This window comes from Anabrus simplex, chromosome 1 (assembly GCF_040414725.1).
Source record: "Anabrus simplex isolate iqAnaSimp1 chromosome 1, ASM4041472v1, whole genome shotgun sequence".
Lineage (NCBI taxonomy): Eukaryota > Metazoa > Arthropoda > Insecta > Orthoptera > Tettigoniidae > Anabrus > Anabrus simplex.
In genome coordinates this window covers 1,450,959,722-1,451,248,079 of record NC_090265.1, presented here as the reverse complement: position 1 = coordinate 1,451,248,079, position 288,358 = coordinate 1,450,959,722, and the positions used below count along the sequence as shown (strand labels likewise).

General features: G+C 41.1%; 2 protein-coding genes across 2 annotated transcripts; one reads left to right on the top strand and one right to left on the bottom strand.

Annotated features, from left to right (window-relative positions):
* The first annotated feature begins 14,709 nt into the window (after positions 1-14,709).
* LOC136879412 (probable cytochrome P450 6a14) lies at positions 14,710-56,259 on the top strand. Its single transcript, XM_067153233.2, has 5 exons — positions 14,710-14,814; positions 27,264-28,231; positions 49,672-49,893; positions 50,387-50,638; positions 55,683-56,259. Exons 2-5 carry the CDS (start codon positions 27,277-27,279, stop codon positions 55,862-55,864), a joined length of 1,611 nt encoding a protein of 536 aa, XP_067009334.2. The 5' UTR covers positions 14,710-14,814; positions 27,264-27,276; the 3' UTR covers positions 55,865-56,259.
* Positions 56,260-150,997: 94,738 nt separating this feature from the next.
* On the bottom strand, positions 150,998-281,931 carry LOC136879403 (probable cytochrome P450 6a13). The gene is made up of 5 exons (XM_067153222.2): positions 281,746-281,931; positions 265,759-266,731; positions 227,106-227,327; positions 172,586-172,837; positions 150,998-152,003 (listed from the first exon to the last, which is right to left on the bottom strand). Exons 2-5 carry the CDS (start codon positions 266,699-266,701, stop codon positions 151,837-151,839), a joined length of 1,584 nt encoding a protein of 527 aa, XP_067009323.2. The 5' UTR covers positions 266,702-266,731; positions 281,746-281,931; the 3' UTR covers positions 150,998-151,836.
* Positions 281,932-288,358: the final 6,427 nt, after the last annotated feature.

The following is a 288,358-nucleotide window of genomic DNA, read 5'->3' as shown; positions in this document are numbered from 1 at the left end:
TGACCAATGAATTAACAATCGTGGGGCTCCGGATCAAAACCTACTTAATGCGTTTTAGGCCAATTTGGATTATTATCGGTGTCTGAAAGTCCGGAGCATAAGCTACTGAAGTACGCGAGTGTATGTATCAAACTCATTTATTTAGCCATGTTAAAATACTGTTTAATATGACACTCCGCTGCAAAACCTGCTTGATGCACTAGACAAGCAACGAAAATCCGTATCAAAACCTCCTCAATGTACTTACAAATTCGGAGCCAGCTGCCAGGATTTGTTGAAGCATTATTACGGACATTACAAACAGTACTGAGGAGTACATTAGTAGTTAAATTATGGGGGGGGGGGGGAAATCAAGACCACTGTCTACAAGTCCCAAGGACTCCAGGAGTAGAGTCCCACACCCCTCCCTTCGAAAAAGACTAAGAGTGTTAACGGATCACGGCTGTCTGCGGCCTGGTCATTCCAGCTCTGGAACTTTGGACTGTTAGATCGGCAGCATGAAAGTGAGAAAATGTGTGGTTTATCATTTGATCGAGTATTTAATGTGAAATCACTGATTTTACTCGCGCCACTCCTACTGACGTCATTGTAATGACCTATGTTCATTTCAGTTGGAAAAACCACTAACGGTAAGACAGTCTTTCTGAGGAAAAGGCAATTGAAGGGTGTGTGTCTGCCATTATAATGCAATTCCCCAACCTGATTGTGACTGATGGTAGGCAAGCGGGCGTACCGTTACAATGAAAGTTCACTAACGCAGTCTTCATATGAGAAAAGACGTTTGGTTATTTCTCCGTCACGTTTCCAGGGTAACGTTAAGAGCTATGCAATTTAATACAGTCTTGATCAAACGTGTACTCTACCTGACCTACAATTCGGTATACAATGCAGAATTCCGTAGCGAAGCATGGGAACATCAACTTGTATAATACACTTAAGAAAATGGAAATTGCAACACCATGAAGGCATTGGTCGTTTGTGTTGATTTTGAAGATATGGAACGATGCCATGTAGGTACGTAAACGATCAGCGTTTCAGACCCATTGGATTGTTGCTACAGGTCTCCCCACGTGATTGGTCGTGGAGGAATCAACTCCAGTATACGGACTCTGGTGTAACGTAGTTGACTTGCAGTCTGTGCACTGAAGTGTTGCCCGTCAAGCATTCCTCGACGACAGAGAATAGCACGCTATCAATAATTGTCGCCGTTTGAGAGGGCTCGGATAATTGGGCTGTGTGAGGCTGGATTATCGCTAAGGACTGTCGCTGCACGAGTTGGCCGACAGGCATCTACGGTACAACGTGAATGGCAGCAGTGGTCAAATGAAGGTACCCACACTCGTAGACCTGGCACAGACCCAGCGCGACAGACAACTGTGAGAGAGGATCGCCGCATCATTCGGATGGCCCGGATGGAACCCCATGCAACAACAGCGCAAATTCGAGCAGCTGTGGCACCCACGTTACACAACAAACAGTTGGTAATCGCCTGCGTGCGGCTGGCTTACGAGCCCGTGTCCCTGCAGAAGGTGTTCCATTGACCCCACAACAGCGACGTGTAAGGCTGGCCTGGTGTCGAGAAAGATCGACGTGGGTCGACGAATGGCATAGGGTCGTCTTTAGTGATGAATCGCGCTTCTGTCTTGCCCGCAGTGATCGCCGGAATCGTGTGCGCCGACGTACCGGGGAGAGGGGCCGCCCAGATCTTATTGTTGAGAGGCACACAGGGCCAACACTAAGCATTATGGTCTGGGGAGCTATTGGCTTTAATGTGAAATCACAATTAGTGCTTGTTGAGGGCACTATGACTGCTCGACAGTACGTTGATAGGGTACTCAATCCAGTGGTTGTCCCTATGATGGCCAACATTGCTAATGGGATGTTTCAGCAGGATAATGCCCGGGTTCACACTGCACGCATCTCCAGAGAAGCTCTCCACGACATCACAACCTTAGAATGACCCGCCAAATCCCCAGACCTCAGTCCTATTGAGCATGTGTGGGACATGATAGGTCGACAACTGGCCAACCCTATTCAGCCACCCACAACTCTGGAACAACTGACCCGTGCAGTGCAGCAAGCATGAGCCACAATTCCTCAGGAAGCGATCCAGGGCCTTATTGATTCCATGCCTCGACGAATTCATCAATGTATTGCAACTCGTGGTGGGCATATCTTGCGGTCAGAGGGACCTGAAAGTGTAATCATCGAATCACAACTGAACACTCGTCCTGTATGTTCAATTGCAGTAATGTAGCATCACTCCTTCTGGGTGTTGCAATTTCTATTCTTTTCTTCAGTGTGCAACATCAAGAAAAATAAGGCAAACCAACGGTGTCATGCAGGGTGATCCTATCAGCCGTTTTCTGTTTAATATACTAACGGCAGATGTCATGTCAATCATAAATGATAAGTCGAAGTCTACTTTGATCATGAATGCAGATGACATGATGATTGGATCATCAAACAAAGAAGAATTGCAAACAGCAATAGCTGAACTAGAGAAATGGTCTGGCGTGAATAATCTTAATATAAGTAAGGAGAAAACTGTCGAAATGGTGTTCAGGAAAAAAGGGAAACATGCAGCAAAAGAAAACATAATGTTAGATGGTGTACTACTTGAAGTTGTTAAGAAGTTAAGTACTTAGGAATCACCATGCAATCAACAGGAAGTTCCTTCAGGAAAATCCGCAGCGGCCATCTGAGCCACTTATAAAATAAGAAATATAACTCAGCTGTCAACTTATACGGCGATGAAACTGAAATTGAAAAGGTGAAGGCGTATTTTCTGAAGAGAGTAATTGGTGCGAGCAAGGCTAGTTTATGTTCTCATGAGGGAAACCTTCTTCGTAGAGGACATACGATTAAAATACTCTCTGCCAGCTACTAGATCAAGACAGATACTTCAACGAGAGAGATGAAGAGAGAAGAGATAGAAGATGATTTCTACAGAACAAGTGTTATATGTGAAAGGAACTGGACTAAAGAAGGTCAAGAACAAAAGCATGTTGTTACCAGGCTAGCCATAATGCATGGATTTCACCACTGTATCTGAAGGAATACCTCCTTCCATAAATCGAACAATGTTTGCAGAAGTGCAGTCTATATCATATAACGGTGTGTCCGAAAAGAGTACAATCAGTTAGTGAATGTAGAAGGGAATATTCGCAAGTTATGAACTGAAATATTAAAATTGCAAATTTGTAAAATTTTACTAGGTTAAGTAATGCTCCTTCAAGTGCACCTTAAAAAAAATTTAAAATGTTGATTATCCACAATAGTTTTGCCCCAGACGTATGCTGTTTTCGACTTCCTAAACATGCTTAAGAACTGTCTACTCGCCTGATAAGCTAGAATAACTTATACGGTATGTATATATAGTTTATAATAATGTAGAAGCAGCTTTCTAATGCTGAAAAAATTACTGAAATGGGCTGAATGATTCACGAGATTACCTATCATAAAAACAAAAAAACATTATTTATTATATTAATAATTATTTATGAGGCCAGTAAATTGGCTTACAAACATCCTCCAAAGTATTAATGGCCCTGACCTGAAATATGCTTTCTATTCTACAATCCCGTTTGAAAACTTAACCGAACTTCTTCTGACATCAACATGTTGCACAATATAAGCTAGAATTTATTCCTAAAGAACCTTTGAGTAGAATAACTATTTTTCATTATTTCAGAGAAGCATACTTTATTCTAAATATCGATAAGGGTATTTTCAATAAAATTGACAGAACGAGATGGCTACATGGTTCGTGTCACGTAGCTGAGAGGTTGTGGTGGTGGTGATTGTTGTGTTAAGAGGAAGTACATTTAAGCAACCATCCTAACGTACCTGAGAGCTATGAACTCACATTCCAGGACGATGTATTCTACAGCCCTGAAAACGTTTGTTCATGGTTTTTCATTTTCACAGATAGGAAATGCTGGATATATATCTATATCAAGGTCACGGCGCTACCTTCCTAATCCTAGTTCTTTCCCAATATCGAGTCACTGAAAACCTTCCATACGTTGCGATGGTACATCTATCACACCCCCATACTGTATTTATGACAACGTATTCCTATTATTATTTTACTGGTGTGTTAATGTAGGAATAGTTGAATCTAGGTCTCCATATTAGATACTAGTCGTTTATTTTGTACAGGCTGCTGCGAAACATACAGATATTTCCAAGGAAACTTTTAGTGAAACATACGGAACGAAAGTTTCTCTAAACCTAAGTATTAGTGTCAGTGCTTAAATGGGAACCGTGTCAAAGTGGTATGGCGTACCATGTGTTGATTGTGAGAGCTGGCAATTTGCGTTGTTACATAAAAACAGTCATGTTCATAAAAACCATAATACCTTGAAAGACTGTAGATAGGAAGTTTATATTCACAGGACCTGTGCATTAGTATGCTCTGAAGAAATGATTAGCATTGGAATCATGTCAGCCCTCAGGTTCAAGGTCCACATCGATATCTCGGCGCACCACCACAGACTGGTAAAATGTGCCTGCGATCTCGTTGTCGCTATAAACCGAAGATAATGGATCAGTGTGACTTAAGCAGACGTACAGGGTGCCTCGCTGAGGTATACGAGAACCGTACCGTCAAATTAGTGAGTTTGAAAGAGGGCGCATTATTGGCATGAGAGAACGTGATGCATCTACCCGGGAAACTGCTGTTTGTGTGGGACGAAGTGTGTCTGTAGTGCAAGGAGTGTGTACAGAATGGTTCACAGAAGGCCGTAGAATAGGACGAGATGGGTCTAGTCGCACTACCCACACCACCAACACCCCCCCCCCCCCCGAGGAAATCGACACCTCATCCGAATGGCATTGCAGGACAGATCTGCGTCCTCCTCGGCTCTGGCGCAACAGTAGAACAGTGTAACACATCGTACACTATCAGCAGTGACAGTCCGTCGCCGGTTATTACGGTCTGGGTTACCGGCGCGTTGTCCACTTCTCCGATTACCTTTGACTAATGTGCACAAACATGCTGGACTGCAGTGGTGTATGGAATGACGTCACTGGGACAGGAATGGAAGCAGATAGTGTTTTCGGACGAATCCAGGTTCTGTTTGTTTGAAAATGATGGCCGCATTTTGGTTCGCCGCAGACAAGGGGAGAGGCAACACACTGACTGCATTCGCACAAGACATACAACGCCAACTCAAAGCCTTATGGTGTGGGGTGCTAATGGGTACAGCCTCAAAGCACAGTTGGTGCGTGTCCAGGGCACTGTGACCAGTTTGAACAACGTAAATAACATTAATGACCAGTAGGCATACCCTTTCTGCACGACTCCCCAGACGCCATATGTCAGCAGGACAATGCGCGAACACATGTACCGCACGAACACGTGCCTTCTTGTTGTCACAGGATGTCAGAATGTTGCCCTGGCCCGCCCGATCACCGGACTTGTCGCCAATCGAAAATGTGTGTGATATGGTGAAACGACGGTTGCGGCGCTGTGACCTAATGCCAACCACCAAAGATGAACTGTGGAACCAGATAAATGCAACATGGATGGCTCTACCCCAGGACGCCATTCGCGCCTTATACACGTCGTTGCCATGGAACAAGTTACCAGTGCCCATTGAGGACTCAGTGCTTACTAGGCAACAGGACACATGCTGAACCTAGGTGACTGAAATAACAATCGTTTATTCAGAACATACTAATGCACATGTCCTGTGGATACGAACTTCCTATCTCTTGTCTTTCAAGGTGTTCTGTTTTTTATGAACAAGAGGTATATACAGGATATATCCGTGATGATGTTACAAATTTCAGGGTTAATGGAGGACTGCATATGGATTAATTCGAGATAAGGAACCACATTCCGTAAACGATCGAGTTAAAAGTTAAGCAAAATGCTACTAATTTAAGTCCGATCACCTACACAAGTTTCACAAGCTGCTCCATTTACAACAAATGATCGAAATGGCGTCTATCTGCGTCAATGCAGACATGGCATCGTAGCGCTAAGTTCTGTCGTACCCGTTCGAATGTCTCCGGAGTCGTGTGAACAGCGTCACAGGCAGTGAGAATTCTTGCCAAGAGATTCTCTTCACCGAGCTCGATAGCTGCAGTCGCTTAAGTGCGGCCAGTGTCCAGAATTCGGGAGATAGTAGGTTCGAACCCCACTGTCGGCAGCCCTGAAAATGGTTTTCCGTGGTTTCCCATTTTCACACCAGGCAAATGCTGGGGCTGTACCTTAATTAAGGCCACGGCCGCTTCCTTCCCACTCCTAGCCCTTTCCTGTCCCATCGTCGCCGTAAGACCTATCTGTGTCGGTGCGACGTAAAACATTTTTTTATTTGCTAGGGGCTTTACGTCGCACCGACACAGATAGCGACGTAAAACAACTAGCAAAAAAAAGAGTTTCTCTTCAGTCTCGACAGGCCACCTGCCATTCTTCAAGTGATGTGTTATGCGTGTAAGCTTAAGATTTCCCTTTTATGCCTTCCCAGAATGGTTATCCAAACACTCATCTCAGCTGCGAAAGAAAACACTTTTCGTCTCATACACAAGGCTTTTCACTTCACCCCGCAAGAATAAATCAAGTGGGGTGAGATCAGGTGAACGAGTAGGCCACGAAACAGGACCTCCTCTTCCTATCCACTTTGCAGGGAATGTCTGATCCTCAGTTCAAAGTGAGGTGGGGCTCCATAATGGAAAATATCTGTTGACGAAGGGCAAGTGCGATGTGTTCCAGGAACGTGGGTAGTACACATCTGAGCACCATTGTGTACACTGCTGCATTTAGGCGGGGAGGAAGAAGAAACGGGCCTGCTACGAAATCATTGACTATGTCTTCCCACACGTTGACTGAAAGTTTGTGCTGTTGGCTCTTCACGTCTGCAGCGTAGGAATTCTCAATGGCCCAAACATGACTATTGTGGCTATTTAACATTCCGTCTCTGGTGAAACAGCCTTCATCTGTGAAAAGTACATACGCAGGAAAGTGAGGATCTACTGCAAGGCGCTGCAAGACTCATTGGCTGAACACTACTCGAGGTGCGAAGTCGGCAGGTCTGAAAGCATGCACTTTCTGTAGATGGTAGGGGTGTAGCTGCATTTCAAGTAATATTCGCCACACAATCATATGCGAAACATTAATTTCAGGTGCAATTGCTCGAGTACTGACTGCATGCGCCTCATCCACCACGCAAGCACACATGCATCTTCTAAGTCGGGAGTCCGTGTAATTCCTTGTTCTCCTCGGTCATTGTACTGTGGTACCAATTGCCCTGTTTCACTCAATCCTTGGAACAGTCGTGGAAACATGGTGTAAACTGGATGTCTCCTACGTGGATAGAAAAGTACCCGTTATCATCCTCATTGTGTACTCCGTCGTAAAAAGGTAATCTCCGCTCATGTGTGTCCGGTTCGTTTATAAACATCTAATGGAATCTGAACTATAAATATAGGCGCACAAATAAACACAGCCGTTACCTACACAACCCTAGTCCGTTGCTAGACTAATGTCGCCGAATATCTATATGTGTTCGTAAATTCAAGTAAATTCGTACCCAAAGCGCGGATCATAACCACTACACTAAAAAGCCACCCACATAGCCTGGCTAGATAGCTCAGGCGGTAGGGCGCTGGCCATGTGAACTCAGGTTGGCGGTTTTTATCACAGCTCAGTCCGGTGGTATTTCAAGGTGCTAAAATACGACAGCCTTTTGTCGATAGATTTGTCGATGGATCGGTAGAATTGCTGGCACATTATTGAAATCCGTTGGACAAACTTCCGGCTCATCTGCGTCCCCGAAAAACTTAAAAAGTAGTTACTAGGATGTAAAACCAATAGTATTAAGACCATTTAAGCTCTATAGGGTAGGCTTTTCAATTCGTGAAATTACCAGCGTTTCGCCCCAGTGTAGCAGTGGGCTCATCAGTTGGATTGCTACACATTTTCAAGACCCTGGCGGCTAGTGCGCCGCTGAGACACAACTGCAAGCCTCTTATGTAGGACAATGCAGTGACGGTACACTAGGGGAAGCATGTGCCTTCACTTAGCAGGAGCCTTATTTTTTATATTAAGGCCAAAGGCAGGCATTTATACAAGTGGAGGCCCATGCTTCCCCTAGTGTACCGTCACTATATTGTCCTACATAAGAGGGTTGCAGTGGTGTTTCAACGGTGCACTAGCCGCCAGCGAATTTCGACAGAGAGGTAAAGATTGACAGTTTACCAACTTAAGTGCGGTTTTGGAACTTGCAGATATGGTGTTCGTGCATGGGCAAGAAAATGTAAGCAGCAGAGAAGCCGAATGATTGTACATGACCAAATATCCAAGGCTGTGTTCTTAGTTATGGCACAGACCTGGGATTTTTATGATGTAAAAATTAGAAACCATAGAAAAATATCTTCAGGGCTGTCGACGGTGGACTTCGGACTCATAGTCTACACAATGCAAGCTTGCAGCTACACAACTAGTACTGCGAACCCAAACTCACGTCGTGGGGAAGTGTTATGAAAAAGTGCAAAAATGAAAGACGACCTAGGGTTTTGCAAACCGATGGGGGATAATTTTCTCCAATCGACCACACGAGTCATAACAAACTATTTCAAGCCTTAGACGAAAATTAAAATACAGAGTGACTGAGAAATCGAATCGAGGTGTCCGATAGGGAGGTGGAGACCCTATCCCGTGACCACGAATCTAGCACTAGAAGTAAATTCACAATATCGTCGCAACTCGGAAACGAACGACTTAACATTGGTCAAACAATCCTGTCACGATAAGGAGATCACAGATTAAAATAAGATTCCAAGTTCAGCCCCTTCTGCTCGTGAGGATTGTCTTCCTTAAATTATTCTTAGTACATGCTGATACCTCCGACTGCACTGTATAATATGATGATTAGTACATATTATAGAGTGCAGGGCGATTTTTCCTTTAACTTTTGACTGCTGGCCGCAGTGGTGTTATAATCAAGTATTCAGTTACTATTTTTATACTTTCATACAGTTTTGAACCATAAATTAAAAATGCAATAACGGAAATAGGTGTTACAGGTTAATCATTTAGATAATAATATAAGTCCAGCATATTCAGTGATATCTTCTGAGCAATATTCTTGTGATAGTCGATATTTTAGAATATGACGATATTTTTAAGTAGGCAAAGTTTTACCATGGAAAAAAGGCTCTTCTAAGGTTGTTATTTGCAATAGTTATTTAGTTACAATTGATTTTTCAAAATCTTCTCGACTGGAGTTGTGTACTTATGGAGGTCATGGCTTCAATTTATGAAGAGACTTAGGGCAGTTACAATGAAAAATCACGTATTCTAAAGCTCAGATACACAGTAGTGGTGATTGGTAATTAAAAGTGCTGGGGAAAAAATATACAGACAACAAACAGTACCCGGGTTTATGAGATATAGCGGCCTGGGGGAGGACAGGTATACACATCAAAACTTCAAAAGATTAGCCACAAAATGGTAAGATTTTTATACTCCCTCAGCGAATTGCGTATTTCCGCTAATAATTTTGTTAATGATTAAAGAAAATAAAGGAAAGAAATCAGCTAATAAAACAACAGGCCTTGTACAAATGGCTTTTTATAATAATTCCTATAATTCCTAGTTTCAGCTAGCTAAAATGGAATTAAAATTTTCTCCAAAAAGTGGGGGGGGGGGACTGCCCCCGTTCGCCCCCTAATCGCCGCCACTGCAGATACATGCAATATTTCAGTATTTATAAAATGCATGCAATATTTCAGTATTTATAAAGTAAAAAGGTGAATTATATTATGTCTTAAATATGTTTAAAGTTACGTTATTAATGTAACATGTCGGGATATGCCGCAAAAAAACTTCCGATTTTGACTTTTGAAATAATAAATAATAATAATGTTATTGGCTTTACGTCCCACTAACTACTTTTACGGTTTACAGAGACGCCGAGATGCCGGAATTTAGTCCCGCAGGTGTTCTTTTACGTGCCAGTAAATCTACCGACACAAGGCTGACGTATTTGAGCACCTTCAAATACCACCGGACTGAGCCAGGATCGAACCTGCCAAGTTGGGGTCAGAAGGCCAGCGCCTCAACCGTCTGAGCCACTCAGCCCGGCGGACTTTTGAAAGTTGGCACGTCTGCTAATGTGCAGTTCCTTCTTAAAACTCTTGACGATTTTTGTACTGTATGTAGCGTAACACACGAGAGCCACTAGTTTCAGTATAGCAGGCAATGTCCAAACCCTCATGTTCAAGATGGAGTCATCTCGAAAGGATAACTTACATCATCTCATCGCTTAAAAGACTGAGTGCCTGAATGGTGACCTTTATAGTCTTCGGACTGCGAGGAACTAGGTTCAATTCCGGGCTGAGAAATTGACTTCTTACCACGTAACATTAATTCCTGTGACTCTAAGGCTGATGACACACGGAGCGGTTTTTGCCGAGTCGGCAGCCGCGTCGGCCGCCGCCTGTGATTGATACACAGAGCGGTTTTTGCCGACTGTGACGAAACCACTGCCTGCTCGAACTGCATCTAAAATGACTGCTTATAAGCAGTCATCGGGTGCGTATCGAGCAGGCAGTGGACAAAACACATTAGTGAGCGTGACGTTAGGTGAGGAAGCTAGCTAAAATTACCGAAAAATAAAGGATTGTTCTTATTCTTATTCCAAAAGACTACTTACTCTATATGTCCTTTTACGTGTATATTATTGAATTTCAAAGATACTTCATGATATCTAATACAAGAATACCTACCAATGATGCAATCGCCGCGTAAATTCAGCCACGCCCGACTAGAGCGAAGCATCAAGTCAGCCGTGATTCAGCTGAATGTAATAAATCTATGGCGCTAGAGCGCGCACAAAGTCTTCAAACCGCTCGCTGCACCGCCAGCTACACGACAGGCCGAGTCGGCAAATCTGCCGCCTGTCGGCGAGCACCGCTGTGTCTGTTTCATCCCATCTGATACAATAGAAACATGCGCCGACGCGGCGGCCGACTCAGCTGCCGACTCGGCGAAAACCGCTCCGTGTGTCATCAGCTTAAGGCTGGGTGTATGTTCTAGGCGGTAGAGGTATGAGAGCTAAGCGACATTGCCATTGACTTCTATAGGCCATTCTATGGATACATATTAACCTCTCTTGACGCACAAGTAATTTTATCCTTGTATATTCTTAAACCAATCTTCTTACGTCATATCAAAATCTCTTCTGTCTGCTGCCGTTTCCACATCTCGTGTTACCCTAACTTATTATGACAACGTAACACCTATATGTTTCCTTTTGCACTTCTGGTATAATATTTCGAAGTTCCCTAATACAACCTCAACGGAAAGAAAGGGCTACTTTTTCAAAGTGATTTTTTAGACAGTGAATTCACGGAGGTGTTTGTTTTATTACTCCAATTTATTTCAGAATGATCCAATAAATGCACACACACATAAATAAACACACAATTCTTTTCAGTCGTAAATGACCACACTCACTCATAGCTGCCTAATTACAAGTCCTTGTCTTCTTCACACAGCAGGGATTACGTTTCGCTGGTATTACTTGGGAGACGGCAATCCTGACTGGCAGGCCTTTCCACTCTCGCTTCTCCTCCAGGTTCAGTCACACCACACAGCAGCTGCGTGCAGACCGCTAGGTTTGAACACAGGGCTACTGGCCACACAACTCACGATGACTGTTCCTTGGTTCGACTACAGAGATCGTCCAGAAATTCACAAAATCAAATACAGAGAGCAACTTAATACCGACAATACTGTTCAAAAGTACTAATCTGCAGGACAATACTCCTCACAGCAACTATTAACACTGTTCTAATTATATTGACGATGCCTGCTCCAATCGCTGACTCTACGACGGTCCTCAGTCCACATAAGTACACACATACACAGTACTGTGTGGAGATGAGAAGAATGCACGAATGAGGAATGTGGTCTGCAAGCACGAACTTCCTGTTCTGCCCAGACAGATCGGCTCTTATCTGCTCTTATCTGCTACACGAAAACATTGACTCACACTTTGCAGTTTTCTGGATTACAACTGACAAGAGCGAAGAGCTACTAGTAGAAGTTAATATAAAGTCACCTGGGTAGTAGCGGAGTTACTATGGTAAACACTGCGTTACGGGCTCTGCTGGTGAAAACCCCTTCGCCCCGTGCCTCACCGGGCATGTGCATTCTTCTGATATCCCAACAATACCTACTCTAAGGCAGCACACACATTCTTCCGTTCCGTACGCTACGATGTTCTGACTCCGGTGGGACATTGACGGCAACCAACATTACTACAGCCGTCCTCAGTCCAGCTACTCACTTGACACTCCGAGGCAACAACAACAACAACAAATCTTCAGCCCAGCCACCGAAATCCAACACTCACCCAATACACTGACTCCATCTATGACGTCAATACTGACTGTCCGCGGCAAGCTCGGGTGATGAGTACCGAAATATTCGCGACGTGGCTAGAGAGGGAACAATCTCGCTGCACCTCCCAGAAACGCACGAGGAAACCAGACGAAGATAACGATACACGGAAAGGCTATGCCCACGAGGCCGGCAGGGAGCTCCCCAGTCGCGTGATTCACTAGTTTCCTCAAGGTATTACCGATAGGGACTACCACAGGGCTGTCATACAACAGTATATTAGCCCCGGGCATTGTGGTTTAGAAGCTATAGTAGGGCCCACGAGAGTTGAAGTCTGACAGGTGAGCGGTGAAAGCTGTAACTACGAAGTACGCTGCGTTGTCATAGTTACCTCAATTCGCGGTCTACCACCTTTCAGACAGGCTGAGTGTTTAATAAAACATGTAGGCCTAGGCCTAATGCAATTCATTTACCCTTGACCGGTTCCTAAGCTCGTGTTAATAATTCCAGCATTTAAGACAGAACACGACATTATCGATATATATATAAGAGATTTCATAATCACTAACAAAAACATCAGTTTCTGACAATAACCTCAACAAATGCACATGTTAATTACAGTATAGAACAACACTACCCACATTAATAGTTTTTATTATTTAACGCCGATTGTTAACGGTACCTGTACAATTCGGGAATAAACTACGGTATAATAAACACAAAAGGAAGACGTTACTTCATCGAGAAAAGAAATCAGTCAGATTATGAATGACAATGATGGAATTAAGGAGACATTCGGACTTTCCCCCGTAATTGCTCAGAAAATAGCAATAAAATGTACAGACATGCAATGTACACAAAGCACTGAACCGAGATATTTGTAAAATAATAAAAGGTCCGACAGCAATCAGTCATCTAGAAGGGGCTCTATCCCATCCATATCATCTCCTGTACTATCCTGCTCGTTGTCACTGTCACTGACACAATCATTTCTCTTCCCTGGCTTCGAACAGTCACACCTCGGCCAGTTGTATTTTTTGGCGTTTCTTTTGACTTGGAAGTCACTGTTAAACACTCAAAAGAACCGATCAAATAAAACTACACGGATTCTTAACGAATAATGGAGTACTTCACACTAACACTATAGTCACACTACAAGATCGCTAACATCTACAGACGAACAAAACTAGGAACAACTAGTCACCGATAAACTTAAAGAAATAAACTAACACCTAACATAATATTCTGAAAATATACACATTAAGCAGCAACGACTAGCACAGCTAACACAGTACCATTCGGAATACTATCACAAAAGCGACTGAGAGCAAGCCAACCCACGTGGTGATAGCGTCCTAAAATGTTGCAACTCTGTTATCGTTGCCATAGCAACAGGCCATTTTCGAACAGCGTTAGTCAACTTTTTCTCGCCGGTGGCGCTAAACGTCAGACTTCAACTCTCGTGGGCCCTACTGTAGAGCTGGTGTATTTGATATCGGTTCAGTCGGGTGGTATTTGAAGGTGCTCAAATACTGCAGCCTCATCCCTATAGATTTACCGGCACATAAAATAATTGTTGTGGGGCAAATTCCGGCACCTCAGTATTTCCGGAAACATTAAGAGTAGTTAGTGAGATGTGAAAGCGAATAACGTTATTATTATAGTAAGTATATTGGTAAAGATTATATTGGACAGTTGTATATTAAAGACGAAGAAACATCTGTTATGAAAGGCCAAAGCACAGGACGAGGTAGACCTATACAGAGTTTGATGTTGATTCTTCCCTGCAAGAGTCCGCCCAGTATTTTGTCAGAGAATGTACAGTGATATAGCTCAACTTCAGACACGGTGCAGTCACATGCTCGTCTTGGCTAAGGTCACACTTTGTTCTCAAGAATGTGTTTACCTTTAATGATTACAGTATTTATGAAAACCATATTATTTTCTTTTCAATTTCTCGTTTCGCTTCCAAATAATGAAATAGTATTAAAGCAACTTTGAAATTGATGTGCCACTGTAAACATTAAGAATTTTACTCAGGTTTATATGACGTTTATTTGCTCAAAATGTCCTCGAAAATGAGCTACGTAATTGCCCTTGACTCCTATTGAATCACTATTTACATGAACAACTTGGCATTCTTAGAAAAGCCGTGTATCATTCAGCCGTTTAACTGTTCTTTCTCTCCGTTTGGAGTTCCTCCAGACAGAGAGTAAAAATTCTAGTTTTTTGGGTTATGTGTACAGAAGCTCATCGCCCGTAACATTTCATCGTTCCCGGCTTCTCCAAGAACATGTTTTCTCTCTTAGAAGAATCACATGACGGCTGATAAGGAAATGCTGACTGACCGTGACTTGAAACTCCTTCCTTTGTTTTATCACTATACATACACCGGCTTGTAGGAGGTGCTAAAAAGTACTCCCGCGGTGCATCACTTCTCAGTTCTGAACAGATCGGTGAGTACGTTGCTTTTATTCACGACGTAATTGTTGCTTATATTAATAACAAGAGATATCGCGGTTTTCATTTTTATGTTCTTGTGAGTGTCAGACATGTTTCGTATTGTATGTGGTCTCAGCAAAAGCTATGTGACGGAAATTATTTGTGTATCGGACTCTTTAAAAAAGAAAAGACCAACGCCAGTGTTCACTTTGAATTTACGTGAATATGAAATAAACTTGTGGCTATTACAGCCATTGAAAGGTCTGGTCCCTTGGCTGAATGGTCAGCGTGGTGGTGTTCGCTTCACAGGGCACCGCATTCGATTTCAGGCAGGGACGGGGATTTAATATTAAGTGCTTAATTTCCTGGGGAGGTGGGTGTCCCCAACATTCCTGCAACTAACGCATTATGATTCCCAGTTCAGTATTAACACAGGCGGTATACAAAGCAAATGCCACCCTTCCTCGTCAGAGGGTACGCCTTACAAGGGCTGCACTTGGCTAACATTGACCAAACGAAATTATTATTAGCCCCCTAGAAGGTACCTTGGATCTGGCTGCCAATCAGATTTCAGAATGTTACGTGCACAGCGTATCGACTCTGGCTGATCTGTTTTGTTGGCAAAGCGTGGTCGCTGACATGATAACTTTTGTTTCAAGGGGAAGTGCGAGATGAAATCTGTAACGATTGTGAAAAACCGGATAACTGACAATGCAATTCCTAACCATTATTTTCCTGAAGACTGGTCACGCCTCTCAGCCACGTACGGATATGCAGTCCATCAGAACAATTGTCGTTGTGTTCATTTTCATATGCTTATGTGTACGGGAAAATAACCTTACATACCTTGTAGCACAGGCCTGCTGCAGAAATGTATGCATGATTCCCTCCTACAGTATAATGCATGTAAGGTTCATTTTCCTGTTCACATCGGCATAGGAATATGAACACAAGGACAATTGATCTGATGGGCAGCATATCCGTACGTGGCTGGAAGGCGTGACCAGTTTTAAAGAGCATAATGTTTAGGAAGTGCATTGTCAGTTACCCGGTTTTTCACAATCGTTACAGAAATATTCCCTCTTCGCTTTAACCACGGTATAGGAGACAGAGACCAGACACTAAGCTTGCCCTGTCTTCCGTTTCGACGTGATAACGCCATGTAATTAGGTCTACCGATGAAGGTGAGGGCTGGAATAGTTGGCGCAATGAAATTCGTTAGGATTATGATACCTCCATACAATAGGTAGGTAGAGATGGGTTGCGTTCATTTAACTATCAATATGTGGGACACATCCCCCCACTACGCAACTGGGTATGTCGGGAGGGAGAACTGTCGCGCACGGGAATCATACGTGCGCTGGTACATGTGTCTTTCAGTTTAAATGCAATAAACGGTAGTATTTATCTGATCCTACAATTATTAAGAGTGAGGTTCCTCAAGCCAGTATTACTGAACCATCATATATGAGAAAACAACGGGCTTTTTGTGTGTGATGTCATGCTGCAGGGCCTATAGAGTAATAAATAAGTTACAAGAATGTGAGCGAGTGCAAAAAGACATCGACAAAGTTTAAGGTGCGTACACACTTGCGAGCATCTTGCGAGCCGAGCGCCTCGCGAGCCGCTCACACTACGATGCTCGCAAGTGTGTACGGGGTAACGAGCGTAAAGCGAGCATGTTTTGAGCCGCTCGCTGCCGAGCCGACGGGAGTCGGTTTTCTAGGCGAGCACAAAGGGATGCTCGCGTTCAGTGTGGACGGCCAAGGAACGTGCTCGCAAGTGTGTACGGCTACAGTGAGCATCCCGCGAGCATGGCGGCCTGGTCGGATGAAGATGTGCTTACGCTAATAGACACTTATCGGACACATTCTGTTTTGTGGGACCCGAAAAATGGCGATCACTTTAAAAAGAATGTGAAAGAGGATGCATGGCGGGATATTGGCACAACAATTGGACGACCCGTGGATGAATGTAAAAAGAAAATTGTTTCTTTGTGGGCATCACTCCGGAGGGAAAGGAGCAAAGAGAAAAGCAGTCGCACTACTGGAAAAGGTAAGTTCTCGTGTTTAAATAAAATGAAGCTTGAACTTCCTTTTTGTACATGATTTATTATCTGTTTAAAATAATAACTGTAGTAAACAAGTAATGATATAATAATCAATAAATATCAAAAGTGAACACAGGTTGCAATTGAACAGGTAGTACCTATACAATACCGTATTCAATCACATGTTGTACTATTATCTTTTTCTTTTAAAGGAGCTACGGAAATTTACGGAAATTTGCATGTAATTCACAGACTGATCCTGCTTCCAAATGGCGAGCAATCGGCGAGCAAATGGCTCAAGCAGTGCTCGCGAGCCGCTCGGACATTTAATTTTTTCACGAGCGGCTCATGAGCGGCTCGCGAGGCGCTCGGCTCGCAAGATGCTCGCAAGTGTGTACGCACCTTTAGAGATTACAGCAGACGAATGAAGATATCAGTAAGATAAGGGGAAGGGCATTTTTATCTATCTACTTTTTTCCCGTTTTGTCGAGATAACGCCATATAATTAGGTATCGTGGTAGAAGTGAAGGTCTTGGGTTTGACCAAGAGGCAAAATCACCCCACTTTCAGTTACTTCATGGATGGGAGTGAAAGTACCTCATGGGGATCACTGTAAGTATGCAGGTGTTAATACTGGGACAGTCACATAAACGGCTTCCATTTCGCTGTCTGTTTAACATTGAGACATGGAGGAGGAGAGGTTACTCAGAAGGATAATGGTCTCGACCATGGAGCGTAAGAGAAGTAGAACACTAAGGTGATGGTTAGACTCAGCTTTTAATGACTGAATGATAAGGTGTTTCCACGCGAGATAACAGATTTTCCTATCTGCCTGCACTGCGTGGCCCAATCACTTCGCAGGTAAGTGGTATGTGATGCGTGAAGATGAACGATTGCTTATTTGTTTGTTTGTTTGTTTGTTTGTTTGTTTGTTTGTTTGTTTATAACATCACGAGAAAACGACTTAACAGAATTTCTGGAAACTCTGTAATTTCAAGGATAGTCAGGTTGTGCACTACGCTCTATATTATTTGATTAGTATACAGTGGCGTAGCAATATTAGGAATGTAAGGCAGGAAATGATACATTTCTCTGTTAATATTAGCTGTATCGAAAATCAATCAATAAATCAATCATTGATCTGCATTTAGGGCTGTCACCCAGGTGACAGATTTCCTATCAATTGTTTACTACCTATTACTAAATTGTTCCAAAGAAGTTGGAAATTACCTAATATTTCCCTTGATAAATATTATTCCAGTCCCTAATTCAGCTTCATATAAAGGAATATTTGCCCAAATTTGTCCTCCCGAATTCCAGCTTTTTTCTATTATGATCTTTGCCACATTTAAAAGCCCCACTCGATCTTATTCTTCTCTTAATGTCATTCCACGCCAAATCTCCACTGACAGCTCGAACATACTGTTTGTTTCCTGAGTTACAAGTCTTCCCAATCGAAGGTTTGCAGCATTTTCGTAACACTGCAATTTTGTCGGGAAAAAATTAAATGGCGTACGGCTTTTAGTGCCGGGATGTGTCCGAGGACTTCGGCTCGCCAGGTGCAGGTCTTTTGATATGACTACCGTAGGCGACCTGCGCGTCGTGATGAGGATGAAATGATTATGAAGACGACACGTAAACCCAGTCCCCGTGCCAGGGGAATTAACCAATTATGGTTAAAATTCCCGACTCTTGCTGGAATCGAACCCGGGACCCCTGTGACCAAAGCCCAGCACGCTAACCATTTAGGCATGGAGTCGGACACTTTTGTCGCAAATCACCCAGAACAAATCGTACTGCTTTCCGTTGGACCTCCTCCAGTTCTCGTATCAAGTAATCCAAGTAATCCTGGAGTTGGTGCCGTACACTGGACCTGTACTCCTATTGAGGTCTTACCGGAGACGTATACGCCATCACTTTTACATCCCTGATACAACCCCTAATCATATGAAGAGATCTGTAATCTTTATTTACAACCTTATTAAATTGATCATCCCAAGTGATGATCTCTCCTTATGTTAATACCAATGTAATTACACTGATCCTCGTGAGGTAATTTCACCCCATCAACACTAATTAAAACTGAGATGACCTTTCCTCTTGACGACACTTACAACCTGACCTCTTTAACCTGTAAGTAATAAACGTAATGCAAAGTATAACTTCAGGTCGCATGAGTTTTATGCCTTCTTACCGTACCATAATCCGGCTCCATGACTAAATGGGTAGCGTGCTGGCCTTGATCCACGAGGTCCCGGGTTCGATTTCTAGTCGGGTCGGGGATTTGAACCTTCATTAGCAATTCTGGTGGCTCTGGGGTTTGGTGTGTGTGCCGTCCTTATTAGAAGCCATCACACAGTAAGAAGGGCGTCATCTTCACAGAGGCGCAGATTGCCGTGATTGTTTTTATTAATAAAGGAAGGCGCACAATATGCATGTTTATTCAGTACTCATTGACACAAATCGATCAAGATATTTTTTAAGAACACACATCACAACACACCGTTTTTCACAACGTCTACACACATACACACTGGAACCGGCTCGTGGAATCCCACAGTTCCTTAATTAAGGCCACGGCCGCTTCCTTCGCAGTCCTAGCCCTTTTCTATCGTCGCCATAACACCGTTGTCAGTGCGACGTAAATAACTTGTAAGAAAATCGTGATACATCGCTGGAATTAAAATTAAGGAGCCATCTCATAATTTATCTGGCATAACTCAAGAGAATAAGAATGAAGTTCACCCTCGGCAAGTCTTCAAATAGTGTATCAGTGTTTTTCTGTTTTAGAATAATAAGTAGGTAATTTTTACGGGTTATATTTTGTACTTGCAGTAATAACGCAATCTAGCGGAGATGAGGGACAGCAAAAGAGGTTGAGATCACCTCATTTAAACAACTATAGTCACTCTGTGTTATGTTACTGTATTGTTGGTAAGTTTTAGGCGCTCATGTTTTTATGGTCATTACATATTTTCCTTCAGTTTCGACGATATTATTTCAATCCCAGTCCACCTTCTAGATTTTCCTTTTCCTTACTCTTGCATTGATCCTTTTTGCATTGTCTTTATATTTCTTTTCCTCACTTTGCTTCACGACGCACCGACGAAGACAGGCCTTATGGTGACGATGGGATAGGAAAGGGGTAGGAGTAGGAAGGAAACGGCCATGGCCTTAAGGTACAGCCCCAGCATTTGCCTGGTGTAAAAATGCGAAACAGCCGACAGTGGGATTTGAACCCACTATCTTCCGAATGCAAGCCCACAGCTCCGCGACGTTAACCGCATGGCCAACTCTTTCGTTCACGTTCTCTGTTTCATTTCTGTAGTTATATTCATTATATTCCTGGTAATGTTAATTTCGTGTGGCTATTGCTAGCTTAGTGGGGCCCTTTCAAGGCAAACCCTCCTATAAAGATTGGCGGCATCAGGCGTTTATGGGAAACTGCGTGTTATTGTGGAGGAAGATAGTGTTTTATGTGGTATGTGAGTTGCAGAGATGTTGAGTACAGCACAAACGTCCAGTCCCCGAGCCAGAGGAATTAATCATTTAAGCTTAACATCGCCGACCCATCAGAGAATCGAACCCGGAGCCATCAGTCCCAAACCGACGAAGTTAACCATTCAGACAGGGAGCCGGACATATCCCTGATGAATAAGGGCTAATAATCACACAGTTTTTCTGCTTATAAAACATTCATAGCAACCCCTCACATCGCCAGTTTATTCGTTGCCACGACGACTCAAAACATGTTCACGTCAGGGATGCAAGCCGTTGATGAACTTTGTAATAGAGATCTAATTTCGTGATTATTTCTATTATTACAGCTCGTTAGGTAAAAAGTTTCAGGTAACATGAAACACTGAAATTTCTGTTAAGCTTTCTTACCGTGGTTTAGTGAGAAAACAACAGACCCTAACAGACTAACAAACCGCATTTTGGACCTTCGCATGCATAATCCGAGGTAAATACGAGCATGAGGCAAAAGATTGAAGTGTACGGACAAAATTATAATTATTTTTAATAATATAGATTACTACATTTGCGACACTGATGTGCCAGAATTTTGTCCCGTAGGAGTTCTTTCCCGCCTCTATGGTGTAGTGGTTAGTGTGATTAGCCGCCACCCCCGGATGCCCGGATTCGATTCCCGGCTCTGCCACAAAATTTGAAAAGTGGAACGAGGGCTGGAACGGGGTCCACTCAGCCTCGGGAGGTCAGATGAGTAGAGGTGGGTTCGATTCCCACTTCAGCCATCCTGGAAGTGGTTTTCCGTGGTTTCCCTCTTCTACTCCAGGCAAATGCCGGGATGGTACCTAACTTAAGGCCACGGCCGCTTCCTTTTCTCTTCCTTATCTATCCGTTCCAATCTTCCCAAACCCCACAAGACCCCTGTTCAGCATTGCAGGTGCGGCCACCTGGGCGAGGTAATGGTCATTCTCCCCAGTTGTATCCCCGACCCAATATCTCACGCTCCAGGACACTGCCCTTGAGGCGGTAGAGGTGGGGTCCCTCGCTGAGTCCGAAGGAAAACCCGACTCTGCAGGATAAGCAGATTAAGTAAGTAAGCAGGAGTTCTTTCACGTGCCAGCAAATCTATCGGGACGAGGTTGTCGTATTTGAGCAAATTCAAATACCGCTAGCGTGAGCCAGGATTTTTCTTGTTTGTTTAAAATTTGCTTTACGTCGCACCGACACAGATAGGTCTTACGGCGATGATGGGATAGGAAAGGGCTAGGCGTGGGAAGGAAGCAGCTTTAATTAACGTACATCCTGGTGTGAAAGTGGGAAACCACAGAAAACCATCTTCAGGGATGCCGACTGTGCTCTTCGAACCCACTATCTCCCGGATGCAAGCTCACAGCTGCGCGCCCCTAACCACACGGCCAACTCACCCGGTGCCAGGATTGAACACGCCAACTTTGACTCAGACCAGCCCTCTATCGTATGAACCACTCAGTCTGTTGGTTTCTTTAGTTCGAGTAGAAGGCAAACAATTGAGTTGAATCTTAACTGAGATCAAGGGGTCTACTTTCCCAGTGCTAGAGATTTCCACCCAGCGGTGTCGAAAACCAACTTCTTTTATTGTAACATTAAATCAGTAGCAACAATCATTTCTTCCGCCATGAATGAGGCTGCAGTTTAAAAACCACAGTCACAATCAAAGGCGAGCATATTATTACTTTTATTATTATCATTATGAAAATTTATTTCTTTTTCTGGTGATGAGAAGGACATATTCCCATGTCTTGTACATGACTGTGCTACAACCAAAAATAAGATGAGTTGGTAAAACAGGATAATTTATTCAGGTTTCGACCAACGAAGCTACATGACCTGCTATATAGGACGATAGAAAACGTGACACACGAGTGTATCAGGGAAAAATAAACAAGCATTTTCAAGTCCTGTTATTCAGTAGAGGGAGCGCACTCGATAAAGGTCGCGCGTCTCACTATCATAAAAGTAGAATACACGGTTGCTCTGAGCCATAACTTTAACATTCACAGTACAGACAGAATTTATGAAGTATTATACGAACTTTCTTTCTTATAACAGCTATTTTTGGAGTCGCTGCAACCATGCAGACTATTTTGAGTTTCAACCTGAGATTTATATCCGGATGCACTTCCTGACTCCGGGTCATTTTCAGGCGGCTAGTCCAATATTCAGCACTCCAAATGTAAAACGACCCACTGCACTAATCACCCACTTTAATAATAATGATAATAAAATAATAATAATAATAATAATAATAATAATAATAATAATAATAAATGCCTTTATGCGTTCAATCTGAGAGCTTCTGCAAATTAACAAAATGCTTTCTCAATCCTCTGTTTACAACTAATGTAGTTCTGTCCTTTCGTTAGATTTCAAATGTCTTGTTAAATCATTAAAAACTGAGTATAGCCATCGTCGTCATGGTCCCGTTCCGCTTCTCTTCCACTTCTGCCGATCCTATTATTCTCCTAAGAAATCTTCTTCTTCTGTCTCTTTTCCCACACTGTGTCGCAAATGTATATTTCGTCCACATTTACGCCGGATGCCCTTCCTGACGCCAACCCCACGTGGACGGACGCAATCACAATGGCGAGTTTCTGTGGTTGTAGGTAGTGTTGTCTGAATATGAAAAGGAGAACAATATTAATCAGACGCGATTAAGATATTCGACCCGGTCGGGAATCAAACCAGGCATCCTCGGAACATAAGGCCTCAACACTGACCATTCAGCCAAAAAAAGTCGGACATTCTCCTAAGTAATCGATCCTCCTTTATTAGCACCATGGGACTCCACCACAGAAGCCAGTTTTTAACAAAAGCTTCACCAGTCCCGTTCACTCCTTAGTCCTCATGCCCTTAGGCTATTCTCCCATCATTGTTCCCAAATTATCTTACCAATAATAATTCTAATTCCAGCTCCATGGCTGAATGTTTAGCATGCTGGCCTTTGGTCCACGGAGTGCCGGGTTTGATTCCTGGCCGGGTCGGGGAATTTAACATCCTTAGGTTAATTCCTCTGGCTGCGGGTTGGGTGTTTGTGCCATCTTCAACATTACAACTCATCTTAGGTAAGGCCCCATCCTCGTCTTTTGGGCGTCAACTTGAAAGACCTGTACCAGGCTTCTACCTACCCCACCAGCCATTATTATGATTCTCCCTACGTTCATGTCTGCTTTAACTGTTTGTATAATACTAATAAATATATAAATGACTGAATAAATCAAATTATATAAATAAACAAAATACTTGAAATAAATTAATAAACATAATTAATCGAAATGTCCGTAGTTTGGGGGCCAGAGTTCACCAGAATGGATCCCTCGAATTTAGATAGAGCATCACAATTCTTTATCTCCCAGGGCATGTCCATAATGCTGCGTACTGGTACATCTGCTTCAGGCCTTACTTAACCTTGTGAAAACGACTAAATAGGAAGGTACTGCACCTAGGTTTATCAATAACTCCACTGATTCTAAAATATCTAACTAAATTCTTAATAAAATCCGTGCATGAGCACCTCATCAACACACCAAAATGCACTTATAATACACAAACAAAAGATTGCTGGAAGACTCCATATTTACAACAACAACAATGAAAACAGTAGGAAAACGAAAATGAGAACTAAACCACCATTTGTAGTTAGTTCGTTGAACAATGTACATATATGTAGATAAGTACCCTTCACTGTCTCTATATCAATACGACTTGCCGATTCTCATAATCGGCAGTTATAACATCACACAGATACGGTACCTCGTAATACTGTGTATGTCAGTCACTTTTTACAAACATAAAATACTACGTTCTACAAACAAGACTACGTTGCACAAACGTTTGGAGTCCAATCCAGTATATAGCAACAGCCTCACTCCTGTACCATGTATCAGCACTACTTCATTCCCGTACAGTCTGTCCGCACTACTTGTTGTAAAGATATATACATTTGAGCAACACACGCTTGTCGATCCTGAACATAAATTATGGAAAGTCTGAGATAGCTTTCACCAACATATAATGCCAGGCCGCCACAAGTGCTACAATACTAAGTTGTATGTCAGTCACTTTTCACACACATAAAATACCACGTTCCACAAACGTTTGAAGTCCAGTCCAGTATATAGCAACAGCCTCACTCCAGTACCGTCTATCAGCACTACTTCATTCCCGTACAGTCTGTCCGCACTACTTTCTTCTCGTACAGTGTGTCAGTTGTGGTTCGTTTCCGCTGTGATGTCCAAGTTTATATAAACATCCGCTTCTCCCTTCCTCTCAGATGATACGCTGAGATAGATCCTCGCCAGCCAGTCATAGTAGATCCTCTTGTCAAGACCATGCGCTGAACTTCTCCTTGGTCCGAAGTTATAAACAAACGCTCGGGTGTTTCACATGAGTCATAGAACTTTCCTAGTACAACATCAACAAGCTCATGTGATTCTGGGCTATTCACATGGTTCATCGAACTTACCCACAACAACAAGTACATCTCATAAGACACTGGAATGTCCGCATGAGTCATACAAATTACCAGAGTTATTAAAGCAATGTTTTCCCACTCATTGTTCAAAACAAATTACTCATACTAGATATATGGAGATCTCCCAGCTTACAAATATAAATGACAAAACATACATATAAAAATGATAATAATAATAATAATAATAATAATAATAATAATAATAATAATAATAATAATAATAATAATAATAGTAAAAATATAATAATGAATAGAATACTGACAATAATATCTCTCGCTTCTACAAATAGTGCCAGGTATTCCTGTTTGCATCTCATGCCTTCCATTATTATGCTTCCCAAAAATATGAAAATATTTATTTGCTCTATATCTTCCTGTCCTAACTTTACAGTTTTTCTTACTTTTCTTGCATTTATAGCCATACATTTTGTCTTCTTCTTATAGAATCTCATTCCGAATTCCTCACAGGTCTTATTTAATCTTCTGTCTTTCCAAGCATAGCTCTTTCAGCCTCTGCCAATAACACAATATCATCAGCAAATCAAATACATTCCATCCTCCTAGCACCAACCCGCACTCCTCTTTTTCCTTCCGTACATTTCTGAATGATATGCTCCAAATACATGTCAAACAGTATCCGGGATAGACAAGAGCCTTCTGATTGATATGTTGGAAACTGGGAGTGAGATTTGTAGATCTTAATGGGTGAATTGGAGATAGGGATCTACGCTCAGATTGCCTGCACTTGAACCGCTATGGTATGTATTAGTTGGAGGGTTTATTTAGAAGTGCTATAGGGAAGCGGGGCGGGCTAGTGAGGGGTGATGAGAGTAGAGGGAACCGGAAGTCGAACAAGGATGACATAATTTACTGTTAAACTATAGAAGTATTGTAAATAAAGGTATAGCATTAAGTAATTTAAAAGATACATGCCGAGGACACAATATATTTACCAGATATTGTAATAAGAGTTGAATCATGGTTGTGAAGTGATCTTATGAATTCAGAAATGTTGTTATAGAACAGGAGTGTTTATCGTAGGCACAGGATAGGAACGGTAGGAGGAGAATGATCATGCTGGTGAAAGAAGAATTTTAACCTACAAGAAAAGTATAAGACGAGAAACATGAAATTCAATGCGTAAGTTTTATCTCTAAAGAAACTAGGTTACTTTAGGTTTCTGGGGTGTACAGATCTCGAAGGGGTGATGCGGGCACTGATTAGTGATTATTTGACAAGATAATCAGCTGAGTGGGGAACGGCACAGAAAGGAACGCTACCGCCCCCTCAGTTTTAATTAATGTATTGATGGAGTAATTGTACCTTATAAGGATTGATGTACGAAATTGATTAATGAGGCTTTAAAGGAAGGTTACAAATCTCTTCGTATTTAGGGAAACGGGGAGGACTAGTGAGGGGTGATGAGAGTAGAGCGAACCAGAAGTCGAACAAGGATGACATAATGTTGTTAGTGTTAAACTATAGAAGTGTTGTAAAGAAAGGAATAGGACCCGAATTAGAGCATGGTTCTGGGGCATGGGACCCACGCCAGGATTATTTGATACGAGAAGTGGAAAAGATCCACAAAATTCATTCTGGGTGACATTAGTAAACGAGTAAGCTTGAGTAGAGCTTTCAAAAATAAGAAGACAAGGCTGGAATTAAAGAAGACCGACTGGGGCATATGTACATTTATAGGAAGAGGAATTAGCATTGGAACAATTTATCAAGGGAAATTCGATACATTTCGAAGTTCTTTGAAATAATTTAAGAAGAGTCTAGTTAAGAATTGATAGAGAATCTGTCACCGGGTCGATAGCCCTAAATGCAGAACAACAATGATTGATTGATTGATTGATTGATTGATTGATTGATTGATTGATTGATTGATTGATTGATTGATTGATTGATTGATTGATTGATTGATTGATTGATTGATTGATTGATTGATTGATTGATTGATTGATTGATTGATTGATTGATTGATTGATTGATTGATTGATTGATTGATTGATTGATTGATTGATTGATTGATTGATTGATTGATTGATTGATTGATTGATTGATTGATTTGCTATTCAGTCTCAGCTCGAACAGAGGAGAAGTCATAACCCTACAACTGAAACAATTATAACTCGTTCACAGATCCTTTACCGGTATTATTATTACTAGTATTAGTAGTAGTAATAAATACTAAATCATTATTATCAGTAAATATTAGTGTCGTATAATTTTTTAACAGCTTCGTTTCAGAAAGTTGAGCACTAACTTGGGTGTAGAGTCAAGGACCCCAAACCCAACTGGACGACAACCTTCAAGTCCAAGAAACTTATGTCGTCAATATGTTTTTCCTTAATTGTTTTTTTACTTTCGTCTCACAGCTCTTGTTCATTAATATACTAATGTAGCATTCTTTATCTCTCATTTCCTAGGTTGTTGACTACGATGGATTTTCTTAATCTCTTCCCTTACTCCAATGTGCTGGCAGCATGTGGGGCGATACTGGGACTCTGTTTTTGGTACTACTCACAAGCCTACAAGTACTGGAAGAACAGGGGAATTCCATATGTAGAACCTGAAATGTTCTTTGGTAATACAAAGGAGTTCTTTTTGATGCGCACTCCCTTCGCTCAGACGTTCGAGAAGCTCTACCAGAAGTTACAAGGACATAACTATGGCGGAGTATTTTCATTACTAAAACCAATCCTTCTACTACGTGATCCAGAATTAATCAAGAATTTCATGATTAAAGACTTTTCACATTTTCATGACCGAACGGGTGTAGTAGATAAAGTAAATAATCCACTGAGTCAACATCTATTTAATCTACAAGGAAATACATGGCGTAAATTACGTATTAAGCTTTCACCAACATTCACTTCAGGAAAAATTAAAATGATGTTCCTACTAATGAAAGAATGTGCTGAAGAAATGTCTGAACACTTAAAAGATTCAGCTAAGAATGGAGAATGCTTGGAATGGAAGGATGTGGCAGCAAACTACACGACGGATGTTATTGGAACGTGTGCATTTGGAATGCAGTTTAACGCTATTCAAGATCCTAACTCGGAACTTCGCGTGTTAGGTAGGAAGCTAGTAGGAACCCCAACTTGGCCGAAGTTACGAACGTTAAGAAGGATGGTGGTGAGCATGTTTCCAGTTCTTGCACCTCTACTTGATGCGCAGTTCCCATCAAAAGCTGTGTCTGATTCATTCCTGAAAACAGTGAAGGAGATAGTAGATTTACGCGAAAAGAATAATATAAAACGTAAAGACTTTATGCAACTCCTGATACAACTGAAGAATGAAGGTCGCGTCGAAGAAGACAATGAGATAATGTTGAACGGAGAAGAACAACGAAATGGCCATCAAAAAACAGAAGTATACGAGGACGACTTAAGTAAGTAATCATTTTCACTATTCATTAAGAACACCAGTTTGCATCTTTTAAAATAATCTAAAATGATTTCATACACGTATGAGTTCTTGAATCAATGTATGTAATCTAATTCTTGAACATATTTTCCTTTTTTATAATCTATGACGTCAGGCTTTTACACAAGATACGATAATATTACGTTTTAAAGAATAGGTACCTAATACTAATTGATTTAACTACAAATATTCAAACACTATTTCAAAGAACGGCTATGTTTGTAAATATATTTTTTAAATATTTTAAAGAACTTTCGTAATAATATCATGACTACTATTTCCTTTTCTTTTTGCTATTTGCTGTACGTTGCACCGACACAGGCAGATCTTATGGCGACGATGGGACAGGAAAGGCCTAGGAATGGAAAGGAAGCGGCCATGGCCTTAATTAAGGTACAGACCCAGCAATTGCCTGGTGTGAAAATGGGAAACCACGGAAAACCATCTTCAGGGCTGCCGACAGTGGGGTTCGAACCCCACTATCTCCTGGATGCGAGCTCACAGCTGCGCGCTCCTAACCACACGGCCCACTCGCCCGGTGATTACTATGTAACAAAGCAAAGAGTGTTCCATTAAATGTTAAGTTTAACCTCCTTTGACCTTTTTGAAGATCACTGTCCATGTTCAATATTCCACAGTAGTCGGCCGTCACTGTTTCATTCTACCTCCCCTGGTACTTTATTTCTGTTTCCCTAATATCCCAATGGAAGTGTTTACCTCGTTCGTTACTATAATGACCCAGATTGTCCGGCATATAGTCGATATCGGAGCGTAGAACGCGAAATTTTATATTAAGTGTACAACCCACATTCTTGAAGTTTTGCAACATTGTTTCAATAATTTTCTTGCAATTTGGATCTCTTTTATTCCATAGAATGTTTTCAGTAAAAAAATTTAAAGGTGGTTTTTTGGGTATTTCTTCTTCTTCTTCTTCTTCTTAATCTGTTTACCCTCCAGGGTCGGTTTTTCCCTCGGACTCAGCGAGGGGATCCCACCTCTACCACCTCAAGGGCAGTGTCCTGGAGTTTCAGACTTTGGTCGGGGGATACAACTGGGGAGAATTACCAGTACCTCGCCCAGGTGGCCTCACCTGCTATGCTGAACAGGGGCCTTGTGGGGGGGATGGGAAGATTGAATGGGACAGGCAAGGAGGAGGGTGTTGTAACCAAGGTTGAAGTTTACAAAACACAACTTTTATTGCTTCACTTTATGATATTTACACAAATAACTGAAATTTATTTTGAAGCAAAAAGGAATATTGAATCTTGAGAAAAGTCTGTCTTTATACAATATGTACAGGTTTGCAGTCTTTATATACACTTCTATCTTGAAAAGATAGTCTTTGTGAATTGACACGTTGATAGTCGAGAACTATCTGGCACACTAACATAAATGTTCATGAGAGTCCTTGTTTGTTGAAGTGCCTGAATTCCTAAAAAGCAAGTTCAATTGATTGAAGAAATTCCACCTAGCGAAACTAAGGGAGCTTGCATAAGTTAGGGAATGAAAATGGCTTGTAAAAGAATTACGGAACATAGGCAGCGGAAACAGGTAAGGGAGCGGTGACCAGAGGTGAAACCTCGTACTGCCAGAAATTCAGTCCACCTGGTCGAAGCACATTTTCAAGAGGAGTAGCCTCCGTGCTCGACGTAGGGTGTATTCTGGAGCTGGACACCGGGGCAAGTGGGCAAGTGAGCAGACAGGGAGCTCCTATTTATAGTACACTCGATGGTCAGGCACGCGCACTGAGGGCTGCGCGTCGAAGCTGGCAGAATGATACACAGGCGCGCGTGCAGCTGGCTGGCGGAGCGAGAAGGGAGCGCCGGACATACAACAGAGGGAAGGAAGCGGCCGTGGCCTTAAGTTAGGTACCATCCCGGCATTTGCCTGGAGGAGAAGTGGGAAACCACGGAAAACCACTTCCAGGATGGCTGAGGCGGGAATCGAACCCACCTCTACTCAGTTGACCTCCCGAGGCTAAGTGGACCTCATTCAGCCCTCGTACCACTTTTCAAATTTCGTGGCAGAGCCGGGAATCGAACCCGGACCTCCAGGGGTCGCAGCTAATCACGCTAACCACTATACCATGGAGGCGGACTTGTGGGTATTTCTCTCTCCCGTATACTGCTTCCTGAAAAATCTTTGTCCATCGTCATTTTGTGAATTTAAGGACCAACAAACTTTCAAATTTCTTTGTGTGATGAAGGGAAATTTCATTGAAAAGTGTTGACCTATCTTATACTAGAGCCCTCACAAATTTCTTCATCAAGGGCAATTTAATGTATAGTGGTGGAAAGAAGACTATTCAGGGAATTTTTCATGTACTTATCTCTTTTCGTAATAGCATTCCTGTAACTTCGAAGTCACTACAAAAAATTATTTTGTGTTCCTTACTCTGAGTAATAGTTAACGAACGGTGTCTTATTTTATCTATTCTTTCATTTCATTTAAATGGAATGGGCCACGGCAATGGATGGTCCCATTCACATTTCCACTGTTTAAAAGCACACCCTTGAAGCTCCTCTTGGATTAATCAATAAAAAGTCTCCACTGAGTTTAATTCCGTAGAAGTGCACTTATTCGTTTATGTTTTAGTAGTAAATGAAGGAATCGTTCTCTGACAATAAAGAAGCAAGTTATTTTTCCTCTACATCTGAACCATGAAATTGTTTTCCTGTTGCCGGAAGGTTATTACTTTCAAGCTCTGGCTCAAGTAGATCTGCATATTTTTTAGACAAATTCAAATGTCGTAAAAATTATGCACTCTTAAAGAACATGCACGGAATAAAGTCATCTTCAGGCATATATTTATCATTATTAACGTCTTTAGAGATTCCATTACTTTCAACATCTTTTCTCATGTTCAGTCATATTGAGGAAAATTAACAGTCCGGTCTTCTCCATATGGAACTGGCCTAATGTCTGAACGAGTTATACACAGTTTGCCTCTTACTGAATGCCTGAGCATTAACAAACCAGAAGAAACAGTCATTTTTTTCTTGCTATTTGCTTTACGTCGCACCGACACTGATAGGTCTTGTGGCGACGATGGGACAGGAAAGGCCTAGGAATGGGAAGGAAGTGGCCATGGCCCAGCATTTGCCTGGTGTAAAATGGGAAACCACGGAAAACCATTTTCAGGACTGCCGACAGTGGGGTTCGAACCCACTATCTCCCGAATACTGGATACCGGCCACACTTAAGCGACTGCAGCTATCAATCTCGGTAAACAGTAATTTACGTGGACAAAAAATATGAAATGTGAACATAATGTACGTTTTCTTCCCTTTTGTCCACAGTCTTGATCATTCAGTACATTAGTTGAAACATTATTTGACGCTCAAGACTTTTATTTTAAAATATGTATAGAAAACTTTCTTCACAAAGTCTGTTATGTCCGGATTTTACTTAAGTATTACAAAATTTCCACACAAGTGTAACAGAAAACATTAGCATTGTTCAAAACCCAGCGACTAGTTGAGTGGTTTGCATCACGTAGCTGTGAGCTTCCATTCGGAAGATAGTGGTTTCGAACCCCACAATCGGCAGCCATGAAGATGAGTTTCTGTGGTTTTCCATTTTCACACCCGGCAAATACTGGGGCTTACGTTAAACAAGGCCATGGTTGATTCCTTCCTAATTCTATCTCTTAACTGTCCGATCCCCGCCATAAGACCTATCTATGTCGGTGCGACGTGCAGCAAATTGTGAAATTGTTCATACACTTTCGTGTCGATATTGTAAGACCAAAACTAAAGCTACAACTATAATGATAGCTCTGGATATGCAATATTCTTTCACTACACTTCCAGTGACACTAGCAACAGCAGAAAGCTTACAGGGCTTCCAGGTCTATATCTTATAGTTTCATTTCAAGAATGCTCCTTACCTTTGAAATCAGTTTGATTCTATTCCGAAAGAACTGTACGTGAATGACTACTGATAACAGTTCTCAAATCAGAATAAACAAATAGAGCTAATTTGTTAAGACGCAAGCAATCTTTAAAATGTTCAGTCTGTCGAATTTTTGTCCGTAAAATTTCTGAAAAATCTATAACATAACTGCGTTATTTTACAGGGATGATATAGTGTTTTCATAAATGTAGTATTTCGTATTCGACAGAGTAAAAAGTCTTGAAGATTATATTTTTAATGTTATTTTATTTACGTCCCACTAACTACTTTTACGGTTTTCGGAAAGGTTGAGGTGCCGGAATTTAGTCCCGCAGGAGCCCTTTTCGTGCCGGTAAATCTACCGACACGAGGCTGACGTATCTGATCACCTTTAAGTGATCGAACCTGCCAAGTAGGGGTCAGAAGGCCAACGCCTCAACCATCTGAGCTACTCAACCCGGCTGAAGTTTATATTAAATGAGCAAATGACATATATTATATCATATGATGTCGTGTCAGTTGTTATACCTAAAAAGGGACAATTCAATAAATATTCGTAACAATACTTCTCATTGAGCAGACATACACATATCGTCACGTAACTTGGGCAGGTATTTTATTCATTACCAAATTCATTCATCCATTCATTCATTCATTCATTCATTCATTACCTCTTTTGTCTGTACGTTATGATTATTGTCATGTAGTTTCCCGGCTCCATGGCTAAATGGTTAGCGTGCTGGCCTTTGATAACAGGGGTCCTGGGTTCGATTCCCGGCAGGATAGAGAATTTTTAACCATAATTGGTTAATCTCGTTCACACGGGGGTGGGTGTATGTGTCGTCTTCATCATCATTTCACCCTCATCACGACGCGCAGGTCGCCTACGGGAGTCATATCAAAAGACCTGCATGTGGCGAGCCGAGCTTGTCCTCGGACACTCCCGGCACTAAAAGCCCTTCCGGGAATCGAACCCGGGACCCCTGTGACCTAAGGTCAGCACGCTAACCATTTATCCATGGAGCCGGACAAAAGACGTGGTGATTTTCACCTGTGTTTTGACGCCTGTTACCGAGCAAATTACTTTCATCCCCTTTCACAACTTGTGCTTCAAGTACCCTGATTTTACCACCACACGTTTTACAACACATAGATTCACACAAAATGTCAGTTAAAATACCAATGTATATCCAACCCTTTTCCCGTTTCTCTACAGGGTCCGGTAGGAAATGAGATGAATCTTCGTAGTAAGCGGATACCCTTCCTGACGTCAACCTCATCAGAACGATATGATATAAATGATAAAATGGAGAGGGTGAAACCCGGTGCCGGCAGAGCCTGCTCCTGTCGAATAGCACCAAGGTTTCTACTCAAGGCGTAACACCTCCATCCGATGAAAGTTTCACCATCTACACCAGGGCCGCTCAAACGCCCAAACTTTCACACGTGCAAACTGAGGCGCAGAGGTCCTGTGCACAGTGCATCAGTCCCACTCGGCTCGGCTCGGACCAGCGCGTCATCTCGGGGTCACTCGGCTAAGCTCGGCTCAACTCGGCTCGTATTTGTAGCGCTACGGAGCAAGTGAGGAATAGGGAGACAGGCGGAGCGAGCGAGACAGGCGTGGGGAAAGGGAGAGACAGCTTTAATGCTCCAAATCGAGGAGTGTGGGGTGTGCACTCTGGTCAACCATGCGAAGTCGTCTTTTGCACCGTGCACCGCGGAATGCACTGATGCATGCAGTCTGAGAGGCTCTGGTTTACAGCTTCATATGCCCTCGCTATACAAGAACACTGCGAAGAGGTTAGGAATTGAATCCAGGCTTTTGTCACGCAATCTAGTGATTAGAAATTCTGTAACAGTATCTCTCCTACCCTTCTGGCTAACATTCGAATGGTGAACATTTTTCGACCAACGGGTCTCAAACCGGTTAACCACTCTGTCGTACCGTATAGGCTTGATGTCTTAACGATCATTGCCACGAGTCGGGCTCAGTTGAAATATCAATATTTATCCAAATATATAACTTATTCACACTTCATTATTTATCAATAAATTCTACTTTAAAAGGTCCCCGTTTTCTTTTAGAAGCACTGTTGGGCATGGCAGTGCCACTGAAGAAATAATATGATATTCAATATACATTATTTGCAATATTTACAACATCAGCACGTGATCCACTATCATGAATGTGCTGAATTCCACGAAACTTCCGCTTTTAAAACATACCCACTGTGTACTGTCAGTCAAATTAAAGAAATAAAATATATCATTTATTCCAGTAAGAGATTACGCTCATACATCATCATCACCTCTGGCACGACAGCCCTTTGTGGGTCTTGGCCTTCTGAAAAAGTTTTCCTCATTCTTTCCTGTTAAGTGCAGAGCTCCTCTAATTCTTAATTCCAATTATCTTTACATCCTCTCTTATCTCTTCTTCCCACCTTAACTTTGGTCTTCCAACTTTCCTGATTCCTTCTGGCACCGCATTAAATATCTTTTTCATCATTCTGTCATTAGCACGCAGCACATGTCCTGCCCACTCCAGCCTTCTGATCTTTATGCAATTAACAAGGTTTTGTTTGTTATATAAATTATAAAATTCATGATTATATCTTCTTCTCCAGACACCATTTTCTTCCATTGGCCCAAAAATTTGTCTCAAAATCCTTCTTTCAAATATACCGAGCTATCTTTCATCAGATTTTGAGAGTATCCAGGCCTCAGCTCCATATGTTAATACAAGTTTTAATAAAACTTTATAATTTAGGACTTTAGTTTTCCTGAACAGCAGCTTAAACTTCAGATGGTTTATGAGGCCATGATAGCGCTTGCTGGCAGACAGTATAAGTTTTTGTATTTCATAACTAACACTGTTTTTGGAATAACTTCTGATCCGAGGTAGGTAAAGCTACGCACAACATTAAATTTATACGAGCCCATTTCTATGAATGTAGATCCGCTAGGGTAGTCTTTCTTGGTTACGGGCGTGTACTTAATTTCTTCATTAATCTGTAAATTCATCTTCCTTGCGCCTTTTCTGAGACTTGTGAAAGCTTCTCTCAATCCTATTGGCGTTCTTGGGATTAAATCAATGTCATCGGCATATGCCAAAATTTGAACTGATTTATATAAGGTGGTTCCCCTTGTGTTGATACTCGCATCTCTAACAACTTTCTCCAAAGCTATATTGAACAAAAGGCATAATAATTAATCTCCCTGCCTAACTCCGTTCTTAGCCGTTACAGCATTTGATAACATATTTTGGATCTTAATTTGATTCCGAGTATTTTCCATAGTGGCTTTCACAAGGGCGATCAATTTCTTAGGGATCTCAAACTCTTCCATTGCTACATAGTGATTACTTCTATCAATGCTGTCATAGGCTGATCTCAAGTCAATGAAGAGATGGTATGTATCAATTCTAAATTCTTTACATTTTCCAAGTATTGGCGGATTGTGAAGATCTGATCAATAGTAGATCCCCCTTAGCGAAATCCGCGTTGATAGTCACCAACCGCATTTTCCACCCAAGGCACCAACCTGCTAAAGAGAATGTTGGAAAATATTATATAAGCAGTGGATAATAGGCAGATACCTCTATAGTTAGAATAACATCATGATATCACCTTTCTTATGTATTGGGCAGATGATACCTACATTCCATTCATCAGGGATTGTTTCAGCTACGCATATCTTGGCCATCAGTTTGTGAAAGTGTTTAACAAATTCTTTTCCAGCATTTTTTCACAAGCTCTGATTGCATTAAATCCATTCCCGGAGCTTTGTTATTCGCTAACTTATTAATGGCAAGCTCAACTCCCTCAGTAGTAGGTATTGGTACTTCTGTTTCTGGTTTTCTTGTATTTACAGGAGGTAAGGTTCCTTGGTCATCAGTTCATCAAAATGTTGGGCCCATCTTTCTAGTATTGCTTCCTCACTGCCCAATATAAATCCATCTTTACCTCTACACAAATTTATTCTAGGCTGAAGATCCTTACTACTTTTATTTAACTTCTGATAGAAAGCTCTCACATCATTCATCCGTTTCAACCGTTCCATTTCTTCCAATTCTTTCCTCTCATATTGTCTCTTTTTCTTCTTGTGCAATCTCTTTCCTTCTCTTCTGAAAGTTCTATACTCTTCCACTGCTTTTCGGGTGTGGTTCCTCTGTTGCATTCTCTTTAAGGTTGTTGATCGTGCACACTCTTCATCAAACCAATTGTTGTGCCAAACTTGCTCTTCCCTTCCTTAAACTTCATTTGCAGTTTATAATAGTGCATCTTTAAAATTATTCCAGATTTCATCAATCCTCTCACTATTAGGCAAATCGGTCAGGGCCTCATTAAGCAAGTTACCATATCTCAAAGCAGTTTCGGGCTCCTTCAGCCGAGCACTGTTGAACTTTCTTGCATTGGATCCATGTACCTTTCTTGCATTAGGTATTCGACTTCTAATAGTTGCTACCACGAGGCAGTGGTCGGAGTCAGTATTGGCCCCCTATAACTTCCAACATCCATTAAGTTTGCCTTGCATCTGTTAGGAGGTGATCAATTTGGTTAAAAGTACCTCCATCTGGAGACTTCCATGTCATTTTATGTATGTCCTTGTGATTAAAAGTTGTACTTCCCACTACCATATTTCTCGATGATGCAAAATGTATAACCCTGATTCCATTATCATTAGAAATATCATGCAAAGTGTATTTTCCAATACAAGGTGTATATTCGTCTTCCTTTCCTATCGTCGCATTCAAATCCCCAAATATTATTTCACAGTCTGCTCTTGGGCACTCATTATTGTAAAATGAATATTTAACTTCGTCGCTCTTCTCTTCAGTTGGAGCATGTACACAGATGTCCGACTCGTTGGCTGAATGGTCAGCGTACTGGCCTTCGTTTCAGAGGGTCCCGGGTTCGATTCCCGGCCGGGTCGGGGATTTTAACCTTAACTGGTTAATTCCAATGGCACGGGGGCTGGGTGTATGTATTGTCCTCATCATCATGTCATCTTCATCACGACGCGCAGGTCGCCTACGGGAGTCAAATAGAAAGACCTGCACCTGGCGAGCCGAACCCGTCCTGGGATATCCCGGCACTAAAAGCCATACGACATTTCATGTGCACAGATAAGACTGTAATTGAAGAAATTCCCTCTAATTCTAAGTCTGCACAATCTATGCGAATTTTTCCGAAAATCCATGACAGAACACTGTCCTTCAAGGAACATCTGAAGATTACAAAAGTTAAACTCCAGTCACGGAACAAAATCATCCACAAACTGTGTGGCACCACCTGGGGTTCTTCTGCTTCGACCTTACGAACTTCAGCCCTTGCCCTTGTCTTCTCAGCTGCAGAATATTTCTCTCCAGTCTGGCTGAACAGCTGGTACACAAAACTGGTTGATACACAGCTAAATCATACTTTGCACATTATATCGGGAACCATAAAATCTACCCCCACTTCTTGGCTACCAGATCTGAGCCATATTCCTTCACCTCACCTACGGAGGAAGAATGCCTTGTTGCATGAGTACCAGAAGCTGTTGAGGAATTCCAATCTGCCAATTCATGGAGCCCTACGCCTTGAACAACAGACTTCGGTCCAGAAATCCACCAATAAGGACTGCCAAAATCCTGGTTGACAAATTCAACCTACAGCAGGATTGGTTTCAAGACTGGACTTCTATGGCTCCAGTTGAGTATCAGAACTTCCACTGTATAACAAGTATACCAAAAGGATTTGACCTACCTCGCAAAACCTGGACAACCCTCAATCGTATCAGGGTACGCTATGGAAAGTGCGCTGACTTCTTCTACAAATGGGGCAAACTTCCCTCCCCGGAATGTAGCTGCGGTGCCCCTACGCAAACAATTCATCATATAGTGGGACAGTGCCCCCTGAGTGCTTATCAGGGTAGCCCAAAAGACTTTCTTGACCCAAATCCTTCTTATATAGACTATTTGCAGAGCTTGATGGTGAAATTGTAACCTACATCGTGTAATGTATATTTAATTTTTGATTGTGTGCTTTTTATTTTTAATGTCATACGCCAAATAATAATCTGCTTATTGACATTAAAACCCGTACCAAGTAAGTGATCCTTCGTGTGGCAACTATAGAATACCATGTGACTCTTTCTCTGTATCATTCCTTCACCAATCCATCTCAATTCTTGAATAACAATAATATCTAGTCTATACACATCCAGATGATCGAGCAACTTTCTTAGGTTTCCAGCTTGATAAATAGTTAAAACATGCCCCGAACCAATTCTCAAGTCCTTTACACCTTTGCGAGGTCGTCGTAAAAAAGGTCAGGCCGGCTATTTCTTCTTCAGATTTCGTAACGAGAGTTTTTTTACGGATTGGGTTGTCAGCCCAAAGCCAACACCCAGCAATCGTGGAGGCACGATGTTTTCTTTCGGGGTTGTCTCCCTTAGCTGGTGGGTCCCCATGTTGAAGCGTCTGGAACTCACATTTTCGCCCTTACATTACTTAGCCACGTACACGTACACGGCATGGAATAAATGGCATTTCCTGTGTTTTATTAGTACACTTCTACCAGCAAGAAGTGAACCCACAGGACCACATACTACCCCCTTAGACCCTCGATTACGCTCACACGGTAAAAGCTAATTTAACTCAGTAATAAAATCGCAAAGAAAGTTTCCAAATGATACGAATTTGAGTATTGTTGTTATGGAAGAATTGTAAACGTCTGCGTACAATATACCTAAAAATATTAGAGAAAACCACAGCCTTCTAAACCGAGAGGTTCCGGATGAGGCTAAGTAATCTAGACCAAGGGAAATATTTTGCACATGCAATACCATTTTCAAAATAATAAAACGTACCCTTTTGGACAGTGTACAGTAATAAATAATGAGATATAGGAATGGACCCTAGTATATTATGACAAACTAGCTTAAGGGGAGAGCGGAAGGTAAAAATGTGCTAACATTGACATTTTTTGTTAACATTCAGGTTTTCCTGAACAATTTGATGAAATTAGGAAATTTCTTGGCATAGTGGCTGAAATCAATACAAGACCGCTCGTCGAACTTCATTGCTGCTTCCGAAATATTCCACCTTGATGTTCCTTCAAATAATTCAAGTAAATAAATGTCATACTTTACCGTAGTAACCTACAGTACATGATCACTTGGTTGAGTGTGGCCTCCTGTAAATGTTATTATACGATGCCCGTTCGCAGCTACTTAGGTCATACATACTATAGTCTAATTTTTTTTCAGGCAACGTGTACCCCAATGGCCTAGAAATTATATCGCACTTTATACTTCATTATTTTGCCATTTTTCACCCAGTTCCGACGTCTTAAAACTGACGAATGTATGATTGATATGAGGAGCTGTCACAAGACTGTGAGGGTAAGCTGTAGTGTACTTGCGCTGGAACAACAGAAAATTGTACGATATGTTGAAGAATACATCTGTGGGAGTCTTGGTATCTTACTTACATAACACTTATTGAATCTCGATAAATTTCGCACAGATAGTGTAATTGCTCATTTCATGAGGTGGACGAAGTTTTAAGCAAGTCATTAATTGTTCAGCTTTGTTGTCCATTTGATGAAATGAGCAAAACTTACGGTTTTTCTGCTCAAGCAACGGAAATAATTCCAATATATATCACTAAACCTTATGCAGCATCAGTTCATGTTCTGTTTTAGAAATTGCGAATTTATCACGAAACTTCAACGGGACAGTCCCTCACGTGTCCCCCATCTGTGATTTTTCTTGCATAAAATATGACAATAAATAACTTTTGCTTTAGAAACTATGGAGACAAATGACGCATCTTCATGAAGATACTTAGAAGTTCATGTGACAAAAAACACATCTTATTTTTGAAAATTAACTTTGTCCATTGGTCTTAGGAAACAATGTTACAACTGTACGCTTTAGTCTCTACCAACGTACCGATATAAAGTAGCTGACACACTTACCAAGGTTAAATGTCTCTGCCATAATAGTGTCAACAGTAGAGTATTTGAAGTTAGCAGAGATGCTTGCCTAGTATACGTAAATTAATCTGAAATTACTTACTTTTCTTAACTTGACAATGGAAAGTAATCCCTTTTATAATTTTAGTCCTGGTATTGAATGTTGTAGTTGAGTCATCAGTCCATAGACTGGTTTGATGCAGCTCTCCATGCCACCCTATCCTGTGCTAACCTTTTCATTTCTACGTAACTATTGCATCCTACATCTGCTCTAATCTGTTTGTCATATTAATACCTTGGTCTACCCCTACCGTTCTTGCCACCTACACTTCCTTCAAAAACCAACTGAACAAGTCCTGGGTGTCTTAAGATGTGTCCTATCATTCTATCCCTTCTTCTCGTCAAATGTAGCCAAATCGATCTCCTCTCACCAATTCGATTCAGTATCTCTTCATTCGTGATTCGATCTATCCATCTCACCTTCAGCATTCTTCTGTAACACCACATTTCAAAAGTTTCCATTCTCTTTCTTTCTGAGCTAGTTATCGTCCATGTTTCACTTCCATACAATGCCACGCTCCACACAAAAGTCTTCAAAAACATCTTTCTAATTCCGATATCAATGTTTGAAGTGAGCAAATTTCTTTTCTTAAGAAAGCTCTTCCTTGCTTGTGCTAGTCTGCATTTTATGTCCTCCTTACTTCTGCCATCGTTGGTTATTTTACTACCCAAGTAACAATATTAATCTACTTTCTTTAAGACTTCGTTTCCTAATCTAATATTTCCTACATCACCTGCCTTCGTTCGACTGCACTCCATTACTTTTGTTTTGGACTTATTTATTTTCATCTTGTACTCCTTACCTAAGACTTCATCCATACCATTAAGCAACTTCTCGAGATCTTCTGCAGACTCAGATAAAATAACAATATCATCGGCAAATCTCAAGGTTTTGATTTCCTCTCCTTGGACTGTGATTCCCTTTCCAAATTTCTCTTTGATTTCCTTTACTGCCTGTTCTATGTAAACATTGAAAAAGAGAGGGAACAAACTGCAGCCTTGCCTCACTCCTTTCTGGATTGCTGCTTCTTTTTCAAAGCCCTCGATTCTTATCACTGCAGACTGATTTTTATACAGGTTGTAAATAATTCTTCGTTCTCGGTATCTGATCCCTATCATCTTCAGAATCATAAATAGCCTGGTCCAATCAACATTATCGAATGCCTTTTCTAGATCTACGAATGCCATGTACGTGGGCTTGTCCTTTTTGATTCGATCCTCTAAGATCAGACGTAAAGTCAGGATTGCTTCACGTGTTCCTACATTTCTTCTGAAGCCAAATTGATCTTCCCCCAACTCAGCTTCAACTTGTTTTCCATTCTTCTGTAAATAATACGTGTTAAAATTTTGCAGGCATGAGATACTAAACTAATAGTGCGGTAGTTTTCACACCTGTCAGCACCGGCTTTCTTGGGAATAGGTATAACAACATTCTGCCGAAAATCGGATGGGACTTCTCCTGTCTCATACATCTTGCACACTAAATGAAATAACTTTGCCATGCTGGTTTCTCCTAAGACAGTCAGTAATTCAGAGGGAATATCATCAATTCCAGGTGTCTTGTTCCTATTTAGGTCACTCACAGCTCTGTCAAACTCTGACCTCAAAATTGGGTCTCCCATTTCATCAGCATCAACAGCCTCTTCATGTTCCAGAACGAAATTATCTACATCGTTACCTTGATACAACTGTTGGATATGCTCCTGCCATCTTTCTGCTTTGTCTTCTTTCCCTAGAAGTGGCTTTCCATCTGAGCTCTTAATATTCATGCACCTAGATTTCCTTTCTCCAAAGGTTTCCTTGATTTTCCTGTATGCAGCATCTACCTTTCCCAGGACCATACAGCCTTCGACATCCTTGCACTTCTCCTTCAGCCATTCTTCCTTAGCTACCTTGCACTTTCTATCTACTTCATTCTTTAATCGCCTGTATTCTTTTCTGCCCTCTTCATTTCTAGCATTCTTGTATTTTCGTCGTTCATCAATCAGGTCTAGTATCTCCTGAGTTATCCACTGATTCTTAATTGATCTTTTCTTCCTTCCTAACATTTCTTCAGCAGCCCTACTGACTTCATTTTTCATGACTCTCCACTCTTCCTCTACTGTGTTTCCTTCGGCCTTTTCATTTAGTCCTTGTGCAACATGTTCCTTGAAACAATCCATCACACTCTTTTCTTTCAACTTGTCTAGATCCCATCTTTTTGCATTCTTTCCTTTCTTCAATTTCTTCAACTTCAGATGGCATTTCATGACCAACAAGTTGTGGTCAGAGTCCACGTCTGCTCCTGGGAAAGTTTTGCAATCCAACACCTGGTTTCTGAATCTCTGCCTAATCATAATGAAGTCTATTTGATACCTTCCAGTGTCTCCAGGTCTCGTCCACGTATACAGCCGTCGTTTGTGGTATTTGAACCAAGTATTGGCGAGGACTAAATTATGGTCAGTGCAGAATTCAACCAGCCGACTTCCTCTTTCGTTCCTTTGTCCCAATCCAAATTCTCCTACTGTGCTACCTTCTCTTCCTTGGCCTACCACTGCGTTCCAGTCTCCCATCACAATTAGAATCTCGTCACCTTTGATATATTGTATTAAATCTTCTATCACTTCATATATTCTTTCAATTTCTTCATCATCCGCTGAACTAGTAGGCATATAGACCTGCACTATTGTGGTGGGCATTGGTTTGGTGTCTATCTTGGCGACAATAATTCTTTCACTATGCTGGTCGTAGTAGCTTATCCGCTGCCCTATTTTCTTATTCATTATTAAACCAACTGCTGCATTACCCCTGTTTGATTTCGTGTTGATAATTCGGTAGTCGCCTGACCAAAAATCCTGTTCTTCCTGCCAACGTACTTCACTTATACCAACTACATCTAACTTTAGCCTATCCATCTCCCTTTTCAGATTCTCTAACCTACCACAACGATTCAAACTTCTAACATTCCACGCTCCGACTCGCAGAATGTCAGTATCCATCTTCCTGATGATCGCCCCCTCTCGTGTAGTCCCCACCCGGAGATCCGAATGGGGGACTAGTTTACCTCCGGAATATTTTACCCGGGAGGAAGCCATCATCAGTACATCATTCATACAGAGAGAGCTGCATGTCCTCGGGAGGTGGTTACGGCTGTAGTTTCCCGTTGCTTTCAGCCGTGTAGCAGTATCAACACAGCTAAGCCATGTTGAGTATTATTACAAGGCCGTATCAGTCAATCATCTAGACTGCCGCCCTTGCAACTACCGAAAGGCTGCTACCTCCCTTTCGATGAACCATTCGTTAGTCTGGTCTCTCAACAGATACCCATCCGATATGGTTGCACCTGCGTCTCGGCTATCTGCAACATTGGGACACGCAAGCCTCCCCACCGCGGCAAGGTCACATGGTTCGCAGAGGAGGTGGTGTTGAATATACAACTGGAAATCAAGTAAAGTATGGGCACGTGAATACACGTGGTCAGTCATATTGAAATACGATTCACGGTTCACAATTATACGGCGCCAGTGTACCACCGTCATTAACCACCTAGTGCACATGCGTGTTGCTTAACAACGGTTTGCTTCACGGTTCATGAACTGGGCTGAAGATTATTGCTCATTTCGTGAATTGCGCGGATTTTGCTCATTTCACGATTTGTGTGATGGAGTAATATTAGTTTGTGAAATGTACAAAATATCCTGCAGTTCATGAAATGGGTAGTTAGACGATTCGCGCGTAATATAACTGGGCCTACATGTTACAAGTACAGTAGCAATCAATGCTAAGAGTTCGTCTGAAGGAACGGCTAAACCTGTGGCCCCAAATTTTCCAATATTGAAAGTCTGTCTTTAAAAGAATAATGTTGTATTACCGGTACTATAAATGTTATATTATTAAATACCAAACCAAACCAAACCCCATGGCGCAACAGCCCCGAAGGGCCTTGGCCTACAAAGCGACCGCTACTCAGCCCGAAGGATTGCAAATTACGAGGTGTCGCGTGGTCAGCACGACGGATCCTCTCGGCCGTTATTTTTGGCTTCCTAGACCGGGGCCACTATATCACCGTCAGATAGCTCCTCAATTGTAATCATGTAGGCTGAGTAGACCTCGAACCAGCCCTCAGATGCAGGTAAAAATCCTTGACGTGGCCGGGAATCGAACCCGGGGCCTCCGGGTAAGAAGCAGGCACGCTACCCCTACACCGCTTGGCCGACTACATTATGAAATAAGATATCAATAATTTCATCTCACTGCAACACCACGCAATCGGTGAGCCCACTAGAGAGTCACATTCTACCTTAGCTCACTCCGCGTTTTCACATAAATGTGACTTACTGGCTATAGTAACCGGCGTTGCCCGGATAGTTTTCGAATGTTTAATATTTGTATTGCCAGTTAGTTATGTGTGAAGTGAATTTTTATAGAATTCATCTTTTGAGATATTGTTTTTACGATCCATTATATAGTTTTAGAGTTATTCAGATGTATTTGACTTCAACTTTTAGATTATTTCATTTTCGAGTAAAACTTTGTACCTGTGAAATCTCGAATTGACTGGGAAGTATCTCATCCTTTTAAAAAAATAATAAGCGATAATTACAGTATATGTATTTACACGTCGTTCTATGGATATGATGTACACAATTTCAAACGTCATTGAGATTGTTATTGTTGTGTGGTCCTCCGCACCTAAAGCTCCGCTCCTACAAGCTCCGCAGCCAGAGCCTACGAGGTGACTGCACTGCGCCTGGCATGCTCGTCTGTGACGTCAGCCAGCGCTATATAAGGAGCAACGTTCCTCGCCTCTCCAGGACTACCCCAGTGTCCAACGACCAGACCACACCGCAAGTCAGACACGGAGGCATCCTCTGTAAAATGTGTTTGAACAGGTGGACTGATTTCTGGCCGTGAGGTCTCACCTCTGGATATTGCCTCACTTTCCCTGATCCCCGTAGCCACGTCGAGCCCAGAGTCAAGCATTCTGCTACTCCCTCAAGTCCTCACCAGTGCTCCGACGTCAATCTTAGCATTCTGCTAATTAAGAATATTAATGCAAGTTCCTTGCAAGTCTGAGCCTAATACTAGCTTCCTGTTAATACGAACTCTCGCTACGAGTTACGCTTGTTATTACTCAGCGGATAGTTTTCGACTATCCAAGGACATTCTCATTGGAACAGACTCATTAAGATAGGACTGAATGTGTATATAGGACTTTCACTTTGTATAAATGTATATACGCCACAGACCTTCAGTCTACCTTTCAATATCAGCGTTAACTGCGTACAATTAATCAAGCTTCAAGAAAAGTTTAGTTATATTTCTTGTAAATACTGTATAAAACTATTGAAGCAATAAACTTTATGTTGTGTTACTGTATACCAAGTTCCTTGTATACAACGGTTATCAATCAGTCTTAAGACCCCAATACTAATCTCGGTCATATTAGACTATTTACTTTTAAGCCCCTCTCAGATCCCCATCTCAGTGGAGGCTGAACGTGGAATTAAATCCCCAGGGGGGTTGGGATATTTTATCTCCATTGTATTTTTTCCAGATGGTAAGTCGGTATGTGTACCAAGTTTTGTTCAGAACTATTTTGGAACATACCCATACACATCCATAATCCCAGTTATTATCACATTTATTTTCACCCCTTACTGATTGCGGCTGAAGTATGACTTAACCACGCAAAATGTCACAGTTCAACTCAGTGACATCGTAAATAATGTATCCTATTGATTCGGCACTATCTTTGTTAGTTTCTAGTAATTTTTGTTTATTATTTATTTCTCCTCCTCCGCTAGTGGTTCTAGATGTGTCCTATCCTAAACAGTACTTCCTTTGAAGAATCCGAACTGCCTTCTATCCAACCAGTTTTTTTTCATTTCGGAAACATGTGTAACACATTCAGGAAAAAATCCCAAGTGCTTACATGCAACACATGTCCAGCTGACTGGCTTGTAGTTATCCGCTTAATGTTTATCACCGTTTCGTTTGTGTACTAGGGCCGCTATAGCAACACTCCATTCAACTGGTACAACTCCTTCGTGCAAACAGAAATCAAATAAGTACTTCAGATATGATACTGTATACATTGGGGCGTGAACTAACTTAGTGGCTTCACGTCCAGAAGGCTTATGTTCGAATCCCGCCGATCCTGGGTCGGGATTTTCATATCATAAGTTACGTGGTGTCAGGAAGGGTATCCCGCCTTAAACCCCCGGCCAAAATCTAAATGAGATGGGTGGTTCCAGAGACCTCGGAGGCTACTGAAGGTATTTTTATATGATACTACACACTACCTTCAGTACTGTATATGCACATACATCTTATCAATTCCGGCTGTTTTCTAATTTTCAGCTCTTGTATCTTTCTGTAAATATCTTCATTCTCGTACACTAGTATGAGTCACCTCAGCCCGGACTTATTCCTTTTGTCCAAAAATCTTAACATGTTGCTGACTATGTATTTCTGTCTTCTGCAAATCTTCACATGTACACTCTCCCGGATCATTTATGATTCTTCGAACCTGTTTCTTCTTTAAAGTACTGTACCAGTAACATAGCCCGACTTTTTGAATTAATTTTAAAGTTAGCACGAAGTAGTTCTCAGGGAAATACTGGGTGATTTCTAGCAAGGGCTTGGTACAGGAGGCAGGGTCATATCTGCAAGAATTTTTTAAAATAGATTGAATAAATTTTTTTATCCGGAAAATGCATTTTAAAGTGCACATCACCTTACTGTTGATAGTCGCTGTCTTCAACATCGCCTTTTGATGACCCATGCTCCCAGCTGACCAGGCTGAACGGGGCTGAAACACGTTCTGGAAGTTGCCAATATTACGTTGAGATAAGGCCGGAACACCCAGGTCGGTTTGATATGGGTTTGAGTCTCGAACTTTCGACGTTCTGGACGATCTCCGACGATACTGCGGGGTAATCACTCGTCACATAACTTACACGAGTGTCCAAATTTACATAGTCCCCGGACACTTTGGTTTAACAGTACTGTTTCATTTAATATGGTTGGGATATGCCGTCGAATTCACTCTTTATCTTGTAGATAGAATTTATAAGTTCACTAAAGATGAAGATGCAGATAGGATCGAAATTGGAAGAAAATAAAGCACAGTTCATGAATAGAAATAATGATATTGAAAATTGTTCACGCACTTGGCACAGTTCGTGGTGATTTCCCGCTAAATAAAGGAGCACTTGACATTGAAAGAAATGTATGACTGCTCTAGAGTTTATCAAATACACTGCTGTCAGTCATGCAGTAATACTAAACACTTTGACGAAGACATAAGGTTGAAATGAAAAGCACAGTTCGTTGTTAGGAGCACTTGACATTAAATAAAATAGGTAACTGTTCGAGAGTTTATCAAAGACACTGTTGTCAGTCACACACAAATAATTTACTCGCTGTTCAGAAGAAATAATACACAATTTTGTTTGAATTGGATAAAGAACACCGTTTGAGTTCGGAGTGAAACCTTGGCGTCGTAGCACACGATTATGGTAATTACTTGCATTAACATTCATGTGAAAGTTCGAACACTTTCAAAAACACCCTTGTTCATAAATGAAATTATGCTGACTGATATTTAACAAAATGTCACAATTAATAGTATAACGTAGTGGTGTCACATTTTAATTAATGACATGTTTGTTCAGAGGCTAAGTTTCACACAGGCAACGTGGTAATAAACTCAATTCGACAAGAACGAAAGTAAGTTATATCGAGAAGTTTCTACAAGCGTACGGAATATAAGTTCAACTCAACTGTTGTCACCTAGGTACAATACATGACTTGTCATAATCAGAGTTCCAAAACACGCAAAATTTATAAGATCAACTTGATGGATATAATCCAAGTCTACTATATATATATAATTTGATCTTCATCACACGCAAAAGTTACAAGTTCAACTTGACAGATAGACTCAATGTTCAATAAAGACTTTGTTACTTTTTGTACGCGCACAAATTATAAGTTCAACACGCCTGTCAGAGTTTAGGTCCCACATGAAGACTTGGAATATTCGAAGATAGCCTGTCAACACTTCGACGAACACTGCAGCGTGGAGAGTCAGGCTGGACACCCAGATATGACTGTCTGATCGTGATCAGAGTCAAGTGAGTTCAGCTTATATTCAGTTTGGGGCTCCTACGTTATCAGAAAACGTGATCTCTTCGAAATTGATTATCTCGCGAATCCCTCAACGGATTTACTTGAGATTCACCATTTGAGACGTTTATGTTATCCTCTTCAAAATGACCTATCGCTCAAGTCGTTGCGATATTTATTAGAGAAGTTTTAATTTTTTTTCAATCAAATGTTCGCGAAGGCGTGACGTTCATATCCAGAACATACCAGACCATGCAGGCTACACGTGGCGTCAGGCGGGTAGTCTATATTGTCCCTGAAGCTACGTCACACACACACACCTGTCGCTGGCTTGCCTGCTCGCTCCTCCGAACGTAAACAAACCAAGTTCGCTCTGAACGTCTTGCATGATAATGAAATACACTTAATAGTCAAAAAATACGTCATGTACAAGTCGTAACCGGTACAGTACCTATACTTACTCTTCCATTTTTGATTAATATGACTGGCAATACTACTTGTCATCATGTTATCCCTAGCTGACATTTTTGCTAAATATAATTTTCTAATACGGTCCTTCCATTTCTCCTTAATTCCACAATTATTCATGAACTAGAGAAATATCGTACCACGATCTAGGAAACAGGAAACAAATCACTACCCGAATGCAGATGCGCGCATCTGGTTAATTCTACGGTATCTCTTACTTGGCTAATTTCGCCATTTTGTACCAATGATGCTAACACATTGCGTAAGTAGCCGGTTACAGTTAATTCACAGAGGACGTGACTATAAATTCCATTTTCCAAAATAGTTGAAATATTTTTCATTCCAGAGAATAGCTCCTTGCCTGAAGATACAGCCGTGTTGTCCTCATTCCTATTTATTACGAATGTATAAATGTGATCAGAATCCATTTTTTATTTCAAAAGGCAGTAACCAGCGGGTTTTCTGTCTATGATGGGGAGTGAAAAGTTTAAGTGAGATGTGGATATTGAGAAGAGAGATGCATGTTAACGGGGACAAACAAGATTACTGTGTTTCTGAAACCATTTAAAGTACTTGAATGATTTCTAAAATCAACGCTAATATTTAGAAATTTCAAGTTGTTAGAATCACGCTCAAAGATAGAAGAAAGAAACTGCAACGTCCAAAACTCAGTTATTTTAATCTCCAGCAGGTAATCTGAATGTGGTTTCCGCAAGATTTTACCTCAATTATCTCTGAAGCATTTGTTAGAAAACCTACTCTACATTCCTAATGGCTTCACATACACTGTGATTATAAAACTTTATTACTCACAAATGGCGCAGGTTTTCCCAAACATACAAAGTAATCAGTTTATTCTGTACGTTAGCTTAAAACGTTCTATAAAACCCAAATCTATTCTCTTTTGCAGAAATGACGGACGATCTTCTGGCAGCCCAGGTTTTCGTATTCTTTGTTGGAGGATTCGAAACATCTTCAACAACAATAAGCTTCTGTCTACAGGAACTGGCCATGAACCCAGACGTCCAGCACCGTTTGCAGGAAGAAATTGACTCAGTACTTCGTGAAACTGGCGGGGAGGTGACCTACGAAGCAATTCACAAAATGAAATATTTGGACCAAGTTATGTCAGGTTAGTGAAGACATATACCGGTACAGTAAATAAATAATTTATGCTATGTAATGCGGTCCTCCTCTCCATTTCTAATTAGGAAACCTTTGTTATGGATTCATTAACTTTTGATATGAAAGGGTTGAAGATCTCCAACACAATTTCAATTTCATTTTTCACTGATCTACATGGCTGTCAACCTGGTGGCAGATTTCTCAAACAACAAAAGGAAAGAAAGGGAAAGACCACGAAGGATGGTATAACGAAAGACTCCTGAAGCAATCCAGCAAGCTTGTAATCTAAAGTGACAATCGATATTATGATCATAACAGTGAGACTGAAATTACTCCTGTGTTCAAACAATTACGTTATTTCCCCTTTTTTATGGTGCAGGACGTGGTCAGTTCTAATTGTATGTGTTTATTTTTGTTTAATTTTATTTTACTCACAAAAATAATTATTCTTCATTACAGGTATAATATTTTACAATTTTAACCTGTTTTTATAATTTCAGAAACCCTCCGCAAGTATCCACCTCTAGGAATTTTATTTCGCAAGTGTACTAAGACGTACACAATCCCAGGAACTGAGAAGACCATCGATGCAGGCACAGATGTGTTTATACCTATATTAGCTCTTCACTACGATCCTAAATATTTCCCACAACCAAATCGTTTCGACCCAGATCGGTTCAGAGAAGAGAACAAGAATCAAATACCACACTACGCATACTTACCATTCGGAGAAGGACCAAGAATATGCATTGGTAAGCACAAAATAAGTTGTATTTCATACCGATTATGGATTTATTCTCCCTCGAAAAAACATACTTCAATACTTTCTACCATTCCTCCTCCCTTTAGGAGCTCACAGTGTATGAGAGGTATACATCAGATTAGGAGTTTAAATGGCTTTACTTCCAATACCTCAAACAAGACCTTTCTTAAAATGTCTGCATTAATCCATTTCGCCAATAATACAGGGTGGCAACTTGAGTGATATCTACATGCGTTTAAAGGGAAACATTCATTTGAACTTGCTGAGTGTATGCAGTGACGCACATACTCGCCTGAAAGTTGATACCGTATATGCGGACCAGGATAGATGTTCATCTAGCTGATTCAATTATGTTTTACAGTTTTGCTATAAGGTATGCTGCATATCATACAAAGAAATATTTGCCTCAGGGGATTCCGAAGCTTAAGTTGAATGTTTTTTCTTCACTTTTATTGTCTATGATCCTGTATCTAAATAGTATTTATTTCTATAGTGAAGACAAAAATTAAAACGAAAATAACTCAAAAACTTACTTTGGTGATTACTTAGTTGGCCGTGAATGCCTACATCAGTGTGGAAACTCAAATTTTAATCTGGATTTGTAAAATGTCTCAGTTTTCCTTCGCAAAAAAAATTGATTCAGTTGCCAAGTCAACAGCTTAGTCTGATTGTGATGGTTCGGTCAGCTTCCGCTTCGAACGCTAGCGTTGTGCCACGTCCTGGGGGCCATCAGGTGGCGAATGAATGTACCATTTCCACTTATTATAACGTCCAAATTCAAAGTGCCATTGTTTAAGAAGCCTTTCTCGTGGACAGTCGAGATTTCTTCTGAGGACGCAGAGCCAGTTCTCTGCGAAACGTTTTCACCTAATTTTCTTGACACGGCATAAGCCCGAAAGCCTATACAGTATCATGTCTATAATCATTCAGTTAATTAATAATTGTGCAGCGTGTAACAAACTTTCAGGATACTTTCCTCACATGTAAAAGAAGAAAATAGTCGTCCTTGCACTTACAAAAACCGCTATTTAATAATATTTTTTGAAGAAATACTTACCGCAGCACATATATTATGAAAAGCGAGAATTTCTTGACAATATTTGCACAATATTGAACCTTAGATAACATAACTGTATCGACCAAAGTTCTAAGCTGAAATATTTCACATAGCGATTTTCACAGGCGCAACGATGATAGTTACTTTATATGGACATGGGTCCGGAAACATAGTGTATTAATCTCGGGAAACACACAGGAACAGGACGTAAACAGCATACCACATGAAACTCTTCCTTACATGAAATGTTCAAAATGCCCTCCGTTGGCGCTGATACGTGCATCATTTTTTTTTTTTTAATTTAAGAAATTGAAACTTGTGTGCAATTGTGACTTCCAGTTTGGAACAGGTTTGGTGAGTCGTGAACTGTTATGCGTTGCCGGTACTATTTTACGGAGTCGAAGGATGAACACTAAAGGCTTCGTCAATGACCGCTCTGCAGGATTTTCAAGTATGGATGTATGGCAGAATGTTCAAGATATCATAGGTAGATCACGTCACCAACAACGATGTACTATTCTTTGTCGAGCCGGGAAATCATGTGCAGTACTAACCTTCGCAAAATCGCGATAGGCTGTGCTAGAGTTATGTACGTGATACGTCTTTCTAGTGTTGTAAATAACAATGATAAACATGTTGAACTTTCACCTCATTGTATTTATTCATTTAAGGTTTCGTTTGCACAATTTTAAGCAATTATGATTTTATTGAACAAATGCGAATTATGTGAGAATCAAGAGATGTACGATTTACAATATTGTTTCATTTGCTATTTCCATTTACAAGAGACTGGCACTGCAAGCTCAAGTTTATGACGCTGTCCCATCCATCTCATTCATGCCTCTTCATATTTTCTTCTGTCCGATTAGTTGGCTGAATGGTCAGCGTACTGACCTTCGGTTCAGAGGGTCCCAGGTTCGATTCCCTGCCGGGTTGGGGATTTTAACCTTCATTGGTTAATTCCAATGGCCCGGGGGCTGGGTGTTTGTGCTGTCCCCCCTGCAACTCACACACCACACATAACATTATCCTCCACCACAATAACACGCATTTACCTGCACATGGCAGATGCCATCCACCCTCATCGAAGGGTCTGCCTTATAAGGGCTACACTCGGCTAGAAATAGACACACAAAATTAAAAAATATTTTCTTCTTTTTCTTTTCTTCATTTGGCTTAACGTCGCACCGACACAGAGAGGTCTTATGATGACGATGGGATAGGAAAGGGCTAGTAGTGGAAAGGAAGCGTCCATCTCCTCAATAAGGTACATCCCCAGCATTTTCCTGGTGTGAAAATGGAAAAATACGGTAAATCACATTTATGGCTGCCGAGAATGGGTTTCGAACCCACTATCTCCCGAATGCAAGCTCAGAGCTGCGCGCCCCTAACCGCACGACCAACTCGCTCGGTCTCATTCCTTCCGCATGTGTAATTTTGGTCTTATTCAATCCCGCATTGAGTCAAGTTCCCTCCCGCGTACGTATTCTATATCAGTCTTATATTCGGACATTTTTTAGAAGTACGCCAAAATTCGTTAATTTTCAGTCATAAAACCTTCAATACTTTATTTACGGCCACACTGTTATTTTTCTGGTGTTTTCGGATAGATTTCATCGATACAAATTAAATGACACCTCAATCGCCTCTGTGCGACATCTACACCTCAAGCTACATGCACATTAGATCAGCTACCGTGGTCACCACTTGCACATTCACCCTTCTACTTTAAAATAACATATAAATCATTCCCATACATGTAGTACTTTTCGAGTTATAATATTTTGAAATATTTTGTGAAAAGAGTTACATCTATGTATCCATTTAAGACCCCGCTACCCAATCCCAATTTGGAAGTCGCTTAACGTCAAATCGCACGAAGGCAGACTATTTCGGTCTCTTCTTTAGAAATGAAAATACAGCCCTATACAACTGTTCATAGAAGAGAAAAGAGGACGTGGTTTGAGAAATTATCCTGTACGCGGAAACTCCGGCAGTGGTTCGACATCAACTGTACGGCAATTCTCATAAGGGAAATACTAAATAGGGAAACTTATTTCATGATAGTCTCCGATCTTCTGTGGGGAGACGGCACAATGTCAGAAGAAGAAGAAGACACAAAATATATCTGAAAATGAACCACTGTCATTTTAAGGTTAATAGGCCTACATATGATGTGTTCTAAATTAGTGCACGTGTGGATGTGTGGGGTTACTTTCGAGTGATTTAAACTGAAGGAAGGTCGCGTATTGACATCAAATTCTGATTCAGAATAAGGATTTCTGAAAATAGGTGTCTCATCTCAATATTTCTCAAGAACTGACCTAGGACGTTCACTTCTCTTGCTTTATCTGCCCGTAGATATTCTCTAGAGATTATGGCCAGAATACATATTATAGCCTATTATAGGCTTATTATTCGTATTCGTATTTTCAACCACTGTTGTGATTTAAATGTCCCTGGGCTCTAAATAATAGCTTCAGATGAAAGTGTTGGAGTTATCTCCTGGCACTAAAATCTCATTTTTTCAAGTTTAAGCCACTTCTGCGCCACAATGGCATATATGTCATTTTTTCAAGTGGGGCGGGGTCATTTTTGTATTTTTAGCATTCAGAGACACGTGTGTTTGGAATACTGAACTTAATTTATTATTATTATTATTATTATTATTATTATTATTATTATTATTATTATTATTATTATTATTATTATTAATGTTATTATTATTATTATTATTATTATTATTATTATTATTATTATTATTATTATTATTATTATTATTATTATTATCCGATCGCAGGTGCTACTATGAATGTGTGAATTAATATTATATATTGTTTTACGTATCAGTTAAAATCATATACTGTATATGTATATACATACAGCTTCATTATAGACTGTAATACAATTAACGTTCAGTCTGCAGGTCTCTGTGAATAAACTAACAATCCTCCCTCCTTCGTGCTAACACTGTGACCTCTTATAATTAGAACATTAAACACTGAGTCTAACCATCGTCGCCCTGTTCTCCTTCTACTCCTCTTATCCTCCATGGTCGAGTCCAGCATTCTCCTAGGTGATGTATCCTCCTCCATTCACCTCACAGTACCCCACCATCGAAGCCGATTTATATGCACAGTTTCTTCCATCGAATTAATTCCTAACTTAGCCTTTATCTCCTCATTCCGAATACCCATCCATTATTTATTAACACCTGTTAGTAGTTGAGCCGGCCCCGCGGTGTAGGGGTAGCGTGCCTGCCTCTTACCCTGAGGCTGCCGGTTCGATTCTCGGCCAAGTCAGGAATTTTTACCTCGATCCTCAAGCTATCTGACGGTGAGATGGCAGCCCCTGTCAAGAAAGCCAAGAATAACGGCCGAGAGGATTCGTCGTGCTGACCACACGACACCTCATAATCTGCAGGCCTTCGGGCTGAGCAGCGGTCGCTTGGTAAGCCATGGTCCTCCGGGGCTGTTACGCCAAGGGGTTTGATTTGGTTTTTGTTAGTAGCTGCAATCATTCTCGCTCCTTTCGTGTGCATTACTTCCCACTCAATGAAAAAATTAATGTTGGAGCAGGGGGTTACACCTTTGCGTACCAGACGAGTTAGGGGCTGTGAGCTTGCATCCGGGAGATAGTGGGTTCGAGCCCGACTATCGGCAGCCCTGAAGATGGTTTTCCGTAGTTTCCCATTTTCACACCAGACAAATACTGGGCCTGTACCTTTTTGAAGGCTACGGCCGCTTACTTCCCATTCCTAGTCCTTCCCTATCACATCGTCGCCATAAGACCTATCTGTGTCGGTACGACGTAAAGCCCATTAAAAAAAACACCTTTGAGTACGCCACTGATAAGCCAATATTTCAGTAGAATCCCCCCTTGAAGGAGATAAGATATAGATTTCTATTACCTTTCCTAATTATTCTGTTATATTTAACATAGTTTGTTACTGATCATGATTCTTTTACTTTTCCAGGTATGAGGTTCGGTATGGTCCAAGTCAAGCTGGGATTAGTGGCTCTCCTGAGGCACTACGAGTTCAAGGTATGTGAAAAGACAAACATCCCACTCCGGATAGACCCGAAGTCTTTTCTCACTGCTCCTCTCGGTGGAATTTGGTTACAAATAACGAACCGATCAACTCCAGTGGATCAGTGACATTTGTTATCATACTCAAGAAATGGTGCAGCTTACTAGTCCAGCACATGTGATACTTCTATTAATAAAAATGTGTTATTCCATTTATAAATGAGAAACGTGTCTGAAGTTCGGACGAATTGTACTTTTACAGACGACCATCGTCAGTGCTAATTCCTTACGAAAACATTATTTCTCGTGGGAATTCATACTTTTTACTGCGATTTTGTATATACAGTAATTACAATTTGTGATATTTTTCCATGAATTACTTATTGGAGAATATTTTATTATTTCTTCCTTTTGATTTAGTAGACAATAGAGCACAATCTCTACGTAAATACATTCATTCTATATATAAATACATTTTGTATACGTTGTCTGATATGAGTAAAATCTATATTTTATGTAACATTCCACTTTGTGTTCGTTCATAAGATTTTCAACCCACGCTTATTATCTGAAACAAACTCCTTTCAGGTTCTTTTCACCTGTTAGTATACTTGTTTACGTCATTCCGTTGGTATTAAATCCGGAAGTGCTGTACCAACTTTGGTTAGAGTTCGACAGGAGATAAATCGAATTTTCGACGTATTGACTTCTTTATTTCTCACGTTTCGGTCATGCCAACGATCAAAATCATAGAAATTTTCTCGATAGTGTACTAAGTATGCACTTATATACCCCGAAAACGGAACTAAGGTGTAGATGTACATGCATTCACTGCTATACCTGCCCCATTAACATGACGAAATATTAGTCTCTGACTAACGATTATTGTAGGTTGATTTTTCGAAATCAATATTACTAAAATAATGTGGCATGACATTATAACTCGGGTGTGACTCAAAGGTTTTCCAAAAAATTGTATTCATATGAAATATTAAGGTGTCTTTGTTTTTAGTAATACATTACTCAACCGCTCCCAACTTCCAAATGTTCAGTAAACTGATCGTTAAGTAATAAATGAAGTTTTGAAGCCATTGGAACAGGAAATTTAACGTGTGAATCGTATTAACAAATCATATGATTGTCGCTTAGTTAAAAAAGACAACAAATATATCAGTTTCATTCGAAAAAATAGTTGTGGTATATTTTATATAAGTTACTCGTAGTATAGTCATCTAATTTATGTAGGTACATCATAAGATTTTCATTGAATATGTTGTTCAAATTATGTAAATGATTCAAATCATGCAAAGGGTTCTCTTTTATGGTAAATTATAGGAGGAAAAGTGTTAAAAGTGAAGTAGACTGCAGAAAAGGAATTGGTTAATACCCAAGTGTTCGTCAGAATACAGAATAAAAAGGAAGTAGCCGATATTAGATCACCAATAAAAGCTAACAGGAATTCAAATGTCTCTACTGAAATGAGGGACATTGAATGGAAATTTTTCGAAATATTTTTATAAATAATACTGGTAACAATATTGTAGACAGGTTCAAAAAGTAACATGAAATTGAAAATTATTAATGACGACGAAATTCTTTGTAAAGCACCTTCTTAAAATGCATAAAAGTTACTTCCAAGACTTTTCGATGTTGTAATATTCTATATCCAAAAGCAAATAATATCCATTTAAAACGGTATTATTTTGTGTTTTTAGCATTCTCAGAGTAACAAAGCAATAACCAGTGTTTGGTGGTGCTTAAGTGTTGTTGAAAACTCACTAATTAGTAAATACATAATTTTAATGTGTGGCCAACGACGGGCCAGAAAGCTTTAACAAAAGTGATTTGGATAAGAGACGCGGAAGTCCGTGGCGAAGAACACTTTTACCACGTCGGTAAAACTGTTCCACAACGACCGACTGGTGATAATTGTAGGTAAGTGGTTGCAATAGTGTTATTTTAAATAATATCTATAACGTAACAATTACTTTAAATTGGCTACTCATGGGTGCTTTATTCTAGCCGGGGTCACCTCTTCGTTACAGATGTTCGAGATTCCAGGGTTTGAGTAAAATAGATTCTGACATACGGCATGAGATCTTGGAATAATTAGACAACTTTGATTCTAAGAATGAGCAAGGCTCACATATACCCCTCATTGCAAGAAAGTGACTGCGAAACGATAAAAAGGATACAAGGAAACACCATGCAGCTGCCTGTGGTTACGAACTCCGTATGTATATAAATAAAATTGTAGGGGGTTCGTTGTCTGTAATTTCGTTTGTTTTGCACATTTTTCATATATGTATCCGATTTAGGTCAACTCAAGACCATATCAATGGTTTTAAGCTTTTGTGTCTCTCCGTCTGTCTGTTTGTCCATCTGTTCCACTATTACAGCGAAACGGCTGGATAGATCTCGATCAAACACATCCAGGGGAAGGATTACATATGCATATGATTTTAGAATCACTGAATAGAATGACGATTTATAAGGAAATCACAACAGTGCTCTTCAATTGTCTCTTATACTATTGATTTTGTGTAAAATCCGTGAACTACATGTGAAAGATCCCTTCATTTCAAACAACTTTTGTTATGAGCAATCTTTCGCTTACCCTTCAAATGACGGATAAGAGTAACTAGATTCTGAGGGTTTCGTGCACTGCATTGAGTGTCTGAAGGACCGACAACGAATCTACCGGTTACAAAGACAACGTCTCTGGCTGCTTGTCAGCAGGGAAGTAGCATAGACTAGTGTAATTTTCGTCAAAATTCCTGTGAACTCGTGGTTGTTCCTTGCTTAGAAGGCGAGAGAGACGTCATGCTAGCATTCTGCGAGATTTTTGCGGAATATCGATTGAGGTTACAATCGTCTTCGAGTAGCTCTAAAGGGGCTGTTAATACTTGAACAGTACCGAGGAGTGTAAGTTGGACTACGATTTCACACCGTAAGGTGTTTCCTGGCATTTGGCATAAATTTTACTGTATTTCTCTTCTATTTCTGTTTCCGGCTTTAATTTCTTGCCTCTGTGTTGCCTCTTTAGGCTTATGTAATAGCACCATAAGCCACCTTCTTATTTGTTTATCTAAAAATAATTGCGCCTAAATTTCTCTTCCTTTACTGCCTTCTTATATCCATAACTTATATCATCACAATTTAGATAGGGACATTTCATATTACAATACATCCACTTGGTATTTACATACTTGTCTTATCCGGGTGTCCTCACTTACAAACCTATTTTCTATTAATTTACACTTTCTTAACTGTAATAATTTCTTCATTAATTACTCCGTATGCATGCGAGTGTTAATCCAGAAACCTGGAATTTTTTCCTTTTGGGAAAAATTCCAAGTTGTTCAAATGTAGACTATAACTTTTTGGCAACGAAACATATCGAAATATGGAGGTAGTTTCAATGACGGTGCAGGCCTTCGTTTCGGGATAATTGGTGGCTAAACGGTAAGTCGTATAACAAAACAGATAGCACAACCGCGTTTCAATTTGGAGAGATCTACAACTTTGGTCCTATGACATATTGTCGTATCTCGATCCTTTATACGTTAGGTAGATATGCATTTCTCAATTTTAATTTTGTACTTTATGCTCGTAGGTATATCTTATCGTCTGGCATACTGATAGGAAAAATATAATCATCAAATTCGTTACACACATTGACATGACTAGTGGTCATATGTTAGCCAAATTTTATGATTCTAGCTGCCCCTCAATTATCCGAAAAATAAAGTAATGTGTGGAAACTGTACCCAAATTTCACCATATTTAAAGTATCTAGCTCAATCTAACCCATAAAATTAGGAGATACGAGAAACTGTCATAGGATCAACCATGTAGAACACTAAAGGAGGCGTCTGGTGGTGGAATCCGTTTGTTGATATGACATACCATTTAAAAGCAGTACATCTCGAAATGAAGGTCTGCACTTATAAACATGCCCATGCTTATCTATGTAAATGAAATTGTAGTGTGTAGTGTGTCTACTGTTTGTAATTTCGTTTGTTTTTTCAGATATTTATCCTATTTAGGACAACTCAAGACCGTATCAGTGGGTTTGAACTTTTATGTATGTCCGGTTGTCTGTTTGTCCGTCTGTTCCACTACCACGGTGAAACGGCTGGATAGATCTCCACCAAACTTCATGTATAGAGTATACTCATCCTGGGGAAGGTTTACATGCATATGATTTTAGAATTACTGAATATAATGGGGGTTTGTAGGGAAACCATAACAATTTTGTTCCGTTTCTCATATACTATTGATTTTCTGTAAAACCCGTAGACTACATGTCAAACGTCCCTCATACGTTAGGTCCATTTTTTATATGCATAATTTCACTTTGTCACTGGACACTCTTTCCTTTGAGGGAATATTCCACACTGTTTAAATGTATTACTTTTAGGCCCCGGAAAATATCGAAATATGGAGGTTATTTCAATGACGGTGAAGACTTTCGTTTCATGGTAACCGCTTTGTAAACGGTAAGTCATTTCACAAAGCAGATTACACAGTCGCTGCTCAATTGGGAGAGTTCCTCAACTTTGGTCTTATGCCTTATTGTCGTATCTCAGTTCCGAAAAAGGGTAAACTTCCTAATCTTGAGAAATCTGTTGGCTCTGAAAAAGTTCTGTCCCCAAGGGTGCAACAATATTACTGCTAATGGTGTTACCCAGAATACCCAGATAGCGTAGCATTCCCCGGTTATAATATGTCTCCAATTCGATTGTGACTGGCATTCGGATAGGGGGCCTGTCATTATAATGAAAATTGTCCATCTCTGTTGTGAATGGCAGCTGGCAATTGAGCCTGTCGTTATTCTAGAAGCTTCGAAACGTGATTGTTAATGGCAGTAAGAAATGTGGCCTGCCATTATCACCTAAATTTCCTCAACGCGCACCTTACATCGGAAAAAACGTATGGTGCCCTCCCCGTTTTGTTTCTCGGATAGCGGTAAGAGACGTGCAATTTAATATAATGATACTCACTGCGTGTACAGTAACTTACGTACAACACCGTATATAATGTATAATGTCCAGCTCCATGGCTAAATGGTTAGCGCGCTGGCCTTTGATCACAGGTGTCCCAGATTCGATTCCCGGCAGGGTCGGGAATTTTAACCATCATTGGTTAATTTCGCTGGCGCGGGGGGTTGAGAGTATATGTCGTCTTCATCATCATTTCATCCTCATCACGACGCGCAGGTCGCCTATGATCGTCAAATCAATAGACCTGCACCTGGCGAGCCGAACTCGTCCTAGGACACTCCCGGCACTAGAAGCCATGCGCCATTTCATTTACAAGATATAATACTGTAGCGAAGCACGGGTACATTTGCTAGTTGAAGATAAAGAAGTCTTCACGGGATTTCTAAGAACAGACTTAATACATTGTAGCACAGTTTGTTGGAAAATGGAAAGTCACCTGAAGGCAAACAGGGTCACCCACTTTCCAGCCCAAAAAGCTACCGGACTGCATTAAATGTCACATAACAAATTGCATTAACTCTTACCAAACAGGAAAATATCACTACTCGACTAGGGACAATCCGAACCGAGGTATCTCCCTGAAGATTTGACTGTTGCTGACATGGACCAGCATTTTCTGGTTCTGCATCAGATAAATATGCCCTATAAATTATATAGGTCAATTCTCAAGACATTTAACACACCTTTTGTCTACCAAAGGTCATATAAATATGTTGCTTGCAACTCCCCTGAACTAAAGATCAGTGCAGCTACAGATGAAGTCGTACAACCCAGCTCCACAAGAGAAAATCACCTAAATGGCGCCACTGCTTTTTGTGGTAGAATAAAGTTTAAAACGAAGGTGGGAAAAGTAACACATTTATTCTTCTACTTTATACAAAACCTCCCTCTTTCGCACATTGTAAGTGGCCATGTTTGTTATTCAAAGCAGTTGTGGTAAAGTGATTTTGGTGTTGAAATGAAATGACGTATGGCTTTTAGTGCCGGGAGTGTCCGAGGACATGTTCGGCTCGCCAGGTGCAGGTCTTTTGATTTGACGCCTGTATGCGACCTGCGCGTCGTGATGAGGAATGAATTATGATGAAGACAACATATACACCCAGTCCCCGTGCCAGCGAAATTAACTAATGATGGTTAAAATTCCCGACCCTGCCGGGAATCGAACCCGGGACCCCTGTGGGCAAAGGCCAGAACGCTAACCATTTAACCATGGAGCCGGATATTTTGGTGTTCATGCCTTGTCAAATGATGCCGTAATAGTTTATCGGTACCTCGAACATGAGGCGAAAAATGGTGCCAATGAAGGGGCGTCCATGCTTTTTAGATTCAATAATACGCCTCCCGGAGGAAAGAGTGAACGATGAACGGCTCTCGTCTCAGACGGTTGTCCCGGGCAGAATAAGAATAGGACTATGGTTCGGTTCCTCTACTGTTTAGTTCATGTATTTAACCTTTCCCAAAATTTGACTCACCTCTTTTCCAATCGAAGATACAGTCATTTACCTAATGATCATGATTTTGTCACAATTGGCAACGATAACAAGATGAAATTCCAGGGAATTAGGGCGAAATAGAAGAGAAAACTTTTTTACAAGGTGTTTTACGTCGCACCGACACAGATAGTTCTTACGGAGTGGGTAGGAAGCAACCGTGGCCTTAATTAATGTACAGCCCTAGCATTTTCCTAATGTGAAAATGGAAAACCACGGAAAACCGTCTTCAGTGCTGCCGACAGTGGGATTCGAACCCACTATCTTCCGAATACTGATACTGGCCGCACTTAAGCGACTGTAGCTATCGAGCTCGATAGTAGAGAAAACAAGGAAGCACCAGTTCCCTATTCACCAAAAAATAATGACTTACAATGATTTCTTCGACATGACGAATGCTGTAAAACCTTTGTTTCTAAAAACACTTAACCTTAGTACAATCAATATACAATCAATACTGATCTGCATTTAGGGCAGTCGTCCAGGTGGCAGATTCCCTATCTGTTGTTTCTTAAATGATTGCAAAGAAACTGGAAATTTATTGAACATCTCCCTTGGTTTATTCCAATCCCTAACTCCCCTTCCTATAAATGAATATTTGCCCCAGTTTGTCCTCTTGAATTCCAACTTTATCTTCATATTGTGATCTTTCCTACTTTTATAAACGCCATTCAAACTTATCCGTCTACTAATGTCATTCCACGCCATCTCTCCGCTGACAGCTCGGAACATACCACTGAGTCGAGCAGTTCTTCTTCTTTCTCTCAGTTCTTCCCAACCCAAACATTGCAACATTTTTGTAACGCTACTCTTTTGTCGGAAATCACCCAGAACAAATCGAGCTTCTTTGAATCTTCAAAAACGTACCGATGGTGATGTTGTAAAGATGAAAAACACGTGAATACGCGAAAGTCATACTATGATATGTGTGGGAAAGGCATATTGTGAGAAATAAGACTTACAGAGGGGCTTGTGTTAATTATTGTTTTAAGAGGAAGTACCAATGGGTATACAAATCAGAGGGAAAATGGAAGAGATCTGACACTTCTAAGAATGAAGGTTATCTGCAAAAGAAAGGGAAGAGCCACAAAGGCATGAGAATGAAAGACTCCCTAGCCCCTCAAACCTAATACTGTCGGGGTCGGAAAAGGAAAGTCCGATGATAAAGACGACAACGAGGACTCTGGCACAAGGAAGTGAAAGCAATGTCGGACTCAGGTGAGGGACCAGTGGCCGCCAACCCACGCTCCCAAGGTGAAAGCCTTTGGGTCCCCTTTTAGTTCCCTCTTTCAACAGGCAGGAGACACCGTCGATGTATTCTACTGTCCCCACCCACAAGGAATAAAACTTACAGAGGAGACATAAGCAGCATTAATATGTCAAAGCACTGTCAATTACTTCCTGCACTTCCGTCTTGCAAATCCCACACACCGCCTGTGCTATGACTTACTACTGGAGAAAGTGGCATCCACTTTTCAAGAACCAGCCGAAGAGGAAAATGTAGAGGTAGATAATGATGACAATTCTGATAGTTGTGATGAAATGAAATGTCGTATGGCTTTTAGTGCCGGGATATCCCAAAACGCGTTCTTTCTATTTGACTCTCGTAGGCGACCTGCGCGTCATGATGAGGATGAAATGATGATGAAGACAACACATACACCCAGCCCCCGTGCCATTGGAATTAACCAATTAAGGTTAAAATCCCCGACCCGGCCGGGAATCGAACCCGGAGCCCTCTGAACCGAAGGCCAGTACACTGACCGTTCAGCCAACGAGTCGGACATAGTTGTGATGACAATTAGAGATGCACAGCATAAGTTTCTTCTCGTAATTTCGAAGTGAAAGGAAAATTTGGAGACAAATTATGACAGTTCTGATGGTTGTGATGACAATTAGAAGGGATATACAACATTAAAACCGGATAGGATTCACCTTGTATTTTCATCGTGAACGATAGCATGTTAATCATTGGGTACTATTTTAATAAAAATATTCCACAAACAACAGACAAGTTCAAACGTACCATATATATTTTCTTATTATTTTTGTTTATTGCAATTACTGTTTTAAATCAGATTTTGTTACTGCATGAGGACAGACGTCAGAATTAAAAATACACTTTTATGCCTTTCTATGCAACACAATATAGTCTATAAGCTACACTGTTTTCTTCAGTTATTGAAAATTTACAATTTTGAACTTGTCTGACTTTTGGAATCAGTCCCTCAATTGTAGGCCTAATTAATATCTTGTATTTCGACATGAACATGCCACAAATGTAAATAAAAATTAATTTAATATTTTCCTCAAGGATGATGTTTTTCTTGCAACATTTCAGAAGGCCACGCTTTATAAAATACGGTACTAGTATTTCCCAGGAGTAAAATTTAGGTCTGAATGTCTTAGTTGGAACAGAAATAATTTAGCATATACAAATACAGTCCGCCTCTGTGGTGTAGTGGTTAGCGTGATTAGTTGCTACCCCCGGAGGTCCGGGTTCGATTCCCGGCTCTGCCACGAAAATTTGAAAAGTGGTACGAGGGCTGGAACGGGGTCCACTCAGCCTCGGGAGGTCAACTGAGTAGAGGTGGGTTCGATTCCCACCTCAGCCATCCTCGAAGTGGTTTTCCGTGGTTTCCCACTTCTCCTCCAGGCGAATGCCGGGATGGTACCTAACTTAAGGCCATGGCCGCTTCCTTCCCTCTTCCTTGTCTATCCCTTCCAATCTTCCCATCCCTCCACAAGGCCCCTGTTCAGCATAGCAGGTGAGGCCGCCTGGGCGAGGTACTGGTCATTCTCCCCAGTCGTATCCCCCGACCAAGAGTCTGAAGCTCCAGGACACTGCCCTAGAGGCGGTAGAGGTGGGATCCCTCGCTGAGTCCGAGGGAAAAACCGAACCTGGAGGGTAAACAGATGATGATGATGATATACAAATACATTTTAATCACACACTCTAATTTGAGAAAGCTTAAATAATGGTAAATGAAGTGTATTATAAGAATAATAATTTCGTATGGCTATTTCTAGCCGAGTGCAGCCCTTGTAAGGCAGACCCTCCGACGAGGGTGGGCGGCATCTGCCATGTATAGGTAACTGCGTGTTATTGTGGTGGATGGTAGTGTTACGTGTGATGTGCGAGTTGCAGGGATGTGGGGGACAGCACAAACACCCAGCCCCCGGGCCATTGGAATTAACCAATGAAGGTTAAATCCCCGACCCGGCCGGGAATCGAACCCGAGACCCTCTAAACCGAAGGCCAGTACGCTGACTATTCAGCCAACGAGTCGGACAATGAAGAGTATTATAAAATATGCATAATATAATGAAATTCAAGAACTTTTAAAAATTGGCTCTGTTTATGAAAACACAACAAAACATTTCAAATACTACTTTTGTAACTGTAAAATGTCATTCATGATTATTACAGAATAAAACTGTCGTTGTTACACTTAAAAATAGCCCGCTGACGCGTCATATGCAGCTCTATACTACCGCTGTTTGTCATTTATAGTCATCATCATCATCTGTTTACCCTCCAGGTTCGGTTTTTCCCTCGGACTTAGCGAGGGATCCCACCTCTACCGCCTCAAGGGCAGTGTCCTTGAGCTTCAGACTCTTGGTCGGGGGATACAACTGGGGAGTATGACCAGTACCTCGCCCAGGCGGCCTCACCTGCTATGCTGAACAGGGGCCTTGTGGAGGGATGGGAAGATTGGAAGGGATAGGCAAGGAAGAGGGAAGGAAGTGGCCGTGGCCTTAAGTTAGGTACCATCCCGGCATTCGCCTGGAGGAGAAGTGGGAAACCACGGAAAACCACTTCGAGGATGGCTCAGTTGACCTCCCGAGACTGAGTGGACCCCGTTCTAGCCCTCGTACCACTTTTCAAATTTCGTGGCAGAGCCGGGAATCGAACCCGGGCCTCCGGGGGTGGCAGCTAATCACGCTAACCACTACACCACGGAGGCGGACGTCATTTATAGTACGGTACATATCGCTGTTTAGGAAGAACAAACACAACCACTACGATTTTGAACGATAGTGCATATTTGAATGTATTCGCATATTTCTGCATAATGTGACGCGATAGTCTTCCACGTCCGCCATTTTGTCGCAAGTCTTGGAGTGGAGCAGACGAACCTGGACTGGATTGAGCAGACCCTGCAACCGTTACTGGCATTAGCCTTTACGTCGCAGGAGGCCTCTGGCGGTGTAGAAACAATGAGAACTGTGAACCTAGAGCCTTCCATCTCCAGAGGCTTTCACGGTCTTCTAGTGCCCGATGTGTCTTGTAGATCACCTGGCTACATAAGAGAAGCGAAACTTGCCAGTTCAGTTATATTTCAGCCTATGTGGTTTTTTCCTGACCCTTACCACCCGATTACACCACTATTGATACCCACCACCACATCTGGCCTGGTAACATGCTGAGCATGGGGACAGGCAGATACTCCTGTAGTAGCACTTCCCACTCTACCCAGCTATCTCTTTTCTTCTTAGAAACTAATAGCATGTCGGAGGCCATGTAGATTAAGTCGATGGTCACGGCAGGGGAGCGGGCTACGGGGGCCCCCCGTAATAAAAAAAAAAAAGCCAGTTCAGTTAGTTGAGTTGAGTTCAGTGTGTGAGTGCTGTCGGTTAGCTAGTGCAGTCAGTGCTGCAGTGATCGGTTACAGCTTGAGTTGAGGAAGCAGTCATTTGAGTGTTCTGTCCGTGGAACTGAGTGTTCGTTCTGTCTCTCTGTCACCGCAAAGTTGAATCTCTTGGACCGACTGATGTGCAGTGGAAGTCGGGTTCTGGAGCCGGTAACACTGGGTATCGACATGGGGCAGTGAACTAAGTCAACTGTACGGAGTGAGCGGGCAGCGTACGTCATACCGAACTGTGAGACTGTCGTGCACGGGCTGTGAACTGAGGACTGTGATAGCAGCAGCGAGAGTAACTGTCGGATTGACAAGGAAACCCTTCCTTCTGTAAGTCTACGATCTGATTGAAATTTGGAACAACGAATTTAGTAGGAATGCTTTACTCAGCCATATCAAAATTAGACGCCAGGGTGTCAAAGTTTGCGTAGACAGGAGTTAGTGGCGGGAAGCTGGTAGAGGCGGGGTGGCCAGCCCCTTTGTGTTGGGGGCGAGGGAGGAGTAGGATATAGGCCTAAAAGTAGTCGGAAATAGTGTCGAATCCATAGATTTCAGGGTCGGTGAGATGAATAGTAACACTCCCTAAGGGATAAAAATGTCCAGAGGGTCACTATTCATCTGAGCGATCCCAAAAAGTACGGTTTTGACACTAATTTCGATTATTTTTACGTCTCACTTCCCCCTCGCCTCCCACCCCAAAGGGTGGTGAACATGGACTTCAAAAATTCCGGAGGGTCATTGTACATTTCACCGATCCAGGAAACTATGGATTCGACGCTATTTCCGACTACTATTACATCTCACTCCCTCCTCGCCCCACACCCAAAATGGTGATGACTTGGACCTTAAAAAATCCAAGTGTCACTATTCATCTCAGCGACCGCGAAAACTATAGATTTAACACTCTTTTCGATATGTTATATCTCCCGCCCCCTAGACTCCTACCCGTAAGGGATAAAAGGTCTTGAGTGTCAATATTCATCTCAGCGACCCCGAGAACTATGGATTCAATACTAGTTTGGATTATTTGTATATCTCATTCCCTCTCGCCCCCACCCCAAAGGGTGATGAACTTGGACTTAAAATATTTCAGAGTGTCACTATTCATCTCAGCGACCCTAAAAACTGTAGATTCGACTAATTTTCTATTATTATTATTATTATTATTATTATTATTATTATTATTATTATTATTATTATTATTATTATATTACGGAGTTTTCGTGGTTCACCGAGGTGTAGGAATGTGTGGGCATGAATGGGTGGATAGAGGAAAGGTCAAATTTTAATTTAAAACTCTAACATTCGAAATTTTATTTCTTTCCATTTTGTGTGTTTCTTTTCAGATTTTCAACTTTAACAAATAACAATGGACTAGATAAGGTTAGCCCGTGAATTCGAGGAACAATTTTGGAAAAAACAATGAGACAGCAACGATTTAACAGTATGAGCTTGAAGCTCGCAAGGTACAAATTTTACAAGAGCACCTCCACTCCCTTCAAAAATCCTCAAGGAGACTGAGCTCCAAAATTTACTACATTCACGAGGAGCGTCTTTGCTTCATATACTTAAGTAGGTGACTATTCTTCGAAATTTATAAGTTTCAAGCCTCTCCAGGGCACAATCTAACTTTTACAAAACAAACAGTAGACGCTGTCTTATCCGTTCAACAGACTAATTTACATTTAAATAGGAACTGAATAATAGTAGTTAACTTGAACAGGTGTAGCAAGTACGCATTCTACATGGCCTTGGTGAAAAAGAAAAGGTTCAAGTTATTGGCCGAAAATCAAAATGTTAGGAGGCGAATACTTGCACTCCTTTGAAATTCACTAGAACATCATTAAAATCCTATGTGGGGTTATGACCTGAAGTTACAGAGGCTAAGCTACGAAAGTGACTATTCGGAGAGAAAGTGTTAAATCACAAAAGGAAAATATTAAAGTTTACGAAGTCGTAGTCACCTCAATAACAAGTTGAAGGGGAATACAAGAGGGTTCACTTTATTTATTACCTCAGTTAGACTAAGGTCTTAGACCAGATGAACATTTACATTGCAAGATTACATAAAGAAAGAATATTGAAACCTTCCCCTTGAGTTAGCTTTCTGAAACTATTACGAGATTATAAGATGCCTGCCAATACCTTGAGCTGGTGGGCCTTCCCGAGATGGACGAGGCAAGCCCACTGCCTCCTCTATGAACACACTCTAAACCTCTTGACTGGAAAGATCAAAAGACAACATGGCCAAAAGGCCCCGGCTTTTATAGCGGAGAGGAAGGTTCCAGAATTATCTGGGCCGAAGCTCTGGACACACCCACCGTTTTGATTGGTTGATTAAATAAATGTACATGATTCCCTATTGGTTGCAATATTAAGCAGGCGGGAGGAGATAGAAATGCTAGTAACCTTAGAACACCAAAAACAGTCTACAAACAATTCAGTTTAGGTAACCGAAGAATACTAAAATACTCTCGAAATTTAATTGTCCATCCTCTCACCAGAGGGAGCACATAAATTGACAGTAGAGGCATTTGACGATAAGCGTTCAAATTTCTTCCACTAGAAATTTCACTGTTCGTATCACAGATGGCCATTTAAAAGGCGCTTAGTTTAAACTAGCTGATGTACCCGTGCTTCACTACGGAATTCTACATTAGAATTCTAGGTTAGGTAGTGTACATGTTGTGAGCAAGATTGTATGAAATTGCATAGCTCTTAACATTACCCTAGAAACGCGACGGAGAAATCACCAAACATACTTTCTCATATGAAGACTGAGTTAAAGAATTTTCACTGTAATGGTAGACCCGCTTGCATACCATCAGTAACAATCAGGTTGGGGAGCTTTCATTATAATGGTAGACACTGTCCACCTGCCTTTTTACATCCTCAGAAAGACTGTCTTAGTGGTTTTCCCAACTGAAATGGACATAGGTCATTACAATGACGTCAGTGGGAATAGCGTGGTTAAAAGCAAAGCTTTCATATGAAATACTCAATCAAATGAAAAACCACAAATTTTCTCACTTTTAAAGAACAGTACTAGCTGCCGATCTAACAGTCCAAAGTTCAAGAGCTGGAATGACCAAGCCGTGAGCCGTAAACCCTCTTCGTCCATTTTCGGCGGGGAGGGGGTCGAATAGTGATGACTCCCAGGGCAAAAACTATGCCCTTTTACTAATCTGTTTCCAAGGAGTACCCAGATGAGTCGAAAAATACAAATTTACTACACTGGCGACGGAAAAGTCTATCTGACTTCGAGGCAAATTTTTCCTCCAAGCCAGAGGAGAAACCCCCTCTTCACTGCTAATTTGAAATGAATGTGGAATTTAATAAAATTGAAGAGGAAGAAGCTTTCCTTAAGAAACGGCTCTTTTAAGGGTTGAATTTTGAGTTATTTAGTGAATTGTGGTGCTATGATTTGGAATAGCCTTAATTGTTATTCTAGACCAGACCGTACTATAACTACTACTCTACTAAGTGAGCCTCTGCCTTAAGTATGCCCACTGCTCTTTCGAAACAGCGCGTCAAAGTAGGGATCGAATAGCTGGAATACTATGATGAACCAGTGTGTTACGTACCAGCAACATCAGAAAATATGTCAACCAGAGGAATAGCATGCTAAAGAAGAAAAGTTTCTAACTCCCCAGCTATTTCCCGCCAATATTCAGTCAGGCTATTATACTCGATACTACAGTGACTCTATATGTACAGTGTGGCCAACGAGTGCTTCATTCTGATTGGCTCCGCCATGTTTTTGCCGAATGTTCAGTCAGCTGATGTAAACATATGTATTCTACACAGTGTAAGATCTCCTTTGACGGCATTTCTGTGAAGTTTAAACTACATATTTTATCATTAATAATACCGATAATGTTTCATTATTAACTACGAAGGTTTATTAGTTTTGAAACGTGTGAACATCTATGGATTTAAGTTATCTGAGTTCAAAATAAATAACATGCCTGGCTGTTGTGCTTATGGATGTACAAACAGACCCGAAAAGGGTTTTATAATGAAATCTTTTCCGCGGGACCCATCTCGAAGGAAACAATGGGGTGCTATGGTTAGAAGAGAAGGTTGGAATCCTACAAATTATTCCTACTTGTGCGAGGTAAGTACCAAATATGGCACAAATTTCATGAGATTACTTTTGTTTGTGTACTTCCTTCCAATTTGCCAAATGAAAACTAGTCATTATATACTATTGTTCGTATTTTTATAGGCTCATTTTGAAGCAGACATGTGGGAAATACGAGGGAAGATGGAAAAAGAGCCCTCAAATGGAACGCAGTTCCAACAATTTTTTCACACCGAGAACCACCGAAAATAAAAAGGAATCCTCCCAAACCTCGTAAACTTCCAAGCCCAAAAAAGCAGCTTATCAACACCTCAGGAAATGTAAGTGAAATATTCCCAGTGCCTGTATTGGATGAATCTGTAGCATCAGATATTTCTTTTGTGTCGTTAAGTGATGGACAAAAAGTGAAGTGTTTAGAGAGTAAGCTTGAACAGTATAAAAATAAGTATGACAAGCTTTTGTTACAGAACCGTAAGCTTAAAAATAGGTGTAGTAAATATAATAAACTTATAGAGAAACAACGTAAAAAAATGACAAATACCCAAAAGAAGGTTTTTGGGGATGACCAGTTAAACTCTTTAGGGGGAAAAGTATCAAGTTGGTCAAACACAACTATTCAAAAGGCACTTAAATTAAAGTTTTTATGTGGAAGGAATGGATATGGAGAGTTGTTAGAACAAAATTATCCTCTCCCTTCTTTAAGAACCCTCCGAAGGAAAATTCAGAATCTCCCATTTCAGTCAGGAATTTTGTATGATGTTTTCAAATTCTTAAAACTAAAAACCGATCTCTTTAAATCTCCTCAGGAAAGACAATGTGTTACTTGATGAAATGTCTATTGTACCAGGAAATGAATTTGACATCTCAACTAAACAATTTATTGGGGATATTACATTACCAGGTCATAAAGGTGAAGCTACACATGCCTTGGTCTTCATGTTAGGTGGCATATCGAGTAAATGGAAACAAATAGTAGGCTATTATTTAACAGGGGATAGTACTAATAGTGCAGTGTATGGAAGTATTGTTTCTGAAATTACAAAAGAGGCGGATGAAATTGGTCTTACCATATTAGGAATCGTATCAGACATGGGGTCACCAAATCAGGGCTTTTGGAGGAGTGTAGGTGTTAAAGCTGGTCGTTACTGTGAAACTGTTAATACATTTGTCCATCCTGTTGATGAAACTTCAAAAATATATGTCATTCCAGACCCAGTACATTTGTTTAAAAACATCAAATCTATGATTGCAAACAATAAAGTAATCACAGTTCCTGAGTCCATTGTAAAATAATTTGGTTTAATCTCCAGTAAGGTAAACTTTTCTCATATAGAGGAGATTGCCAAACATCAAAACAGATCCACTTTTAAATTAGCACCAAAGTTAAGTGAGAATGACTTGTCTCCTACACATTTGAATAAAATGAGGGTATCGACCTCTACTAATGTGATCAATCACACAGTAAGCAGCAGTCTAAAATTCTTAGCAGAGAAAGAAAACAGACCTGATTACTTCACAACAGCATGGTTTATAGACTTGGTAGAAAAGTGGTTTGCAATTTTGACCTCCCGCTGTCCAACTATGGCCTTAAGTAAGCATAATATAGTATCATATAATGAAAGTATTCTCTTTCTGGAAAGGTTTATTGACATTTTTTCCTTACTTAAAATTGGAAAGAAAGGTGTTTGGAAACCAGTGCAAACTGGTGTTAAGATATGTACTAAATCCATATTAGATTTACAAAATATTCTGTTAAATGATTGTAATTACAAGTATATTTTGACTTCCAGGTTTACCCAGGACTCTTTAGAAAACCTTTTCAGTCTTGTTAGGGCAAAGCAGATAGTCCCAACTGCATTGCAATTTAAACAGAATTTGAAACTAATTATGCTCTCCCAATACATGAAAGATGTAAACAGAGGAAGTTACAGTGAGGATGACAGAGAAACAATGGCAGGTTTTCTTGAATATATAAAGCATATTGAACCCTCAAAGGTAACAAATGAACCTAACTTACCACAGGGTTTGGTGTTTAAGAGATTAGTCATGAGCTCAAGTGAACAAAATAGCATGTATTGTTTATTGGGTTACATTATTAAAAGCATAAGTGAAAACCATGAGCATTGTGATAAATGCTTAATGAGTTTAGGTGGTTTGAAACCCTACGGCTTACCTTATGAGAAACTGACCAGGCTGAAATGCTTCAAAGATAACACATTATGGTTTGCTAATGAACCTACTTTTCAATTTATTTTTTAAGTAGAAGAGATATTTTCTAACTACATAGGTATTGTAAAACCTCAAAATGTAAACTTAGTACACTATTTTGCATGTAGAGTAAAAAGTGAGGTTACTGTGTGCCATATTCCTGACTGTCATGATTTGCAGAACACTTTGTTGAACAGATTTATTGTTTTAAGGTTAAAAATCACCTCCAGAACAAGAAAAAGCAAAAACATTTTTAGCAGCAAGTCTGTAGCAGCTCATTCATCTTTGATTTGAATGAAGGTATTAAACTCATTGTACTGGGATATATTGTCATGATGTGTGTGAATAATATGTGATGGAAACTGTGAAAGTACTAGGCTATTGATTTGTGTAATAATGCTATAATTAATTTGTAAATACAGTAATATTTGAGGATTCTCTTAAAATAAGATTTTGTGAGTAATGAAAAGATGTGTTACCCTATAATTTGCCTAGGCCTACATTAACACATTACAGGTAAATTCCTTTTTGTATTGTACCATATATATTTCTGAAAAATAATTAATTTGAGTTACTTACTCATGGGATCATATTATTCTGATAAAAGTTATGCAAATGGAGGTTAAGAAGTTGACCTTACATTTGGTAACACTATGTCTTCCCAATTTCAATATGTATCCAGTGTATGATTTTGTATGATATTTCCAAACTCTTAAAACTGAAAACTAATCTCTTCGAATCTCCTCAGGAAAGGTAATGTGTTATTTTACTCAATGAAATGTCTCTTGTACCATGAAATGAACTTGGTATCTCAAACTAAACAATTCATCATCATCATCATCATCTGTTTACCCTCCAGGTTCGGTTTTTCCCTCGGACTCAGCGAGGGATCCCACCTCTACCGCCTCAAGGGCAGTGTCCTGGAGCTTCAGACTCTTGGTCGTGGGATACAACTGGGGAAAATGACCAGTACCTCGCCCAGGCGGCCTCACCTGCTATGGTGAACAGGGGCCTTGTGGAGGGATGGGAAGATCGGATGGGATAGGCAAGGAAGAGGGAAGGAAGCGGCCGTGGCCTTAAGTTAGGTACCATCCCGGCATTCACCTGGAGGAGAAGTGGGAAACCACGGAAAACCACTTCCAGGATGGCTGAGGTGGGAATCGAACCCACCTCTACTCAGTTGACCTCCCGAGGCTGAGTGGACCCCGTTCCAGCCCTCGTACCACTTTTCAAATTTCGTGGCAGAGCCGGGAATCGAATCCGGACCTCCGGGGGTGGCAGCTAATCACGCTAACCACTACACCACAGAGGCGGACAACTAAACAATTACTTGTCTAAAATTTATTGAACTAGTACCACTTCTACATTTAACACAGTAACAGTAACCTATTAATCCTTACTGAAAATGTTACATACAAGATTTGCTTACTTTTTCTGCTGTAATTGTGCTATGAGTGGAAAGATATATCATGTTAATGTAATGTAAATATCGAACTAGCTATTTAATATAATATTGTGTATCCACTGGATAATATACATACAGTAGGCCTAATTTACTAAAATTATTTCCTATGTTCTATGTGTGTTTAGATTATATACATATCAACAGTATGTGATATGTGAAAGAAAAATCTCATTGTATTCATCACACACAGTATTCAAGACAATGAGTCTACCCTTATGTGTAGTGTCTGTACGATCCCATATGTATTATAATATAAATGTCATTGTAGACCTACCTGCCTACCAACACAGAATTTTTAGCTACCAGTACTTAAGTAATTGTAAATTTCTGTATGCCAAGAATTATTTAAATGAGAAGTCAGCTACCAGTATTCAGGTAACTTAAGTCTAAATATGCCCAGTACTGATATATACATACAGTATAAGCAAAAATAAATAACATTTTAAACACTGAACTATTCTTTATTGAAATAATTACTACCCATATCAACCTCCTTCATCAGTCTACTGTCCGCATCTGTAGCCTAACGGTTAGCACTATAACTTGTTGTCTTCGAACGCACAGGTTCGATTTTCGCTACTGCCAGAGATTTAAGAAAATCAGGAGGACTGATGTGTTGTTTAAAAAGATATGTGCAGCTCATCTCCATTGGGATGTGCCTCGGGAAGAGGTCACGAGTTTCCTTTAATCAAATTTAATCTAGTATGTGCTCATATCCTCAGCCACTTATTAATATGCGGTACAATCTATATTTAATCATTTAAGTGCCCACCAGAATATAATGACCCGTATAATTCCTCTGTATGAGCCTGCAGTCTCGTTGTAATTGAAATAAGTACATAAATGAAAAATCAGCTGATTGAGTACTTGGCAAAAACATGGCGGCTGGACTGGCCTTGGCCACACTGTACATATAGAGTCACTGTACTCGATACGCAGCAGTAATCCCATCTATCGTGGTTGAGAGGCAGCTTAAGAGACAAACAACATCACAACAAACAATGGCCAATGTAATGTTATTGTTGAATAATGTTATGCGCTTTCGATAGTGTAGGCCTTCACATTTAGTTTTTTCCGACTCTGAAATACCTCTCTTGCCATAGTAGGTACGGTGAAACTGAATAAAACACAAATGACCGGAAATTGTATTCTCTATAACTTTTGTTATGTAGTATATTTCGATAGGACCAATAACATACGTATTTAAAAATTACATTTTAGGCGCTTTCCCCTAAACTACAATTTCATCCATACATACATCCATACATTATCATTATAGACTGTTATGCCTTTCAGCGTTCAGTCTGCAAGCCTTTGTGAATTTACTAAACGTCGCCACAATCCTCGATTTGCAACTAGTGTTGTGGCCTCATTTAGTTCTATACCTCTTATCTTTAAATCGTTAGAAACCGAGTCTAAACATCGTCGTTTTGGACTACCTCTACTTCTCTTACCCTCCATAGCAGAGTCCATTATTCTCCTAGGTAACCTATCCTCCTCCATTCGCCTCACATGACCCCACCACCGAAGCCGGTTTATGCGTACAGCTTCATCCATCGAGTTCATTCCTAAATTAGCCTTTATTTCCTCATTCCGAGCACCATCCTGCCAATGTTCCCACCTGTTTGTACCAGCAATCATTCTTGCTACTTTCATGTCTATTACTTCTAACTTATGAATAAGATATCCTGAGTCCACCCAGCTTTCGCTCCCGTAAAGCAAAGTTGGTCTGAAAACAGACCGATGTAAAGATAGTTTCGTCTGGGAACTGACTTCCTTCTTACAGAATACTGTTGATCTCAACTGCGAGCTCACTGCATTAGCTTTACGACACCTTGATTCAATCTCACTTACTATATTACCATCCTGGGAAAACACACAACCTAAATACTTCAAATTATCGGCCTGTTCTAGCTTTGTATCACCAATCTGACATTCAATTCTGTTGAATTTCTTACCTACTGACATCAATTTAGTCTTCGAGAGGCTAATTTTCATACTATACTCATTGCACCTATTTTCAAGTTCCAAGATGTTACACTGCAGGCTTTCGGAACAATCTGCCATTAAGACCAAGTCGTCAGCATAGGCCAGACTGCTTACTACATTTGCACCTAACTGAATCCCTCCCTGCCATTTTATACCTTTCAGCAGATGATCCATGTAAACTACAAATAGCAAAGGTGAAAGATTACAGCCTTTTATAACCCCTGTAAGTATCCTGAACCAAGAACTCATTCTACCATCAATTCTCACTGAAGCCCAATTGTCAACATAAATGCCTTTGATTGATTTTAATAATCTACCCTTAATTCCATAGTCGCACAGTATGGCGAACATCTTTTCCCTCGGTACCCTGTCATATGCTTTCTCTAGATCTACGAAACATAAACACAACTGCCTATTCCTCTCGTAGCATTTTTCAATTACCTGGCGCATACTGAAAATCTGATTCTGACAGCCTCTCTGTGGTCTGAAGCCACATTGGGTTTCATCCAACTTCCTCTCAATGACTGATCGCACCCTCCCTTCTAAGATGCCAGTGAATACTTTGCTTGGTATACTAATCAATGAGATACCTCGATAGTTGTTGCAATCCTTCCCGTTCCCTTGCTTATAGATAGGTGCAATTACTGCTTTTGTCCAATCTGAAGGTACCTTACTAACACTCCATGCTAATCTTACTATTCTACGAAGCCATTTCATCCCTGCCTTCCCACTATACTTCACCATTTCAGGTCTAATTTTATCTATTCCTGCTTCTTTATGAATATGGGCTTTATTTACTATCCTTTCCGCTTCCTCGAGCGTAATTTCACCAACATCATTTTGCTCCTCCCCATGAGCTTGGCTGTTCGCAACACCACCAGGAAGATTTCCTTTTACATTGAGAAGATGTTCAACATATTCCCTCCACCTCTCCAGTGATTCCCTGGGATCTATTATGAGTTCACCCGAATTACTCAAAACACTGTTCATTTCCTTTTTCCCTCGCTTCCTAAGATTCTTTATTACTGTGTAGAATGGTTTCCCTGCTGCTTGACCTAGCCTTTCCAGGTTGTTACCAAAATCTTCCCATGACTTCTTTTTGGATTCAACAATTATTTGTTTCGCTCTGTTTCTTTCATCTACGTACAAATTCCTGTCTGCCTCGGCCCTTGTTTGGAGCCATTTCTGATAAGCCTTCTTTTTAGGTTTACAAGCTGCTCTCACTTCATCATTCCACCAAGATGTTCGCTTTTTCCCATCTTTACACACAGTTGTTCCTAGACATTACCTTGCTGTTTCTACTACAGCATCCCTGTATGCGACCCATTCACTTTCTATATTCTGAACCTGCTTACTATCTACTGTTTGAAACTTCTCACTAATCATATCCATGTACTTCTGTCTAATTTCCTCGTCCTGGAGATTTTCTACCCTTATTCGTTTGCAGACAGATTTCACTTTCTCTACCATAGGCCTAGAGATACTTAGTTCACTACAGATCAGATAGTGGTCTGTATCATCGAAAAATCCGCGGAAAACTCGTACATTCCTAACAGATTTCCTGAATTCGAAGTCTGTTAAGATATGGTCTATTATGGATCTGGTACCCCTAGATTCCCATGGGTAGCGGTGAATAGCCTTATGCTTGAAGGATGTATTCGTAACAGCTAAACCCATACTAGCACAGAAGTCCAGCAAACGCTTCCCATTCCCAATAGCTACCATATCTTCCCCACATTTACCAATCACCCTTTCGTATCCTTCAGTTCTATTCCCAACTCTCGCATTGAAATCGCCCATTAGCACTATTCTACCCTTGCTGTTGACCCTGACCACAATGTCACTCAATGCTTCATAAAACTTATCAACTTCATCCTCGTCTGCACCCTCACATGGTGAATACACGGACACAATTCTAGTACTAATTTCTCAAACTGACAAATCTACCCATATCATTCGCTCATTTACATGCCTAACAGAAACTATGTTGCGTGCAATGGTATTCCTAATAAAGAGCCCTACCCCAGACTCTGCCCTTCCCTTTTTAACACCCGTCAAGTACACTTTATAATCTCCTATCTCTTCCTCGTTATCTCCCCTTACCCGAATATCACTTCTCCCAGCACATCCAGATGCATCTTCTTTGCCGACTCAGCCAGTTCTACTTTCTTTCTTCCAATAGCCCCATTAATATTGATAGCTCCCCATCGAATTCCATTTCGTTCCCCAAGCTGCTTCCAAGGAGTCCCTCGCGTGTCAAATGGGAGTGGGACTCCGTTACTCCCGTAGGTCCGAGGCTTGCTTAAAATGTTCCATCCAGGGTGAATAAAATTGTTTATAGTTTATACTGTAGTTTCTTATTCCTCGACTCTAATACCCATTTTTATTAAATTCTGTTAACCCATTTTCTCGTGGCTAGGCGCTGATATGGACTTAAAAACACAAATTCATGAATATCTGTGTTATCATGGCCGGTACAGTAAAAATGTATAAGACATAAATGGTCGGAAATTTAATTCTATATAACTTTGGTTATGTAGTATTTATCGATACGACCACTAATATTATAAATATTTGAGGATTAAATTTTACGCTTCCACTAAACTACCATTTCACTCAGGGTGAATTAAATTATTTATAGCCTAGATTGTAGTGGCTCATTCTCCGACTTTTCATACCAATTTTCAATGAGATAGGACCACTAATAACGCAAATATTTAAGAATTAAGTTTTAGGCCTTCCCCTAAACTCCCATTTCACTCCGTATGAATAAGATTATTTATAGCCTAGACTGTAGCGACTTAGTCCCCAACTTTGCATACCGATTTTCATTAAATTCTCTCTAGCCGTTTTCTAGTGATGCGTGTACAGACAGACAGATAGACAGACGGACAGACAGATAGACAGACAGACAGACAGGCGGGCAGACAGGCTGACATAAATTACGGAAAAGCAAAAATTACATTTCCTTATTACAGTGGACATGACCGATACAGAAATACCATTCTTTTCCAATTCTGAGTAATGTACAGACAAAACTCTTATTTTATATATATATACTGTAGATGTACGGAGTACAATTATTATTACTAGCAAATGTACCCGTGCTTCGCTGCATTGTACACGGATTTCTCCGTAAATTACTGTAAGAGCAGTGAGTAAGGTTATACATTTTTTGATACTCGTGTGACAGCTGGAATCATAAAATTTGGCTAACATATGGCCGCTGGTCATGTCAATCTGCTTGCCGAATGTGATGATCCTATCCTTCCTGTAAGCAGTGGCGGCCGGTCAATACGTGCTACCGGGCTCCAGCATGTAGCTTGGAATTATAAGGAATTGATTATATTCAGTACAATTATCCTGGTGCCTTTTCATTGTTTTGAGTACAGTATGGATTTCTGTTTCGTGAAAATCAAACGAGATCTGTCGAACACCTAGGTCTGTTCGCCCGGGGAACTTGGCTCGTTGCTCATGTGAAATGAGCTCTGGCCTGTAGCCGGAAGGAAGCAATACACAAGAGCACCAAAGCTTCCAACACACCCCGCAGCCGGTGGCGTATACCATAAACCGTGATCAGCTTTCTCTAATCCCGTCTATAATAACTTCTCCTCCCACAAGGGGGTGGAAGTGCTCGATGCCTCCTGCTAAACTGATGTTGAACGTGATAAGCGATTCTGCCACTAGAGAGTAACATCGTCTGGGCTCAAAGGTAAAGTGAAAGTGGTAATAATAATAATAATGTTATTTGTTTTACGTCCCACTAACTCCTTTTTAAGGTCTTCGGAGACGCCGAGGTGCCGGAATTTAGTCCAGCAGGAATTCTTTTACGTGCCAGTAAATCTACCGACACGGGGCTGTCGTATTTGAGCACCTTCAAATACCATCGGACTGAGCCAGGATCGAACCTGCCAAGTTGGGGTTAGAAGGCCAGCGCCTTAACCGTCTGAGCCACTCAGCCCGGCATAAGTGAAAGTGGGGGCAATCTCTCGCAAACATAATATTGTTGTTAAGGTAACCAATCAATGCTTATTAAAATATCCATCTTCCTTTTGTGTCGAAAATAATAAATTCCTCTGTGGTGTAGTGGTTAGTGTGATTACCTGCCACCCCAGGAGGCTCGGGTTCAATTTCCGGCTCTGCCACGAAATTTGAAAAGTGGAACGAGGGCTGGAACGGGGTCCACTCGGCCTCGGGAGGTCAAATGAGTAGAGGTGAGTTCGATTCCCACCTCAGCCATCCTGGAAGTGGTTTTGCGTGGTCTCCCAGTTCTCTTCCAGGCAAATGCCAGGATGGTACCTAACGTAAGGCCACGGCCGCTTCCTTCCCTCTTCCTTGTCTATCCCTTCCAATCTTCCAACACCCCCTCCCCCCACGATGCCCCTGTTCAGCATAGCAGGTGAGATCGCCTGGGCGAGGTACTGGTCATTCTCCCCAGTTGTATCCCCCGACCCAATGTCTCACGCCCTAGGACACTGCTCTTGAGGCGGTAGAGGTAGGAACCCTCGCTGAGTTCGAGGGAAAACCCAACCCTGGAGGGTAAACTGATTAATAAGGAGAAGAAATAAAAACTCGTAGGTGAGACAAAGAAACTTGGACTGACCCTACATTTTATCACACATTAGAATGTAATTTATGCTTATAACTGCTAAGCAGTTGACAGCACTTTCAGTTGCTTTGTGCGGTGTTTGTTCTCGCGGTTATATTGTTGGTGCGTGTTTTTCTATCACAGTGTTAGTGCTAAAGTTCATACGGAGATTTATCGAATTATTTATCCACTAAACTGTATACCAAGTGAAATTAGCGATGCTATCAATCGAAAGGGTTATAGCTCTTCACCATACTTTACAGCCACGAGCCACCACTGTGGATTCGACGCTATTTTCGATTAATTTTATACTCATCCCTCTCGCTCCCCGCCTTAAAGCGTGCTTCTCGTGTCTTTCCATCAAAATATTATCCAAAATTTCAAAATATAAAACTCGATACATCTGAACACATTCGTCCTGAGTAAGGGTGCTATACTCTCGCCTTTGGCTCATATCCGTCGATTTGCTGGCCTTTTCAAATATAATTAGAAAATGTTCATCGGTCCTCTTGATTCTTAGAAGATCACATGTTGTTCTTAGTTTTGATATACAATAGTTCACATCCAATGACTTCTTTTGCAAAATGTCATAAAGAATATCAGTTAAACAAAAACTGTCGTGAAACCCTACTGCCAGAAAAGTGAATTCAAAACTGTTCATGTCGTGAAGAAAGCCTCTGGTAAGTAGAATACATTTGTCCGGACTCTTCACTGGTAACTATATTTTCGAAAACTTCTTTCAGCTTTTCCTAGTCATCCACAATTACACTCAATAATTCTGAGTTCGAGCTCCAGCGGACAGAAGTCACGGTTGGAATGCGTGGCCCCGATACAGCAGAAATGGCATAAGTTCTGAAAACGATATACGGCACTTTCGTATTGTTTTACAACTCTTTTGTAAGAGCAAATTTAATCGGTGCCCCAAACAGTGTACAAATACTGTAAGAGGAACTTTCTCTTTCATCTTTCTCTGGAGTCCATTTGAATGGCCAGACATCACGCTAGCACCATCGTAACACTGTCCTACTAATTTGTGCTCATAATCGAATGGTCCAAAAATTTTGTCCAATAAAGCAAACAAAGCACCTGAGGATCGGTCAGCACTTACATCACGGAAACCTAAGAAACGTTCCACTATAGCCCCGTCAGCATTAACAAACCTCACAATTACAGAACACTGAGACACCTGTGTGATATCTGTCGTATCGTCCACCTGAACAGCAAAGAAATCAGCACTCGTCATTTCTGTTTTTACGAAATCATCGATGTATTCTGAAATGCACTCGATTAACTCATTTTGAATATTCTTTGATTCGCCACTAAACACACTTTTTATCTTAGAATACTGATTTTGTATTTCTGCAGGGCTCCTTGATACCAGCAATGTTAAGAATTCCTTAAAATGACCACGATTTATTGAATTTAATGTTTCGTCATGACCACGAAAAGCTAGTTCTCACTTACTTAAATAGAGCACTGCATCAATTACCAACTGAAGGGAAAGCCAATTTATACATTTTTATTGAACTGTACATTACACAGTCTAGCATTTTCCTTCAGAGCATCACAGATCGTATTTTGGTTTCTTTCCAAAGTCTTCAAATCTAGCCGGCATTTTATATGTTCTGCAGAGTCTGAGTGCTTATGTAAAGAACGTGATATGTTCAAAAGGACGGAAGATCCTTGTTTATTCCAAACGTTATTTTTATTGCTAAAAAACAAGCAGGACCTACAAAACAACTTCTGTAGAGCTGGAGAGGAGCACAACCATGGAAATTCCTTTAACCACGGTCGTTTGAAACTAAAATTGTAAGATTTACCGGAATGTTTATCTTCTTTTGTAGCACAAATTTGCAGTGATTCAGTAGGGCGACCAAAACGTAGAACATTCTGACCTTCGTTTCTCCAACGTGATAATAGTGTTTCTAACAAAATACACACTATATCATAAGCAAGATACAAGTTTAAATAAAACAGCACAACACTACGAATGAACCACAATGCGTAAGTACTCGTACTTCACACACGATGACGCAGGGAAGACGAAACATTCCGATCTTCCCGCAACTTCACTTGCACATTTCGCTATGAGTAAAGTACGCGGGTGACGTCACGGTTGTCATGGCAACTGCCAAGGCCCAGCGGTACGAGGCAGCACTTGGGAGGTTGAGCCAGCTGCGGAATCTCTCGTCTTCACTCAATATGCCGTGCCGTACTGTGGCCGACAGCCGGCGCTTTCGTGAGTTTTCCCCTACGACGTTTGTCTCCTAATACTAAGACACAAGTGTACCAACCACCACAGAAGCATGCAATAGTGATTATATCCCTCCATATAGTGTTACCGGGCGAGTTGGCCGTGCGGTTAGAGGCGCACAGCTATGAGCTCGCATCCGGGAGATAGTGGGTTCGAATCCCACTGTCGGCAGCCCTGAAGATGGTTTTCCGTGGTTTCCCATTTTCACACCAGGCTGTAACTTAATTAAGGCCACGGCCGCTTCCTTCCCATTCCTAGGCATTTCCTGTCCTATCGTCGCCATAAGACCTATCTGTGCCGGTGCGACGTAAAGCAAAATAGCATATACAGGTAGTGTTGGAGTCCGGAAGGACATCCGGCCGTAAAACAGGGCCGAGTGCACACGTGTGACACAGTTCGCATCCGCGACCCCACAGGTGTGGGAAATGCGGTAGGAAAAGACGAAGAAGACGAAGTCACAAGTGTACCAAGTTTGGTTGAAATCGCTCCAGTGGTTTAGGAGTTTTAATACATACATACTCACATTCAGTGACATTTATATATGTAGATATAGACAGATTACATTGCGTGACTGTGCTCGTTGGGAACCCCCAGTTGCTCTTCGTTAGGAGTGGGTGATTATTCGTGTCATTCTACTGTTGATTTTCTATATTTTTCACAGTTTCTTAAATATTTTGCACATCTACATTCTTCAAACTGGACAGACCTATCGAAGTTGGTCCCATGACATGAAAGTATATCTAGATCACGGCATGTTGTATTGCTATTTCCAAATAACAGGCATAAGAATGAACCTCGCATCAAAAAGGGTACTTTATAAAACATGGCGGCGTGTTCCCATCCTCCTACATACAGCATTTATTACCGGACTATCACGATATAGCGAAAGCTGCTATCGCCTAGCGACAGTCCGTCCATCAAGTCGATCCAATCTTGGTGCGTATTTGCAATTTATTAAAATTACATAAAGTTACTCATAATAATAAAACTACCTATCCGATTCCGTTCAAACCACGTCAAAATCCTCTCAGAATTAATAAGAACAAATTGTGAAATTTTTAGCGAAATCGGTCAAGTAGTTTTCGGGTCTATTAATCTCAAATATACCAACATCCAATTTTATATATACAGATGTCAACTGGTAGTGTGGCGAGAATGTGTCATTCAATACATTTGATATTAATACCATCTGTATTAAGGAATCTGATGAATTCAGGTATTCATTTGGTCTCCAAATCTGGTCCCTACAAACTGAAATCACATCTTTACAGATAATTATATTTATTTCTACATTTCAAATTCACACTTTGACATCGACAAGGACTCAGCTTGACAAGGGAATTAATTAAATTCTGTGTAATCGTTCCTCAAAATTACATGAAGTAACTCATCAGGGTAGGAAAATATGTTCCTTTAGATAGTAAGATTTTGTCATCTTAGTTACTTTAAGTCCAAGGACCGAAGGGAAGGGGTGGGCCACCTAGAAGGTTACGCCTTCTCTCTGGCCAGGAGATTTGGCGGGGTTCGGGGATTTGTTGGAGTTGGGAGATGAAAAAGTGGGAGCTTTGTTTTGGAGATGTGGAGATGTGGCCTCTTGGCTAAGGGGTGTAGTTTTGTTCTCTGCTTTTTATTGAGCTTTGTATTACATAGTTTGGTTTACAATAATGAGTTACAATTGATTACAATGAGTTACAATACAGATGTTTCATTGTTGGGAGTCAGGGAAGAGGAGGTGTATGATTTGTTGATAGAGGGAGGAGAAGTTGAGCAGGGATGTAAGTAGTACATGCAGAAGGTAGGAACGGTTGTGGGTTTGGTTGGTAGGGTTGGGGGTTGGGATTGGGAAGCCGGGCGCGGTTGCGAGAAGTGGTAGGTCGGGATGTGGGTTGCGGGGGAGATCTAGATGGCTCAACTCGATGGTGGCGGCCGAAGAGTTTGTCATGCTTACGAAATACAATGGGGAGGCGACGAGACTGAGTTGTGAACTTCTTCCTCATTTACAGCACCATAAACTTCCTTGTAGTTCGTTGATTATGGAATTAAATATGGGAGATGTCTGCAAGTTTCCTAATTAGCATTGTAGGCGTCCTGAAAGACGGTCGATTGAGGAATATAATACTCCCATTTGCATCGTATAGAGAGCAAGATTACCGGGCGGGTTGGCCGTGCGCGTAGAGGCGCGCGGCTGTGAGCTCGCATCCGGGAGATGGTAGGTTCGAATCCCACTATCGGCAGCCCTGAAGATGGTTTTCCGTGGTTTCCCATTTTCACACCAGGCAAATGCTGGGGCTGTACCTTAATTAAGGCCACGGCCGCTTCCTTCCAACTCCTAGGCCTTTCCTATCCCATCGTCGCCATAAGACCTATCTGTGTCGGTGCGACGTAAAGCCCGTAGCAAAAAAAAAAAAAAAAAAGAGAGCAAGATTGATAATTCTGCTTTTAATCTGGGGTGTCTTAATAACTTTCAAATTATGTGTCTACGTACGGTATGTCGTGGTTAAGTGTTAAGAAAGGGTCGTGAGCTTTAACTTCATTACATACAAAGGAATAAAAATAAGCAAATAAGATAAATCAATAAAGTGGTACGAGGGCTGGAACAGCGTCCACTCAGCCTCGGGAAGTCAACTGAGCAGAGGTGGGTACGATTCCCACCTCAGCCATCCTGGAAGTGGTTTTCCGTGGTTTCCCACTTCTCCTCCAGGCAAATGGCGGAATGGTACCGAACTTAAGGCCACGGCCGCTTCCTTCCCTCTTTCTTGTCTATCCCTTCCAATCTTTCCATCCCCTCACAAGGCCCCTGCTCAGCATAGCAGGTGAGGCCGCCTGAGCGAGGTACTGGTCATTCTCCCCAGTTGTATCCCCGACCCAATGTCTCACGCTCCAGGACACTGCCCTTGAGGCGGTAGAGGTGGGATCCCTCGCTGTGTCCGAGGGAAACCTGGAGGGTAAACAGATTAAGAAGAGGAAGAAGGTAAATCAATGAATAAAATGTAGCATTTTGTGAAGATCAACATTATCTATTAAACTAAAATCAAACCACATGGAACTACAGCCCTGACGGGCCTTGGCCTGCCAAGCGATCCCGGCTGAGCCAGAAGGCCTGCAGATGACGAGGTGACAAATTGTCAGAGCGACGAATTCTCTTGGTTTTCTAGGCCGGGGTCGCCGTCTCACCGTCAGATAGCTTTGTAAGTGTAATCAAGTAGGCTGAGTGGACCTCGAACCAGCTCTCAGATCCAGGTAAAAATCCTAGACCTAGCCGGGAATAGAACCCGAGGCCTTCGGGTGAGAGGCAGGCACGGTACCCTTAGACTGCGGGGCCGACACCATTACCTGTTTCCATGTACAGTATTACTGTAGTTACCGAGGCTCAGTGACTCAGAGTCTACTTCATTTTAAGACCAAAAGAGCCTTGTGTTATTTTGGAAGAAACTGCTTCCTCTTCTTCTTCAGGAGCTGTCTCCTCAAAGAAGGTTAGCGACCACCCTGGACTATTTTTGTTATATTTTATGTTTCCTATGCCAGAGTTATGCAATCGTGGATGTCGTACCACTGTCGGAAGGTTCTGCATATAGAATAATCTTTTTTGCCTACGAAGTGTTTGCTTTCGAAATAGTTCAAAAGCCTTTGCAAAGAAATTGGATATATTTCTCTCGTGCAGGGCGTTTTCTTGTTCTGGCTGTAACAGGGATTTCCTCAAATCTTCAACTTTCTTCTTCAATTCGTATCCCAAGTACGGATTAGAATCGCACTCCGGGAATCACCGGAATAGCCTGGAAATTATGTCTTGATTCTCTCAAAGTTAGAACACAGTCTATTTCGGTCACATCTTCCGGAATGACAAATACAGCCTGATAAAACTGATCACAGGAGGCAAGGTAAAAGGTTTGGTCGAGACTTGACCACATGTCTCAAAAAATTTCAAAACAAACGAATGTACAGGCAACGGACCATCTATAATTTTATATTTATAGGTGATATAAATAGATTTATACTCTCTCCTGAAAAGCAGATCATAAGGATTGTGCAGCAATATTCTGTGGAAGTATGCAATTGCTCGATACACTGGATTGAATAATAAACCAGCACAGAAAATAAACCGCGAATAATCATAGCTGTTAATAGGTTTAGTAAGTAAGTATATTATAGTAATGACCTACTCAAGTACTTGGAAAAAAAAACCTGTTACCTGTAAAGCTGCACTTCTTCGAGATGGTAATTAGCTCTTCAGTTATGCTAGTAGACAGAAAAGGAAACAAAAGTCAAACCAATTACTATTAGTCATGTCTTACAGAGCTAGTTATCTCCTTTAACATGACCATGAATAGGAAAGGTGCAGTTTTAGTTTGCTTCTGTTGACACTAGCAAAACGTCCGACTCGTTGGCTGAACGGTCAGTGTACTGGCCTTCGGTTCAGAGGTCCCGGGTTCGATTCCCGGCCGGGTCGGGGATTTTAACCTTAATTCGTTAATTCCAATGGCACGGGGGCTGGGTGTATGTGTCGTCTTCATCATAATTCTATCCTCATCACGACGCGCAGGTCGTCTACGGATGTCAGATAGAAAGACCTGCACCTGGCGAGCCGAACCCGTCCTGGGATATCCCGGCACTAAAAGCCATACGACATTCCATTTACTAGAAAAACAGTAAGTCATACGGTAATTAGCTGTAATTGGTGTGAGTCACAGAATGCACGCCATCCTTCCTAGCAAGAAAATAATAATGAGGCAGCATTAAGATGTTATATTACGTTATGCATGGGTGGTGCGCGCAGAGATTTGTCTTGACCTACTGTAACGGTTCAAATCCCATTACAAATATTTCTATGCATTATTATTATTATTATTATTATTATTATTATTATTATTATTATTATTATTATTATTATTATTATTATTATTATTATTATTATTATTATTATTTTGTTACTGGTATCTACCGCAACCGTGCCTCCAGATTGAACATTTCTAATTGTTAATTTATAGATAAGTTCCTCCTTGCGCAAATAGCCGGGATGGAGGACGTCGCGAGGGCCGGACATGATGACAGAAAAATTTAGAAAACTCAAAAAACTCCAGCGACTGAGAAAATTGTTAGAGTTCAAAACAGGAGCAAGGTTTATCCGTCAAAAGGGGCTTAAATGAGACCCATTCAACCACGATCTGCTACCACTTGTTACAGAGTTATCCGTGGAAGGCAGAGGTGAAAGAAGGTGCGGGCTGGAATGGGTCTAACTACAAGTCTTAAAGATGAAATTAAAATTTAAATAAAGCTTATATTTTCAACAGATAACAACATTTAACAATTTTCACTAAGTGAAATAAAAAAAATAACATTCAGGTACAATAATACTTTTACAAGCGAAAACACAAGTTAAGGTGTCTTTACAAATCCTGGGCTGCGAGCCCCAATACGTCAATCAGCTAACAACCACAAAATACAAAAGGGCAGAAAACCCTTCATTACTTGGAGCTCTTGCTCCCGCTTAGTAATGTCAAGCCTCCTAGAGGCAACCTCCAAAATACCAGAAAGAGCTGACCTGCTCTCAATTTTACAAGCCTATCAAAGGCCACAACAAACGTTACTTCTCACTGCCCTCAAGGCACACTTGCAATGAAACAGGGGCATCTTGTACCCAACCTACGAGGCCTGAATAGCAAATTAAAGGTTAATTAAATGGCCCAAACACAAAGATGAATGGAGGTGAGAACTTGCACTCCTACACTAAAGTTTGTTAAAACCTATGTGGCGCTAGGCCGATAATACAGGGGCTAATCCCAATCTATGGGGGTGACTAGACTGCAAAATAAATTTAACACATTAAGAAGGAAGAGGAAAACGGTTACGAAAACGTAGTCACCTCAAGTCGAAATGAAGGGGAGCTCGAGAGGGTAAAGCACTCTCTATCCCCGAATTACAGTTCCAGTTAAGTGGAGTATTTACAAAGAATGAAAAGGCTTACATATCTAAAGATATAGGTTACATATTAAAGGTTTCGAACCTTCCCCGGGAGTTAAACTGCTGAGCTAGCAAGAAATAAAGATGTTAAGAGGCCATTACCTTGATGAAGAGCTGCTGCCTGAAGAACGAGGCGCTTCCTGCCCCCTGCTACATATTCACACACTGAGCAAGATGTTATAAGAGTGGCCTGGAGACAAGAAAATCAGCAGTTTTTATACCCTCGTGGAAAATTCGAGACCTTTCAAGAATGAGTATACACACCCACTCAGTTTTTATTGGTTGACAGTAAAAACTTATACACAAGGCGATGAAGAAACACCTTATTGGTGGGAAATTAATTACAGAAATTTAGAATTGGTTAAATTCAAAACAGGCGGAAGGGAAGCTTAATATTGCCAACCCTCAAATAACAGAACAAAATTTAGTAAAGACAAAACTTATGAATATAAAATTTCTTCAAGAAAGTTTATTCCTTCACACTAGAGTGCATAACCATTGCTTTTTGGTAGAGACCTCTGTTAGAGAATGTCCACACTTTTTGATCAATGAAAAAACAAAAGCAAATCAAAAACACACAATGACACCTTCTGATAAACAGTAGAGTTAGTTCAGTTGTTAAAGTTCCGCGTTTCTCCAGTAGGGAGGCATTTTAAGGCGGAAAATTCAAATGTGCGGCGTAGAGGTTTACCAACCGGTACAAGTATCAAATACAATTAATTGTTTTATTTCAAATAGTAGATCACATAACCTCAAATTTTAATGGGGAAACCAAACTTCGATGTCCTTTTCTCAGAACCTTTAGCCTATGTTATGCTGTCAAAATAATCTTAATACCTCACTCGCTAGAGATATTCAAGATTCTCATTCTATTATCGTTACATTTATTTGTAGCTGGCACCCATCAACAATTGTATGTGTAAGTAATTAGGTAAGTACTAAGTGTGAGTACATAGTCCGATGATTGAATATTTTATTTCATGAATATTTTAATTCAGTTTCATTTTAAAATTAATTAGAGCTAATCACACTAGAATATGTATCGTTGTCCCAGGAAAATGTATATCAAATTTCCTTCGATAATTTCCAAACTATAACAGCTAGCAAAGACGTTAACTGATATGAAAAGAGTCCTCTCAAATAGCATTCAAGGTAAATTGGCGCAATAGTGAGTGATGCGCGCATCCACCATATTGTGCTGAAATCGGGGCTTTCAGTTATAGAATTTATTCACTCAGAAGCAGGTTTCTATATGTAGCCGATTTAAGAATCACTGAATAGATTGGGTTATAAAGGAAGATTAAAGCTGTTTTTATTTTCTCATATAGGACTGAATTTTTGTAAAATTTGTTAACTATCTGTCAAACGTCCGTTCCTTTTAAACATTTTTTTCCAGTGTACTTTATTGATCACTCTTGAAATGACAGAGCAAATTCATGTTTTCTTCTGGGGTTTTGTTTTGCCTCGAGTGACCGTCTTCCTGACAGCTCTGTGGCGAGTCTACTATTTAGAATGGCAGCGCCTCATCTTGTCTACCGACAAGATAGATGGCATAACTCATGCTAGTCGTCCTTCGTGTAAACTCGTGGCTGTTCGTTGGGTAACAGATGGAACAAGCTGCCAGTCTGTGGAATACTGTTGGAGGTTACAGTCGTATTCAAATATTGCTATGTGTGGTTGTCAATAATTAATCGAACATTATTGAGGAGTGTATCCCATTATTTCATATTGTTAGGTGTCTGATTTCTGATGTAATCGTTAAGGGGCAAGCTAGCCGAAGCAGTAAAGGCGTGCTCGGTTCACCCGGAAGTACGACGGTTTGATTCCTCACCAGGAAGTCAAAGATTAAGAAACGAGTTTTTCACTTCTGTGGAGCCACATGGCCTTTCACCAAAAATTAATACCAGGTTCATTTCTTCGTACAAAAGTGGCCGGGCATAGAGACCACTCAGTGCCGTGGTTACTGACGGTGGAAGCCTTTACCTTCCGCTGCTCCAAGAGCTTTCATAGCCTGAACGGAGATGGCTTTGCTTTGCTATAACTATTACTAGCAAATGCGCCCGTGCTTCGCTACGGTTTTTTTTTACATTGTATACGGATTTCTAAATAAATTACTTCACACGCCGTAATTGAGATTTCATTAAATTTATTATAGTGCAGACCTGCACTTCGAGATTCAATAGTACATGATATTAACAATCACTTTGCCCTATTAGACACCCTCGTTATCCTTTTTAACGCAGTACATTATTTTTTGCATACTTATGTATACGCTAGAATCATGAAATTTGGTTCACCGAGCTCGATAGCTGCAGTCGCTTAAGTGTGGCCAGTATCCAGTAATCGGGAGATAGTGGGTTCGAACCCCACTGTCGGCAGCCCTGAAAATGGTTTTCCGTGGTTTCCCATTTTCACACCAGGAAAATGCTGGGGCTGTACCTTAATTAAGGCCACGGCCGCTTCCTTCCCACTCCTAGCCCTTTCCAATCCTATCGTCGCCATAAGACCTATCTGTGTCGGTGCGACGTAAAGCAACTAGCAAAAAAAAAAAAATTGGTTCACATATGGCCTCTGATCGTGCTAAAGTGCGCCCCGAAACTTAATGACTCTATCTTTCTTATAAGTGTGTCAAAAAATGAAATATAGTGTAAAAATCACCAAATTTACGAACAATCCAGAAATACAGCCACATCTAAATTATAAGGGAGAGAGATACGACAGTCATAGGACCAAAGTGATAGATCACTCCAAATTGGAACGGAGACTGCGCCATCTGTTTTGTGATAGGACTTACCGTTTAGCCAACAAATAGCTAAAAAGGAATGTCTGCATAGTCATTAAAATAGCCTCCATAATTCGATATTTTTGGGGTAACAAGTGAAAAATATGAACATCTTGCATTTTTCCCGTCGGATGAAGGATAAAACGGGGATAAATGTCAGGCTGTGAGTTTCACAAATAGGAAAAATCCTCTCAGTTTTAATTACTGCGTTGATGGGGTGAAAGTTCCCTTTGGGGATCATTGTAAATACCTAGGTATTAATATAAGGAATGATCGTCATTGGGGTAATCACATAAATATGATTGTAAATAAAGGGTACAGATCTCTGCACATGGTTATGAGAGTATTTATGGGTTGTAGTAAGGATGTAAAGGAGAGAGCATATTTGTCTCTGGTGAGACCCCAACTAGAGTATGGTACCAGTGTATGGGACCCTCACCAGGATTACTTGATTCAGGAACTTGAAAAAATCCAAAGAAAAGCAGCTCGATTTGTTCTGGGCGATTTCCGACAAAAGAGTAGCGTTACAAAGATATTTCAAAGTTTGGGCTGGGAAGACTTGGGAGAAAGGAGACGAGCTGCTCGACTAAGTGGTATGTTCCGAGCTGTCAGTGGAGAGATGGCGTAGGAGGACATCAGTAGACGAATAAGTTTGGATGGTGTCTTTAAAAGTAGGAAAGATCACAATATGAAGATAAAGTTGGAATTCAAGGGGACAAATTGAACAAATATTCGTTTACAGGAAGGGGAGTTAGGGATTGGAATAACTTACCAAGGGAGATGTTCCATTAATTTCCAATTTCTTTGAAATCATTTAAGAAGAGGCTAGGAAAACAACAGTAGGAAATCTGCCACCTGGGCGACTGCCCTAAATGCAGATCAGTAGTGATTGATCGATAAAAGCTATAATTTCTCCAAAATTAAATTTTCAGCTCGCCTGGCAGAATGTGCCGATATCTTGATTTTTGGGGGGACGTTGATAAAAATGAGGAAATTCACGAATTTTGTTGAGCCCAACAAACCTATAGGTTGTCGCTTTGGGTAAATTATACAACTGCGTTCTTATGCTGAGCCCAAAATTTGAAGCCCCCAGCGTTTCCCCTTCGGGGAATTTTGAGAATTTTCGATTTTTCTAGAGATGCTGGGGTCATTAGCTTCTCCGGTACTAAATTTCAAATTTCTGAGATTTCTGGAAGTGCCTCATGAATTCACGTCTATTTTCGTTTTTATACCTTTATATATATATTGCACCCGCTCAAAGCCTGCACCCCCACCAGGGCGCAATATATATAGATCGCTCCAGACCGGCTTGCTTGTATATATACAGGGTGTTAGGTGTATACGTGCAGATATTTCTTGTAGCAATAGAGAACGATGTGACGAACCACTATATATCAAACTTTTAGTAATCCGCGGAAGTTATTTTCGAGAGCAAAGTGATATGATGTTTTTAGAATAGGTAGTATGCCTCGTTCTGCGAATGAATAGCTTTCCGTTGACAACAGGCAAGTCACGCGCCATCCGTACCAAACTGGTTCTACTGTAACAGCTGAACGCTACCTTTGTAATGCCACGAGATGTTACGTAATATACTTGCCAAACTGGTTTTATGTTTACGAGCAACTGAACTACGATAACAGCTGAAGGCTGCTACCGGTGTTCACCATGTTACGTTACATTCTCGCCAGACTGGTTTTGTTGTTAGTATTTAGTTTCCGTCAGACAACCCTAGTTATCGGTTTCGGACCCTGGAGCTGTATCGAATGGTCAGCGTTAATACTGGTTCATTTGCTGTTACGTCACTTAGGGGATTGGGATATCTGTGGTCGTCAGCCCCGTGGTCTAGTGAGTATGGAAATGACCTGAAAACCTAAGTCTTTACGCCAACGAAAGCAAGCATGGGATTGAATTGAATTAGGCAAGCACAGCCAACGTTTTACTTCAAACGAATAATGGACATGTTATACAAATAAATAAATTAAACGTACCTACATTTCGTGCCTCCTGTCGGGCTGTGTGGCTCAGAAGGTTGAGGTGCTGGCCTTTTGACTCCAACCTCGCAGGTTCGAACTTGGCCCAGTCCGGTAGTTTTTGAATGTGCTCAAATACGTCACATCGTGCCGGTAGATTTAGTGGCACGTAAATAGAACCCCTGCGGGACTAAATTCCGGCACCTCATCGTCTCCGAAAACCGTAAACGTAACGCAAATACTATTATTATTATTATTATTATTATTAATAATAATAATATTATTGACTACTCTCCAATAATGTCTGCCTAGAAAATACTTTTCATCGTTTATAACTATGGATCTCGACAGTTGTATAATGTCCTAATTATGATGATTTTCATAATTGGCTTTAAGTCGCACCGACACAGATAGGTCTTATGGCGACGATGGGACAGAAAAGGGGTAGAAGAGAGAAGGAAGCGTTCGTGACCTAAATGAGGTTCAGCTCCAGTATTTTCCTGATGTGAAAATGGGAAACCATGGAGAACCATCTTCAGGGCTGTCGACAGTGGAGTTCGAACCCAGTATCTTCCCAATGAAAGTTCACAATTTCGCGCCCCTAACCGCACGACCAACGTATTCCAAGCTCTTATGCCGGGCTGAGTACCTCGGACGATAGACCGCTGGTATTCTGATCCCATCTTGGCAGGTTCGATGGAGGCTCAATTCGGGGGTATTTGAAGGTGCTGAAATACGCCAGTTTCGTGTCTGTAGATTTACTTGCATTAAAAAAAAAGTCCTGCGGTACAACATTCCAGCACCTCGGCTTCTCCAAAACCCGCCAAAGTAGTTATTGGGACGTAAAAAGTTACATTATTATTTCGTGCTTGCAAACGAAAAGCATATGTGTAATGGTAAAATAAAGCAAAATAAAAGTGGCCAGTCTGACTTGCTCAGACGTTTAAAGCACTGGTTTCCTGTTTCCAACTTAGCAGGCTCGATCTTGGTTCCGTCCGGTGGCATTCGAAGGAGCTCGTCAGCCTTGTGTCGGTAGATTTACTGGCACGTAAAAATAACTCCTGCGGGACTAAATTACAGCGCCTTCAGAAACAGTATGCGTAGTTAGTGGGACGTAAAGCAAATAACATTACCGGTATTATTATTATTATTATTATTATTATTATTATTATTATTATTATTATTATTATTATTATTATTATTGCTACTACTCATATTGAACTTCTTCTTATTACTCTTTTTTCTCGTTTTATTATTATTCTTATTCTTATTATTATTATTATTATTATTATTATTATTATTATTCACCTGTTCATACTTTCGTCTTATTCCTCTTTTTACTCTCCTTTTAAGTCGTATACTTGTTATTCGTATTTGATGTTTTGTTATTAATATTATTGTTATTTTATATTATTATTTTTATTATTTAGTTTAGCTTCATGTGACACAATACTTTTTCCGTCTTTAATTCAACTTTTGTGTCGTGTGCCGGTATACTTCTATGTTTCTGTCCTGCTTCAAGACAGTGCTGCAAGATCTGTGTTTGTTTCCCCAGCCCGGGTGTGTTTCGTTTCTCATGTGACAGAGTTACATCTTACGTTCTGTTACATGTTTAAGTTCGGCCTTGTGATAGATCGCCTTTAATCTGCTCTGTAGCCTTTAAAAGTGTAGCATGGTCAATGACCTCAGTGCTTGTTTTGTTCACATATCTGGACTAAGAACTCGTCTCACTCGGCACAGCAAGTTCAAGGCCAACTACTTCTATCTGTTTGTTTGTTTATTTATTTACCCAGGTATGTATGTCAACATTGTACTATGTCAACATCGTACCACGAACATTTACTCAATAAACGGGGTTTTTTGGGGGGGGGGTCTCTGTCCTGGGTGGTGTGTTCTGCGGGCCTACTCTGGGGTCCGTGTTGTTGCTGCGGTTATCTCTCTGTGCGTTCAGGTATTTACTAACATGTTCAATTCAATTTATTGTATGTACAAGACATACGTCCAACTTGAATTATTTCATCCTCACAACTCTACTTCCTTACTCCATGGCCCAAGAGCTACACGTATAGCTGACGGCCCACCCACCCCTCTACGAGTGTGGGAATGAAATAACTAATTTGATTGAATTTTTTTCATATTTCAGTAGTGATGAATATAAAACAAGCATTTTTTGAATTTTTATACGTGTTAATGATGATGCTGATTGCTGTTTTAAGGTCATCGGCCCTTAAAAACGCAAAGTGTCTTCTGTTTTAACTCGAGCTCGATAGCCGCAGTCACTTAAATGCGGCCAGTATCCAGTATTCGGGAGATAGTAGGTTCGAACCCCACTGTCGGCAGCCCTGAAAATGGTTTTCCGTGGTTTCCCATTTTCACACCAGGCAAATGGTGGGGCTGTACCTTAATTAAGGCCACGGCCGCTTCCTTCCCACTCCTAGCCCTTTCCTGTCCCATCGTTGCCATAAGACGTATCTGTGTCGGTGCGACGTAAAGCAAGTAGCAAAAAAAAGAAAACAACATGCAGTGTAGGATTGAGCAACTGCCGAAATGCGTTCAAGGTCAATGTCTAGCGTTTTAACAAGCACGTCTTCCGCACTCGCGCACTGAAACTCTCGATTATAATTTTTGTTACCGGTACATAAGTTTCCCTGCTCGGATTTATAAGAATATCGACCTATCGAGACTCAAAATACTATAACGATACTGTACTGTACTCCCAAGCCATTACGTTGCACAAATGGCGTAACATCTGACATACCAAAGTAAAACTCGTAGCAATTGTTCAAAGTGATCACCCTGGGCTTCCCTGCAGGCTTCACTTCTCCGAATCCAGTTGCGACGCATTCGAGCCAAGACACCAGGGTTGTGTCCGACTCGTTGGCTGAACGGTCAGCGTACTGGCCTTCCGTTCAGAGGATCCCGGGTTCGATTCCCGGCCGTGTCGGGGATTTTAACCTTAACTGGTTAATTCCAATGGCACGGGGGCAGAGTATATGTGTTGTCTTCATCATTTCATCCTCATCACGACGCGCAGGTCGCCTACGAGAGTCAAATGGAAAGACCTGCACCTGGCGAGCCGAACTCGTCTGGGATATCGCGGCACTAAAAGCCATACGACATTTCATTTCATTTCATTTCATTTCACCAGGGTTGTTCAGCATATCCTCTGCTGCTTAAACAATACGTTCACGGAAGTCGTCCGAAGTGGGTACTTCAGTTCGATATAGTTTGTGTTTCATGTTCCCCCAGACATTAAAGTCAATTGGAATAAGGTCTGGCTGGTCAATTGATAGTTCCACATCGTCCTGTCCACCGTTGAGGAAATGTCTGCACCATCGTGTAAAATCCACGTGGTTCTGCGTAGTCGAAGCGACATGTCCTCTGAAAGCTCAAGTAACGTACTGTATCTACAGGAGCAAGGTAACATTAATAAAAAGATGATTAGTCCACGTAACCGACTTCCTACTACACCCAGCCAGGTATTAATTCATAACCGGTGCTGGAAATTGCCTTCTCCTACTGAATGGGGATGTTCCACAGCCCATGAGTGGGATATAGTGGGTTCGAACTCCTCTGTCGGCAGCCCTAAAGACGGTTTTCCGTGGTTTGCCATGTTCACACCAGGCAAATGCTGGTGCTGTTCCTTAATTAAGGCCACGGTTGCTTCTTCACCATCCTAGCCCTTTCCTGTCCCGTCGTCGCCGTAAGATCTATCTGTGTCGTGGCGACGTACATCAACTCGTAAGAAAATGGTAATCAGCTGTCAAACACACTGCACCCGTTGAATATGGTCAGGATGCACTAGTTCTTCATGCAGTGTCCTACGTATGGTCCAAGTTGGTACACCAACGGCACGTGTTATACTACGCGTACGGCGCCCGGGATCATCGTTTACTATTGTTAGGATGCCCGGCTCCATGGCAAAACGGTTAGCGTGCTGGCCTTTGGTTACAGGGGTCCCGGGTTCGATTCCCGGCAGGGTCGGTATTTGAACCATCATGGTTATTTTCCCTGGCATGGGGCTGGGTGTATGTGTTGTCTTCATCCTCATTTGATTATCATCAAGGTGCGCAGGTCACCTACGGGAGTCAAACCAAAAGACATAGCGAGCCGAACCCGTCCTGGGATCTCCCGGCACTAATATCCATACGCCATTTCATTTCCATTGTCAGGATGTCTTCTTCCGCGTCTAGAATTACACGTGGCCGTTTAGGCCATCGCTTCTGAAAGCGTGATGTAACACAACTTGCATCGCGAATACGCTGCAGTACAGCAAGTATCGTTGCTGGATTCGGCACCCGTCTGTTGGGAAGCCTTTTCCGATAGATTCATGGAGGGCGACCCGTGTTCTCTTCTGCCACACGATACACTAGCAGCATATCATGGTATTCGTGGTATTCATACACTGGAATTATTCAAATACAACGACGTTGCGCAACACATCTGCGCAGCGGTTCATCATATATTCGCGGGCGTTTGACTGTCGCGACCGATCGGACCTTGAAAAACAAAATAGCCCTCGTACTACTACGAAGTAACTCGCGTACTAGTACGGACGATAATTCGCCTCTCTGACAGCTGTTATTCAGGTCAAGGTCAGACAGACAGCTCATACCTCTAGTCCGGTGGTTTCATGTAGGGGCGGGAACCCGTCCCACCTCACACCCGTCGCTAGGAACAGCACACGACCAAACCGGCACGTGACAGGTCTAGTGAATTTGTCAAACTGCTTACGTGAAATATTCTCCCACAGTGTGATTTCAATACCATGGATTCTTGGGAGACCAACTCGCCGTATGCAGAAACACCCCGTGTTGACGTGTACGTAAATAAAGTTTCTTACGTAAACGAAAGAATGCGTGGGATAGGATTTCCAAGTGAGTAGTATCAGAATTGAATTGTCAAAGCACATCGAACGTTTTGCTTCATATCAATAAGGGACATGTTATAAAAATAAATTAATTAAACGTACCTCCTCTTCATGCTTCCAAATGAAAAGAACTTGTTTAATGGTAAATTAAAGCATTCTGCTTTTGCAGTGCCTATTAAACGTATCAAAATAAACGTTGCCAGGCTGAGTGGCTCAGACGGTTCAAGCTCTGGTTTCATGAACTTAGCAGGCTCGATCCTGGCTCAGTCCGCTGGTATTTGAAGGTGCTCAAATACGTCCGCTTCTGATCGGTAGAATTACAGGCACGTTAAAGAATACCCGTGGGCAAAATTCCGAAACCGCGCGTCTCCATTGGCACGTAAACATTTATTATTACTGAGCGAGTTGGCCGTGTGATTAGGAGCGCGCGGCTGTCAGCTTGCATTCGTCGTAAAGCCACCTACCAATATTATAATAAAAACTGTGTTAGTCCATTATTACTAACTATTACTAAAATAAAAGTTAAACGCACCACTCAAACTCCGTAGCTGGTAATCTGTCAGAAAACACTACAGAAAACACTGAACTTTTAACAAGTCCGAATTATTATTAATCTTATAATTGCGGACATGTCTCCGGAATTACCGAAACATGTACTTACAAATTGTTTTACGTCGCACCGACACAAGTAGGTCTTACGGCGACGATGGGAGAGAAAAGGGATACAAGTGGGAAGGAAGCGTTCGAGTCCTTAATAAAGGTACAGTTCCAGTATTTCCCTGATGTGAAAATGGGAAATTACGGAAAACCATCTTCCCGGCTGCCGACAGCGGAGTTCGAATCCACTATCACCAAAATGCAAACTCACAGCTGCGCGCCCCTAACCACACGACCAACTTATTCTAACCTCTAATGCCGGACTGAGTAGCTCGGACGATAGAGCGCTGGTCTTCTGATCCCACCTTGGCAGGTTCGATGGCGGCTCACTTCGGTGGTATTTGAAGGTGCTCAAATAAGCCAGTCTCGTGTCTGTAGATTTACTTGCACTAAAAAAACCAAACCAAACCCAACCCCATGGCTCAACAGCCCTTGAAGGACCTTGGCCTACCAAGCGACCGCTGCTCATCCCGTAGGCCTGCAGATTACGAGGTGTCGTGTGGTCAGCAGGACGAATCCTCTCGGCCGTTATTCTTGGCTTTCTAAACCGGGGCCGCTATCTCACCGTCAGATAGCTCCTCAATTCTAATCACGTAGGCTGAGTGGACCTCGAACCAGCCCTCAGGTCCAGGTAAAAATCCCTGACCTGGCCGGGAATCGAACCCGGGATCTCCGGGTAAGAGGCAGGCACGCTACCCCTACACCACGGGGCCGGCGCACTAAAAAACACTGCGGTAAAAAATTCTGGCATTTCAGCGTCTCCGAGAACCGTGAAAATTAGTTAGTGGAACGTAAAGACATTATTATTATTATTATTATTATTATTATTATTATTATTATTATTATTATTATTATTACTAGTAGTAGTAGTAGTAGTAGTAGTAGTAGTAGTAGTAGTAGTAGTAGTAGTAATATTATTATGATTACGGAAGTTCTAATTAAGCGGGTCCATTACAGTCATCACTTTACCTATCGGCACTTACTGTCCATTAATAAGCCTTCTGTCCGCCTGTGTGGTATAGTGGTTAGTGTGATTAGCTGCCACCCCCCGAAGGCCCGGGTTCGATTTCGAGCTCTGACACGAAATTTGAAAAGTGGTACGAAAATTGGAACGGGGCCCATTATGCCTCGGGAGGTCAAATGAGTAGAGGTGGTTTGATTCGCACCTCAGCCATCCTGAAAGTGGTTTCCCGTAGTTTTCCACTTCTCCAGGCAAATGCCGCGATAGTACCTAGCTTAAGGCCACGGCCGCTTCCTTCCCTCTTCCTTTTCTATCCCTTTCCATCCCCCGCAAGGCCCCTGTTCATCCTAGCAGGTGGGGCCGCTTGGGTGAGGTACTAGTCATTCTCCCCAGTTGTATCCCCGACCCAATGTCTCACGCTCCAGGACACTGCCCTTTAGGCGGTAGAGGTGGGATCCCTTGCTGAGTCCCAGCGAAAACCAACCCTGGAGGGTAAACATATTAGGAAAAGGCAGAATAAGCCTTCTATTACAAATGCCCGGCGGCAATTCCACAGTAGCTCTTTTTCCTTCGAGCAAAGTTCACGATGGATGAAACTACGGTTTTTGACATTTGTCTCATTAATAACAATTTCACTGAATACTTATAGTCTTTTCTTTCAGTGCCCACCGTCCTTTCATTGACCTGAAAAGTTTATGAATAAGCATGGACAACTCGCATTGTCTGTTGTCAGAAGTTCATCGTAGAGTGTCGCAATAACAGCACAGAAATTTTGCGCCCATTTTTCATTACTTATTAACTATTTCCTTTAATTTTGTCAGCTTGGATCACTGAGTAATGCCAATGACGTCTTATAAATCACACACAACTACACAACACTTCATTCGCATGCATGTGGTGGTACGGATCTTCGACGTCACTGTAAGAATTCTGTGTACTTTTCACACAGACTACCCTAGACCGGTTTTCGAGTACAGCAAGTGGCCAGGCACGTGAGTCAACCTCTCCTACTTGCCAAGCCTTTAGGGGAAGTGCACAACAACATGTGTTGGTCTGCGATAAGAAACAGGTTCAACAAGCCCTATACTCTGCTACTGTACTTCCACTACGCGTGGACTGAATGACGTAACCGGCGTATCCTACTACGGCCGTTCAAAACACATTAGCTCCTGAAATATTTGGCTCAGTTATGGGCAAACTAATAGGACAAGGTAAAAAGTACATAGCATATATTGTGAGATGTATTTTTCTTTGCCGACTAGCTTAATATCTGCACGTATACCCCTAACACTCTGTATATGTGAAAAATAAGCAAAAGCATGTTTATTAGTGCAGACGTCCACTTCGATATTCACTACTCCCAAACGGTACATCATATAAACAAACAGTTTGCCCCATTAGACGCCCCTTTTATCCTTCTATACGTTTGGTTCTACAAAATTTTTCGGTATCTCCCATATTTATGAGTTAAATTGAGTTCGAAATTTCAGATAGTGTGAAAATTGAGTATATTTTTAACACTTTACATTACTTTTCTCACACTCAAGTATAAGCTAGAATCATGAAATTTGGTCCACGTATCACCTTCAATTGTGCCAATGTGTGCACCAAGCCTTATGACTCTATCATTTGTATAAGCGTATCAAACAATGAAATATACGTGTAAAAATCACCAAATTTGCGAACAATCCAGAAATACATCCAAATCTAACGTACAGGTATAAGGGAGAGAGATACGACAAAAAGTCGTAGGACCAGAGTTGTAGATTACTCCAAACTGAGCGGAGCCTGTGCCATTCTTTTTGTGATTCTTTTAGCCAACAAATAGCTAAAAAGGAATGTCTGCACAGTCATTAAAATTGCCTCCATATTTCGATATTTTTGGGGTAAAAAAATGAAAAAATGTGAACATCTTTCAATTTTTCCGTCGGTTGCAGGCTAAAAGCTATGATTTCGCCAATTTTCAATTTTCCAGCTCGCCTGGCAGATTGTGCCACCATCTTGATTTGGGGGGAAGGGGGATAAAAATGAGGAAATTCACTAATTTTTTTAAGCCCACCAAATCTGTAGGTAGTCGCTTTGGATAAATTATACGACTGCGTTCTTATGCTGAGCCCAAAATTTGAAGCCCCCCAGCGTGCCCGCTTCGGGGAATTTTGAGAATTTTCGATTTTTCTAGGAAGGCTGGGGTCATTTGCTTCTCCGGTACCAAATTTCAAATTTCTGAGATTTCTGGAAGTGCCTCATTAATTCACGTCTATTTTCAGTTTTATACCTTTATATATAGATCGCTCCAGACCGACTTGTTTTTATAGATATAGATTACACATTCTATTTTCGTTTTCGGTCTCAGTTCCTTGGTTGCGTCTCTCGTCTCCGCCTTGGCACTTTACGCTTAAGTGATAGCACCATCACTCATCTTCTTATACCGAGTGAGTTGGCTGTGCAATTCTGGTCATGTAGCTGTGAGATAATGGGTTCAAATCCCACTCTGGGCACCCCAAAGATTGTTTTCTATGGTTTCGCTCATCAACACCAGGCAAATGCTGGGAATGTACCTTCATTAGAAACACGGCCGCTTCCTTCCCTTTTTGTCCTTATGTCACCGAAAATTTTCGCTGCATTAGTACGACGCTAACCTGCGCCTAAATTTCTCCTCTGTTGCAGATTTCTTAAATTCTCACCTGATAGGGCCTATGCCCGCATTTTAACGAAAGACATTTCACTTTTCCAATACAGCTTGCTGGGAAATAAATAATATCACCTACATGGTATTTAGATACATCTGAGTTGTCAAATATTATCCTACCCTGAATTGTCAGCTCTCCAATTACTGCATCTCTTTTAATTCAACTGTGTGTGGCAGCGCAAATCGCGAAGCTGCACCCTATTTCCTCTACTTTTTTTTTAGTTGTATAATTTTTATTACAATCTTATTTTCACTATCTATGATTACAATGATTCATTCGCAATGTGAAATATTTAGAGTTCGTGAATAGGATTTTACATTTGTATGTGTTGGCGCCTTTTACTACGGCCGCTACGAAACGAGTTATCCTTGGACAGCCATTGTTCAAAGCTAAAAAAGAGGAAATGCTTGGGATGGCTTTAGAATACGAGGTCGGACGTTACTTGGAGGGAGAACACCATTGCACGCCATCTAATATTGTTTCTACGTTCTCCTAACGACTTCTCGAAGACTGTAAGGAGCTAGAACCTTTCCGCAAGAGTTTTCTAATGTGCCGATAAATCCGACTAGAGGCTAACACATTTCAGCACCTTCAAATACCAGTGGACTGAGCCAAGGTCGAAACCACTACCTTGAGTTGAGAAAGCTAGTGATCTATTGTCGAAGACACTCAGCCAAGCAAAATTGCTTCCGAGTGTGAATCTAGGCCAGGGCCTCTCAAACGCCCAAAATCTCATGCGTGCAGACAGCGGCGCAGAGTTCCTGTGCACAGTGCATCGGTCTCGCTCGGCTCGACTCGGCTCGGCTCGGACCAACGCTTCGTCTCTGGGCTACTCGGCTAAGCTCGGCTCAACTCGGCTCGGATTTGGAGCGCTACGGAGCAAGTGAGGAAGAGGGAGGCAGGGGGAGAGAGCGAGACAGGCGTGGGGAAAGAGAGAGAGAGAGAGAGACAGCGCTATTGCTCCAAATCGAGGAGAGGGGGTCTGCACTCTGGTCAACCAAGAGGCCCTAATCTAGGCTATCATCTCACGAACTCAAGAACAGCGCAGCTCGAGATTCAGAGCGTGTTGAAGGTCATGCAGGTTAAATATTTAGAGAGTGATAAGGGAGTGTTTATGGTAAACAGAGTCAAAGGATCGTTGAAAACTGACAGAGAACATCTTTCATCCAGGCGCCGAAACCAAACTGCTGAGGAAAACTTTTAGATATTAGCAGAACGACGGAATATCTACGTATCGTCAAACAAAATGCAGAATGCACAGAAGAAATAAAAAAGTCGAGAAGCCGAATACAACTTATCAGAGAACACTCATGAACATCACAGATTCTTAGATGAAAAAAGATCAAGGCATTCTGAAATACCCCCTGATGTTCTCTCGTGGAAAGATAACTACCACTTCTTGCTGTGCCACGCAAACCCGTGAACCAGAGAACGAAAGATTCCTACATTCAACTTGAGGATAGGGCAAGTACAATAAGGAGATTGGGAATTGTAACTCATGTTATCAACCAGTTTTACCAAAGTACTTCTAAATATGCGTGAGTGGAATCTTGATCAATGAACAAACAAAATATCTTCTTTGACTTCATAACATAATTGGATTATTAACTTCACAATTTACAGAATTCTTGAGATGTAGCTATCCTCGAGGATGTGCAAAAATGATCACTTTGAATTGAACACTGAAGAGGTTACAGGCGAGAAACCACCAAATAAATCCATACTTTCAAATATCAAAATTCTGATATTTCTGTAGCTTATATTTGCCTATGATCGTTCATACGCTTGAATGAAAACTACTGCTGTGAATTGGAGTGAATACATTTTCACTTTACTTTTAGAAGATGATAATGATGATGCCTGTTGTTTGAAGGGGTGTAACATCCAGGTCATCGGCTCCTAACTTTTAGAGGTATTATGCTTTTTGGAAAATAATTGTTTTCACACATTTCCTTTGTTCATTAGAAGTTCGTTTACACCTCTTGTAAGAATTCATGTGCCTAAGTTTGTTTATGCTTTTCACCTTTACGAATATTCTGGTTCTAACAAAACATAAAACAACAAAATATTCAAGCTCAGGATTTTTTCCATTAATAACCTAAAACTCCCGGACATTTCTTAATGTAGTTTCCATGGAAGGCACTAAATTCATTTTCAATTTTAATAATAGAACTAATGGACTCATCCGTGGGTTTCTAGCCAATTCCTAGATGAAGGAGAAATGTTCACGGTTTGGATTACGTACATACCGGCTTTCTGGGGGGGTACTTTTTCTTCACCCTATAAGCTACATAGCCAGCAATAATTTCTAGTAGCTCCGTCTTCTCTCGAACTATTTCGAAGGACACGTTTGCATTTCATCCTGAAAATGTTCCAGAAGCCCATTGACAGCTAAAGTGAAATCATCATCACCATTACAATTTTTGTCACAAGTATCTCCTTTTCGGTTGGACACTGCTTGGCTAGTTGCTTTACGTCACACCGACACAGATAGGTCATATGGCGACGATGGGACAGGAAAGGCCTAGGAATGGGAAGGAAGCTATTTGCTTTACGTCGCATCGACACAGATAGGTCTTATGGCCTGGAATTGGAAGGAAGCGGCCGTGGTCTTAATTAAGGTACAGCCCCGGCATTTGCCGTGGGAAACCACGGAAAACCATTTTCAGGCCTCCCGACAGTGGGGCTCGAACCCACTATCTCCCGATTACTGGATAGTGGCCACACTTAAGCGACTGCAGCTATCGAGCTCGGTGCGAAGGAAGCGGCCGTGGCCTTAATTAAGGTACAGCTCCAGCATTTGCCTGGCGTGAAAGGGGAAACCACGGAAAACCATCTTCAGGGCTGCCGACAGTGGGGTTTGAACTCACTATCTCCCGGATGCGAGCTCACAGCTGCGCGCTCCTAACCGCACGACCAACTCGCCCGGTGACACTGCATGGCAATGTTCGTCTTGTCAAGTATGAAGTTTTGAGGCGCTCAGAGACTGGACATTTTTTCATCTGGGCAGTTTTTTCTGTTTACCCCCTTCACCTGCATTCCAGCTTAAAATTAATGATTTAATTCGCTGCGATACAATGGTAGGGAGAGGATGATCATAAAAGCGACCAAGTCCTCGGATCTGGGAAAAGTAGCTCTCAGTTATGTCCTGGTTACACTTGGCCCACCATTAGGTAAGTATAGCCTTCTGATTTTAAATCCTTGAGAAAGAAGGAGTTTGTTTTTGCCAATTATTCTCATGGTGAAAATTAATTCCAATAACTTTTCCAAAGCATGATTTTGTTGCTCTATACAATTCTCATAGGCACTTTTTAAGCTGTTTGTACCACACACGGGGACACGGGAGTTGAGGACGTCAAATTCAATATTAATCATGATTACAGTCTCTCCTACATAGCTGAGCTCTGGGTCGTTGTGGCTTATTTCGTTACCCACAGTCAGTGATAACAGTTGAACGGCTTTCTGTATATTCTGCATCTCCGTTCCAGTCGCAAGAATATGCTTCATTGAAAGCTTATGCGCATATTATAGTTCCTAACCCTTACTCTGTAGCCTATTTCACTTAATATTGTAAATGCTTCTTTTGTAACACGTGCCCACTTTTGAGTTGATATCCTTCATCAAGAAGGTGTCCGGCTCCATGGCTAAATGGTTAGCCTGCCGGCCTTTGGTTACAGGGGTCCCGGGTTCGATCAGGGTCGGGAATTTTAACCACAATTGGTTCATTTCTCAGGCAAAGGGGCTGGATGTATGTAACGTCTTCATCATCATTTCATCCTCATCGAGACGCGCAGGTCGCCTACCGTTGTCAAATCAAAAGACCTGCATCTGGCGAGCCGAACTAGTCCTCGGACACTCCCCGCACTAAAAGTCATATGCCATTTCATTTCATGAAGAAGGTGATTCCGCAGTAATTTAAGTGCATGAGGCACATCACCAAAAAAAACCCTGTTTGTTACGTTCTTTACTTGATGGGTTTTCCAGAGACGGCCCCACAAACTATTCAGATCAGGCATACATTCCCTATTTGTAGATCCCATGTCACATCCAACTGCTCTAACTTTAACTCCGGGGCTTTCTACGGCATGCATTACTTCTAATAACAGTTCTCTTGACATCGCTGTATTAAAGTTGTAGTAGATAGGTTGCATCTACATTTGAGCGAAACTTCATATTACAATGATTTGGACATTATCATGGGGTCCTCTAATCATTTCTTCATTTTGATCAGAGCACAAGTGGTTGTTAATCTTCATTTCATCAAAGTTGAGTACAACATCTCTTTCAAAATGTGTAAAAATACTTGATTGTGTTTTTAAAATATTAATGCTCAACTCAATGAATCCAGGATAACTAGAGATCTCTATTAGCCGTCGTTTGATTGTAACTTCACTAGGAAGAGGGTAATTAATCACGTCTCTAATTAAACACAGTGCTTTATATGATATAGACCGTAAGGTGACCTCAGATGACCGGCTTGAGCATCTCTTACTAAAGCTTGCTGTTGACTTTTAGGAAAAGTACCCTCAAAACCTTTAACATTATTTGTAATTTTATTATCTCGGTATTAGCTGCACTAAGACGGTCTTGAAGATCCTTATTTTGCTGTTTTAAGTCACAATTTTCTAGTCTAATTAACTCCAATTCTGCAGTCACTGGAGCAATTTTCTCATCACTGAAACATTGATGTTTACTTTTGTTATATAATTCCTTTCTCAGGATTGCGTTATTAACATTTTCTGCTTCAATTGGTGCCTGCGATTGTAAAATTTGCCGTATCTCCTTACGAAGATTTCGCTTTTGTGCCCTTATTTCACGATCTTTACTGGTCTGACTCACTAAATCATTACTACTCAGTAGAAAATTTAAATGTGGTACTGCGTCAGGCCTTAAATCACGTCTAATTGGAAGGTTTAATAACTCACTCTTCAAGTCCCTTATGTAGTCCGAGTCGTCGAAGTGAAGAGAGCACACGCGAACATTCTCAACAGTAAACGAGTTAGCTCGTTTAGAGGAATTAAACCACTTTAATTTAATGTCACTGTTCTTTGAAAAACGTTGAAATCTGGTGTCTATCGTGGTTAGAGCAACCGGCGACAGCACAAAACACCATGGCACAGCACAGAAAAGTTAAACTCTTACATTGTTGCGAAGTTAAACACCATCACTAGACCAATGGCGCTCTGCTTGGTTTAGCGAACTTGGGGACCGCGATACGTCAGGAGGCGTGGCTTGCTACTGCGCATCAAACTGATGACCCCTATTGTCTAGTCTAGTAACCGTGCTGCCTGCCGTTATGACGTCACGACCGCTAGCTGCTGAGCAGTTTCAGCGAAAGTGCTCCCACTTTAAATCACAAAAGCAGCAGCAGGAGACTGCCAATCGCGACGGCGGGCGGTTACAGCGAAACAATACCATGTCTGAAGAAACTACTCTCGTGTAGCCTATGGAAATAGATAAGCCCGAAAACACACAGTAAATGTAATCGAGTCAATGAAAACTGAAAATATGTAGTTAGATTTAAAACCATTCGCAAGAAAGAAAGAAAGAAAGAAAGAAAGAAAGAAAGAAAGAAATATCTCTCTAAAACTTAACTCAGCGCATGTGCTTATACCTAACACCCACATATTTTTCCTATAGTCTGTTGATTATATCTTCCTATGGGGTTCAGGGGTTAAGTTTTTATTTACGACTAGCATGTGCCCGCATCTTTGCCCGCGTTTATTAATTCAACCGTTAGATGTTTCTAAACTATTTATTTAAAAGCAAATTTAAACATTATATTAATTACCTCACATCTTTTTGACGTAAATTGCATGAAGTACATTATTATATTTTTATTATATTGTTACTTTCAATGCTTAAGATACCGGGTTGATGGATGGTACAAATAATATTAAAACCATGTAAAAGACCATGTTATATAAAACAAAATATATTGTTTCCTTATACAGCTTCCTACTCAATGGACTTACAGTCCTTGGAATACTATTTCGCCCGCGGCATGCTGAGTCATGATGGTGGCTTCAATAATATTCGTCATCAGTTTCAGAGCCGTATTCATTGCAGAGGGAAGGATTCATATTCCTGAGAAGGATATTTGGTGCCACAATCGTCCACCCCAAGATGTTCAAGGGTGCTCTAGGTAACTCCAAATTGTTCAAAATCTGTGTCGTGTAGTTGACAGCCTCATCTTTATGACATGTCGTGTCGATATACTTTTCAATTTAAAAGCCGGATAATTTTTGTGAGTGTTGCTTGTTGATGACGTTGACAGGTTCATGTCTTAGTGCAAGAATTGCTCTTAGACACAGCCATGCGTCTTGGGTGAAAACCTGTGCCCACCTATGACAAACATTTTAGATCTTTGTTTGCCGTGGATTTGGCTGGGCATCGCACACATAAACACAGACAGACAGACAGACAGACAGACAGACAGACAGACAGACAGACAGACAGACAGACAGACAGACAGACAGACAGACAGACAGACAGACATCATGGATTGAAGGAAAATGGCTTCCTATTCCACGGACTTAAAATGGCATCTTGACTGATATTATTCCTTGTTTATTATTATCGTATATCTTGTGTCCTATACGTTTCTTCTAAATGTATACGTGTCCAACCCTTGTCTCCTTTCTCTACGGGGTTTGGGTATGAAGTGAGATGAATCTTCGTAGCGAGTTTTTGCGACCGGATGACTTTCATGACGTCAACCTAATCAGATGAGTTAATGAGATGAAAGTAATGAGATGATAGTAAGAATGAAGAGGATGAAACCCGGCGCCGGCACATAGCCCAGCCATATGCCCTCACACCACATAAGACCAAAAACGGCTTCCTACGCCATGGACGTAAAATGGCTCCTTGAATTGTATTCTCTACCTATTTTATGTACGTTGCCTAGCGACAGTGACTATGCATTTAATCTTGGTGACAACACGTTGGATTGTCATATCCCCATACACGTTTTCCGATGGTTTTTCGTTCATAACTCGCCAACGAAAGCGAAAATGAAAATTCCGGCTTCGAGGTGCATTCGAACCCCCTTCCATCTACCTATGTTAAAAATTTCAGATCTCTGCGTGCTGTAGATTTTGCTGGGCATCGCGCACAGACAGACAGACAGACAGACAGACAGACAGACAGACAGACAGAAAATTCCTTTTATTATTTTAGATTCTCATGTGCAGGTCATTGTGAATAACAGTGTTATTCAAAAATAGTACTTGACGTTATTTATAGCAGTCATAAGACGCTTTAAAACAACCTAGAAAGCAGTTTAAATTATGGAGAGAAAACAGCGGATATAGAGTTAACATAATACAGAAAACAAAATAGGGTGTATCACAGCCGAGTGGGGCTGTCACTGGCTTCTCACCAATGCTGCCACGGTTCAGTTTCAGAACCCATTAGTGCATATGATCCGAAAAATCGAATCTGATAACTGTGTAATTTTCTCTTCTTTCCACTTCCATATCTATTCAGTAATTCCTTCTGAATAAGTCAGCGCCGTTAGTTAGTGTGTGCAGTTGATCATACTGGCATAGTATTAATTAGAAGACAAGATGGCGTCTCAGAGGAGCACTGTTCACAGCATGTGGTAAGAATTTTGCAAACATTTTCACTTATTTATAAGATATCTGATCTCTTATTTGTTGTAGGAGTATTGTCAAGAATTCGTGAGTTTGTTTGATATGCATTTCGAGCAAGTATATTAATAAATTTTGGAAATAACGTGGTTTATTTTTACGGTTCCGAAAAATCGCAAAAAATCGGAAAATGACGCAGACTTTGAAGAAGCCGAAAATTCTCTCTAACTTACACCAGAACCTATCGCGCCTGTTCAAAAGTTGTTGAGTTACGTGAAACAAATGAAAATGGCGGACTTCCGCGAAAATGGAAACGTGTTCCGGTGAGGAAAAAACAAAATTTTACGTGGAGGAAATCGGATCCTCATCCTGTGTTTAAAACTCAGTGCGAACAAATACTTGTGACTGAGATTGCAGAAACAAGCCAAACAACATTGCAATGTTTTCAGTTGTTTTTTACAGAGAACTTGGTACAGAAAATTGTAGAAAAAAGCAATAAATATGAAGCTCAGAAAAATTTTATTCTCAGCTTAACAGAGTCGGAATTGTGGGTGCTGATATGAGGCACGATTTTATCAGAGTACACTAAATATCCCAACAGAAGGATGTATTGATCATCAGATGAAGATATTTCCAAGCTTTTAGCCAACAGCATCCGCTGTAATAGACTTGAAAATATTTTGCACTACCTCAATTTCAGTGACAATGAAAACATTGACCCCGAACGATCGTATGTACAAGCTGAGACCTACCAAAGATACCCCCCCCCAATTGCACAACAGCCCCGAAGGGCCATGGCCTACCAAGGGACCGCTGCTCAGCCAGAAGACCTGCAGATTATGAGGTGTCGTGTGGTCAACACGACGAATCCTCTCGGCCGTTATTCTTGGCTTCCTACACCGGGGTCGCCATCTCACCATCAGATCGCTTCTCAACTGTAATCATGTACACTGAGTGGACCTCGAACCAGCCCTCAGATCCAGGTAAAAATCCCTGACCTGCCTGGGAATCGAACCCGCGGCTTCCACATAAGAGGCAGGCACGCTACCCCTACACCGCGTGGCCGGCTGTCAACGGTATACTGAACGAACATTGCAGGAGCTATGGTGGACTTGAAGAGACGAAAGTATGATTCCATACTATGGGAAACATTACGCTAAGCAATATATAAGAGGTAAACCAATTAGATTTGGATACAAAACCTGGGCACTTCGTTTTTCATCTGATTATATCGTGTCCTTCAAAATTTATACAGGGAAGGAAGAAAATGACGAGAAGCAGTTTGGCTTAGGTGATGATACAGTTATCTCACTAATAAAATCTGATGATTTACCCCCACACAAAGGTTCAAACTATACTTTGATAACTACAGTATTTCACAGGAGTAAAATTGCTTGAACTCCTTTCTTATGAAGGTTACTGTGCAACGGGAACTATTCGAGAAGGCCGTACTGAGAAATGCCCTCTCATAAGCACAGCAGAAATGAAGAAATTGCCACGTGGAACCAGCGATTTTTGCTCCTTGGGTGAAATACTTGCTGTCAAATAGAAGGATAACAATGTCGTTACCATAGTAAGAAACCACGGAGAAAATAGAGAGGGAACCTGCTCTAAATGGTCCAAGGAAAGGAAAGGAAAGGTGACAATCAAGCAGCCTATACGTTTTGTCTCCTATAGTAAAGGAATGGGGTGCGTAGAAATAATAAATCAGTTAGTGGTAACATACAGAGCCGGAATAAGCCAAAAAAATTGTACTGGCCAACCTTTATTTTCTTACTGGATGTTGGTATTACCAATGCATGGCTGGTAATGCGTAAAGTCTTGCCGGATGCAAAGTCTCCAGAAGTATCGAAGGGATTTAGGCGTTAGTTTGCTGAAGACACATGGAAATGCTTCTGGAAGGGGAAAACAACCGTGTGATCCCGACACAGATAGTCGCTTTTACGGAAGGAACCACTCAATTACCTCCGTGAGCGCAGAAATGATATGTCGCCAGTGTTCAGGTAAGGCTAAATTCATGTACGATATATGTGACGTAGGCCTGAACCCGACATGTTTCAAGGGATACCATTCTGGTGGTATAATGCCTCAGGCAGTTTCCTTAAAATAACTCTACAGACTGATGTAGAGTATTATGCAAAGTGTGATAGAAGTACAGAATTTTGAGCAAAATACTTGTTTGTATGAACATTTGAGCATGTTTCTTGTATGTGAGTTTATTTCTAACTGATATTCTGACTAAATCAACAATAAATGAACTACCGTTGTGTTGTACTGGTCTCATATTAATGAGTCCTCTCTTCTTCTTCCCTCTTCCTCACTGTATTTCCATGTGATCCTATTTTTCGGATCGCACCCTACCTACCAAAGTATACAATATTACGTGTTCTATGCATTAGAGATATTTAATGTACCTACATACGGTTAGGAAACACACAAAAAGAAAAACTAAAGTGAGACATGCACTAATTCATGCATTAATGGAAATTATGGATTAAAATCAGCGGCTAAAGGGTTAACATAACACAGAAATCAAAAAAGAAAAGTATCATAGCCGAGTGGGGCTGTCACTGGCTTCTCGCCAATGCTACCACGATTCAGTTTCAGACAACGCATGTGAGATTTTTATAGCGAAACTTCACGTCCCTGTGATTCGGATTCCACGTAAAACTGGAGGTCCCTTGGCTATGGACACAAAGTCACATACTGTGTAAACTTGTGTGATATATGCAAAAGTCGCACTAAGCTAGCAGGTCATCTAACATCAGTACTCTATTGTTGATATTTTACAACATAAATAGACTTTTTCAGAGTAGTGGCCTTCGTTTACGATGGTCTTCTCTGGCACGGATACTGAGTGTTTACCTTAATACACACCACATCATACCATACTAGCAACCATCACAGATAAACGTAACAGCTGAATAGCTCCATCAACACAGAATTCATGTCGGGAAGGGCATCGGCCGTAAAACTGGGCCACGATCATAGCCATGACATAGATTTGAAAAAGGAGAGATAATAAGCCTAGAGTTGAAACGGAAGGAAATATTGACACAAAATAAGGCAAACAAATGCCTGTAAGTACTTTGCCTAGTACTAAATAGGCTTATTCGAAAATAATAGTAGAAGCAGGAGAAGAAGATGGTGGTAGCGAGACACAAAGTTGATTTGAATTTTGTGTACTGATTCATAGATCTATAAGGACAGCATGGCTGAATACACTGACTGACAGTGACAATGCAACACCAAGGAGGAGTGGTTCGAAAGGGATGAAAGTTGGGGAAAAAACAGAGACGGCACGGATGAATAATTGATGTTTATTTCAAACCGATATGCAGGTTACACAATGCGCACGGCATCGACTCAGTAGTAGAGCTCTGCATTTGGAGGAAAACAACCGCTCGAGCATTGCCCATTTCGTGCCGCTGCTCGACGGCTGGGAAAAGCCCACGTTGCGATAAGGCTGTGGCCTTCTAATGCACCATGTGGCCGGTCGTCCTTCACCTCTCGGTGATCAGAGGAAGTGTCGAGCACTGCCGGGCGCTCGAACGTAATCATAATCCCGGCCGGTGACAGTAAACCCGCCGCGCGCTCAACGGTACGGATTTGCATCAGAAATCGTGTGTAAAATCAGTTGGTGACTGGGCTTTGAGCAGTGCAGACAGCGTTATGGATCAACCAAGAATAGGTCGTAAACGCTGCATTCAAGAAACGGAAGAGAAGTATTCTGGAGAGAATTAGGAGCGGCTCGTTAGTCCTGAAGAAGAAAGATACGTCGGAAGAGGAGGCTAAGAGTGAAGCTTGGAAATCGTTTGCACTTGTAGTGGATCCTGTCACGCAGGCTTCTCCTGGTTTCGTGGAGTGTGCCACATGTGATACTGTACTTTCTTACCAGTCAAGCACAACAGGTATGATTTGGCGCTGCAAAAGTAACTGCGGATCAGAATTCCACCCAACACGTGCAGTACCAATCAGCGTAAAGAAAGTTGTTGTTGATAAGTTGGTCGATATGAGTGGAATAGATTTGCTACCGTTAAATACTTGTAGTAAGGTTGGCTTCAAGAACTATTCGCAGGAGCTCATCAATGTTGGCGCGACTTATGGCAAAGTCAATATAGAAGATGTTCTTCCGCACCCTACCACTGTATCACGGCATGTTAAAGAAAAGGCCGACAAAATACGGGCGACAATGGTGCCCAAGCTAACATGTGCCCTAAAGAACAAAATGTGCGTTTTAGATGCTGATCTGTGGTCTGATAACTACAAGAAGATAATTTTTTTGACTGTGACATCGCATTATGTTAACGATGAGTGGCAACTAAGAACGCTTGTTTTGCTAACAACTGAGTTTCCAGACATACCGTCCGGCTCCATGGCTAAATGGTTAGCATGCTGGCCTTTGGCCACAGGGGTCCCGGGTTCGATTCCTGGCAGGGTCGGGAATTTTAATCTTAATTGGTTAATTTCGCTGACACGGGGGCTGGGTCTATGTGTCGTCTTCATCATCATTTCATCCTCATCACGACGCGCAGGTCGCCTACGGGAGTCAAATAAAAAAGGCCTCCATCTGGCGAGCCGAACTTGTCCTCGGACACTCCCGGCACTAAAAGCCATACGCCATTTCATTTCCGGACATACCTAAGACAGCAGAGAACATTCGTTACGAAATCGAAGAGCGGTTGCTTGAGTTAGCAATTAACAAGAATGATCTTACAAAATGTTACTTTATCACCGACCAAGGAGCTAATATGAAGAACGCACTTGAATCTTACGACCGTTTGCCTTGCTTTGATCACTGCCTGATGACTGCGCTTCGTCACACATTTCAAGCTCCTGAAATCCTGTCGTGCTTGGTATCAGCAAGAGCTATAGTAGGCTATTTGAAGAGATCGGATCACTCGGGGCGTCTGCAGCACTCTGTGAAGCAAGAAGCTGTAACGCGGTGGAACAGTATACTGTTAATGCTCAATTCCATCCTAAGTCAAATTGACGATATTCGAGATCTACTAGAATCAAAACTCTTAGAAACTTTCCATGAAGAGTGCGTACGAGAAGTTATCGCTTTTTTAACCCCCTTTAAAGAAGCGAGTTTGGATTTGGAAAGTGAAAAAGTAACAACGCTGGAACGTGTGCTGCCTTGGTACACGCGTCTGTTACATCATTGTGAACCAGAAGAGAGTGACAACGAAGTAAGAAATATTTTTATAAGTTACGATCGTTTATAAACCTGTTGAATTATCGGAATTTAATTATGTATATATTGTTTATCCTTTTCAGTTCATGACGAAAATAAAAACGAGAGCAGCATACTTCATCAGAGAGAAGTGCAAATTGGAGGCTGTCCATTACGTTGCAATGGTTCTATGGCCATCACGACGTCATTTGAAGAAAGTCACAGCAGAAGAAAAGCAAGTCGCGTATGCTGAAATTCGACGATTGTGCTCGGAACTGCCTGTAAATGGTAAGGTTGAATCACTGAAACAAATTAGTAAACGAATGTTTGTTTGTCTAATCTTCCACCTTTTGTTTGATCAACAATTATGCCGTCTAAAATGTACAATATTTGGGAAGGGTTTCTCAGCCTAAAAATTCCACAATGCACTTTGATGTAATTTTTGCGATATATATAGGAATTCACTGGAAATATAGCTTTTTAGTAGCCAGTAATCCTAACTAAGTTGTATACATATTTAAAGATGACAGGAATGCATTACGGATGTTTTTGTTCATTTTTAGAGCCCATTCAAGCAAACAGTGACCAAGTTCTTCCCATGAAAAAGTCCAAGATGGACTGGAGTTCGGATGAGGACGACGAAGATGGACACACAAATTCTACTAATGATCTCGATAGGTACCTTTCGCTCTCCAAATCCGACTGTAGCTGTGCCAAAGGACACATTTTGAAGTGGTGAAAAACGCATGCGGAGTTATTTCCAAGGCTGTCGGTAGTAGCCAGAAGAGTTCTCTGCATTCCTGCCACTAGTGCTGCCAGCGAGAGAAATTTTAGCCAGGCCGGTCACCTGCTGTCCAGCAAAATGTCGTGCTTGGAATCAGACAAGGTGGATGATCTCTTATTGATCCATCAACATTTCGTAAGTATTCTGAACATACCACGTAATCACTAGAAAGGAAACATTCCTCAAGCTCTATAAATATATGATTCCGCTGTCATTTACTTCACAGGAAGAAGTGTAAACCGCCAGCTGTAGTAGTAGCTCCAGGAACACAAATGACTCCTGTGCATCAGGCAGCACCAATGACGAAAAACGAATTATATAGTTATGATTCACATGTAATTTTATTTACAGGTCATAATTTGTTTATAAATTAACGCTTGTAAAACGAAAAGTGATGAGTATTTGTTTAAAAACAATCCTGCATTCCTTGTTTATCCTGCATTTCATATTAGTACAGTGTATATGTGGCCGAGTCTGGAGATAGGCTACACATAGCCCATTATTACCGAGTCCCCGTTTATCTAGGGAACGGAACAAAATACTATATGAAGACATTACAGTTCATAACGTTACAAATGTTGGAATACATGATCACCTCAAAGACGAAAATCCAATAGTCTGCAACATATTAATACACTTCAAATGTAACATGCCGGTATTCAATTTAATATTTAGGTTATAGAACTGATAGTAAAAAACGAAAGACATTTGTAAAAAGAAATAGGTGAGGGTTAGTGTCAAGTAGTGGCCTATGATCTCGAGTCCGGCGAAGCGCAGCTCGCTGGCTGGCTAGCACTGAATCCGCCGGTTACTGGCGACCGACCGAGCGCTTGGCGCACTCGGCCAGTCGCTGATGATCGGTAGCCAGCAACCGGCTGCACAGGACGCTCGGCCGCATAGTCCCGAGAGCCAGAGAGGCGAGCGGTACTCGCCGGTAAAAATCAGAGATAATGCAGACCTCTACTCAGTAGGATGTAGGACCACCGCGAGCGGCGATGCACGCAGAAACACGTCGAGGTACAGAGTCAATAAGAGTGCGGATGGTGTCCTGAGGGATGGTTCTCCATTCTCTGTCAACCATTTGCCACAGTTGGTCGTCCGTACGAGGCTGGGGCAGAGTTTGCAAACGGCGTCCAATGAGATCCCACACGTGTTCGATTGGTGAGAGATCCGGAGAGTACGCTGGCCACGGAAGCATCTGTACACCTCGTAGAGCCTGTTGGGAGATGCGAGCAGTGTGTGGACGGGCATTATCCTGCTGAAACAGAGCATTGGGCAGCCCCTGAAGGTACGGGAGTGCCACCGACCACAGCACATGCTGCACGTAGCGGTGGGCATTTAACGTGCCTTGAATACGCACTAGAGGTGACGTGGAATCATACGCAATAGCGCCCCAAACCATGATGCCGCGTTGTCTAGCGGTAGGGCGCTCCACAGTTACTGCCGGATTTGACCTTTCCCCACGCCGACGCCACACTCGTCTGCGGTGACTATCACTGACAGAACAGAAGCGTGACTCATCGGAGAACACGACGTTCCGCCATTCCCTCATCCAAGTCGCTCTAGCCCGGCACCATGCCAGGCGTGCACGTCTATGCTGTGGAGTCAATGGTAGTCTTCTGAGCGGGCGCCGGGAGTGCAGGCCTCCTTCAACCAATCGACGGGAAATTGTTCTGGTCGATATTGGAACAGCCAGGGTGTCTTGCACATGCTGAAGAATGGCGGTTGACGTGGCGTGCGGGGCTGCCACCGCTTGGCGGCGGATGCGCCGATCCTCGCGTGCTGACGTCACTCAGGCTGCACCTGGACCCCTCGCACGTGCCACATGTCCCTGCGCCAACCATCTTCGCCACAGGCGCTGCACCGTGGACACATCCCTATGGGTATCGGCTGCGATTTGATGAAGCGACCAACCTGCCCTTCTCAGCCCGATCACCATACCCCTCGTAAAGTCGTCTGTCTGCTGGAAATGCCTCCGTTGACGGCGGCCTGGCATTCTTAGCTATACACGTGTCCTGTGGCACACGACAACACGTTCTACAATGACTGTCGGCTGAGAAATCACGGTACGAAGTGGGCCATTCGCCAACGCCGTGTCCCATTTATCGTTCGCTACGTGCGCAGCACAGCGGCGCATTTCACATCATGAGCATACCTCAGTGACGTCAGTCTACCCTGCAATTGGCATAAAGTTCTGACCACTCCTTCTTGGTGTTGCATTTGCTCTGTCAGTCAGTGTATTAGTCACCTGATCTAATGCAAATGTATATGGCCGCGTAGTTAGCACAAGCTTTCTTTCGTCAGATTTGAAACGAACTTCTGAGGTTTACCATTTCAACTTTGAAATTAACTTCCGAGTCCATAATTTTAGCAGTGCATTAATTCTAGTCATAAATAGTTGACTTTAAGGTTAACTTACAAGGTTTCCTATTTTAAATTTTATATGCTTTTCTGAGAATTCCAATTTTTAGTTTTACATTTTATTCGAGGGATGCATATTTAAACTTTGAAATAAACTACTGAGACTTACCTGTTGCCAACGGCCGTAGCCGTGTTGAAACACCGGATCTCGTGAGATCTCCGAAGTTAAGCAACATTGGGCGTGGCCAGGAGTTGGATGGGTTGCCACGCGCTGTTGGTGGGGGGTAAGGGAATGGAGGAGCGGAAGGGAACTGGTCACCCTACCGCACGTAAACTCCGGCTCAGGAATACCTCTGCGGAGGTTCGGACCTGCCTTCGGGCAGAATAACCCTTACCTTACCTATTTACCTTTTCATCATGAAATGAACTTCTGTGGCTTCAAGTTTAAAATTAGCTTCTACGGCTTGCTATTTCAAATTCAAAATTAACATCTGTGGCTTCATTTTTCAACTTAAAATGAACTTATACATAGTTTCTCATTTCTATTCCGAAGAAATGTGGAACGGTTTCTTTCTAACAACTACTGTTACCTTCTCCTTAGTTCAAAATCAGAATTACTGATAGATAACCAGTAGATAACTGAGTTATCTACAGTAATTCAATCTGATTATTGAACAAGCCCAATCATAATGAATATATTAACTGAAATTGTAATTGCATTTCACAATATCCCGGGCGAGTTGGTTATGCGGTTAGGAGCGTGCAGCTGTGAGCTCGCATCCGGAAGATAGTGGGTTCGAACCCCACTGTCGGCAGCCCTGAAGATGGTTTTCCGTCTTTTCCCATTGTCACACCAGGCAAATGTTGGGGCTGTAACTTAATTAAGGCAACGGCCACTTCCTTCCCATTCCCAGGCCTTTCCTGTCCCGTCGTCACCATAAGACCTATCTGTGTCGGTGCGACGTAAAGCAACTAGCAAAAAAAAAAATATATATATATATATATATATGCCAAAAGAACTGAACCAGTAGATAACTGAGTTATCTACCAGTAATTCTGATTAGGAACCAAGGAGAAGGTGAGACACCGTATTAACCCAGGTCATAAGAAAAATTCGCATAGATGATAAGTATACAGAATTTTTTCCGACTGTAAAAATGGTTCATTTCACATAAAACTGATGGCCTCAGGTTATTTACTGACTGAGTATTTTGTGTTACTTTCTATCTGGTCATCTCTGGATAACCTCGTAATTGAAATGCCAATCTGATTATTGAACAAGCCCAATCATAATGAATGTATTAATTGAAAATGTAATTGCATTTCACAATAAATATTCCAAAAGACCTGAATGACTGGTTGTGGTCAAAGGAGATTGGGATGAGCTACAGTACAATATTAATGTAATATAAATTTTGAATACTGATCAACTGTAGAATTGTGGCCTGTCACATCATTGCCAGGCAATTTCTTCCCTTGTGTTCAAAAGGTTGAATGTTAGTAATTACACTACGCGAAGAATAGTCCGACTCTTTGGCTAAACGGTCACCATAGAGGCCTTTGGCTCACAGGGTTCCGGGTTCGATTCCCGGCCGGGTCGCTTCTGATTAATTCTTCTGGCTCGGGGACTGGGTGTTTGTGTCTGTCCCAACACTCTCCTCTTCATATTAAGGCAATACACTACCAATCACCACACAAAACGCAATAGTGATTACATCCCTCCATATAAGGCTAGCGTCCGGAAGGGTATCCAGCTGTAAAACAGAGCCAAATCCACACGGGTGACGCAGTTCACAGCCGCGACCGCGCAGGAGTGGGAAAAGCGATAGAAGAAGAAAACGTAATGAGAACAATAAATTTCTTCTGAATGCACATTAACAATATTTTATAACCCTCCAGGGATCGAGTGTTCAAGTGTCACTCGTCGAATCGCGACGATCTTTGCAACCGGATTTCTAAACCAGTTATTTTCGAGGTAATTTTTACAAATTTGGTACAGAGAAGCTATCGGATATAGGCAAAATGTTTTATGTAGCATTAAGTCTTGAAAAAAAAGCCTTTAGAAGAAAATCAAATTGTATTTGCTAGTTCGTTCATTCCATGGTGAGCAGTGAATTTTCCACGAGGTCTCGCCCCCCTAACCGAGTTAAAATGGGAGCTGTGTACAGTATTAGAATTGTCATTATAGTTTTTCGTTGAATGTTTCAAATCAGACTGATGGGTAGTTCATTCGATACCGAACGAGTTGGGCGTGTGGTTAGGGTCGCGCAGCTGTGAATTTACATTCGGGAGATAGTGGGTTCGAAACCTACTGACCGTAGCCCTGAAGGTAGTTTTCCGAGGTTTCCCGTGTTCACACCAGGAAAATGCTGGGGCTGTATCTTAATTAAAGTTATGGGCGTTGCCTTCCCATCCCATCGTCGCCATTAGACATATCTGTGCCGGTGCGGACGTAAAAAAAAAGAAAGTTAATTCGGTTATATCTTTCTATTCTTCACCTGAGTACAGATTATTGAACGCACTCGTGAACGATTTGCCGTTGAAGGTTCTCTGTTCTTTTGCAGTGGAAAAGTAGTTATTACGTAGTATAATCGATTCATTTTGTGTGTAAGTGACCTAGTTAGTGTATTACATATTGCGTATTTGGTGTTCGCTGGAAAGAACAAATATTTAAGATTTTTAAAATTTTCTCTTGTGTAGCTTGTTGCTGATTGGTAGATTTCGTATAAATGGTTACTTCAGTTGGATTCGGTTTGTTCCGATTTGATTATGTAGGGTATGGAAAATAATATTCCTTTTTTGTGTTTAAATAAATGTTTTGTAGGTAGAATACTTATAATTATACAAAAGAAAAACCATAAAACATCACAGAAGACCGGACATAAATTGACTTCAGTGGTCTAATGCGGTCGTAAAAGAATAATAATAATAATAATAATAATAATAATAATAATAATAATAATAATAATAATAATAATAATAATAATAATAAATTTTGCTAGTTGCTTTACGTCGCACTGTCACAGATAGGTCTTATGGTGACGATGGGACAGTGGGATTCGAATCCACTATCTCCCGGATGCAAGCTCACAGACGCGCGCCTCTAACCGCCCGCTACTACGACCGGCATAGTGAAAGGATTATTGTTGTCAATAAAGACACCAAGCCAATACCCAACACAGTAGCGCAGGTCTACATGCCTACTAATTCGGGGGATGGTGAAAAAATCGAAATAATATATGAAGAGAAAAAAGACTCATATAATATGCAAGATGTGACGAGAATCTGATGGTGATCGGAGACTGGACGCAGTGGTAGGCCAAAAAAGAGAAGGCAATGCAGAAGAAGAATTCAGATTGGGATAGAGGAATGGAAGAGAACGTCGGCTGGTTGAATTCTACACCGATCATAATTTAGTTCTTGCTAATACTGGATCCAAACACCACAAACGACAGCTGTATACGTGGACGAGACCTGAAGACAGTGGAATGTATCAAATAGACTTCATTATGATAAAGCAGAAATTGAGAAACCAGGTGTTGGATTGCAAGATTTTCCCAGGAACAAACGTGGACCCTGACCACAACATGTTTGTGATGAAATGGCATCTGAAGTTGAAAAAATTGAAGAAAGGAATTCAAGGAGGTAGGATCTAGACAAACTGAAAGAAAAGAGTATGAAGGATTGCTTCACGGAACGGGAGTGTGTATCGTAGAGATAGGATAGGAATGATAGAAGGGGGAGTATTCATTCTGGTGAAAGAAGAATTTGTAAGCTACGAAAATGTTAAAGATAACAAACGAAATTATAGGCGTAAGGCTCATCTCTAAAAGTAATAGGCAACTTGATGTGTTTGGAGTGTACAGACCGGGAAAAGGTAGCGCTGACGCTGATTTGAAATTATTTGATAAAATAAATCAGATATATGGGAAACGATATAGAAAAGAAATGTGATTTTAGCGGGTGATCTCGAATAATCGAGTGACATTTGTCAATTGGGAAGGTAATGCGAACGACAGGAAACATGCCCAACAGATGGCAAATAAGTTAATATGGGAAGGGCAGCCGATTCAGAAAGTAATGGAACCAACTAGAGGGAAGAATATTCTGGACGTGGTGCTAGCAAAACCAGATGAGCTCTATAGATAAACCGAAGTAATAGATGGTATTAGTGATCACGAAGCTATTTTTGTAGGGGATAAAAATAAATGTGATAGAAAGGAATGTTTTAAAGGTAGGACTATTAGGCAGTATCATATGGCTGATGAAACAGTCGTCAGGGAGTGTAAAAAATGTAACTATGATTGTGGAAAATGGTAAATAAAAATGTACACTTACCTAGGATGGGTTCAAAGCAATTGTTTAGGAGTTTCAAAACAGGTTTTTACCTCTAAAGATGATAAGGAATGATAAAGACCCACTATATTATAACAGAGAAGTAAAGGGACGAAGAAGGAGGTGTAGGTTTGAAAGAAATTGAGTTAGAAATGGCTGTGGAAGTAAGGAGAATTTGAAGGAACTTACTAGGAAATTGAATCTAGCAAATAAGTCAGCTAAGGTTAACATGATGGAGAGAATAATTGGCAGTCATACAAATTTTAATGAAAATGGAAGGGTAGGTATAGGTACTTTAAGGTAGAAACAGGTTCCAAGAAGGACATTCCAGGAATCATTAATCAACAAGGGGAATGTGTATGCGAGGATCTTCAAAAGGCAGAAGTATTCAGTCAGCAGATGTAAAGATTGTTGGTTACAAGAATAATGTCCAGATAGAGGAGGTGACTGATACTACAGATGTATTAAAATTTGCCTATGATAACAAAGACATTTACAGTAAGATACAAAATTTGAAAACTCGAAAATCAGCTGGAATTGATAAGGTTTCGGAGGATATACTAAAAGCAATGGGTTGGGATATAGTACCATATCTCAAGTACTTACTTAATTGTTGTTTATATGAAAGAGCTATAACAAATGAATGGACAGTTGCTATAGTATCCTCTGTGTATAAAGGAAAGGGTGGTAGACATAAAGCTGAAAATAACGGACCAGTGAGTTTGACAAGCATTGCACGTAAGTTTTGGTAAAGCATTCTTTCTGATTATACTAGACATGCTTGTGAAATTAATAACTGGTTCGATAGAAGGCAATTCGTGTTTAGGAAATGTTATTCCATGGAAGTTCAACTCATAGGATACCAGCAAGTTATAGCAAATATCATGGATTCAGGCGGTCAAATGGGCTTCGACCTATCTAAGGAATTCGATAGGTTTGATTTTTTGTTGTTGGGGAAAGTAGATGGAGAGTCAGTTAGTGAGAGATGGTGCGAATTAGGAATAGTCCGAAATAATACTCAGACCAGGTCATAAGTGAGCCAAGGGCCTTGCTGATTGAGCCGAGTATTAGGCTTCTTGATTTTTATGACCTGTTTGAGGAGTGAGAAGCCCGTTACGGTTGACTGGGTTTGCAGGTTATCTTTGTTATCTTATTAACCTGAGTTCTAAGAGCCGGAATACGAATTTCGGATTGTATCCTTCAATTAGATTTCAGGAGGAGGACTCTTTTCATTTTTCTTTGCAATTTTTTTCGAGGATTTCTAATTTTGAAAAGGAATAAAGGAATAAAGCACCAGCCCTTGCACCCATTCAGCAGCATGGGCCTAACACATTTCTCTTGGTGATAGAAGAGAAATATTTATTGTACAGAAGAGGTCTCAGGGCTGCCACACGAGCTGATGCTCGTTGCAGGGCGTATTCGATACTCCTTCTCGATGTAAGAAATTTGTCCATTGTTAAACCGAGATATTTAACCTGATTGGTCCAGGACAGTAGAACATGGAAAACTAATGGCATAAATGAGTGCAAGTGGACTAGACAAAAGAGTGACTGAATGGGTGGCTAAATTCTATACAATAAATCTACAGAGCTCGATAACTGCAGTCGCTTAAGTGTGGCCAGTATCCAGTATTTTGGGAGGTAGCGGACTCGAATGCCAATTTCGGCAGCCCTGAAGATGGTCTTCCGTGGTTTCCCATTTTCACACCAGGCATATGCTTGGGCTATACCTTAATTAAGGCCACAGCCGCTTCCTTCCCACTCCTAGCCTTTTCATTTCCCATCGTCGCCATAAGACCTATTTGTGTCAGTGCGACGTAAAGCAACTTGTAAAAAAAAAGTCTCAGAGAATTAGAGTAGGCGAAGCTTTATCTGACCTAGTAATAATTTAAGAGGAGTATTTCTCAAGGCATTATTATTGGAACTCTATTTCCTCTTATATATAAATGATATGAGTAAAGGAGTGGAATCAGAGATAAGGCTTTTTGCGGATGATGTTGTTCTATACAGAGTAATAAATAAGTTACAAGATTGTGAGAAACTGCAAAAGGACCTCGATAATGTTTTGAAATGGACAACAGGCAATGGTGTGATGATAAGCAGTGTTAAAAGACAGGTTGTGAGTTTCACAAATAGAAAAAGTCCTCTCAGTTTTAATTACTGCGTTGAGGCCGTGAAAGTTCCTTTTGGGAATCATTGCAAGTCCCAAGGTGTTAATAGAAGAAAATATCTTCATTGGGATGACCACATAAATGGGACTGTAAACAAAGGGTACAGATCTCTGCACATCATTATGAGGGTATTTAGGGGTTATAGTAAGAAACTAAAGGAGAGGGCATATAAATCTCTGGTATGACCACAGCTAGAATATGGTTCCACTGAATGGGACCCTCACCAGGATTACTTGATTCAAGAACTGGAAAAAATCCAAGGAAAGCAGCTCGATTTGTACTGGGTGATTTCCGGCAAAAGAGTAGCGTTACAAAAGTGTTGCAAATTATGGGCTGGGAAGACTTGGGAGAAAGAAGACGAGCTGCTCAACTAAATGGTATGATCCGAACTGTCAGTGGAGAGATGGAATGGAATGATATTAGTAGACGAACTACTTCGAGTAGTGTCTTTAAAAATAGGAAAGATCAGAGTATGAAGATAAAGTTGGAATTTGAAAGGACAAAATGGGGGCAAATATTCGTTTATAGGAAGAGGAGTTAGGGATTGGCATAACTTACCAAGGGAGATGTTTAATAAATTTCTAGTTCCTTTGTAATCATTTAGGGAAAGGCTAGGAAAACAACTGAAAGGGAATCTGCCCCCTGGGCGACTACCCTAAATGCAGATCAGGATTGATTGATTGATTGATTGATTGATTGATTGATTGATTGATTGATTGATTGATTGATTGATTGATTGATTGATTGATTGATTGATTGATTGATTGATTGATTGATTGATTGATTGATTGATTGATTGATTGATTGATTGATTGATTGATTGATTGATTGATTGATTGATTGATTGATTGATTGATTGATTGATTGATTGATTGATTGATTGATTGATTGATTGATTGACACAATAGAAGAAGATTGGACAGTCGTGAAGAATGAGGTTAGTAGTGCTGTTGAAGGAATGTTAGGAAGAAAAGATCAAATAATAATCAATAGGCAACTCAGAAGGTTCGACGAACGACGAAAGTACGAGAATGCAAGAAATAAGGAAGGCTGAAAAGAATGCAGGCGATTAAAAATGAAGTAGTTAGAAAGTGCAGAACAGTAAGAAAGAATGGCTGAAAGAGGCGTGCAAAGATATTGAGGGTTGTATGGTTGTAGGAAAGGCAGATGCTACATACGTGAAACTCATGGAAACTTCTGGAGAAAGAATACAGAGAGTATGATTTCTAAGAGCTCAGATGGAAAACCACTTGTAGAGAAAGAAGACAAGGCAGAAAGATGTCAGGAAATATGTTTTCTAGCCAATTAAAACCGGGAGTGTGTACAGGGATCCAGCCTATCAGTAAAGAGTTCTGGAAGCTTCCCCTAAGCAGGGCACTTTAGGACCGTCTTGTCTGAAATTACTCCAGTGCTAAGGGAGTGCGACGTTACCTAGGGAGGCAGAGGCGAGGCCTGCGCCAAAAAGATCCAGCGGCACAAGGTAATGGCAGAATTTACCTAGACCTGCTGATAGTTTGAGGGGAAAGTTTCCACCCCTTTTCATTTAATGTAATTTTATAAACTGGTGGTTTTAAATGTAGAATTTCGGCAGGTCCGAGGACTCTGGTTCTATTCCCTACTGGAAAAAATGTAATGTAAGAGAACAAAGAGTGACCACCCTCTAACGTTTCCCATTCAACCTTGCAATTTGGCGACTAAACCTTTCAACCTCTAAATCTGGGCATTAATGTTTCTTCTTTAATCACTACGGCGTAGCGTAGGATTAGCCTCTGTATCTTCGGGCCGTAAGCCAACTTAGGGTTTTAACAATTTCTAGGAGTGCAGGTGTTTCGCCACCTTGCGTTTTGTTTATGACCGGTTATGTACAACCTTTCCTTTTTACTGTTAAGGCCGAGTAGTATGGGCAATAACGCCTCTATGTCTCCTGTATTATTATTATTATTAGGGAAAATGTTTCTTCGATTTTGGTTCCATTTTGGAACAGTGATCAATGCTTGTGTGGACCAGTTGATGAAAACTTTAAAGTGAGGTAACCTGATGCGGCCTAGTGTAATTTTCAGTGTATCGAAGGAAAGTGATGGTTTTTCAGAGTTCAGATTTCTGATTAATGTACCTTCGTGTAGCAAATCTTGCTCTTATTTTTTTGTAGAACAATAATTCTCTTTTCTTTGTAAATCAAAAAATTGATTATAATCTCATGTTTTGTACCTGATTTTCGGACTTCCAAGTCCCTGTTATTGTTAGAGATGACGAGCTCATTAATCAGGTGTTATATTTGTCTGTTATTCATTCATATTTTCTATCTATTTCTTTTAAACTAGGAAAAAGGAAAGGAAAGAAATAAAATTTCCAAATTTGTTGTGTTAAATTGTGCTCTAGTTAATTCCTTGTCCAGCCATTCAACCCACACGCTTCTTGTTCCTCTGTGAACCACGGAATCAATAACAATCTTCACAATTTTCTTTGTAAAATTAAAATTCAAGAAACTCAATCGTCAGTTTCCTGAATTTTAATTTTAGCTATCTGAATCGGAAGCCATAATTTGTACAATTTTCTTTGTAGGCTGATGAACGCGCGATAGTTCGCCTTAAGGCAATCACGTCAAACACCACCACAATCGCCAGTTAACGCCATTGAGCAATATTTCCATGTTAGCTAAGCTCAGCTTTGATGTGGACTAAGCAACAAAAAAAATTAAATTCTAGAATTCTGTTATCATAGTCGGTACAACAAAACAGTAAAAGACATAAATGATCGAAAAATTTGTTCTCTATAACTTCTGTTATTTACAGTAGTATTTATTTGATAGAACCACTATTAACATTTAAATTTGATAATTGCACTTTAGACCTTCACCTAAACTACCATTTTCCCCCAAGTGAGAAAAATTTTATATTGCCGTTTTCCACGACTTTATATACCGATTTTCATTAAATTCCGTTCATCCATTTTCTCGTGGTTTGGCGTTTATGTGGGCTAAGCGGCAAGAACATACATTCACAAATATTATGTAGCATTTATTGACAGGACCACTGACATCACAGATATTTCCCCCTAAACTACCATTTCGCTCAGCGTGAATAAAATAATTTGTAGCCAAAAGTGTAATGCCTTATTTTCTGTCTTCACATACAGATTTTCATTAAATTTTGTTCTGCTACTTTCTCGAGATGCGCGTACAGACAGACAGACAGACAGACAGACAGACAGACAGACAGACAGACAGACAGACAGACAGACAGACAGACAGACAGACAGACAGACAGAGAAGACGGAAAATTGAACATTGCGTTTCCTTCTTACTGTGGACATGAACGATACAGAAATACTGTACCATTCATCTTTAATTCTGAGCAATGTACAGATAAGAGTGTTTTATATATATTGAATGTTATTGGCAATAGACGTTCAGTCATGCGACTCAGTGCGGTTTCTTTTTACGGAAGTAATAATATAGTCAGATCTCAGTGTAATTGTTGCTGTTAAGGAGTTAGTTTGTTTACATTTTACAAGCGCACGAGTAATATCATCGAGTGAATATCAGTCTTCTCACACTCGGTAGGCTGTACTTTGATAGTGAACTCGTAGTGGTTTAGAAGGCCTATTTTTGATTCAAATTCACTGTACAGTTTTCCACGTGACAAGATATTTTTAACCAATCAGAGTTTTCTCAGAGAGATGTACTCTAGCTTTCTTTGCATTGGGCAGCAGGTTACACCGAACTGACCGATAACCCTAAGTCCTATAAGAATTGAAGTGCAGATATTATATTACTTGGTTTCTCCCTTACTTTATTGGGTAGTAATCCTTCTGTAATACTTTCAACTAATTTGAATAATTAGCGGCATTTTGTATTCCATTTAGCGCGTGGTGGGATAACATAGTTATGATATTAATAATCTGTCCCCGTATTTACGTACTTAGTTTAAATTACAATTCTATAGTTTCAGTTAAACTTTTATATATATTGAACCTTTTGGTCCATACTGAAGGATACCTACCTTTCTTACCTATCAGAAAAAGTTCATGAGATCTGTCTCTTGGGTCGTATCGGGTTCTTTGTCACTTGCTGAGGTAAAGGTAGGGTTCAGTAATTCTAATCTACCTACTCAAATGAAAGGTTTGTTTAAAAAAAATTATATTTATTCAAGTAATTCCTGAAGTATTCCTGGGTTATCAACGGTATCATTTAACTCAATCGTGTCGACTGGGCAATCATTTTTACATAGAAGGTCAGAACACTGGTGTGAGCCTTTGACTTAATTGCCTGATGGACATTCTTACTAGAAACCATTGTCTCAATTATTAATTTAAGAATGGAAAGTCTGGAAATCCTTAAATTCGGCTTCCGTGTGACACTACATGTACCATCATAGTGATTCTTTATGGTCCAGATCTCGTAACACGAACTCTGGACTCTGGGTATAATTAAGGCAGTCCAATCGGTGTGTGCCACACAGTGGTTATACGGCATGGACCCTTAATTGAATCGACGTGACCTGCGACTATGTCATGGACCGACATCTAAACTTCTAAGTTACTTTAAGGTCATTGTGGATGATGACCGCAACAAAAATGATTCTACGGTGGCATATGGCCCTACTCTAAGTCACTGAGGTTGATGACCCCCTGACCATCCAATTTTCTAAGCTGAAGGCTAAACACACTTAAGTTACATCGGCTGATGACCAAAGTTTCCACTTGACTATCCCCAGCACATTTCTGCTCAATCAAACAAAGTCAAATCATGCAAAAGCAACAATGCTCACTATACTTCGTGGCAGTAAAATCCATTACCTTCGGATATGTCCCCTTAATCGTTACGTTAACATTTACATATACCCCAGAAAATACACTACGATTTCCAGAATGCATTTCCAAGTTATTCGCTTGATTTAAAGTTAATTCAAAATGCGGTTTCACTGAATTTAATAATTAAATAAATTTAAATGATTTAATGAAATCTTAAAGAAAAACAAATTTTATTTCCCCGGACGGGTGGTTTCTTCACAAATTCCTACACAATGTGGCGTAAATTTTTTTTATTATGTGATGTTTATCTGTTGAATCCGATAGCTGGAAAAGAACTATTACGTCATTCATGTCCAGTTTTATATCTTGTTTCATGACCTCACACTTTAAATCTAATCTAACCCCAGCCATTATTAACACTTGGATAACCCTAATAATTATGTACAAACCAAAAGCAACTCGCCATATAATTACGATGTCATATCTCGTCATAACATTTTATAAAGTTTGCGCACCCCTCACAGACAAAACAATCATCACTACCACCGCTCTATATTTTGGACAACCCTAAATTTGGCTAACCTTGCTCATTATACTCTAAGTTCGTGGTCTCAAATGCACATTATAATCTCAATTAAAGACATTTACAGTATCTGATAACACACACGTTATTCCAGGATGGAAATTTCAACTAAATCCAACATTTAACGTTATCCCCTGCCGAGAAATGCAATCTCAATTCAATGCGTAACACACTCTGCATGTTCTGTTATTCGAGCGGCGAACCCCTATCAGCTGACGGCATTTCGCCCCAACCCTCGCGTGGCAGTGATATGAGACATCTGTTCGTTCTACCTGACTGGCCTCTCAGAATGCAACCTTTAAACTCTGCCGACATAATTAAACAAATACGATATTCTAACCAACAAAATGCACATAGATTATACTTCAATATGCCCACACTAATTGTACATGTCGCAAATTAATACTGGCATGGATTCCCTACTTCTACTTTCCATCCCCAAACATTATACAAAATCTTCCTCGGGCTTTCACAAGTCCCGGCTTCATTGACAGGTCTCCAACACCTGATTCATAAATCTCATCTCGACTCACACGACAAAACTAACCTCTGTTTCCCAAACTCACGACTATCACTGACAAAAGAACTGGAATAAAGTCCTAACTAGAATCCACGACGTCTAATAACGCACAGTGCTTTAATAATGAATAACTTCGCATAAAATGATATCGTATTTTAATAACTGGATTTTCAGAAAAATGACTGTAAAATCCTACTAAATCTTTTTTATTGTCAGTCAGACACAGTTTAAATGGGCCTAGAAAAACGTTTCACTCCGTGACAAAATTCATCACTCTATACTCTCACCCGACAGCGCGCTTCCACTCGATTGAAAATGGGTAACCATGGATTTCTTATATTATATTATGAACATCTTAATTTGACATCACAAAATATAGGCAATAAACACACGGAAATGACGATCTACGTTGGACGTGATATCACTTCGAAACCCTATATACTAACCTTGTTTTACAACATCATACGGCACTCGCAAGATTCGAAAATTTATCCAAGTGGAAACAAATGACCCTTTTTCGTCGTATTCTGACATTTACAAAAAACACATAGGGACGACCAACTGCGTCGTATATACCCCCTTCATAACATATCATTTAGACACCATGAAACAAGATATAATAGGTGGTTAGATGGTAAGTCACATACCTTAAGTCACGCCAGCGTTCATCATAGGGCTCACCTGTGACCCTGGCATTTTTATTTAGTCATTTTTACATTTCTGGCTGTAAAGATCATTTTATTCTCCCGGTTTCCTGGAAATAAAGCACAAAAAATGCACACGATGGACTGTAATTATTTCCGCACACGAATTACTTTCTTTATCAAATACAAATGTATTCGGTACCTTGACCGTCCCTTTTGGTATAATTATTTCCACTCCACATGGAGTCAAGACCCCAGCCACAACGGCTAAAATCTGTTGGTTGGACTTAGTCTACTTTTGTCGTTCGATTTTACAGAGCAGCTCAACCCTCTGTCTTCAGCCTCGTGATACAAAATGCAGGGGGCTTCATCATGGCGTCACTTCTTATTTATAGAAACTACCCCCCTCTCTCCGGGCATCTCCCTTGGCCGCCAAGAAAATTTCCGTAACTTTTCTGACTTAACTGAACTGTAATTACGAGAGTTTTGAAGGTAACCACATACTTGCTACATTTCCGGCGGTAGTGTACATGGACATTTAAAATTTATACATATTCAATTAGCTGGATAAATGACCTCATTTGATAGGCACTATTTTTGTCGACTTGGCTTGGGCACGCCATACACACGCGCTCTTCTGAAATAGCCCACAAAATGACTTACATTCTTCGGCCGTCGACACGTGCGAATGACGTCACGTATCCCAGAGCTTGGGACAGAAGGTAGCCATCCCCAGCCATGTGTCAACTCCGCGCTATCAAGAAATCGAACTCCTTATTCCCATTGACAATTTAATACATAATATTCTTAGGGCACAAAGGCATGGGTTCAATATTATTTTGTAATTGAAATACCCCATGTGGAGTTGAAATGTAATTATTCTTTTAGTATATTCCTTGCTTAATTGCGATATAGTCCTTATGTAGTATGCAGTATTACTTTCCTTTGGTATTTCATTCACGGATATTTTTTCCTTGTTGATATTTCCATGCCAGCCCCACGGTATAGGAGTAGGGTGCCTGTCTCTTACCCGGAGGCCCCGGGTTCGATTCTCGGCCAGGTCAGGGATTTTACCTGCATCTAGAGGCTGGTTCGAGGTCCACTCAGCCTACATGATTACAATTGAGGAGCTATCTGACGGTTAGATGGTGGCCCAGGTCTAGAAAGCCAAGAATAACGGCCGAGAGGATCCGTCGTGCTCACAACACGACACCTCGTAATCTGCAATTATTCCGGCTGAGCAGCGGTCGCTTGGTAGGCCATGGCCCTTCGGGGCTGTTGCGTCATGGGGTTTGGTTTGGTTTGATAATTTCAAAATGTTTCATATGTGTTTGGAAGATGAGCCAAAAATGCCTGTGGAATGCAGATGTGGGGTCTGTAGGTGTGAGTAAGTATTAAGCAGTATGAGAAAAGGGATTTTGAGGGAGATAATTAGGCTTCTAAAGGAGGATAGGCATGAAGATAGGTTTCACTCAAACAATGTACAAGGTACAGCAGGTATACAAGAGGTAGAGGAGGGTAGAAGGAAGTTATGGAAGACGGGTGGACTAACGCTTTAAGAGGAAGTAAATTGAGGGCTAAGGGTCCAATCAGGGGGAGAGTTCAGAAGAGTGATTGGTGATGAATCTGAATGAGTCATCATGGTAAAAACAGCGCTGGGAAGAGGTCAATAAGAGAAGTGTAATAGGGTAGGGGGTGAAGTTGAAAGGGAAATGTAGAAAAGGGAAAGGTAGAGTAGAGGATAGGAAGAGGGAGATGGAACAATGAAAAGGAGAGAAGTAGGTTCTACAGCCAGCAGGGAAGATAAGCGAGACTAGCAGGCATGGAATAATGAGGTGATTGGGGTTGAGAATCTGGTTATAGGGATTTCTATTGTTAGGCACATGGGGAAGTGTATGGAAGAAAGGGAAACATGCCAGAGTGTTAACCAGGAATTAGGTTAAGACCGGTATTGAGGTAAACAGAAAGGAAGGAGGAGGATATGGAGAAGGTAGTACGGTAGTTTTTCACGTTGGTATCAAGACCCTCAGACAAGCAGGAATAGGCAGCAATATAGCTGGGGATATGTGAGATCTGGTAATACAGTGGGGAATTTTAAGTGAGCATAGATAGTTATCAGTGGGATACTGAACGAAGGATGATCGGGGATTTAAATGATACTATTAAATGGGTATGACAAAACTGGGAGCAGGATTTGCAAATCCTAATTGGTGAGTAGTTGATGTGGATCTGCGCTCACATAGTCTTCATTTCAACAGCAGTGATGCGCGTAAGTTAGGAAGTTTATTTAGAAATTTTCATAAATTTTCTGCATTTAGGACTGTCGCCCAGGTGGCAGATTCCCTATCAGTTGTTTACCGAGCCATTTCTTCAGTGTTTTCAAAGAAGTTAGAAATGAATCTAACATTTCCCTTGGTAAATACCAATCTCTTAATCCTCGTCCTACAATACCTTTTTTTTGTCTTTCAATCTGTCCTCTTAAATTCCAACTGTATCTTCACATTATGATTTTTCATAATTTTTAAATCTCCACTCAAGTTTATTCGTCTAACAGTATCATTCCACGCCATCTCTCCACTGACAGCTCGGAATATACCACTTAGACTAGCAGCTCGTCTCTTTACACCCAATTCCTCTCAGCCCAAATGGAAATCACCAAAAACACATCGCGCAGCTTTCCTTTCGGATCTTTTCCATTTCTCGTATCAGGTTGTCCTGTTGTGGGTCCTATACACTAGAACCGTACTCTAATTGGGGTCATACCAGAGGCTTATACCAGTATCTCCTTTACATCTTTGCTACAACCCCTAAATAATACCCTCATAACGATGTAAAGAGATTTGCAAGGTTTCTTTACCTCATTCATGTAATTACCCCTATGAAGATCATTCCTTGTATTAACACCTAGCTTACAAATTCTTCTTTCAGCAGTATGAATACCCGCCCTTCTATCGTTCCTAATCAGTCCCCACGATAAACCCACCAGTTCCGGGAGAAACATTCCATGTCAAAATTATTACTTCTCTTGCTCGTTTTTTAAAGGGGCCTGGCATCTAGGTCATCGGCCTTATTACTTCTCGGCCATGATTCAATTCCTGTTAGAGTATCTGGAAAATACATATCTATTACGTTACTTAATTCCAATCCTTTCATTTACAGTACTTCTACAGTTTAATACTAACAATTTTATGTCATCTTTACTTGACTTCCTGCTTCCTATATTGTCATCACCGCTCTCCAGTCCACCTCGTTTCCCTGAATATATTTCCCTATAACTGTTCAAAACAAACTCCTTAACTCATCCACTAAGTGGCCAAAATTCACGGGAAGGAGTGCCCTATTAGATGATGTGCAGTGTATGACCCCTGAGCGTAGTGGCTAGCTGCGGCGTAGCTGAGCAGTCGGTCACAGACACCAGTGTCGTGAAGATGGCAACACGCCGCGAGTTAACCGACTTTGGACGTGGGATGATCATCGGGGCATCATAGCATTGCGGAGATTAAACGCGAAATCAGATTTCCGAGGTCAATAGTGTCGAGGGTATTCAATATTGCAAAGCGAACGTTATCACCCACGTAAACCGCCGCACGGGGAGACCACAAGTGTTTGACGAACGGATATCACGTCGCCTCGGTAGTACCATACTGGACGCTCGACGGGCTACTGTGAGTCACGTCACAACCCAGTTGAATGTTGGGAGTCAGGATCCCATTTCTACCAGGACTGTAAGGAGGCAACTGTACCGCCTAGGCTTCACCAGCCGACGACCAACTCGCGTCGTTTTGCTGACACCTCGACACAGAGCTTAACGACGTGCATGGGCCTGCGAACATCGGCAATTGAGCATGGGACAGTGGCGATGTGTGGTATGGTCCGATGAATCCCGGTTCCAGATATATCGAGCTGGTGGGCGCTTGAGAGTGTGACGTATGCCCCACGAAGCTATGGATCCTGTGTGTCAACAAGAACACACCAGCTGGGAGGTGGCTCAATTCTGGTCTGGGCGGCGTTCAAATGGTCGCAATTAGGCCCCACTGTCCAGCTGCAAGGAGCGCTGACAAGTGCACGTTATGTGGACATTCTTTCGGACCATCCGCATCCCATTCTGGCCCTAGAGTACCCTGATGGAGATTCTACAGTGAATCAAAGTGAAACACATACAGCACTATAACTAGTATGTGTTTATGAATAGAAATGTGGACAATAATTTATGTTCGTATTTTATGTATGGAGCAATAAAGGTGTGTCTTGAATTATTATATCACCATAGGCTAGTTAGTGTATCCCTTAACAGAGCAAGATATAACAGGTTTTTTTTCTATATCTTGCTGGGGCACGTCAAAAGGAAACTCATACAGTCCTATATGGGCAGATAAAAAGCCAGTATAAATGCTGTATGTTTGTATTTCGACACCACATTCAGTTTGTTGTGGAAAGTTGTGAAATACAGACAATTTTCGGTGCTATCATTGAGTGTCAAAGAGGACAATGTTAGAAAGAAGAAACAGAACTTCAGATTTTCCACCATAAGAGTCATGCAACTGTACAGTGCGTTATAAATAGATACAAAATACACGCAGCATTCAAAATAAACACAAAGTGAATGGGAGAAAAATTTTCAACCTCAAGGAGGAACGTTGGACCGTAAGACAAGTGAAGAAAATCCAGCGATTAGTGCTCGGAAACTGGCTGTGTTGGCTGAGGAACATACCAGCAAGAGAGCACATCCAGAAACTATTCGACTTATCCTAAGGAAAAGCAACAGGCATTGACGAATAGCTAGGAAGAAACCATTTTTGCTATATTAATTGGAATGAAAGGTTGAGCTTCGCCAAGGAGTATGTAGAAAAAGATTTTGACTCCTAGAAGACCGTTATTTCTGCAAATGAAAGCAAATACAAACTCTTCTGAACAGATGGAAAGGTTAATGTCTGGAGGAAACCAAGTGAGGAGTTGAAACCTAACAATCTACGTCCAAGTGTCAAACATGGTGGAGGTAGTGTAACTGTCTGGGGTGCATTTCAGCTAGTGGACCAGGAGAATTAAATTTTATTGATGGGACCATAGATCAACATGTGTATCTAAATATACTGAAGAATATTTACGACCTAATGCGCAAAAGCTTTTAATACTTTACCGATCTAAGTATTTCCAGGATAACGACTCGAAGCACAAAGCTCATAAAGTACGGATGTGGGTGCTGCATAATTGCCCAAAAGTACTCGAGACACCTCTACAGTAACCAGACTTACATGTGATTGAAAATCTATGGCATTAATTGGAAGTAGCGATAAGAAAACACCAGATTTCGAACAAAGATTACCTGAAAATGGCTTCATATGAAGTATGGACGAAAATAGATACATCTTATTGATAAAAGTTGGTACAATCTATACCTAACAGTTTAAGATCCATAAAAAGTGCTAAAGGATATCCTGACTGTACTGACTGTTAAAAACGTTGTGTTATTAGAGATCGTTCAGGAACTACTTGAAGGTGTATGAGTTTTACTTTGACCTGTTTCATGCTTGTTTAAGAATAATGTATTAATTTTCTTTGGAAGTTTAAGAAATAGAAGTTGATCTACTTTGTACCTTAGTAGAGAAATGTGTATTTGTCAAACCACAACCAAGACAAATAAAGTTATAGGTATGTTTTTGTTGAATCCAAATAAACAAGCTTTCCTTTAGTGTATGAGTTTCACTTTGATTGACTGTATGTTTCAACAGGACAATGCGCCATATCACCGCTCTGTGGTGGCACTCAAGCGGTTGGAGGGTCACTCCAGTGAAGTTATGGCCATGGATTGGCCCTCCAGATCCCAAGATCTTAATCGAATCGAGCATTTATGAAATGCTGTCGATTCTGATGTACGCTCTTTGAACACCGCACCAAATACACAAGACCAGTTGTTGGTAGCAGTGCAAGATGCGTGATTTCAGATACCTTCAGAACGATTTCAACACCTTGTAGAGTCGATACCTTGCCGTATTGCTGCCGTTTTGAGGGCTCGCGGAAGAGCAACTCGTTATTAATATCACAATTTCTTCCCTTGACTTTTGGTCACTCAGTTTATGCACCATTACTATTCAAGTGAAGGTCATCGGAATGTGGATACCTATCTCCTATCCACCGATTAGTACCTACAAATCTCACTCATAATTCCCCACATACGCATTCCTAGGTCTCATATAAATCCCCAACCACCCTCCAATCAGTATTCCTCCTACACAGTATCCCAGTGATATCAATCTTTGTTTCCTTAAACTTCTTTCATGCCGCCGTAACCAGATCCCACACATCCCCAACAATGTTAGTACCTATTCCTGCTTACCTTACGTTGTTGGTACCAACGTGGAAAATGACTACCTTCTCCTTACTCTCCTCCTTCCCTTCTATTTTTCTCATCATCTGCCTAAACCTAATTCCTGGATGACACTCCAACTTGGTTGCCTTTCCTCCACTCTCTTTCCTCATATGCCTAAAAATTGAACCATCCATGACCAGAGTCTCAACCCCACCCACCTCATTATCCCTTAACTTCCTTTACGCAGGCAGATATACTTCTTCCTCCCTCTCTCCCTCTGACTACTCTGTTCCACCTCCCTCCTCCTATCATCCAGTCGGTTTATAGGTAGGTATAGTCACAGAAACGGGGCGGACTACAAAGCGGTGATGGAAGTACAGGGAGCTTTATTTCAAGTAAGAATGACATTAAGTGCTTAGTGTTAAACTGTAGAAATACTGCTGGGAAAGGAACAGAATTAAGTAATTTAGTAGATTATAGATGAATTCACCCGGTGTTGCACTTGAGATTTTGAATGTAGGAGAGCGCTGCTTTCGTTTTGTTCTATGGTGCTTATGTACGAACCCATTTACCTTCTTAAAATCCAGAAGACTATTCACAACGCTGATACAGTATTGAAACTTTCTCTTCAAACACACACTATATGTCCTAGTTGATGAAAATATCTAACTTGATGAATCATTTTCATTAGTGATGAAAAGGAACATGTGCTTGCTGGTGTTTTTACACTACGTTGTTAAGCAGATGTACAGTAAAGTAGAAGGCACTGTAACTCTCGCAGAGTTAGAATACTTCTTAATACACGATATTCTTTGTTTCATTAAAAGGTGGGTAGGCTATGTGAAACGTTTGGTAGCTGCTCCTAATCTTGAGCATTCGGCATAGAGCTGAGAATGAGCAAATCAGTCCTCTTCTAGTAGTAACCCAACTACTTTAATGGTCGTCCGCTGTGATTTATTGATTGACAGAGGCAAACATAGTCTCACTGGAAACCGCAAGAGCTTAAATTCGGATTGGCACCTCTGAAGTTATTAATGGTATCATAGGGATAATGTATCTTTACATATGCCGCAACAGTTTGTATTTGTGCTTCAATAACATGAGGATTAATGCCCTTACTATTAATCTAGAGCAACTGCAGAGCTTATGTTGATCTAAATTTCGCAGAAGTATTATAGGAGCTCCAACTTTTAGTTGTAGTTGATGACGAGGAATTCCTTGAACTTCTAAGCAATTGAGAAAGTGTATTGGATAGTAGAAAATTTTCGTTTTTGTTGACACCAATACTTACTGAGTTTTAAATAATTTTGGAATACTTCTGATTAGTTTTTTGCTAACGTTTTTAGATAACACATAAAATTCTCTGTTGTGGTGGTTGAAGTTAGTGAATATTTGCTCTATCAATTCATTAACACCTTTAACCGTTATCCTTATTGCAGACATAAATACTGTAACTGGTTGGCGGGGTAGTAGATAAATAAATACAGAAACTGGTAGCGTTCTACTTCTAAAATGTTATTATCTAACTACTTACTCTACACATTAACTCGGAGTGGTCACGTGGTTGCTGGCACATAAATGGAGAATTATGATGTGTTCTGTTACAAAAGTGGTCGCGTGCCGAGTATTTCGCTCTCTTCACAACCAATGCTAAAATCGGTTCACTTGTTATTTGTTTTGTTGTTTTATTCCTTTCTTTTGTTTTATATTTGTCTAGAAGTGGACTTATAGTGCATTTATTTTACAAATTTGTAATGAAGAAATAGAATATAAAGCAATGCATTGTAAGGATTTGTTTATAAAATAATGCACTGTACAAATGCTAAATATAAATACCCCATGAAAATTAGACATATTGTAACTGACAACAAAAATATTACAGATTTAGTTACCGTTTCAATCCTGTAATCATTCTCTTTTCGACCGGAACAGTTCATTCATCATAGTCATAGTCATCTCCGGCCTGTTCGATGCCACAGTTTTTACAAACTTGTAGGATATGATTCTTATAAATTGAACCAAAACGCCTCGGGGGCATAGTTTCGTGGAAAAGTTCAGGTGCAGTGCCGTCTGTTGCCCAAAAATCCTTTGCATTTCTATACAAGCCTTTCAAAATTGCAGTCAAGTAAAGGAGACCAAAAAGAGCCAAGAGTCCTTTCTTATGCGTACTAGGCATCTCTTTCTCGTCCGTACTCACCCCTTATCTGTGCCGATGTACAATGGATGTCCCACACTGTGCACTTGTTCTCTCCAAGATAACGTGGCATTGGTGCACGTTGCTCCTCTTCCAGCTCTTCTCCCGTCACCCTGAATCAGCACCATGATCACTGTTTTGTACATTGTCCCTCTCCACTTCACTCTCACTGTCGTAAGCAACGCCAAATTGTGCCAAATCACTTCCACCAACCAGAATTCCTTACTTGCTTAAGTTTCTGTTCCATGTCATCCATCCACTGAAAGATTTTCTCTTCATGCGGATTAGCCACTGAATAACTACAAAATCTTCGGAACATTTTAAGGATTCAATATACCACTAATGAAAGTACACCCTAACAATTCAAGTAACACATTGGACATCGTCGCTGTCGGGACAAAACCTCCTATGTGAAATATTTTAGCTTAGAGCTTTGTCCGGTAAGGTTCTGTCATCTAAGGTTCAATATTGTGTGAATATTGTCAAGGCATTTTCGCTCACGATGTATGTGCTGCGGGTCAGTATATCTCCAAAATTATTATCACATAGGAGGTTTTGTCCCGGCAACCACGATATATATTATTGTGTTCTAATAAACTAGTAACACTAGAGGTCGCGTGCTGAACAAATTTCTCAACGAGCGAACTGCATAGTAAGAACAAAAATAATTATTCTCTAGTGGTCGGCTGACTAAAACCGATCATGCCGTGTGGAAGAGAAGGGATTGACACAGGAATACCTGGAGGAGAAGGGAGTTGAGCAGGAGAGCTGAACAATGACCATACTTCATTTCGAGAAGTGAGGCATTCTCTCACGACGCGACCACTGCCGGGTTAACACACACAGACATACCGAGATCACAACTTACGCTCGTAGTACATGGCACACAATTACACAGTTCGCGCTTTCCCTCACTCTCTGTCGTTCTCACTGTTAATTCCTACTAATTTAATCAGACTTCAGTCACTAGGACTACAGTCACTCAGTTACTTCGTTGCCGCTGTCTCAGTCCACAGTTGACATCCTGAACACGACAGTCTCGCAGTTCAGGATGATGAAACACTGTCGACTCACTCCGGTAGAACTCTGTTCACAGCCCCACGCTACACCAAAACACGGGATCTGCTCCCGCAGTAGCCGGCCCAAGACACTACACATACGACGAGAGGCATACAGAACGAGTCCTCAGCTCCAATAGGCGGATACTCCAACAGAGTAGTACACTCAGCTCAGGCTGTAACCCAAACTTAGACTGACTGCACTCTTCCCACCGTCTCGACTCGTCTAACTCACACTGAACCCACAACACCAACAGAACCCTAAGGTCGCTCCTGGGTCAGTCGTTCCAGAACAGTTCGGAGGTTGGATGCATCTGGAAACCTCGCGATGTGGATGACTCCAGGTTAATCGTTCTGGTAATTTCTATTTGACCGTCACGCCGCCACGGGCGGATTCAGAGGGAGCCGGCCTTGCACCTGAGCTCGACCATGGGTGGGTGAGCCTTGAACGGGTCGACGGACTTTCTTGTCAGAATTAACAGGGGAATTTACTTCACCAAGTCGTTGTAAGTTCTGATAAAACAATATTTCATTAATGTCACTATAAACATTTGCTGGCATGCTAATGAGTTAACTTGGAGATTATATTGCAAGCTGTCCACTTCATGGCCATATCGATGAGTATAATCAACAAATTAATCTAAAAAGCCACCTAATCGATACTTTTTTCTTTTGCCTTTGGCAAACTTAAAAATTAAAATTAAGTTATTATTTTTCTCACATATGCCTGAAGATTATTACAAACACGAACTTTTTATTCACGCCACCTAATGTTATCAAAAAGAATTTTACCATAGACGCTTTTAAATATTTGAAATATGTTTTTCATTATTTAAGTTTTTTTAAACACAATTGTAAACGATACTGTAATTTAAGTATCATTCACATAAATCTCCTTACCCCAACCCCCCCCCCTTCTTCCATTTCATTTAAAGCATCTAGAACAATAGTTTTTGGATTTCCATGGGATATAGTTTTAAGATCCAATGTGCTTGCTTTTAAATGTCATCATCTAAGATTTTTATATACAGCTGAAGATGACCACTAAGTGGTCGAAACATGTACTGTGTTTGTTAATGTATTTTTAAGTTTGCCAAAGGCAAAAGAAATAAAGTATCGATTAGGTGGCTTTTTAGATTAATTTGTTGGAGATTATAGCATTGTATTACAAAGAGGGTGACTTAATACATGCTCGAATTTCATCAGCTTTAGTTCCTGCAGGTATGCCAGCCGATATCTATATTAAGATATTTGGCGTACTTTGTACCTCTGATCTTCGAATTTTCAGCATTTAAGGGCAGTTTAAATTTCTATAAGCTTTTAGGAAAGTATGTAAAATGAGTGTTCAGTTTTAACTATATTTCTTTTATTTTAGTTAACCTAATGTAATTATAATACGTCTAAGCCCAGTATAGAATTGTAGTCTTATTAGAAAATACCTTGCTTGCTCGTGTAGTCCTTGTGTAGCAGTGGCGGCTGCTGATTTAAAAGTCCAGTGGTGCACAATTTTTACCATTGATATAATATGATTACAGGCTAATTTTCAAATCCAGATACATCAACAATACTTTTTATTATAAAAAATAAAACAAACATTTTACATTTCTATTTTCAGGAATATTACTACAACCCAGTATCTTTTTTTCATTTAAGAACTTTTTATCATATTGAAATGAAACACTTTGAGGCAGCCTAATTCCGGTATTGTATCTGGTTTCGAAATTAAACGTCGCGTGGGCCTACCGATTCGTCTCACCTCGGATTTTCTTTTCGGCAGTCCGTTGCCGAAACGGTCCAGACATTAAAGACTGCACCGAATTCATGATCTGGCAAAATACCACTAACTGATAAAAACGCACAATAATAAAAACACGCACGCTGACACGAATGTTTACACAGTGAAATCAATAAGCTACGTAGCTTGTACGCACATAACGAAGTTCACGACTATACTGAAAGAAATTGCGGTTTTTATTTTCAAATTTAAAGCCATTAATTATATATCCAGCAGATGAATTTCCATCCAATGTCGCTAGGTGACATCCCTGTTATATAACAGACTCTCACATTGAACGCCAACGGTCTCTAGCGACTTGGCTACGTAGGAGCACGGCCGACTGGATCCCTCGCTGCACTGCAAGGACCTAGCTAGAGCGACGCATCAAGTCGGCCGTGGTAGGAGGAGCCAGGTTGATAAACCTCCATTGTATAAGAAGTCACGCCTATCTTTTCCTCTCCCCGCGCACCCCTCTAGAAACCAAAAAGCTCCCCTCGGTCAGCCCCACGCACCCCACTGGCAGCCCATGTTTCATCCTACCTCAGGTTGACTATCTGTTGCAAATTTTTCAGCTCTTGCAGTGAACATCTAAGTGTACCGGCTTGTAGTCTCCTGCAGTCAATATTTGCTCTTTCAAGCTCTTGAAAGGTTTGTCTTGTTCAATGAAAATACAGTACTTGAGTAATCCAAATTATAAAACTTTACCTAAAATAAACATAAAAATTAATGGGGGTAGCGCAAACCTGCAACCTTATGGAGAAACCGCCCCTGTTCTGTAGTAAGGGAGAAATGTCTCTAGGAATTTGGTTGTAACTACATTTCTATACTTTCAGTTAAACTGTTGTAATTAGGATAGGCTTAAGTGCAGTTTGGAATTCAAATGTAGTCATTTTATTAGATAGTATCTTGCTTGATTTATTGTTGAGTGATACTTATGTAGTCCTCTCAGAGGTTAACATTTGACGGCAATTTTCAATACTGATTTATGTCCATTTCGAATTTCTTCTTTCAAGCCGCTCGAATGAAATATAAACGGCCATTGAATGCAGCTGCGGTAGATAACAGCGCAGCTCAAAATTAAGAGCATGAAAATGGGCGTAAATTGTTTCCACAATTAGTGGACGCAAGATCAATTGGCTAGAAAAATTGAAAACTTACGAGTTGTTACAATTACCGAATCACTTTCTCACGATCTTTCCCTATGTCGGCAGAGTAAAAATTTAAGGAAAGCTTCATTTTTGTGTTTTAACCCGTAATTTGCAAGAAAAGTGCTGTAGATTTTGTTGCAGTAGGATAAAATGGCCACCAATAAACTCCTATTGGCTGATATTTGAACGCTAACTCATAGTGTTGCCAGAGTATATTATGCACGCCGTTGATACGTGAGCCTTCACGTCTGTATTCCATTCACTAATATTGCTCTTTTGTTGTTGTCATTTGTACTACTTCAACGGAGTTTAGTTATCACCCGTCTTTTTAGTAAAGAACGCATAGAAGGTATCGAACCCTTCCTTCGCAAATTTATTCTGTCAGCTTGCTCGTGACCGAAGTGTCTCAAAATGTTTATAATAATTTTATCATATGAGTGATTGAAGGTAAATAGTATTGTTACGATGTGCGCTGCAGTGTTAACATTTTTCTAGCGACAAAAAGCAAATCTTAATTACTAACGCTACCCCATTGCGGCGGGGTCCTACCTCCGATAGGCCAATTGTTTGCAAAACTGCACGTAATGTTATTTAAGTCCAGCAACAGTTTTTATTTACCACTGAAAATTGAGAAATGGGTAATTCGCTGTAAGAAACCTAAGTTAAGTGAAAGTCACAACAGTAAATAATGTGCAAGTACAAGTGGAACGTCTGGTGTTTTTATCATCTGCAATGAAGACGAAACCACTATATGTGTTAATACAGGGCGTAAATTGTTTCCACAATTACTGGACGCAAGATCAATTGGTTAGAAAAATGGAAAATTTACGAGTTGTTACAATTAGCGAACGGCTAGATTGTCCAATATAGAAACTTTGGTTCGGTCTCATGTATAATGCGTTGGATGGATTTTTTTTTTGTGGTGAGTTTCTTTATGATCTGCCTTTGAAACTTCTTTTCTTTTCTATTTCTGGTACTCCATTCCTAGCAATTGTCTCTGCTGTTTGCAAGTGTTCCGGTTGGACTACCTACAGCAATGTAATGATTGAATTTGGCCTTGTAGGAGAAGGATATACATTTGTGTGTATTTTGTGATATCCTGAATGCTAATTCCATCTTTCTTGTCCTTTTTCAATTGCTGCCAATTTACTTCTATTCTCGGGCAGAAGCTCACCCAAGTACTTACATTTATAGCTATTATTATTATTATTATTATTATTATTATTATTATTATTATTATTATTATTATTATATAATTCGCTGGGGCCATCAGGGACCACGTTAAGTCTTGTTGCATTTGACACTGAACTTGGCCTTCTTTAGAGCCCAAATTTCCCTCATTCTTTATGAGTGGGCCTGCTTACGCTCCTCTGTCCAAGGGGCACCGTGTTTTCTCTTCGGTTGCTCGTCTCGGTTTAGCCCGTTCGTCAATATTTTATTGCGGAAGAGATCTCTGTTAAGGGCGTCTTCAGCTGAGATATATAGCATTTGCAGGTCTTCTTTGGTGTTTCTAAACCAGGGAATTGTGGTTTTGGGGTTTGAATCAAAAAAGTGATTCCTTAGTTAACTTTCTTCCGTCCATTCTTTTCAGATGACCGTAAAATCGTGCCCGTCTTTTTCTGATTGTGTCGGTAATTTTCTCTATTTTTTTGTAGACTTCTTTGTTGGATCTCTTTCGATGGATTCCATTTCCGTACTTTGATCCCAAGATTCCTCTCACAATTTTGCGTTCTCTTCTCTCCAGTTCTTCAAGGAGTCCTTTGTTGGCATTTAGAGACAGGGTTTCGGCTGCATATAGAACTACTGGCTTCAGAACTGTTTCATAGTGACGTATCTTGGTGTTTTGGGAAAGGCATTTTTTGTTGTAGATTGTGCGGGATGTTTAGTAGGCTATTTCCAGTTTGCGTACTCGCTCCTGAAGTGCTTCTTTGTCCAGTCCATTTTTCATGATGATCTCACCCAGGTATTTGAATTTGTCTACTCGGGTGATGTCCCCGTATCTTGTATGGAGTTTTGGTGGAGTCTCTTTGATGTTAGTCATTACTTCTGTTTTCTCAAGCGATATCTGCAAACCAGTTTGTTCGGCAATTTCCTTTAAAATTTCAACTTGAGCTCTAGCGGTTTCTATGTCGTTTGAGAGAACAGCAATATCATCGGCAAATGCTAAGCAGTCTGTTGCGATCCCCTTGGATTTGGTTTCTATTCTCAATGGACTGTAGTTTGTTTCCTGTAATCTCACCCGCCAGGTTCTGATGATCTTTTCAAGAACACAGTTGAAGAGTATCGGGGATAGCCCATCACCTTGTCGGACTCCTGTTTTGATGTCAAAGGAATGCGAGAGACATCCGTGGAACTTCGCCTTGGATTTTGTATCGGTCAGGGTGACTCTAATTAATGCCAGCAGTTTCAGACCAACTCCAAATTCATTTAAGATGTTTAGCAGGACTTCCCGGTCAATGGAGTCGTAGGCTTTCTTAAAGTCCACAAAGACAGACGCATACTGCTTGGACCTTAGTGTACAATATCTGATGATCGTTTTGAGATTTTGGATCTGTTCAGCTGTTGAGCGACCTTTTCTGAACCCTCCTTGGTATTCACCTATTTGATGTTCGACTTGTGCTTCCAAACGCTCCAGGATGGCAAGTGATAGAATTTTGTAAGTCACGGGTAGCAAAGATATTCCTCTGTAGTTGTTGATGTTCTTCATGCTGCCTTTTTTGTGTAATGGATGGATCAAAGCTATTTTCCAATCTTCGGGTAGGGTCTCCTGGTTTCAAATTTCTTCTATTTGCTTTTGCAAGATATCAAGTGATTCCTCTGGGGCATATTTCCATAGTTCTGCTACTACTGAGTCTTCCCCCGGCGCTTTGTTATTTTTGAGACGGGCATTGTGGCGCTTGATTTCATCTCTGTCGGGTGGTCTGGAATCTGGGTACCTGAGTAAGGGTTCCTTGGTCTCAATGGCGCTTTGCGGGTTAGAGGAATTAAGTAAATTCTTGAAGTAATCTGCCAGAATGCTGCAATTTTCTTCATTTGACGTCGCCAGTGCGCCGTCCTTTCGCTCAAAGCATAGAGATGGTGGTTTATAGCCAGTGAGTTTGCGTTTGAAGGCTCTGTAGTACTCTCTGCCTTCATTCTTCCTAAAGTTTTGTTCCATCTTTTCAATGAGAGATTTTTCGTATTTACGTTTCTCAGTTCTGAACACCCTAGCTGCTTGGGCACGTTGGGTTTTGTAGGTTTCCCAATCATTTTCTGATTTCGTTGAGTAGTACTGTTTCCACGCATTGAGTCTTTCTTGGAGGACTGATTCGCAGGTACCATTCCACCAGGCATGCTTTTTGCTTCTCTTGATTTCTGCAACGTCTTTGGCGGCCTCAAAAAGGAGACTTTTGGCGTTGTTAAAGTCACAGTCATTTGGTCTAGCCTTCTCCTGGAACTCCTCGACCCTTTGCCGAAGTTTATCATTGTCGAAGCGTGTGATCTGTTTGGTTGTCTTCCTTGTGTTTGCGGGAATTGGTTTGAATTTGATAAGAGACATGTAATGATCTGAGGCTACATTTATGCCTTTCTTTACCTTGACATTCATAATCTCAGGGCTGTTTCTCCTGGAGATTGCAACATGATCAATTTGGAACACTCCGAGAGCTTGGACGGGAGAACGCCAAGTCATTTGCTTTCTGGGTAGATGGTGAAAGACCGGGCGAGTTGGTCGTGCGCGTAGAGGCGCGCGGCTGTGAGCTTGCATCCGGGAGATAGTAGGTTCGAATCCCACTATCGTCAGCCCTGAAGGTGGTTTTCTGTGGTTTCCCATTTTCACACCAGGCAAATGCTGGGGCTGTACCTTAATTAAGGCCACGGCCGCTTCCTTCCAACTCCTAGGCCTTTCCTATCCCATCGTCGCCATAAGACCTATCTGTGTCGGTGCGACATAAAGCCTCTAGCAAAAAAAAAAAAAGACCTATCTGTGTCGGTGCGACATAAAGCCTCTAGCAAAAAAAAAAAAAAGATGGCGAAAGTGGGTCGACATGACCTTCAGGTTGTGATTTTCGCAAATGGACACCAGTCTTTTGCCGTTGGGATTGGTTCTTTTGTGAGCAGGGTAATTTCCTATAACTTTCTTGTACTTCTGTTATTATTATTATTATTATTATTATTATTATTATTATTATTATTATTATTATTATTATTATTATTATTATTATTATTATTATTATTATTATTTGTGTTCACCATAGGTCAGAGTTGACTGCCTTACATATTATTTTACCAATCCAGCACCTTGGATGAATGGTCAGCGTAGTGGCCTCCGCTTCACATGGTCCAGAGTTCCATTCCCGGAAGGATTATTTGACGATCTTTTCAACGTAAATGGAAATTCTTCTTCTGAATCCCGAACAATGGAGTTCATGGGGAGCAGAACAACGAAAGCAGGTAATTTATGCTTGAAGGTGTGGAGAGGATGGGAAATAAACTACATTGTTATAGATGAACTTAGATCTGAAATGATGAAATATATTTGGAAGAGAGGGATGAAATATCTTCACAGAATAACAGGACTAACATGGAATGTGAGTAGGGTACCTTCTGATTGAGGGAAAGCAGTAATTGCACCTATGCATAAGCAATGGAACAGAAAGGATTCAACCCTTGGGGTATTTCGTTGACCAGTATAGCAGGAAAGGTGTTTGCAGGTACTGTATTTTGGTAAGGAGAATGCAATCAATGGAGGAGAGTAAACTGGATGAAAATCAGTGTAGTTTCAGCCCACAAAATGGGCCTGAGGACCAGTACCTGTGCGTCATGTAACTGAAAAATGATACGAGGAGAATAGCTGCGTTTATGTTTCCTAGATCTAGAGGAGGCATATGACAGATTACCAAGGAAAAATTAATTATCCGTAGAGTTGGATTGTGGGATTAAGCGTAGGTTATTACAGGCAATTAAAGGCATTTATGTTGGTAATATGGCCACAGTGAGAATTTATAGTAGACTGAGTTCTTGGTTCATTTTTTTTGTTACAGGGATACGATAAGGCTATAATAATCCATGTCAGCTATTCATAGTATAGAAAATTACTGAAAATTACTGTAAAAATGCGCAGTGGTTGTGTATATTACACGATAAAAAATACGTCTGGTATTAGAAATCGTTTTACATTTAAGATATTGTTAAATACTAAATGCAAACCATTTCTTTCAAGAATAATCACTCTGGGCTTTAAAATCTATCATTGACTTTACTATTTATAAACGATTTGGAAACTGGACACCGCCCGGTATGATAATTCAGAATGACTTACTATCGTGGAAAAAAGTATAGACACCCGAGTTTATAGGTTAATAACAATTTTGTCCTTTGTCCCACACAGAAATAAGATACACCAAATTTTAGGTTATATTATTCTACGTTTAATTATGTATAGAAGAAATTTGTATCCTACCCAGTTAACATTTTAACGCAGGTTAAACAAAGAAAAGTGCCGGTATTTTTTCCATTTCCAACGTAACGCTCAATTTGAAAATTCATAACATTGAAAGTATTAATCTCATCTTTACCAAACTTTAATATGTCTTAAAGCAACTTACTGTTAATCTTTATACCAAACTTTTATTTAATCTGATATTTGTGGAAAAAGTTGTTGTAAAATTTGTGAAACAATGCGTAATTAAGCGTAGAATAAAATAAGCTAAATTTTGGTGTAACTTGTTTATATGAGGAGCAAATGATAAACGTTTTATTAACGTATAAATTCGGGTGTCTAAATTTTTTTCTAAGACAGTAGATATAAAATCCTTTTACAAAATTTGATATAGCACTGGGGTTTTTTGTCTTTTCTGCACATGTGGCACATTATCTTCCTTGTCTGGTACGTCAGGGTGCGATTCTAAATCACATTCACAGTCTTCTTCCAGTAACACGCGTATACGCTCACTTTCTTGTTCTCTAAATGAAACGTCATTAATATAAAAGTTCACAATAACCCATTCAAGAAGTGGGTAATCAAAATTTAAAACATTGTTTTTAAGACTCTAACGCGCGTAGACAAAATTTCATAGAAGTGCGCTTGCACTTAAACGTGTAACACGAGCACTGGCGCCAAGTCTGACAGATCTAAATGGCTATTATTTCATGTTTTGTAACTGATCGTGCAACTCGAGAGTGCAAGTTCAGATTAGATTAGGAGCGAGGAAGGTAAACAGAGAAATAGGTTTGCATCCCGCCCGCCCCCACACACACCGTTTCTTTTTTCATTTTAAAACTTGCTTTACTTCGCATCGGTACAGATCGGTCTTATGACGACGATGGGATGGGAAAAGACTAGGAGCAGGAAAATAACGACCGTGGCCTTAATGCAGGTGTAAAAATGGAAGACCAGGGCTGCTGGCAGCAGGGTTCTAACCCACTGTCTCCCGAATACGCAACCTCTACCATTCCCCAAAGAAGTATAAAAAACATGTTGTATGGGTCTGTGAGACCCAGCGCTGCAGGTTTATTATTATTATTATTATTATTATTATTATTATTATTATTATTATTATTATTATTATTATTAAACTAACTGACTTACCGGGCGAGTTGGGCGTGTGCGTAGAGGCGCGTGGCTGTGAGCTTGCATCCGGGAGATCGTGGGTTCGAGCCCCACTGTCGGCAGCCCTGAAGATGGTTTTCCATAGTTTCCCATTTTCACACCAGGCAAATGCTGGGGGTATACCTTAATTAAGGCCACGGCAGCTTCCTTCCAACTCCTAGGCCTTTCCTATCCCATCGTCGCCATAAGACCTATCTGTTTTCTGTGCGACATAAAGCAACTAGCAAAAAATAAAAAAAAACTAACTGACCCGTACAGAGGAGAAATGTTACGAGTTTATTAACATGTTTTTATTGAAGTTTACTACTACTAGTAAGCATTTCATAGACGAATGGAATCACTGGGTATGTATAAAAAACAATTAAAACAGCAATATTCATAAGATATATGGTAAATGGACCATTGATGATGATAATTATGCTTGTTGTTTAAAGGAGCCTAACATCTAGGTCCATGGGCCCCGGATCATTTATGACAGGAACGTTAAATTTTCTTAGTTCCTATTTGTGATCTTTAACTTATACCCGTATTTGCTAGACATTCCTATACTAGTAGGGCTGAAGACTATTGGTATTGGAGTATCTTTGCAGACAGAGAACTCGTAGTTGGCTAACACTGTAACAAGGCCCACTTTCGACTGGAGAAGTCCAAACCGCATACCTGGAACAACAACAAAAATATTTTAGAAAACATACTTTATATGAGTTAAGGCAAGATATTTATTAGCGGTGGGGCACAGACAAGTCCTTACAAAGTAACTGTAACGTGTTGGCGGGTTAAATAAATAAGACAGGACCTGGTAGCGTCCTATTTCTAAAATGTATTAGCTAAGAACTAAAACTACACTTTTACACCGGGCGAGTTGGCCATGCGGTAAAGCCACTAGCAAAAAAGAAAAGAAAATCACTTTTACACACACACGATTGCCGACCTCACAACTCACACAAGTACACAGGACACACACTTACACGGTTCGCGCCCTTTCTCTTAGTTTCTCATGTTTTATCTACAATGACTCTCACACACACACACACACACACACACACACACACACACACACACACACACACACACACACAGAGAAAGAGAGAGTCTTCGATCACTTACACTACACGCTTTTTAAAAAATGCTATTTGTTCGGGGCGTCGACCTATAGAGATCTTTTGCCCCTACTTACACCATGTGATATGAATCTGCGTGTAATTGGAATGGAGGAAGTGTAGAGTGTTGAAGGTGAGGAAAGGAACGTTAAGGACGACACAAACACCCAGTCCCCAGGCCAGGAATATTAATAATTTACAATTAAAATCCCCTGACCCAGCCAGGAATCGAACTCAGGGTTGCCGGGTGACAGGCGGACGGGTTGCCCCCTACACAGCGGGGGCGGACTATACTACATCACTCACCCGCTCAGTCACAATCGTTAGCGCTGTCACGGTCCGCAGTCCACACGTCAGTCTCGCAGCTCGCTGTCCACTCACTCCGTCGAACTCCACTCACAGTCCCATGTCGGCACCCAGTATTGTCCTCCACACTGCACAGGACAGACCACGTCATCCTCCAGCAGCTGGTCCAAGACACACGCACGACGACAGGCACACAGAAACTAGTCCTCAACTCCAACAGACAGATTCTCCAACAGACTGACACCTTAGCCTAGGCTGTCACTAACACATTTACTGCACTCTTCGGTAACTCACTGAGTCCACACATTGGGGAGGCTGACCAAATCTGAAAGCGGCTGTCCTCCACCTGGTGACGGTAGTAGGGAGAGGGTGGGCCTTCCTTGGTGATAAGAGTGCGGTAGGAGTTGGCAAGTTTGCGCTACTTCTCGTGGTTGTACATTGGCATGGCGGACTCAGCGGCTCACCATGCCACACTGCCCTCTCCTCAATGCAAGGCGTCCCGACTTGCTTCACGATATGGCGCGCCAGACGGTTTGTTCGTTTGGCCACGACCTTCTCCTGGGGGATGCGCTGGGTCTGGTCGACGGTGTCATCGTTCCCGGTGATAATTATCCGCAAGTCCTCGCACGGCAGCCGGAACTTCGGTGGTTTTTCCTTTCTTCCACACCCCCGTCTACTTCTAGGGCCTGAGCGCCTTCGTAGTCCTTCGGTGTGGTGCACCGGACCGGTTTGTTCGTCCCAGACTTGAGGATACTGTAACCACGTCCTCCTTCAGTAGCTCGTTCGGTGGTCATCGGTTCATCTTCCATTGGTGCTCCGTCTCCTAATGGAGGTCCCTCCAGCTGTTGTCATCGCTGCCTCCACCCCCTGGGACATCGTCAAGAGCCTCCTCTTAGTTCTGCTTCCCACCGATCATCCTCTCTGGACGGATCTCAGCGCCGCACAATTTTTCGCAGGTGTCAATCGCCTCACGCTTGGTGTCATCCCAGGGTGGCTCATCCATAATCACGTCGCCTAGTCTCTCGATCTCGGCATCGAATACCTGCGGCGTTCTATCGGCGTGCTGAGTCCTTTCCTGCAGCTGGACTCGGTAGGTGGCTCTCGGTTAGTGGACACCGCAGCACCCGTCGAGCACTCCCACAACCTCTTCGTAGATCAAACATGGTTGAGGGCTGTGTCGCACCGTCATCTTTTATACACGTAGTCTGGCGATCGGACAGTCGGCTCTCTTCTTGCACGACGATTCGGTCTCGAACTGGGTCCGACATGTTCTCCAGGAAGTGATCCCGTCGTCCTGTGTGGTTTCCACCTTCACGACGCCGGAGCCGCCATCGCTGCTACCAGGATTCATTCGTGTCCCCACAACCATCGTGTTCGCACGCAGGGCACTCACTTCCTCCGCTGAGCCTTGAACTCCTGGCTCCACAACCGCGAACATCACTTCGAATCGCTTCTCTTCCAGTTCGTTGTCGTTCTGCACGACGTCATTGTCGACCTCGGTTTCGAGAGAGCGCTCTTCGTTTTCCGACTTTAACTGCTCGCTCTTCCGTTCACATAAGTCCGTTTGCTGTTGGTCCGGGTTGCATCTGCGTTCAGATCTCAGTTCATTAACGAGTTCATCATAGCTGGATAAGATTTTACTTTCAAGTTCACTAAACTTAGAAAAATCGGGAACTGTTTGGAATACATTTCACTCGTAGAAATTTCTGTCGACTACAAAATACTGAACGCTGATTGGACGCTGAAAGGCAAAACGGTCTATAATGATGATCTATGTATGTATGTATGTACAAAATCGGCTACCAGATTCCCGATTCTGGCACCCGTTTGAACGTAAGAGGTTACCCACTAGTTTATCATACTTGTCCATCCCACTTCTGGGGCCAGTTGTAACGTGTTGGTGGGATAAATAAATTAGACAGGACCTGGAAGCGTCCTATTTCAAAAATGTATTAGCTAAGCACTAAAAATACACATTTACGCACACACGATTGCCGAGCTCATAACCTACATAAGTACGCACACCCTCACTCTCTTAGTTTCTCATGTTTTCTCTACAATGACCGAGTCTTCGATCACTTACACTACATTCACTCAGACGCTCAGTCATGTTCGTTAGCGCTTTAACGGTCCAGTGTCCACAAGTCAGTTTCGCAGCTCGCTGTCCACTCAGTCCGTCGAACTCCACTCACAGCCCCATGTCGGCACCCAGTGTTGCCCTCAACACTGCACAGGACAGACCACGTCCTCCTCCAGCAGCTGGTCTAAGACACTCACACGCACTGAGTCCACGCATTGGACTCACCACACCAGCTGAGCTACACCAAATGACTCAACTCCGGACGACTACTACTACTACTAAAAACTTTTCATTCCTAGCCTAAAGAGGGAGGCGGGCCTCTTAGACGGTAACGCCGTTTCTCAGGCCGGGAGATTTGTTATGGTGAAGGAGATACACGGAGCAGGTGAGGGACTTGGCGGCACTGGAACTGTCCCGACATTCGCCTTGTGCAGGAGAATGGAAAACCACGGAAAACCATTCTCACAAGGGAGTTAGCACAACTTGCGATCGCAATTGCAGGTGATTTGTGGTTTGTATGAATATATTTGAGGTGCTGATTACAACACTGTATAAATTAAGTGCCATTGCCATGTAAACTGTAAGTTACAAAGATTTTACGTGTATGTTATGGACGACACACGCCGCACCGTGTCCAAAGTCACCCGACACAGTTGCCGATGCGACATCTAGGGCAACCAGACACATACCGCATAAGAGCAAGGAAGCTAGGATAATAGGGACCTCCGTCTGTATTGTATCTGCTTCGACCGTTCATAAAGTTCCTTCTGTCTGTGGTTTTCCAATTTCGTAGCGAGTCACTGTCACCGTAATCGTGTGATAATGAATCCTGCCAATATAGTGAGTATAATTGTTAGCCATTACAAACACAAACGAAGATCCAGGGAAATTACGGTAAGTGAGAGAAATGTAGCTGCATTCATAATCAATGTGATAGATGAAACAGTGGCAACCGGTGGTAATAATATACATCAAGAACATACAATAGACTATGTTGAAGAATATGAGTACGCAGAGGAAAACGTATCTGAACGTGAAAAATTTATGGATGATCCAAAACCTGACTGTGAGGAAGAGTCGTTAATAAAAAGTGATGGAAGCCAGTTCGTCTGCGTATCTGCCGAGCCCACCGGAGAGGAAGAGGTGGGGTGCTGTATCTTTTGAAAAGGCAAAGGAGATCATTTAATTCCAAGATTCTGGGAAAAGCAAACGATTAAGCTTCAATACAGTACAGAAACGATATCGTATGGTGCAAGACGTACATCATCTACGATATTTACGTCACGTAGTAGAAAAAAGGGGAGCTAGGCCAGCGCTCAAAACTTCCCCTGCTTGACGATTATGTAGCTGAAAAAATCAGGGTTGCTAGAACTGTTCTAGGCGCTAATGTTCACGACAGGGATATTCGTGCTTGGGGTTTAGAAAAGGCTCGAGAAATAGGACTGACTCGATTCACTGCATCTATCCATGGATGAGTTGCACCGTTTAAACAGAGACACCATCTTGGTTCACGGGCAATAACAAAATATGTAACCACTAAAGCCTGGAATACAGATGATGACGTGAAGGAATAATGTGACGAGTTTCGCAAAGAGGTTATGTTCTTAATGAATACCATGGAACGTATACAGATTTATAATACCGATCAAAGTTGTACACGAAAAGAACTCCACTCATCGCGAATTCTGTATTACAAGGAAGAGAAGTCGGTAAGAAGTTCGGTGCGGAGTGATCACGCAACAACTCATTCATACACCATCTAACCCGTTACTTCGGCAAGTGGATACGTGTTTCCAACGTTGCTGGTTATTTACCAGGAACCTAATGGTCATTTTGAAGTGCGAGTAGCGCAACACATACTGAAACCACAAAATCTGGTTCAAGTTGCTTCAAAGTACTGCCTAATCGCGAAACAAATCATGCCGCAATTCTTTCAAGATGTCTACTGCCCATATGCAGCACAGGAGTTTCTTCTTCTGGTTGATTGCATATCGTGACAGAACATATATCGATGGTATCTGACCTCAAAATATGGTCTATACAGTCAAGTCCATCCCTCCTGTGTGCACACCTTACATTCAGCCGCTTGATGTGCTATTCTTCCGACAGTTCAAGGCGCTGCTGAAGCGGATTGAAGATCACATTATTCTTAACGACTATCAGTTCGCCCCATCGTCGAGGGATTTCCATTTCGTTGCTGATGTGCGTTCTAGGCAATCAGTTCTGTTCTCCAGTCTTCGCTGACTTTGTTCGGGTACTCCTGGACTGTAGCTGGATATGATGACTTCAGACCAGAGAGGTTTAAATCACTTTTGATGTTCAAAAGCCGTGTGAGTCGGAAGACTGCTTATTGCAAGCATTCATGAAGTGTTCTTGCTGTGATAAGCATCTCTGTTTTCGGCACTTTATACTCTGTGGGCATGCTCATCCTCGTCATCTTTTGCCAAGAGCTACCAACAACCCATATTTTGAACTCGGTGCCTGAACATGCGCATCATTGTAAAGTGCAATGTAATTGTCGATGGCAAATATTGTGCTCATATTTTTAATGTACATGTAAAACACTTAAATACAAACCAGGAAGTTTTTGCAATTGCGATCGTAAGTTGTGCTAACTCCCTTGTCAGGACAGCCGACGATTGGGGCCAGCCGTGAGGTCCAGCCCTGTCCCGTCTCCCGAATGCAGAAGCGTAGAGCCACGGTAGAGCCGTGGCCACCCCTCCCCTGCTCGGTTGGCCGGTCAGAGTGCAGAGCTGTTGGACCATGAACCAGCCGTGGTCATTTGTGGGCCGAGACCCACTCTGCATCCACCGACGTCTCAACCCCTGACTTAAATACCTGGGCCCACGCCATCCGGGTGCTTCCAGAAGGGACACACCTCCCAGAGTTCTCCCGAGAGTGAGTACTCGCCGCCCGCCGTCCAGATTCTTCCATAACGCCGGAGGTGTCCAATGAGCGAACAGAACAATCCAGACAGCAGCGGCGAGGGCGCTGACCAGTCCGCAAACAGCTGTCCTCCGCCTGGTGATTGGGTAGGCCTTCCTTGGTGATGAGCGAGCGGTTGGAGTTGGCTGGTTTGCACTACTTCCCGTGGTTGTACATTGGCATGGAGGACGTAGCGGCGCATCATCCCATAATACTCATTGGTTAAGTAAGGGAAGTTATCTCCGCAAGTTCTGAGTTCACCACTTTTATGAATTTATTGTCCTATTAGTTATTTATCCAGTCTGGCTCCTTAGTTGAATGGTGAGTGTAGCGCCCTTCGGTCCAAAGGGTCTCTAGTGTTCAATTCCAGGTAGAATTGGGGAATTTAACAGCGTCTAGATAATTCCTCTGGCTTCAGTTCGTCTCATTAGATACCTCTTGTCAGGCTCCATGGCTAAATGTTTAGCGTGCTGGCCTTTGGTCACAGGGGTCCCTGGCTCGATTCCCGGCAGGGTCGGAAATTTTAACCATAATTGGTTAATTCCGTTGACACGGGGGCTGGGTGTATGTGTCGTCTTCATCATCATTTCATCCTCATCTCGACGCGCAGGTCGCCTATGGGCATCGAGTCAAAATACCTGCATCTGGCGAGCCGAACTTGTCCTCGGACATTTCCGGCACTAAAAGCCATACATCATTTCCCTTTCATTAGATACCTCTTCATTCACGCTTAACATAGCACACTACAAGCCTCCGAACATCCATTTGTGAAAACATTTTTCCACATAGGATTGTTGAAAGAAAGGCATCTGGCCGTAAAACCATGTGTGGCGGGCTGAGTGGCTCAGACGGTTAAGGCGCTGGCCTTCTGACCCCAACTTGGCAAGTTCGATCCTGGCTCAGTCCGGTAGTATTTGAAGGTGCTCAAATACGACAGCCTCGTGTCGGTAGATTTACTGGCACGTAAAAAGCTCCTGTGGGACTAAATTCCGGCACCTCGGCGTCTCCGAAAACCGTAAAAGAGTAGTTAGTGGGACGTAAAGCAAATAACATTATTATTATTAAAACTATGTGTGGCCCAAATGTGTGGCTATGATCTCACCAGCAATCTCACCAGGGTGTATGGTGTGAAAACTAGAAGAAGAAGAGGAAAGAGAGGAAGAATAATTTTTTTTTCTAGTTGCTTTACGTCGCACCGACACAGATAGGTCTTATGGGGACGATGGGGCAGGGAAGGGCTAGGAGTGAGAAGGAAGCGGCCGTGGCCTTAATTAAGGTACAGCCCCAGCATTTGCCTGGTGTGAAAATGGGAAACCACGGAAAACCATTTTCAGGGCTGCCGACAGTGGGGTTCGAACCTACTATCTCCCGAATACTGGATACTGGCCGCACTTAAGCGAGTGCAGCTATCGAGCTCGGTGCGGAGAAGCAGAATGAGTCATTTTGCCCAGTTATTACCCAAGCAAGGTGAACGCAACATAGTTTTGTTACTTCTTATGGTTTAAGCACTCAGTGAGTGTCAATCACTCCATTTTTTATTCTTCTTGAAATCGTGGTGCTATAGCGAAGATGAAACTTTCACTCATCCAGAACAGGAACTCACTAAGAAGTCTCTGTCGATTGCGGTGTCCGGCTCCAAGGCTAAATAGTTAGCGTGTTGGCCTTTGGTCCAAGAAGGCTCGGGGATGTTAACCTTCACTGGGTAATTCCTCTGACTCGGGGACCGACTTTATGTGTCGCCATAGTCATCGGGTATCTTAGGAGGCCATATGATATAATAATAATGGTTTTACGTCCCACTAACTATTTTCTAAGGCTTTCGGAGACGCCAAGGTGCGAATTTTGTCCCGGAGGGTTCCATTTAAGTGCCAGCAAATATACGACGCAAGGCTGGCGTGTTTGAAAACTTTCAAATACCACCGGGCTGAGCCAGGCTCGAACCTGTCAACTTGAAGTCAGAAGCTGGTACTCTATGCTCTGAACTATTTAGCGCAGTTATTATTATTATTATTATTATTATTATTATTATTATTATTATTATTATTATTATTATTATTATTATTATTATTACGGGCTTTGCGTGGAGCATAGAGGTGTAAAGAGGTGCGGGCGTGAATGTGTGGACCGAGAAAGGATCAAATCTTAATTCAAAACTCTAAAATTTAAAATGTTATTTCTTTTCTTGTTTTTTTATTTTTGTTTAATTTTTTATTTTCGTTAAACAATAACAAATAACAGTTGGATAGACAGAAGGGGAGCTGTACAGCTCTTATAACAATTATTTGAAGCCTAAGAACCACAGGTGTAATAGACATAATGACTTTTTAGAGATGAGTTAGGTAGCTCAAACGTTACACTATTACTGCTCCAATCAATTACAAGTAAGGAGACGGGGCTCCAAGATTTACAACATTCGAAAGAGCGTCTTTGCTCCACACAGTTAACTCTCTAGGAGACTGCTCTCCAAAACATATTCCAATCTAGCCTCTCCAAGGCATAATCTAAATTTTTACATACGATTAAATATAAACAGATTCCACTGTTCTATTCGCTTGACAGCCTAAGTTACATTTAAATAGGAAGGTTAAACTTTAACAGAGGCAACAAGTGCTCGCTCTACATGACCTTAGTGAAGAAAGTAAATATTAAATACATCGGCCGTAAATAAAATTGCTCAGAGGCGAACACTTGCACTCCTTTGCAATTCAGTTGAAAATTCTTAAAAACCCTATGCGGGCTTATGGCCCGAAGTTACAGAGTCTAAGCCTATACTGCAGAGGTGACTAGAAGGAGAAAAATATTAAGTCCAAAGGAAAGATAAATTTTAAATATTACAAAATCATAATCACTCCAATACCATGTTGAATGGGAATTGAAAGAGGGTTTACACTCTTTATTCCCTTAGTTAGAATAAGGTTCTTAGTCTTATTTGAAAATTTGCATTGAAAGATTAAAATTTTCATCACGAAAGGATTTTGAAACGTTCCCCTCAAGCTAGCTTTCTGAGGCTATTACATGATTACAAGATGTCTGCCATTACCTTGAACTGGTGGGCCTTTCGACGATGGGCGAGGCTTTCCCCCTGCCTCCGACACACTCTAAACCTCTTGACTGGAGCGATGAAAAAGAAAACATGGCCCAAAAGGTCCCAACGTTTATAGCGGAGGGGGAGGTTCCAGAACTCTCTGGGCCGAAGCTCTGTACACACCCACAAGTCCTATTGGTTGATTTAATAAATGTGCAAAATTCCTGATTGGACGAAAATTTCGAAGAAGAAGGAAGGGATGGCAGTGCTAGTAACCTAAGAACACAAACTAGAATTTACAAAATTTCAATTCTGAAAACCTAAAAATTACAAATTTCTTTGAAAATTAATTGTTCATCTTCTCACCAGAGAGAGCACATAAGTCGACAGCAGAGACACCTCATGAGAGAGTTAGAAACTTATTGTGCTAGACAGTTCACTGTACGTATTGCAGATGGCCTTCTAGAAGGCGCCCAATTTAAATGCACCGAGCGGGTGTACCTCTGGTACAATTATTATTATTATTATTATTATTATTATTATTATTATTATTATTATTATTATTATTATTATTATTTGTAGTAGTAGTAGTAGTAGTAATAAGGCTCGGATGTTTGGCAAAATGCCTCTTTGTATTGGGTTGCCATATTAAAAAGTTGGCGGAGATAAGCAAGTTTCAACAATTTGGGAATGAAAGGAAAAATTCTATTTGCCTATTTTGGCTATAAATAAGCCCTTGACGCCTTTTTTAAAGACTTCAACGTCATAAATTCACTTTTTTTTTTTTTTTGTTCAATGTTATTTTGGTCATATTATTCGGAATATACCCTTTAAACTTCACTCTCCTAAACACTGTAATTCTGCCTACAGTACGCAACACAGCTACTTCCCCAGTTCTAGTAAATTTAATAAGTGGTCTCACTGTGCTCTTTGGCTGCGACGACATCTCAAGAGTTCTCTGCCTTTCTCTTGCTTCTCAAAACAGCACCCTACAAAGGCACGGCTGATGAGTGGAATTCCCCACCAAACTCGCTAAAAATACAGGCATACAAAAATAAACTGCTAATTGGTTTGAGCCGCGAAATGGTAGATATTGCTGGGTAGAAATTGTTTGTTCATTTCCCTTCCCCCCCGATCAGCAAACGTGTCTACCACAGTTTTGGGTTTCATTTTCTGCGAGATATCACCCGTCCGTGAATGTTGAGTAGAAGAAGACTTACTGTTCTTAACACACGTAGATTACATAGCCAATTTAAGTAGATCATTGAACAGTTAACTCCATACTTACATTCACGAATTCGGTGCTGACGCATATTCAACGGAACAGTTTTATGCGTGAAGTCTGTAAAAAACGATTCATCACGAAAATATTACCTTTAACCAAACACTACGAAGTAGTGATAGAGTTTTGGTTCCAGGATTGGTCAGAAGAAGATATCGCTACTGTCAACAGCTGTTGCGGCGTCTATAAATAGAAGACAATTTCAGTTCGGTTCTCACTTGATTTATGCAAACCTTTTATCGATTCCGGAATTTCATTCTGTAAGATCGAAAACCAAACGCTGAGAACTCTTTTTAGAAACATTTTCTGGGGAAAGTGTACTAAGTAAAATAACGTTGCGAAGAAAATACTTGCCCGCATGCTACAAGAATGTAATACAAAATATTATCAGTAAGGATTGTGGATATACAATACGGATTTAAGTTGATGAAACAACGGACATAATGGGAAAATACATCGCAAACGTCATCGTAAGAACAAGAAGGAATTCCCAAGATGTATCTGCTATACTGAAATTCAACTCAAGAGCTTAGGAAAAGTATCCTTCCGCACGTGAGCACGTCCCCTGTTGCCCCTTCCCGTCTCCGTTCTCCATCTCCGCCACAACCAGCTTATTATTAACGCCGTGCGTCTATCTGACAAGTACTTCATTCTGAAATAGTGAAGCATCAAACGAAATCACATCATTTCACATAGCTCTACTCTGATTATGTACCATACCTATTTATTCCTTTACTGACCATGTAAAACCTACAGATTACTGACGAATACCGAGGCAAGAAAAGCAGAGTTTATTTTTATTTCAAAATGCAATTTGTGTGAGGCACATGGGGACTTAACAACATAATTATACGATTCCGCTCTCGTACAACAACTGTCAGTGGTAGTCTCTCACATTTCAAAAAGCTGAAAAAAAACCTGTGAGTGGGATTGCAAAATACAATGTTTCCAGGAATGTTGTAAATACTGTAGTCTCGTCATTCGGAAGATAAAAAGGAACTCATGATCCCCTCATGACAACATTTCTGCAGGTAGAGGGCGGTTACGAACATAAAGCAAAGTACAAATTATTATTATTATTATTAACATCGAATATGCCAAGGATCCTATTCCCATACCGTGGTAAGGCCCTTCCTGTTTTATTTACGGCGAATGCTGAGCTGACACATGGACCTTTCGCTGGAGACTTGGGTTTTTCGTGGAGTTTAAATTCCACGCGAGCAGCGTAAACACTGTACACAGAAATGCCGGTCAGCTGCGCGGTGTTTTTCACCACGTCTTCCACAGCCCACAGCAGATTCTCATCTCGTAGGCTACTATAAACGTTTAAAACAATTTGGTTTAGATTTGCTACTTAATTTTTCTCCACTTTTGTTAGCTTTTAAGTATTTCACAGGGGACTCAAGCGTCACAGCATCACACACGTCTTGCTCACAGCTTGACAGCCATTATGAAACTGAACATGCTGTTGTAGCCAGTATTGCCAACAGTTTTCTTGGATCCATCTTCAACGTCGCACATATTATGCGAACTTATCAGCAACGGAATGAACTCGAACAAAGCTTACTAAGTACATAGTGCAATAAGATATCAATATCATATTAAAATTATTATTTTGCTACATACACCACTGAAAACAATAACTATTCATAGCCATCTACGTATGAAATATAAGAGTTGGTAACGAACCCGAATAACATACAACCTGTGATATATTTTCCATATTTATACAGGGCAAAAATTTTTAATTCGTGAAGTCAGTTCACCAGAATATCTAACCAAACTGAAGGAAGCTCCTGACTTCAGGAACAAGTAACAAACCTAGGGAACTATTTGGCGCTGCGGAAGCCTTTTCACCGACCAGAAGTCTGGTTAACATCAAAGGGACCGCTAAGGTCTTGAGTTGACTCTCAGTATAGCATCTCAGCAGTTAGAAACAGTTAATTGAGGATGGTTGCCCAGTTGTACTTCCTCTTGAAACAATAATCACCACCACCAGAACCAGTTAACAGTACAAAAATTATGTTCCAGCTCTCTAAACTATCTTTGGCCCGAGGGTATTCGTCTTAGATGTCCTGCTTTTTATGACGGATGCGAAGGCTTCAAAAAATTTCTTTTCGGAAAGGGTCCATGTGATATGGTTTGCACACGGGTTTCACAAAATTGCAGAGAACATGCACATTTTATTAATTTCTAGAACAAAGAAGATATTTATCAAATTTCCATCTCGAATCCAGACCTAGATTACTCCACCAGGCGAGTTGGCCGTGCGGTTAGGAGCGCGCAGCTGTGAGCTCATATCCGGGAGATAGTGGGTTCGAACCCCTTCGGCAGCCCTGAAGATGGTTTTCCATGGTTTCCCATTTTCACACCAGGCAAATTCTGGGGCTGTAAATTAAGGTCACGACCGCTTCCTTCCTATTCCCAGGCCTTTCCTGTCTCATCGTCGCCATAAGATCTATCTGTGTCGGGGCGACGTAAAGCAAATAGCAAAAAAAAACAAAAAAAATACTCCAGAACTCTGGCTTCTTCTACAACCAGTGTGAACAAGATGGGCCACATGAATTTCCGCTGCCTTGTACTGTTCAGAAAACTTCGGCAAAACATATGAAGTAATTGCCGCGCTTCCTAATAATGACACCGTATTATTTCGTGGCGTGAAGGAACTTGTCACCTACGCGAGTGTCAGAAATGGTTTGTCTTTCGCAACAACCTACTACGGTCAATTGCCAGAAGTGACTACGAAGCTTGAAAAGAGAGGGGAGCATCTTCTGACATCAATAAACTTTGTTGAAGGAACTGTTGACCTTATTGAAACTGTTGCGGGTGAAGTAGGAAGTGCTGTCAGTAAAAAGCGCAAGAGTGAATGCAAATCTATGTTTACAGAAACTGAGGCAAATGTGCCAAGTTTTTAAATGTCCATCTATATATTTAATACGATCTTATCACGCCAGTCGACATAAGCGATCGTTTAGCGCAATAAAATGTATCCTGTCTGATAGGAGGCAGAGTTTAAGTTTCGAGAATTTGAGGAACAAACTTGCGGTCATGTGCAATAATGTAAATTAATTTATTTTATTTGAAAAGACACGGTAATTATTTGAAGAATCATCTTTCAATAATGTATAGCCTAATGAATGAAAATGTAATAATATCAGTATAGGGTCTATCTAGTAAATTAGATGTTTTAAATTGCTCCTTTTTTACATTTTAGTGCCTACTGCGTATGTTCTATCTGACGTTTTGCCTGCCTATTTTAACACTATTCTAAATGCCTAACACATCCGAGCATGGCCGCCCATGCCCGGGGGCAAGGTGGGGACGCGCCCCCCCCCTCCCCCGCCAGTTCTCAGGGAAAGGAAAAATCTAATATAGTCAAGTGTTTTTTCTTTCAAGATAATGATTTAAAAATCGGTATTACGTAGAAATGGTAGGAGATACCGTGTGTGGTATTCTACCGTGGAATACAAGTCGCTATTCATCTTCCAAAATATTAAAAATACTACAAACTCCTAGGTCTAGGCCCCCCTACAAACTATCCTATGGGCGCCTATGCATCCGAGCTATTATTATTATTATTATTATGATTATTATTATTATTACTATTATTATTATTATTATTATTACTGCATTAGAGTTTCACTTTAGGAAAGTGAAACCACCTAGTCAACAGCCCTGTGTAATTAGAGGGTTTAATAATAATAATAATAATAATAATAATAATAATAATAATAATAATAATAATAATAATAATAATAATAATAATAATAATAATAATAATAATAATAATAAAATTCCGTGTGGATATTACAGCCGGATGCAGCCGTTGTAAGGCAGGCCCTTCGATGGGAGTGTGACGCATAATATTTGTTCGAAAAACTGCGTGTTATAGCGGTGGAAGATAATGTGTGTCAATTGCAGAAAATATGAGGGTAGCACAAACTCCAGTTCCTGAGCAAAGGGAATTAATCACTTATTACTAAAATCCCACGACCCAGCCGGAAATCGAACGCGAGCTCCCAGGTCCGTAAGACAAGCACTCTTCACTCAAACATAACCCTCAATAAAGGATGTTAGATGTTTTATCGGATAACGTTTTGTGTGAGTTTTAATTACTTGTTTTATCTTTTATTAATATTATTACCGGGAGAGTTGGCCGTGCGCGTAGAGGCGCGCGGCTGTGAGCTTGCATCCGGGAGACAGTAGGTTCGAATCCCACTATCGGCAGCCCTGAAGATGGTTTTCCGTGGTTTCCCATTTTCACACCAGGCAAATGCTGGGGCTGTACCTTAATTAAGGCCACGGCCGCTTCCTTCCAACTCCTAGGCCTTTCCTATCCCATCGTCGCCATAAGATCTATCTGTGTCGGTGCGACTTAAAGCCCCTAGCAAAAAAAAAAGAATATTATTAACTAGCAAGACACCCGGGCTTCGCTACGTTTTAAAACTGAAAGTTACATTTTGGTGAGTCCACTGTCAGCTGAGCCTGTAAAATACGCCCTCAATTCGTACGTCAAACGATTTTGGGGGAATACTTATTTATTTTCTGGTCTAGCACTCATTTAAACCCCATACGGAATAATTTGAATGTTTGAAACCCTCTCTTCTTTAAAGGGATGTTTTTAAATATTTATATCTCGTACATAGAAGAAAATGTCGTGCCTGAAACGATTTCGGAAGAATGGATATTGTGTTTCTGAGTGTCAACCATCACCTAAACCACTTAGGGGAGAAATAGTTTGTAGTACCGGTATACGATATTATACACCTAGGACATAAAAGAACACCCTTCTCGTAAAATTTACAACTTTCGAATTCTGATTTGTATCCTCATAAAAAGATTTCAACTCCTTTTATGTTTCAACTCCACTTATGTTGATTCAACCCCCACAAACAAAATACACGTTTGTTTCTAATTTTTAGAGATTCCAAATACAAATTTTCATGTCTGTAACATCTTCAGTTTCTGTGATGTATCCTAACAAAAAAATGCAACCTCATTTTCAGTCATTTTTACAACCCCCTTTTCCGAAGACAGAAAAAACATGTTTCTTTATTTTTAAAGGAGTTTCCAGTACCAATTTTTACGTCTGTAACATCTTCAGTTTGCGAGATACTACTATCTAATAAAAATAATTCAACCCCCTTTCTCAGTCATTTTACCCCCCAACCCAAGTGCTTTTTCCGAAAACAAAAATATGTGTTACTTTATATTTCAAAGAGAAAAACATACCAATTTGCACGTTTGTAACATATTAACCCTTTGGCACTCAAGGTAACGATCTATCGTTACCCACAGGTCCTGCGAAAACTGTCACAGTAACGATCCGGCGTTACCCGCCTTTATTATTATTATTATTATTATTATTATTATTATTATTATTATTATTATTATTATTATTATTATTATTATTATTATTATTATTATTATTATTATTATTATTACATTATTTACGCGCCAGATAGCAGACGTTTTGCGTGGAATAAGAAGTGCACAGTTTTATCTCACGTTGTACTCCGCGGGAACTGCCGACTACCCGTATTTATTGATATTCTTGGAGTTTAAAACATGTGCTCACTGGAGTTCCGTATCTTGTTTACGTCAGGTTTGGGGCCAAACATGCGAGAGTTTCTCCCTGTTTTTGTTGATGATACTGATTATATAGTGAAATTAAGCAGTATCATATGCATTATGTTTAGCTTAGTTGCTAGTTCATTAATTAAATCGTTTTCTTAGGTAATTAGGTGCATATTGTAAGCAAACTGTTAGATATAGCCTAGTTAGATATAATTCATTTAGGTTAGGCCCAGTTATTTATCGCGTTCAACATGGCGAAGCCAATTCATTTAGGTGGAGATATTATTGAATATCTTGACAATTATTCAGGTGATGATGTTTCTTTGTCAGAATCAGGAAGTGTATATGACGGTGATAATAACCCAGCACCTCCATTAAGAAATGTCTATTTTATACAAAATGGGCGAGTTTTTCATTGGTCCATCATTTTACTATAATCTATCCTTGGATCTAATGCACATAGAATCATGATATTTACCATGCTAGTAAACAATAATATGACCTTTCTACTAACACCAATCACAATTTTGTTTGCATTTAACACCATTTTTCAGAATTACTTCAAAACTATCAAAATCTGAAACTTGTAACTTTGTTTACGAATTTATTTTTTAAATTGAACCTTACGTCTGTAACATCTTCAGTTTGCGAGGTACCACTATCTCCACTATACCACTATGGCTGAAACTTTTCACACAACCATCAGCTGAGAGTTTTAAAGCGAAAGGGTTAACATTTTGAGATATACTGTAGATATGCTCATTTTAAAAAATGTATCCCTTTTAACACTTACCCTTAAGTGGATTTTCAGAAAACAAATTATGCGTGTTCCTTTACTTTTACAGGAGATACCAAATACCAGTTTTCACGTCTGTAACGTGTTTCGTTTTTGAGATATACTGTAGAAATAGTCATTTCAAAAATTCACCCCTTTTGTCACTCTTGTTCACGCTCCCTCAAATAGATATTCCCAAAACAAATGAATACGTGTTTCTTTATTTTTAAAGGGGATTCCAAATACCAATTTTCATTACTGTAACATCTTCAGTTTTGAAATATAAGTATCCTCATAAAAGATATTCAACCCGCTTTCTTAACTTTTTTCACCCCCGCTAACAGGAATTTTCGAAAACAAAAAATGTGTGTTTCCTTATTTTTTAAAAAAGATTTCAAATACCAATTTTCACGTTTTTAAACGGTTAAGTTTTTGAGATATAGATTCACTCATTTTAAAACTTCAGTCCCTTTTTCACCCCCTTAATGACGGAATATCCATAATTCCTTCCTTAGTGAGCACATACAATTTAATATAAATGTATTGCCAAATTTCATTCCTTTATGTCTAGTAGTTTTGGCTTGGTGATGATGAATCAGTCAGTTAGTCAGTCAGGACATGTTATTATATATATAATTGATAGGAGCATTCAATTACGCTACGATAAAACAATTTAATATCACCAGTTTGTTAAAAATGTTCGTATTAAAATAAAAGTGCAAGTAATAGTAATAGATGAATACCCTTCACTGTCTCTGTGTATCAACACAACTTGCATATTCTCATTATTGGCACTTGTTATATCACATGGATACTGTACCTTTATAATACTGTGATCACTGACACTAACACCCGGTTCAAAGGTATATTCACTCGAGCACCACACGCTTGTTGTTCCAGAACATAAATTCTGGAATGTCTGAGATACAGTACCCCATAGCTTTCATCAACATATACAGTAATACCAAGCCGCCACAAGTGATCAAATACACAAGTGCCTAAGCACTCTACAGTTGTAGGTTAGTACCACACTTCACATTTCACAAACATTATAAGACCACGTTCTACCAAAGTTACATCTCCTCTTCATACCAAAGTTTGAAGTCAAGTCCTCCGCTGTTTTCACACATGCTTATATAGACCTCAGCTTCCCTCTACTCTTTCATGATGCTTCTAGATTTATGTTGGCCATCCAATCACGAGTGTAAGATCCTCTTCTCATTCGAAAGCCACGCCACGAACAACTTCCGTGTCACAAGACAATAACAAGGCCTGCTCATCGGACTCTGGGATGTCTGCATGACTCACGCAAACTTTCCGAGTTGTAACTAGCACTGTTTTCCCATCCGTTTGTACAAAACAAATTACTCATATCACATATAGAGACTTTCCAGCTTAACATATTAAGAACAAAATATACAACTGAAATCATAATAATAATAACAATAATATTAATAAATAGAACAATGGCAATAATAATACCTCCTACTTCTGAATACAGTGCGAGGGTGTGGTATATGTACTATCACAATATGAATATTAATAATCTATAATCATCCGAAATTGCAGGTAAAGGGGCATTAGAGCTCTCCAAAGGATTCTTCAAATTTTGGTAATAACAGTAATAATAGTAATGATAATAACACTGGTAGAGCATTGAACCTTTATCTCAGGTTGCGTACATATGCTGGAAATCTGGTATCCTGTTGACTGGAGCTTACATGACACCCCTTAAAAAACGACAGAAATTGATAGGAGCATTCAATTAGGCTACGGTAAAGGAATTTAACATGACTAGTTTGTTAATAATGTTCGTATTAAAATAAAATTGCAAGTAATAATAATACAGTAATAATCATGCATAATTTGGCTGGTTCTTACCACTGCAGTAATAGAGTAGACTGTACATCCATCGACACTGCGCCGAATATTGGGCAACGGGAAATAACCTGACTCCCTAAAGGAGCCAACCTCTTAGGGCGGATGAGCTCCTTTAGAACGGTGATGGATTCTAAGTGGAAGAAATGCCACTGCAAAATATCAGATAGAGTCTGTACTCTACGTTAGCGGCGACTACCAACAGTGTCTGCAGCCTATGTAAAGGGTGTCTGAACTGTACTCTGGAATTCACAATTCCACTTTCAACAACGAAATCAAGACATTCATTTTCATCCTTTGAAGTTGAAGTAATTATGCAATAATGGGAACTTCTCGAAGAACTACTCCAGGAGGCAGCCTGAAAAGAAAATCGTCGCCTTGGGGAGACTTCTGGTAACCTCCCTATCAAAGTTCAAACCCAAAACAAGTATTTTCTTGGCACATTAACGGTAAACACCCTTTTGAAAGTGGGAAAAACTGTAACAGTTAACCAAAACTTTAGATGAACAGAGCACTGCAGGAAAGTAAGTTCACTGATAAAAATAAAAATATAATCTGAAAACTACCGCATCTTCAAAAACAAGCAGGCGAACAGTCACATTTGTGGTATTCCACATCTAGTAACAGCATTGCCGTGAACTGCGCATCCTAAACTCTGTAAATAATTTGTATTCTCCTTCGCAAAGATTATGCCTTCTAAAAATACGCTCAGCGAACAAAAAATATGCTTTGATTATCCCGCTCTTCTAAATGATGATAAGAAGAATACTGATAAATGCAGACGATTCTCCGAAAATTTTAGAAAATGAAATCTGCAAACTACCTGAAGGAATCATCAAATACTTTAGGAGAAATCAACGCAAAAATTGGATAGAAAAGGCGTTTTGTAAAGTCATAGGAGAATATCCTGCGCACAGAAGAACAAACAGAAATAGAGAAAGACTGATGCATTTGTGTAAAGCATTAAAAATTAATGTCGACACGTTTTATGACGCTTCCTAAAAAAGAAAGAACTTGGAGATCACCAAGCCCTAATTTAGAAGAATTTCAAGTTGATCATGTTGGAATTTTCAAAATAACCTTGATAGAAATAATGAACGTCAAGGTGAAGAAGGGAGAAAACATTGAAATAGATCATTCCTTGACAGTAATTAAAGTGAAATATATTCCTCAAAGCAAAATTAGCGCCAAAATAACAGAGGCAGCTAAGGATTTAGAACCAGTGACAAAGAGAAAGAAGCACAGATGTTGAAAACAGGAATGTGAAGATGTGATGAATGACAAGACTGCAATCGTAGAAAAGGTGGTAATTCTACAAAGAAAGATGATGATATTGAAAACTACAAAAAATAAATAAGGCTAACAGCAAAAATTGTAAGGTCTACCAAGGGAAAGTTTGAAAAATATTTTCTGAACGAAAGTGAAGATAATTTTTAAAAAAATAATCGGAATTTCTACAAAACATTCAAAATATATTCATTGGGATACCAACAATATAGTTTATGCTCTAAAAAAGAAAACGCATTACTTGACAGTAATTAAAGTACAATTTAATACGTATACTTATTCTATCAATCATGATAGTACATTACACATTACTGTATATTAATGATTATGATGAAATATGCTTACTTTTCCCTTGCAGCCATGTCTTAAAAAAAGACCAGGTTTACACAACAATTAGGTACTTTCCGGTATGCCATCAACAACAACTGTTGGATTTGATATGAAGGTTGTATCTTGTTGAAACCATTTCATGTGACAAACCTTGAAAAAATTAAATACAGTATCCTACCCACAGCAAAATATAAGGTTTTGACCCAATAAATGATCAGTGGGATCAAATGGGTTAGAAACGTCATCATTGGCTTCTATAGCAGTTTGAAAGGCGCCAGGTTACTGCATATTTCATTAACAATAATGCACCCCTCTTAATGTATCTTCAATATTTCTACCTGTACTGGAAACAGTGTATATTGGTGGAAATAGGTCATTTCCGTAAGTAGAAACTTGGAAACAATATTGGATCTTATTTAAATGTAAAATGCTATTGGTCTTACGCCCCACTAACTTCTTTTACAGTTATCGGAGGAGCCGAGGGCATAGGAAAGGTATCAGGCATGAGTTATTTTGCGTACCAGTGAATTCACCAATACGGCGCTGGTTTCTTTGAGCACCTTCAAATACTACTAGATTGATCCAACATCGAATTCACCATCATAGGGTTAGAACTACTTTGTTGTGTAATATTTTCTCTTTGGGGACCAAACTTAAACGATTTCAACCACACTTACCGATACACATCCTGGGCCCCTCGCCGAATGGCAGGTAGACGTAGTGATGTCTCTTGGCCTTATTATTTTCCGAAAAGCGCTCGGGATCAAACTTCTCCGGGTCTGGGAAGTACTGAGGATCGTGATGGAGACCGAACACTGGAATAATAACTCTTGTTCCCTTGTCCAGGTGAACATCAGTACCAGGAATGTCGTAGGGAGTAGTGCACTCCCTCTGCAGAAAGCCTATAGCAGGATACTTCCTACTGACTTCTGAAATATGAAAGGAATCGGATCACCACTAGTACACATATTTATGAATAAATAAATGGCTTAATTTCCATAAGTGATGAAAATGGGGCGCACATTCTAGGCGAAGGGACACTTGTGTAAGAACTACATTTTGTTTAACAAGCACATTGTCTTTAAAATAAATACACCTTTTATTTTTTTATTTTACATATTATACTGTGCAACTTTTTGATGTGATAAGCCAAATATTTCAGTTTATTTGTCAAGCTAGGGTCACATCAAATAACATACCGTGTGGTAAGCTGCCCCTATTCACTTAGGTTTGTACAACCCGCAGATTATAGCCTAATCTAAAAACACTGACCTTGGGAGGATATGGGAGCGGTCAGGTGGCACTGTTGTTGATGTATAGTGTGCATTTGACGAGCACCCAGTTGGGAGCGTTGTTTCTAAATGGCGTTGAAGTGAAGAGTGTCGATTTTATCACTCTAAAGCATGTTTTCAAAGTGTGATCAGCGTTCGTGGATTAAAATCGAGGTTGTCCTTGGCAAAAATGCATCAGAATGTTATCGAGGATTACGTGAAGCCTGTGGCGAGGATGCGTTACCGTGTAGGACGGTTGCACAATGGTTTCGAGACGTTCCGTGCCGGTCGGAATGAGACTGCGGATTTGGACTGGATCTGGATTTGGATCTGGCCGTCCATTCCTCGACATAAGATTGACATTGTGAGTGGTCTCGTCTCCGTAGACCGTCGATCCGTCCCTGGATATCTGTATGTTCCGCTCCTCTGTCGGTCTGTAGAGTGTCTGCTACTGTTGTGTATTGTATGTTTTTAAAGACGGTTATTGGTGTAAATTCAGTTTATGTTTTAGTGAACAGTATATGTGTGGGACGTTTGGTTACCCATATAGTGGGTGACCACGTCCAATGTTGCTTAACTATGTGGTTGTGTTTTCCAGTATAAGTATGTGTTGAGTGTAAGTGTGTTGTGTATTGTTGTGTGTAAGTGATCAGGGGGTCGAGAATTTAATTTAGAGACGACTGACACAGCGGTAACGTGTGTGTCTGTTGTGGTAGCCCTGGGTGGTCACCCATCCAGGAACTGGCCATGCACGGTTGCGTTTAGACCATTATCCGTAGAGATTGGTCTCAGTCATCAAGCGGTGTGCCACATACTGACAAAATGTCTTAACATGAGAAAAATTACACCCCGACTCACCGACGTACAGTAAAAGCACTGGCTGGCATCCGCCTGTACAGATACCGCAACGAAGGACGCGCATTTCTGCAACATATTGTCGCCATTTATGAGACATGGGCACGAGCCTACGAGCCTGAAGTAAAGCGTCAAAAGAATGAAAGGCTTCCTCCTGTTTTCGAAGTTTAATGAACTCCTCCGAGGCCGCCGATTTCTTGACGTGGCATCTGTACTCCGCGCAATAGGACGACGATCCCCAAGGACTTCCCGACATTTCGCGAGAGGTAATAAACTTTTCGAGTGACTACAATGAAGGGAAGTAATGTAATTGTACTTGTTAGTTCACTGAATATTGCCAAGACTTTATGTACAGCCCTCGTATGTGTAAATATTCCCGATACGATCTTTCCATTACAAATACAATAAATCCGAAGTAGGAAGAAATGTCCCTTAAAAAGGTGCACTGTAAGCACACGGGCTGGATAACGCCACGCGCTGTTTAGAAGCTCGCTCTGAATCTTGAAATTGAACAGGTCGGACGTGTACTTAAGATCGTCACCAGAAAAACGTGAACATTGAGCATTTCTGTAGGCAGGAAAAATAACCTTAAGCATTGAATACGATCTTAACCAGCAGGGATTTTTCCGTAAGGGAATTATCAACGGTTAATTATCATAAATTAAGACGTATAGCTGTATGAAGTGCCGAGCCATTTGATATTCAAGCAGTGTTAAATTTTATAATGAAGTTGCGAGTCAAGCTAGAACTTGTAAATAATAGATTCCAATGGAAAATAGGCTACAGATTGAACTGTTACGTGAATGGAATCTTGAAAGGGATTATTTTATTTTGATTCTTTAAATTGTGTCAATATTGATACTGTATGTTATTATGCTCAGTGTATTTCGGACTGTGCGAGACACGAATTTACCAATTGTGCCGTGAATCAGATTGTGTCGGGATAATGTACGTCAGAAGAAGAACCGTGGAGCAGAGCCCTAAGGACGGTCATATATCCAACGTCATGATGGAGTGAGCACAGCATCAATGGGCCGACCCGATGGCTGAAATGGTGCATTGCTGAATCATGGTCCGACGGGGATAAGGATAATAATAATTTCGTGTGGCTATTTCTAGCCGGATGCAACCCTTGTAAGGCAGACCCTCCGATGAGGGTGGGCGGCATCTGCCATTTGTAGGTAACTGCGTGTTATTGTGGTGGAGGATAGTGTTGTGTGTGGTGTGTGAGTTGCAGGGATGTTGGGGACAGCACAAACACCCAGTCCCCGAGCCACTGGAATTAACCAATGAAGGTTAAAATCCCCGACCCGGCCGGGAATCGAACCCGCGACCCTCTGAACCGAAGGCCAGTACGCTGACCATTCAGCCAACGAGTCGGACAGGGGATAAGGATGAGTACAACTTATTTTATTTAATCTCACAGTACATGCACGCCTAGCTGCCTGAATGAAATTGTACATAGTAATTTCTTGCATGTAATAATTAGATTTGTTGAGTTAATTATGTAGCAATGGTCAGCTAGATTAGCATATCTAAGCTGTAGTACTAATGCCTTTGGGGTGTTTATTTTTTGTGTGGGCCGATGACCTCGATAAGAGGCCCCTTTAAACAAGAAGCAACAACACGCATATTTTTTTGTGTATAATTTTCTAGTGACAATGTTAATTTGACCTTCGGAATACATTCTTAAGCGTGTGGTGAAATAATCTTCTTACAATAATAGATTAGTGTTGTGCTAATGTTTATAAAGACTTGATGGCATTAAGTACATTTTCTTTTTGCTAGTGGCTTTACGTCGCGCTGACAAAGATAGGCCTTATGGCGACGATGGGAGAGGAAAGACGTAGGAGTTGGGAGGAAGCGGCCGTGGCCTTAATTAAGGTACAGCCCCAGCATTTTCCTGGTGTGAAAATGGGAGGGCTGCCGACAGTGGGATTCGAACCCACTATCTCCCGGATACAAGCTCACAGCCGCCGCTAATCGCACGGCCAACTCGCCCGGGTTAAGTACATTTAAGGTAGTTTGTGGGAGCTTGTTAGCAATATGGCATATTGCATAATTATTAACGTTCTTCGGGAAAGATTCATCAGTGTTGTGCTACGAACTCAAACCAGTGACGATCAGTGAATATTACATTTTATATTTAAAATCATCGTACGAAGATAATTGATTTGATTTTGGTCATGATAGCGACTTGTGCCGTGAAGAAGTTCATGTTCTTCGACGTTTCCTTATTGAGTTAATGTTGTGCTTTGTTGTGATATGATATTTAAACATTCAGAACGTTAGTGAGAGGAAGAAAACCAGTGATAAATATTAAATGATATATTACGAAAGTGATAATTGAAGGCAAGAGATTGTGTATTCTTGAGTATAGATTGTGAGGAGATTGTTGTGAGATTTGAACCAGTGAATGTTACGAGTCCGAAAGAGGCCATATTATATAAGGTATTTGGAAGAAGACTGAATGAGCTAGCCTTGTCATGAAGATAGCGTGCAGAACTGACATATATAGCCTACATATTACGCCAGGGAGTGGAAAATAAGATATGTTTATTTTTCAAGTTAAGTCTCCTCGTCGCTGCGTTCGAATGTGAAAGATTATATCCTGTTGAGCAAGGGTAATCGAAGACTAATTACGATGTTAATTTATACAATTCCAATTGATTAAGTAGAACCACAGCACAAGGTTATTTGAATATTTAATGTCATTTGAATGTCACTTTGGTTAAGAGTCAGAAAATTTCAGGTATACAGTAATTGGATGTCTTGAGGGACATCGCTTCGATTCTCGACCGGGTCGATGGACTTGGGTTTTCACTGATGGTTGTCACCCGGGATATGTGTTGTTATGTTTCTTATATGTGTCCTTGACAACGCAAAATCTGTTTTGTGCTTGTTGTCATTTATTGATTGTGGACTCAGTTCCATACGGTTGCCATGTTTTGAGGCAGGGGTTCCATTCCCACTTCAGCAAAGCCAGTGTAGTTGTAAGTTTCGGAGAGATTTGTGTTTGTTTATATTCCGTAGGGCCCTCCGCTACAGATTTATTATTAGTGATTTATTAACGTATAATTTCCATGTTGGTGAAATTTAGTAATGAGACAGTTGGTTGTATTTGTTTGTGGGGTTAAATTTGTTTGATTAGATTTACTCATGTCTGTATTTAGATCAGATATACTTAATAGGTCCGTGTCCGGTTCGTGATGATAATTGTAGAGATGATTCAGCAAAAAGATGATGATATAATAAATTTGATGATTGAATAAATTTAATGAACATAATGATTTAATTGATTTGATTTAATAAAATGTAATTTAGTTATTTAATTGATGTAATTTAAAATAACTTGGAAAAGGTAACACAGGTCAACTTTAGTTTTGGAATAATAATAATAAGAAGAAGAAGAAGAGATTAAGAGAGAGTGTTGTCTCATTTGAGAGATTTAATGAGTGGGAATGAATTAAATTTTAAATAAGCCGACTCAACAAATTTAATAAATGAAACATTTGTGGTTATCGGAAAATGATACGCGGAAGATATAACCGACTTTTGTAATATTTTTTGAAAAATTAGTGGGTTTCATTTGACCTTGTGAGTTTTGACTTTCTTTAATTGTTGTTCATTTCATTTTTCTTTGTGCATTGCCAAAGTTTAAAATAAACTAGCTGTAGTACCCGGCGTTGCCCGGATAGTTTTTGAATGTTTACTTTTAATATTTGTATTACCAGTTAGTTGAGTGTGAAGTGAATGCTTATAGAATTCTTTTTGAGATGTTGATTTTACGACTTATCATGTAGTTTTATAGTTATTTATATGTATCTGACTTCAAGTTTTAGATTATTTAATTATCAAGTAAACACTAATCTCGGTCATTTTATACTATTTACTTTTAAGCCCTTCTCAGCTCCTGCCTCGATGGAGGCTGAACGTGGACTTAAACGCTATCCACAGCGTCACAGGTCGTATCAGCGACACATAAACAATGGATTTCGACATTAATATTGGTTATTTTCCTTATTTTTGCACGTCATCCCCTCTCATTCCCCAACACCAGCGGGGGCTAGGTGTATCTGACCTCCACAGTAATGTTTTCTATATAGTAAGTCATGTGTATACCAAGTTTGATTGAGAGATATGCTAAAACATACACACATCCTTAAACTCTGTCCCTTTGGACGTTTTCAATTTTTTGCCAGTTCTCATCCGCCTGCCGAGTAGGACTGAGCTTTATCTTAAACGGCATCCAGAGTGTTACAGTTCATCTCAGCGACCCCGAAAACTATGGATTAGACACAAATTTCGGTCATTTTGGTTAATATTTACATTTCTCCCCTACTTTAGAGGCTAGGAGTCTCTTACCCCTAGGGTATATTTCTCCAGACAGTAGGTCCAGTATACACACATGTGTCCATTCTCTCGGTCATTTTCGAAATTTTGTTTTTCACTTTTTCTCACCGCTATGCGAAAGGAGGCAGAATTTTGACTTCTAAAATAATTGGAGCGTTACTATTCATCTCAGCGACCCCGAAAAGAATGGATTCGACACTATTTTCGATTATTTCTACATCTCATCCCGTCGTAGGTGTGCTAGGGTTGTCATACCTCCACGCACTTTGTCTCCTGATAAAAAGTCATAAGTGACCAAGTTTGTTTGAAATTGTTCCCGTAGTCCCGAAACGTATGGATTCAACACTAATATCGGGCATTTTCAGTCTTAATTACATTTCGTACCCTTATCTAAGGCTTCAAGGGGTGTCTTTCCCCCTTAGTATTTTTTTCAGGTATTAGGTAATATTTCCATTAAGTTCTGCTGACAGTTATACTGGAACGTACAAAAACATCCTTAATCTCGGTCATTTGGATATTTTCTGTTCTTGACTCCTTCTCATCCGCCTGGCAATTGGGGATCAACTTGGACTTAAACGACAACCGGAGTGTCACTCCTCATTTAATCGACACCTAAAACCATGGATGTGACATTATTTTCGATTATTTTATATCTAACTCCCTTCCTAACCACTCACTACAAAAGGGGCCTTAATTTGGACTTTAAAAGTCCAGAGTGCCACTATTCACCTCAGCGACCCTAAAAACTGTGGATTCGACACTAATTACGATTATTTTTATATATCACCCCCTTGCCCCCCACCCTAAAGGGGGCTGAACTTGAAATTAAGAATTTCCCGGGATGTCACTGTTCATCTAAGCGACCCTGAAAAGTATGGATTCGACTCTATTTTCGTTTATTTTTATATATGACCCCCCTTCCCCCCCGCCTCTAATGGTTCCTGGGGTGTCTTATCCCCACGTGGTTTGTCTCCTGATACTAAAAATCCGGAGTGTCGCTATTCACTTTGGCGACCCCGAAAACTACGTATTCGACACAATTTTCGATTACATGTATATATCACTTGCCCCTCGCCCCAACGCCAAAGGGTCTGAACTTGGACTTTAAAAAATTGGAGTGTCACTATTCATCTCAGCAACCCGAAAAAGTATGTATTCCACACTACTTTGATGATTTTCATAACTTAAGCCCCCGCCCCCACCCCTAATGGTTCCTGGGGTGTCTTATTCCCACGTGGTTTGTCTCCCGATATTAAAATTCCGGAGTGTTACTATTCACCTCGGCGACCCCGAAAACTGTATATTTGACACTAAATACTATTATTTTTATATCTCACCCCCCTTGCTCCCCGCCCCAAAGGGGGATGAACTTGGACTTTAAAAAATCCCGGGGTGTCACTATTCATCTAACCGACCCCAAAAGGATGCATTCGACACTACATTCGATGATTTTTATATCGCACCCCTTCGCCTCCCGCCCCTATGGGTTCCAGGGGTGCCCTACCCCCACGTGGTTTGTCTCCTGATAATAAAAATCCGGAGTGTCAGTATTCATCTCAGCGACCCCGAAGAGTACTTGACATTCTTTTCGATTATTTTTATACATCACTCCCCCCTTGTCCCCCGCCCTAAAGGGGGCTGAACTTGGAATTTAAAAATTCCCGGGTTGTCACTATTCACCTAAGCGACCACGAAAAGTATGGACACGACACTATTTTCGATTATGTGTATATATCACTCCCCCCTCGCCCCCACCACAAAGGGGGCTGAACTTGGACTTTTAAAAATTCGGAGTAGAACTATTCATCTCAGCGACCCCGAAAAGTATGGATTCGACACTATTTTCGTATTTTTATATATGACCCCCCTCACCCCCCGCCCCTAAGGGTTCCTGGGGTGTCTTACCCCCACGTGGTTTTTCTCCTGATACCAAAAATCCGGAGCGTCGCTATTCACTTTGGCGACCCCGAAAACTATGTATTTGACACTATTTTCGATTATTTGTATATATCACTCCCCCCTCGTCCCCGCCCCAAAGGGGGCTGAACTTGGAACTTTTAAAAATATTGGAGTGTCACTATTCATCTCAGCGACCCCGAAAAGTGTGGATTCGACACTATTTTCGTTTATTTTTATTTATGACCCCCTCGCCCACCGCCCATAAGGGTTCCTGGCGTGTCTTACCCCCACGTGGTTTGTCTCCTGATACTGAAAATTCTGAGTGTCGCTATTCACTTTGGCGACCCCGAAAACTATGTATTCGACATAATTTTCGATTATTTGTATATATCACTCCCCCCTCGCCACCACCCCAAAGGGGCTGAACTTGGACTTTAAAAAAAATTGAAGTGTCACTATTCATCTCAGCGACCCCGAAAAGTATGGATTCGACACTATTTTCATTTATTTTTATATATGATCCCCCTCGCCCCCCCCCGCCCCCAGGGGTGTTAGGGATGTCTTACCCCCACGCGGTTTGTCTCCTGATACCAAAAATCCGGAGTGTCGCTATTCACTTTGGCGGCGCCGAAAACTATGTATTCGACACAATTTTCGATTATTTATATATATCACTCCCCCCTCGCCCCCACCCCAAAGGGGCTGAACTCGGACTTTAAAAAAATTGGAGTGTCACTATTCATCTCAGCAACCCCAAAAAGTATGTATTCGACACTACTTTGATGATTTTCATATCTCAAGCCCCCCGCCCCCCACCACTAATGGTTCCTGGGGTGTCTTATTCCCACGTGGTTTGTCTCCCGATGTTAAAATTCCGGAGTGTTACTATTCACCTCGGCGACCCCGAAAACTGTACATTTGACACTAAATACTATTATTTTTATATCTCACCCCGCTTGCTCCCCGCCCCAAAGGGGGATGAACTTGGACTTAAAAAAATCCCGGGGTGTCACTATTCATCTAACCGACCCCAATAGTATGCATTCGACACTACTTTCGATGATTTTATATCTCACCCCTTCGCCCCCCGCCCCTATGGGTTCTTGGGGTGCCCTACCCCCACGTGGTTTGTCTCCTGATAGTAAAAATCCGGAGTGTCAGTATTCATCTCAGCGACCCCGAAGAGTACTCGACATTCTTTTCGATTATTTTTATACATCACTCCCCCCTTGTCCCCCACCCTAAAGGGGGTTGCACTTAGAATTTAAAAATTCCCGGGATGTCACTATTCACCTAAGCGACCACGAAAAGTATGGACTCGACACTATTTTCGATTATGTGTATATATCACTCCCCCTCGCCCCCACCCCAAAGGGGGCTGAACTTGGACTTTTAAAAAATTCGGAGTGTAACTATTCATCTCAGCGACCCCGAAAAGTATGGGTTCGACACTATTTTCGTTTATTTTTATATATGAACCCCCTCGCCCCCCGCCCCTAAGGGTTCCTGGGGTGTCTTACCCAGACGTGGTTTGTCTCCTGATACCAAAAATCCGGAGTGTCGCTATTCACTTTGGCGACCCCGAAAACTATGTATTTGACACTATTTTCGATTATTTGTATATATCACTCCCCCCTCGCCCCCACCCTAAAAGGGGGCTGAACTCGGACTTTTAAAAAAATCGGAGTGTCACTATTCATCTCAGCGACCCCGAAAAGTGTGGATTCGACACTATTTTCGTTTATTTTTATTTATGACCCCCTCGCCCCCCGCCCCTAAGGGTTCCTGGCGTGTCTTACCCCCACGTGGTTTGTCTCCTGATATTGAAAATCCGGAGTGTCGCTATTCACTTTGGCGACCCCGAAAACTATGTATTCGACATTAGTTTCGATTATTTGTATATATCACTCCCCCCTCGCCCCCACCTCAAAGGGGGCTGAACTTGGACTTTAAAAAAATTGGAGTGCCACTATTTATCTCAGCGACCCCGAAAAGTCTGGATTCGACACTATTTTCATTTATTTTTATATATGACCCCCTCGCCCCCCGCCCCTAAGGGTTCCTGGGATGTCTTACCCCCACGTAGTTTGTCTCCTGATACCAAAAATCCAGGGTGTCGCTATTCACTTTGGCGACCCCGAAAACTATGTATTCGACATTATTTTCGATTATTTATATATATCACTCCCCCTCGCCCCCACCCCAAAGGGACTGAACTTGGACTTTTAAAAATATCGGAGTGTCACTATTCATCTCAGCGACCCCGAAAAGTGTGGATTCGACACTATTTTCGTTTATTTTTATTTATGACCCCCTCGCCCCCCGCCCCTAAGGGTTCCTGGCGTGTCTTACCCCCACGTGGTTTGTCTCCTGATATTGAAAATCCGGAGTGTCGCTATTCACTTTGGCGACCCCGAAAACTATGTATTCGACATTAGTTTCGATTATTTATATATATCACTCCCCCTCGCCCCCACCCCAAAGGGACTGAACTTGGACTTTTAAAAAATTCGGAGTGTAACTATTCATCTCAGCGACCCCGAAAAGTATGGGTTCGACACTATTTTCGTTTATTTTTATATATGAACCCCCTCGCCCCCCGCCCCTAAGGGTTCCTGGGGTGTCTTACCCAGACGTGGTTTGTCTCCTGATACCAAAAATCCGGAGTGTCGCTATTCACTTTGGCGACCCCGAAAACTATGTATTTGACACTATTTTCGATTATTTGTATATATCACTCCCCCCTCGCCCCCACCCTAAAAGGGGGCTGAACTCGGACTTTTAAAAAAATCGGAGTGTCACTATTCATCTCAGCGACCCCGAAAAGTGTGGATTCGACACTATTTTCGTTTATTTTTATTTATGACCCCCTCGCCCCCCGCCCCTAAGGGTTCCTGGCGTGTCTTACCCCCACGTGGTTTGTCTCCTGATATTGAAAATCCGGAGTGTCGCTATTCACTTTGGCGACCCCGAAAACTATGTATTTGACACTATTTTCGATTATTTGTATATATCACTCCCCCCTCGCCTCCACCCCAAAGGGGGCTGAACTTGGACTTTTAAAAATATCGGAGTGTCACTATTCATCTCAGCGACCCCGAAAAGTGTGGATTCGACACTATTTTCGTTTATTTTTATTTATGACCCCCTCACCCCCCGCCCATAAGGATTCCTGGCGTGTCTTACCCCCACGTGGTTTGTCTCCTGATACTGAAAATTCTGAGTGTCGCTATTCACTTTGGCGACCCCGAAAACTATGTATTCGACATTATTTTCGATTATTTGTATATATCACTCCCCCCTCGCCACCACCCCAAAGGGGCTGAACTTGGACTTTAAAAAAAATTGAAGTGTCACTATTCATCTCAGCGACCCCGAAAAGTATGGATTCGACACTATTTTCATTTATTTTTATATATGATCCCCCTCGCCCCCCCCCCCCGCCCCCAGGGGTGTTTGGGATGTCTTACCCCCACGCGGTTTGTCTCCTGATACCAAAAATCCGGAGTGCCGCTATTCACTTTGGCGGCCCCGAAAACTATGTATTCGACACAATTTTCGATTATTTATATATATCACTCCCCACTCGCCCCCACCCCAAGGGGGCTGAACTCGGACTTTTAAAAAATTGGAGTGTCACTATTCATCTCAGCGACCCCGAAAAGTATGGATTCGACACTATTTTCATTTATTTTTATATATGACCCCCCCTTGCCCCCGCCCCTAATGGTTCCTGGGGTGTCTTATCCCCACGTGGTTTGTCTCCTGTACTAAAAATCCGGAGTGTCGCTATTCACTTTGGCGACCCCGAAAACTACGTATTCGACACAATTTTCGATTACATGTATATATCACTTCCCCTTCGCCCCAACGCCAAAGGGTCTGAACTTGGACTTTAAAAAATTGGAGTGTCAATATTCATCTCAGCAACCCCAGAAAGTATGTATTCGACACTACTTTGATGATTTTCATATCTCAAGCCCCCCGCCCCCCACCCCTAATGGTTCCTGGGGTGTCTTATTCCCACGTGGTTTGTCTCCCGATATTAAAATTCCGGAGTGTTACTATTCACCTCGGCGACCCCGAAAACTGTACATTTGACACTAAATACTATTATTTTTATATCTCACCCCGCTTGCTCCCCGCCCCAAAGGGGGATGAACTTGGACTTTAAAAAATCCCGGGGTGTCACTATTCATCTAACCGACCCCAGTAGTATGCATTCGACACTACTTTCGATGATTTTATATCTCACCCCTTCGCCCCCCGCCCCTATGGGTTCTTGGGGTGCCCTACCCCCACGTGGTTTGTCTCCTGATAGTAAAAATCCGGAGTGTCAGTATTCATCTCAGCGACCCCGAAGAGTACTCGACATTCTTTTCGATTATTTTTATACATCACTCCCCCCTTGTCCCCCACCCTAAAGGGGGTTGAACTTAGAATTTAAAAATTCCCAGATGTCACTATTCACCTAAGCGACCACGAAAAGTATGGACTCGACACTATTTTCGATTATGTGTATATATCACTCCCCCCTCGCCCCCACCCCAAAGGGGCTGAACTTGGACTTTAAAAAATATGGAGTGTCACTATTCATCTCAGCGACCCCGAAAAGTCTGGATTCGACACTATTTACATTTATTTTTTTGTATATGACCCCCCGCGTACCCCGCGCCCCCCGCCCCTAAGGGTTCCTGGGGTGTTTTACCCCCACGTGGTTTGTTTCCTGATACCAAAAATCCGGAGTGTCGCTATTCACTTTGGCGACCCCGAAAACTATGTATTTGACACTATTTTCGATTATTTGTATATATCACTCCCCCCTCGCCTCCACCCCAAAGGGGGCTGAACTTGGACTTTTAAAAATATCGGAGTGTCACTATTAATCTCAGCGACCCCGAAAAGTGTGGATTCGACACTATTTTCGTTTATTTTTATTTATGACCCCCCTCGCCCCCCGCCCCTAAGGGTTCCTGGCGTGTCTTACCCCCACGTGGTTTGTCTCCTGATACTGAAAATCCGGAGTGTCGCTATTCACTTTGGCGACTCCGAAAACTATGTATTCGACATTATTTTCGATTATTTGTATATATCACTCCCCCCTCGCCCCCACCCCAAAGGGGGGCTGAACTTGGACTTTAAAAAAATTGGAGTGTCACTATTCATCTCAGCGACCCCGAAAATATGGATTCGACACTATTTTCATTTATTTTTATATATGACCCCCCTCGCCCCACGCCCCCTGGGGTGTTTGGGATGTCTTACCCCCACGCGGTTTGTCTCCTGATACCAAGTCATAAGTGTATCAAATTTGGTTGAAATCGCTCCAATGGTTTGGGAGGAGATGTGGTACAAACCCACCCACCCACCCACCCACCCACATACGTACAATTACTTTTATATATATATAGATAGATTAGTTTTGCAGGAAGTCCTCATTCATAATGTTTTTATTATTTTTATTTTGTTTATAAATTTAAGATTACTTTATTTTATTTTGAAATATCACCGGGGATCACCTCTAAACGACCCTGGGATTAATGCCGGTGCCCAATTTATAGGCTGGAAGGATAGAATACGTAATATATATTTAGTTGAATTTGGAAAAAGCGTGTCTGCAAATGTTTTACTCTGGAATCTATATGTGTTGGGGATAACATTTTTACGAACTAAATTTATTAGGAAGAATAGATTGGGAAAGGTGTCTCCTTATCAGAGGCATCCTTTCGTTGTTAAAGTTATCGTGTGAGAACTAGGACAACTTCCCCACCAGTTTTGAAACATTTGGAGGATAGTGCTGAATAGTGAAATACACTGACTGACAGAGTAAATGCAACACCAAGAAGGAGTGGTTCGAAAGGGATGAAAGTTGAGGAAAAAACAGAGACGGCACGGACGAATAATTGATGTTTATTTCAAACCGATATGCAGGTTACACAATGCGCACGGCATCGACTCAGTAGGATGTAGGACCACCGCGAGCGGCGATGCACGCAGAAACACGTCGAGGTACAGAGTCAATAAGAGTGCGGATGGTGTCCTGAGGGATGGTTCTCCATTCTCTGTCAACCATTTGCCACAGTTGGTCGTCCGTACGAGGCTGGGGCAGAGTTTGCAAACGGCGTCCAATGAGATCCCACACGTGTTCGATTGGTGAGAGATCCGGAGAGTACGCTGGCCACGGAAGCATCTGTACACCTCGTAGAGCCAGACTGGGAGATGCGAGCAGTGTGTGGGCGGGCATTATCCTGCTGAAACAGAGCATTGGGCAGCCCCGAAGGTACGGGAGTGCCACCGGCCGCAGCACATGCTGCACGTAGCGGTGGGCATTTAACGTGCCTTGAATACGCACTAGAGGTGACGTGGAATCATGCGCAATAGCGCCCCAAACCATGATGCCGCGTTGTCTAGCGGTAGGGCGCTCCACAGTTACTGCCGGATTTGACCTTTCTCCACGCCGACGCCACACTCGTCTGCGGTGACTATCACTGACAGAACAGAAGCGTGACTCATCGGAGAACACGACGTTCCGCCATTCCCTCATCCAAGTCGCTCTAGCCCGGCACAATGCCAAGCGTGCACGTCTATGCTGTGGAGTCAATGGTAGTCTTCTGAGCGGACGCCGGGAGTGCAGGCCTCCTTCAACCAATCGACGGGAAATTGTTCTGGTCGATATTGGAACAGCCAGGGTGTCTTGCACATGCTGAAGAATGGCGGTTGACGTGGCGTGCGGGGCTGCCACCGCTTGGCGGCGGATGCGCCGATCCTCGCGTGCTGACGTCACTCGGGCTGCGCCTGGACCCCTCGCACGTGCCACATGTCCCTGCGCCAACCATCTTCGCCACAGGCGCTGCACCGTGGACACATCCCTATAGGTATCGGCTGCGATTTGACGAAGCGACCAACCTGCCCTTCTCAGCCCGATCACCATACCCCTCGTAAAGTCGTCTGTCTGCTGGAAATGCCTCCGTTGACGGCGGCTTGGCATTCTTAGCTATACACGTGTCCTGTGGCACACGACAACACGTTCTACAATGACTGTCGGCTGAGAAATCACGGTACGAAGTGGGCCATTCGCCAACGCCGTGTCCCATTTATCGTTCGCTACGTGCGCAGCACAGCGGCGCATTTCACATCATGAGCATACATCAGTGACGTCAGTCTACCCTGCAATTGGCATAAAGTTCTGACCACTCCTTCTTGGTGTTGCATTTGCTCTGTCAGTCAGTGTATTTGAAGGATCCATAACGGGAGAACATCAGAGGATGCATATTATTTTATTCCATTTTATTATTAATACTACCTGATATAACTGAACACCGAGGAAACATAAGAATGCCTGTATGGCGATGATAATCTACACGCATAAAGGAATGCATATAACAAATAATAAATTGTCTATACAGTTATCATATGAGCAAAATTTCCTTATAATTATTTGTTTCATACGTGATCCTGATCATCTAATGGACTTTTACCTTTGGTGTTAACGTGTCTATCTGGTTATCTATCTGTTTGTGTTCCTAAAACTGGAAAACTACTAGACTTTTTCAACCAAACTACGTATTTAGAATTTACTTATTCAGGATTGTGTTATCAGGTACATATGACATCAAGGTTTCACTTGGAATTATCGTTTATATGATGATTATTATCAAATATCGTCGTTATTATTAAGTCTATCAAAGGAATGCATATAACAAACATTTAAGAAAAAGTTATTTCCGGTAGTTTATGTCGTAGGTGGGTTTGGATTCGGTGTCATGGTGAATGAAAGCAAATACTGTAATATGACAATACGGACAGCTTGCTGTTTTCAGCGAGAAAGTCGATAGTGCTGCTACCTACACAGCTTGGTGTGACCAACTCTTCAATAACATATTGCTATCTGTATGATTCTTGCGCACTGCCGTGTTGTTTATAATGTATCAGTGTTTGTCACTAAATAATCTTACATTGCAGTTATATTTAAAGAAGAGTGTTATGCGCTGAACAAATTACCCAGCAAGATAATGTGCATGGAACTGATAAGGACCGCAAGTATTAAAAAAAGTAATGACCTCGCATCTGTGTTGAGGTTACATTCTATGCCCCTTATATTAAGAAAATCAATCAAATACTCTACTGAAATGTTAGTGGGACTTACAACCAATAATATTAACAAATATGGAACTCTAGTATACTCAAACTTGAGGGTCCACATTGTTAAACAGTACCATAAATTTCACAATCGGGAACTTGTGGGCCTGTAGCGTAATGGTTATCGTGGTAGTCTTGAAATTGAAAATTGAAGGACATGAGTTTCGAATCCAGTCACCTTTTTTTACTGTAAGAAAATAATAATATATTTTTACGTCCCACTAAGTACTTTTACGGAGACGCCGAGGTGCCGGAATATAGTCCCGCAGGAATTCTGTGTTGGACCTCTTCCATTTCCCTTCTGATTAGTGTTAATAGAGGATGGTTGGCCAGTTGCACTTCCTCTTAAAATAATCATCACCACGGAATGGTCAGCGTACTGGCCTTCGGTTTAGAGGGCGCTGGTACAATTCCCGACTGAGTCGGAGATTTTAATCGCGTCTGTTAATTCCTGTAGATCGAGGGCTACGGATTTGTGTTCGTATTCATACGCATCTTCAAGTATATACAACACATCATACAGAAAACAACCACAAAAACACGCGATAGTGAGTACGGTATATATCCCTCCACATATGATTGCTGTTAGGAAAGGCATCCGGCCGGAAAACTAGGCTAAGTCCATACAAAATTCTGCGCTAGGTAATTGAGAAAAGGCTAAAAAGAAGAGGAGAGAGTAGTTGTTAAATATTTCCCCCCAGAGGCTGGGTGGGTCCTCAAATAAATTTTGCTTTATAATTTTTAAGACAGCGAAAGGCACGGCTAACATAATGCTCGTTTGGAGGTTTATGATGGAGGCATTTCATATATTAAAATTTCATTATTATTATTATTATTATTATGATCGTTAAGGCGCTGAAGTCTAAAACGGTCTAACACCGAGGTTAGCCGGTTCGAGTCCCGTTGGTCGAAAAAATTTTCACCATCAGAATGTTGGCCAGCAGGGTAGGGGAGGTGGTGGTATACAGTTTCTAATCACTAGATTGCGTGCCAAAAGCCTGGATTAAATTCCAAACCTCTCCGCAGTGCTCATATGGAGTGAGGGCATATGACGCTGTTGATGGTGATTCGTCCGTCGGATGGCGACGTTAAGCCTTGAGCAGACCCCTTGGTGTTATTCGACAGGAGTAGGCTATGTGCCGGCACCGGGTTTCACCCTCTCCCTACTATCATATATCACGTCATTCATTTCATCTCTCATTAACTCCTCTGATGAGGTTGACGTCAGGAAGGGCATCCGGTCATAAAAAAACCGCCACGACAAATTCATCTCACCTCATACCCGACCCCGTAGGAAAACGGGACAAGGGTTGGACAAACATTATTATTATTATTATTATTATTATTATTATTATTATTATTATTATTATTATTATTATTATTATTATTATTATTATTATTATTATTATTATTATTCAATTATTTTAACAAAAATATTTCCAATGAGTGTAGTGCATTCCTCTCCCGTTGCTCTTGACTGTAGCATAGACAAGTATGCAGTTAACACCAACACGCTAGATGTCACCACCGTCGCTGTTCGCACTCCACTCAATGCTGTTGAGATAGAGCTGTCCGGTATTGGTGTATTGAAGTATTTGATGAAAGTTTTCGTCGGGATATGTGCATTTATTACGTTTCGTCCAAATTTTAAAAATCATTTTACTTATGAATGTGGCTCTTGTCTGCGGGATCTGGAAGAGTGTACAGTTTTTGGTTCCTCATATTGTGCAATAGAGTGTCTTGCTTATAGCAATATTTACAGTAGTGAGGTTAACTTTTCGTATGAATCTTCTTGAGTGACTGTCGTTTGTTGGCAACGGTAGATGCAGAAGTGACATTAGTAAGCATATGGGAAGTCACTTAGAACATTGTATATTGGTTCCAAGACAACGCCACATCTATAGGAATATTTTAACCATCTGAGATATTTGAACAATTAATATTGATCAGCTCATAGGTTGTATTGACCGAGTAACATATATCGAGAAGTGCTGTATTTTTGTATCTTATTTACAACAGTGGAAAGCAACGGGAAACTACCAGAGTAATATTTCCCCCTAAAACCCCATTATTGTTTTGCTCACTTTAATGTTCCCCAAGTCCGCCGTGCAGTTCTTCAATGGAGACGGGGTCGTGATAAGCCCCTGTATCAATTAGCAAGTTATCCTTGCGCGCCAGTCGAAGAAGTGTAACATGGAATACTCGTGGTTTTCTCAACCAGGTAAACTCGCAATTGTAGAAAGAGAAATGAGTATACATGAACTGGATCTTCTTGGACTCTGAAATATAGTGGAAGGGATGTGGCCATTTTATGGCCCACGAGAAGAATTTTTTTATTTTCAGGTTACGAGAATTAGAGCAGGAACGGTGTTGCCGTAGTGGTCCTCAAGAGTCTGAACATTGCTATCCTGGGATGTGAACCCGTCAATGATAGAATCAAGTCCATCCAGATGAACGCTTCCCCCTGTAAGATTAACTCTGGGTAGCAATTAGCTCAGTGGTATTACAAGTGTGGTACGCAGGCTCGTCTCAAGGGGTACGCAAATTTATTGTAGCCACTAATTGTTTTCGGCGAGTAGTTCAGAAATGAGTTGAGTCAGCTCGAGCCAGCTCATTTTCAATAAAACCTTGTATTGATTTCATGTTGTTTCTACCACTACATAGAATCCCCTTTCCGAACTATACTAATTGACTAGGTATGTAAAATTGCTTACTTATGCTGCATTTCTCTTTATCTCAAATATTTTATCTCGAAATCCACTAACTCACTTCAAGTTTCCTATTGTTGCATAAATGATATTCGTATACATATCTTTGCTAGGTAACGAAAACTCATGAGAAAACCACGTTTCTCTTTTGAAGGTTTGCTGCGTTGACTGAGAAGGGAACAGAAGACTCCAGTGGTCATCATCATGAAAAGTTTTAATTCCCCTCCCTGAGGGGGAGGGGCGGGCCACCAAGAAGGTAACGCCTTCTCTCTGGCCAGGATCGAATAATTCGGCTGTCATTAAGCACTGAAATGGCGGGGATAGTTCTTCGACCATTGATCACCGCTCAGTTTTGGGCTGCTTCTGTAAAGTTTACTCTGAACGAGTTACGAGGTTTCCTTTATCCAGTGACGATATATATGCATTATTGTTATTACTGGGGAACAGGATGGAGTAGCAGCTTAGCTGCTTGCCCTGTCATCCCGGCGATCATGGTTTGATTCCCGGGTTTTCTGCGATGGGATTTTAGTTGAAAATCCCGTGGTGTCAGGTAGGGCATGCGATCTTAAATCCCCGGCCACAACTCTTTTACGCCTCAGTGCGTGCGAGAACCATGCGCAAGCGGAATAAACTGCGGAAGATGATGATTATAGTCAGTATTATTTGACATCCAGCAATTATCATTTGCTCTGTCCGGCGCCATGGCTAAATGATTAGTGTGTTTTTCGATTCCTTGCCGGATCGGGGATTTTAACTTTCATTAATAAATTCCTCTGATTCGGGGGCCTGGGTGTTTGTGCAATACTGATTATTCGATTTCATCTTAGGTAGGGCCCCATTCTCAGGTCGTCTACAGGGCATCAACTCGAAAGACCAACACCAGGCGTATCCGGAGGTCACACGCCACTCATTCTTTCATTCATTTGTTAGCCCATTTCTGGCAGAGCTGTATACTCGTATTTCAGGGGAACGAAGTTAAAACAGTTGGATTTTGGGGGTACGCTAACCAGAAAGTTTGTATACCAGTGAACTAGCGGACTGAACGTTGCTGCACTCTCACTCACACGGCTTACAATAGTTTTGAATAGGAGTGGAGGACTCTACTGCCTGGCTTACTGTACTGAGAATCTGAGGATAGCAATCCTCTTCTTCTTCTTTTCCTGCCGCATTTTCCCACACGTATGGTGTCGCGGGTGCCAACTGCGTCACGATTTGTCCTTGTTTTACGGCCGGATGCCCTTTCTGCCGCCAACCCTATATGGAGGGATGTAATCACTGTTGCGTGTTTCTGTGGTGGTTGATGTCGAGCTCGATAGCTGCAGTCACTTAAGTGCGGCCAGTATCCAGTAATCGGGAGATAGCGGGTTCGAACCCCACTGTCGGCAGCCCTGAAGATGGTTTTCCGTGGTTTCCCATTTTCACACCAGGCAAATGCTGGGGCTGTACCTTAATTAAGGCCACGGCCGCTTCCTTCCCACTCCTAGCCCTTTCCTGTCCCATCGTCGCCATAAGACCTATCTATGTCGGTGCGACGTAAAGCAACTTGCTTGTGGTGGTTGATAGTGTAGTGTGTTGTGTTCTGTGAATATGAAGAGGAGATTGTTGGGACGGACACAAACACTCAGTCCCCGAGCCAGAAGAATTAATCTGAAGCGATTAAAATCCCAGACCCGGCCGGGAATGGAACCCGGGACTAGAGGTCTGCATTTTCTCTGATTTTTACCGGCGAGTACCGCTCGCCTCTCTGACTCTCGGGATTATGCGGCCGAGCGTCCTGTGCAGCCGGTTGCGGGCTACCGATCATCAGCGACTGGCCGAGCGCGCCAAACGCTCGGTCGGTCGCCAGTAACCGGCGGGCTCAGTGCTAGCCAGCCAGCGAGCTGCGCTTCGCCGGACTCGAGATCATAGGCCACTACTTTACATTAATCCTCACCTATTTATTTTATAAATGTCTTTCGTACTATCAGTTCTATAACCTAAATTGTATATGTTACATTTGAAGTGTGTTAATATGTTGCAGACTGTTACTTTCCAGACTGTCTGACTAAATTTACAAACATATATATATTATATATATAACTGCATTTATATTGAAAAATCTGAATATCTGCATTTAAAATGGAAATTATGAAAATTAACATTCATTAAATAAAATACACACTTGTTGAACCTTGTACTCACACTTACTTGTTACCTGCTTACTTACACATACATTATTTGAAGGGCGCCAGCTGTCACTCAGTACAGCAATAATAGAATGAGACTCTTGACTATCTCTAGGGTGTGGGGTAATAAGCTTACTTTTGACAACATACCATATTAGTTCTGGGAAAAGGAGATTGGCGTTCGGTTTCCCCATTAATTTTGAGGTTAAGATATTTTCCTTTCATTGAAATAAAACTATGAATTCGTTTGATAGAACAATATATATTCTTTAAATAATATATCAAAAAATAGTGAGTCTTGTTGCGATAAAACAGATGAGAATGTGAAATTATGACATTGCAACTGAAAGAAACTAGGCATGAATTTGAATTCTTCTTGACCGGACATTTAACAATTTATACGAAATATTTCCCTCACTTATTCACTTGACTGTACCTTCAACACTTTTAGTGTAATTACGACGTATTCCTTTGATCTGGTGTTTACTGTAGATGTGTCGCGCCTAACTTGGTGATACATCCTTGTGGCTGCTTCTTCTCCATCTCATCTGACTTCTTTGTAAGTCAATATGGTATTACCTCTTGGTAGATCCTGGGTTGCCCTCTCTGACTTCATGGTAAGCCCTTGCGTCCGTGTCTTCCACTAAGTGACGGACCAACCATTTGGTCTCACTCTCTCAATGACCAATAATTAATGGCTCACTGAGTCTTCTCCATCTCTCGTTCACACTTGTTGACTGACCAACTAAGGCTTCTTGATCTAGTAGACTTCTTCACTGTACTGCATCCGTATAAGTATTGACTGACGCTACAATATGCACCCACCTTATATAGACGTTGGTTGACACCGCTACGTAATCTCCAGAAATAACAATGACATACTCCCACCTACGCGACAGATATTACATACAGTGGTGAAATAGCCCGGGGGCGGCTAACTCCGTGAGCGCATATCTAAATAAATACAATGCCGTAGCCATGGCGCGGCGATGACTTGGCAGAATCGCCACTAATCTTGCACAATGTCCCAACGTCACACCCAATCTCTGATATATACAACAATTCTCACTGTACAGGTGTTTAATGATAATCTACACATACGTATACATGCATACATCTAAGTACAATCTTGCAAGCAACAGGCAATTGCAAAATCGAATTGAATAAAACGGATAATTACAATAATAGTAACAATATCACAGATAACATAATAATACGGACATAATAATAAATAACAATAATAATAATAATAATAATAATAATAATAATACAGATAAAATAATAAAAATACAGATATCATCTTGTAACGGGATTTGAACCGTTACAAGACTATTGGATTTTCGTCTTTGAGGTGATAATGTATCTAATCATTGTAAGGTTATGAACTGTAATGTCTTCATATAGTATTTTATTCCGTTCGCTAGATAAACGGGGACACAGTAATAGTGGGCTATGTGTAGCCTATCTCCAGACTCGGCCACATATACACTGTACTAGTATCAATTGCAGGATCAAGAAGAAATGCAGGATTGTTTTAAAACAAATACTCATCAATTTTCTTTTTACAAGCGTTAATTTATAAACAAATTATGACCTGTAAATAAAGTTATATGTGAATCATAAATATACAATTCGTTTTTCGTCATTGGTGCCGCCTGATGCACAGGATTCATTTGTGTTCCTGGAGCTACTACTACAGCTGGCGGTTTGCACTTCTTCCTGTGAAGTAAATGAAAGTAGAATCATACATTCATAGCGTTTGAAGAATGTTTTCTTTCTTGTGATTACGTGGTATGTTCAGAATACTTGCGAAATTGTGATGGATCAATGAGAGATCATCTACCTTGTCTGATTCCAAGCACGATCATTTGCTGGACAGCAGGTGACCGGCCTGGCTAAAATTTCTCTCGCTGGCATCACTAGTGGCAGGAGTGCAGAGAACTTTTCTGACTACTACTGACAGCCTTGGAAATAACTCCGTATGCGTTTTCCACCACTTCAAAATGTGGCATTCGGCACAGCTACAGTCGGATTTGGAGAGCGAAAGGTACCTGTCGAGATCATTAGTAGTATTTTTGTGTCCATCTTCGGCGTCCTCATCCGAACTCCAGTCCACCTTGGACTTTTTCATGGGAAGAACTAGGTCACTGTTTGCTTGAATGGGCTCTAAAAATGAACAAAACATCCGTAATGCATTCATGTCACCTTTAAATATGTATAAAAGTTAGGATACTGGTTACTAAAAGCTATATTTCCAGTGAATTCCTTTATATATCGCAAAAATTACATCAAAACGCATTGTGGAATATTTAGGTTGCGAAACACTTCCCAAATATTGTACATTTTAGACGGCATAATTGCTGATCTAACGAAAGTTGGAAGATTAGACAAACAAACATTCGTTTTGTTGTCATTAATGATTTCCTGGGCCGTACTTAAAGACATGATACCGTACAGGCTTTTGGGCTTATGCCTTATTTTCTTGACACGGCATAAGCCCAAAAGCCTATACAGAAACATTCGTTTACTATCTTTTTTCAGTGATTCGACCTTACCATTTACAGGCACATTTACGAGCACAATCGTCGAACTTCAGCATACGCGACGTGCTTTTCTTCTGTTGTGACTTTCTTCAAATGACGTCGTGATGGCCACAGAACCGTGGCTTTGTAACGGATAGCCTCTGTTGAAATATGCTGCTCTCGTTTTTATTTTCGTCATGCACTGAAAATGATAAACAATATATACATAATTAAATTCCGATAATTCAGCAGGTTTATAAACGATCGTAACTTATAAAAATATTTCTTACTTCGCTGTCACTCTCTTCTGGTTCACAATGATGTAACAGACGCGTGTACCAAGGCAGCACACGTTCCAGCCTTGTTACACTTTCCAAATCCAAACTCGCTTCTTTAAAAGGGGTTAGAAAAGCGATAACTTCTAGTATGCACTCTTCATGGAAAGTTTCTAAGAGTTTCGATTGCCCGCGGGATTCTAATAGATCTCGAATATCGTCAATTAAACTTATGATGGAATTGAGCATTAACAGTATACTGTTCCACCGCGTTACAGCTTCTTGCTTCACAGAGTGCTGCAAACGCCCCGAGTGACCCGATCTCTTCAAATAGCCTACTATAGCTCTTGCTGATAGGAGACACGACAGGATTTCAGGAGCTTCATCTTCTAAAAACGTCTCTTAACATGTGTGACGAAGCGCAGTCATCAGGCAGTGATCAAAGCAAGGCAAACGGTCGTAAGATTCAAGTGTCTTCTTCATATTAGCTCCTTGGTCGGTGACAAAGTAACATTTTGTAAGATCATTCTTGTTAATTGCTAACTCAAGCAACCGCTCTTCGATTTCGTGCCGAATGTTCTCTCCTGTCTTAGGTATGTCCGGAAACTCAGTTGTTAGCAAAACAAGCGTTTCTAGCTGCCACTCATCGTTAACATAATGCGATGTCAGAGTCAAAAAAGTTCTCTTCTTGTAGTTATCAGACCACAGATCAGCGTCTAAAGCACACATTTTGTTCTTTGTGGCACATATTAGCTTCGGCACCATTGTCACCCGTATTTTTTCGGCCTTTTTTAATATGCCGTGATACAGTGGTAGGGTGCGTAAGAACATCTTCTATTATTGACTTTGCCATAAGTGGCGCCAACACTGATGAGCTCCTGCAAATAATTCTTGAAGCCAATCTTACTACAAGTATTTAACGGTAGCAAATCTATTCCACTCATATCGACCAACTTATCAACACCAACTTTCTTTATGCTGCTTGGTACTGCACGTGTTCGGTGGAATTCTGATCCTCAGTTATTTTTTCAGCGCCAAATCATACCTGTTTTGCTTGGCTGGTAAGAAAGTACAGTATCACATGTGGCACACTGCACGAACCCAGAAGAAGCCTGCGTGATAGGATCCACTACAAGTGCAAACGATTTCCAAGCTTCACTCTTCGCCACCTTTTCCGACATATCTTTCTTCTTCAGGACTAACGAGCCGCTCCTAATTCTCTCCAGAATACTTATCTTCGTTTCTTGAATGCAGCGTTTACGACTTATACTTGGTTGATCCATAACGCTGTCTGCACTGCTCAAAGCCCAGTCACCAACTGGTTTTACACGCGATGTCTAATGCATTCCGCACTGTAGAGCGCGCGGCGGTTTTACTGTCACCGACCGGGATTATGATTACGCTCGAGCGCCCGGCAGTGCTCGAGCGTTCCACTGATCACCGAGAGGTGAAGGACGACCGGCCACATGGTCCATTAGACGGCCACAGCCTTATCGCAGCGTGGGCTTTTCCCAGCCGTCGAGCAGCGGCACGAAGTGGGCAATGCTCGAGCGGTTGTTTTCCTCCAAATGCAGAGCTCTACCCGGGACCCTCTGAAAAGAAGGCCAGTACGCTGACATTCAGCCAATGAGTCGGACAATCTGAGGATAGCAATAATCGTTCAAAAATCAGATTGTGTATCGTCATACGAACTTCCTACTTTAAATTTGCCCCCCCCCCCCTCCCAATATGGACTGCTGTATCCGGTCAATATGCGTAAACTGCAATAAACAGAAATAATTAATTTCTTACAACGTAAGTTACATTGAAATTATCTGGATTTCCGGTCCCAGGAAATAAGAAAAATAGCACTGTTACCTTAACAAGCAAATAAATGTTCATCCTTCATATACCTTCACGGACTGTTACGTAACCACAACGTCACTGCGGCCGAAGTGCACACGCTGGTTGCCCGCCCACCCATTTGTATACTGTGTATCCGCGGGACGAAAAGACCAGCGTGATCAAGACTGTTCTACATTGTATTGTTCTTCTTCTAGTAGAGTTAACCAATGCGGGGAAGTGTGGCAGCCTCATCTCTGTTAAATATCAGTTTACTATTCAGAAACTATTGCAAAAGGGAACACTAAACGAGAAAGGTAACATTATATGCACACTGTGACCGCAGAAAGACTCCATTGTCTGTATCGTCCTTACTTTTCGAAATTAATAACAATAATAATAATAATAATAATTGAGTGGCGCTTTTCTCCAATATGTGGGCAGAGAGTAGCGATAGCACACAAAGAATAAATAATAACAATATATTTTTAAATGCTATTTGTTCGGGGCGTCGACCTATGGAGATATTTTACCCCTATAACAATATTAATAGTAGTAATATTTAACGTAGGAAAATACAATTAAACAAAGTGCAAAGGTTTAGCCCTTTTCACATTCAGATCATAATAACAGGAAATTTAAAGCAAAAATCTGAACAAAACGCAGAGGTTTTCACGTTCAAAGAAGAATAAGAATAAGAAATAAACAAAATTTAAACAAAGTGCAGACATTTAGTTCCTTTTCCACTTAATAATAATCATAATAATAATAATAATAATAATAATAATAATAATAATAATAATAATAATAATAATAATAATAATAATAATAATAATAATATACCACAACATTTGAACAGAAGTGCAAAGGTTTAATTTCTTTTTCACGTTCAAATAATAATAAAATACCATGAACCATAAGAGAAAGGAGAATAAGAATAAGAAGAAATTATACCCCCAAGAAGTGGAAGGAGACCTTCAAACAAAATCTGAATACGTCCAAATACAATTATTGCCCGAATCTGACGGCAATTCTTCCTGTAGTCTAGAATGTTTCATGGCCAGATTTGACTCTTTTCTTTTCTTTTTTTTTTTTTGGTAATAACTTCAGGAGAGTAGCAATAATCCCTCACGCAGATTTGATTAATGACTTCTTGTTCAATGTAGTTGAAGTCAAAACTTAAAGGAGAAGCACGAAGTATACTAGACGTGGATGCAAACACTAATTACGACAGGTTCAAAGAAAAGCTAATCACAAAATACGGTGATGTTAAAAAATGAGCGAATTTTTCTCTAAGAAATTTCTAATTGCTTTCAGAAACACAATTAATCTTACAACTGCTATTATGAACGTTCAAATTCATTAATTCTCAGATACAAGAACCTCCGTAAGAAAAACTACCGAGAACAAATTCTAGACCTAAAATTGAGAGAATTACACGACTTCGGGCTAAGTACATTCAAATTCGGAATATTTGAACCACATAGAGCATACCTGCGTTAGGCTACCATAACAGATCTCGAGCATGCACTTCTTCTGCAGATCTTACGATATTGATAGAGCACAAGAAAGTTATATAGACCAACTAAGAGGATGACATAAGCAATTTTTCAACAACCCCATTTTCTCTAAATCCCTACCTTTTAATTTTGATAATTCTGACTAGAATTCATTCACACCACAAAATTTCTTGCCAGTAATGAACCTCAATTCTCACAAGTTACATAAGGTCCACTAATATGTAACTCACAAAATCAACATAATAACCATTTCAGACAAGTTTGTGATCAACCTAATGCATTACCACAAATTCCCCAACCTTACACACACAGCAACTTAATACCCGTGAGGCCATCACAGCCGACGAATCATCCCGATCCCACTCCGAGTAGTATCAGAAGAACCGGATAAGCCGAATTCAAACCTCCAAGATCCATGTCTGGCGTCTCCACAATTAGAGGTTATCTTCAGTCTCACACGGAAACAGTAAAAATTACTCCACATGAAGAATTTATTGAACACACTTGACCTAAACTTCCCTTCCCTGAAGGAATAAGACAATATGGCCAACACGAGGGCGATTACGATTTATACTTTGAACCAACAGAGCAATTCATACTAAATGTCGAAAATCAGGAAATTTCACTTGACACAGCCGTTACTATATAGGACTCATTCACACCTCAAAATTTCTTGCCAGATAACGGACCTCAATTCTCACAAGTTACATAGGGTCCATAGGGTCTCCTCAACTACCATTTATCAGCTTGCATGGACTTAAAATTCCTGTCGATAGAGGAACATGCTATTACATAATGAATCCAGCACTGGCATATTCACTCTTTTCGGGTCGTATCTTTTTTTTTTTTTTTTTTTTTTTTGCTAGTCACTTTACGTCGCACCGACACAGATAGGTCTTATGGCGACGATGGGACAGGGAATGGCTAAGAGTGGGAAGGAAGCGGCCGTGGCCTTATTTAAGGTACAGCCCCAGCATTTGCCTGGTGTGAAAATGGGAAACCACGGAAAACCATCTTCAGGGCTGCCGACAGTGGGGTTCGAACCTACTATCTCCCGAATACTGGATACTGGCCGCACTTAAGCGACTGCAGCTATCGAGCTCGGTGGTCGTATCATTAAGGAACCATTTTATATCCAATCCGTTCATGCCGAAACGACTGACTGATAATGTTCAATTCCCTAATTTACAGAATACAATATAGATCGCCCTGTAAACTATAGAGTAATGCAATGGCACAAGTATTTCGACACCCTGATTGGCACCTCAAACTTCACCAAATTAGGCGCGAAGAAAGACTACACTACCAACAAGACTACTGTAGCAGTTGAATAAATACCACTTTTCATTCACTACCGAACAAACAGAAATCTTTTCAACCTACAAAACAACCACCCTTTCATCTCAATTCCAGCCAACATCAAGGAAGGTGACGTATACTTCCCCAACTCGAACATAATGGATTTCATTTTCATGATGCAGTCTAGCACGCAAGTAACTATCAAGCGCTTTACCCAAGAGAATCGCAGATGGAGACGAGAACCTATTTCGGTCAAACCATTTGAAAACATATATTTCCTACCAATGGAAATAGATTCCATCACAGACAAGGATATTAGTAGATACCTCCGAACGCAATGTATAAATAACTTAGAAAAAGATGCCATTCGCAAACTTTTCTCTCATACTCAGACATACTCTACTACCCAGGTTGCGATTTATCGTTCACTAATGTAGTAAAACACTACAGCCAGACTAATGACGAATATCTGGTATACCAGAGAAACTAGCGCTATCCACTCCACCTGAAAGAAATAATTAAAAATAAAGTAGAAAACTCTTAGGCAAAGGCATAGAAACACCTAGTGAATCGTCTTATTGTAATCCAGTGTGGACTGCACGCAAAAAGCTAGATTCTTCAAGGAAGAAAAGGTGAAGGTTAGTGATATACTTTAAAAGCTCTGCAGAAAGACAATCGAAGACAAATATCCACTCCCCAGAATCGAAGAAACTCTTTATAATCTAGAGACTGTTAATACTTCAGTAATCTTACACTTTGCACAGTGGTTTCATCAAACAGAAATGGATCTTAAGTCACAAGAGAAAACTGCCTTTACAGTTGACAATAGAAACCTAATGTTTAAACGCATACCGTATGCGCTCAAGAACGCACCAGCCATGTTTCAACGTGTAATGGACAACATTTTTTTAAATTTTGCTTTACGTTGCACCGACACAGATAGGTCTTATGGTGACGATGGGACAGGAAAGGCCTAGGAATGGGAAGGAAGCGGCCGTGGCCTTAATTAAGGTACAGGCCCAGCATTTTCCTGGTGTGAAAATGGGAAACGACGGAAAACCAACTTCAGGGCTGCCGACAGTGGGATTCGAACCCGCTATCTCCCAGATGCGAGCTCACAGCTGCGCGCTCCTAACTGCACGGCCAACTCACCCGGTGGACAACATTTTACGCTCACTTTTGTACAAATTATGTTTCGTTACATTGGCGATATAATGTTGTTGTTTGAGTTGATCTTTTTCCTTAGTGTTCCAAAAACTCAGACAAGTCAACCTCAAAAATCAACTACATAAGACAGAATTTCTTCATAAAGAAGTCGCCTTCTTGGGTCACGTCATGACATAAGAAGGAATTAAAACCAACCCAGAAAAAAAAAAAAAGCAATAAAGGAACACCGCAATTTCCTGGTTTAGCTGGGTTTTACAGCAGGTTTTATTAATAACTTGGTAAAAATCGTCCAACCTATAACACCTTGATTAAAGAATGGATCAAAGATTGACACCGAGAGTTGCCGCTATCGAAAAATTGAAGAGTGGGGAGGAGAGAGCGGCTGTGTGGACATCTAGCAAGAGTCAGTCAGCGGCGCGGCGTCTCCCCTGTACGTAGTGATTAGATGATGGCAGTTTCAATTTTCTCGTTTGTCTCTGCTAACTGAAGAATTCGACGTATGACTAGGAAAGAATTTCGTGATCATCCAGTAAATAAATTACGTGAAATGCATGGGGAATTTCATCATTTATATGGAGAACTGAATTGATTTCCTGCTAAGATGTTTCAAATAAACTTCTATGTCCATTCAAACTTTTGACTTCTTTCTAAAACTTAAGGCGCGACTGCAAAAGCAAGTCACCAACTTCCAGAGACCCATAAAAGTCAGATGTAATGACGAACATAAGTTTTCATATCGGCAATATATGACAAAGGATAATAATATTAATTAAACAATAATAATAGGGCGTAAAATAATAATAATAATAATAATAATAATAATAATAATAATAATAATAATATGTTGCATTAAATACACTATTGTTTATGTCCATAACCGTGATTGATTTTTAACTGAATTTATCTCGTATATTTAAGATCGTTTCAATCTCTTTCCAGGCTTCCCTTGTCACATATAGGTTTTCGAAATTTCTCTCCTGTTGTTCCATAGGAAAGTTCAGATTTAAACTTCAGACATTAGCACTTTCATCTCCTCCCTTATTAATTCACTAACAGTCATTGCGAGCGGCGCAGCTGAAATCTCAAACAGTAGTGAGCGGCTAGCGGCATGCAGCGTTGTCCTTGGGCCAACTTCCCCTCCAAAATGACGCGCCGCTGGCACTATGGCCACATGCATTTGCTAACGCAGGTTTGAGTCTCATCTTTGCCGCCACACAACGCAACGCTCCGCTCGCCGCCTGCACTGTGGCCGAAGCCTAAGAGTGCACGTGAAACTCTCAAGACTCTTCTTATGAACACTCGGGTTCTAACTTACCCACATTTCAATGAATCTTTGGTACTAACAACTGACAATTCAGACTTTGCTATTGGAAGTGTCCTTTCTCAAAAGGATTGCCCTGGGCCGATTACCTAGATGTTAGGCCTCTTTAAACAACAAGCATCAGTAAACAAGCAAAGGATCACCCTATTGCCTATTATTCAAGAACTTAACTGAACGAAGATGGTCAGAGAACTTTTCGCTATAGTAAATTGTTGCAAGCATTTCAAACCATACCTATCTGGTCGACATTTCCAAGTAGACTGTGATCATGGACCACTACAGTGGCTTTTCACACTCAAATATTCAAGTTACAGGCTTTATTGATGGAAAATTAAGCTTTGAACTGTCCGATATCACTTACGTAAAAGGAAAACAAACTTTGCCGCAGATGCCCTTTCACGCATAAAGATAAACGCAAAAAATGAAAACACGGATTCTGACATGGCTGTCGCTGGAAATGACAGATATTAGTACGGGATTGACACTCAGACAATACTCTCTAATAAAAATAACCCATCTTCACTTTGAAATCTTCCGAATGAAATTTAAACCAAAATCGTAATCAAATTACAGTCAAACATGGAAACTCCCCTAAAATAATTCAACAGAAGCTATTCAAGAAACATACCCGACATTTCATGACAGCCACCCGAAATAACTTTTACCTAAACTTAAAGACCTTCTACTGAAAATAGTTATCACTTCAAACAAGTATGCAGTCTGTTTCAATAATATAACCTCCAAAATATTAATTAGATCATATCAGTAGTTATTCACGTCATAACTCATAATTACACTGTACAACAAAAAAGTTGAATATTTCCTTCACTTCGTGAGTCAATTCTCACTAATTTAGGCTTGAGAAAAATGAATATCACAAAGAAAATTTTTATTAGCCCTAGTTTCTGTGACATTCAATACCTTGAAGTATTTTATTTTAACGGGTGGAGAGAAAACGATACATTTTAATTACCTATGCCAACAACATTGAAAAGTCTATCTGAAACTTTTAAAATGACAGTAACATTATAAGAGTGGTAAACTGATGGAAGAATACCTATCAGGTGGCTGTATCTCAAGAGAAGCATGTGATGGCTTCGTGAGAATGTTGTCTTCTTGCTTGCCTCTTTCAAGCGAGTTCCGGAGCATCCCTACACAGAAACAAGCAGTCATCCGCAAGCATTGCTTCATTCCAGCGGTCTTGATATCTTTGTTCCATTATAGAAATATGTTGATGGAACCTTTCTCCGTGTTCATCACTGACAGCTCCACATCTAGGAGGGAAAAATTCTATGGGAGTAGAGAAAATGAATTTTAAGAGACATGTGGCATCCGAGTTGATGGTATTTTTGCAGAATCACTGTCACCAAATGAGTGTAGTTATAATCTCTTGTGTTGCCTAAAAATCCATGAATAACTCCCTTGAAGGCTTCCCAAGCTTCCTTTTCTTTCCCCTCCAAAACTCGTTCAACCGCAGGATCCTTTATAAGTCGACGAATTTGTGGGAAATTTGTCTCTTAAGTACTTAAAGGTCCGTCCTTCTTGGTTCATAGCTTTGACAAAAAATTTCATCAAAACCGAGCTTTATATGTAGTGGTGGAAGAAGATCATCTTTTGGGTCCACAAGAGGCTCAGCAACAACATTTTTCTCGCTTGAGTTAAGATTTCTTGTAGGCCAGTCTGCTTCAATATAATGTGATTTTCTATCCCTACTGTCCCACATACATAAAAAGCAGCAGTATTTAGTGTACCCCAGTTTCATTCCTAAAAGTACAACTATGACTTTTAGAACACCACAGATTTTCCACTTGTGTTCAGTGTATTTGATTGCGTCGAGGACGACTAATTCTGCAATAATATTCGGTTAATTACAACGGAACCACTGAGACAATTGAACACTTACAAACGAACTACTATTGGCCTCACTTGCGAGAGCCAGTTCGAACCTTGATCAACCAATGGAATCTTTGTCAGCGAAACAAGTAGAAAATCGAGGCCCAAGGTCATCTGAGCACCTTTCGCTCAAATCCACATTGGCATGTTATATTTCTAACAATTCTTGACGTATTCTCCAAGTACGTACAAGCCTATATTTTACCAGATGGCAAAGCCCTCGCTTTATTTAGCTAGCTACAGGTTTACTCCCACGTCACAGACCACTTATGGAAATCACGCATGATCAAGGTGGAGAATTCGAAAACAATCTAATCAAAATATTGCAAAGCCTCGAATATTGACTACCATGCAACCACTCCATTAAACTCAACTCATCATCAAACTCACTCATTGAGAGATTAAACTCCACACTACTTGAAAAACTACGCATCTCAACAGATAACGACATTTATTTATTTAGCGTATGGCTTTACAGATACAACACACAATGATTTTGAAGAACAAACTGTAGGGATTCAAGAGTTTTTTCTGAAGCAAAAGTATTATTCTTCCCACTGAGGTTATCTCTCCACTTTGTTAAGTTTTGATGTCATATTGAATCTTTATAAAGAGCCTCTGCTTGTGTAGACGTATTTAACGCATCTATTGGGATATTTAATTCCCTAGTGAACGTTTCTCTATGTTCATTGCCTTCAAATAGCTCTGAGTTTATCTGTCTAAAGAACGTTATTCTGTTTGCAACATATTTACTAAATAACTTAAAAGCAAGTCATGCGCTGAAATGAAGTTGGGTGTATATGTGCAGGCGTTAGCTTATGGGAAGCTTTCATAGCTGCAAATTCATGGCAGTTATCCACCTCAAAAACCTGTCGAAATAATTTAAAGCCCACAACTTCATTATTGTTATAGACTTGCCTTTTGTCGCAGAAATTATTTCTGATGCACTTAATTATATGTACAGCATCTGAAAAGGCCCAAAGTCTCCTGCTAGAGTCGAAAGGATTAGAAATAGAGTACATGACCTTCCCTCCTTTTCCTTTTATTCCTAAACATTTCCACACCATTTTATTAGATTGACTTCCATCTGAGATAAAGCCAATAATTCTGGCACCAATTTGCTCCTGTTATAAGACCACCTGGATTAACATTCGTGACAAAACATCACTAGGTGTGGAATTTTGGCTTGCATATACAGCAACCGGTTGAACCCAATTATGCAATAGGAGCACAAACATGAACACTAACGTATGATTTGAGAGTTTATTTTTCCCGTGTGCTTGGGTCTGTTCTCCTAAATTACGAATCCATCAACTTTTAATGACTTGGTATTCAACTGAGCCTCTTAGTTTTACTTCGTCAAATATGAGAATTCGCGTGCGATTGTTTTCACTCTTCTCATCGAAGAAATAGTTCTCAATAGCACTAATGGCATGGGTGTTCACCCCGTAAGGCCTTTACTAATTTGCGCAGATGAGCCTCCGAAGGAAGAGGAAGCATGTCATGCCATAAATAGTGTCTATAGCCCTTAAGTGATTTAATTTTAAATAAGAGACTATCTAAAAGGAATTCATTGGCATATGTCATCCCTTTCTTATTTCTTAGATGACACTTCTTTTAGTATGGTGTCAAAAATCACCTTTTGCTTTCTGATTAATAACGGCTCACTTAGACAATTTGACTGTAATTTGGCATCTCTTAGTTGTTTTACAAGCAACAAGATTTTAGCATTAGCTATTTTCAATTCATTACGGGTAGTCATTATATTACGTCCCTGTCTCTTTAGTGTGTTTGTAAGTGAATTTATTGTCTGAACCTATTTCATTTTAAACACTCTCAGAAAAAGCATCGAAATTTAATTCGCGCTGAGGCCTGTATGATTTGTTTCTTGAACTCTCCTCCGTCTTCGGAGGCTGTCTTTTACAGGCTGATATTCGTTTGTTTAACTTTTTCGTGAGATAATCAGTGGCGAAACTACTTGGAGTCATTTGAGGCAATGCCTACCTTAAGAAATACGATTAAACATAACTATCGTAACAAATGTATCTGCTGTTGTTATTGTGTTGAATCAACAATAATCTCTTTTTGATTATGTGCTACATGATGACAGCAGATGATGTGCTTCGCTGATCGCCCCGCTAAATGGCGACAGCAGACTACTTGTTCTGACAGGGAGGCAGTCTCGAACTTGTCTCACCCAGGACTTTTTGTTTTATTTCCATTCCGTCAGCTTATGAATGGCGCGGGGTGGTGGAGGAAGGGTACGTTTACCGCCCGCACTCCTCTCTCCGCAAGGTCTAGAGCCCAGAGAAGCCAGCCTCCTTGCTATTTGAGAGCGTAGTAACTCCTCGCGCGAAGGTGACAATGAAGTACCCTATTGTTAAGTGTGTGCTTTTCTTTTGAATTAGTAGACAACCCATGCATTATTGGCTGTATTTGTGACAATTCAGACATGGACTGTTAGTTGTGTAAAACGAGACAATAATATCAGGCAGGCTCTTCATTCATAATCTGACAGCGTTTCATTCATTTTTAGTAGATCCTCAAAAAGAGCTCATCCTCTGGAATCCAGAGGATTCAGACTTCCACAAGCATGCGCTGCCCGTTGGAGCTTTCACTCGAGAGCAGTCCACACAATATTTTCACACTATGATGATCTAAGACAGGTTTTTGAAGACATTGCAGAGAATGATGATGGTTGGGACAGTGAGTCGTAAAATTCTACTGTAGGGTTACTTAACATACTCAAGAAGGCCCAATTCATTTATTTGCTCTGTCTCTGTAGATAAATTTTCGTTTATAGAGACCATATCGTTGCTCTACTGCAACATAAAAGCACACCTGATGTAATTCTGTGCAATACTGAAATAAGAAAAACCACTGTATCCTCAAGGTTCTACGATCAGAATATACAGTATCATCTTGCGTTGTAAAATGTCGCAAAATAAATAACGAGATAAATGTAGACGACAGGACATTCCAAAAGCTCAAAATGTTAACATATGCAGTTCTTGACAGTTTAATTATGCAAATGGAAATACGGTTTGGCGGTTTTGAAAGCATCTAGTCTGAGTTGTTGGATCCAACTCAGTTCATAGTTTACAAAGAGAGCTTCCCTGCTATTAAACTGAACAGTCTTATGAACATTTACCGCAATAGGAAAAGACTAGAAAGTGAATTGATTAAGATTTATTTCGATATAGAAAAACATTTGTTCCCTAAAACTTTTACATTACATTGTCCTCATTGACCTCGAACCAGTGTATGTGGAAATGTCTTATTATTATTATTGCTCTTTGTTTTACGTCGCACTGACACAGATAGGTCTTATGGCGACGACGGGACAGGAAAGGCCAAGGAATGGGAAGAAAGCGGCCGTGGCCTTAATTAAGGTAGATTTGCCTGGTGTGAAAGTGGGAAACCACGGAAAACCATCTTCAGGGCTGCCGACAGTGGAGTTCGAACCCAATATCTCCCGGATGCGAGCTCACAGCTGCGCGCTTCTAATCGCACGGTTGTGGAAATGTCAAAATTGATTCCTTTAATATTAACATTTCCTGTGACCACTGAATGGAGTCTCTGAAGAGGATAAAAACATACTTGCGTAATTCAATGAAGAATTAAAGACTCGGCAGTCTTCGTACCATTTCTATCGAGAAAATGCTTGTGTAGAAATTGGTGAATGATCAAGTATTGAAGGACCGAGTGATTGACCATTTTGCAACCAAGACAACTCGACGTTTGGAACTACTGTACAAGAAACTTTAAGGTAATATTTACTGCCTACCCATTAATTAACTAATAGCTTCGCCACTGGAGATAATATGCCAAACTGGGGAATATATGAGGGGATGCGCCAGTTTTCAGTTTCCATATATCTCTAGGAATTTCCACCCGTTCTCCTTGTATTACAAATGAATCTGGTTTAACTATAAATTCATCAGAAAATGTGAATCGCACACATACAACTTATCAGAATGTTTTTTGTCTTTTCTGGGAATCGCCTTTTCATATTTTGAAAATTCTGCTTCATTTTTAGATGGTTTGAATAAGTGTTTATCTCTCGTCGTTTTTTAGCTAGACTTACATCCTCGAACGAAGCAAGTAGGATTTTTTCCTCCTCGGTATGTTTGTGAGTTTTATAAGCTCAGCACTATATTTACACTAAATAAAGGATCACCCTCACGAAATCACACGCTCTTCACTTCCACTTAACACCACACTTCAGTTTTTGCTTTCACAGAACAACACAACCATATTACAACTACAAATACCAACCCTGAGATAGTAACGATGCTGCACCTAGCGAACGATTCATCACAGTCCCCATACTAGCCAACAGGGAACAACTTAAGAGCTCACACTTTCTCTTCCATTCGTTATGATTTAACTTTACGATGATTCTAATATCGTAGGAAGTGTGTGATAACTTTATCAATTATCGGCTGATGCCGGTAGCAATTTTAAGAAGGCATTGTGCCTCGCCTGGAAGTGTAAAATTTAAGGTGAGACGGTAGACTTCGTCATGTGCAGGAAACCGAGTCAGCGCAGCGAACACTAGACGGCCAAGATAACATTTCGGGAGTGCCGTATTTGACAATCGCGGATCGCGCCGGGTCGCATGACACGATACATATTCGTGCGTATCTTAAGTTCCTAGTGCGGGGAGGAACAAGGAAGTATTAGTGAAAGTGTGACAGGTCGTAGGCACCTTTAAATTGAAATAATGTATTATTTCTTGTGAAATATTAGTTAAGATCTGTTTTATGTGTAAGCGCCCAGGATTAACTTAACTGCATTTCTTGACGGCTAGCAGATTGACCGAGTAAGGCGGATGAGGGCCATGCGGCCTCTCATTCCTCGAACACAGGAATTCTACACAGTGATGAGTACCAAATTTTGATTAATTATGTGGGAATATTATCGCAATAAAATGTAGGAGTAAGTACATTAATAATGGTTACTTAACGTAAGACAGGGACCGCTTCTCGGATCCATGATTTGAGATAAGACGGATGGACAGAATTTAGAATTAAACGTAAATATGTGTTAAATTAATTAATGATTGCTTGTTTGTTGTACATAACGTAAATATGGATTATATCATTTAATACATGCTTGCTTGTTGTACATAAAATTGATATGAGTTCATTTAATATTGTTCAGTGTTTGTTTTGCTGCTAATCCAGTTTACTTTGAATGAATTTCTCGATCACCTTGGTGATTGTTGTTCTTTAATATTAGGAATTAGGCATGTTGTTACAAGAAAAACAGAGTCATGAAAGTGCCAGTATATTTAAATATGTTGTTTACGTACGGAAGGTCGAGTAATATAATAATAATAATAATAATAATAATAATAATAATAATAATAATAATAATAATAATAATAATAATAATAATAATACCTAAATTGCCGAGATGTTGTCGGCTGTGTTTTAATGGAGTAAATAATCGGGATTAAAATACGATATTAAAATGTAAACGGGTTAAAATTTGAACTTTAAATGAATAAATTAATAAGATGAATTTGGGTCACTAATGAAATACTAGATTTCTAATTGGGCCCCACATAATGTGTTAATTGAAATTTGAATTAATTAATGAATGCTATTTTTTTTTCTTTTTTTTTTTTTTTTTTTGCTAGTTGCTTTACGTCGCACCGACACAGATAGGTCTTATGGCGACGATGGGGCAGGGAAGGGCTAGGAGTGGGAAGGAAGCGGCCGTGGCCTTAATTAAGGTACAGCCCCAGCATTTGCCTGGTGTGAAAATGGGAAACCACGGAAAACTATTTTCAGGGCTGCCGACAGTGGGGTTCGAACCTACTATCTCCCGAATACTGGATACTGGCCGCACTTAAGCGACTGCAGCTATCGAGCTCGGTAATGAATGCTAAATAATGGTCTAAACTTATTGTAAAAATAGCGGTGCTAACGAATTTAATTGGATAAATTATATTGTGCTAAATAGTGGTTTGGGACCATGTAAATATTTCGATTCCATGATTGTTAAAATTTAGGGGATTATAAATAGACACCCCGACGTTAATTCGTGAAGGATAACCTCTAACATATAATCAAGTGTAAATGGAGAAATGAAGAATAACAGGCAGTTAATGAATAAATGGGATCGTATGACATCGTCGATAATCAGTCGTGAACTCTGTGAATGACAAATGTGTAATATTACCCTGAGGTATGAGGATAGAGAGATTTCCATGTCAGGGCTAGTAAAAAGGAATCTGTGATGAAATATTAAACGAAGCTGCGATGAAATATTAAATGAAAATACGACGAAATATAAGAATGAATCTACGAGAAACACAGAGAATGATTAGTGTTCAGGTCCTTGAATATGATATTATCAGCCCGTGGGATGCAGGCAAAGTAAGACCAAGTTGCGAAGAGTCCGGGATCGCAGCCCGTTGAAATACGTACGAGAAATATAAAACTGCATGTTAAGTTGTTGAAGAATTACGATCCCAAAGATCATAAAGTTTGATGTCCACACGAATAAACGTATGGTGGAATGATAAATCATGATAGATGAAACGAACGTAACTGGAACCCATAATAATAATAATAATAATAATAATAATAATAATAATAATAATAATAATAATAATAATAATAATAATAATAATAATAATAATAATAATAATAATAATATTTTAATGTTGATTACCAGTTAATATGACCATTATATTGAAACTTCGATGAACGTGAGCAAATTCGAATGGCAAATGATAATAATCAAACAATAATCTTAATAATAATAATAAATAGAAGTAATAGTTTTAATATTAATAATAAATGTGCTCGACGTGAGTCGGGTTATTTCTGACCGACAACTTGTGTTTCCCTTGGAGGCTTACGTTTATGAATGTGCGAATGAGACCACGGACGGTAAGGTAATTTAGGGAGATGGAGAACTCGACACTTTTAAGCTTAGCGCCACTGGTATCTACAGTAATCTACGGGTCAAACTTGTAACTACATTTATTGGAGCCATATGACTTTGTGCTCATGGTCATCCTGTTAGCTGAAGATTATCGCTATAAATACAAGGAATATGAACAATTGAAGGTAAGTAAGTGATGTATGATTTAAAAGTAACTTGTTATAATATAATGTATAGATTGTGTAACGAAATACGCAGATATGCGATAATTTTAAAATAATGTGCTCAAATATCCTGTGATTTACTTATTGTCCCAGTGCCGGTTTCGCCATTGCGATCCTTATCTGGGCTGTAGTGGAAAATAAGTATACGAATGATAAATATTATTTTTGTTGATATTAATAATAATAATAATAATCGGTGTAATTGTTGTACTGGCATTTCTATGGCTGTATTATTATTGTTGCGTATTTGGGGAGCGTGATTGACTCTTTAGGACCATGGCTGTTCTGTTAATTTTCCTGGGTAATAGGTTTCAGTGACAGGTGAGGTCAGGATGGTTGCCTGTCCATGACTGTACGTGCCCAGTGTTGCTTAACGGAAATTTTTGACGTTTAGCATACAACTGGCCTTGTCACTGTTGTGTGCACGGGATTTAAGGTAATGCCGTGTGTCAGGTGGTCTTGACACTGTAATTGTGTGGAAAATGTTCTAGTATAAAAGTGCATCTGAGTGTGATTCCCACCTCGTCTCAGGCTGTGTACTTGGTTTGGAGGAAAAACGGTCCTTATCCTTCGTGAATTTGTTCTGTTCTGTTTAGGGTTATTTATGTGCCTGTTTCGGGATGTGTCTTGTTATTGGAGGATTATTTTATGGTATTTAGTAGCTATTAGTTAGATGTCTGGGTTTTGTAGAATGTCTTTTATAATAAGAATGTATTTTGGTAGGCGGTTGCGCTTGACTAGGCGATTTGGTTCGTATTGCCCAAGTGACTGTATGAGCGGGTTAGTGTGTATTTGTGCTTGATTGTAGAGGTTAATAGTTTGGTTTACGGCAAAATCTAAAATGTACGGGATTTTAGTAATGGAATGTGCAGTGGTGATTGTAGTTTTGTAGTCTTTTACGGCGAGTTTTAGAGCCCAGTTCTGTATGTACTGTAGTTTTCTAATGTTGGTTATTGATTGAAAGCCGATAGGTGGGAGGGCGTATGTTAATATGGGTCGAATAAATGTTGTGTATATGAGCTGGACGTTTTTGGTGTTGAGTGAGCTGCGGCAGTGTATTAATGGGTATAAGATTTTCATTTGTGTTTTTGCCTTGTTTATAGTCTGTTGTGTGTGTTCCTGTAAGTTTAGTCGCTTGTCGAGTTCTATTCCTAAGTATTTGTGGCTTGTTACCCATTCAATGTTCTGGTTATGTAATGTGAGGTGTAGGTCTGGAAGGTGGAGTCTGCGGGTAAAGAATACTGCCTTGGTTTTCTGTATGTTTACTTCTATTTTCCATTTTATTAGCCAGGGTTCGAGTTTTTGTAAGTGTGTTTGTAGATGTTGGGTGGCTAGGTCAGGGTTTTTGCTTCTGGTTAGAATGGCCGTGTCATCTGCATATATTGCTGTTAATGTGCGTGTAGTGAGTGGCATGTCATTTATATAAAGTAAGAAGAGAATGGGGCCTAAAATACTGCCTTGGGGCACGCCTGCGTGGATGTTTTTAGTGCTTGAGTTAGTACCGTTTAAGTGGGTGTAGTATTTTCTGTTCGTAAGATATTGGTTTATTATTTTGACATATGTAGGATGTAAGTTGAGTTTAATCAGTTTGTAAAGAAGATTTAGGTGGTGGACTCTGTCAAATGCTTGTGTATAATCTAGGAATATTGCAGCTGTGCCTTGATGATGTTGGAAACCTTGTGTAATGTGTTCTGTTACTCGGAGTAGTTGGTGTGTTGTAGAGTGTTGCGGTCTGAAGCCGAATTGTTCATTAGGGAGACTATTGTGAATTGGGTCTTTTATGCGGTTGTAGAGTAACTTTTCGAATATTTGATATTATGCTTAGGAGACTTATTGGGCGATAATTAGCTGGGTTTTTAGTATTTTTGTTAGGTTTAGGGAAACATATTATCTTGGCTATTTTCCATTGTTGTGGGAAGTATTCTAGGTTTACAATTGCGTTAAAGATATCTGTTAGGCGTGTTATTAAATTTATTGAGAGATGTTTTAGTAGGAGGGATGGGATTCCATCCTCCCCAGGGGCTTTATTATTATTAAGGGTTTTAATAACGTTCTTAATTTCTGTTGGTTTAAATGGTGTTACTGCTGAGTTATTCGGGGTGGTTAGGAAATTTTTAACTGTGGTTTTTACTTTTTCGTCATCGCTATAAATACAATGAATATGAACAGATGAAGGTGAGTAAGTAAGTGATGTATGATTTAAAAGTAACTTGTTATAATATAATGTGTAGGTTGTGTAACTAAATACGTAGATATGCGACAATTTTAAGATAAAATTTGGGGTTAGGCGCACAGAGCAAGTTTTGGAGAAGCGGTCATGTCATTTTCAAATCAACAAACCTTCAGCTTGGTAAGTGCTGCCACCTCTTGCCTTCCAATGAAACTCGGGGAGATCTAGACACGACAATCTCTAAACCGGGATTCATTTTTGGGGACAGGGTTTAATGGTGCATTAATACTAGAATTTAGTAGGATTAATCAATGATGGCAATGTAGAGTACTAGGATATTTATAATATTTTTGTAATGCGATTTTTATAATAAAATTTGTATTGTTTTGTTAAGTTAAACGCAAATTACGAAGATTGGAGACTGATGATAAAGTAGAAGTTTCGCGTTAATAGTTTTGCATCCAACTGGTTATAATGTGCAAGATGCCGCGGAAATATGTGTACAAAGGTCTGCTTGGATGATGGAATGCAGAAGGTATGACTGCTGCTATTAAGGACGTGAAAGAAAATGGAACTCCTTTGGCAACAGTTGCGAAGTATTTCAGTGTTCCAAGGAATACACTCAGATCCAGAATACTATCTGGTATATCTACCAATAAACAACTGGAAAAAGGAGCAACAATGGCCAAAGCTATGGAGGACCAGTTAGTCAACCATCTTGTTCATCTCGATTCTAAAGCGTTTGGACTAACAGTGACCGACTTCCGAGGAATGGCTTTGAGGTTCACTCAGAGGAATGGTGTTACTAAATAAACAAAAGGCAATGGTTAGATACGACTGGGTTTTGCAAGAGCCTGCTACTATTTTCAGTGCCGATGAAACTGGTGTTCAGGTCATATTTAAGGCAGGGAAGATTATCAGTGAAAAAGGAAAGAAAAACGTGTTTCACAGCACCACGGCAGAAAAGGGATCTACGTTAACAGTAATGGTGTGTGCTAATGCTCTTGGATATGCTATCCCACTCTTGGTTATAATGAAAGGGGTAAGGCAAAGAGATACTTACTCAATAGGAATGCCCAGTGGATCAGTTGTTAAAATGCCCGATTCAGTGTATATGACCACTGAGGTATTTTCATTATTCCTTGATCAACTAAACCGTTACAAACCACGGGGCAGGATTCGGTTGATAATCGACGGATCCGGATGTGCTTGATAAGGCATCAGATTTAGGAAGAGAGATGTGGTGCTCCCATCCCCCACACCCCAGTGTTCAACGCTGCCGCTCGCTAGATGTGTGTTATTTCAAGAGTTTCAAACAGTTTTACAATGAGACCACCAAGAACTTTGTTCGCGCTCACCCGGGAAAAGGGATCACTAAAGATAATTCCGGAGACTTTCTAAAACTGGCATGGGACAAATCGGCAACGTCAGGAAATTTTACCGGCGGTTTTCGGAAATGTGGCATCCTCCAAAACGACAATATTTAATATGACCTTGTGCTGGACGAAAATGGTTCAAATTATGTAAATGTTTGGGAAAATATTACTGTAGAAGTTAATACCAATAGTCCTACATTATCACAGGAACATGAAGCTTTACCTGCATTAACGCCTCTCAGTTGCTCAGTCCAGGAATTGTCTCCTGTTCCTGTATTAAGGCTCCCATCTGGAAAAGGAAGGGGAAGAAGAGTGCAAGTATCTGCCACGGTGACTTCACAGGATTACCGGGAAAATTTTAAAAAGAGGAAACGCGAAAATGAAAAGAATCCTTCAAATCGAAGGACAACAATGAGAACTCGGCGTGTGCAACGGGCAAGCTAGTATCTCAAACAGTCTTCTTTGGTCTGAGAATTACTGGACAGTATGTGACGACAACCGTAATGAGGCATGGGTTCAATGCAGTGGGGAATGCAGGAAATGGTTCCACGAGATGTGTGTGGAAAATGGAAACGATGAATAGTTTATACGTGCCCACTGTGTACAATAGTTGCGTAACTATTCCGAGGTCTTACCTAGTGTCAGATTCTCCCTAAGTGCGGGAGGAGTGGACATTATTGCACCTTTTATTTATTTGATAATTTATCATATTATGAAATGTTATTTTTGCCATAAATAATAGAAAATATAAACTAATTGTGTACAAAATCACCAGGGAAATAATTGAAACTTTTTGCAAATAAGGCAAGATCAAAATTACAGGCTTTTGCTTAGGGTGTCGAGATATTCCTAAATTACCTTCAATGTCAGATTTATAGTGATAAGTGGATAAACATACCGATACACTTATTGTCGCCTTGACGGTGGTAAATATTAAGTTAAACTTTAATCTGACGAGCTATTCCTGGCATGCTCGTGACTCTGGATGTGTAGGGTAGGGTCCGTCAGTCTAATGTATCCCGTTTTACACTAGTGTCCAAAAGTTAAGCATAATCACTAAACGATGCCATACCACCTCATAGGAATGTCAGACGGATTGCCGAACAAACGGAAGCTCACTCACACACCATATGCCACACAACTTGTCCAAAACAACAGTGTCAGAAAGGTTCTGATATCTAAGGTACACATTTGACAACAACTAACAAAACTTGGCAATGCCTTCCACAACAAAATATGCTGTTAATAGGGGATATGGTTAGCCCTAACGGACACACATGATTGGCAGCGTTGTCTGTCAGATGGTCTATCAGATGGTTTATCAGATGTTCCAAGAGCTCTTGTGGCAGTCGATCCCATTCCTCCGAAATGGCCTCCCCAATGCATCCCAGGCATGTTCTATAGGATTCAGATCCGCAGACCTCGCTGGCCAGTCCATGCGATGAATATCTTCCCCATTCAGAAATTAATTCACCAGAGCAGCGCGGTGCGCTCGGGCATTATTGTCCGTTAAGAGCAAGTCTGGACCTACTGCACCTCTGAAGAGTCGAACATGTGGTCTCAGACCTCATTCCTGTATCTCAGAGCGTTAACAGTGTTCTTCGGACCACCCATGAAGATGAGCAGGTCCGTACGGCCGCTCGAATCCATGACGCCACCACCACAATACTGGTCAATATTGGTCCCATTCGACGATGTTTCTGTGGCTGTATCGGCTACCCAGTTCTCTCCAAATTAATGTGCGACGGGAATCATTCTGCAAACTGAAGCGGGATTCATCTGTGAAGAGCACATGCCTCCATACATTCATGGTCCAGTTTTGATGTTGACAGTTCCACAGTAAACGGGCCGGTCTCTGTGCTGGAGTGAGCGGGACACACACCGCTGGACATTGGGCAAACAGCCCTGCTGTTCTGAGCCTCCGGTACACAGTTTGTCGGGAAACGGCAACCCCTGAGACGGCTGCAAGCTCCGCCGACAATCGTCTTGTAGGTGCACTCCGATTTCGTCGGGCGGTTAAGGCTAGATATCGGTCCTGCTGTGGGGTGGTTACCTTGATCGACCTGGTACTGGCCTACAATTAACATCTCCTGTGTCTCGAAATCGCCTCCAGTGCCTAGAAATGACGTTTTGTGGCACATTCAAAGATACGGCGACTTCGGTCTGTGTCTGGCCTGCTTCCAGGCGGCCGAGTATTCTACCCTGCAAAACGGGGTCCAAATGGTGTCGTTGTGCCGTTATGTTGTCACGTTCACCACGAGGCTGCATTCCACACACTATAACAGGGAAAACACGACTGAGGGAATATGAGGCGCAGGGACTGGTTGTGTTTATCATGCGGTTACGCTGCTAGTCAAAGCAGGGAACACTCCATTTCTCTACAGAGCGAACACGTAAGTTTGGCAGGTGCATATGTCGTGCGATTTGCGGTCTATTTCCTGTTGCCCTGATTACTCGTAACTAATGCTTAACTTTTGGGCACTAGTGTAGTTTCGATAACAATTCCAATATAGGAATCCAGACTATCTGAGTTGTAAATACCCGGAGGTGACTCATCAACTGGAACGTGGAGACGACTGTAATTCAAGGTTGTAGTCGTGCCCACGCATCCTCAAATAGTTTTTCAGGTTTACATATCCAAGCATATGGATATTGGTTTGATCCCCATGGATCAGCTGTTCGATCTCAAATAATTTCATACACACCATCAGTGTGGTGAGGTGGAACGAAACATTGTATTTCTTTTTAGGATTGGTATTATGATATATAAAATATTGTCATTAAGTGAACATTGCCAAATTACATGAATAAATTGCTCCTTGTTGAAATTTCAAAAGGAAACAGTTACCTTATATTTTATTGTAGATAGTCAGTTATGCCCACGGAAATCAATTCCGTCACTTCCCAGTCCTATTGTGGAGTCCTTTATTTTTGTGTCTACGGTTGAGCTTTTCCTCTACCATAAATTTGCATGCCCTGTTCATCCCTGTTTTTATTTGAGCGCCCTATTTTGTAGACTGATATTTATTAGATATTTATTAAAGAACCGGTCACCCCTGAGATTAATGCTTGCCTGGGACTCAGAGGGTGAGCGGATGCAATATATCATATTATAAACTCTTAGGCTGACTATTCTTCTGGACGAGACAGGAAGAGCTACTGCGGTCGAAACCCGAGAGGACCGTAGAACGAAGAACATAACTCGTGTATGCCGATTTTCATTGGAGGTTTTGGCTCATGGTAGCACAGTCGGGCGGAGACAGGGTGGTGCAGGAGGTGTTGGTTGCACGTTCGAGTGGTGAGAGGCTGATGGAGCGGGTGTGATGATCTGGGCAATATTATCATGTGACTCACTAGGCTCATTATTCCAGTACACCAATCCCTAACGGCTATCTGGTATCTGGACATTATTGGGAACCAAATCCATCTGTTCAAGTCAACAGATGGTGATAGCTACTTCCAGCAGGACAATGCGCCATGCAACAATGCCAGAACCGTGAAGGATTGGTACTAGGAGCATGATAGTGAATTTGCTTTAACGCCGTGGCCCCGGAATAGACCCGATATTGTACCCGGATGAGATAGGCCCTAGATATCATGATTTCTTGATTATAATATAAATACAGATATATAGGAATGATAAATTACGTACAGTGTCAGTTTTGTGTGGACGGAAGAATTTCAACATGGTCAGACATATCGCGACAATCCGTCGCCACAGTTAAGATTGTCATTATGGGGAGAATGTTTCTTGGTCAGAAGCTAAGAGGATTAAATCTAGAGCTCACAACAACAGAAGTAATGACTACAAGGAAGTGAAAATATTTATTTCTGAACAAGTGCGAGGCCAGGTGCATCACCGATACCGAGAATATGACGTACCAGTATTTTCCAACGCCTCGAGACATCTTGTGTCGTCAAGTTGCAACGAAGAGATTTTAAACTAACCGATGCGGTGTTGACCAATGGAAAAATTTATCATAGGCTCGCAGATAAATCAACATAAGAGAAACTCAGAGTGAACTCCAGTTAGCTTCTCCAATAACAATAATTAAATTATTCCAACCACAGAATTGAATAGAGGGGATTTTTGTAATATCATTCCCATGTTGATTAATAGTAATTGTAATAAATTAAAGTAATGAATTCTTGACCCACGCTATCTCGCCATTGGTCAAGAAGAGCACGCCATCAGGGACGCCGACTTAGCGCGCGAAAGGTGGAGGACAGGAATTAAGTGATATTTCCATGATCACCGAACGGTATGAGTTCAGAATACGACACATGAATGTGTATCGCAAGTTTATTAAGTGGGATAAATCAAGAGATCCAAATCCACCTGCATATGCCGATTTAGGATAACCAACCCCCCTCCCCATGAGATGACCAGGGATTACCCCGGCGGGAAACCATATCGTCCATAAATAACCAGTAGTGGGATCTCACATCACCCAGTTGTTACCAGTCACCAGTTGTGACCAGTCGAGCTTCACATCAACCAGTCGTTTGAAATAATTTGTTACGCTAACACGGTGACTCTGTAATTCAGTACCAGAAAACTCATTATAGATTCTGTTAGAGTGAAAGTACGTTAGTAGTCATGAAGGTGAAGACGAACAGTGATAATTATTCAGTATATCGAGTGTAAATTATCAGTATCACTGTATGTGAAATTAATACATTTCTCAACATTTCATGTGTTGGAATTTAAAGGATCGACAGGAACGCCGATAATACTTTTGAAGGCAGTGTTCAGAGCCTGAAATAAATATTTCATGATAGACGGTGTAACAATTACTGTAGCAGGGAACTGTAGGAGCGAGGCGATCACGAGACGGTTTCGTATACTTCAATAATAATAATAATAATAATAATAATAATAATAATGTTATTTGTTTTACGTCCCACAAACTACTCTTTTTTATGGTTTTCGGAGACGCCGAGGTGCCGGAATTTAGTCCCGCAGGAGTTCTTTTACGTGCCAGTAAATCTACCGACACGAGGCTGACGTATTTGAGCACCTTCGAATGTAACCGGACTGAGCCAGGATTGAACCTGCCAAGTTGGGGTCAGAAGGCCAGCGCCTCAACCGTCTGAGCCACTCAGCCCGGCTCGTATACTTCAGGAAGTGCGGATTGAAGAACGCGATACGCGTCGGTTCGAATGAAACGACACTTTGTCGTAATGTGTCACGACGTGTGATTCGGGCTCAAGAAAGAATAATTGTGCAAATGCAATGGGTCTAGAGGCACTTATAAGCGTTTTTTGTATAAATTAATGTAAATTCTGTAAGTAAGGTATTAATCATGGGTAGTCACCCAGAAGTGTTTTATTGTGTTAAATTTATAAAGTGCGATATGGTGGACGAGTAAATTACCATGGGGCCAGGAGGCTTCTCATCCGCTACGAGACAATGGAATTCTACATAGGAATGAGTACACAAATTTAATATTTGGGGATGTTATCGCGACTAAACGGGGTCCAGTGTAGATTAATTATGGTTACTTAACATGATCCGCCTCCCGAATCCATGATTTTAATTTTTTTTGTTATACTGACGAACTAAGTTATATTAACGTAATAATGGGTTAGATTAATTAATTTGAGTATTTTTTGTTGTATTTAATGTAAATATGGGGTATATTTCTTTCAATTAATGCATGCTGTTTGTAATACTTTGATTTAAGTTCATTTCAAGTGTTAAATTCCTTTTTGTGCTAACCCATTTATTTGATTTCAATCACTGCGGTGATTATTTGTATTTTAGTTAGGAATATTTTCTACCAGACAGCCAGATTATGAAAGTGCCAGGGTATGTAAAATTTGTGTTGCGTACGGAAGGTCATAATAATAATAATAATCATAATAATAATAATAATAATAATAATAATAATAATATATCTGCTTTGGGCGTTCGTAAGTTGTATATAATAATAATAATAATAATAATAATAATAATAATAATAATAATAATAATGTTCGGTGTGTTTGCGAGAAAGAAATAATAATAATGTTTGTGAGTTGCAAAGGAAAGTAAATTAATAATAATAATAATAATATTTTGTGCGTTTGCAAGTTAAAGTATAATAATAATAATGACAGTGCTTCGTGAGTTAGCTAGTGCAAATAATAATCAATGTGGAGATGACATGTAGCGTTAAAGACTTTAATTCGCGTAATCAGTTTGATTTTACGTAAATTGTTGATTTCACGTTTGGACTTTATTTTAACCATTAAAATTTGTTTAAAAGCGATAAAGGCACGTGAATTAGAATGGTCACGATATGTGGAAATCCCAGAGTGGTTTGAGCCCATATTTAGAGTTGGAAGTCATGAGGGACGAATATTCGGCTTGAAATAAATTGAGCCGTACTGTTTGTAATGATGAAATAGATGAATCTCAAGGCCTAAGATGATATAAAATGCATATTCCGGTGTTATGAGTGGCAGAATCCACGCACCGTGGATTAATTTACGAATTAAATGTTTGAAGAGTTCCAATAAAAAGAAATGGACTTCAAATTGGAAGGGATAGTTTAGCAATCGCCGGCATTGGAGGTACTTGCCCAGCCGCGATGTGCCATAGGTTGTGAGATGTGTCTTGGGAGGACGTGTGTCCCCATATAAATTAACGGCAGTACGAAACTGAAGGTACGGTCCCGAATACCGTGTTGTCCCGACCGACATAAAGCAGATCTTGATGGTTCATAACGGGATTTAACATATGTGACTAAATTCTAAAGAGTGGAAATTAAAATATCAACTTTCCATTTTTAATAATAATAATAATAATAATAATAATACTAATAATAATAATAATAATCCAAGTGAATCTTGTTTTAAATCAAATGCTTAGTACCAAAGTAGACTGAAACTGCAAAAGCTTAGGCATTAACCATAAATATCGCTAACGGTAGTGTAACACGTGAAATTAAGATACTACAATAATAATTGTACCGGGCGGTACACCTCCACGCCGCTAATTCAAATATTGCGCCAATTGAAACTTCTCTACTGGAGAAACTTGGAACTTTAAGTACTGAACTAATTCCACCGTTATTCAGAAGATGTCACTGAGTGTTTTTTAGTTGCCTTTGTTTTTCAACGATTAAGAAGTGTGGACAATCTCTAACAGATGTCTCTACCCGAAACTATGGTAACACACTCTGGTGCAATGGAATGAACTTTCCTGAAGAAATATTGTATTCCTAAGTTTTATTTTTACTAAATTTTGTTCTGTGGTTTGTGGGTTGGCAATATAAATCCTTTCTTTCCGCCCGTTTTGAATGTAACCAATCAGGAATTTATGTAATTAATTTTCCACCAATAAGGTGTTTCTTCCTCGTCTTGTGTATTAGTTTTTGCTGTTATCCAATAAAAGCGAAAGGGTGTGTCTACTCATTCCTGAAAGGTCTCGAATGTTCCACGAGGGTATATAAACTGCTGATTTTCTTGTCTCGGGGCCACTTCAGTAACATCTTTCTTAGTGTGTGGATATGTAGCAGGGGGCGGGACGTGCCTCTTTCTTCGGGCAACAGATCTCCAACAAGGTAATGGCCTGTTAACATCTTTATTTCGTGCTAGCTCAGCAGTTTAACTCTCGGAGAAGGTTCGAACCCTTTAATATGTAACCCATCTTTTAAAATGTAAATCTTTTTTTCTGTCTATGTAAAAACTACTATTTCTTGAACTGTAATTCGGGGATAGAGAGTGCTTCACCCTCTCGAACTCCCCTTCATTTTGAAATTGAGGTGACTACACTTTTCTAATCGTTTCTACTCTTCCTTAAAGTGTTTAAATCTTTCAGACGAGTCACCTCCTTAGCTTAGGACTAGCCCCTGTATATCGGCCTCGAGCCACTTAGGTTTTAATATTGTAATTTTAGGAGTGCAAGTCACGCCTCCAATCCCTTCTGTACTTTGGGCCAGTAACTTAACCTGATGTTTTGTTTTCTTCATGCGAAGGCCCCGTAGGGTGGGTATTAATTACCCCTGTTTCCTTGTGTGCCTTAAGGGCAGATAGAAGTGAAGTTTGTTGCAGCCTTTGATAGGCTTGTAAAATTGAGAGCGGGTCTGCTCTTTTCCTTAACATTGTAATTAGGAGCAAGTGCTCCTTGTACTTAGGGGTTTTCTGCCCTTTAGCAATTGTGGTTGTGAGCTGAGAGCTCAGAAATTAAACTTGGGGCTCGAAGCCCAATCTTGTAACGAACTATAATTTGTTAATTTGTTGATCTGCTACTTGGTACCTGTTAATACTCTGTTTTTTGTTGATTTTGAAAAGAAAATAGAACCTTTGTTAAAGTTTTAAATTAACATTAATTCTGTAGTTGAGATCTATTCCAGCCCGCACCTTCTTTCACCTCTAACTACCACGGATATCTCCGTAATAATAATAATAATAATAATAATAATAATAATAATAATAATAATAATAATAATAATAATAATAATAATAATAATAATAATTAGGAAACTGATCATTAAATTGTGCGGATAAATTACGAGGAAGAACGACCCTTCGTTTGAAACGTCGGCAAGGGTTGGCATGTAATCATCCCGGATGACAAATGATAATAATCAAATATAGGATTATAATTGAAATTAATGATAATAATAAATTAATTGATGGTAATCAAAGAATATGATAATGATCAGATTAAGAATGATAATGATATTATGTAATAATCATAGGAGGATATGATAGGGACAGTCGTCATGTGTCGAACTGCTCAGAATCAGATGTTGGGTTTTCACGGGGGAGATTGTTAGCGGTAGATACGAAGATAACCCACGGACGGCACATGTCTTCATTGTCGGAGCATAGTAATGAACCTTTCCGTACGTCTTGTCGTATTGACAAGTGTAAATATTGAAAGAGGCTTTGAGTTAATGAACTCTACCTGGCGTGTTTGTGAATCTGGAAATAATAGGCTAGAGTTTGTCCGTACTATAAATTCCCGTTTTTCGAGGCGATAACATTTCCACGGTGGGTGTCCGGCTCACCAGAATGTACATACCGGAAGTGTCTCATGTCCAAACGGAACGAGGAGATGACAGTAAATAGTTACTGTCATGCCTTCGTCTCCGAAAGAAGATCTCCAGCGATGAAACGTCCACTCATACGGATGTGAATTCGACCCCCAGTAACCAATTGGGGCAAATTCACCAAATGTTTTACACTACCAGAGTAGTGAGGTAAATCCAAGTAGTATGTCATTTATTTTTCAGGATGGAAGTGTCCCAATGTAATAATTGTCATCATGTGTAGTTTGCAAAATAAGTGAATAAAGTGCTCCTCATTGCAATTTCAATAGGAAACAGTTTCCATATCTTTTTATTGTAGTTAGTCCGGTATGCCCATGGAATTTAAGTTGTCACTTCCCAGTCCTATTGTGGAGTCAAAAATTTGTATCCATGAATGAGTCGTCCCCCGTTACCTTAATTTGCATGCCCCGTTCATCCCTGTGTTCATTTGATGCGCCGATATATAATTAGATTTTCTTTATTAAATTTATTTTTTATCTTTTTCGAACTGATCACCCCTGAGATTAATGCTAGTCTGGGACTCAGGAAGTGAGCGGGTGCAATATGAACTCAACTGAACATTTGTGGTTCGACTTGGAGATAGGGGGTTTGTCTTACATCACCACCGCCTAGCAGTGTACGCTGTTTCGCTTGAGGTACCAGATAACATAGTATGCCTTCTGACACCTCGCTGAATCGATGCCTTGCCGAATGATCGCTGTTCTGAGGGCAAAATGTGGTCCTACATCGTATTAGGTAGGTGGTCATAATGTAATGGCTCATCGGTATAGGTTAATAATGCAATGTCTTACAGCCTCGTTTTCCCCTTCTACATGTTTCTAGTAACACGATTGACAAGAACACTTACCTCCCCTTCAAAACATGAGAGGAGGGTGACACTCAAACCACGCTCTCGTATATATTCGGCTAGTCCACCTCCTTTTATTTATCCAATCATAGCAAATTTCAGTAAGGGAGTATATTGTTGACTAAATTTTCATTTCACACAGAGCATAATAGAGTTCATCAGTTCATATCTGTTTCTAGAGATTTAGTTCCAGTCATAGAAAGAAGCAGTAAGGGTTCAATGGAATTAGGTGCTAGATAGATAAATGTGGAAACTTTACAGAAGGAAAAGCACAGTTATGATCTACGAATATGGATCAGTTTTCTGCTCACAAGTGCACATACCGGAAAGATGTTAAGAACAGAACAAGAATGGCCATTCTGACACCAGTGGGAACCGAACCCACAACCGTACGATGTCACGTTGAAAGCTCTCCCTAGTGAGCTATGGTGGTCTCGATTATTCTTGTTCTGTTGGCGGAGAACTAGGCTACATGACTGACACTGCGGCCAGTTCAACTGTACTGTAGAATGCGACGCGAAATCTGAAGGTTGAGGGTTCGGTTCCCATCGATGCCATCGATTTTGTTTCACGTTAAACGATGTCCTTGTGATAGCCCAGATTGTCTGGGAAGTGGTTTCTCCTTTCAAACAAACAATAAACATAAGTGACATACCCATTACGAACACAAACATTCCCTTTTAAGTTTGTTCCCATCCCGCTGTTACCAGGCAGCTATCTCAAGCAATCAAAGTAAAGCAAGCTAATATTACTACGCGAATATTGATATCAATATCATGTGCATGAGACGTCCAGTTTTTACGTGCAATCCGAACCATAGGAACGTGCCATATCTCTTCAAATATCCCGCTTGCAATTACCGTAATTTGAACCATCTTGGTTCAGGGACTATGAATGAATGAATGAATGAATGAATGAATGAATGAATCAATCAATCAATCAATCAATCAATCAATCAATCAATTAATCAATCAATCAATCACCACCTATATCCTGGCTGTTACCCAGGTGGCAGATTCCGTATCCGTTGTTTATCTGTCTTTTCTCAAATGATTTCAAGGCAGTTGGGAACTTATCAAACATCTCCCTTGGTAAATTATTCCAATTTAGAATTCCTCTTCCATTAAAAAAACAAATATTTTTCCCAATTTGACCTCTTGAATTGCAAGTTCATAATATGAACTTCCCTACTTTCAGAAACTCCTCTCCTTTATATTCTGTCGAAAAACCTCTAAATACTCTCACAACCATACGAAGAGATCTGGATAATGTTTAATTTCCAAATTTTTGTGTCGTATTTTGGTATTTTTTCACGGCACTAGTTCATGTATATTTATACAGTACTGAGATCATATAAATCTGAGTCGTACTAATTATATATCTGACAAGATCCTCTTCATTTTTTGAGTACGGATACCTGTTTACCTGAGATCACTTGGTCCAAGTACTGCATCTTCTGAACAGCCTCATAGGTAATATTTCCTTCACATTCCTGAAGAGTAGCGTCCACTTCATCCCTTAGACGAGTTTGAACGTCTGGATTTAAAGCAAGTTCGTACAGGGCAAAGCTCATCAGAGTCGATGACGTCTCAAAGCCAGCTACAAAAAATATGAAGACTTGGGCAGCCAGCACAGTGTCAGTCATTCCTGCAAAAGTAAATAATTTTGTACATCTATTTAATTTTAAAATTTATAATAATAATAATAATAATAATAATAATAATAATAATAATAATAATAATAATAATAATAATAATACAGGAAAGCATAGTGGCCTTCGGTTCAAAGGGTTCCAGGTTCGATATTTGGCCGGGTAGGGGATTTTATACACGTCTGATTAATTCGTCTAACCCGAGGACATTGTTTTTGTGACTTTCTTAATAAAACTTCATTCAATTACCTTACAAATTTTTCATTAAACACAGAAACTCGAATCGTGAAACATGTCGCTCCACGTAGGGTTGGTGTCTGGAAGGGCATCCGACCGTAAAATTGGGTCAAGCCCACGTGTGTTATATAGAGCGTACGTGTAACCCCACTAAGGTGCGAGTGAATCAGCACAAGAAGAAAAGAAAGAATGTTATAATAATAATAATAATAATAATAATAATAATAATAATAATAATAATAATAATAATAATAATAATAATAATAATAATAAAGATGCTGGGAAACGCACAAAGAACTTTTAAATTGTGAATACATTTCCTGACTGATCTTTTCTTTTCTTTCTTTCCTGTTCCTTTTCTCAAAACAACAAAAATAACAATTAACAAAGATTTAGAAGGCTATAACCAAAACTTTAGCAAAAGGAGCTTTAGGGCCTCTTAAATGATCCGAGAAAATCAGCTCCCAATTTCTAAGACTTACTGAAGGGAACGGATGTTTATGAGCTAAAAATTCTCCGAAAATGATCAATAAAATGCCCTTAAGTTCATGGAAAAATGCTACAAAAGGTAAAGAAAAACACTTTAAAATATTTGACCAAACTGAAATCTTGTGACTGTGTAACAAAGATTTTACAAGTAACATATCCCTGTTCTATTCACTGCACAGCTCTTGTTCTTACAGATATAATTAACTCCTAATTTACTTGAAAGTGTAAATAAAAAAGGACATAATAATTTGCCCCCAAAGAATCCGGGAACACTTGTTGTTTTTCGCACTCATTACAGCTTCCAGGTGTTTTTCTCGTTTTACGTGCTGTAGTACAACAAACTACCCTTCCGCACTCACTTTCGGACAGCACAATTTTCAAAATAAAATTCGCCCTTCTGCTGTAAGCACGTCTTTTCCAAATTCATTCACTAGCTGAATTAAAACGCAAACGTAGTTAAGGTATCACTTTTGACATTTTTCTTGCACCGAACTAAATGGGAGGATAATTCTGTTCTGAGGCGGAATGTTACGTAACTGTTCCTTTCAATCCCTTCTCGTTTCATTTGCTCTTGGACATGGTGTACGCGAGGGTGAATGACTGGCTATTGGGGCGGGTGCGAACGTTGGTGCATTTCTTGTGCTTGAAACACGTTAAGGCTAGTACACACCTAGCGACAAAGTCGCGGGACATTGTATGGGGACAGTTGCGAGACACAGTCCCTAGACTGTTGCGATACAATGTCCAGCGTCCACATCTATAGAGCCAGTTGCACCACAGGAAAATGCACGAAATGACGCAAGAAGTTGCTTTATGTACTTTTAATGTTGTGAAAATTTTTCTCCATCTCGTGAATGGACATAGTGAACTGTTCAGCCAGAGACTCCATTGCTTCCCTCCGTTTATCTCTGTTTTTATACTCGGTAGACATAACATCCCAAAGGCAAGGGAGGGTGTGTAAATCCTCAATGATTTTTAGAGTAGTTTCCATCGCAAAACAACAGAACACGAAACACAACACCAACAGGTGGCGGCTATCTGCACACTGGCATCGGCGTGTCCTGGGACTTTGTCTCGTGACACGTCCAGACTACATCGTGTTGCGCAACATTTGTATCATGTATCCCATTGCGAATGGGAGACCTGCGACATGCAACTTTTGTATCGCGACAGTCCCAAACACGGAAAAAATGTCGCAAGATATCCCTGGACTTGTCGCGATACACGTGTTCCGCAACTTTGTCGCTTGGTGTGTACTAGCCTTTAGGAAATACTTTCTCCTAATTGTTAAGTTCTGTATTGCGTTCCTGCACATATCATGGAAAACAAGACTTACAGGTATAAATACTTTCTTAGTTAGCAACAAATGCTGGTCACTTTCCTTGGTCATGAAAATATTTAGCAAATTTAACCAAATGCAAGAAAAATGTTGTCACTTGTGGACTTTTGTCAGTCTGACAATAAATAATGCCGGCATAAATTAAAGAAACATTTTAAAATGATCTAAAAGTTCTTCAAATTCTTGACCTGAGGCCCACTTTAAAGTTGAAATAATGACTGATCATTCGAAATCGACAAAATAATTGCAAAAGAACGCAAAATGAAAACATGTTATATCGTTTGTTATGTCGCGGAATGAATTTCAGTATTACCGAGAAACGTCCTAATGCAAAGCAAAAAAGGGTGACATTTCTACAATATCCGCCCATTACGTTATTAGCCTATACACATGTTTGGTACATAACATCAGGAAGAAGCGTGAGCTACCAATAGTAAATATTACACATCCCAGGGATACAGAACTCCCAACTCTATTCAATGACCTGATGGGCTTAGAACCCACATCAAGGTATCCCTTTTTTATTGCAATTTGCTTTACGTCGCACCGACACAGATAGGTCTCATGGCGATAGGAAAGGCCTAGGAATGGGAAGGAAGGAAAACCATCCTTAGGGCTGCCGACAGTGGTGTTCGAAGGCACAATCTCGTGGCTGCAAGCTCACAGCTGCGCGCCCCTAACCACACGGCCAACTCGTCCGGTAAGGTATCTCTTAAAACACTTAAATCTTATCACACTCGCTGCTCTTAATTCAAGGGAATCCGAAGGATCCAGAAAATTCAGAAGCAGAAATGGAATAACTAAACAGAAACGGGCGAATTAGAATGGGATGCTGAACTCACTCAAGCAGTTTCGTGACATGCCTACGATAAAACCTAATGGGGCAGAAGGGCCAGTGACACAGAGGATAAGCTATACTACATTTGTGATCAAGGGTGCAAAAGACAATTTAAGACTGAAAGACAAGAAGGAAAAATGGAATAACTTAGTCACAAACATTCAAAATGAACAAGGGAAACGAGGGTACATACTCGTACATCCTTAATAGATAGCACCCGCTCGGGAGGTTACACGTCGTAACAAGAAAGCCTAGAACATCTTACAAAATAAGGTTAAATGAAGGAAAGCCTACATTTAAATGAGGTAAACGTGGTTCAACCTTAATCGTTACATGTTAGAGAAAAGCGCTGGTATCTTCTCGTCACCACACGCGAATAGGTTCACATGATACGGTAAGTTCTTTAGCCACCTATCTCAGATGTTGTCACAGCTCGTCTGTAGCCTTGAGTGAGAAGAACCTCACCCTTGGTTGCACTGATTAAGATAGAAACTTAAGGTCCAAGTTTGCTCCTATTTACAGGGACGAGCTGGGCGATAATTGGTTGATTTAATTTAGAATCACAGTAGTGGCAACACAATAAATGCGCTAGCTTGTGCCAACCCCTTAGTCACAATACACCACTACACAGACTTCATATGAAGTCCCCAGGTGGCAATCAAAACAAAGTAGTGACATCTGTCAAGAATCATGAAAATTACGTGGTTTTCATTAAGTTCAGTCTGTCTCCGCGAGACTTCACCGCACTCAGATATTTAAGGTGCTGCTTACCACTGGTGAGAGATCTTACTAACAGTATTACTTTTATTACTGCTATTGGTTTTACTTCGCACCGACTCGGAGATATCTATGGCGATGATGGAATAGGACAGGGCTAGTACTGGGGTGGAGGAAGCAAACATGACCTTAATTATGATACAGCCACAGCATTAGCCTTGTGTGAAAAGTGGGGGACCACTGAAAAACATCTTCAGGGCTGTCGACAGACGGGTTCAAACCAATCATCTCCAGAATACAAGCTAACAGCTACACGAATCACATAAACATATGAAAAGTTGCACAGTGAAATTAGCGCACAAACAGAAATGTGTGAAATAAGGAAACACACGAGACATGTAACCACGATAAGTTAGGTTTCGCCAGGTTGCCGTATATCTACATAGTTAACAATTCACCGGGAAATTCCAATGTCCATCGTCCCCACCCTACAGCACAAACCAACCAATCATTTTCTGCTGTGAAAGTCATCCAGTGTAGCTTGTACAGTGTGTCAATATGGAAGTGCTAACAACAAATAAGGGTAAGCCTGCAGTACATTACAATGGCTAAACTTGCCAAATGTTTAGACGGAAAGAAGATGGGACAATCGTAAGAAAGATCGAAAAGATGACGAGGAATTTTGAAAACAAATTATGATGAAATTTTAGACGTGACCGACCTTTCGTGTCAAGCGCCGGATGCAGCCCGCTTAGAAATTGTGAAAAGTATGAATCAGGCTAAGAAGAGAGCTCGCGAAGAATACACATTCGTTTCAAGAATATACACAGAGAAATTGGGAAAAATACACACCTTGTAACAGGAATGCCCCTCCAATGAAAGACTGGGAGTATTCTGAACCAACATATAAGCAAATTTCTTGGAAACCATAAGGAACCGAAAAGTCAGGATGACGTTCTAGATCATGAGGTCCTTCAGGTAAATGGTACCAGTTTTCTCTTAACAGATGCTAGCTCAGGAGAGGGAATTACAATTCTCAGTAGGCCAAGGGGAGGAGAAAGCCTCAAGAGTCACCAACAAATTTTCATGGATGGAACTTTTACAAGTTGCAACATACAGTTTGTCCAAATGTATACCATTCATGCTGATTTTCGCAGCACTAAAGAAGAAACGAACGTCTATCCAGTAGTGTTTGCTCTGTTACCAAATAAGGCAAGAGAGACTTGCACCCTACTTATACTTCATATTACAACAGGCGCTACTTCCACATGAAAAAAATGCTTGTGGAGAAGAGAGCAAGACATTGAACTGACTAATGAAATAGCGCGAAAAGGACATTCGACTGCATATTCAGATGTGTTTTGTGCTAGCCTTCCTGAAACATGATGACGCTGTAGATGGCTGGGTTGAAGTCTAACTGAATGGTTTGCGATAACCCAAAACAGTCTCAGAATTTTAACTATTTCGCAGAAAGATGGCAGGAGGATGAAGACATTTCCTTGAACTGTGAACTTACTATAAGAGGCAAAGCGATTGAAGTCTGGCACGACAAAATCAGCCACCAATTAGGAAGATAAAACCTCAGATCAAAGAAGTATTACTTTGTACGAGGAATTAAGCTGAAAACGCATCCTACATGCACACAATATTAATATTAATGTTATTAGTGTTAAGTCCCACTAACTCCTTTTATGGTTTTCGGAGATCCCAAGTTGCCGGAATTTTGTCCCGCAGGAGTTCTTTAACGTGCCAGTAAATCTACCGACACGAGGCTGACGTCCTTTAGCACCTTCAAACACCACGCGACTGAACCAGGATCGAACCTGCCAGCGTTCTACCGTCCGAGGTACTCAGTCCGGCCTATATGTATCTTTTTCTTCTTTTCCTGCCGGTTTTTCCTACACCTGTGGGGTTGCGGGTGCGAACTGCGTCACACATGTATATTCACCCCTGTTTTACGGCCGGATGCCCTTCCTGAAGCCAACCCTCTATGGAGGGATGTAATCACTATTGCGTATTTTTGTGGTGGTTGGTAGTGTGGTATGTTGTCTGAATGTGATGAGAGTGTTGGGACGGACATATACACCCAGTCCCCGAGCAAGGAGAATTAATCAAACGCGATTAAAATCGCCGACCCGGCCGGGGATCGAACCCGGGACGCTCTGAACCGAAGGCTAGTAACGCTAACCATTCAGCCAACGAGTAGTCCTGCCTATATGTTTATGAGAACCGAACTAAACGTTACGGCAAAATAGGTACAGCATTAATACTTAAAAATTAAAGTTTAGGAAAAACTGTGAAAAATATGGGGAAACTGGACACATCAGATGTTATCTGGAGAAGATAGCTTACCTATAAAAGTCAGTTAGGTTAACTTTTGACGTAAATAGAAGCAAACTGTTGACAAAACTGCAAACAAGCTGATGATTGATAATACAAATAATGGCAAAGCTAAAAAAACAAGTTTCTGCATGTAAATACTGTACAGAATATTAACGAAGCTAAAATCAAGGTTATTTGAAACACACCTAGAAGATCATAACTGTATTTTCAAATAATTTAGTCAGTCGACAGCCTGTAAAATGTATGATGGGACTCAACTTTTTAATTTGGAACTATTTCAGTAATAATATAGTGTTCGGCAACTATATTAAACATAGCATTTTCAGGGTAGCGAGCGACGTATTATGATTGACAGATAGGTAGGAATAGAGATCCAGCGTGGTACACACAGGACTGGACTGGCCGTTCGCTATTCAATAAACTACCTCGGTTCACTTTCTTTACGTGAAACGTAGGATTTGAAATGTCACCCTTAATCTTCGTGTTTGCATGAGTATGTGTAATTATGCAGAATTAATAATTTCTATACCACGGAATATTGCATATAAAATGTCCTCGTTAGAAACTTGTGACATTTTCCATCCCATCGGGGGCACGAAATGGAAATGTGAAACTACCTATATTATATATTAATTAATTTACGATAAAGCGTGAAGCAGGGTGATATCTGACAAGTGATTGTCAGGTCTATTTAATGCAGTCAGCTCTGCCAATGTTCATCAAGGTTTGTTTTTATGATCAATGTGTCATTCTTGAATGTTTCAAAAAATCAGCACATAATCATCTGGATTATTTTGGTAATTGTGTAGTGCATGATGCACGTTCTGTATCCTTAGAGGTACAGGGATCCGTATGGATGCCCGAAGGAAAACTAAACAAGTGTTTGAAGTTAGACATGAGGGAAACAGAGAAATGCATGCCTACGCATGGAGTGTTATCGGATGGACAGTGAAATTATACAATACCGAGAAAATGATACAAAAGAAATAAGGCATTTGCTATGGGACTGCTGAGTACAGAAGATGGTTCGAAGGCCCGACACCGAGAAGTAGAAGGAAGCGGCAAAGAATACATCAGAGAAGTGGTATAACAAGAAATAAGTATATGGTGCGATTCCTTAATGGGTCCGCAGTTGATAATGATAAAAAATCTAGTCAAACACGCCTCTGCAACTTGTTTAGTGTGATCCTATTGATAATGACAGTTATATAACCGTACACCACTGTGACTTCCTAAGTATTGTGACAGCGTCCGCCATTGTTCGGCCTTGGGAGGAGCAAGTTAGACTGGCTCCAGCCGCGAGCGAGCTCACCGAATTATGGCCCCGCCCTCTCGCCACTCCAATAACCAGTCAGGATCGAGCCAATCACGCAAGGCTAGTCCTCTCTGCCACACTCCGTGATCTCATAGCTGGCCTCTCTGACGGTGCGAGAGAAAAGACTAGAAAGTGAACCCAGAGCTTTCTGTGTCCAGATGACTCCAGGGGTTTCTGCTCTCGCGAGGTATCTGGAAGGGCCGGCCTCCCTATATAAAGGCGGGTGCAGACACTTTGGTTATCCCTGTATCGTACCTCCGTTGCGTATCATCCGCTGATACGATACGAGGTAACGTGAGAATTTTCCTCCACCGTATCATCCATTCGCATCCGCATCCGAGAACCCGTATCAAATCCATGCAACGGGAATGGAAGAGCTGAATCTGTTTCGCGCCAGCTTTCAGTTAGAAGTGACTACATGTAACCTGAAGGCATCGGCCGCATAGCATCTAGCTTTACTACGGTAAAGGGGAAAGAAATAAGAAATCACGACATTAGTGGATATCACAGTAAGAAGTATAAAAACGTGTCCCATCTTTTGGCGATCATTTTCAATCAGTCCGAGGAATGTACACAAATTCCACAGGGATGCAACCCATGCGTCCTGGTTGTTTCTTCTTCATTTTATTAAAATGTTCTTTTTTTCTCCTGTTCGATATCACGCCCATCTTCTTGTACTCATCCATTAGCTTTATCACCGACTTTTTACTCCAGTTCATTATGAATATACTGTAAGTACTGAAATGAAAATACGAATAACACTCTCTGTTGATGGCTGTGCACTGTCCTTTATGTGGAACTGAATAGCAATGGCGCGTATGCAACGCGTGCTTGTCCAGACTAGCACGTTTGTACTGCGTGTCGTCATTTTGATGCGACGGCAAAAGAACCTCAAGTGAGCGAACAGGTCGTTGCCTATCATTGTATCAATATTTTGCAACGGAGTGATGACACGGGATACCATTCACACTGATACGCAACAGATACACATTACAGGGATAAGCAACAAGACTGCCTTCGCCTTAAGGAAAGGTGGACGAGCTTCAGTGGTTCAGTCTGGGTTCAGTTCTGCAAATAATAATAATAATAATAATAATAATAATAATAATAATAATAATAATAATAATAATAATAATAATAAAAGACAAAGTCACCTCCGTGCAGGCCCTGAAGGCCCTTGGAGGAGTGGAAGGTAAAAGCTTCCACCATTGTTAACCACGGCACGTGATGGAGTAGTGGGGTTAGCTCAAAGCCCGGCCGCCTTTGCCCCCAGGAATTAACCTGGTACACATTTTTGGTGTAGGCTGAGTGAACCTCAGGGCCATATGCACTTCCGGAAGTGGAAATCTCGTTTCTTAAATTTTACGACTTCCTGACGGGGATTCGAACCCACGTCCTTCCGGGTAAACCGAGCACTCTTTTACCGCCTCGGGCAGGCAGCCCCTAATAATAATAATAATAATAATAATAATAATAATAATAATAATAATAATAATAATGGTATTGTTTCTTACGTCCCACTAACTACTTTTTGTCGGTTTCCGGAGACACAGAGGTACCGGAATTTTGTACCGCAGAAGTTCTTTTACGTGTCAGTAAATCTACCGAAACGAGGGTGACGTATTTCAGCATCTTCAAATGAGGAGCGTTTTTTCAAAACTCAACATTTGCAGCAAACATCATTTTTCAGTAAATGTGTTTTTTTTATTTCCACTTAGAAGCATATGCATGAAACATTTCAAATTTTCGTCGATGTTAGTTCTAATAGAGACAAGCACGATGTCTGAATAGAACTTGTTGAAACTTAAGGTGGATGAGGTAAGATTAGAAGATAATTTTCTCAAGTTTTTTCAAAAGTCGATATATGCAAATATTCTGGTAAAATGGAACTTCACATTAATACCCTAACTGAATGATATACTTTTGTTTATGGAATTATTTACTTATTTTTATTTTTGTTATTTTGTGAATAATATTTTTTTAAATTTATTTATTTTTGAGCTCCATTGTCATACATGTTTTAATATAGGCTACTTGGTATTGTAAGATTACATAATATCATTAGATTCTAATATACTGAGCATCAAGCAGTGTAACATAAAACAAAATAAGGTATTAATCTATAATATCAATCCTATTGTAAAGAATGAACACATTAATATCACGCAGGTTAAATTCAAGTCTTACAAAATAAAGTCTGCTCCAAGAACTCATCAAAACACTTAGCCATCAGAAGGCTGTTACTTGTCTTCTAACACGACCCTGTAGAAATCCACAGCATCATCCGGTATTTCAAAAAACTTCAACAGAGCTTGAACATCCTTCTTCTTTTCTTTCCTCACCATATTTTTCTTTGGTAAAACAGAGGATTTTAGCAATACTTCATGGATGGATTTCATTTTCAGAACTTCAACTTCCACTGGGTATGCGAAGTAGGTATCCTGCACTGATACGAAGACTCTTTTATGTCTCTTATTATATGTGATAACCCGTTGACTATTCATTTTAAATGGCAACCTAGCTCGTAGTACCTTCTGTGAACTCTCTTTTAGATCTTTGATTTCCCAGTCCCTGCTCAGAATTTTAAGGGTGCCATGCTTCTCTAAGATATCATAGTATTGTTTGGGAGACAGTATGTTTTCCTGTCTTCTGTAAGATTTCTCAATTCTACCGAACGCTCTGTCTGGAGCCATGTAGCTGTGTCCCCGAATAGGGAAGAAATGTAGAATATTACTGAATAATGTGCTTTTTTCCAAGAAAGCAGTAAGTGTGGCCAGGATGACACTGTTTTTGTTTTGGCTGCTACAAGACTCTGAGAATAAATGTATCGTGGTAGGGCTATCTTTGTGCAGTTTCTTTTCCAGGTTAAAAAGAAAGTCCAATAAAGCCGGAGCAACTTGGTTGCAACCTCTTGAAGATTCTGTTTCTAGCCAAGTATAGAAAAATATGTCTTCCTTTCTCTGCTCCTTTGAGTGAATCATGATGCAGAGATTGTATAACCACACTTGTCTAGCATAGAAAACCTCACTCACTGATAACTTTGGAATTGGTTGATTCTGTTGCATGTCAAAACATATCTTGATGACACCTGGGTTTTCTTCTTTCATTATTTGATAAAACCGCTTTGCACGAAGTTTATGCAATCTATAACTTGTCCTCAGTTCATTCTTCTTCTCTAGGCATGTTTCTGTCTTTATTTTCATTAGACTAATTTTACAAGTGGAGCAGGTATCAGTGTGAGGAGTTTTGAATGACAGATTGAAGCACTTATAGAATATATACTTGTATTTTGACAGCGAGCACAGTTTCAATCCAGACCTTTTCCTTTCTTCACAGAATGTCTTCCACATCTTATTGACTGAGAGATATGACGGTAAATATCCTCTCTTAGACTTTCCTCTGCCATGATGGCTCTCTCTGCATTTATACCTTTTGATGTGATTCTTAATGGCAACCGTAATGTCCTTGTGTTCCTTGCCTGTTCTGTCACCACCTCGATTTTCCTTAGGTAACTTCCCAGTGTGATGAAACCTACTAGCCAGGTAAGATAATCTGTCCTTTGACATCCCAGAAATTCCTTGAAAAGTTGCAGCACAGACAGGAAGCATTTCACCAGTTTTCTTCTTAATGCTGTACTTCACAAAAACAGTTTTCTTCTTCCTAGCACTTTCAATGTTCACTACCCTGCGCTGAGGTGTGGAAATGTGCATATACTTCAAAAGAAACTTGTCTTGATCGATCTTGTTTAAAGAAGTCACATGATGATGGAATTCTGTGATATCTTCATAGCAGAGTTCAGCAGCTTTGCATTGTTTCATCGTTTTAGCTTCTGTACTTGTGGGCAAGTCTTTGAGTCCATGCATGCATTTAATATTAGGTTCGTTTTTAGTTCTAGTCAGCTTTCCAGCTACTCTCTTCTTGTATCTAGACTTTCTTCCACCGACACATTCCTGAACCGGCACGCCAGCTTCAGAATCTTCAGATTCATTATTCATGCTGTTGTAGAGTGAAATAGTTCCTCACGCAGTAACTTGCTTAAAACTTCTCAAGAAGTGAGTTTTATTCTGTCGACGACAATGAGAGCTAATCGCGGGAACATGTGGCATGCAGTTCCAAGAATACATCTTTTCAATAATGGAGTCCGGCATTCCATTGTACCACAGAATAACACTTCAGATTATCCATGAGAATGCCACATGATTAATAGTTAACTGCACTTATCGAGTTTTGCTTTAACTTTCCGAGAGCATATATCGACTTTCGCAAAAACCTAGTGATTTCAACCACTTCTATACACGGCAAATATCGACTTATGCAAAGGATGATTGCACAGGATGGTGAGCAAGGTCAAACTGATAACATTAGCATGCATAACTCAATTTCGAAAAATTTTGCATTTATCGAGTTTTGAAAAAACGCTCCTCAAATACCACCGTACTGAGCCAGGATCAAACCTGCCAAGTTGGGGTCAAAAGGCTAGCGCCTCAACCACCTGAGCCACTCAGCCCGGCAGTATTTGGCAAGGGATCTGGACGGTTTAGTTCTTGGGGGTGACGGTGCTGAGGAGTGAGTGCTTTTGTGTGTGAATTGACGGTGAATGCGAACAGTGCAGCTGAGCGACGAGTGACGGTGAACGAAGATTGACGTGAGTGTGCGAACTTTTTATTGCATACAGTCTTGTGATACTGTGTTGCGCGCGTGTAATCTCTGAAGTGTGCGGGCGCTATAGTTGTACAGTGAGTTGGATCGTGAATTGCTCTACGGTCCAAGTGACAGTTGCAGAATAGTGTTTGGCTTGTAAGTGTAAGAGTGAGTAACGAGTCTGACTGAACAGTGGGAGCAGAGAGAACGCTAACTGGAGTAATTGTATGCCTGTGTACTATTGTAAGTAAATCATACTCAATAAATCTTAGAGTAAATGATACCAGTTGTGTGCTTATTTACCACCCCACCTACACTTTATAGTATTCTTTTTGCGTGAACTCATATTTGTCCCGAGTGGATAGTGAGCCTGCTTCTTGCCCAGAGGCTTCGGGTGCGATTCCCGGCCAGGTCAGGGATTTTTTATCTCAATCAGAGTCTTCGGGTTTACACAACCTACGTGAGATCATTGAGAAGCTCTCTGACGAGAAGACAGCAGCCCCGGTCTAGAAAACTAAGAATAACGGCTGAGATAATTCATCAGGATGGCCACACGTCACTTCATAATTTAAAGGTCTTCGGGGTGATCAGAGATCGCTTTGTATGCCATGGTTCATTACGTTGCTAGCGCTATGTTTTTTTGTTCATATTTGCCCCGAAGTAGACAGATAGCGTGCCTGACTCTGACCCAATTGTACTAGATTCGATTCCCGGTCAGTCCACATACGTTAATTCTGTACTCAGCACTGGATCGGGATTCACTTAGCCCCGTGACAACTGAGACGCCGGACTGAGTGGATCAGACGGTTGAGGCGCTGGCCTTCTGATCTCAACTTGGCAGGTTCGTTCATCGGGGTGCATGACTCTGACTTCTTGGATATTTTGTTTATTATGTACATATCCGATTATTGCGAGGAATACATCTATATGACTTCTTGAATATCCTGTTTAGTATACCCATACGTAATCATTACAGGGAACGCAATCATGCATATTATTTTAAACTTGGCAGGTTCAATCCTAGCTCAGTCCGGTGGTACTTGAAGGTGCTCAAATACGTCAGCGTCGTGTCGGTAGAAATACGTCAGCCTCGTGTCGGTAGATTTGCTGGCACGTAAAAGAACTTCTGCGGGAATAAATTCCGGCACCTTGGCGTCTCCGAAAATCGTAATAGTAGTTAGTGGGACGTAAAGCCATTAACATCAACTGAGACGCTGTTGACACGAGAGACTGTGGACCCTGTCACAGAAGTAAACAATAGGTTGAGCATGTCGTTACGCTGACAACGTATACTTCAATATTAGTAGGCATTCTGGCTGGTCAACGATCGTCCTGGTAAGCCAAAGTCCAAAATGGGCTGGTGATTCCGTATGTAGCCGTGTACGACTCTGACTTCTTGAATATTTTGTTTTTTATGTACATATCCGATTATTCCGAGGAATACATCCATATACGACTGTAACTTTTTGAATATCCTGTTTAGTATATCCATACTTAATAATTACAGGGAATGCATTCATACATGTTATTTTAAAATTCATTCTCCCTTATATTAAATGTCTTTGTTGAATAGAATATTGTAGTTGGAGAGTATCATTAAAATAGAGCTGGGTAATTCAAGCTTGATATCCTTGTGCTTTTATTATTTTCCCTACAGTATTCGCAATCATGTTGCTTTCAGCATGTTTATTTTTGTTGGTCTATAGAAATATTCTTTTAGTTATCCACACAGATATCGAGCACGCGCGGCTGAATAATGAAACAGCCTTATACTTTCTGCCAACGGCCGTAGCCGTGTTGAAACACCGGATCCCGTGAGATCTCCGAGTTTAAGCAACATTGGGCGTGGATGGGTTGCCACGCGCTGTTGGTGGGAGGTAAGGGAATGGAGGAGCGGAAAGAACTGGCCACCTTACCGTACGTAAACTCCGGCTCAGACACAACTCTGCGGAGGTTCGGACCTGCCTTCGGGCAGAATACACCCTTACCTTACCTTACCTTACCTTACCTTACCTTACCTTATTCTTCCTGATTTGGAGCTTTTATTTTGTGGAAGGAAATTTTCCTTGATGTACTTGCAATATGTCTAGACTCATTGGCTGAATGGTCAGCGAACTGGTTCTCGATTCAGAGGACCCCGGCTTTGTACAGGTGTTTTATATACTTCATCTTCTGGCAATTTTTCCCATCCCCTGGGTCGCAGAAGCGAACTGTGTCACATGTTTTGGATTTGGCCCTGGCATTTCCTGACGCCAACCCTATGTGGCGGATTATTTTCATTATTGCGTGTTTCTGCGGTGGTTGGTAGTGGGCTGTGTTGTGTACATGAATAGGTATTTGTTGATACAAAGCAAAATATCCAGGCCCCGGCCTAGATAAATAACCGGGCCCGTCTAAAATATTTCATCCTGCTAGGAACACGAGATCTTCTGAACAGAAATGCGATACGCTGACCATTCACTCACTACTGAACTTCGATTCCCGGCTGGACCGGAGGGTTTACCGTGTAAGGTGAATTACTACGGCTCAGGGATTGGGTGTTTGTGTTTGTCCCAATATGTTCTTATTCACACAACATGTCACACTAGAAACCATTCATATCTGTACTCGTATCTGTTACAGGAGGTGCCCGGGCAGGTGAAATATTGTCTCTTGTAACATCGTCCCGGTTCAAAGCTGCAGATCAGACACTAAAAGCTATTCTTAACGAGTTGTAAAGCGTGTTTATGATATTTGGTACTTACTAGGACAGCGGTGTTGGGTGTAAGTTACACTCTGTATCAAGGTATACAAGCATGCACAGAAATGGTGTCCCGATATAAACAAAACATGGCGTACCCCCTCCTCCTCGCTTAACGCACTGCTGCAAGTAGACAGCCCGCTACAAGAGTGTTGTGATTGAAATGGGCACAGTGGTGGATGTATAGCAATACACACACTGCGCCTTCAGCACAACCCGTTCACCTCCTTCCAAGGGCGCCCACACCCGGGGGCAAGGTGGGGCCACGGCCCCCCTCTAGTTCTCAGGGAAAGGCAAAAATCTAGTGTAGTCACGTGTTTTCCTTTCAGGAAAATGACCAAAAGTCAGTATTACTTAAAAGCTGTAGTACTGACCCCCCCCCCAACAGGCAGGGGATATTGTGGGTCATTCTACCACAGGTTAGACATCGCCATTTATCTTCCAAAATATTAAAATTACTACCTTCCCCAGGTCTGGACCCCCTCTAGAAAATGTCATACGGGCGCCCATGCCTCCTTCCCCTCCTTTTTGGGACTGGAGTGACCTTCAACACTATCCCTTCACTCCCTCACCTCCTTTTCAGTACCGGAGTGGGGGAGTGTTGATTGTTTATGTTGGGACACCATTTCTGTGCACGCGAGTACAAGCAGTCACGTCAGTGGCAGAGCGTCAAAATACGTCCGACATTATCTCGCGATTGGTTCGATTACGACCCTATGTTCAGTGAGGTGTTATTGCTTCCTTTATGGTGTGCATTGCACCGTTTCGGTTCGTGAAGTCACTTTTTAAGCACAATGTACAAAATATTATGTCACTCTGAAGTCTGTCAACTTCTGATAAAAGTCCAAAGTGTCCGCATAGGAATGGACTGTTTTAACAAGTGTGTCGAGACACCATGATCAATCTGGGATACTTGAGTTACGCTCATCGAGCCAAGGCCATAGTCACTGTCGGTGGTTATCCCAGGCGGGTCTCCCACTTTCCCATTAAACTACTGTGGTTATTCATTATTTCGTTTGGCTATTTTTAGCCTGGTACAGCTTCTCCTCTCTTTTTTTTTTCAAGTTGTTTTACTGCGTACCGACACAGATAGGTCTTATGGCGGCGATGGGATAAGAAACGTCTTGGAGGGGTAAGGAAGTGGCCGTGGCCTTTATTAAGGTACAGCCCCAGTATGCGCTGGTGTGAACATGGGAAACCACCGAAAACCATCTTCTGGGCTGCCGACATTGGGGTCCGAACGAACTATCTTCCGAATGCAAGCTCACAGCTGCGAGCCCCTAACCTCACGTCCAACTCGCTCGGTGGTGCAGCCCTTGTAAGGCACACCCTCCGGCTAGCGTGCGCGGTATCTAGCGTGTATAGAATCAAGGGCGCCCATACCCGGGGGTAAGTTGGGGCCGCCTCCCCCCCTCCCCCACCAGCTCTCAGGGAAAGGCAAAAATCTAGTCTAGTCAGGTGTTTTCCTTTCAAGTAAATGATTTAAACGTCAGTATTATGTAGAAGCGGTAGTACCGTTCCCCACCAACAGGCAGGGAACACCGAATTCACCATTATCCTCCAAAATATTAAAAATACTACGTACCCCCAGGTCTGCCCCCCCCCCCCCCCCCTACAAACTGGCATATGGGCGCTGATGTATAGAATACTGCTTGTTATTGTAGTGGAGGGTAGTCGTGTGTGAGGTGTATGAGTTGCACGGATGTTGGAGACAGAACAAACACTCAGTCCTCGGGCCGATGGAATTAATCAGTTAAGGTTAAAATCTCTGACCCGGACAGGAATCGAACCCGAGGCCCAACGAACCGAACAGCACTACGCTGACCATTCAGCCAAGGAACTAGACGGTTTTGTGGTAAGTATTGGAAACCTATCTCAAAACAAGAGCAGATAATATTTATGCTTTCCCTTACATTCCTTAATTAAGAGGCGGCCGGAGCCGGAACGGCCGGCCACCAGCTCAATAGAACTTGGTCAAAATTTTGTAAGAGTTTTTATAAGGAAACGGAACAAGGTAAAATTATTTTGTTTTTATACTGCACGGTAGTGTGTGATACACTTTTCATGAGTATAAAAGCATTTCAAAAAGAAATGCAAATATAGTTATAAAGTGGTGGTTAAAATAACGAATCTCCATATAAAATTGAGCTCTGAACCGCGGTTTTTCTAAACTTGTTTTAAGTCAATATGGTGTTCAAAAATTAGAAGCAAACTATACCGTAGGGAAGCTTATATTTTTCTCTAATGGGCTACTTTAACATACTTTAAAATTAGGATTTCTTTATATATTTAATCGTGATTTTAATAAAGCTCTGCTTATTGACTTAGGAGTGTCGGCCGAATTCTAGTGCTGGTAGTTCAGCCAATTTCCGTCAGATGCCGCAGCGTCACAAAGTCTTGTCCTTGAAGAGGGATGACGACAGATTAGCACTTAACAGCTCTCTTAGCAGGGACGTGGTGAGTGAGATCTTCAGCTGCTATGGCCGGGCGCACATTGACAAGCAGTTGGCCGCAGAGCAGGACAGCGCGAAGCTTACGAAACTGCGAAGTGGACGTGAGCGCACATTGCCACGCAGGGTCTCGTCGGTTTTCAGAAAGAACATGTTTTCTTTAGACTCTGTGATATTGGGCCATCCAGTATAAATAGGCTCTTTTTCTTCAAACATTCGCCATTTTTCTCATCTTCACAATTTCCCGTGTGCTGATGACAACGCGGTTGTTCACCTAAAGTAATCGCCATAAAAACAACCACCATCGCCAGTTAACAAGATTGAACAATATTTCTATGTTAGAGATGTTTGGCGTTCATATGGACTAAGCAAAAAAACTAAATTCATGATTATTTTTTATGTCGCACCGACACAGATAGGTCTTATGGCAACGATGGAATAGGAAAGGGCTAGGAACAGGAAGGAAGCGGTCGTGGCCTTAATTAAGGCCCCCGCATTTGTCTGGTGTGAAAATGTGAAACCACGGAAAACCATCTTCAGGGTTGCCGACAGTGGGGTTCGAAGCCACTATCTCCCGAATACAAGCTCACAGCAAGGCGATCCTAACCGCACGACCAATTTGCTTGGTAAATTCATTAATAGGATCAGAGAGGGGAAGAGGGAGAAAATATTTATTTACAAATGTACTGCTAGATTTTCATCTAGTTGCTACAAGACACAATATACTGTTACTAATATCAATGAACATTGACAATCTGCTGTGAACGCGTTTGCATTTATATTTGACAAGACATGATAAATTATTTTCCGTACTTATTTCTTCACATAAATGTGATGGTGGATGACAGCGACGGAGTCGGCGATGATGCTCTCCATAATCAGCATTAGATCTTTGTGTTAAATACCCAATGTTGCGAGAACTTGGGCCACAGATTGTTTCATAGATATTTGAAGATTACATTTCAGGCCTTCCTCTAAACTAAGCCTAGACTGTAGTGCCTTATTCCCCGAATTTACATACCGATTTTCATTAAATTCTGTTCAGCATTTTCTCACGACGCATGTACATACATACGTACATAGTAGTATAATTGGGTGGTTCTGCCGCCTCCTGCACCGTCCGCGGCGCGGGAAATTTGAATTTTGGCGGGAAGTTTGAATTTTGGCGGGAGATTTGAATTTGTAAACAAAGCCACGTGCTTTTTGACAGCTATCATCGACAACAACGCATCGCTAACCTCACTGCTGCCATCTTGACGGGCCTAAACCTCACTAGTGCCAACTTAACCTAACTAGCATGAGGTAAACAAAGCCACGTGTTTTTTTGACAGCCACGTGCTTTTTGACAGACAACAACGCATCGCTAACCTCAGTACTGCCATCTCTACGGGCCTAAACCTCAGTAGAGCCAACTTAACATCACTAGCGTGAGGTAAACAAAGCCACGTGCTTTTTGACAGCCACGTGCTTTTTGACAGATTTGTAAACAAAGCCACGTGCTTTTTGAAAGACAACAACGCATCGCTAACCTCAGTACTGCCATCTTGACGGGCCTAAACCTTAGTGGTACCAACTTAACCTAACTAGCGCGTGGTAAACAAAGCCACGTGCTTTTTGACAGCCACGTGCAGCTGTCATCCGCCATCTTTAATCCAGAGAGCGCAGTGCTGCCCTCTTTAGCTACTTACCTTTGACAGCTGTCATCCGCCATCTTTAATCTAGAGAGAACAGTACTGCCCTCTATGTGGTGGCGGCAAATTCCGCGTGCTCTTGTTTGAAAACAAAGCCACGTGCAGCTGTCATCCGCCATCTTTAATCACAGTGCTGCTCTCTTTAGCTACTTACCTTTGAAATGTGGTGGCGGATAATTTGAAAAATGCTTTTTGACAGCAGCCATCTTTGAGCACCGTGCTGCCCTCTTTAGCTACTTACCTTTGAAATGTGGTGGCGGTAAATTCCACGTGCTTTACAAACCTATATGCTTTTCTGACAGCTGTCATCCGCCATCTTTAATCCAGAGAGAACAGTGCTGCAATCTTTGTGGTGGCGGCAAATTCCACGTGCTTTACAAATCAACATGCTTTTTTGACAGCTGTCAACCGCCATCTTTAATCACCGTGCTGCCCTCTTTAGCTACTTACCTTTGAAATGTGGTGGCGGTAAATTCCACGTGCTTTACAAACCTATATGCTTTTCTGACAGCTGTCATCCGCCATCTTTAATCCAGAGAGAACAGTGCTGCCCTCTATGTGGTGGCGGCAAATTCCACGTGCTTTACAAAGCCATGTGCCTTTTTTGACAGCTGTCATCCGCCATCTTAGAGCACCGTGCTGCGGGCAAATTCGTCAGTTATCATCCACCATCTTTAAACACCGTGCTGCCCTCTTTATGGCTACTACCTTAAGCATGTAGTAGCGGGTAATTTGAAAAGTTCTGTTAGCTATCATCCGCCATCTTTGAGCACCGTGCTGCCATCTTTAGCTAGATACCTTTGAAATGTGGCGGCGGATAATTTGAAAAAATGCTTTTTGACAGCGGTTATCTTTGAGCACCGTGCTACCCTCTATGTAGTGGCGGCAAATTCTACATGCTTTACAAACCCACGCGCTTTTTTTTGACAGCCATCTTTAAGCAACAGAGTACAGTGCTGCCCTCTTTGTTGTGGCAGCAAATTCCACGTGCTCTACAAAGCCACATGCTCTTTTGACAGCTGTCACCCGCCATCTTTAACCAACAGAGCACTATGCTGCGGGCAATTTCGTTAGCTGTCATCCGACATCTTTAATGAACAGAGCACCGTGCTGCCCTCATGCGGGGCAATTTCGTTAGCTGTCATCCGCCATCTTTTAATGAACAGAGCACCGTGCTGCTCTCTGTAGTAGCGGGTAATTTGAAAAGTTCTGTTAGCTGTCATCCGCCATCTTTGAGCACCGTGCTGCCCGGTGGCGGCAAATTCCACGTGCTACGCGCAGCTGTCATCCGCCATCTTACATCGCAAACCTCAGTGCTACAATCTATGTGGTGGCGGATAATTTTAAAAAGAAAAATTCTACAGCAGCCATCTCTCGACGCTAATTGCACAAGATGGTGGCTATACATGACTCCTTAAAGGTGCTTATGCAAGATGATAGCTATACATAGACGCCCTTGGGATGCTTGCGCAAGATGGCGGTTATACAAGGCTCCTTATGAGGGATGCTTGCGCGAGATGGTGGTTGCTCTTATGAGGCGGCTTAAGGATCCATGGCTAGAGACGCCCTAAGGATGCTTGCGCAAGATGGCGGATGCAAGATGGCGGCTATACATAGCTCCTTATGAGACAGCCAGTACTCGATACAACATGTGATCAGAACATTGACTGATGTGTTCAGAACACAAAATAAGTAGAATCGAACACTGTACTCGATACAACATGTGATTAAAACATTGTGTGGTGTGTTCAGAACACTACATAAGTAGAATCGAACGCTGTACAACATGTTAGGGGATACCTTTGTTTAGATTGAAACATAACAAGACTAGAATTGAACACTGCACATTGATTGATGTGTTCAGAACACAAAATAAGTAGAATCGAACACTGTACTCGATGTCGTTAACTTCAACATGTGATTAAAACATTGGCTGGTGTGTTCAGAACACTACATAAGTAGAATCGAACGCTGTACAACATGTTAGGGGATACCTTTGTTTAGATTGAAACATAACAAGACTAGAATTGAACACTGCACTCGATGTCGGAAGATCAGATTGAAACATAACAAGACTAGAATTGAACACTGCACATTGATTGATGTGTTCAGAACACAAAATAAGTAGAATCGAACACTGTACTCGATGTCGTTAACTTCAACATGTGATTAAAACATTGTCTGGTGTGTTCAGAACACTACATAAGTAGAATCGAACGCTGTACAACATGTTAGGGGATACCTTTGTTCTAAGAAGATCAGATTGAAACATAACAAGACTAGAATTGAACACTGCACTCGATGTCGTTACATGCGATCAGAACAATGATTGATGTGTTCAGATCACTAAACAAGTAGAACCGAACGCTGTACAACATGTTAGGGGATACCTTTGTTCTAAGAAGATCAGCTTGAAACATAACAAGACTAGAATTGAACACTGCACTCGATACAACATGTAATCAGAACATTGATTGATGTGTTCAGATCACGAAACAAGTAGAACCGAACACTGTACAACATGTTAGGGGATACCTTTGTTTAGATTGAAACTAACAAGACTAGAATCGAACACTGCACTCGATGTCGTTACATGTGATCCGATACAACATGTTAGGGGATACCTTTATCCTAAGAACCGAACACTGTACAACATGTTAGGGGATACCTTTGTTTAGATTGAAACTAACAAGACTAGAATCGAACACTGCACTCGATGTCGTTACATGTGATCCGATACAACATGTTAGGGGATACCTTTGTTTAGATTGAAACATAGCAAGCCTAGAATCGAGCATTGTTTGATGTGTTCAGTACAACTTCAATGATTAACACACACTGTGCACATATCGCATAGCTAAAAACACACTGTGCACATATCGCATACCTAACACTTCAAATGATTTGCTTAGTACGAAAATAAAAAAATCTATACCGCGTAGCTAACTCGTTCATCACACTGCTAAGACGCTTAGTAATCGTGAATACACTCATACGAAAATAAAGAAAGCACACTGCGTAGCCAACTCGCTCGGCTCACTCGCTTAGTGATTGCAACACTGATACACACACGGATAAGAATGTTCCGAGATACTTACATGTTTTTTAAGGGGGGTGAAAGATCATAAATTATATGTACACATGTTGTCTCCTCCAACTTGTAAGATGAAATAGACGCAGTACTGCGAGTTTCCGCTCTAGCTGGCGAACGGAAGTAGCATGATATCTCAGCAAAAAATAATACGCGTGAGCTTGCAAGTCAGACACAATGATGGATACCGCGATTCAAATCCTGGCAACTTATGCCGTCGGGAAGGGTATCCGGCTAGATCATGTAATGACGATCGCGCAGGTCCCTCGCCTAGCATTTACGGCTTCCAGTTCGAACCCGCTATCTTCCGAAGTAGTGAGAATGATTGAAGAGTGTTGAGTGTGATTCATTTGTCGGATGGAGGCGTTAAGCTGTGTGCAGGCTTCTTCAGTAGGAGTAGGCTATATCGGGATATCGATTTAAAATCCTAGTCAGGAAGGGCAACCGGTTGTATAAAACTATGGTGTATGATCTAAGAGGCGGGGTGTGCAAAAAAGCCAGCATTAAGTAAGGGCTGTTGATAGGGGGTGTTAAACCTTGTGCAGGCTCCTTCGAAAATAATTTTTGAGTACAAGAGTGTTGATGGTGATTCATCTGTCGGATGGAGGCGTTAAGCTATATACAGGCTTCTTCAGTAGGAGTAGGCTATGTCGGGATATCTAGTTATCGATTTAAAATCCTAGTCAGGAAGGGCAACCGGTCGTGTAAAACTACTAAGAGGCGGGGTGTGCAAAAAAGCCTGCATTAGGTAAGGGCTGTTGATGGGGACGTTAAACTTTGTGCAGACTCCTTCGAAAATGATTTTTGAGTACAAGAGTGTTGATGGTGATTCATCTGTCGGATGGAGGTAATAAGCCTTGTGCAGGCTTCTTCGGTAGGAGTAGGCTAGAATCGAACTCGGAACTCCGGGGGTAGCAGCTAATCATACTAACTACTACACCACAGAGGAGGACTATTTCAGAATATTTTACAACCTTAATTGGTACTGTGTTTTAAGAGCTTACATGGGCTGAATGCTACTCAGCTAAGAAGACGTTCGTGAGTTACAAGTCGCTTATCAGCACACCGTGTTTTCGTCCAAGGTTACTACTACAGCCGAAAGATACGTGTACAATTTCAGCCAACACATGCATTCCGCTGCTCGCTCTGCGCTGATACGACTTCAAGGACAGTAGAACAAACCCATAGCCTACAGTATGCATGCCTCTCACCCGGTAGTCTCGGGTTCGATTCTCTTGGGAATAAAAATGTGTTTAAAGCGCAAGAATTTGTTGAGTTGTCCTTCCTGACACAAAACTAGCAGTATCTAACCTCTTACACTATAGTTTTCAACCGGTTGCCCTTCCTGACGCCAAAGAACTCGGATTAAGGATCAGTTTTGTTTTAAGACTAGTTGTCCTTCCTGATGCAAAATTGGCAGTATCTAAGCTCTTACATCATACGCTATTGTTTTCGACCAGTTGCCCTTCCTGACAACTCGGATTAAGAATCTGTCGAGAATCGGGGGTTTTACAGCTAGATTTTAAATCGCTGTATCACGAACTATTGTTTTACTGCCGGATGCCCTTCCTGACTAAGATTTTAAATCGCAAGAATTTGTTTTAAGACTCAAGTCTTGTTATGTTTCTTTCGTAATCTGCAAGTCTAAACAAGCATATCGCTGCACACTCTTGCCTTCGCGATGCGTGTTCGATAATTGTTTTCGACCGGTTGCCCTTCCTGATGTCAAAGAACTCGGATTTAGAATCTGTCGAGAATCGGGGGCTTTACAGCTAGATTTTAAATCGCAGTATCACGAACTATTGTTTTCCTACCGGATGCCCTTCCTGACTAAGATTTTAAATCGCAAGAATTTGTTTTAAGACTCAAGTCTTGTTATGTTTCTTTCGTAATCTGCAAGTCTAAACAAGCATATCGCTGCACACTCTTGCCTTCACGATGCGTGTTCGATAATTGTTTTCAACCAGTTGCCCTTCCTAACGTCAAAGAACTCGGATTAAGAATCTGTCGAGAATCGGGGATTTACAGCTAGATGCACTTCTTAGATTTTAAATCACGAACTATTGTTTTACTGCGGGATGCCCTTCCTGACTAAGATTTTAAATCGCAAGAATTTGTTTTAAGACTCAAGTCTTGTTATGTTTCTTTCGTAATCTGCAAGTCTAAACAAGCATATCGCTGCACACTATTGCCTTTACGATGCGTGTTCGATAATTGTTTTCAACCGGTTGCCCTTCCTGACGTCAAAGAACTCGGATTAAGAATCTGTCGAGAATCGGGGGTTTTACTGCTAGATTTTAAATCGCAGTATCACGAACTATTGTTTTACTACCGGATGCCCTTCCTGACTAAGATTTTAAATCGCAAGAATTTGTTTTAAGACTCAAGTCTTGTTATGTTTCTTTCGTAATCTGCAAGTCGAAACAAGCATATCGCTGCACACTCTTGCCTTCGCGATGCGTGTTCGATAATTGTTTTCGACCGGTTGCCCTTCCTGATGTCAAAGAACTCGGATTTAGAATCTGTCGAGAATCGAGGGTTTTACAGCTAGATTTTAAATCGCAGTATCACGAACTATTGTTTTACTACCGGATGCCCTTCCTGACTAAGATTTTAAATCGCAAGAATTTGTTTTAAGACTCAAGTCTTGTTATGTTTCTTTCGTAATCTGCAAGTCTAAACAAGCATATCGCTGCACACTCTTGCCTTCACGATGCGTGTTCGATAATTGTTTTCAACCAGTTGCCCTTCCTAACGTCAAAGAACTCGGATTAAGAATCTGTCGAGAATCGGGGATTTACAGCTAGATGCACTTCTTAGATTTTAAATCACGAACTATTGTTTTACTGCGGGATGCCCTTCCTGACTAAGATTTTAAATCGCAAGAATTTGTTTTAAGACTCAAGTCTTGTTATGTTTCTTTCGTAATCTGCAAGTCTAAACAAGCATATCGCTGCACACTATTGCCTTTACGATGCGTGTTCGATAATTGTTTTCAACCGGTTGCCCTTCCTGACGTCAAAGAACTCGGATTAAGAATCTGTCGAGAATCGGGGGTTTTACTGCTAGATTTTAAATCGCAGTATCACGAACTATTGTTTTACTACCGGATGCCCTTCCTGACTAAGATTTTAAATCGCAAGAATTTGTTTTAAGACTCAAGTCTTGTTATGTTTCTTTCGTAATCTGCAAGTCGAAACAAGCATATCGCTGCACACTCTTGCCTTCGCGATGCGTGTTCGATAATTGTTTTCGACCGGTTGCCCTTCCTGATGTCAAAGAACTCGGATTTAGAATCTGTCGAGAATCGAGGGTTTTACAGCTAGATTTTAAATCGCAGTATCACGAACTATTGTTTTACTACCGGATGCCCTTCCTGACTAAGATTTTAAATCGCAAGAATTTGTTTTAAGACTCAAGTCTTGTTATGTTTCTTTCGTAATCTGCAAGTCTAAACAAGTATATCGCTGCACACTCGTGCCTTTACGATGCGTGTTCGATAATTGTTTTCAACCGGTTGCCCTTCCTGACGTCAAAGAACTCGGATTAAGAATCTGTCGAGAATCGGGGGTTTTACTGCTAGATTTTACCATCGCAGTATCACGAACTATTGTTTTACTACCGGATGCCCTTCCTGACTAAGATTTTAAATCGCAAGAATTTGTTTTAAGACTCAAGTCTTGTTATGTTTCTTTCGTAATTTGCAAGTCTAAACAAGCATATCGCTGCACACTCTTGCCTTCGCGATGCGTGTTCGATAATTGTTTTCAACCAGTTGCCCTTCCTGACGTCAAAGAACTCGGATTAAGAATCTGTCGAGAATCGGGGGTTTCACAGCTAGATTTTAAATCGCAGTATCACGAACTATTGTTTTACTGCCGGATGCCCTTCCTGACTGAGATTTTAAATCGCAAGAATTTGTTGAGTTGCCCTTCCTGACGCAAAACTGGCAGTATCTACCCTCTTACATCATACACTATTGTTTTCATCCGGTTGCCCTTCCTGACGTCAAAGAACTCGGATTAAGAATCTGTCGAGAATCGGGGGTTTTACAGCTAGATGCTCTTCTTAGATTGAAAATCGCTGTATCACTACAGCCGGATGCCCTTCCTGACTAAGATTTTAAATCGCAAGAATTTGTTGAGTTGCCCTTCCTGACGCAAAACTAGCAGTATCTAGCCTCTTACATCATACACTATTGTTTTCGACCGGTTGCCCTTCCTGACGTCAAAGAACTGGGATTAAGAATCTGTCGAGAATCGGGGATTTACAGCTAGATGCTCGCCGGATACCCTTCCCGACGGCATAAGTTGCCAGGATTTGAATCGCGGTATCCATCATTGTGTCTGACTTGCAAGCTCACGCGTATTATTTTTTGCTGAGATATCATGCTACTTCCGTTCGCCAGCTAGAGCGGAAACTCGCAGTACTGCGTCTATTTCATCTTACAACTTGGAGGAGACAACATGTGTGCATATAATTTATGATCTTTCACCCCCCTTAAAAAACATGTAAGTATCTCGGAACATTCTTATCCGTGTGTGTATCAGTGTTGCAATTACTAAGCGAGTGAGCCGAGCGAGTTGGCTACGCAGTGTGCTTTCTTGATTTTCGTATGAGTGTATTCACAATTTCTAAGCGTCTTAGCAGTGTGATGAACGAGTTAGCTACGCGGTATAGATTTTTTATTTTCGTACTAAGCAAATCATTTGAAGTGTTAGGTATGCGATATGTGCACAGTGTGTTTTTAGCTATGCGATATGTGCACAGTGTGTGTTAATCATTGAAGTTGTACTGAACACATCAAACAATGTTCGATTCTAGGCTTGCTATGTTTCAATCTAAACAAAGGTATCCCCTAACATGTTGTATCGGATCACATGTAACGACATCGAGTGCAGTGTTCGATTCTAGTCTTGTTAGTTTCAATCTAAACAAAGGTATCCCCTAACATGTTGTACAGTGTTCGGTTCTTAGGATAAAGGTATCCCCTAACATGTTGTACCGGATCACATGTAACGACATCGAGTGCAGTGTTCGATTCTAGTCTTGTTAGTTTCAATCTAAACAAAGGTATCCCCTAACATGTTGTACAGTGTTCGGTTCTACTTGTTTCGTGATCTGAACACATCAATCAATGTTCTGATTACATGTTGTATCGAGTGCAGTGTTCAATTCTAGTCTTGTTATGTTTCAAGCTGATCTTCTTAGAACAAAGGTATCCCCTAACATGTTGTACAGCGTTCGGTTCTACTTGTTTAGTGATCTGAACACATCAATCATTGTTCTGATCGCATGTAACGACATCGAGTGCAGTGTTCAATTCTACTTATTTTGTGTTCTGAACACATCAATCAATGTGCAGTGTTCAATTCTAGTCTTGTTATGTTTCAATCTGATCTTCCGACATCGAGTGCAGTGTTCAATTCTAGTCTTGTTATGTTTCAATCTAAACAAAGGTATCCCCTAACATGTTGTACAGCGTTCGATTCTACTTATGTAGTGTTCTGAACAAACCAGCCAATGTTTTAATCACATGTTGAAGTTAACGACATCGAGTACAGTGTTCGATTCTACTTATTTTGTGTTCTGAACACATCAATCAATGTGCAGTGTTCAATTCTAGTCTTGTTATGTTTCAATCTAAACAAAGGTATCCCCTAACATGTTGTACAGCGTTCGATTCTACTTATGTAGTGTTCTGAACACACCACACAATGTTTTAATCACATGTTGTATCGAGTACAGTGTTCGATTCTACTTATTTTGTGTTCTGAACACATCAGTCAATGTTCTGATCACATGTTGTATCGAGTACTGGCTGTCTCATAAGGAGCTATGTATAGCCGCCATCTTGCATCCGCCATCTTGCGCAAGCATCCTTAGGGCGTCTCTAGCCATGGATCCTTAAGCCGCCTCATAAGAGCAACCACCATCTCGCGCAAGCATCCCTCATAAGGAGCCTTGTATAACCGCCATCTTGCGCAAGCATCCCAAGGGCGTCTAATATAGCGATCATCTTGCATAAGCACCTTTACGGAGTCATGTATAGCCACCATCTTGTGCAATTAGCGTCGAGAGATGGCTGCTGTAGAATTTTTCTTTTTAAAATTATCCGCCACCACATAGATTGTAGCACTGAGGTTTGCGATGTAAGATGGCGGATGACAGCTGCGCGTAGCACGTGGAATTTGCCGCCACCGGGCAGCACGGTGCTCAAAGATGGCGGATGACAGCTAACAGAACTTTTCAAATTACCCGCTACTACAGAGAGCAGCACGGTGCTCTGTTCATTAAAAGATGGTGGATGACAGCTAACGAAATTGCCCCGCATGAGGGCAGCACGGTGCTCTGTTCATTAAAGATGTCGGATGACAGCTAACGAAATTGCCCGCAGCATAGTGCTCTGTTGGTTAAAGACGGCGGGTGACAGCTGTCAAAAGAGCATGTGGCTTTGTAGAGCACGTGGAATTTGCCGCCACAACAAAGAGGGCAGCACTGTACTCTGTTGCTTAAAGATGGCTGTCAAAAAAGCGCGTGGGTTTGTAAAGCATGTAGAATTTGCCGCCACTACATAGAGGGTAGCACGGTGCTCAAAGATAACCGCTGTCAAAAAGCATTTTTTCAAATTATCCGCCGCCACATTTCAAAGGTATCTAGCTAAAGATGGCAGCACGGTGCTCAAAGATGGCGGATGATAGCTAACAGAACTTTTCAAATTACCCGCTACTACATGCTTAAGGTAGTAGCCATAAAGAGGGCAGCACGGTGTTTAAAGATGGTGGATGATAACTGACGAAATTGCCCGCAGCACGGTGCTCTAAGATGGCGGATGACAGCTGTCAAAAAAAGCACATGGCTTTGTAAAGCACGTGGAATTTGCCGCCACCACATAGAGGGCAGCACTGTTCTCTCTGGATTAAAGATGGCGGATGACAGCTGTCAGAAAAGCATATAGGTTTGTAAAGCACGTGGAATTTACCGCCACCACATTTCAAAGGTAAGTAGCTAAAGAGGGCAGCACGGTGATTAAAGATGGCGGTTGACAGCTGTCAAAAAAGCATGTTGATTTGTAAAGCACGTGGAATTTGCCGCCACCACAAAGATTGCAGCACTGTTCTCTCTGGATTAAAGATGGCGGATGACAGCTGTCAGAAAAGCATATAGGTTTGTAAAGCACGTGGAATTTACCGCCACCACATTTCAAAGGTAAGTAGCTAAAGAGGGCAGCACGGTGCTCAAAGATGGCTGCTGTCAAAAAGCATTTTTCAAATTATCCGCCACCACATTTCAAAGGTAAGTAGCTAAAGAGAGCAGCACTGTGATTAAAGATGGCGGATGACAGCTGCACGTGGCTTTGTTTCCAAACAAGAGCACGTGGAATTTGCCGCCACCACATAGAGGGCAGTACTGTTCTCTCTAGATTAAAGATGGCGGATGACAGCTGTCAAAGGTAAGTAGCTAAAGAGGGCAGCACTGCGCTCTCTGGATTAAAGATGGCGGATGACAGCTGCACGTGGCTGTCAAAAAGCACGTGGCTTTGTTTACCACGCGCTAGTTAGGTTAAGTTGGTACCACTAAGGTTTAGGCCCGTCAAGATGGCAGTACTGAGGTTAGCGATGCGTTGTTGTCTGTCAAAAAGCACGTGGCTTTGTTTACAAATCTGTCAAATAGCACGTGGCTGTCAAAAAGCACGTGGCTTTGTTTACCTCACGCTAGTGAGGTTAAGTTGGCTCTACTGAGGTTTAGGCCCGTCAAGATGGCAGTACTGAGGTTAGCGATGCGTTGTTGTCTGTCAAAAAGCACGTGGCTGTCAAAAAAACACGTGGCTTTGTTTACCTCATGCTAGTTAGGTTAAGTTGGCACTAGTGAGGTTTAGGCCCGTCAAGATGGCAGCAGTGAGGTTAGCGATGCGTTGTTGTCGATGACAGCTGTCAACAAGCACGTGGCTTTGTTTACAAATTCAAATCTCCCGCCAAAATTCAAATTTCCCGCGCCGCGGGCGGCGGAGGAAGCCGCAGAACTCTCCCATTATACTACTGTACATCCTGCATTGCAGTCCACATGATTCACATAGTACCTACAAAACATGGTGAGATTGAACGGCTGTGGTAATTTTCTGCTCCATTTCTTAACTAACTACGTGACACATGGGCAGGAAACGGTGTTTCGAAGACAGCGCGTGGTAGGTGGAAGTAGGTGCAGCACCGGCCTGCTCTGCTCTGTCCTGCACTGTCTGTCAACTTGCGGTCATAGTACAATGATTTGTATGGATTACGAAAATCTACTTTGCGCTGCGCTGCGCTGCTTTAGCTGCTTCGCCTGCGTCCCAATGTGCGCCCGGCCATCAGTCGCTTCCTCACCCTTGCTTCATAACAAGCGGCAGTGTTTTTTAAGTTGTTTTATAATATGTCTGTAACATAGTATAGGCTACTTTCAAGATTATGCCATTGTAACCTGTTGTAAATAGAGTTGTTGTTGCTGATTCATTTAAGGGATTCATTTAAAAGTTTTTTTTTTTTTTTTGCTAGGGGCTTTACGTCGCACCGACACAGATAGGTCTTATGGCGACGATGGGATAGGAAAGGCCTAGGAGTTGGAAGGAAGCGGCCGTGGCCGTAATTAAGGTACAGCCCCAGCATTTGCCTGGTGTGAAAATGGGAAACCACGGAAAACCATCTTCAGGGCTGCCGATAGTGGGATTCGAACCTACTATCTCCCGGATGATTTAAAAGTTTGACCACCGTAAAAGTACCCCTTTTTTTCCCTTGTACGAAAATTAATGATTTTAATATTTCATTTCATCACATTTTTCCGTGACCGATGCACCGCCCAGATACAGACTGACGACGACTGTAGACTAAATTCAGCTGACCAGCTTAGGAAAATGTGTGATATGTACAGTACAGTATGTAGGCTAGTTTTGAATACTAATTTACATTAATTACTTAAACTGTATGTTTAAAAATATAAACATACATTATTATGCTAACCTTAATTCTTCTCCAAACGTCATTTAAAGCTACTATGAACAACCCCTACACAATATCGTCCTTTGAAGAAAATACACAATATTCATAATAATGGGGTTGAAAATAGACAACCACGGAAAACCTTTCGAACGACGGCCGACGGCGGGTTTCGAACGCACTCGTTTTCCGAATTTGGGGATAGACTGGCATCGTGCCGTAGCTACTGCGGTCGGTCATTGTGTACTTTATATTTGCCTGTAAAACAAGTTTCTGCGTGCAAGGTCTCGTTACCTTTATCTTTTGAAGCTCCTTGGTATAATTCAGGGCCGGCCACCGAGAGCAGGTTTGCTTGTTGCTTGTTGTTTTAAGGGGCCTAACATCGAAGGTCATCGGCCCAGAGCAGGTTTGCCAAGCGAGTATCTTACCGTGCAGCAAGCACCAGCGCCAGCAGATAAGAGAGCAAGGCGATTCAAGGGCAGCGATCCACAACAGTTCTACGTTTCATAAGCATACCGGCTACCGGGCATTGCAGAGGAAGGAAGCAACTGTCAGTCATCGCGACGACCTTCAACTCGCAGCATGGGAACACCAGTATCTTTTTACCGAGTGCAATGGAATGACAAAATGCTTGATTTGTAATAAGACATTAAACTTTATTAAAAATAGTAACACTGGGCGAGTTGGCCGTGCGGTTAGAGGCGCGTGGCTGTGAGCTTGCATCCGGGAGATAGTGGGTTCGAATCCCACTGTCGGCAGCCCTGAAGATAGTTTTCCGTGGTTTCCAATTTTCACACCAGGCAAATGCCGGGACTGTACCTTAATTAAGGCCGCGGCCGCTTCCTTCCAACTCCTAGCCCTTTCCTGTCCCATCGTCACCATAAGACCTATCTGTGTCGGTGCGACGTAAAGCAACTAGCAAAAAAAAAAGGAGATGACACTTGAAGAAGGATAGATGAAAGTGAGGAGCCATCACAAGTAAGTGGAAATAAAGCTAGGACTCAGCTAAGGGCTCCGTGGTCACCAACCCAGACTCCCAAGTTCAGAGGAAATATTTGTAGTCAAATGCCACTAACGGCTGTATGTTTTAATATCTCTAATCTTGCACTTTGTGGTATGCCTTTTTTAGCGGGGTTTTATTCCAAGGATTTAATTTTAGAAAATGTAAGATTATCTTATATAAATATATTTAGTTTTTTAAAATATTTTTTTCTCTACAGGGTCGACTGTGTGTTATTCTTTACGGTTAGTATATTATTCAATAACAGGTGAATTTAATTCTACATCATTTCACCCTTTAAATGATGAGGGGTGAGTTATGTTAAAGAGAATGTTCGTGTTGGTTATGATAGCGATTTTAGTCGCCTCTTACGACAGGCAGGGGATACTGTGGGTGTTATTCTACTACCCTCACCTACAAAGGAAATTTGCAGTGCACCTCAGCTGTTGCGTTCTTCACCAGCACCGTTTCAGAGTTGCATGACGGGTAGGTATACAAAACCGTCGTTTACAATCCTTGTATTTCTTGGAAATGGGGTTTTCCAACGTAACTAGAATAACTCACAGGTCAGATAGGTCATTCTGGAGAGCAGCGCTACTATTGGCTAAAGCGCCTGACGTCACCGAGAGCAAGAATGAAGTGGTATTTTTTTGAGCTTAGTAGTTACTCTAATTTCACTCCACTTAAGTCATGAAATACAGAACTAATGGATCTTTAGATGCTGTAACATTTATTATTTAAACCTTATACGAAAACATACGACTTCAAATCCGTCTTTGTAAAGACAAAGTGTCTTACAACGGCTCGAAGGATGGAACGCAGGCCTTCTGCCCCTTGGCAGGTTCGATCCTGGCTCAGTGCGGTGGTATTGGAAGGTGCTCAAATATGTCAGCCTCGTGTCGACACGATATAGAACTATTGCGGGACAACGTTCCGGCACCTCTGCGTCTTCGAAAACACGTTATTTGATCGAATCCAAATTTTAACACAATATGCAATGGGATATTTTTACATTGTTTATATATTTCAGAACTGTTTGTTTCCAAGGAAAAAAACTGTTATAAATTTGTAAGGCTTTTTTTTTACTCAGGGTTGTTGGAAAATTCCGTTCTTGGTCGCGCTATAATCTTTATCGTATGCCCAAAGTATCATTGTATGACTAAAAAATGTGTAAATAAATTCACTTTTTAATGTCAGTTTGTATTTTCATTGGATAGAATTATATTATGTAGACTATCACTGACTGGCCGGTACAGGGAAAGACGTGAGGCGGGGACGGGGTTGATGCACTACTTCATTTCAACATCGGAAACAGTGTCCGGCGTGCTGGCCTTTGGTCACAGGGCCCCGGGTTCGATTCCCGGCAGGGTCGGGAATTTTAATCATAGTTGGTTAATTTTTCTGGCATGAGGGCTGGGTGTATGTGTCGTCTCCATCAACATTTCATCCTCATCACGACGCGCAGGTCGCCTATGGGAGTCAAATCAAAAGACCTGCATCTGGCGAGCCGAACTTGTCTTCGGACACTCCCGGCACTAAAAGCCATACGCCATTTCATTTATTTTTGTCGGAAACAGTACGTTATTTTGACTGTTGACGGTTGACTGTTTTGCTCAGCACTAACCCATGCTCAATAATTTCCTGGAATGTTTCGCATTCCGTACAAATGTCGGTATTAGTACAGCCCGTAGACCGGTGTAATTTATAATGTTACAAGTGATTGGAATTAGTGAAATCTTACTTGGAGACCGTCCTAGAGGAGAGATGTGTTCTTTGCGATGTCCAGGAACCCACCATCCCGCCCCAAGAAGCACATTTACTTTTATAACCTAATAAAGATTATTACACGCCATGTTCATTTGTGAAGTAGGTACTTGTATTCTTATTGGCCAATGTAAAGTGGCACGTGATCTCCTTCCGGTCTTGTATGTTGAAGATAATCCGTTACCAACCGCAGCACAATAAAAGCGCAAATAAATGTAACATATGAAGAGAACAATGTACAATACAGAACAACAATAAAGATACGTGAAACTTACCTTAATGTAGAGGAGGGTAGAGGGTTGCTGCAGCCTTGAGGAATTCGTGCACCCGGGCGTTTAAGGGGAACGAGCTCTTAAAGAGAGATTCGGCAAGATAACCGTGGAAAAATCGTTTTCTCCTACCGAATCCCGGAACCGAGTAGCTCCCGTGCTTGAGGTAACGCCACCGGTTTTCAATATTTTGAGTGTGCACGGTAGGGCGATTGATGGGCATCACCCTCCTGTTTCCCCTATTCACATGACCACTCTTCCTAGTGTCTACAAACTGAAGAGAGTGGTTCACGCGGAGGTGCACGAATCCCTCGTCCTCCAGGCAGTCGTAGGCCTTCCAGCAGTCCGATATGATTATCGTGCCTGGGAGGATCCAGTCTTTAATGACAGCAAGTAGCGTGGCTTTATCCCTTTTTTCCACTGGAAGTACGAAGAAGTTCCTGAAGTTCTCCCTCTACACGCCTCCAAAGAGCCACTGCCCTTCTATCCGCCTGCCTCGATTATACTTTCTCTTTCCGAACTTGCTTTCGTCGATTTCGACGATTATGCCGGGTCCACCTATTTTTTTTTATTGTCAACCCAGGCAATACACACCACCCTACAAAAGTAGTTGGACCAATCCACAACAGTTGTGCCAGAGAAACCCAACTCAAGCTTCACAGTTGGACCCAGGGGTTTCGGTGAAAGGCACCACAGGATCGCAAACTGACCTATTTGATATAAGCTCAAATTGGAGCCTTCAAAGAAGGTATTAGTCCTTCCACTAACTTTCCAATTACAGGTGACGCCCCGTTCGACTCGTCGTCACCGAAAAACTATAATTTCACTTTTTTTCCCTCTCTGTATCACACGCAATAGAGCATCACGTCCGCACTTTCCACAAACTGTGCTAATAGATAGCAAACCGTGATGTTGATAGAACTCGAGTAAATCGCTTGAATTGTTATGATATTTAGTTACAAAATCAGTGTAAGTGACAACACAACCACCGCAGTCAGCCATTACATCAATAATGAAGCAACAATTATGGAGGGAAAGTGTGTTATCAAAAACAATCGATTAGCTATATCACAGGTCTAGTCTAGCCAACTTCTATTTCATAACCCAAACACTAGAAATCATAGAATGCGCTGCTGTCGCCAAGTCTAGACATCAGAAAACTAGGGGCTTCGCGGCTTCTAACTGTCCAGACCAATGGTCTTGTCCACGGCAAGAATCCTAACTGTCCAGACTAATGGTCTTGCCTAGATCCTAGCCTAACCGTATACGAAACTAGGGGCCTAACGCCGCTTCGCGGCTTCTAACCGTCCAGACCAATGGTTTTGTCCACGGCAAGAATCCTAACTGTCCAGACCAATGGTCTTGTCCACGGCAAGAATCCTAACTGTCCAGACCAATGGTCTTGTCCACGGCAAGAATCCTAACTGTCCAGACCAATGGTCTTGCCTAGATCCTAGCCTAGCCGTATACGAAACTAGGGGCCTAACACCGCTTCGCGGCTTCTAACCGTCCAGACCAATGGTCTTGTCCACGGCAAGAAACCTAACTGTCCAGACCAATGGTCTTGTCCACGGCAAGAATCCTAACTATCCAGACCAATGGTCTTGCCTAGATCCTAGCCTAACCGTATACGAAACTAGGGGCCTAACGCCGCTTCGCGGCTTCTAACCGTCCAGACCAATGGTCTTGTCCACGGCAAGAATCCTAACCGTCCCGACCAATGGTCTTGCCCACGGCAAGAATCCTAACTGTCCAGACCAATGGTCTTGCCTAGATCCTAGCCTAACCGTATACGAAACTAGGGGCCTAACGCCGCTTCGCGGCTTCTAACCGTCCAGACCAATGGTCTTGTCCACGGCAAGAATCATAACTGTCCAGACCAATGGTCTTGTCCACGGCAAGAATCCTAACTGTCCAGACCAATGGTCTTGCCTAGATCCTATTCTAACCGTTTGTAAGTCCGCTTCGCGGACGGCAAGAACGGGGAACAATTCGAAGCATAGTTCGTAGGTACAGAGGTTGGCAGCACTGAGCACTGCTGCAGGACATCCTTTCCAAGCAGGCCGCGAGCGAGAAAACAAACGACAGTCGTTACGCGCGTGTGTGAATAGCGGTCCACGGGCTGGACTAATGATCAAATGTCAACACCATCAGCTCCGTGCAAGTACTGTATCACAACTTCCTGGTGACACGACCAAAGAGGGTAGAATAGACGCGACTATGTGACTCTGGAGGGTGAGAAGGGAATCGCTCGCTCGGCCTTGGCCTTGGCCTTTCTCACTGACATCTATGCACCCGCGATGTAACTATCAGTGGAGTTACCTGTTGACAGCAACGAGACTAGTGGCGATATTTTGAAATAAAATGTGGATCTAGACCTGACTCCGGCCGCCTCTTAAAAAGTTACCAGGTCGTTAACCCACATTTATACAAAAGAAGGCACGTCTGAAACTTCTACACCGGTTGTTTAGACCTTGTGTAGAAAATACGTTGTTTGATGGCAGGTTGTTAGTGGAGTGGACGACCGAAATGACAAAACATATTATCAGACAGATTTATTGGCTAATTAAGACACTCCGCCATTAAAAATGATGATCGTCACTACTGCAGTTACGAAAATGTTTTAATTCCGTACCCTAGCGGGATACGGCGTTACGGTGTGACACCCTCTCTCACGGCAGGAGATATGTTGCGATGATCTGAGGTGCGGAGAAGGAGAGATGGGAGCGACGGTGGGCTATAAACTGAACAGTCCCGGCATTCGCCTTAGCGAGGAGAATGGAAAACCACGGAAAAATGTTCTCAGGTCAGCCGACGGTGGGACCAGCACTCCGACTCCCGAATGCAGAGATGTAAAGCCACGGCAAAGCGGTGGCCACTGTTAACCGAAGCTACTTTGCAAGGACTGATCGTCAGTTTCATAATACAATAGTAACACGCAATTTTATCGGCATAGTCTACATTTGGCCAATGTACAATGTACAATGTATATTACAGTACAAAAAACTGATAAACTGATTTGAAGGCTTTGATTGAAGTATACCAAGACTGATGCTGATAAGAGTCCACCCACTGTAAATAACTGACGAGATAACCAAGAAGTGGCAACACTACATGGTTTGGTGTTTACAGTAACAGCTCAGAACATAGTATGAGACATGCGTCCCCTCAGCAGAGGAAAATTTGTAGGAATATTCCAGTTTAATGGTTACGTTCAAACGAATACAACGTGGTTTGATTTAGTTCTGGTGAATGAAGGTACTTCGGTCGGGAAAACTGTCGCAAGGTGAGCTTGTGCTCCACATGCTGTCAACGTAACAATAGGCAATTGTCGCCACTTTCACATTTAATTCGGGTCGTACTGGCCACCCGCCTTAGATCCAAGACCTCTCTCCTGAGACTATCATGTCTTTGGTCCATTTAAGAGGAAGTTTCACCACAGATCAAGCTACTCGTGATGTTGTGGAAGAGCTTCAAACAGAAGCAAACATCCATCTTTATGGAAGGTATATAGAAACTTCTTCAGCTTTGGGATAGATGCCTAAATTGTGCGGCAGATTATCTCTCGAACTGTCGTTAGTTATGTTCCATACATTTTGCATTCATTACCAAAAGTAACTTTTGATTTAAGGGATCACTTTTTTAGACCAAAACGAATCTCTTTCTATCCATTAAATATATAATATATAATTTAGCTTTCAGCTTAAATTCGGGAGATACTGGGTTCGAACCCCGCTGTCGGCAGCCCTGAAGATGGTTTTCCTTTGTTTCCCATTTTCACACCAGGCAAATGCTGGGGCTGTACCTTAATTAAAGCCACTTCCTTCCCACCTCCAGACCTTTCCTAACCCATTATCGCCACAAGACGCTGTATAGCAATACTTAAGCCTGGTTCAAATATTTTCCTACCCTTTTCACGGAACTCGGAAGTTCGATAGAGCTTGTAAAATAGTAAGAGATGAAGTCAGTTTGTGACATAACGTACAGTACTCTTGCCTCAGTATATCCTAGCGCCAACGACTGAACGGTTATAGTATTGACAATCAGGCATCAGACACTGTAATAGAGCGCAACTTACGCTAGTCCTTTGTTCAGACTTCAGTTGATTCCTGAGAATGAAATAGTTAAACTAGCACGTTAGAACACTACTTTATCAAGTATTTGAAAGTCATGAACCCCAACTATAGACTGGAATTAAAAAAATGACGTATGGTTTTTAGTGCCGGGAGGTGCCCGAAGACTTCGGCTCGTCAGGTGTAGGTCGTTTGATTTGATGCCCGTAAGCGGCCTGCGCGTCGTGGTGGTGGTGGTGGTGGTGGTGATGAAGATGATGATGAAATTATGATGAAGACAACACATACACCCAGTCCCCGTGCCAGGGGAATTAACCAGTTAGGTTTAAAATTCCTGATCCGCCCGGGAATCGAACCGGGGACCCCTGTGACCAAAGGCCAGCATGCTAACCACTTAGCCATGTAGCCGGACACTGGAATAAAATACTGGTGTTTTAAAAACAGCACCTTTTGTTACATACCTGTGAAATCATTTCGTTCTCCATGAAATTGTTCTTGTGTACCTGCAACCTGAACTTTTCCTCTGTGATCATCTTCTTCCACATGTCCTTTATTCTTCAGTTCTATTAACATCTGAAGGAAATCATTCCTTTTCACATTATTTTTCTCCCGATAGTCTACAGTTTCTTTTACGACATTAAGGAAGAAATCAGTTACATCTTGTCGCTGAGATTTTAGCCTAAGTTTCGTAGCTAAATTTGGTAATAAAATGAACAGCAGACGCTGTACAGCAATACTTAAGCCTGGTTCAAATATTTTCCTACCCTTTTCACGGAACTCGGAATTCGGATTAGACATTGCGTTAACTTGGAGTCCGAACGCGCAGGTACCAATGACATCAGTTGTAAAATTTGCTAGTGCCTCCTTGACGTCTATATCTTCTCCTTTCATAGCAGATTCTTTCAGATAGTCCTTCAATAGTCCAGAGCATTCAGTCATAAGGCGAAACATCACTTTAATTTTTCCAGAAGTGAACGCTGGAGTCAGTTTTTCTCTCAGTTGTTTCCATTCGTTACCACTCATGAAAAGTAAATTTCGAGTTAAGGGATCATTTTTCAGATCAAAGCCAATCCCTCTATCCATGAAATTCTGAAAATCTTTAACTAAAATAAGTCTCAATATTTCTGGATCTTTCACTATTAGAGCTGGTCTCATGACTTGATATATTCCACATAACTTCCTGTCTCCAATCTCATCATACAGTTCTCTTACTACTTCAGCAATGTGTGCACGAAGCAAAGTCACCTTTTTAAAATTGCCGAAGAAGAATTGAGGTTCCAAGTGGAAGACACCCTTCCTCTTCCAGTATGTCTGCTTGTAAGTTATGAACCCAAACAACATGGACAATAAAAACAGCAACATCACCAGGACTTCCATGAGGAAAGACTGAGATGACCAAACCATCTTGCACTCTAATGAACTGGACAACGCGACCTGAAACAGTAAAGCATGCATTTCATATTAAAGCAATTTTAAAGAATAAACACAGGCAGGAAGCTAGAAGTTACAGACCAAGTGTGATGAAAAACATACATCTTCCACAATACTAAAGAACAATTTATAGAAGAAAAAAATGGTAATGTTGATAACATTTCTTTGCAGACAAAGTAGGAGTCCCAATACGACGGAAAACAAATAAATAAATAAGCAATTTCCACAATTGTACCGAAAGTTGAAGGGCTAAAGGGCCCTGAAAGGTTTCGAACTATGGGTCTTGGATAGCTCTATAAAACTTAAAAAAAACAAATTTCGGAAATCACTTCCGGCCTAAATGCAGTTCCGGAAAAAGAGCCTAAAATCGCTCGTTTCTTTACTCGTGTTCTTTTTTATTCAAATCCTAGCAAAATTAACTCACACAATTCCTTCCGTAATGTGTTCCTTGGTTCAATACCCTCGGGCGTATTTTGATTTTTTGTAAAGTGTCCACACCGAATGAGGCCTCCGTGGCTCAGGCGGCAGCGCACCGGCCTCTCACCGCTGGGTTCCGTGGTTCAAATCCCGGTCACTTCATGTGAGATTTGTGCTGGACAAAGCGGAGGCGGGACAGGTTTTTCTCCGGGCACTCCGGTTTACCCTGTCTTTCATTCCAGCAACTCTCTCCAATCTCATTTCAGTTCATTAATCATTCATTAATCATTGCCCCAGAGGAGTGCGACAGGCCTCGGCAGCCGGCACAGTTCACATCCTCGCCGCCAGAAAGGGGCTTCATTCATTCCATTTCTGGCCCGGTCAAATGACTGGAAACAGGTTGTGGATTTTAATTTTTTCATTTTTCCACACCGAATGTAGTTATAAGTGATACTCTGCACTGACCCACTTTAGCGCTCGTAGTGGTAGATAAAAGGCAAAGTGCTAATCTAATCGACCGTATAACGATGATTAAAGAAAGGGTTGTAATTTTTAGGAATAAATAAAGAACATATTCTCATACCTTATTACATTTTATTTACCTAAAATTCGTAGCTCATATTCCTAGAATATTTTCAACATTGAGTTGCTTGCCTGAAAAGCCATAACTGTCGAATCTTTTTACAATTAGCTTTACGTCGTACCGACACAGATAGGTTTTACGGTGACCATAGGATAGGAAAGGGCTAGGAGTATTACACAAGCGGTCGTGGCCTTCATTTATGTACAGCCCCAGCATTTGTCTGGTGTGAAAATAGGAAATCACGGTAAACCATTTTCAGGACTGCCGACAGTGGGGTTCGAATCCACTATCTCCCGAATGCAAGCTCACAGCTGTGCGCCTCTAACCGCACAGCCAACTCACTCGGTAGAAATAACTGAGCTTATTTTTTGACAAGCGTAAAGTACAAATGGTGTGCCTAGATTTCGAGGGTTAGACGATGCACCATAACTCTCGCATCCATTCCAAACCCATCTCCACTGTAATGTAGCTCTGATGACTTTGGTCTTTGGTTCGAGCCCCAGTTCCACCTTCAAAGTATGTCTGAAGGTTTAGCACGGGGGCCTAAATTTGGGAGGTGAAGAAAGTCACAACTATTCTGAGCTACCCTCAACCAACCTGGAACTATTACTATTGTGAAAAAACCGGTGCCTCTCTTGATGAACATAACTTAGACCTGCTGGAATGCAATTTGAACATTGGTGCTTTTCGATAAAATAGTCATTCATATTGCAACTGTACTTGTGGATATAAAATCTAAATCTTACATGAAAACAAAAACAGCATCCAGTATGAGTATAATAACGCTGTACAATGTGAGTATAAGAACATGTCTAATAAAGATACAAATGTTCTCACGTAGGAACAGTGGACCTCAAACCGCCCACACACCCACCTAGCCTAGTCGGAAATCGAACTCGGCATCTCCGAGTAAGAGAGAAGCACGCTACCCCTTGTCCGCACGGTATGCATATCTATTACAGTTACACGCGTTATTTCTGGAATTAACAATCGTGTTGAACTAATTTGCTTAAAAAGACATTTATCTAAGAAGTGTTGTTCATTACAAAGGAAGCATGATGGCGTAGGCGAGTAAGGGCTTGACTACCAGTCGGAGAGTTGGAGGGTTAAAGATTGGACTCCTAGTGATTTCGGATGGTATTATCAATTGTTCCTACGCGTCGTGGCAAAAAGGGCATTCGGTTAAGTTCGTAATTGGATTTGCTCCATATAAACAGAGGAAGCTGAGTAAAGAAAGAAATTGAGACCTAGTACTACTGAGCAAGTGGCCACGCGGTTTGAGTCACGTAGCTACCAGCTTGCATTCGGGAGATAGTGGATTTGAATCCCACTGTCCGCAGCCCTGAAGACGTTTTTCAGTGTAATAATAATAATAATAATAATAATAATAATAATAATAATAATAATAATAATAATAATAATAATAATAATAATAATAATAATAATTGTTACGGAGTTACCCGTGGAGCAGAAGAGGTGAAAGAAGGTGCCGAGATGAATGGGTCTACTTACAATGTCAAGAAAATAATTTAAAACTTAAACTGAAGGTTATATTTCCTTAAATTCCACCTTAATACATTTTTATAACAATGAAACGTCAGGTACACTGACAAATTTTAGACAAGACAAGAAAATCCAAAATTTAGTGACTGTTTAAATATCTGGGCTTCAAGCCCATCGCTTTACCATTCTTGAGCACTCAGTTCATATTGACAAAAGAGCACAAATTTACTCAAGGGCAGAAATTCCCTAATACATGGAGCACTTGCTCCAGCAATTACAATATCAGGCTTCCCAGAGGCACTTTTACAACACTTGAAAAATAGCTAACGTTCTCTCAGTTCTCAAGACTACTCAAGGCTACCAAACATATCTTACACCTTTTGGCCTTCCATGGCCCAATTTACAAATTGAAACAGGGGTATCTCGTACCTATCCTATAGGGCCTTCGTGTAAAAAGAAATAACAGTTAAATGGCCCGAACACAAAATGAAAGGAGGCGAATGCTTGCACTCCTAGACATTAACACTTAAAACCTAAGGGGCACTAGGCCGATGAAACAGGGGCTATTCCAAAACTATGGAGGTGACTCGTATAAGAATAAATTAGAACATTACGGAAAGGAAGAAAACCATTTACAAAACGCAGTCACTCAGCCCAATATGAAGGGGAGCTCAAGAGGGTACATCATTCTCTATCCCCGATTTACAGTTAAAGATTTTGTGAAGTTTTACATTAGCCGGCTGAAAGTTATATATTTAGGAAAACTAGATTACATAGTTAATGTTTCGGACCTTTCCCTCGGGTTAAACTGCGGAGCTAACAAGAAGGTAAGATGTTATGTGGCCATTACCTTTTCGAAGAACTGCTGCCTGGTGAAAGAGGGCTCCCGCCTCCTGCTTGACACACACACTTAGTAAGCTGACGATCAATTGGCCCAGAGATGTGAAAATCCGCAGTTTATAAACCCTCGGGGAAAGTTCGAGACCATTCAAGATTAAACTAGCCACACCCTCTCATTTTTATTGGGTGATTTAAAAGTTACACACTAAATCGAAGAAGAAGAAGAAGAAAAAGGCTGTGATTGGTAGAAAATTAATTACAGATATTCTTGATTGGTTGGTTTCAGAACTGTCGGAAAGAAAAGATCAATTTTGCCAACCCAAAAATAAATGAACATCAATTAGTAAAAAGAAACTTATGAATGCCAAACTTCTTTAAATCAAAAGTTCTTTCACTTCGCACCAGGGTGCATGATCATAGTTTTTTTTAGCAGTGACATCTATGGAAAAATGTCCAAACTTCTTAATGAATGGTTAACAAAACAAGTAGAAATTCACACAGTACAGGAAACTTCAAAAGAACAAAATTCCATCAGATATTAGTGGTGACATCTTGTGAGTAAAGTTTTAAGTAGGTCTAGTTTCAAGTTCACGGTTTCTTCAGTAGAGGAGTTCTTTTAGTCGCAAGCTTTAAATGCGCGGGCGTTGGGGTGTACCTCCCGGTACAATAATAATAAAACAATAATAATAATAATAATAATAATAATAATAATAATAATAATAATAATAATAATAATATCTGGATAGAAATTAGAGTGGGTGCACCAACTGACTAAAACATCTATGATAGTATGATGCTGACTATAGGAGCCACACTAAGACATTGTCCGTCTCGTTGGCTGAACGGTCAGCGTACTGGCCTTCGGTGCAGAGGGTCCCGGGTTCGATTCCCGGCCGGGTCGCGGATTTTAACCTTAATTGGTTAATTCCAATGGCACGGGGGCTGGGTGTGTGTGTTGTCTTCATCATCATCTCATCCTCATCACGACGCGCAGGTCGCCTACAGGAGCCAAATAGAAAGACGTGCACCTGGCGAGCCGAACCCGTCCTGGGATATCCCAGCACTAAAAGCCATACGACATTTCATTTACTGAGACATTACAGCACGGTTGTTATGCCAGAAGTTTTGTATGTTTCGGAGACTATGCATGAACTGAAAAGGGCAAGTCAACCAGTTAAAAAAAAAAAAAAAAAAAAAGAACGCAGGCTACTACAAAGGATCTTGCACAACCGATAGGTTGACGAGCAGGTTTGATTAAGGTCCAGCAAAGAAGTAATCAGCAAGATAGAACCAATAACAACAGCAATTAAAAAGGGAAAACTGACGGTCTATGAGCAAATTTTCCGTATGAATAACGAGTGGCTCACGAAGAAATTCTGGAATTTTCTGAATCCGAAAGCATCTATGTTAAGATGGTTCTAAGAGTGCGAAGCATTACGGAGGATAAAATCAACGACCGGGATAGCTTCAGGAGAATTGAGGAGAGTCATCATGGCTTTATGGCAGAGTCAGAACCCAGAAGACCGCTGGTTGATGGACTCAAGAGATACTGGCAGTACGTCGAAGCCGGAAAAGGAGCCAACTAAGACATTACAGCAGGGAACAAGACCTACTAAGCACTGAAAATGAGATTGGTTGTTAGCACGCAGTCCATAGAGACTCAACTCGAGTATAATAATAATAATAATAATAATAATAATAATAATAATAATAATAATAATAATAATAATAATAATAATAATAAACAATAATCATCAGAGAAATAGCTCTTTATCAAGATTTAAGGTCGCATGCCGAGACTACCAGCTGAGGAGAGGTAACTGAAAGGTTGAAATATGAATGAATGCGTCCCTGAGGATTAGTTTTAAGAGTTTTTAATATTAATTTAGTTAGTAATTTATTTTAAATTCATTTTAATTCCAATAATGTATTTAGTTTTCTCTAATTATCTTTCTTATTTTAGTTTTTAATGAGTATGTGGTTAAGTGTAAAGGAGGCCTCGAGCAAAAACTTCGCCATTGAAAAAGGCACCAATAAATAAATAAATAATTAAATAAATAAATAAATAATCGTAATCGTACAGTATGGCCAGAACTACTACGAACAAACATTTTGATTCGGTGCCATCAAAGCTGCCAGCGTGTCATTGTATACGTTCTGTATTACTCTACCAGATGGCAGGAAAACGAATCTCTTTAGGACAATCAATGACTCAAGAGATACTGGCAGTACGTCGAAGCCGGAAAAGGAGCCAACTAAGACATTACAGCAGGGAACAAGACCTACTAAGCACTGAAAATGAGATTGGTTGTTAGCACGCAGTCCATAGAGACTCAACTCGAGTATAATAATAATAATAATAATAATAATAATAATAATAATAATAATAATAATAATAATAATAATAAACAATAATCATCAGAGAAATAGCTCTTTATCAAGATTTAAGGTCGCATGCCGAGACTACCAGCTGAGGAGAGGTAACTGAAAGGTTGAAATATGAATGAATGCGTCCCTGAGGATTAGTTTTAAGAGTTTTTAATATTAATTTAGTTAGTAATTTATTTTAAATTCATTTTAATTCCAATAATGTATTTAGTTTTCTCTAATTATCTTTCTTATTTTAGTTTTTAATGAGTATGTGGTTAAGTGTAAAGGAGGCCTCGAGCAAAAACTTCGCCATTGAAAAAGGCACCAATAAATAAATAAATAATTAAATAAATAAATAAATAATCGTAATCGTACAGTATGGCCAGAACTACTACGAACAAACATTTTGATTCGGTGCCATCAAAGCTGCCAGCGTGTCATTGTATACGTTCTGTATTACTCTACCAGATGGCAGGAAAACGAATCTCTTTAGGACAATCAATGACTGAGTTTTAATTATTTTTCGCCAAGTGTGCCACAGAGATCTTTTACATGCCAACGTCATACGACACGGAATGCCGCATGAATTTTCTTCGCCTTTCAAATATCCGTCTGCCTCTCCCGGGTTTGAACTCGCGATCTTTGAACTAGGCGCCGATATTCTACCACTGATCCACAGGGGGAACTAGCATTAGGTGGAAATGAATTAACAAACAGCTCACAATAAACAGAGCAGTTCCCACTGGCGGAAAGGTATCTGCATCAATCATTCTGAGAACACATCAGGCTGTAAAGTAACACTAAGCAAAAATGAAAAGAAGAATGAATGAACACGAGTTATAGCCTACATCTGTAACATTTCAACATGATTGTATAAATTGCAATACATACATACATACATACATACATACATACATACATACATACATACATACATACATACATACATACATACATACATACATACATACATACATACATACATACATACATACATACATACATACATACATACATACATACATACATACATACATACATACATACATACATACATACATACATACATACATACATACATACATACATACATACATACATACATACATACATACATACATACATACATACATACATACATACATACATACATACATACATACATACATACATACATACATACATACATACATACATACATACATACATACATACATACATACATACATACATACATACATACATACATACATACATACATACATACATACATACATACATACATACATACATACATACATACATACATACATACATACATACATACATACATACATACATACATACATACATACATACATACATACATACATACATACATACATACATACATACATACATACATACATACATACATACATACATACATACATACATACATACATACATACATACATACATACATACATACATACATACATACATACATACATACATACATACATACATACATACATACATACATACATACATACATACATACATACATACATACATACATACATACATACATACATACATACATACATACATACATACATACATACATACATACATACATACATACATACATACATACATACATACATACATACATACATACATACATACATACATACATACATACATACATACATACATACATACATACATACATACATACATACATACATACATACATACATACATACATACATACATACATACATACATACATACATACATACATACATACATACATACATACATACTCGTAAAATAATTGAAACGATTAAAAATTAAAATAAGTTAACAGAATTAGGAATGAATATCAACAAAAACAAACTAAATTAATATTAAGTTAAATTTAAGACTTAAAGTAAAATATCAAGTAATTAAAAACATAGAAGTTAAGTAATGAGAAGTATTGAAATCGTACATTAAATAAAATTACAACATCAAAAGACACAATAAATATAGGGAAAATAGGAAATCGTCAAAGATATTTCGGGAATTTCATAATGGCAAGATGCAATTTTTTATTTATTTTTTCTCTTTTTGCTATTAGGTTTTACTGTGTACCGCGTTAACATTTCTGGTTCTTCTTTCAGAATGGGCTTCTTTACGTTCTTGCGACACGGTGTTTTTCCGGTTCGTTTCCTATTCTTATGATCTTGCTTCATCGTTTGATCTCGGGATCGCCTAATTTTATTGATGGCCACCCTATAATAATGTCTATTATACACTGAGCAAATGTCACGGGATAGCGGAGCACTGATGCGCAGATGTGTTGTCTGTGCACCACACGCCCCTGTGCCAGCGGCAGTTGTATAGGAGACCTTGTGAGCAGTGGCTGTGCATGTGACAGGTGTAACATGTAACATCGTCGTGAGTTGACACCGTTCGAACGGGGTATGGTGGTCGGTGCCCGACGGATGGGAACTGCGATTTCGGAAGTGGTGCGGGAATTCGGCTTCATACGACCAACCGTGTCCAGGGTGCATCGTGAATGGTTGAATGCGGGTATCACCGTCCACAACAGACGATCGACCGGCCATCTAGCCACCCTCGATGACCGTGACCGGCGACTTCTGAGGCGGATTGTCAATAGTTACAGACGGGCAACCGTGCAACAAATCACGGCTCAATTCAACACAGGCCGTGCTAGACACGTCTCCCAGTGGACAATCCGTAGGAACATGGGTTCTATGGGGTGTGGGAGCCGGCGCCGCACACGGGTGCCACTTTTAACCCCACGTCATCGGGCACAGCGACGCGCATTTGTCGCCAGTCGCCAGGGATGAACACTGGAACAATGGCGTAACGTGATATGATCGGACCAATCACGATTTCAACTGCACCATGCCGATGGGAGGCACCGTGTATGGCGCAGACCACATGAAGCGATGGATCCCGCCTGCCTCGAAGGTGTGGTCCAGGGCGCTGGTGTCTCTGTTATGGTCTGGGGTGCATTTTCCTGGTATGGAATGGGCCCCCTAGTTGTTCTGGAAGATACTTTGAATGGTACGCGGTATGTTGAGCTGCTCGGAGACCATCTCCATCCATTTTTGGCCTTCCAGCGCCCTGACGGTTCTGCGGTGTTTCAAGATGATAACGCGCCGCCACATCGCTCCCACGTCGCCCGGGAATGGTTCCAGGAACATGCAGCGGAGGTCCAACGACTGCCATGGCCACCCAGGAGCCCCGATATGAACCCTATCGAGCATATCTGGGATGTCTTGGAACGCAGGCTGCGTGCCATGGCTCCTGCACCCACGAACAGACCAGCATTGGCGGCCGCTCTGCAAACGATTTGGTGTCAGCTGCGTCCAGAGGACTACCAGGGACTTGTCGACTCACTTCCACGGCGTCTCACTGCAGTTCGCAGGGCCAGAGGAGGCCCCACATGCTATTAAGTGACTATACCATGACATTTGCTAAGTCAGTGTATACTGCATTCTGTGATATGTTCTTATCCTCCCCGTCTTCCTTGACTCATTTATTTATTTATGTCTTTCTGTACATGGCGGGGCTCAGGCTATGAAGCCTGCTATTATGCCAAACCATATAATTATGCACCTGCATAAACATAATATACTGAACATTATAACTAACCAATAATTTGTGTCTTACTGCTTTCCGTATATTGTAGAATTCGCTTAACTGTTCTCTCTGATGGCAATCTTTATATGTGTCGCAGAAAGAAAGTCTTATCTCTTTTTAAATGATGTGTTGATTTTCTCTTGGTAAAATTTCGCATTTGGTCGCAGTCGAAATTTGTGTTCTAATGTCTGATTTTTGCAGTGATTGCGGTGTAGCTGATATGCTGTTTCTATCTTTCTTGCCCTTTCCTGTAACGCTATTCCTGGTCACCCTGTCGGAGTTATCCACTCCTCTAGATATTTAAATTTCTGTACTCTGTTAATTGTTATATATTGACTATATTCTGTGTTAGGTCATTTCTATCCTGTATAATTAGTTGTAATTTTTCGTGCGATATTTGAAGTCCCGTCTTTAGAGCAATCTCTCTAAGCGTTTCAGTTTGTACCTTAGCTGTTTCTGTGTCGTCTGCCATATCACGAATGCTAGGCAACCTATTTTTGTCCCAGACCTCCCCATTAACATTCTACACTCCTAATTCTGTCATACTCTTCCTCCTCCCTGACCACGTTTTCGAATACAACATTGAATAGGAGTGGTGAAATTCCGTTCCCTCGTCGGACAGTTGTTTCAGTCTCAAACGGTCCTGACAACAAATCCATAAACTCTACTTGTGATGTAGTGCCAGTGATGTTTTCCTTTATTAAATTCTTAGTTTTCTCATCAACTCAAAATTCCGCTAATGTGCTTATCAATGTTGTTCTATCTATGGAATCATACGCCTTTGTAAAGTCAACGAATACAAGCAATAAGTTATTGGCACTGAGTACGCGCAGTTTAATTATAGAATACATTAAAAAATTGTTCTCTGCGTGGCCTCTCTTTCCGGAAACCTGCCTGGTATTCACCAAATTCTTTGCCAATAATCCCCTAAATTAAATACTGTTTTGCAGTGCCTTGAATAAGATCTTAATGGCGACTGGTGGTGACCATATTCCTCTGTAATTATTACTTTTTGTCCTATCCCCTTTTTTGTGCAGTGGGTGTATTAATGTTGTCTTCCATTCCTTCGGAATGTTCTCTATCTGCCAAATATTTTCAAACAGTATTTTTAACTAAGTCAATAAGTGTTCTATGATATTTTACTTCTGACGAATCAGCAAAACTTTTAAGCATGGGCGCCCGCAGGGTCTTTTCCAGGAGGGGGGGGGGGTGCCCATTAACAATTTTCTTGAATATAAAAACCAATATAACGTCAGCAACATTAAATTGTTTACAGAAACTTCCAGTTATAACATATGCTAGATGACTTTCAGTAATTTCAGTTTATGAACTAATCTGGTATGATATTAAACAATTGAACATCAACATCTTTAGAATTCCAGGGGGGGCGTGCCCCCCCCCCCTTGCCCACCCTTGCGGGCGCCCATGCTTTTAAGCTGTGTCTCAACCACGAGGTCGAGTGCTATACTTCTTGTTATATTTGTCTCAGACCACATCTAGTGCTGCGTGTACACTCTTCTAAAACCACTTGAGTCTTTTATTATAATCGCATATTCTATTCAAATATTTTGTGTAATTTACATTGGAATGTAAAGTCATCCTTTGAAGTTCCGATGACTGTAGATTTGTGATGGAATTTTATCCATTATTGTAATAATAATGTTAATACAACCACTACTACTAACAATAATAACAGTACCGCGAGGTACACCATGCCCCGTTCATTCAAATGAAGCGCCTTGAAAAACGCAATCTTCAATATAAAACTTGCAATAACTAGCGCAAGAAGTTTGGACTTTTCTCTACAGATGTCTCTACTACAAGTTATGTTATGCCCTCTAGTGTGAAGAGGAACTATTAAAATCCCAAAGTATATGTTTTTATTTTAAAGTTTACTACACTGAGTTGATTATCCTTTGTTTTTGGCATGGTAAAGTTGTAAATACTTCGATCTCCTCCCGCCAATAGAAAATTTGGTATGTTTAATTTTTAGCCAATAGGAGCCGTCTTGTATCGTTTTGATTATCCAATAAAATTTGGAGGTGTATCGGGCTTTAGCCCAGAGCTCTCTAGAACCTTCATCTCGGGTATAAAAGCTGGCACTTTTTCGAGCCACCTTGTCTTACTGATCGTCCAGTCTACTGAGTGTGTGTTAATAGAGGAGGCGGGGGGTGTCGCCCATCATCGAGTATACCACCTGATTAAGGTAATGAAAGCCATTTAATAACTATGTGATAGACTCTGCGAGCCAGCTCGAGAGGAAGGTTTCCAATTTTTAATAACCTTAATAACCTTAAATTTCCAATCTTTAAATAATGTAAAATTCATCTTCCAATGTAAATCACAAAACTAACCTAGAAACTTAGCCGAAATTCGGGAATAGATAGTGTGACACCCCCTCGAGTTCCCTATCAACTTGAATTTGAGGTGACTATGTTTCTGTAACCGTTTTCTGTCTGTAGCTTTTGTAAATTAAATTTTGTCCGTCTAGTCACTTCAGTAGTATAGGCTTAGCCTCTGTAACTTCGGGTCTGAAGCCCAAATAGGGTTTTAATCCTTTTTGTGCAAATTTAAAGGAGAAGTGTCTGCCTCTGCATCATTTTGATTTTTGGACCATTAACTTTAACCTGTGTTTATTTTATTTTTATTTTTTTTTCCCACAAAGGCCTGGTAGAATGGGTATTCGATACTCCTGTAAAATTCAATCATTTATGTTAAGAGGTTAGACTGTTGAGTGTTTAAGACGGTGCATACTGTTTGAATTGTAAAATGTAGGTTTTGGCTCGAGAGTCCTGGAAAGTGTAAATTTTAGTGAGCAAAGATGCTCTGGTTGTAAATATAAAAGTTGAAGGTTGCCTTTAGAAGGCAGTAAGGGTATAAGGTTCGGAGCGCAGTCTCCTAGATAAATTCAAAGAGCATAAAAGCTGTATCTATTCTTGTAGAGGTGTTAGTGTAAATATTGATGGTGCCTTTTGGAAGGCGGTAACGTTGTGGCCTCCTAGATAATTGTGTGGAGCAAAAGGGGGCTCTTGAAAGATTGTACGTCGTAAATGAAATTGGGAGACCTGTCTCCTTGACTATTGAGTGGATGGAGCAATAGTGCTCAAGTAACATTTGTAAAATTTGACAAAATTTTTTGATTTTCTGATTTCTCCTACTTTGTACCTTAGCTAACGAGCTATTTCTGTACCTTCCTGAAATCTTGTTCTGTGTTTTGTTAAAATTCGGCGTTTGAAAAAAAAACAGAAAAGAAATATAGCTCTGATTTTTAAATTTTAAATTTATCTTCTGATTGCCTCACATAGATCCATTCATGCCCGCACCTTCTTTCACCTCTATGATCCACAAAAACACGGTAACAAGTGGTAGCAGGGCGTGGTTGAATGGGTGTGAATAAAGCCCCTTTTGACGGCTAAACATTGATATCGTTTCAGACTCTAAAAATGTTCTTGGTTTCTGGAAATTTTCAAAATTTGTTAGTTTTCCTATCAACATGCCTGGTCCTCGTGAAGTCCTTGCACCCGGGTACTTGCGCAAGGAGAAATTATTTATGAGCTTCTAATTAGGAAGGTCGAATCTAGAGGCACGGTTGTGGCAGATATTGCCAAACGTAAGGAATCCTTAGAACTTCCTAGTTGTATCCCGGTGTTTGGGGAGAAGGACATTGATGAGGCTCTGTCCACGATCACGAATAATACCATACCCCTTTATCCTCAGGTCTTTAGCTCTCTTCAGTAGCCCTTCAGCTTCAGGACTACCGGCCGAGTTGGCCGTGCGGTTTGGAGCGCGCAGCTGAGAGATACTGGGTTCGAACTCCACTGTCGGCAGCCCTGAAAATGGTTTTCCGTGGTTTCCCATTTTCACACCAGGAAAATGCTGGGGCTGTACCTTAATTAAGGCCACGGCCGATTCCTTTCCATTCCTAGGCCTTTCCTGTCCCATCGTCACCATAAGATCTATCTGTGTCAGTGCGACGTAAAGCACTAGCAAGAAGAATAGTTTTAGGAGTGAATTTATCATTTATGTAGACCGTGTGACTAGCAGCATTTATTCCAACTGCCGAGGACTGCAGTTGTCTCATTTTCTTCTTGGCCATCATTAATTCGTGCTTTTTCCACCTGTTGACGAACTTGACGATGTTTGAACGAGGAAGATTCTTGTTGACTTTAATTGGTTTTATTCTTCAGTAACTACAGAACTATACTCTATAGGGGATAGCGGTCCCAGTTATTATAATTTATTCGATTAGAGCGCAGAAAAATTTACGAACAAAATTAAATAAGAAACTGTTCAAATATAGTTTAAAAATATTAAAAATGCACAACTAATAAGCCTAGTCTATTATTAACTTCGCGCAAAGAGAATTCGTTCGAAACTGGGTTGTCTGATTGTTACTGCACCAATTTTCTGGGACCGTTGTCGAATAGTGTGTAACAGAAGTTAAATGTTAAGCAAAATTTGTGCATAATACGATCTCAGATGTACTACAGGTCAAGAGAACAATTTTCTAATTAAAACGTGGGATTTTGATATTTATTTTCATTGGTATAATTATTTTTAAATAATTTGGTGCATGCAGGATTTTCGTGAGGAACGTGTCGCGGTATTGCGAGAGACGGCTGTGTTTACAGCTGTGTTGTGCTACACTCAGCACAACAAACTGCTGCTAGATACAACCGAGTGGCAATTCCCCTACAGAAAAAAATTGTAAACAAATAATTATTTTACTGATTTTACGAAACCGCCCTGAGTGTTATTTTTGTGAGGAGTCTGTGGCGACCTTCGGAGGTACGGGCCCGCCTGTATTGCAGGCACTGCAGGCCCTAACGTTACTCTCCTGCATATGCATATGAAAACTTGAAAACCTGCTCCTGGATCGGGCGAGTTGGCGCGCGGCTTTGAGCTTGCATCCGGGAGATAGTGGGTTCGAACCCCACTGTCGGCAGTACTGAAGATGGTTTTCCGTGATTTCCCATTTTCACACCAGGCAAATTCTGGGGCTGTACCTTAATTAAGGCCACCGCCGCTTACTCCCCACTCCTAGGCCTTTCCGATCCCCTTCGTCGCCATATGACCTATCTATGTCGGCGCGACGTAAAGTCAATTGTAAAAATAAAATATAAAAAAACCGGTCCTCGATTAGTATAGGGCCTAGGCCTACTCTAAATATGAAGTTTGGTCGAAATCTACCCAGCTGTTTCTCCATAATGGTGGAACAAACAAACTGACAAACAGACACGAAAGCTAAAAACCACTGATACGGTCTTGAGTTCACCTAAAATGGATATATGGCAAAATAAACGAAATCACAGACACCGGAACAATACAACTTTGTTTATATAGATAGATGCTAGCAACAAGCCAAACAATAATACTCGATTTTAAACCACTTCCGGAAAGAAATATTGGCTACGGGCCTGACATTTGTGCATGAAACGTGAATTCACTCGTCTGCGCCGAGTTCTAAGTGCTTCTATAATTGATCTTTGTACAGAACAGATTAACGTGCTGTTTCAGTCTTTATGTTTCAAGTTGTAATTTATAGACCCTCTTATAAACTGTGCTTAGGAACTGAGTCGTGTTTCTGTTTAGATTGTCCCTATCAAGCAGTAGACATTGTAAACCGTGGTTTCTATTCAATTTGACTAGATGTGTTACTCACCAAACGGAATCTCAGCTGATCTGGGTGCAAGCACTACAGTACGTATGACGTAATGCAAGGCCAAGTTACTGCTGCCAACCTCGCTAGTCCAACATGAGAATAAAAAATCTTCACGCTAAAGTTTATAACACGGAACCTTGACCTTGATAACAAGATGAACGTTACTCACTCCTCCTCATGCATCAAACTGAACTACGCAGTGGACGAGTTCTGAAATGGATGGCGGGCGTGACGTATGCAGAGGAGTGGAGTAGTTACGTAATATCTGAACGCTGATACTAAAGCACATCCCACACACCGAGCAAGGCAACACAAGTACATGTTGATGATGATGTTTGTTGTTTAACCCGCGAGTGGTCGCTAGCTGAAATGTAACGTGAGTGGTCGAGCGTGAGACTTTCTCTCACATTAAAATAAATGACACTTCTCAGTTTTGTGGGGCGTAAGGCTGAAATTTGCTACTGAAATGTAACGCAAGTTCTACATTATATATTTTAGATAAATGAAACGAAATGGCGTATGGCTTTTAGTGCCGGAAGTGTCCGAGGACATGTTTGGCTCGCCATATGCAGGTCTTTCGATTTGACACCCGTAGGCGACCTGTGCGTCGTGATGCGGATGAAGTGATGATGAAGATGACACATACACCCAGCCCCGCGCCAGCGAAATTTACCAATTAAGGTTAAAATTCCTGACCCTGCCAGGAATCGAACCCGGGACCCCTGTGACCAAAGGCCAGCACGCTAACCATTTAGCCATGGAACTGGAATTACTTTAGATAAAAATGAAATGATTAGTTGTTCATTAAAGACACAAATTACTACTTAAAACAACATATGCAATGTACAAAAAAATATCTTCCGTCTTGAAGTTGTAAAAATAAAATCTCATGCATGCATTATATCTAGTAATATTTACGTACAAAGCAAGGTTTCTGAACACAATAACATTTTCAAAAACAAGAAGTGCTCGTAATGCAATACTAACGCGTACAACAGGAGCAAGTTTCCCGCTCCACTTCAACATAACAACAACTCCATTGGTCGCGCGATGCGAGAAACTCTCACGCAGCGCGCACGGACACATAGGAACCTTTGTTCTGACTAGGGGAGGGGGTGCTTACCCTTAAAATGTGAATCGCTCTACTCACGACAGTTATAAACTCAGCTAGAAGAGGGAACAATCACCTCCCTTTCATCACTGTGAAGTAATATCACAATAAAAAATTATGTGAGAGAAAATCTCATATAGCGACCACTCGCGGGTTTTAAAAGGGCCTATGAGCTAGGTCTTCGGCACCAACCCAAGTAGTGAACCATGGAAGTTGACAGTGGCGGCGATCGCTCGCATTTTTTCCGCCTGGAAGTAGGAATTATTTCTAAAAAAAATTGTACAAGCCCTGTTGTCTTATCAACTAATTCTTTCCTTTATTTTCTTTAATTATTAACAAAATTACTAGCGGACATACGCACAAAATGTCGTTCGTCTTGGCTAAACAATTTGTATAGCACCATAGCTGGTAGTGGGTAGCGTGGGTGTATTGCCAAGGTCATGGACACAGGTATGATTCACCCGCTTGCCGCGCGCATTCGTCAGTGTGGCATTCTCTTCAGTGTCTGATCGTTTCTTTGTGTGTAGTCAGATACTAAACGATTTGAATTGTATAATCACGCCGTACTTCTATTTAATTGTAATAAATGCGTTATATTGTTCCTTTGGTGAAAGTTCTATTGTGTAGTATTGGACCAAAATCTTTTAAAAACTATTATTTCTTCCTTCTTCTTTCTTAATCTGTTTACCCTCCAGGGTTGGTTTTTCCCTCGGACTAAGCGAGGGATCCCACCTCTACCGCCTCAAGAGCAGTGTCCTGGAGCGTGAGACATTGGGTCGGGGATACAACTGGGGAGGATGACTAGTACCTCGCCCAGGCGGCCTCACCTGCTATACTGAACGGGGGCCTTGGTGGGGGATGGGAAGATTGGAATGGATAGACAGGGAAGAGGCTAGGAAGCGGCCGTGGCCTCAAGTTAGGTACCATCCCGGCATTTGCCTGGAGGAGAAGTGGGAAACCACGGAAAGCCACTTCCAGGATGGCTGAGGTGGGAATCGAACCCACCTCTACTCAGTTGACCTCCCGAGGCTAACGGATCCCGTTCCAGCCCTCGTACCACTTTTCAAATTTCGTGGCAGAGCCGGGAATCGAACCCGGGCCTCCGGGTATGGCAGCTAATCACACTAACCACTACACCACAGAGGCGGACTAAAAACTATTATTACCTTTACCTCTCTGTCTAAATTCGCTCAGGGAGCATCAAAAACTTACCATCGTGTAGCTTGTTTCTTCAGTATTGATGTATATAATCCCCTTCCCCCTGTGAGTGGGGGCGGCAGAATAACACCCACGGTATCCCCTGCCTTTCGTAAGAGGCGACTAAAAGGGGCCTCAGGGGCTCTGAACTTTGGAGCGTGGGTTGGCGACCACGGGGCCCTCAACTGAGTCCTGGCATTGCTTCCACTTACTCCTGCCAGGCTCCTCACTTTAATCTATCCTGTCCGACCTCCCTTGGTCAACTCTTGTTCTTTTCCGACCCCGACGCTATTAGGTTTCCGAGGGCTAGGGAGTCTTTCATTTTCACGCCCTTCGTGGCCCTTGTCTTCCTTTGGCCGATATCTTCATTTTTCGAAGTGTCGGATCCCTTCCATTTTTTCCCTCTGATTAGTGTTATATAGAGGATGGTTGCCTAGTTGTACTTCCTCTTAAAACAATAATCACCACCACCATCTGTATATAATCCCCCACCCCCCACCCCCGTCTGCTATATCCCACAAACCGGTACTGTTTGTTGTATGTATATTGTTTGTCCCCGCACTTTTAATCCCCAATCACCAACTGAAAGTGGAGTCTAGTAACCGTGGTACGGGTCCGGCCCCGCGGTGTAGGGGCCAACGCGCCCGCCTCTCACCCGGCGGCCCCGGGTTCGATTCCCGGCCGGATCAGGGGACTGGGTGTTTGTGTCGTCCTTAATATTTCTTTCCTCACATTGTACACTTTACCCTTCCGCCATTTCCAAATACACGCAGGTTCATAATATATGGTGCAAAGTAGAAGCAAAAGATCTTCTTAGGTCCACGCCCCGAATAAATAGCAATTTTTTTTTAACCGTGGTACGCGTAATGCGAAGATAATGTCGAGTTCTTGTACATCGCTTATGACAATTCCCTACCTCGTTCCGCTCTGTTTAATCACAAACACATATATCACTGTTAAACATCACGAAAATACTGGACATCAAAGACCATAAAATTATATCCAGGGTCAGTGGCAGTGCCCCCACCCCCCATTTTCTGGAGAAACATTACAATTTTATTCCATTTTAACTGCCTGAAAGTAGGGATTACTTTTAAAAAACAATTTTTACAAGCCCTGTTTTGTTTTATCAGCTAATGCGATCCTTCTTTTTATTATTAACAAATCCGGGTACTTTTGGTTCTCTGAAAATTGTTTTGGCCCCAACTTCTAATTTCCAATCGTCACTACTGTCAGACTAACCACTTCAGATAGTAATAGCGCTGGCCTTCTGAGCTCTAGGTGGTGGATTCGATTCCAGGTCAGTCTGGTGATATATAAGGGTGATCAAATACGCCCGTCTCGAGTTAGTAGATTTACTGGCACGTAAATGAACTCCTGCGTAACCAACTTCCGGCACCTCGGCATCTCCGAAAACCGTAAAAGTAGTTAGTGTGGCGTGAAACCAATATTATTAACCTTAGCCTTGGTTCTAGGGTCGACATTAATGAGGACTAAGCCAATTTTTACGAGCGGATGCACTTCCTGATGTCAACTCTATGCGAGTATTCACTCTTGCGTGTTTTTTGCCGGGCTGAGTAACTCATACGGTAAAGCTTAAATCCTTCTGAGCTGAAGGTAATGGGTTTAATCCCGACTCAGTCTGGTGGTAATTGAAGGTACTCAAATGTGTTATCCTCATGTCGGTAGATTTACCAGCAAGTAAAAAAAACTCCTGCGGAAAACATTCCAGCACAACGGCATCTCCGAAAACCATTAAAATAGTTAGTGGGACGGAAAACCACGTAAAACCAATAACATTATTACTGTATGTTTCTGCAGTGGTTGGTAGTGTGATGTATGTAAAAGAAGACGCGTATTTAAAAAAAAAGATGAACACAAATACTCCCGGAGCTAGAGGACTTCACCAGACGAGCCGAAAATCGAAACTGGGGCTCTGTGAACCAGAGGCTACTATGCGAACTATTCAGCCAAGGAGCAGAACATTATTATTATTATTATTATTATTATTATTATTATTATTATTATTATTACCGTCACTGCATTGTCCTACGTAGGAGACTTGTAGTGGTGGAAGGGTGGTCAGGCTCTGCTGTGGCTCTACGTCTCTGTATTAGGCAGATGGAGAGGGTCTGGTCCCCACCGTCGCCTGTTCTGAGGATGATTTTACATGGTTTCCTATTCTCCTGCACTAAGGCGAATGCCGAGACAGTTCCTAGTATAGGCCATGGCCGCCAACCTTCTCACCTTCTCCGCACATCTCCTTCACCGTAACAAATCTCCTGGTCTGAGAGACGGCGTCACCGTCTGAGTAGTATAGTAGCCAGTGTCTCAACGGCGCACTAGCCGCCAGCGTCTTGGAAAGGTGTGGCAATCCAACTGATGAGCCCACCACTACAATGGGGCGAAACGCTGGCAATTTCACGATTGAAAAGGTCTAAAGGGATTGAATGTTTTCATTATTATTATTCTATACACCTGGGTTGTTGTAGCTATTTGGACCCTCTGCCGTCAGGATATCAGAAAGCTACTTTCTTCCATTAGCCCACGATTACTGATAATTCCATTTCGTTCGCAAACGTTGTTACGAAGGAGTCTCTCGCCTGTCAGATGGAAGTGGGATTCCGTCACTCCCGTAGGTCCGAGACTGGCTTGAAATATTCTGAGCTCCGTAAATTGTGCGAAGCTGAGGCATCAAAGAGGATGCGACTTCCAACTGCTAAAACTAAGTTTAAGACCGTGTCACCAACCGTGTCACCAACCTTGTAGTTCTTGAGAAAGAGCATTGAGGCTATCGCCTGCCATCATTGGCCGCCGTTCCAGATGGATAGGACACGTCCGTCGCATGAATGAAACCAGGATTCCTCGTCAATTCCTGTATGGTGAACTCTGCTTCGGCACAAGACTTCATGGAGCCCCTTTGAGGCGTTTCAAGGATCAGCTAAAGCATATTATGAAGAGAGATGGAATTAACACGCAGCCCTGGGATACGCTTGCTGAGAATCCTATATCGTACACGACGACGAGGACGACGTGAAGAGGATAAGCGACAAGCACGGACGCTCCGTTTACCTCAGTCCCGCCCTCGCGAAGCCAGTCCATGTGATCTGTGTGGACGTACAGTATGTTTCATACCAAGATGGGGCTACTAAATCACATGAAACAGATTCACAAAGCATTGTGGATGTGAAAATGTGAACTGCTGAAGAATATGTTTACCGGGATACGTGTTGCAGCCAATGCGACGACGACTGTAGCTACGTCCTAGTTCGTGAGCCATGGGCAACGGCTGAGAAGAAAGTGGTGTTGAGAGTCAGCATAGGCTTACTAGAGTAGAACGCAGCCGGGAAGGCGGTTTCAAGAGGGTTGCGCAGTAACATTCGCGCGCTTTGTAGTATGACGTGTTTTCCGCTGAGCCAATAGAATCATTTTAGTAAAAGGTGCCTGTTTGTACGGGTCACGAGTGAATGTTTCGAGTTTTATTTGTAAATATCATAATCAACAAATTTAGGGAACTATTTGCGTGTGTAAGATAGATCCACGAAGAGCACAAAGATAAGTACTCCGTCGACAGACGAGGGACATAGTATCTGGAGTGCATTTGTATTTTGTAAGCATGCAGCAGCAGGCATTCATAGGCGGAGAAGGTGAGGACCGCCATGTTGCCACGCTTCAAAAGAAATCTGCATTCGCGTGTGGTATGGGCCTGCGAACAGTACAGGGGATAAAACAAGCTACGAAAATAATGCAGTGTTCAGGTCGCCAGAGAAAAACCCTAAGAGGAAGAAGCCAGTGACGGACCCGATGATTTCAATAAAAATATTCTACGTACAACAATATTAGATATGTACAAAAAACGGCGAATATCCTACGGCATTGAAACTGGCCCGCTCATTTACCTTCCTTAATATCTCGAAAATTTTCCTCAACACTTTCTCGGGGTTTGATGTAAAAAATTATTGACTTTCAGGGAACTTTTAAGCCCACAGAAAACATAGGTCATCGCTTTGGAATTCAAGATATAACTGGATGAAAAAATCTTTACATTTTCGTGCTGTTACGCTCTGTGCACTTCGTATTTCATTTCTCTCAACTTCCATTTACCTTCTATAATATCTCGGAAATTTCCCTCATCACTTTCTCGGGGTTTGATTTTAAAAATTAATTTGGACTTTCAGGAAACTTTTAAGCCCACAAAAATATAGGTCATCGCTTTGGAATTAAAGATATAACTGGATGAAAATATGTTTACACATTCATGCTGTTATGAGTAGCCAAATTGGCATCACTGCACCTCATACTCTG

Bases quoted from the DNA above. Each gene is read 5' to 3' on its own strand.
- LOC136879403 (XM_067153222.2), bottom strand. From the start codon at position 266,701: ATGGTTTGGTCATCTCAGTCTTTCCTCATGGAAGTCCTGGTGATGTTG. The intron at 172,838-227,105 runs GTAAACAGGTAT...TTCATATTTCAG, and splicing joins CTTGGACCAAGTGATCTCAG to AAGTCAGTAGGAAGTATCCT. The intron at 152,004-172,585 runs GTAAGTGTGGTT...TTGTTGTTCCAG, and splicing joins GGGGCCCAGGATGTGTATCG to GTATGCGGTTTGGACTTCTC.
- LOC136879412 (XM_067153233.2), top strand. From the start codon at position 27,277: ATGGATTTTCTTAATCTCTTCCCTTACTCCAATGTGCTGGCAGCATGT. The intron at 49,894-50,386 runs GTTAGTGAAGAC...TTATAATTTCAG, and splicing joins TTTGGACCAAGTTATGTCAG to AAACCCTCCGCAAGTATCCA. The intron at 50,639-55,682 runs GTAAGCACAAAA...TTACTTTTCCAG, and splicing joins AGGACCAAGAATATGCATTG to GTATGAGGTTCGGTATGGTC.